Below are 244094 nucleotides of genomic sequence, written 5' to 3' on the forward strand. Positions count from 1 at the left end.
TTATTGTCGAACTTTGGCGAAGCTGCTGAATCGAATTTTTCAAAACTTCGCTCATCTCTAATTACGTACATACGCAGAGTTGGCTCCAAAAAGTAATGAAAATGAATAAGAAAAAGGCAAGAACTGATGAAATCATTTAGAAATACAATGACTGTTCAATAACCATAAAAACCTTCCAAGAGAGATTTCTATGCAGTTACATACAATGAGAATAGACCTGTCAGAGTCAAATTCCACAGGTGAAGTCATCATATGGTTTAAATATTCTCCCAGTGCTGACAACACCCAGTTCATTCAGCGCGAGGCAGAGGAGGGAAGCGGCTGTGTCCTCTACACTGCACGGTAACTTCTGCTCTTACACCCTTTGTAGTCCTTTAAGATCCTCTCTTTCACACAATTTTTTTTTTTAAAACCTTGAAACACTTTTTCTTATACGATTATTTCAAAAGTGTTTTTGATTAGTTTTTCATTTATATAATTTACCATATGCATTTTCCTGCTGTTTTTTTCCCAATCCTATAGAATAGACTATGAGAAGAATGCCATACTCTGTATAAAAAAAAAGCCTCTCACTCCCAAAATGCCATTTCTAAAAACACAGGTACTTTATTACAGCCACTGGCGTTCCGCCCATAGAGGCAGACTATGCAGTTGCTATGGGGTCCATGAGTTGAAGGGGCCCAGCCAGGCTGAATGACCCTGCCCCTGCAACGAGCCAGACCGCAGGGGCGATATGTGAGTGTAATGGTGTGCCGAATGGGTGTAGTAGTTGTACTCACTTTTGTCGTAGCTCCCTGGGCCGGCGTGCAGTGGAGGGGAAGACAGCACCAAATCCTCTGGGGCACTCTTTGTTGCAGCGAACACTAGCCAGATGGAAGTTGAGGTGCCCTTGATGGTAGTGGGTATGCTTACGGTACTTTGGTGGCTGGGCCCCTGTGTTGTTCGTGACGCCAGCAGCGTAAGTTGCAATTAGGAGATAGAGTAGAATGATGAGAGAGGCAGTATTTGAACCAAACAGGAACTTTACTTGTCTTGCAATAAGTATAGCAGCATTTTGCCATAAATACAGATGGTAAAGCTGTAAATCCCAATAACAGGCTCAGTGAGGTGGTGTATGTAGGATCAGCTCAACTGTATAGGAGTGATGATCTTACTTGTACTTGGTTCCTGATCTTACTCTGGTTACTTAGCCTTTCAATAATAGTTTGGTCCTCTGTAAGTTCTATTCTGCAATTCAGCTATATTCAGTAATTCAGCAACCCAAGGGCAGGCAAACTCTCTGCTCCATTCTTTGAAAAGGTTGCACAAGATACAACAATTATTCTCTTAATCCCTGGAAGGGTCCCTGGAAGGGGTATTACAGTAATGGATCAATAAGTCCTAGTCTTGGACTACAAAGGTTGCAGTAGTATGGACCCCTGGGCTAGGACCAGGAGAACAGAGCCAAGTGTGTCTCCTCTCCTCCTAACTCCTCACTCCTAATCTCCTCCTGAACTTCCTGTGGCTGACCTATATACATGGTGTTACAGAGACCTCTAGTGCTGGATGTATTTAATGCATTCACCAGCCTCAAATAGGAATTTAGCAGCTGTGACAAAGGAAATGCATAAAATGGCATGAAATGACACACAGCAATTTGTAGTGTTCCCATCCAACTGGAGTGGGACACTACACCCCCTTTCCGACCTGAGTACACTGCTCCCTTGCTCTTTTCCACAGCAGCTGTCTGCCAAATGCTTTAGTCTGATATACTTTCTCCTGATTCTCCTGCATGATGTGCCAATCATCATTACAGTTTTAGCAGCAGCAGCAGAGCCCTGTGAGAGAGAGAAGCCCCGGCAGGGTTAGCAGCGCTTTACTGCTCTGACCTCCTAACCACTGTGACCTGCAGAGCCCGCCCTGAAAGTATCTCCAGCATTCCACATTGCACAGACACAGCAGACAGTCTGCACATGTGCTGCAGGGTGTAAGGAAGGGGGACACAGTGAGTTTACAGTCGGTTATTAGTGTGTATGTTTATATACTAATGTGTGTGTGTGTGTGTGTATACCAGATTTGCTTATAAGTTTACATACCTTTGCAGAATTTATGATTTCTTAACCATTGTTCAGAGAATATTAATGATAACTAGTGTTGAGCGAACAGTTCGAGCATAGTTCGGGTCCGTACCGAATTTTGGGGTGTTCGTGACACGGACCCGAACCCGAACTTTTTCGTAAAAGTTCGGGTTCGGGTTCGTCGTTCGGCATGTATTTTGGCGCATTTTGAAAGGCTGCAAAGCAGCCAATCAACATGCATCATACTACTTGCCCTAAGATGCCATCGCAGCCATGCCTACTATTGGCAAGGCTGTGATTGGCCAAGTGCAGCATGTGACTCAGCCTCTTATAAGCTTGTGCGCACGTCGGGACGTGCTCACTCCCGATGTGAATAGAACAGGGATAGACGCAGCTGATGCTAGGGCGAGAATAGGCAGGGATAATTGAATAACTGGAAGCAAATTTCTCTCCTCCACCTGTGATTCATCTGAACAACTGCAGCTGAGCTGCTTTTTTGATAGGGATTGGCTATTTTTAGAGTGGCCAGAGTGATTTTTCCATCCACATGTACCTGGGCTGACCGCCGGCCGCCATTTTGCGACTTGTAGTGCTGCAGCAGAAGCTGCCACAGTGTGCATTCCAAAGCTCCAAACAAGTCAGACATCTACACCTGGGATTCAGACCAATAGCGATTTAGCAGCACAGTCCAAGGCTATTTTTTTTAAAGGTTGTGCAGACCATTTTGTGGAACATGTTACTGGGCTGATAGGCGGCGGCCATCTTGGGACTAGTGCTGCAGCACAATCTCTCCCAACGTCCATTAATCACTTGTAATAGTGGTCTGTGCCATAGAAATCCTACATCAGGGACTTGGGTGTGCTTGTGTCACCCCTACTAATACCAGTCCACCTGTAATCCATACAGTGAAAAGCCATAAAGTATTCCAGTGAGGGAATTTTTTTTTTATTTAAAAAAGGCCAAGTTAGTTTATCTGGCGTTCAATATACTAGATACAGTTAGGCCTGCGTTTCATACATCTGGAATTAGCAAACTAATGTGCTGGGGTTGGGAAAACATATATGTACCCATACTAGAATCTGTCAAAGAAAGCGGTACTCACATATAACAGTCATTCCATCTGTAATCCATACAGTCAAAAGACTGAAAGTATTCCAGTGAGGGGATTTTTTTTATTTAAAAAAGGCCAAGTTAGTTTATCTGGCGTTCAATATACTAGATACAGTTAGGCCTGCGTTTCATACATCTGGAATTAGCAAACTAATGTGCTGGGGTTGGGAAAACATATATGTACCCATACTAGAATCTGTCAAAGAAAGCGGTACTCACATATAACAGTCATTCCATCTGTAATCCATACAGTCAAAAGACTGAAAGTATTCCAGTGAGGGAATTTTTTTTTTATTTAAAAAAGGCCAAGTTAGTTTATCTGGCGTTCAATATACTAGATACAGTTAGGCCTGCGTTTCATACATCTGGAATTAGCAAACTAATGTGCTGGGGTTGGGAAAACATATATGTACCCATACTAGAATCTGTCAAAGAAAGCGGTACTCACATATAACAGTCATTCCATCTGTAATCCATACAGTCAAAAGACTGAAAGTATTCCAGTGAGGGGATTTTGCTTATAAAAAATAATATATTTCATTGTGGTGCGAGTTGAATCGCAACAATGAAGAAAAATACTATTAAGGGACGAGGACGCGGTCGTGGTGGTGTCCGTGGAGCCTCTGTTGCTGGTAGAGGACGTGGCCGTTCGGCCCCAGGCGCACACAGCTCCCTCAACTAGCCGGCAGAATGTACCGCAATATCTCGTGGGGCCCAATGCCGCTCTTAGGATGGTAAGGCCTGAGCAGGTACAGGCATTAATCGATTGGGTGGCCGACAGTGCTTCCAGCACGTTCACCACATGGTCTTCCACCCAGTCTTCTGCGGAAAGCGCACAGGTGGCACCTGAAAACCAAGCCCATCAGTCTGTCACATCACCCCCAAGCATATCAGGGAAACGGTCTGAGCCACAAGTTATGCAGCAGTCTCTTCTTCTGTTTGAAGACTCTGCTTCCAGGGTTTCCCAGGGGCGTCCACCTAGCCCTTCCCCAGTGGAGGAAGACATACCATGCACTGACGCACAACCACTTATGTCTCCAGATGAAGAGGACATGGGAATACCACCACAGCAGAGTCACCGACTCTCTGATGATGACGAAACACAGGTGCCCACTGCCGCGTCTTTTTGCAGTGTGCAGACTGAACAGGAGGAGGTCAGGGAGGGAGACTGGGTGGAAGACGATGCAGAGGACGATGAGGTCTTAGACCCCACATGGACTGAAGGTCGTGGCGATGACTTTCACAGTTCAGAGGAAGAGGTAGTGGTGAGACCGAGACAACAGCGAAGCCAAAGAGGGAGCAGGGGGCCAAAGCAGACGAGCCGCCGCCCCCAGAGTTCGCCTGCTACTGGACATCGCCAACAGGGACCCAGCCCCACAAAGGCAGCTTCAAAGAGTTCCCTGGCATGGCACTTCTTTAAACAATGTCCTACCGACAAGACCCGAGTGACTTGCACGCTCTGCCATCAGAGCCTGAGGCGAGGCATTAACGTTCTGAACCTCAGCACAACCTGCATGACCAGGCATCTACATGCAAAGCATGAACTGCAGTGGGGTACACACCTTAAAAACCAGGCACTCGCTGAGGCTCCCCCTGCTCCCTCTACCGCTGCTGCCTCGGCTTCCGCCTCGAGAGGAATGTTACCACCTGCCGAGCAGCAAACAGAGGATGTGCCACCGACACCACCACCACCGCCACCGTCAACTAGCGTCTCCACTATATCACACAGCAGCGTTCAGCTCTCAATATCTCAAACCTTAGAGAGGAAGCGCAAATTCCCCCCGAGTCACCCTCGAGCCCTTGGCCTGAACGCCAGCATTTCTAAACTGCTGGCCTTTGAAATGCTGTCATTCCGGCTGGTGGACACAGACAGCTTCAAACAGCTGATGGCCATGGCTGTCCCGCAGTATGTGGTTCCCAGCCGCCACTACTTCTCCAAGACAGCCGTGCCTTCCCTGCACATGCAAGTGTCCGATAAAATCAAGTGTGCACTGCGCAACGCCATTTGTGGCAAGGTCCACCTAACCACAGATACGTGGACCAGTAAGCACGGCCAGGGACGCTATATCTCACTAACTGCACACTGGATGAATGTAGTGGCGGCTGGGCCCCCGGCGGACAGTTCCTTGGCGCACGTCCTTCCGCCCCCTAGGATCGCAGGGCATCATTCTCTGCCTCTTGTAGCCTCCTCCTCCTACTCGGCTTCCTCCTCCACTGCTTCCACAAGCTCATCCGGTCAGCCACACACCTTCACCACCAACTTCAGCACAGCCCGGGGTAAACGTCAGCAGGCCATTCTGAAACTCATATGTTTGGGGGACAGGCCCCACAGCGCAAAGGAGTTGTGGCGGGGTATTGAACAACAGACCGACTAGTGGTTTCTGCCGGTGGGCCTCAAGCCAGGCCTGGTGGTATGCGATAATGGGCGAAATCTCGTGGCAACTCTGGGACTAGCCGGTTTGACGCACATCCCTTGCCTGGCGCATGTGCTGAACTTGGTGGTGCAGAGGTTCATTCACCACTACCCCAACATGTCAGAGCTGCTGCATAAAGTGCGGGCCGTCTGTGCGCGCTTCCGCCGTTCACATCCTGCCGCTGCTCGCCTGTCTGCGCTACAGCGGAACTTCGGCCTTCCCGCTCACCGCCTCATATGCGACGTGCCCACCCGGTGGAACTCCACCTTGCACATGCTGGAGAGACTGTGCGAGCAGCAGCAGGCCATAGTGGAGTTTCAGCTGCAGCACGCTCGCGTCAGTCGTACTGCCGAACAGCACCACTTCACCACCAATGATTGGGCCTCCATGCGAGACCTGTGTGCCCTGCTGCGCTGTTTCGAGTACTCCACCAACATGGCCAGTGGCGATGACACTGTTATCAGCGTTACAATACCACTTCTATGTCTACTTGAGAAAACACTTAGGGCAATGATGTTAGAGGAGGTGGCCCAGGTGGAGGAGGAGGAGGAGGATGAGGGCTCGTTTCTAACACTTTCGGGCCAGTCTGTTCGAAGTGGCTCAGAGGGAGGTTTGTTTAAGCAGCAGAGGACAGGTTCACAAGTCGCCAGCCAAGGCACTGTACTGGAGGACGAGGAGGATGAGGAGGAGGAGGTGGAGGGGGACGAGGATGACGCAAGTTCACAGCGGGGTGGCAGCCCAGGCCCATCACTGGTGCGTGGCTGGGGGGATACGGTGGACGATGACGATACGCCTCCCACAGAGGACAGCTTGTCCTTACCCATGGGTAGCCTGGCCCACATGAGCGAATATATGCTCCAATGCCTGCGCAACGACAGCAGAGTTGCCCACGTTTTAACGTGTGCAGACTACTGGGTGGCCACCCTGCTGGATCCCCGGTATAAAGACAATGTGCCCACTTTAATTCCTGAACTGGAGCGCGACCGTAAGATGCGCGAGTACAAGCGCACGCTGATAGAGGCGCTCTTGAGAGCATTCCCACATGTCACAGGGGAACAGGTGGAAGGTGAAGGCAGAGGAGTGGCAAGAGGTCGCCAACGCAGCTGTGTCACGGCCAGCTCATCTGAGGGCAGGGTTAGCATGGCAGAAATGTGGAAAAGTTTTGTCTCCACGCCACAGCTATCTGCACCGACACCTGATACGGAACGTGTTAGCAGGAGGCAGCATTTCACTAACATGGTTGAACAGTATGTCTGCACACCCCTCCACATCCTGACGGATGGTTCGGCCCCATTCAACTACTGGGTTTCGAAATTGTCCACGTGGCCAGAGTTAGCATGTTATGCCTTGGAGGTGCTTTCCTGCCCGGCGGCCAGCGTTTTATCTGAACGCGTATTCAGCACGGCAGGGGGCGTCATTACTGACAAGCGCAGCCGCCTGTCCACAGCCAACGTGGACAAGCTGACCTTCATAAAGATGAACCAGGCATGGATCCCACAGGACCTGTCCCTCCCTTGTGCAGAGTAGTCCTTATTAACTGCCTAAAACATGTCTTGTTGTGCTACGGGCCACTTCTTTATTTGATACAAATTTTATGAAACCCACAGTTGAATGAAACTCTTCTCTGTCTGGGCGCCGGGGCCTAACCAGATGAAAGTGGCCGGTTAAACTAACGGGTGACATGAAGCCATAACCTCTGCCATGCTACCTCTGTCTTCTGTCTGGGTGCTGAGGCCTAAGTCAAATAAAGCGGTCTTCTGCTGTGCTGGGGGATATGAAGCTAATCTCTGACCTCTCTCCTCTGTCTGGGTCCAAAGGCCTAAATCACTGAAAGAGGCCTTCTCCTGTGGTGTGTGATATGATGCCAGAATATGTGCTGTGGGGCCTCTCTCCTCTTCCTGGGTGCAGGGGTCAAATAAACTAAATTGTGGCCTACTCCTGTGGTGGTTGATATGATGCCTGATTCTCTGATGTGGAACCTCTCTCCTCTGTTTGGGTGAAGGGGTCAAAGTAACTAAATGGTGGCTTCTCCTGTGGTGGCTGATATGATGCCAGAATATGTGCTGTGGTGCCTCTCTCCTCTTCCTGGGTGCAGGGGTCAAAGTAACTAAATGGTGGCTTCTCCTGTGGTGGCTGATATGATGCCAGAATATGTGCTGTGGGGCCTCTCTCCTCTTCCTGGGTGCAGGGGTCAAAGTAACTCAATGGTGGCTTCTCCTGTGCTGATTGATATAAAGCTGATGGTTGTGCCATCTGACATGGTTGCCAGGGTCTGATTCAATGGGGGCCTACTCCTGTGGTGGGTGATCTAAATGCCTGATTCTCTGATGTGGAACCTCTCTCCTCTGTTTGGGTGAAGGGGTCAAAGTAACTAAATGGTGGCTTCTCCTGTGGTGGCTGATATGATGCCAGAATATGTGCTGTGGGGCCTCTCTCCTCTTCCTGGGTGCAGGGGTCAAAGTAACTCAATGGTGGCTTCTCCTGTGGTGGCTGATATGATGCCAGAATATGTGCTGTGGTGCCTCTCTCCTCTGTCTGGGTCCAAAGGCCTAAATCACTGAAAGAGGCCTTCTCCTGTGGTGTGTGATATGATGCCTGAATATGTGCTGTGGTGCCTCTCTCCTCTTCCTGGGTGCGGGGGTCAAAGTAACTCAATGGTGGCTTCTCCTGTGGTGGCTGATATGATGCCAGAATATGTGCTGTGGTGCCTCTCTCCTCTTCCTGGGTGCGGGGGTCAAAGTAACTCAATGGTGGCTTCTCCTGTGGTGGCTGATATGATGCCAGAATATGTGCTGTGGGGCCTCTCTCCTCTTCCTGGGTGCAGGGGTCAAAGTAACTCAATGGTGGCTTCTCCTGTGGTGGTTAGTATGATGCCAGAATATGTGCTGTGGGGCCTCTCTCCTCTGTTTGGGTGAAGGGGTCAAAGTAACTCAATGGTGGCTTCTCCTGTGGTGGCTGATATGATGCCAGAATATGTGCTGTGGTGCCTCTCTCCTCTTCCTGGGTGCGGGGGTCAAAGTAACTCAATGGTGGCTTCTCCTGTGGTGGCTGATATGATGCCAGAATATGTGCTGTGGGGCCTCTCTCCTCTTCCTGGGTGCAGGGGTCAAAGTAACTCAATGGTGGCTTCTCCTGTGGTGGTTAGTATGATGCCAGAATATGTGCTGTGGGGCCTCTCTCCTCTTCCTGGGTGCAGGGGTCAAAGTAACTCAATGGTGGCTTCTCCTGTGGTGGCTGATATGATGCCAGAATATGTGCTGTGGTGCCTCTCTCCTCTTCCTGGGTGCGGGGGTCAAAGTAACTCAATGGTGGCTTCTCCTGTGGTGGCTGATATGATGCCAGAATATGTGCTGTGGGGCCTCTCTCCTCTTCCTGGGTGCAGGGGTCAAAGTAACTCAATGGTGGCTTCTCCTGTGCTGATTGATATAAAGCTGATGGTTGTGCCATCTGACATGGTTGCCAGGGTCTGATTCAATGGGGGCCTACTCCTGTGGTGGGTGATCTAAATGCCTGATTCTCTGCTGTGAAACCTCTCTCCTCCGTCTGGGTGTAGGGGTCAAAGTCTTTCAAAGTCGCCTTCTCCTGTGCTGATTGATATGAAGCTGATGGTTGTGCCATCTGACATGGTTGCCGGGGTCCCATTAAATTGTGGCCTACTCCTGTGGTGGTTGATATGATGCCTGATTCTCTGATGTGGAACCTCTCTCCTCTGTTTGGGTGAAGGGGTCAAAGTAACTAAATGGTGGCTTCTCCTGTGGTGGCTGATATGATGCCAGAATATGTGCTGTGGGGCCTCTCTCCTCTTCCTGGGTGCAGGGGTCAAAGTAACTCAATGGTGGCTTCTCCTGTGGTGGCTGATATGATGCCAGAATATGTGCTGTGGTGCCTCTCTCCTCTTCCTGGGTGCAGGGGTCAAAGTAACTAAATGGTGGCTTCTCCTGTGGTGGTTGATATGATGCCTGATTCTCTGCTGTGAAACCTCTCTCCTCCATCTGGGTGTAGGGGTCAAAGTCTTTCAAAGTCGCCTTCTCCTGTGCTGATTGATATAAAGCTGATGGTTGTGCCATCTGACATGGTTGCCAGGGTCTGATTCAATGGGGGCCTACTCCTGTGGTGGGTGATCTAAATGCCTGATTCTCTGCTGTGAAACCTCTCTCCTCCGTCTGGGTGTAGGGGTCAAAGTCTTTCAAAGTCGCCTTCTCCTGTGCTGATTGATATGAAGCTGATGGTTGTGCCATCTGACATGGTTGCCGGGGTCCCATTAAATTGGGGCCTACTCCTGTGGTGGGTGATCTAAATGCCTGATTCTCTGCTTTGAAACCTCTCTCCTCCGTCCGGGTGTAGGGGTCAAAGTCTGTCAAAGTCGCCTTCTCCTGTGCTGATTGATATAAAGCTTATGCTTGTGCCATCTGACATGGTTGCCGGGGTCTGATTCAATGGTGGCCTACTCCTGTGGTGGGTGATCTAAATGCCTGATTCTCTGCTGTGTAACCTCTCTCCTCCGTCTGGGTGTAGGGGTCAAAGTAACTAAATGGTGGCCTACTCCTGTGGTGGGTGATATGATGCCTGGTTCTCTGCTGTGGGACCTCTCTCCTTTGTCTGGGTGCTGTGGTCAAAATAATAGTAAGTGACCTTCTCCATTGGTGGGTGACTTGAAGCCTGATTCTGTGCTATGGGACCTCACTCCAATTAATATTGTTTAATTTTTATTTATTTTATGTTAACTCATCATTTCCCTATCTACATTTGTTTGCAGGGGATTTAACTACATTTTGCTGCCTTTTGCAGCCCTCTAGCCCTTTCCGGGTGTGTTTTACAGCCTTTTTAGTGCCCAAAAGTTCGGGTCCCCATTGACTTCTATGGGGTTCGGGTTCGGGATGAAGTTCGGGTCGAGTTCGGATCCCGAACCCGAACATTTTTCGAAAGTTCGGCCGAACTCGTCGAACCCGAACATCCAGGTGTTCGCTCAACTCTAATGATAACACAAAAACTTTTCTTTTACTCATGGTTAGTGGTTGGCTGAAGCCATTTATTGTAAGACAACTTTACTCTTTTTAAATCATAATCACAACACAAACTACCCAAATGACCCTGATCAAAAGTTTACATACCCCAGTTCTTAATACCATGTATTGCCCCCTTTAACATTAATGACAGCTTGAACTCTTTTGTAATAGTTGTGGATGAAGCTCTTTATCTTCTCAGATGGTAAAGCTGCCCATTCTTCCTGGTAAAAAGCCTTCAGTTCCCTTAAATTCTTGGGCTGTCTTGCATGAAATGCACGTTTGAGGTCTTCCCAGAGTGGCTCAATGATATTGAGGTCTGGAGACTGAGATGGCCACTCCAGAACCTTCACTTTATTTTGCTATAGCCAATGACCGGTCGACTTGGCCTTGTGTCTTGGATTATTGTCATGTTGGAATGTCCAAGTACCTCCGATTCGCAGCTTCCAGGATGATGAGTGCAAATTTTCCTCCAGTATTTGTTGATACATTACTGCATTCACATTGCCATCAATTCTGACCAAATTTCCTGTGCCTTTGTAGCTCACACATCCACAAAACATCAGTGATCCACCACCTTGTTGACTCCTCTCCAAATGTAACGTTTATGATTGTGTCCAAACAGTTCAAATTTAGTCTCATCACTCCAAATGACTTTGTGCCAGAAAGTTTGAGGCTTGTCTCTGTGCTGTTTGGCATATTGTAAGCGGGATACCTTGTGGCTTTTGCGTAGTAATGGCTTTCTTCTAGCAACTCGACCATGCAGCCCATCTTTCTTCAAGTGCCTACTTATTGTGCATCTTGAAACAGCCACACCACATTCTTTCAGAGAGTCCTGTATTTCACCTGAAGTTATGTGTGCATTTTTCCTTGCATCCCAAACAATTTTTCTAGCAGTTGTGGCTGAAAGTTTAGTTGGTCTACCTGTCCGTGGTTTGGTTTCAACAGAACCCCTACTTTTCCACTTCTTAATTAGAGTTTGAACACTGCTGATTGGCACTGTCAAGTCCTTTGATATATTCTTATATCCCTTTCCTGTTTTATAGAGTTCAACTACCTTTTCCCACATATCCTTTGACAATTCTTTTGCTTTCCTCAAGACTTAGAATCCAAACAACATCAGGGCAGCAGTGGATGAAAGATGCAAGGGTCTGTCAGGAGTCAAAAAAGATGAGCAAAAGGGGAGTGGAAATTGGGTGTGTGGATACCCCCAATGTCCCGCAAAGGTGACACTGGGAAAGCGCCAATTGGCTGGATGGGTTGGTCGGTGGGACTAACAGAAGAAGAGTTGGATTGCGGTACAATGATGTGCGGAACGATATAAAGATCATATATAACCTATAAAACAATAGTGAAGATCAAATAAAAACAATGTTAAAGATCAATTAGAAACAATGTATGAAAAGGTTAAAATCAACGTGTAAAGTTGTAAAAAGTTAAAAATCACCACTGGTCGTGGGGAATATATACACTTTTGTATATGTATGAACAATGAGATACTACTCACTTCACAGGGGGGGGGGGTTTACTCGGATACGCATAATACACCGGTAAACCAATACCCCCCCAGCCAGGATCGCCTCAAGATGGTGAAAGATGAAGGCAGCCATAGACAGGAAGCTTCTGTTCAAATTTCTTTTATTCTAATGTATAAAATCCGTCTCAACGCGTTTCGGGACAATGTCCCTTCATCAGGAGCAGTTTGAAGGGATATTGTCCCGAAACGCGTTGAGCCGGATTTTATACATTAGAATAAAAGAAATTTGAACAGAAGCTTCCTGTCTGTGGCTGCCTTCATCTTTCACCTTTCATCTTTTACAAGCAAACAGATCACAGGTGAAGATGTTTACCTTTAATAGCCATTGTAACCCTTTTGTGTCAAGTTGTGTGCATGTTATCAGGCCAAATCACCAGGGTATGTAAACTTTTGACCACAGTCCTTTAGATAGTTTGTGTTGTGATTATGATTTAAAGAGTAACCACTAACCATGAGTGAAAGAAAAGTTTTTGCGCTATCATTCATATTCTCTGAACAATGGTTAAGAAATCATAAATTCTGCAAGGGTATGTAAACCTTTGAGGACAACTATATACACACACACACACACACACACACACACACACAGGACAATATTCACTGCTTACCACACAGCAGCCCCCCTAGACATATGCGTCAAATTTTGATTGGGGGGGTCAATCCCTGCCCTTCATTGCCTATTTAGTAATAGCCTATTTCTAAGAAGGCAAAGGGAGGTAGGAGGTACTGACCCCCCCTCAGAATTTAAAGCATATGTCTATGTAATATTTTGTGTGTGTGTGCAAATATATCTATATACAGTTGCAAGAAAAAGTATGTGAACCCTTTGGAATGATATTGATTTCTGCAGAAATTGGTCATAAAATGTGATCTGATCTTCATCTAAGTCACAACAATAGACAATCACAGTCTGCTTAACTAATAACACACAAAAAATTAAATGGTACCATGTTTTTATTGAACACACCATGTAAACATTCACAGTGCAGGTGGAAAAAGTATGTGAACAATTGGATTTAATAACTGGTTGAACCTCCTTTGGCAGCAATAACTTCAACCAAACGTTTCCTGTAGTTGCAGATCAGACGTGCACAACGGTCAGGAGTAAAGGAGTAATTCTTGACCATTCCTCTTTACAGAACTGTTTCAGTTCAGCAATATTCTTGAGATGTCTGGTGTGAATCACTTTCTTGAGGTCATGCCACAGCATCTCAATCGGGTGGAGGTCAGGACTCTGACTGGGCCACTCCAGAAGGCGTATTTTTTTATGTTTAAGCCATTCTGTTGTTGATTTACTTCTATGCTTTGGGTCGTTGTCCTGTTGCAACACCCATCTTCTTTTGAGCTTCAGCTGGTGGACAGATTGCCTTAAGTTCTCCTGCAAAATGTCTTGATAAACTTGGGAATTCATTTTTCCTTCGATGATAGCAATCCATCCAGGCCCTGACACAGCAAAGCAGCCCCAAACCATGATGCCCCCACCACAGTTGGGATGAGGTTTTGATGTTGGTGTGCTGTGCCTCTTTTTCTCCACACATAGTGTTGTGTGTTTCTTTCAAACAACTCAACTTTGGACTCATCTGTCCACAGAATATTTTGCCAGTACTGCTGTGGAACATCCAGGTGCAAACTGTAAACGTGCAGCAATGTTTTTTTTAGGACAGCAGTGGCTTCCTCTGTGGTATCCCATGAAATCCATTCTTGTTTAGTGTTTTACGTCTCGTAGATTCGCTAACAGGGATGTTATCATATGCCAGAGACTTTTGTAAGTCTTTAGAATACACTCTAGGATTCTTCTTCACCTCATTTAGCAGTCTGCGCTGTGCTCTTGCAGTCATCTTTACAGGACGGCCACTCCTAGGGAGAGTAGCAGCAGTGCTGAACTTTCTCCATTTATAGACAATTTGTCTTACCGTGGACTGATAACCAGCAAGGCTTTTGGAGATACTTTTATAACCCTTTCCAGCTTTATGCAAGTCAACAATTCTTAATCGTAGGTCTTCTGAGAGCTCTTTTGTGTGAGGCATCATTCACATCAGGCAATGCTTCTTCTGAAAAGCAAACCCAGAACTAGTGTGTGTTTTTTATAGGGCAGGGCAGCTGTAACCAACACCTCCAATCTCATCTCATTGATTAGACTCCAGTTGGCTGACACCTCACTCCAATTAGCTCCTGGAGATGTCATTAGTCTAGGGGTTCACATACTTTATCCACCTGCACTGTGAATGTTTACATGGTGTGTTCAATAAAACATGGTAACATTTAATTCTTTGTGTGTTATTAGTTTAAGCAGACTGTGATTGTCTATTGTTGTGACTTAGATGAAGATGACCAATTTGTGCAGAAATCCATATCATTCCAAAGGGTTCACCTTAGCCACAGGAGCGTCTACTCTGGGAATGGATTCCCAATCGGCGCAATCCTCATCATTAAAAGGATATCGCCTCTTGATACCCCTAGGAACGAAAGATCCTTTATCTGGCTTCTCCCATTCTGACCTGATAAATTTTTGAATATTATATGGAATTGGGAATACAGACTTCCTCTTTTCCCCCAGACCCCCGAATATCTCTTCCTGCACCGACTTAGGCTTTTTAGGCACCTCCATCTGTATTGTGGCTCTAATCGCCTTTATAAGCTCATCAGTGTCATCCGGGTTAAATAAGAAACTTTTATATTCATTATCTTCGTCAGAAGATGCATATGTTTTTCCATACGTTTCAGCATCCGAGCCTTCCAAAATGTATCCAATGCAAAGAGAAAGTGCGCTGTAGTATATAAATGGCTGGGTGCGGCCGGTATACTTGTCTACTCAGCACAAGGTACGGACAAGTCTTGTGGAATCCATGACTGGTTCATTTTAATGAACTTGAGCTTGTCCACTTTGGCTGTGGACAGGCGGCTGCACTTGTCTGTGATTTACACCCCAGCCGTGCTGAACACACGTTGGGACAATACACTGGCTGCAGGGCAGGCCAGCACCTCCAAGGTGTAAAGGGCAAGCTCAGGCCATGTGCCCAATTTGCAGACCCAGAAGTTGAATGAAGCAGACCCATCAGTCAGTACGTGAAGGCGTGTGCACACGTACTGTTCCACCATGTTGCTGAAATGCTGCCTCCTGCTAAGACGTTCAGTATCAGCTGGTGGTGCTGACAAAGCTTTTCCACATTTCGGCCATGCTAACCCCTACCTTTTGAGGTGCTGGCGGTGCCCCAGCTGCATTGGCGACTTCTTCCTCCTCCTCCTCTGCCATTGCCTTGTGCTTCACACCTGAACCCCCGCTGTCAGGTGTGAATGCCATCAGCAGAACGTCTACCAGTGTGTGCTTGTACTCGCACATCTTCCAATCAAGCTCCACTGACGGAATTAAGGACAGCACATTGTCCTTGTAGCGGGGATCCAGCAGTAATCAGCACTGGTTAGAATGTTGGCAACTTGGCGGTCATTTCGCAGGCACTGTAGTCGCTCATGTGTGTCAGGCTACCCAGAGCCAACGACAATCTGTCCTCTGTGGGAGGTGTATCGTCTGTGTCCTCGGTATCCCCCCCCAGCCACGCTCCATTGATGCCCATAAGCTGCTTTGGGTGCCACCCTGCTGTGAACAAGGTTCCTCATCATCATTATCCTCCTCATCCTGCAGAACTGTGCCCTGGCTGGACAGTTGTGTACCTGGCCTCTGTTGGTGCAGGAACCCACCCTCTGAGCCACTTGTGAATGACTGGCCTGATAACCTTGGAAATGATCCCTCTTCCTCCTCCTCTTCCTCTTGTGCCACATCCCCTTAAATCATCGCTCAAAGTGTTTTTTCAAGGAGACATAGAAGTGGGATAGTAACACTGAGGACTGCGTCATCGGCACTGGCCATGTTGTTGGAGTACTCGAAACAGTGCAACAGAGCACACACGTCCCGCATGGAGGCCCACTCGTTGTGGTAAGGTGGTGCTGTTCCGCAGAGTGACTCGCCCATGCGTGCTGCAGCTGAAACTCTACTATCGCCTGCTGCTGCTCAGTCTCTCCAGCATTTGCAAGGTGGAGTTCCACCTTGTGGGTACGTCGCATATGAGGCGGTGACCGGGTAGGTCGAAGTTACGCTGCAGCTCAGACAGGTGAGCAGCAGCAGGGTGAGAACGCCGAAAGTGCACACAGATGGCCTGCACTTTCTGCAGCAGCTCTGGCATATCGGGGTAATGTGTGTCAAACAAGCTAGCCCAGAGCTGCTATGAGATTTCGCCCGTTATCGCACACCACCAGGCTAGGCTTGAGGCTCAGCGGTACCAACCACTCATCGGTCTGTTGTTCCATGCCCGTCCACAGCTCCTGCGTGGTGTGGGTTTTTTCCATCAAACAGATGAGTTTCAAAACAGCCTGCTGTCGTTTCCCCCTGGCTGTGCTGAAGTTGGTGGTGATGGTGTTACGCTGATCGGATGAGGAGGCGGTAGAGGAGGAAGCAGAGTAGAAGGAGGAGTCAACAGGAGGCAACGAGAAATGTCCTGCAATTCTCGGTGGTGGTAGGACATGCGCCAAACTGCTATCCACCTCAGGCCGAGCCGCCAGTGCATTTACCCAGTGTGGAGTTAGGGAGATATAATGTCCCTGTCCGTGCTTACTGGTCCACATATCGATAGTTATGTGGACCTTGCCACAGATGGTGTTGCGCAGTGCACACCTGATTTTATCCACCACTTGGTTGTGCAGGGCATGGTTGGTTCGCCTGGAAAAGTAGTGGCGACTGGGAACCATGCACTGTGGGACGGCCTCCGCCATAAGGACTTTAAAAATCTCTGTCTCCACCAGACAGAATGACAGCATTTCAAAGGCCAGGAATTTTGAAATACTGGCATTCAGGTCCAGGGATCTGTGTGGGGGGGGGGGGGGGGGGTACTTCCTCTTTCTCTCCAGTTTTTGGGGGATGGACAACTGAACACTTCCATGGGACAGTGTGGACATGCTGGGTGAAGTGAAAGAAAGATGACCCTAGGGCTGCAGGCGCCAACTCTGCAGGCGCCACACCATTCGTACACCGGTATTCGGGCCTACAAAATGACGCTGAACGTCCTGTCGCCTACATGCACAGATCGACCACGTCCTCTCCCTGCAACAGGAGCTCCACCAGCAGCACCACGACCAGGGCTACGTCTCTTATTTGATGCTCTCCTTATTCTTTGAGGTCACCCACCGACCTAACAAACAGATTAACTATATAAATTTCCCTGTCACGTATGCAGTGCAGGTGTACCTAACACCAAAAATGGGTATATGTTACCGGCCGAACTAGCAGTCAGATTACCTATATTAATTTCCCTGTTACGTATAAAGTGCACGTGTATCTTACACCAAAAATGGGAATATGTCACCCACCGAACTAACAGACGGATTAACTTTTCTATGTTATTTTAAGTAATTTCCCTATCCACATTTGTTTGCAGTGCAATTGTCCTGCTCTTTCCCCCATGTTGCTTCCTTTTGCAGCCCTCTAGCCCTTATTATGACCTTACTATGATTTTACAGCCATTTTAGTGCACCAAAGTTCGGGTCCCCATTGACTTCAATGGGGTTCGGGTTCGCGTCAAGTTCGGGTCCCGAACCCGAACTTTCACCCAAAGTTCAGGCGAACCCGAACATCCACGGGACCGCTCATCCCTACTCATGAAAGATATTTGAGAATATATTTATAATAAAGTAATGGTTAACTATTTTAATTTTCTTAGTTCCTGGAGAACCCCTTCAACAATGGAATTGTTCAATGCCCACAGTCCTGACACTGCTCCTCACTTTTTCCTAGATGGCACCACCTGAGACAGTCTCCTCACCTCCCCTCATTGCTGGTGCGCCCCTGATAATGATAATAATTAGAGGCAAAAAGTCTTTCTTTTTTACAATGGTCTAGCCATTTTTGTTTAGAAAACAAGGTAGTACACCTAATAGCTGTGTGAGCCAGATATAAGCCAGTATATGTGTGTGTACAAATATAAAGTGCACTAGCGGGCAATCATTGTGGGGGAAACTGTTGGATGAAAGGATCAGGTTGTAAGGCATAATGTAGATTGTAGGATGAAAAGTGAGCAAAAACTAGGATTTCCATATATGTGTGGCAAAGTGTAGGACATGAACTGAAGCACAGGTTGGAGAGATAGTTACCATGACTGCATGCATTGCAAAACGTGACATGGTATGTGAGGAGATAATGTGCGTTCACTAGAAACACATATGGCATGTTCAAAAAGCTCTGTGCAGGTTAACACAGAAATACATGCTGTTAAAATAAATGCACAGATTTAACAAATTTAAGCTAGAACCAGCCCTGTACCTCACATGTATCCAAAGATCTCCCCATTTTTTGCCCTGCTAGATTTATATCAAGCTGACAGTTCAAAGGGAGTGTCTATTCTTCTACAGCTCAGGGGGCGTGTCCTTGCTTTCCCTATCACAACTCAGCAGACAGTTGAAAGATATAACCGAGCATGTGCGACCCTTTCAGTGAGCCAGACAAAGAAATAAGAAAAAACAAACAGCTCGTGGTGCTATACAGATACATTTCCTTGAATAACTACAAAATTACAAAAGATTTCAGATTTAACAAATGAACAATTATCGATCACAGAATTCAAAAATTATACCCCACATTCCAACAGAGCATAAGAAGATGTAATATCCAACTTGATCAAGTACAAATTTAATGAAGATTATAATTTCAAACATTGATATTTTTTTATTTTTTATTATTGCAAAGCAAACAACAAATAGGACAAAATAACAGAAAAAGTCAATGTGCATAACTATTCACCCCCTAAAGTCAATACTTTGTAGAGCCACCTTTTGTGACAATCACAGCTCCAAGTCGCTTTGGATAAGTCTCTATAAGCTTGCCACATCTTACCACTGGGATTTTTGCCCATTTCTCCTTGCAAAACTGCTCCAGCTCCTTCAAGTTGGATTGTTTGCACTTGTGAACAGCAATATTTAAGTCTGACCACAGATTTTCTATTGGATTGAGATCTGGGCTTTGACTAGGCCATTCCAACACATTTACATGTTTCCCCTTAAACCACTCAAGTGTTGCTTTAGCAGTGTGTTTGGGGTCATTGTCCTGCTGGAAGGTGAACCTCCGTCCTAGCCTCACATCACGCACAGAGTCGGACAGGTTTTGCTCAAGAATATCCCTGTATTTAGCACCTTCCATATTTCCCTCAACTCTGACCAGTTTCCCAGTCCGGCTGCTGAAAAACATCTCCACAGCATGATGCTGCCACCACCATGTTTCATTGTGGAGATGGTATTCTTTGGGTGATGTGATGTGTTGGGTTTGCACCAGACATAGCGTTTTCTTTGATGGCCGAAAAGTTCAATTTTAGTCTCATCAGACCAGAGCACCTTCCTCCATACATTTTGGGAGTCTCCCACATGCCTTTTCGCAAACCCACAACGTGCCTTTTTGTTTTTAGCTGGAAGTAATGGCTTTCTTCTGACCACTCTGCCATAAAGCCCAACTCTATGGAGCGTACGGCTTATTGTTGTCCTATGTACAGATACTCCAGTCTCTGCTGTGGAACTCTGCAGTTCCTTCAGGGTTACCTTAGGTCTCTGTGCTGCCTCTCTGATTAATTCCCTCTTTGCCCGATCCGTGAGTTTTGGTGGGTGGCCGTCTCTTGGCAGGTTTGCTGTTGTGCCATGTTCTTTCAATTTGGTTATGATAGATTTTAATGGTGCTCTTGAGTATTATCAAAGATTTGGATATTTTTTTATAACCTAAGCCTGACTTCTACTTCTCAACAACATTATCCCTTGCATGTTTGGAGAGTTCCTTGGTCTTCATGGCAGTGTTTGGTTAGTGATGCTTTTTGCTTAGGTGTTGCAGCCTCTGGGGCCTTTCAAAAAAGGTGTGTATATGTAATGACAGATCATGTGACACTTAGATTGCACACAGGTGACATCATTTCACTAATTATGTGACTTCTGAAGGTAATTGGTTGCACCAGAGCTTTCTATGGGCTTCCTAACAAAGGGGGTGAACACATGCGTACATGCTAATTTTCTGTTTTCTATTTCTAAACAATAGTTTTGTTTATATATTTTTCTCATTTCACTTCACCAACTCAGACTATTGTGTTCTGATCCATTACATAAAATTCAGATTAACAAAACATTGAACTTAAGGCTGTAAAATACGAAAAAAGTCAAGGGGGGTGAATACTTTTGCAAGGCACTTGTATATAGCATTAGTTTTAGTAAGCTCTTTTATAGAGTTAGGGAGGTAAATACATGGTCATCAGGAAAGCTTATAGAATTTGTTTTAGTAATGTGCAGAATAAACACATATAGAGAGGCACAGGCTGAGAGGCCTGCTGCTGCATGACATGGTTATCCAGTTATCCGCCTCTACTAAACGCTGAAGATGAATTCTCCTTAGATAAAAAGTTGCTAAGGGGAGACTTTACATAAAGTTCTCTATTTCTTTAATAAAAAATAAATAACTTCCAGCAGAGACCAGTCACCACAAAATGTGAAGCAATCTGTAGGCCTTTTATTATACAGGGAGTGCAGAATTATTAGGCAAGTTGTATTTTTGAGGATTAATTTTATTATTGAACAACAACCATGTTCTCAATGAACCCAAAAAACTCATTAATATCAAAGCTGAATATTTTTGGAAGTAGTTTTTAGTTTGTTTTTAGTTTTAGCTATTTTAGGGTGATATCTGTGTGTGCAGGTGACTATTACTGTGCATAATTATTAGGCAACTTAACAAAAAACAAATATATACCCATTTCAATTATTTATTTTTACCAGTGAAACCAATATAACATCTCAACATTCACAAATATACATTTCTGACATTCAAAAACAAAACAAATCAGTGACCAATATAGCCACCTTTCTTTGCAAGGACACTCAAAAGCCTGCCATCCATGGATTCTGTCAGTGTTTTGATCTGTTCACCATCAACATTGCGTGCAGCAGCAACCACAGCCTCCCAGACACTGTTCAGAGAGGTGTACTGTTTTTCCTCCTTGTAAATCTCACATTTGATGATGGACCACAGGTTCTCAATGGGGTTCAGATCAGGTGAACAAGGAGGCCATGTCATTAGATTTTCTTCTTTCATACCCTTTCTTGCCAGCCACGCTGTGGAGTACTTGGACGCCTGTGATAGAGCATTGTCCTGCATGAAAATCATGTTTTTCTTGAAGGATGCAGACTTCTTCCTGTACCACTGCTTGAAGAAGGTGTCTTCCAGAAACTGGCAGTAGGACTGGGAGTTGAGCTTGACTCCATCCTCAACCCGAAAAGGCCCCACAAGCTCATCTTTGATGATACCAGCCCAAACCAGTACTCCACCTCCACCTTGCTGGCGTCTGAGTCGGACTGGAGCTCTCTGCCCTTTACCAATCCAGCCACGGGCCCATCCATCTGGCCCATCAAGACTCACTCTCATTTCATCAGTCCATAAAACCTTAGAAAAATCAGTCTTGAGATATTTCTTGGCCCAGTCTTGACGTTTCAGCTTGTGTGTCTTGTTCAGTGGTGGTCGTCTTTCAGCCTTTCTTACCTTGGCCATGTCTCTGAGTATATTGCACACCTTGTGCTTTTGGGCACTCCAGTGATGTTGCAGCTCTGAAATATGGCCAAACTGGTGGCAAGTGGCATCTTGGCAGCTGCACGCTTGACTTTTCTCAGTTCATGGGCAGTTATTTTGCGCCTTGGTTTTTCCACACGCTTCTTGCGACCCTGTTGACTATTTTGAATGAAACGCTTGATTGTTCGATGATCACGCTTCAGAAGCTTTGCAATTTTAAGAGTGCTGCATCCCTCTGCAAGATATCTCACTATTTTTGACTTTTCTGAGCCTGTCAAGTCCTTCTTTTGACCCATTTTGCCAAAGGAAAGGAAGTTGCCTAATAATTATGCACACCTAATATAGGGTGTTGATGTCATTAGACCACACCCCTTCTCATTACAGAGATGCACATCACCTAATATGCTTAATTGGTAGTAGGCTTTCGAGCCTATACAGCTTGGAGTAAGACAACATGCATAAAGAGGATGATGTGGTCAAAATATTCATTTGCCTAATAATTCTGCACGCAGTGTAGAGCAGAAGGAGATGAGCAGATTGATAATGTATATAGTTTCAGTAGATTCAGTAATAAATGTAATTTATACATTCTCTGTGTCAGTGTGTATACAGAGAGCTGTCAGACACTGATAGTTGTACACAGGGGAGGTCTTATCAGTGATTGATAGCATTCCCTGTGTACGTGTGCATACAGAAATAGCTATCAGTCACTGATAGCTGTACACAGGCAGGTGTTATCAATGATGATAGTATTCTCTGTGTAAGTGTGTATACAGAGATAGATTTCAGTCACTGTTAGCTGTACACAGGGAGGTGTTATCAGTGATTGATAGCATTCCCTGTGTAAGTGTGTATACAGAGATAGATGTCAGTCACTGATAGCTGTACACAGGCAGGTGTTATCAATGATGATAGTATTCTCTGTGTAAGTGTGTATACAGAGATAGATTTAAGTCACTGATAGCTGTACACAGGGAGGTGTTATCAGTGATTGATAGTATTCTCTGTGTAAGTGTGTATTCAGAGATAGCTGTCAGTCTCTGACAGTTGTATATGGGGGAGGTGTTATCAGTAACTGATAGCACTTAGTATTGGGTGACGTTCTTGAAAATTCTATATGCCTGCTTCGTCAAAAATTCTATATGCCTGCTTTTGCGCTCAAACGGATGAGGTGAGTATGAATATATTTTTTTACCCCATTTCAGGGAAATTCAATTAGTTACCACGAAGCACGAGGAAATTCTACTTCGCAAAATATATCAAGGGAAAAAACTGTGCAAAATTTCACAATCCATTTACATTAAATAAGTGCAAGACGTATCAAGGTCTGGTTCTCAAGGAAATATTGTACCTCCATATTTTCAAGTCTTGACGCCTTCCCATATAGTTCTCACAAAATATTTAGAAATTGCCTTTAATAGGGTCAGTCTTCATGGCTGCTCTACTCTCCTGCTCTACCAATATAGAATAAACTACGGGGACATGTTTCACTTAAGTACCGTATTTTTCGCTTTATAAGACGCACTTTCCCCCCCCCAAAAGTGGGGGGAAAATGGCCGTGCGTCTTATAAAGCGAATACTTCGCTGGCCGCTATGCTGCACAGCGCGGCCAGCGAAGTATCAGTGACAGTGTGGAGGGAGGAGGCGGGGCCCGGTGCAGTGACTCTACTCTAATACACCGGGCCCCGCAACTGTTAAACATTCAATCTGATCTATATCTAATAGTATATGCTCTGTACGGCTCTTACTGTAGTACCGTAAGTATAGCGCAGACCGGCATCTCCCTCGGTCATGCGCTGCTTGCCGCACCTCCTTCCTCATGCGCCGTCTGCTCCAGCTCCCTCTGTCATGCGCCACCTGCCTGTTCATTCATAAAGTGAGATAAGCAGGCAGGCGGCGCATGAGGAGGGAGCTGGGGCAGGCGGCGCATGACAGAGGGAGCTGGAGCAGACGGCGCATGAGGAGGGAGGTGCTGCAAGCGGCGCATGACCGATGGAGATGCCGGTCTGCGCTATACTTACGTTACTACAGTAAGAGCCGTACAGAGCATATACTATTAGATATAGATCAGATTGAATGTTTAACAGTTGCGGGGCCCGGTGTATTAGAGTAGAGTCACTGCACCGGGCCCCGTCATGAGTGTCTCCACCTCCTCCCTCCACACTGATGCATCTGATGGGGGTTCTGTAGATGACACTTATGGGGATCTGTGGATGACATAAGTGTCATCCACAGAGCCCCATAAGTGTCATCCACAGATCCCTCATCAGTGTCATGCACAGATCCCCCCTCAGTGTCATGCACAGATCCCCCCTCAGTGTCATCCACAGATCCCCCATCAGTGTCATGCACAGATCCCCCCTCAGTGTCATGCACAGATCCCCCCTCAGTGTAATGCACAGATCCCCCCTCAGTGTCATTCACAGATCCCCCCTCAGTGTCATTCACAGATCCCCCTCAGTGTCATTCACAGATCCCCATCAGTGTCATCCACAGATCCCCCATTAGTGTCATCCACAGATCCCCCATCAGTGTAATCCACAGATCCCCCATAACAGTGCATCATCCACAGATCCCCCCATAACAGTGCGTCATCCACAGATCCCCCCATAACAGTGCGTCATCCACAGATCCCCCATAACAGTGCGTCATCCACAGATCCCCCCATGACAGTGCGTCATCCACAGATCCCCCATAACAGTGCGTCATCCACAGATCCCCCCATAACAGTGCGTCATCCACAGATCCCCCCATAACAGTGCGTCATCCACAGATCCCCCATAACAGTGTCATCCACAGATCCCCATAACAGTGCATCATCCCCAGATCCCCATAACAGTACATCATCCACAGACCACCATTAGTTCAAAAGCTACCAAAAGCACACCTTTTGGTTCAAAATATTTTTTTCTTATTTTCCTCCTCAAAAACCTAGGTGTGTCGTATCATCAGGTGCGTCTTATAAAGCGAAAAATACGGTATTTATTTTAATAAATGATAGCATTTTGTAACACCTCCAGTGGTATCACTAACAGAGTTAATTTGTACCATAAGGTCACAAACAGAGGACAATGTTACCGTGGATTTAGGGTGATATTTGTATTCTTCATATATGTATCTTTAGACTCAATGGTGAACTTGGATAGGTAGTATACACTTTTCTCATTGACAAAGATTTAGTAACTCTTTGATCAACACTCTTTCCAATTGCTGTGGGTATCAAATCTATCTGCCTTTAATATTTGTCTTGTAGCACTAGAAAAATTGCATAGTTAGGACAACTCCTTACTATGAAGGTGCCTGCAGTAATGTTGGTGTCAACCGTACTATCTCTTGCAATTTGAATTCTAATGTCATGAAAATCGAGTGTTGAGCAAATAGAATCCTAGATCCGAAGTCGATTACAGATGTAGTAGAGTTTAAAATTTAGTTTGAATGCTGTACAGAGATCAGTCTCCTTATAGCATTCAACTGTGTAGGCTCCAGTGAGGGAAACAGTGCTAACAGTTTGCTAATCATGCAGTAACTCGTGTAGGTGTGATATATACACCACCTGGTCAAGTTAAAGAACTAGATGATCTACTAGTTGAAGAAATAGCTAAAATGACAATGAAAGGAGAAGTTATCATTATGGGAGATTTCAATCTTCCAGATATAAACTGGAAAACCAAAATAGCAAGTTCTACCAGGAGTACAGATATTCTAAATTCCCTACTGGGGTTATCTCTACAACAAGTGGTTGAGGAGCCAACCCGGAGGGAGGCCATTTTGGATTTGGTATTCACAAATGGGGATTCGGTATATGATGTCATTGTAGGCGAAACCTTGGGATCTAGTGATCACCAGTCAGTGTGGTTTAATATAAGAACTGTGAAAGAGTTCCACCACACAAAAACTAAAGTTTTAGATTTTAGAAAAACAGACTTTTCAAAAATGAAATTAGTCATAAATGAGTCCTTATCAGACTGGAACGGATTACATGGAGTCCAGGAGAAATGGGACTACTTAAAAGGTGCATTATTGAAGGCAACAGAAAATTGCATTAGACTTGTCAGTAAAAGCAAAAAAAGGAAGAGACCACTGTGGTACTCAGCAGAAGTGGCCCAAATCATTAAAAATAAAAAGCTAGCATTTTGTAATTATAAAAAAAAACAGAGCAATGAAGATAAGGAAATCTACAAGATTAGGCAGAAAGAGGCCAAGCAAGTTATAAGAACTTCTAAATCGCAGGCAGAAGAAAAACTAGCTCAGTCTATGAAAAAAGGGGATAAGACATTCTTCAGATATATAAATGAAAAAAGGAAATTAAAACAAGGAATAACTAAATTAAAAACAAAAGACGGAAGGTATGTAGAAGAGAATAAAGGGCTAGCCGACTGCCTTAATGAATACTTCTGTTCAGTTTTTACAAAAGAAAAAGAAGGAGAAGGACCTCCACTAGAAAGGATGACTAATAAATCGTTTGATGCATGTGTCTTTACAGAGGAAGATGTTCTAAGTTTGCTGTCTAAAGTGAAGACAAATAAGTCACAGGGGCCTGATGAGATACACCCAAAATTATTAAAAGAGCTTAGTGGTGAGCTGGCAAAACCGTTAACAGATTTATTTAACCAATCATTAGTAACAGTAGTCGTCCCGGAAGATTGGAAATTGGCAAATGTCGTGCCCATTCACAAGAAAGGTAGTAGGGAGGAATCGAGCAACTATAGACCAGTGAGTCTGACATCAATAGTAGGCAAATTAATGGAAACCCTATTAAAGGATAGGATTGTGGAACATCTAAAATCCCATGGATTGCAAGATGAAAAACAACATGGGTTTACTTCAGGGAGATCATGTCAAACAAATCTTATAGATTTTTTTGACTGGGTGACTAAAATAATAGACGGTGGAGGTGCAGTAGATATCGCATATCTAGATTTTAGTAAGGCTTTTGACACTGTCCCACATAGAAGACTTATCAATAAACTGCAGTCATTGAGCATGGACTCCCATATTGTTGAGTGGATTAGGCAGTGGCTGAGTGACAGACAACAGAGGGTTGTAGTCAATGGAGAACATTCAAAACAAGGTCATGTTACCAGTGGGGTTCCACAGGGATCTGTACTGGGACCAATTTTGTTTAATATCTTCATAAGTGATATTGCAAAAGGCCTCGATGGTAAGGTTTGTCTTTTTGCTGATGACACAAAGATATGTAACAGGGTTGATGTTCCTGGAGGGAAACGCCAAATGGAAAAGGATTTAGGAAAACTAGAAGAATGGTCAGAACTCTGGCAACTGAAATTTAATGTGGATAAGTGCAAGATAATGCACCTGGGGCGTAAAAACCCAAGGGCAGAATATAGAATATTTGACACAGTCCTGACCTCAGTATCTGAGGAAAGGGATTTAGGAGTAATTATTTCAGAAGACTTAAAGGTGGGAAGACAATGTAATAGAGCAGCACGAAATGCCAGCAGAATGCTTGGATGTATAGGGAGAGGTATAAGCAGTAGAAAGAGTGAAGTGCTTATGCCGCTGTACAGAACACTGGTGAGACCTCACTTGGAGTATTGTGCGCAGTACTGGAGGCCATATCTCCAGAAGGATATAGATACTCTAGAGAGAGTTCAGAGAAGAGCTACTAAATTAGTACATGGATTGCAGGCTAAAACTTACCAGGAAAGGTTAAAGGACCTTAACATGTATAGCTTGGAAGAAAGAAGAGACAGAGGGGATATGATAGAAACTTTTAAATACATAAGGGGAATCAACTCGGTAAAGGAGGAGAGCATATTTAAAAGAAGAAAAACTACCACAAGAGGACACAGTTTTAAATTAGAGGGGCAAAGGTTTAAAAGTAATATAAGGAAGTATTACTTTACTGAGAGAGTAGTGGATGCATGGAATAGCCTTCCTGCAGAAGTGGTAGCTGCAAATACAGTGAAGGAGTTTAAGCATGCATGGGATAGGCATAAGGCTATCCTTCATATAAGATAGGGCCAGGGACTATTCATAGGATTCAGATATATTGGGCAGACTAGAGGGGCCAAATGGTTCTTATCTGCCGACACATTCTATGTTTCTATGTTTCTATGCTTGTCAGAGGAAGTGAGAGCTGCATTTACATGCAGCAATCATCTCCTATTCTCTGTTTACACAGCATGATCTGCTGCCCAGACACAATGATTTTGGCATTTGCATCAACAATGCTTTCACCCGATGATCTAGGGAAATTTTACACAGTACGATTATTGTGAATTAGCGTTTGTATAAATGTTCAAACGGGACTTAATACATCGAATGAAGTACAGTTTGGAGATAGTTGCCATGATTTCATGCCTTGCAATAAGCCCATATGTGACTACATGGTTTGCTGTTAAGAGATATTTGCTCACCAGCTACACACAAAGCATGTTCAGTCCGACTTGCAGCTTGATACATGTAAATACTGTTAAAATAATATAGGAGTAATAAAGAATAATGTTGTCCTTAAGTCATGTTTGTAATCTCTGGAGTTACCTGCTTTGTTATACAAGTTTATTTTACATTTTCTTAGGTTCTTGCTGAGTCATCTTCACCATGGACCTGGTCTCAATTCTTCTGGCGGTCACTGTCTTCTTAATTTTGTACAGTGTTTTCAACAAGGAAAACAAGAAGTACCAGAACTTTCCTCCAGGACCTAAACCCTTACCGATCATTGGGAATATGCACATGATTAACACGGTGAAACCCCATAAATCTTTATTAGAGGTAATAACAATATCACCAGGAGCATTTCTAGTGCAAATCATACAATCTCTAACAAACTGGCTGTGAGGTCTTCTTCTCCATCAAGTTTTTAAAAATTCTATTCAGCTGTTGTAATAATAAGAAGAAGCAGAAAAGGAGAAAAAATGGAGTGATTTTTTTTTGTGCATGAGCAGCCAATCATTCTGTGTACGAGCGGCCAGTCTTCTACTGTTCATACGTATACATACAGGTGAAACTCAAAAAGTTAGACTATCGTGCAAAAGTCCAATCATTTCAGTAATGCAAATTAAAAGGAATTTCATTAATGCAGCTTAAAATTTGAATTTTGTGAAAAGGTTCAATATTCTAGGCTCAAAGTGTCACACTCTAGTCAGCTAATTAATCCATACCCCCTGAGCAAAGGGTACCTCAAAATTAAGACTTTGGGGTTTCATAAGCTGAAAGCCATAATCATCCAAATGATAACAAATAAAGGCTTGAAATATCTCGCTTTGCATGTAATGAGTCTGTCTCATATATTAGGTTCACCTTTTAAGTTGCATTACTGAAATAAATTCGAGTTTCACCTGTATATTTCCAGCACCTCCAGAGGCATGTATTTCACTGTATACACTGCATAATTGTGCCTTTTTCTTTATAAAACCAGTTAAAATTTTGCTACATTGCACTCTTTAGCACAATTCAATACGTCAATACCAGTGTGTTCGTAGAAGGGGATAGTTAATTGCCCCTCTGTCTGAAAAAACAGTTGCAATTTAGTTTGTTAATAGGGATGAGCGAACCCGAACTGTAAAGTTCGGGTTCGTACCGAATTTTGGGGTGTCCGTGACACGGACCCGAACCCGAACATTTTCGTAAAAGTCTGGGTTCGGGTTCGGTGTTCGGCGCTTTCTTCGCGCTTTTTGAAAGGCTGCAAAGCAGCCAATCAACAAGCGTCATACTACTTGCCCCAAGAGGCCATCACAGCCATGCCTACTATTGAAATGGCTGTGATTGGCCAGTGCAGCATGTGACCCAGCCTCTATATAAGCTTGGGTCACGTAGCGCTGCACGTCACTCTGCTGATACAAGTGTAGGAAGAGGTTGCAGCTGCGACGTTAGGGCGAGATTAGGCAGTGATTAACTCCTCCAAAAGACTTCATTCAGTGATCGATCTACAGCTGTGGATCATTGAAGTGCTGATATTCAATTGCTCACTGTTTTTAGGCTGCCCAGAGCGTTTTTATATCACTTTTTTCTGGGGTGATCGGCGGCCATTTTGTGGCTTGTGGTGCAGAAGTTCATTCGCAACTACCCCGACATGTCAGAGCTGCTGCATAAAGTGCGGGCCGTCTGTTCGCGCTTCCGGCGTTCACATCCTGCCGCTGCTCGCCTGTCTGCGCTACAGCGTAACTTCGGCCTTCCCGCTCACCGCCTTATATGCGACGTGCCCACCAGGTGGAACTCCACCTTGCACATGCTGGACAAACTGTGCGAGCAGCAGCAGGCCATAGTGGAGTTTCAGCTGCAGCACGCACGGGTCAGTCGCACTGCAGAACAGCACCACTTCACCACCAATGACTGGGCCTCCATGCGAGACCTGTGTGCCCTGTTGCGCTGTTTCGAGTACTCCACCAACATGGCCAGTGGCGATGACGCCATTATCAGCGTTACAATACCACTTCTATGTCTCCTTGAGAAAACACTTAGGGCGATGATGGAAGAGGAGGTGGCCCAGGAGGAGGAGGAGGAAGAGGGGTAATTTTTAGCACTTTCAGGCCAGTCTCTTCGAAGTGACTCAGAGGGAGGGTTTTTGCAACAGAAGAGGCCAGGTACAAATGTGGCCAGACAGGGCCCACTACTGGAGGACGAGGAGGACGAGGATGAGGAGGAGGTGGAGGAGGATGAGGATGAAGCATGTTCACAGCAGGGTGGCACCCAACGCAGCTCGGGCCCATCACTGGTGCGTGGCTGGGGGGAAACGCAGGACGATGACGATACGCCTCCCACAGAGGACAGCTTGTCCTTACCTCTGGGCAGCCTGGCACACATGAGCGACTACATGCTGCAGTGCCTGCGCAACGACAGCAGAGTTGCCCACATTTTAACGTGTGCGGACTACTGGGTTGCCACCCTGCTGGATCCACGGTACAAAGACAATGTGCCCACCTCACTTACTGCACTGGAGCGTGATAGTAAGATGCGCGAGTACAAGCGCACGTTGGTAGACGCGCTACTGAGAGCATTCCCAAATGTCACAGGGGAACAAGTGGAAGCCCAAGGCGAAGGCAGAAGAGGAGCAAGAGGGCGCCAACGCAGCTGTGTCACGGCCAGCTCCTCTGAGGGCAGGGTTAGCATGGCAGAGATGTGGAAAAGTTTTGTCACCACGCCACAGCTAACTGCACCACCACCTGATACGGAACGTGTTAGCAGGAGGCAACATTTCACTAACATGGTGGAACAGTACCTGTGCACACCCCTCCACGTACTGACTGATGGTTCGGCCCCATTCAACTTCTGGGTCTCCAAATTGTCCACGTGGCCAGAGCTAGCCTTTTATGCCTTGGAGGTGCTGACCTGCCCGGCGGCCAGCGTTTTGTCTGAACGTGTATTCAGCACGGCAGGGGGCGTCATTACAGACAAACGCAGCCGCCTGTCTACAGCCAATGTGGACAAGCTGACGTTCATAAAAATGAACCAGGCATGGATCCCACAGGACCTGTCCATCCCTTGTGCAGATTAGACATTAACTACCTCCCCTTAACCATATATTATTGTACTCCAGGGCACTTCCTCATTCAGTCCTATTTTTATTTTCATTTTACCATTATATTGCGGGGCAACCTAAAGTTGAATGAACCTCTCCTCTGTCTGGGTGCCGGGGCCTAAAAATATCTGACAGTGGCCTGTTCCAGTGGTGGGTGACATGAAGCCTGATTCTCTGCTATGACATGAAGACTGATTCTCTGCTGAGTCGCTGACATGAAGCCTGAATCTCTGTTATGGGACTTCTGTCCTCTGTCTGGGTGCCGGGGCCTAAATTATATGACAATGGACTGTTCCAATGTTGGGTGACGTGAAGCCTGATTCTCTGCTATGACATGAAGACTGATTCTCTGCTGACATGAAGCCAGATTCTCTGCTATGGGACCTCTCTCCTCTGCCTGGGTGCCTGGGCCTAAATATGTGACCATGGACTGTTCCAGTGGTGGGTGACGTGAAGCCTGATTCTCTGCTATGACATGAAGACTGATTCTCTGCTGACATGAAGCCTGAATCTCTGCTATGGGACCTCTCTCCTCTGCCTGGGTGCCTGGGCCTAAATATCTGACAATGGACTGTTCCAGTGGTGGGTGACGTGAAGCCTGATTCTCTGCTATGACATGAAGCCTGATTCTCTGCTATGACATGAAGACTGATTCTCTGCTGACATGAAGCCAGATTCTATGTTATGGGACCTCTCTCCTCTGCCTGGGTGCCGGGGCCTAAATATCTGACAATGGACTGTTCCAGTTTTGGGTGACGTGAAGCCTGATTCTCTGCTATGACATGAAGACTGATTCTCTGCTGACATGAAGCCTGATTCTCTGCTATGGGACCTCTCTCCAATTGATATTGGTTAATTTTTATTTATTTTATTTTTATTTAAATTCATTTTCCTATCCACATTTGTTTGCAAGGGATTTAACTACATTTTGCTGCCTTTTGCAGCCCTCTAGCCCTTTTCTGGGCTGTTTTACAGCCTTTTTAGTGCCGAAAAGTTCGGGTTCTCATTGACTTCAATTGGGTTCGGGTTCGGGACGAAGTTCGGGTCGGGTTCGGATCCCGAACCCGAACATTTCCGGGAAGTTCGGCCGAACTTCTCGAACCCGAACATCGAGGTGTTCGCTCAACTCTATTTGTTAACACTTTCAACCATGCATGTACCAATAGCTTTACATGTCAGTTTCATTGTAACAATATTTGCTAGTACTGTTACTTCTATTACTGCTATTACTTTAAAGAGCTTAAAGGGGGGAGGGAGAGAAAAAAAAACCAGAAATACAAGAGTGTTAAAATATGAGTCCTAGGAAGCCATATAATTCATTTCAATTGCAGCACTTTGATCTGGGTAGAAAAGATTCAGATCCGAATCAAATTTTTTACCAAATTAGAATTGGACCCAAAAGGAATTTCAAGAACAGCCAAACACAAACAAGTCCTACCCCTTGAGTCCTTAAATCTATGACCAATTAAGACAAAGTCTGGCCATTCAATCCCTCGGACTATTAGGATTACACATAGCAGCATGCTATTACTGGTCTTATGTAAAAAAAAAAAGATGTTATACATTTTTAAGAAGATTTGAATTGAATCTGGTGGACATTCAAAGTCATTGTAAAATTTGGTGAGTCTCTCAATAATGGCTGCAATACTAGGCCGTGTAAGGGTAATATACAAAATTGCTGGATATTTAAATGTAGTAGGATATTTATGAGATACTAAGGGGGTCATTTACTATTCTGAAATACGCCTAAATTAGATGCAAATGACGGCTCAACGATTCGCCTTTGCCCCGCTCACGCCAGGTCTAAATTTGTGGGCATGGTGTGGGCAGGGAAAGGACAAGCTGGCAGGCCCGTCTCAGTCACCATTTTTTATGCCAGCTAGAAAGCTGTGTTACATTTAGAACTAGCACTTCTTCATAACCCCGCGCAGATCCACCTCAAGCACAGTGCCTTTATTAAGACCGGTGTCTAAAACACCAGTCTCAATAAAAGTGCCCCTAAATATTTAATCTTTTGGTCTACAGGTCCATATGAGATGACTATGCAGGGATCTGGCCCTGTCAATCAAGTGGCAGAGGAAGTGGCTGAGAGAAGAAGCAGATGAAGCAAGGGTTCACAGAGTGGCTTGGGCCTGCCCTCAGTGCACTTAACTGCTCATTTTTCTGAATCCTCCTGGGAGGGCCTGTGAGCAAGGGTCATTGTGCAGGGGTTTTATATTGATGTCCTATCCTCAACACCCCCACCGATCATCTGTTTGAACAGGAGGTGAGTGCTGCTTCCTCTGGCAGATTACACTGCATGTTGTCTTGCATACAGCAGCGGCATAGTGTAATTAGAAGTGAATAATAAGAGCACTTGTAATTACACTGTGCTCCAAGACATGTGAGTGTAATTCTAAACAGGAAGCAGCGCCGCCTACTCTTCAAACAGCTGATCGTTGAGGGTATCGAAACTCGGACCCATGCAAATTAGATATTGATGACCTATCCTGAGGATAGGTCATTAATATAAAACCCCTGCGCAACCCCTTTAATCCCCCTCTTCCTGCACAAGTGACATATGGCACACAAGCAACATTTCAAACAGCCTATGTTTATATAAAAACTGGTTGGATTACATAATATAAATGCATCAGATGGCTGAGAAGACTTCTAGGTACATAAGCACACTAGCCAGTATCCTCTTTGCCCAGGTATCAGCTTTCTCAAAGAGTAGCATTTTGAGCATATTGCTGCTGTCTGCTGCTGAGTGAACAGGTAATATTTTCATGTAGCTGTATAGTGCGCCCCCAGAATGAATTTTACTGGTGGGCCCTAGGCAAGAAAGAGAGGAGATACAGGGGATTTACACTGAATGGCATCAAGCAACAATGTACAGATGTGTCATCGCTACCGCTCCCTTATTTCGCAATTCGCTACTAACTAAACGCGATTTTATCTCCTCCAGTGTATTAATACACACCAATGCCAGTAGATGGCGGTGTTGAGTTAAAGTACTAGATTAATCAATAGTACCGTACTTTATGTGAATTTCTAGTAGTGTAACTGGATGTACAGAGCAGCATGTGCTGTGTATTAATATCGCTATCCGGCTCCTGATACAGCCCGTAGTCATCCCGACACTGTACAGGAGCCGGGCGCGATAGGGGATGGCACCTGAACAGTCAATCATTAAATAAAATAAAAAAAATGGGTGAGCGGAACCACACAGACCTACAGTACATCGGGGATGGCACTAGGGTTGAGCGAACCTGAACTTTACGGTGTTCGGTACCCGAACCCAAACATTTCAGTAAAAGTTTGGTTTCGGGTTTGGTGTTCGGGTAATATTAATATACCATCGGATTGGAGTTTTCTCCAATCTGATGTTATATCTTAACTTGAAGCTCCCCCATCACCATGGGAACGCCTCTATGTTAGAATATACCATCAGATTTGAGTTAGATTGTGAAAACTCGGATCCGACAGTATATTCTAACACAGAGGCGTTCCCATAGTGATGGGGACGCTTCAAGCTAGAATATACTGAGAACTGTGGACATAACGGCCCCCTGCTGCCTGGCAGCACCTGATCTCTTACAGGGGGCTGTGATCCGCACAATTAACCCCTCAGGTGCCGCACCTAAGGGGTTAATTGCACGGATCACAGCCCCCTGTAAGAGATCAGGTGCTGTCAGGCAGCAGGGGGCCAGACCTCCCTCCCTCCCCCTATTAAAATCATTAGTGGCTAGTGTGGCCCCCTAATTAAAAAAAAATAATACATACAGTACAAATATATATTACTGTATATGGTGTTACTTTACACCCTACCCCCCACTCTCAGTATGGCTACATTAGGATCTAAGGCCCCTTTCACACGGGTGAGGAGGGGCTGGAGGGGTAAAAAATAGGGCTGGAGGGGTTAAAAATAAATAAAAAATAATAAACTACTGTACAATGGACTAACTGTACATTCATATATTTATGTATCGATCACAATATACAGTATACAGATATATAATGTAGTGGATACAGAGTGTATTTATTAGCTATCTTCCTATAGTGGCTGAATGTTAATACAGTATCGAAAAACAACATGTACAGTATGGATACATTTGTATTTAGCAAAGCCTTTTGATCATTTCCTCCTTGACGGCACCCCCCCCCCCCCCCCCCCCCCCCCCCTCCTTCTGCCAGGACAATTCCAACACCTATTCTTGCTATTCTTAATGTTGGATCTCTTTCTCCACAATTGCGCAATGGAAACCTAATATGAATTATGATGCTAACACTGACACCATTAAAACAAATAATATTGTTACATGAAAAACAAAAATAAATAAATCGATACAGCTGCAGCGCTGGGTAAGTTTTAAAATACACCAAAAGTTTACAGGCAAAAATAGACCAATATATACAGCGTTGCTGCTATATTGATTTATTATATATAAATATATTTTATATGTTTATATTATATATAAATTAACATATAGTATAATTACTGTAATATTGTATAATTATTTTTTAATACAGAGGTTATCTATCTATCTATCTATCTATCTATCTATCTATATATGTCCATTATACTGTACAATACACTATATCTAAATCACCATACCTCATATGGATCATGGAATAAATAACTATACAATATTAAACTAATTATACTATATGTAAATTTATATATAATATAAATACTGTATTAACATTCAGCCACTATAGGAACATAGCTAATAAATACACTCTGTATCCACTACTTCAGAGAAAAACAAATAATAAATAAAAATAAATATGGAAAACTGCATCAAGATACAAAACAATATACACTTAAAGGATAAAAAAAACAGATGAATGCAATAATTTTGATTGTGTATCTGACATACTTGAAGCAAACTATCTTATTACTTGAAATTGGGACATTCTCTAATAACTTTCTTATCCCCTAAACACTATTACACTTATGTTTTAAGAATGTTTACTGTATATGGTGTTACTTTACACCCTACCCCCCACTCTCAGTATGGCTACAATAGGATCTAAGGCCCCTTTCACACAGGGGCGAGGAGGGGCTGGAGGGGTTAGAAATAGGGCTGGAGGGGTTAAAATAGGGCTGGAGGGGTTAAAAATTAATAAAAAATAATTTAACTCACCTTAATCCACTTGTTCGCGCAGCCCGGCTTCTCTTCTGTCTACTTCTTTGAGGAATAGGACCTTTGATGATGTCACTGTGCTCATCACATGGTCCATCACATGATCTGTTACCATGGTGATGGATCATGTGACGGGCCATGTGATGAGCGTAGTGACGTCACCACAGGTCTTTTTCCTGTGCACAGCACAGAAGAAGACAGAAGAGAAGACGGGCTGCGCGAACAAGTGGATTAATGTGAGTTAAATTTTTATAATTTTTTTTTAACCCCTCCAGCCCTATTGTACTATGCATTCTGTATTAAGAATGCTATTATTTTCCCTTATAACCATGTTATAAGGGAAAATAATAATGATCGGGTCTCCATCCTGATTGTCTCCTAGAAACCGTGCGTGAAAATCGCACCACAGCCGCACTTGCTTGCGGATGCTTGCGATTTTCACGCAACTCCATTTACTTCTATGGGGCCTGCGTTGCTTGGAAAACGCACAAAGAGGAGCATGCTGCGATTTTCACGCAACGCACAAGTGACTGTGCCATATATATTATGCATCGTTGCATCTTACGATTTGAAAGAAAATACAGTGGGCAGCTACTTACAATACCGATACTCCTGCCAATTAACACCCCACTAAAGTGAAGCTAAGGGGACAGCTGCGATTAATCTCTGCCTCTGCAGCGCGGACCTGACAAGCGTTCTTTTACTGTATACTGCGTTGATAAGCAAACGGGGAGAGGAGGAGGAGGAGGTGGGATTTATTTACTACTGCTTCATATAAAACTTATGCTACCAGCTTTACAGGGAGGACACTTGATATGACCGGCTTTATCAGTGATTTACTGCTCCTTCTCCGCTAACTGCCGCCAGTATATGACTTGTTACCATATGAACAGCATGTCTCCTGGAGGAACATGAATGAAGCACTGGATTTAGTGCTTTGTAGAGAATGTGAAGTTATGGCCGAATGGTTTACAACCTGTATGTCTGCTAGACGTCTTTACGAGACTTCAGTAATGGAATAAGCCTTGACACCTACAGTACTTCTATCTCCACAGCGATACTTTGATATTTACTGTATAGCGCACGGGAACTAACTAACTGACTGTAGTTCCATGCGCCATCTGGTGTTCACAAACCAACATTGCACCTTGATTTTTCTCAATGGCTATTTACGCGATTCGGGTTTGCTAATTGAATTGGAAATCGCTTTGCGCTCCCGCGATTCTGAAGGGAGCGCTAGCGATGCTATATCTGAACATTTTTAATAAACTTCAATTACAAAAATGATGTTTAGCCAAAAATACAGACTTTTCAGTAAAAAAAAAAAAAATGCCCCAAAAATGTTTTAGCCTTTAAAGTTTTAATGTGGTTTTCATACTTTGTTGATTTTTAGATATCCAAAAAATATGGCACAGTATTCAGCGTCCAGATTGGAATGGAGAAGATCGTTATCCTCTGCGGTTACAAGACGGTGAAAGATGCTCTTATAAACTATGCCGAGGAATTTTCAGGAAGGCCCGAATCACCGATAACCTCAGCAACATCAAATGGATATGGTAACTATGTCTACAGTTAGTTATTAGTAATTAAAAGGGTTACAGATTTTTAAAGGGGTGCTCTGGTTTGCAATTTTTAACATCAATTGACAGGAAACAAAACATGTTATCACTTACAAATAGTGATTGTTATGCCCCTCATTTTCCTGCAGTCCATCGTGGTCATATGACATTTCCCACTGTGTTTTTTTCCCTTTATCGATGACATCACTTTCTACATCTAAGGAGTGGGAAGGGTTATAAGGGTCTGCCCATATCAACACAACAATATCAATGACCTGCTCATTCTCATGGACCCTGCCCTGTATACATGATGTAAACAATGATAAGAGCAGCGTTGTTCCAGCAGGGCTTCAAGCAGGCTTGGCTCTGTGATATTTGAGCTGTGAGAGGAAGGAGAGGTTATATGTGAGTGTGCGTCCAGAAGTTATGCTGCACAGTGGTGTGCATCAGGGAGAATTACAGGTTTAGCCTCCTCTCACTTCACAGTGTTTGCAGAATGCTTTTACATAATTTCTGCCTGCAGCTGCCATAATATCTAAAACTAATACTGTGTAGATCCCCCTTGTGCCACCAAAACAGCTCTGACCCAGTGAGACATGAATTTCCCAAGACATCTGAAGGTTTTCTGTGGTATCTAGCACTAAGAGGTTAGACGCATATTGTTAATGGACCCAAAAACTATCAGTTTGAGAAATTTGGAGGTCAACACCTTCAATTCTTCATCATGTTCCTTAAAACATTCCTCAGTGTTTGCAGTGTGGCTCGGTCATTATCCTGCAGAAAGAGGGCACTGCCATAACACTGCTGTTATGAATGGGGGTCCTTCTCTATACAATATTTAGAGGGATGGTACATGTAACTAGAGATGAGCAAACTTTTGAAAAATTAGATTCGACAAATCAACTTAGCCCAAAAATTTGATTTTTTTCCGAATTAAGTTGTCGCAAATCACCATAAATCGGTTATACCCAGGCTATTCTGCCTTAGGATACGGCAACATGGAGCAGCTGTGCTGCGGGCAGGTTGCAACTATGCTGCGGTGAAGAACCGCACAGCCAATTAGCCTGCAGCTGCCTTTCATTGAATAATGAAGACCGCACTGTATAGTCAGTCTTCATTGTTAATGGCTGCATGGCACCTTTAATGCAACTTTAAACAGGGACTGTTGCTGGTATGGGGTTTGGTTGGTTAGGTGGGGCTAAAATATGCTGGAATACCCACTTCTCCAAACCAAGCGCTCTGCTGCCTTACAGGTGGAAGCCCTTCTTCTGACATCTGCTTTTCCTCCTTTTCCACATCATCTAATATCGATGAGACTTTGTCATCAGGAACACTGTCCCTAGTGCATGAGCACTTGCCATGTCTCTCCTTATGCTCAGCTCTCAGGACAATTGTGGAGACTGTGTGGGATGAGGGTTTTATAGGGCTGTGACATCAGAGGGGATGCCTATCTGTAGATTGGCTTGCTGCACTGCATAATGGGTGATCTTACGTTGCCAGGCTTTTCTCCACTACACTTAGTTTAGTTTTAAAACATGTGAAGCCTTCATTTTAGGAAAACCTGATTTGTTACCACGAAGCGCAAGAAAAATTGGATTTGGTGCAAATTAAAGTTTTCCTAAATTTCCTACCGAATTCCACTTTGGCCAACACTACATGTAACATCCACATGCCAAGACCCAATGTTTCCCACCAGAACATTGCCTAGAGCATCACTCTACCTTTACCATCTTGTTCTTTTCCCATAGTGCATACTGGTGCCATCTCTTATTTATCATATTATTTTACTCATATAGCACATGACATGAATAAATGAATAAATTGTATAGCGCAACAATTGTGAACTAAATCGCCTCAAGGCGCTTTTTTTGCAGCCATTAACCGCCTGTGCCTTCAGAAGAGGTAGGTCTTGAGCTTGTTCCTGACATATTATATAATAGACATTATCATTGCTTCACTTTCCCTGGTAAGTGAAGACAACATGATTCTTTTGACCAGGCCACCTTTTTCCATTGCTCCATTCTCCAGTTCTGATGCCTAGTACACAAATGTGTGTTTCTCAACCATATATATGCTTTTCCATTATGGAGATCCCCAAGTATGCAGAGTATGTGTGTTCAGTATTGTAGGCCAGGCGATGTCCCTGTGGGTTTCTGGGAAAGATAATCAAAAGATAAGTCAATGGATCTGAACTGTGATGCGGTGTGCGCACAGCCTGTATCCGTATTTTGGGGATACACGGTTTGTGGACTGCAAAACCTTTACAATTAAGTGACTGTCCTCTTATCTGGAAAAGCACTACAGTTTGGCCATTTTTAAAGTCCATTAGCACTTCTGTGATAACTAGCAAGTAGAGTTAAGCGAACACCTAGATGTTCGGGTTCGGGGAATTCGGCCGAACTTTAAAAAAAAGTTTGGGTTCGGGACCCGAACTTGGACCCGAACCCTATTGAAGTCAATGCGGACCCGAACTTCACTTTATCATTTTCCGTTATAACATGGTTATAACGGAAAATAATAGTATTAGCTTTTTCAGATCTGAGTTTTCACTATTGTGAAAACTCAGATCCGACAGTATATTCTAACACAGAGGCATTCCCATGGTGATGGGGATGCTTCAAGTTACAATATACTAAGAACTGTGTACATAACTGCCCCCTGCTGCCTGGCAGCACCCGATCTCTTACAGGGGGCTGTGATCCGCACAATTAACCCCTCAGGTGCCGCCCCCAGGGCCAGACCCCCGTCCCTCCCCAGTATTAAAATCATTGGTGGCCAGTGCGTCCCCCCCTTTCTCCCTCCCCAGTATTAAAATCATTAGTGGCCAGTGTGGCCCCCCCCCCTATTAAAATCATCGGTGGTTAGTGCGGCCGACCCATATTAAAATCATTGGTGTCCAGTGCGGCCTCCCCTCTCCTCCCCACCCCTAATTAAAATCATTGGTGGAAGTGGCCACAGGTTAACAACCCCCCTCCCCCCCCCATCATTGGTGGCAGCGGAGCGGCAGTTCCGATCGGAGTGATAGTGCATTGCATTTTAAAAGCAATCAAAAAATCTGTCTGTTATAGTCCCCTTGTGGGACTATTAAGTGGTAAAAAAAGTTTTAAAAAAAATTAATTTATTCAATAAAAAATCTCATTAAAAAATTAAGCTTTTTTTCCATAGAAAATACGCTTTTCAATAAAAAAAAATGGCAAAAAAAATCTTCCCCATATGTTTGATATTGCCGCGTCCGTAACAACCCGGACTACATAAATATCATGTAAATTATCCCCTAAGATGAACGCCGTAAAAAAAAAAAAAGACAGATTTGCACATTTATTCTTAGTTGCCACCGAAAAAACTTAATAACAAGCGATAAAAAAGTGCCATTAACTCCAAAATGATACCAGTGAAAAATACAAGTCGTCCCACAAAAATCAAGCTCTCACTCAACTCCATAGAAATAAAAATAAAAAAGTTATGGGTCTTGGGAAGCGGCAATGCAAAAACATTTTTTTCTTTTAAAAAAGGGGGTTTTATTGCAAAAAAGTTGTAAAATGTCAAAAGAACTATATGTATTTGGTATCACTGTAATCGTACTGACCCAGAGAATAAAGATATTATGTTATTTATACCGAAAAATGAATGCCGTAAAATTTATGACGTAAAAACGCAGTGGCAGTATTGCTGTTTTCCCATCTCCCTCCCAGAAAGTTAATAAAAGTTAATCAGAAAGTTATTTGTACTCCAAAATGGCGCCATTGAAAACTACAAATTGTCCTGCAAAAAACAAGCCCTCATAAAGCTATATAGACAGAAAAATTTAAAAGTTATAGCTCTTGGAGCACGACGATGAAAAAACAAAGAAAAACGCTTGGTCAGTAAGGCCCAAAACAGGCTGGTCACTAAGGGTTTAAAACCTATTGTAAATGTCCTAAAATTATTTTTTTCTAATATATTTTTATTTATTTTTTTCATGCGATACAGGCACCTAAAGTTCAGGTACCTATAATGCTTTGCAAAAATTGTTAGAATAAACTGCCATATATGGGAGTATGGATTACACCGTCAGTCGTACTGTGCGCTGCAAAGGCCGGACCTGCCTTGTTAAACCCTGTGCAAATATATGCTGCTAGCGATGCCAGATAATGCCTATTGTGCACTTACAAACTGTAGAAGCTTAGGAACAGTTTTTTGTAACGGAAAAGGATGCTTCTGCACTTAAAAAGTACTGTCTTCGAATGATGCTATATGCTATGATGCATATTATGTTGAATTAGATGATAATGCAGTACAACGCTTGGAATTAAACTGGTATATTGATGCATTCCAAGTTCTAAATTAATTATGCAATACAATGTATTGAATTTGAATGTTATGTTAACACATTGAAATGTTATTAAATAAATTGTAATACTAACGCAGTACAATGCAAAGAATTAAACTAGTATACTAACACAGTACAATGCGTTGAATTAGACGGGTAAACTGGTATGCTGATATACAGTCCTGATCAAAAGTTTAAGACCACTTGAAAAATGGCAAAAAATCATATTTAGCATGGCTGGATCTTAACAAGGTTCCAAGTAGAGCTTCAACATGCAACAAGAAGAAATTAGAGTGAGACAAAACATTTTTTGAGCATTTAATTTAATGAAAACAACGAATAAACTGAAACAGGCTGTTTTTCAGCTGTTTACAAAACAATGTAAAATATGATTTTCTGCCATTTTTCAAGTGGTCTTAAACTTTTGATCAGGACTGTAATACAATGCTTTGAATTAGGCAGGTACACTAACACAGTATGATGTGTTGAATTAAAGTGTTATACTAACACAGTGCAATGCATTGAATTAAACTAGTATACAAATGCAGTTCAATGTGTTGAATTAAACTGATCTATTGACATAGTTTGAGCTGTTAAATTAAACTGGTATAGTAACTCAGTACTATGTGATGAATTAAACTATAATACTAATGCAGTACAATACACTGAATTACATTGTTATACTAAACAGTACAATGAATTTAATTAAACTGGTATACTAACACAGTACATTGCATTGAATTAGCCCCTTAAGGACCTCCACTGTACATATTTAACATTACCAGCAAGGACTTCTAGACCGGCACTGCACATATACAACGCATAGGAAAGACAGTCACCATGTCTAATCGCACCCATGACCAGTCTGAGATGGCTGCTGTCCCTAGCATCAAGCAATCTTAGCTGAAGTTACAGGGAGGTTGTACTGTGCTACTAAAAATAAAAAAAATTACATATAGTTATGTATGAAGCATACTTATGGCATTTCACCAATTACATTGGAAATTGGTCAATGGAAATTGGTCTAAGCCTATAGAATTGTCAATGCAGTTCTGACGATAAAGTCTTGAAGACCCGTTGTGTATGAACATGATATTGAACATTCATGTCTGATTGACTAGTCTGCACTTACTATAAAAACTGAAGTCTATTTAGACTGGAGGAGTAATACATTGAGCTTCATGGGCTAACATCTGCTTATTTCACTCAGGTGTTCTCTTTTCTCATGGAGACAACTGGAAAATGATGAGAAAGTTCACTCTGTCAACATTAAGAGATTTTGGTATGGGGAAGAAGACCATAGAGGATAAGATCAGTGAAGAATGTGAAAACTTGATGCAGACATTTAGATCTTATGACGGTAAGGTCATAATTAGGTCAGAAATCATTCAATGTAAATAAAGTAGATAAGCTGGATGAGGAGAGCTTATTGTCTAAAGTAGATGATGGTAGTTGCTTCATACGTAGAGGTGTTGCTTGGGTCAGCTACTATACCATCAGTACAGTGAAGATCAAGGAGAATGCTCAAGTTACAGGACATGAGTTGACTGTTAATGGACATCTTCATTTATTGCAATGAGTCATGTGGGGAGAGACGAAAATGTGTATTTTTATTTTATGAACAATGGTACACATAAGTGGGTATCTCTACAAGATTCAAAATGTGATCACATCTTCAAATTACTTTTAGGAAAACCTTTTGATAACCAGTCCATCGTGAATGCTGCTGTAGCCAACATAATTGTATCCATACTGTTGGACTGTAGATTTGAATATGATGACCCTACAATACTGAAGCTTATGAACTTAGTTAATGAAAATATCAGTATCCTGGAAAGTCTTATGGTCAAGGTAAGGTTTTCTAAATAAGATATCAGATGTTAAGTCTAATGGCAAATCATTTCCAGATACAATAATAATGTTCACTTGAATAGTAGGGAGCCATCCCATTGAAGTGAATGGGGACAGTGGATTTGTAATTACACCTGCTTGCTGCTGCAATGTCTACAGTGAGCAGATAAACATAGAAGCGAACAGAGTGCTTGCATGAGCGCTGCGTTTTCTTCAAACAGCTGATCGCAGAGGTGCTGGCAGTCGGGTCCCTACTGATATAATATTTCTGACCTATCCTGAGCACAGGTCATCAATATAGCAAAGCAGAAAACCCCTTTAACATTCATGCAGAGTGTGTACTTTGTTGCAGGTGAAACCCCAGGTTGCAGTCACCCAGAATAGTCACTAGTTTTCAACCAGATACAGCAGTGATGACAGGAGCAGGATTGGAACGTTGCAGGGGCGGATTGGCCATAGACCTTACTGGGAAATTTCCCGGTGGGCTGATGCCCAGGGGGCTGCCTGCGCCTCCTCACAGCCGGCCAGTGGAAGTTATTGGGAATGTATTTTGTGCTGCTGGCAGCAGTGTTTTGTGATAGACTGTGGTATTTGGCTCTGTTGGGGTGATATAATGTGCCACAATATGGTATTGCTGGCCCATCCTTCCATCAGGAGCAAGACCTGAATGTGGACACAGATGCAGGACTGGAACATGGACTCAGGAGAAGAACTGGAACATGGACTCAGGAGAAGAACTGGAACATAGACTCAGGAGCAGGACTGGGAGGTAGACTCAGGAGCAGGACTGGGAGTTGGACTCAGGAGCAGGACTGGAACACAGACTCAGAAGTAGGACTGGAACATGAACTCAGGAGCAGGACTGGGAGGTGGACTCAGGAGCAGGACTTGGAGGTAGACTCAGGAGCAGGACTAGGAGGTAGACTCAGGAGCAGGACTGAGAGGTGGTCACAACACAGGAGCAAGGATGACATTGAGACAGAAGTCATTACCAGGAGATCAGTTCAATAACCATACATGATATTCCAAGGAACAGGACAGGCCCTTCCGGGTACACACTCTGAGGAGTACACAGACAGAAATGCCTAGGTTTATATAGCAGAAACAACTGAAGAGCCAGGGAAAATTAACCTTGCTTTGTTGGTGCAATAAGTTATGGATGAGGAGTGGAATAAAAGCCACACAAGAATAAACAAAAATTCTGGAATAGGCCACTAGGATCTAATTGCATCCTCCCACTGGGTTAGAGATAAGTACTAACAGCATATAGGGATGAGCGAAGCCGAACTGTATAGTTCGGGTTCGTACCGAATTTTGGGGTGTCCGTGACACGGACCCGAACCCGAACATTTTCGTAAAAGTCTGTGTTCGGGTTCGGTGTTCGGCGCTTTCTTGGCGCTTTTTGAAAGGCTGCAAAGCAGCCAATCAACAACCGTCATACTACTTGCCCCAAGAGGCCATCACAGCCTTGCCTACTATTGGCATGGCTGTGATTGGCCAGTGCAGCATGTGAAACAGCCTCTATATAAGCTTGGGTCACGTTGCGCTGCACGTCACTCTGCTGATTGAAGCATAGGGAGAGGTTGCAGCTGCGACGTTAGGGCGAGATTAGGCAGTGATTAACGCCTCCAAAAGACTTAATTCTGTGATCGATCTGCAGCTGTGGATCATTGAAGTGCTAATATTGACTTGCTCACTTTATTGAGGCTGCCCAGAGCGTTTTTAGATCACTTTTTTTCTGGGGTGATCGGCGGCCATTTTGTGACTTGTGGTGCGCCAGCACAAGCTATCACCAAGTGTATTTAACCATCAATAGTGTGGTTATTTTGTGCTATATCCTACATCAGCTGCAGGCTGAGCCTGTGTCACCGAAGTGCATTTAACCATCAACAGTCTGATTATTTTTTGGCCATATACTACATCTGGTGCAGGCTGAGCCTGTGTCACCCAAGTGCATTTAACCATCAACAGTGTGGTTATTTTTTGGCCATATACTACATCAGGGGCAAGTTGAGCCTGTCACCCAGCGCCTAAAAAATAGACCTGACATTTCTATTCAACCAAATCTGTACTGTTTTAGCTGGTCAAGTTATTTGTAGTGACCGTAAAAGCACACTTTTGGTTCTGGGTTGAAAAACTATTCCCAAATTTGCCATTCTCAAAATAACTAGGTTCTGGTATATGAGGCCTACTTGAAATCTATCCCAAAAAGGATATCTTACATTGAAGGTACTAATAGTGTCATTCAGAAAAACCTAAGACACACGCTACCGTGCAGATAGAAGTCTGATTCTGAGATTAAACCTTAACCTGTCACACAGTGCAAAAAAAACAGGTCTCACATTTCTATTCAAGCAAATCTGTACTGTTTTAGCTGGTCAAGTTATTTGTAGTGACCGTAAAAGCACATTTTTTTTTCTGGGTTGAAAAACTATTCCCAAATTTGCCATTCTCAAAATAACTAGTTTCTGGTATTTGAGGCCTACTTGAAATCTATCCCAAAAAGGATATCTTACATTGAAGGTACTGATAGTGTCATTCAGAAAAACCTAAGACACACGCTACCGTGCAGATAGAAGTCTGATTCTGTGATTAAACCTTAACCTGTCACACAGTGCAAAAAAAAAACAGGTCTCACATTTCTATTCAAGCAAATCTGTACTGTTTTAGCTGGTCAAGTTATTTGTAGCGACCGTAAAAGCACATTTTTTTTCTGGGTTGAAAAACTATTCCCAAATTTGCCATTCTCAAAATAACTAATTTCTGGTATTTGAGGCCTACTTGAAATCTATCCCAAAAAGGATATCTTACATTGAAGGTACTGATAGTGTCATTCAGAAAAACCTAAGACACACGCTACCGTGCAGATAGAAGTATGATTCTGAGATTAAACCTTAACCTGTCACACACTGCAAAAAAAAACAGGTCTCACATTTCTATTCAACCAAATCTGTACTGTTTTAGCTGGTCAAGTTATTTGTAGTGACCGTAAAAGCACACTTTTTGTTCTGGGTTGAAAAACTATTCCCAAATTTGCCATTCTCAAAATTGTGGTGAATGGGAACAATGAGGAAAACATCTAATAAGGGACGCGGACGTGGACATGGTCGTGGTGGTGTTAGTGGACCCTCTGGTGCTGGGAGAGGACGTGGCCGTTCTGCCACAGCCACACGTCCTAGTATACCAACTACCTCAGGTCCCAGTAGCCGCCAGAATTTACAGGGATATTTGGTGGGGCCCAATGCCGTTCTAAGGATGGTAAGGCCTGAGCAGGTACAGGCATTAGTCAATTGGGTGGCCGACAGTGCATCCAGCACGTTCACATTATCTCCCACCCAGTCTTCTGCAGAAAGCGCACAGATGGCGCATGAAAACCAAGCCCCTCAGTCTGTCACATCACCCCCATGCATATCAGGGAAACTGTCTGAGCCTCAAGTTATGCAGCAGTCTCTTATGCTGTTTGAAGACTCTGCTGCCAGGGTTTCCCAAGGGCATCCACCTAGCCCTTCCCCAGGGGTGGTAGAGATAGAATGCACTAACGCACAACCACTTATGTTTCCTGATGATGAGGACATGGGAAAACCACCTCAGCACGTCTCTGATGATGACGAAACACAGGTGCCAACTGCTGCGTCTTTCTGCAGTGTGCAGACTGAACAGGAGGTCAGGGGTCAAGACTGGGTGGAAGACGATGGAGGGGACGATAAGGTCCTAGACCCCACATGGAATGAAGATCGTGCCACTGATTTTCAAAGTTCGGAGGAAGAGGCAGTGGTGAGACCGAGCCAACAGCGTAGCAAAAGAGGAAGCAGTGGGCAAAATCAGAACACCCGCCGCCAAGAGACTCCGCCTGCTACTGACCGCCGCCATCTGGGACCGAGCATCCCAAAGGCAGCTTCAAGGAGTTCCCTGGCATGGCACTTCTTCAAACAATGTGCTGACGACAAGACCCGAGTGGTTTGCACGCTGAGCCATCAGAGCCTGAAGCGAGGCATTAACGTTCTGAACCTTAGCACAACCTGCATGACCAGGCACCTGCATGCAAAGCATGAACTGCAGTGGAGTAAACACCTTAAAAACAAGGAAGTCACTCAGGCTCCCCCTGCTGCCTCTTCTGCTGCTGCCGCCTCGGCCTCTTCTGCTGCTGCCACCGCCTCGGCCTCTTCTGCTGCTGCTGCCGCCGCCTCGGCCTCTTCCTCTGCCTCTGGAGGAACGTTGGCACCTGCCGCCCAGCAAACATGGGATGTACCACCAACACCACCACCTGCGTCACCAAGCTTCTCAACCATGTCACACGGCAGCGTTCAGCTCTCCATCTCACAAACATTTGAGAGAAAGCGTAAATTCCCACCTAGCCACCCTCGATCCCTGGCCCTGAATGCCAGCATTTCTAAACTACTGGCCTATGAAATGCTGTCATTTAGGCTGGTGGACACACACAGCTTCAAACAGCTCATGTCACTTGCTGTCCCACAGTATGTTGTTCCCAGCCGCCACTACTTCTCCAAGAGAGCCGTGCCTTCCCTGCACAAACAAGTGTCCGATAAAATCAAGTGTGCACTGCGCAACGCCATCTGTGGCAAGGTCCACCTAACCACAGATACGTGGACCAGTAAGCACGGCCAGTGACGCTATATCTCCCTAACTGCACACTGGGTAAATGTAGTGGCGGCTGGGCCCCAGGCGGAGAGCTGTTTGGCGCACGTCCTTCCGCCGCCAAGGATTGCAGGGCAACATTCTTTGCCTCCTGTCTCCTCCTCCTCCTACTCAGCTTCCTCCTCCTCTTCTTCCACCGGCTCATCCAGTCAGCCACACACCCTCACCACCAACTTCAGCACAGCACGGGGTAAACGTCAGCAGGCCATTCTGAAACTCATATGTTTGGGGGACAGGCCCCACACCGCACAGGAGTTGTGGCGGGGTATAGAACAACAGACCGACGAGTGGTTGCTGCCGGTGAGCCTCAAGCCCGGCCTGGTGGTGTGCGATAATGGGCGAAATCTCGTTGCAGCTCTGGGACTAGCCGGTTTGACGCACATCCCTTGCCTGGCGCATGTGCTGAATTTGGTGGTGCAGAAGTTTATTCGCAACTACCCCGACATGTCAGAGCTGCTGCATAAAGTGCGGGCCGTCTGTTCGCGCTTCCGGCGATCACACCCTGCCACTGCTCGCCTGTCTGCGCTACAGCATAACTTCGGCCTTCCCGCTCACAGCCTCATATGCAACGTACCCACCAGGTGGAACTCCACCTTGCATATGCTGGACAGACTGTGCGAGCAGCAGCAGGCCATAGTTGAGTTTCAGCTGCAGCACGCACGGGTCAGTCGCACTGTGGATCAGACACACTTCACCACCAATGACTGGGCCTCCATGCGAGACCTGTGTGCCCTGTTGCGCTGTTTCGAGTACTCCACCAACATGGCCAATGGCGATGACGCCGTTATCAGCGTTACAATACCACTTCTATGTCTCCTTGAGAAAACACTTAGGGCGATGATGGAAGAGGAGGTGGCCCAGGAGGAAGAGGAGGAAGAGGGGTCATTTTTAGCACTTTCAGGCCAGTCTCTTCGAAGTGACTCAGAGGGAGGTTTTTTGCAACACCAGAGGCCAGGTACAAATGTGGCCAGACAGGGCCCACTACTGGAGGACGAGGAGGACGAGGATGAGGAGGAGGTGGAGGAGGATGAGGATGAAGCATGTTCACAGCGGGGTGGCACCCAAAGCAGCTCGGGCCCATCACTGGTGCGTGGCTGGGGGGAAACACAGGACGATGACGATACGCCTCCCACAGAGGACAGCTTGTCCTTACCTCTGGGCAGCCTGGCACACATGAGCCACTACATGCTGCAGTGCCTGAGCAACGACAGCTGAGTTGCCCACATTTTAACGTGTGCGGACTACTGGGTTGCCACCCTGCTGGATCCCCGGTACAAAGACAATGTGCCCACCTTACTTCCTACATTGGAGCGTGATAGGAAGATGCGCGAGTACAAGCGCACGTTGGTAGACGCGCTACTGAGAGTATTCCCAAATGTCACAGGGGAACCAGTGGAAGCCCAAGGCGAAGGCAGAGGAGGAGCAAGAGGTCGCCAACGCAGCTGTGTCACGCCCAGCTCCTCTGAGGGCAGGGTTAGCATGGCAGAGATGTGGAAAAGTTTTGTCAACACGCCACAGCTAAGTGCACCACCACCTGATACGGAACGTGTTAGCAGGAGGCAACATTTCACTAACATGGTGGAACAGTACCTGTGCACACCCCTCCACGTACTGACTGATGGTTCGGCCCCATTCAACTTCTGGGTCTCCAAATTGTCCACGTGGCCAGAGCTAGCCTTTTATGCCTTGGAGGTGCTGGCCTGCCCGGCGGCCAGCGTTTTGTCTGAACGTGTATTCAGCACGGCAGGGGGCGTCATTACAGACAAACGCAGCCGCCTGTCTACAGCCAATGTGGACAAGCTGACGTTCATAAAAATGAACCAGGCATGGATCCCACAGGACCTGTCCATCCCTTGTGCAGATTAGATATTAACTACCTCCCCTTAACAATATATTATTCTACTCCAGGGCACTTCCTCATTCAATACTATTTTTAATTTCATTTTACCATTATATTGCGGGGCAACCCAAAGTTGAATGAACCTCTCCTCTGTCTGGGTGCCGGGGCCTAAATGTGTGACAGTGGCCTGTTCCAGTGGTGGGTGACGTGATGCCTGATTCTCTGTTATGACATGAAGACTTATTCTGTGCTGACATGAAGCCAGATTCTCTGTTACGCGACCTCTCTCCTCTGCCTAGGTGCCTGGGCCTAAATATGTGACAGTGGCCTGTTCCAGTGGTGGGTGACGTGAAGCCTGATTCTCTGCTATGACATGAAGACTGATTCTGCGCTGACATAAGGCCAGATTCTCTGTTACGGGACCTCTCTCCTCTGTCTGGGTGCCTGGGCCTAAATGTGTGACAGTGGCCTGTTCCAGTGGTGGGTGACGTGAAGCCTGATTCTCTGCTATGACATGAAGACTGATTCTGCGCTGACATAAGACCAGATTCTCTGTTACGGGACCTCTCTCCTCTGCCTGGGTGCCTGGGCCTAAATGTGTGACAGTGGCCTGTTCCAGTGGTGGGTGACGTAATGCCTGATTCTCTGCTATGACATGAAGACAGATTCTGTGCTGACATAAGGCCAGATTCTCTGTTACAGGACCTCTCTCCTCTGTCTGGGTGCCGGGGCCTAAATGTGTGACAGTGGCCTGTTCCAATGGTGAGTGACGTGAAGCCTGATTCTCTGCTATGACATGAAGACTGATTCTGCGCTGACATAAGGCCAGATTCTCTGTTACGGGACCTCTCTCCTCTGCCTGGGTGCCTGGGCCTAAATGTGTGACAGTGGCCTGTTCCAGTGGTGGGTGACGTGATGCCTGATTCTCTGCTATGACATGAAGACAGATTCTGTGCTGACATAAGGCCAGATTCTCTGTTACGGGACCTCTCTCCTCTGTCTGGGTGCCGGGGCCTAAATGTGTGACAGTGGCCTGTTCCAGTGGTGGGTGACGTGATGCCTGATTCTCTGCTATGACATGAAGACAGATTCTGTGCTGACATAAGGCCAGATTCTCTGTTACAGGACCTCTCTCCTCTGTCTGGGTGCCGGGGCTAAATGTGTGACAGTGGCCTGTTCCAGTGGTGGGTGACGTGAAGCCTGATTCTCTGCTATGACATGAAGACAGATTCTGCGCTGACATAAGGCCAGATTCTCTGTTACGGGACCGCTCTCCTCTGTCTGGGTGCCGGGGCCTAAATATGTGACAGTGGCCTGTTCCAGTGGTGGGTGACGTGAAGCCTGATTCTCTGGTATGACATGAAGACTGATTCTGTGCTGACATGAAGCCAGTTTCTCTGCTATGGCATGAAGAGACTGATTCTGTGCTGACATGAAGCCAGATTCTTTGCTATGGCATGAAGAGACTGATTCTCTGCTGACGTGAAGCCAGATTCTCTGCTATGGGACCTATGTCCAATTGATATTGGGTCATTTTTATTTTTTTTATTTTTATTTTAATTCATTTCCCTATCCACATTTGTTTGCAGGGGATTTACCTACATGTTGCTGCCTTTTGCAGCCCTCTAGCTTTTTCCTGGGCTGTTTTACAGCCTTTTTAGTGCCCAAAAGTTCGGGTCCCCATTGACTTCAATGGGGTTCGGGTTCGGGACGAAGTTCGGTTCGGGTTCGGATCCCGAACCCGAACATTTCCGTGAAGTTCGGCCGAACTTCTCGAACCCGAACATCCAGGTGTTCGCTCAACTCTAACAGCATAACTTACAGTATGTCATTATATTAGTAGCTTGAGAATGCGTTTTTGCAACTTTTTTGTGATTTTTTTTTTTTACCAGTATTTGCGACTTTTGTGTCTCCAATTCTTCATGAGTTGCATTTTCTAGACGAGAACATAAGATTAGACGTTGGAATATGGCTTATTTATGTGTTGCAACTTTTCAAAATGTCCCCTGAACCCCTGAACGTGGGATTATGGCTTATTTATGTGTTGCAACTTTTCAAAATGTCCCCTGTACCCCTGATCTAAAACACAGCTTTCTTGGCTGTGAGGCCACAATGCTAGTTTGTAAAGTGGCAATACATTTATTACAATAACCATGTCTAGGCTGCAAAAAACATACAAATCACAGATGTTAATACATTTATATCCAAGTGCTACATGTTAGGCTATGTTCACATCAGCGTTCAGCCTTTCCGTTCTCCTGCTCCGTTATAGGAGCAGGAAAACGGAAAGGACGGATTCGGCTCATAACTGAGCCGAACAGAGCCTACGAACCTCATAGACCCCCATAGACTATAATGGGGTCCGTTAGGTTTCCGCTCAGAAGATGATTTTGGAGCGGAGACAAAAGTCCTGCATGCAAAAGTCCTATAACGGAGCAGGAGAACGGAAAGGCTGAACGCTGATGTGAACAAGGCCTTAGCTGTATATTAACCACTTGAACACCAGAGGTTTGTTCATTTTGGTGTTTTCATTTTTCTTCCCTGTCTTCACAGAGCCATAACTTTTTTTATTTTTCCATTCATATAGCCATATGAGGGCTTGTTTTTGCAGGACAAGTTGTACTTTATAATGTCACCATTTAATATGGCATACAATGTAGTGGGAAGCAGGGAAAAAAAATTCAAATGGGCTGGAATTGAAAAACAACAACATAATTCAGCCACAGTTTTTCAGGTTTTGTCTCTACAGTGCTGCCCTTCATTCTCTGGCTCAGTACGATTAAAAATATACCACATTTCTATATTTTATTTGTATTTTTTTTTAATCTAAACTTTGAACAAAATTTTTTTTTTTTTACATCACCATATTCTTTCCCCCATAACTTTTTACTTATGTCTGCCAAGCTGTGTGGGATTAATTTTTTGTGGGACAATCTATAGTTTTTCTTGATACCATTTTGGAGTGTGTTTGACTCTTTGATCACATTTTATTAAATTAGTAAAATGATGAAAAAATGGCAAATGGTCCATTTAGATAATTTTTTTCTGTTACGCCATTCACTGTATGGGATAAATATTTTAATAGTACTGGTGTTTTCGGACTTGGCGATGGTCCCCACAGCAATTTATGTAACTGACCCTCCCTCCCCTTACTCAAGCAACTCCTTCCTCGCGTGCAACCCTGTTCAGTTCCCAAAAAGAGCTGGCTTGGCTGTAGCGTCCGAATTTGATGTTGTGGCACAGATTTCTTGGCTTCCCATTTTTACAGCAAGAAACCCAGCTTGGAGGTTGGCCATGTGCTGTGGATCAGTACCATAATTCACCATGTCTGTGTTGAAATGATGTCTAATTTGGACACTTTTTATAGGTATAGAAAGGAAAAGTCTCACTTCTATATTTGCAACAAATTTATTAATACCGTGCGACTTTTGATGACTCTTACTCAAAATAAGCCACCTGTTCCTAATTAGACCTGTATCAAATCTTGTCTTACATGATAAATGTACCCCTCCATCTTTAAATAGTCTATGTACTAGCCCACCATCAACCAGACGATCTTCCAGTGGGCTCAGATTCTGTAACCCAAATGAGAAGACAACTCCATTTGGAAGTGACTTGCTACTTGGGTTTATTTCTTATGGTGCGTACAATGATAATAACAAAGCTGACCAAGAAACTCCCACATGATCCATGTACTAAGAATATAAAGTTTCTTTATAAATGTGTAATTATCAAGAGTTCTCATTAGGGATGAGTGAATCTGAACTCCAAAGTTCGGGTTCATGCCGAACTTTGCGAGTTCGGGTACCCGGACCTGGACTTTTTCACTGAAGTCCGGGTTCGGGTCATTTTATTATTTTCCGTTATAACATGGTTATAGCGGAAAAAAATAGCATTCTTAAGACAGAATGCTAAAGAGTATGGCAATTTAGGGGTAAAAAACAACAACTCACAAACAACTGACCTCATCCACTTCTTTCAGCAGGACCTGCAAAAGGACCTGCGATAACGTCACAGAGCTCACCACGTGGTGAGCATGGTGATGTCATTACAGGTACTTTGGCAGGTCCTGCTGAATGAAGATAGAAGGACCTGCGATGACGTCACCTCGCTCACCACGTGGTGAGCGCCGTGATGTCATCGCAGGTCCTTTTGCAGGTCCTGCTGAAAGAAGAAAGAAGACAGCAGCGCGATCAAGTGGATGAGGTGAGTCTTTTTTTTAACCCCTAATTTTCCATATTCTTTTGCATTCTGTCTTAAGAATGCTATTAATTTCCACTATAACCATGTTATAGTCTAATTAAGTCAAATTCGGGTCCCCATTGACTTCAGTTTGGTTCGGGGTCCAGTTTGGGTCCCAAACTTTGACCTGAAGTTCGGCCGAACTTGGCTAACCTGAACTTACACGGGTTCGCTCATCCCTAGTACTCATATATAGCATTACTAAAAAAATGCAAAACCTACTAATGATCTTTATAAGCATGTCATCCTACCACCAAATGACCCATATAAACCTAGACCTAGTCCTCAGCGGTCTGTAGGATACCAAGGAGTAGAGGCCTGGTTTCTACTGCTACCCCTACATCCACTATAGTTATGCCACTGCGACAATTATACTAATGAAGCAGAGGCCACTAATATATATGGTTCGTACATTTTCCTTGCATTTATGTGTGGTTCTTTCTGGTCCTAACATTTCCACCCACACAGATTCACAGATGCTACACAGGCATTCTAGGTTTAACACAGTAGAATGCCTCTCAGGTAAAGATACAGCCTGCTGTATCTGTAGATCTAAGCTGTCTTTTTTCACCCAACCCTAACTGAACAACCCCAAGTTTAATAACCTGTCTTGTCACTGCAAACCCATTGGTTGTCCTCCACCTGCACCTGCTCTAGTTCAGCTATTTTCTTCTTATTTGCAGTATTCTATGTGTGGTTTGACCAGAGATTTGTATAGGAAAAACGACAGTATGTTCTTGTCATGAGAATCCATATCTCTTTTTATGCATCCCATTGTTTTATTTGCCTTGGCAGCAGCTTCCTGGCATTGGTACCTAAAAGTTAAATTTACTATCCACCAATATGCACGAGTCTTTTTCAGTGGTAGTGTCTCACAGTGTTTTACTATTTAATACATGATTGTACGTTTTGTTTTTTTTAGCCCAAGTGCATTGCCTTACATTTATCCACATTGAGCTTCATTTTCTGTTTTGACACCCAGGCCTCCAGCTTCACCAAATTCTCCAGCTTCACCAAATTCTTCTCTTCTGTGTTGATTAGTTTGCAAATGAATAAAATGAATGATAAAGAGGATTAGCCACATTATTGTTTTGTCTCCGCACGGCCTGGCTGTGACTGTAGGAACAGCTGGTTATGAGCAGCAACAACCTCTCCTTGTACACCCTTACATGAGAACACATTAACGCGAGTAACAAAAAATAAAGTCATGCAACCTCACTTCTCCAAACTGAACAAAAAGTTTAGCAAAGGAGACAACAGTATATAGAAACAAATTAACACAATGAACACTTGAGTCTAAGAGAGCTTCAGTGAAGTTCTCCACCTGACCATTCATCTGATGTGGAGAGCCTGCCAATTGCTAGGGGATGAAGGAGGAGCAGAAACTAGAGATTTCCCCATGGTTAGTTAGATTGTACGGTATGTTCCATTATGGTATATTAGACTGAACTGACACTTGTCCTGTTTACTTATTAAGCTGTACAACAGTTATCCCTCTCTGATCGGCTGGCTACCTGGGAGCCATAGAAGAGTGGCTAAAAATTACAGAGAAATGGAGGACTTTGTCATGGCCACATTTACCAAACAGAAAAAAGATTTTGATGTGAACAATCAGAGAAACCTCATCGAGGCTTTCCAAGCTAAGCAACAGGAGGTAAATATTACTTTTACCATATGTATCATAATAATTATCCACCTACTTTCATTATGAAAGCTGTCTATAGTTGGTAGTGGTGTTCTGCTTTTATGCAGGTTTATTACTTTGTTTCCAAAAAAAAACTAAAAATGTAAATGTAACAAATAAGTTTGTTTTTATATTATGTACATCTATTAACTTTCTATCTATCTATTATCTATCTATCTATTAACTATCTATCTATTATATATCTATCTAGATAGAAAAAAGGTGAAGGCAGCACTCAAAATAAGTGAAAAAAGTGGGTGATTTATTAACCCATGTGACAGCAACGTTTCAGCTCTCTCTATGGAGCCTTTGTCAAGCCATAGAGAGAGAGCTGAAACGTTGCTGTCACATGGGTTAATAAATCACCCACTTTTTTTCACTTATTTTGAGTGCTGTCTTCGCCTTTTTTCTATGTATTTAGTGAGACCTTTGTCACTGGTCTTTTGAAGGTATTGCACCGCCAATTTGTTTGTGTGCTGCTCTTTGACTTTTTCTTTTTTATCTATCTATCTATCTATCTATCTATCTATCTATCTATCTATCTATCTATCTATCTATCTATCTATCTATCTATCTATCTGTCTATCTACTGTATCTATCTATCTATCTATCTATCTATCTATCTATCTATCTATCTATCATCTATCTAGCTATCACATACAGTCAGGTCCATAAATATTGGGACATCAACACAATTCTAACATTTTTGGCTCTATACACCTCCACAATGGATTTGAAATGAAACAAACAAGATATGCTGTAACTGCAGACTGTCAGCTTTAATTTGAGGGTATTTACATCCAAATCAGGTGAACGGTGTAGGAATTACAACAGTTTGCATATGTGCCTCCCACTTGTTAAGGAACCAAAAGTAATGGGACAGAATAATAATCATAAATCAAACTTTCATTTTTTAATACTTGGTTGCAAATCCTTTGCGTTCAATTACAGCCTGAAGTCTGGAACGCATAGACAGCACCAGACGCTGGGTTTCATCCCTGGTGATGCTCTGCCAGGCTCTACTGCAACTGTCTTCAGTTCCTGCTTGTTCTTGGGGCATTTTCCCTTCAGATTTGTCTTCAGCAAGTGAAATGCATGCTCAATCAGATTCAGGTCAGGTGATTGACTTGGCCATTGCATAACATTCCACTTCTTTCCCTTAAAAAAAACCTCTTTGGTTGCTTTTTCAGTATGCTTTGGGTCATTGTCCATCTGCACTGTGAAGCACCTTCCAATGAGTTCTGAAGCATTTGGCTGAATATGAGCAGATAATATTGCCCGAAAGACTTCAGAATTCATCCTGCTGCTTTTGTCAGCAGTCACATCATTAATAAATACAAAAGAACCAGTTCCATTGGCAGCCATACATGCCCACGCCATGACTCTACCACCACCATGCTTCACTGATGAGGTGGTATGCTTAGGATCATGACGAGCAGTTCCTTTCCTTCTCCACACTCTTCTCTTCCCATCACTGTTGTACAAGTTGATCTTGGTCTCATCTGTCCATAGGATGTTGTTCCAGAACTGTGAAGGCTTTTTTAGATGTCATTTGGCAAACTCTAATCTGGCCTTCCTGTTTTTGAGGCACACCAATGGTTTACATCTTGTGGTGAACCCTCTGTATTCACTCTGGTGAAGTCTTCTCTTGATTGTTGACTTTGACACACATACACCTACCTCCTGGAGAGTGTTCTTGATCTGGCCAACTGTTGTGAAGGGTGTTTTCTTCACCAGGGAAAGAATTCTTCGGTCATCCACCACAGTTGGTTTCCGTGGTCTTTTGGTGTTGCTGAACTCACCGATGCGCTCCTTTTTTCAGAATGTTCCAAACAGTTGTTTTGGCCATGCTTAATGTTTTTGCTATCTCTCTGATGGGTTTGTTTAGTTTTTTCAGTCTAATGATGGCTTGCTTCACTGATAGTGACAGCTCTTTGGATCTCATCTTGAGAGTTGACAGCAACAGATTTCAAATACAAATAGCACACTTGAAATGAACTCTGGACCTTTTATCTGCTCATTGTAAGTGGGATAATGAGGGAATAACACAAACCTGGCCATGGAACAGCTGAGAAGCCAAGTGTCCCATTACCTTTGGTTCCTTAACAAGTGGGAGGCACATATACAAACTGTTGTAATTCCTACACCGTTCACCTGATTTGGATGTACCCTCAAATTAAAGCTGACAGTCTGCAGTTAAAGCACATCTTGTTCGTTTCATTTCAAATCCATTGTGGTGGTGTATAGAGCCAGAAATGTTACAATTGTGTCGATATCCCAATATTTATGGACCTGACTGTAGCAGTTGTGGATCTGCTGTGTCACAGATTTGACTTGGGGCTACTCCTAAGTAAGTTGTCTCGGTGGCCCCTTTGGTCTTCACCCTTTAACCCCTCTACAAAAATATGGTCTTTGCTACAGGGGAACCGCCAGACTGCTACCTCTTCAGGTAGTCTCTGTAAAAGTGACTGTTGACCCACAGGAGTCAAGTGACACCGGTGCAAAACACAGAGGCAGTAAGCAATCGATAGGAAACACCAAGGGATCTCTCTCACTCTGAGCCATTAAAAGTACCTTTGATTTGGGTCGAATCGATTCCTCCCTGATTCAAATATTTCTGCTGATTCTGACAAATTGACCATTTAACAATAGCCATGTGTGGATGAATGTTTAATTACATGTAAAAAGGCAAATTAGACAATGCAGCTGTTGGTAACTGATCTTCGAGAAAGAATTAAGGGTAAGCTACAGCTTTCAGCGTTCATAGACGTCTAATACATTTGTCTGTATAGTATGTAACTAACCATAACTATTATCCTTTTGTTTTATTAAGGGAAAACCAGAATCTACATTATATTATAATAATAAAAATCTGACCACACTGGTGATGGACCTGTTTGCTGCTGGAATGGAGACGACTTCAACCACTCTGCGATGGGGATTTCTATTAATGATGAAATATCCTGAAATACAAAGTAAGAAAACAAAAGGTCCTTAAAGGGGTTGTCCATATATCAGATAAGGGCCTGAGGCAGGGCTATACACTGTCCATCTGTGCTGGTGATGTCATCGGGCTCACTGCTAGGCGGAAATCTCTGCCTAGCATAGTGTTGTGAAGCCCGGTATGTCACCTGCTCACAGCAAACAGTGGCTCCCGTTGCGTGATGTAGCCAGGCAAAGGGGAGCATGGAGCAAGGAAATGTTTCAATGCTCCTTTCATGCATCAGAAAATCTGCCACCATAATTCTGGACTATCTTCTGTCTATTACTATAGATACTGCCCCCCATTCATCCTCTGTCAGCATTTAAAGCTGCCCTGGAATACAGTGTAGAGACTGCTATGCAATGGGATAGGAGTCCTCTCCATTATGGTAGCACGGTACGGCAATCCAGACTGTTTATTTCAGCACAGCTTTGAGGGTTGGCATCAGGAAAATAAAAATGGTGATCTAGACTCTTTATCTGCAGTGATACTCGTGTGTTACGGCTGGTAATAGTCCAGTGACATAATAGTCATAGTGGCAGAATCCCTTCAACCAGGCCGTATTTCCATTTTAACCCAATTCTATAACTGAATGCAAAGACAAGGCTATTCTATCTGGTTTATCTAGATGTGGATAGAGAAGAGTACATTTATTGAAATTCATTTCAGGTCCAGTTCTAATAGATTGGACAGCTGGTTAGATTTGAGTACAAATAAATTTGACTCAAATTGAAAGTTCTCAGACAAGTTGTGCATGGCACTCTACGATCTCCTAGGATCTCCTAGTATCCAACCCCTTTCAAGTTCTTGATCGCCAAGACATCATTAGTGATGCCAAAATGACACTGACCTATATAGCTATGAGTAAATGCTTGATAGCTGGTGGTAGCAAACAGCCTTTTTAAGTACACACTGCACTGTAAGATGTTTTATGTGTTTTTTTTTTAAAAGGTTCAAAATTACATATTCTGAGGACGATGGTTGCCAGTGTTTATACACACCTGATGGTCCAAAAATTATATATTTTTTTGGTTGAAGTGTTAGTTTAAAGAAAATATATTTCTTCATCGGAAGTGAAGAAGCAATGACTTGCCGGCAGCAGCGTACTGTTTAGACTGCATGATCTGCTGCCGGCCAACAATGATTTAGGGCAGGGGTGCACAACCCGCGGCCCGCTAGCTGCATTCGGCCCCCAGAGCCATGGTTTGCAGCCCCTCATCCTCCTAGGCAGAAACACAGCTGATTACGCGATCAGCTAGGTTTCTTCCAGCAGCGCCACACAACAGAGCAATACAGCTCCTGCCCCTGCATTGTAGGAGGTCTTCTCCCAGCTGTAAGTGATAGTGGGGGAGCCGAGGAGAAGAGTGTATCAGCGCTTCTAACTTCTCCTCAGATGGGTGAGCGGCAGGTATGCAGGGTGGACCCGGCTTGGGGGCAGAGGAGAGCAGAGCTCTCTTTCAGTGACCTCTTGGGGACAAATTATGTGGAAAAAATATTTTAAAAACCAAGTTAAAAAATTATTTAAAAAAATTGAAAACCAAAAAATATAATAAAACAAAATAAAAGAAAAAAAGAAATAAAATATGATGTGGCAAAAAATGTAAAGTTATAAAAAAAATAAAAAATACAAATAAAAGAGAAAATAAAAAAAATAAAAAATAAAAAGATAAATTGCAACATAATAGTGTTCACTGTCCCCTAACAGTCTTTTTATGATCCCTTGGGGGGACATTATGTGGCAAAAATATATTTAAAAAAAAATTATAGAAAATTAAAAATAAATAAATAAATAAAAAGTGCAAAATAGTAGAGTGTTCATTGTCCCCAAACAGTCTTTTTATGACCTCTTAGGGAGACATATTATGTGGCAAAAATATAGTTAAATACTAAGTAATAAACCAATTATAAAAAAAAATACAATAAAATATAAATAAATATACAGTGGATATAAACAGTCTACACACCCCTGTTAAAATGTCAGGTTTCTGTGCTATAAAAAAAAATAGACAAAGATAAATAATTGCAGAACTTTTCCCACCTTTAATGTGACCTATAAACTGTACAACTCAATTGAAAAACAAACTGAAATCTTTTAAAGTAGAGGGAAGAAAAAATATAAAAATAAAATAATATGGTTGCATAAGTGTGCACACCTTAAACTAATACTTTGTTGAAGCACCTTTTGATTTTATTATGGCACTCAGTCTTTTTGGGTATGAGTCTATTAGCATGGCACATTTTAACTTGGCAAGATGGCACATTTTGACCACTCTTCTTTGCAAAAACACTCCAAATCTGTCAGATTGTGAGGGCATCTCCTGTGCACAGCCCTCTTCAGATCACCACCACAGATTTTCAATCGGATTCAGGTCTGGGCTCTGGTGAAGTCATTCCTTTGTTGATTTGGATGTATGCTTTGGGTCGTTGTCATGCTGAAAGATGAAGTTCCTCTTCATGTTCAGCTTTCTAGCAGAAGCCTGAAGGTTTTGTACCAATATTGACTGGAATTTGGAACTGTTCATAATTGCCTCTAGCTTAACTAAGGCCCCATTTCCAGCTGAAGAAAAACAACCCCAAAACATGATGCTGCCACCAACATGCTTCACTGTGGGTATGGTGTTCTTTTGGCAATGTGCAGTGTTGTTTTTGCGCCAAACATATCTTTTGGAATTATGGCCAAAAAGTTCCACCTTGTTTTTATTAGACCATAACACCTTTTCCCACATGCTTTTGGGAGACTTCAGATGTGTTTTTGCAAAATGTAGCCTGGCTTGGATGTTGTTCTTCGTAAGAAAAGGCTTTCGTCTTGCCACTCTACCCCATAGCCCAGACATATAAAGAAAACGGGAGATTGTTGTCACATGTACCACACAGCCAGTACTTGCCAGATATTCCTGCAGCTCCTTTAATGTTGCTGTAGGCCTCTTGGTAGCCTCCCAGACCAGTTTTCTTCTCGTCTTTTCATAAATTTTGGAGGGATGTCCAGTTCTTGGTAATGTCACTGTTGTGCCAAATTTTCTCCACTTGATGATGACTGTCTTCACTGTGTTCCATGGTATATATAATGCCTTGGAATTTTTTTTGTACCCTTCTCCTGACTGATACCTTTTAACAATGATATCCCTCTGATGCTTTGGAAGCTCTCTGTGGACCATGGCTTTTGCTGTGGGATGCGACTAAAATAAATTCAGGATATACCAACTAGAGCGGCTGAACTTTATTTGGGGTTAATCAGAGGCACTTTAAATGATGGCAGGTGTATGCTGACTCCTATTTAACATGATTTTGAATGTGATTGCTTAATTCTGAACACAGCTACATCCCCAGTTATAAGAGGGTGTGCACACTTATGCAACCACATTATTTTAGTTTTTTTTTGTTTTCTTCCCTCTACCTAAAATATTTAAGTTTGTTTTTCAATTGAGTTGTACAGTTTATAGGTCACATTAAAGGTGGAAAAAGTTCTGAAATGATTTCTTTTTGTTTCATTTTTTTACATCACAGAAACCTGACATTTTAACAGGGGTGTGTAGACTTTTTATATCCACTGTATAACAAAACGACTGACACAAAATAGGGAACTAATTAGGGAAATAGGGAAATAATTTATTTTGGTGGCAGTTTGCATATTTAAAGAATAAGGAGCTACAGTTTGAAAAAAAAATACTTTTCAAAAATGTTTTGTACAGTTTCCCCCAAATAAAACAAAAAAATAAATTATAAGGCCCTATGTGTCAACTTTCCCACTAGTAAGGGAAAATGCTTACTGGTTATTGCATGGTGCCTGTAACTGGCAAGAGTTGGTAATACCCAGGGAGTGCCATCCTCTGCAGTGAAGGAAATTGCTGATTTATGAATAGGAGGCAGGAAGGATGACTTTTAACAAGTTCATGCAGCATGGCCCCTGAACCAGAAGATTCATACTTACCTGCTTCATGCCCCTTCTTCCTCCATCTTCCGGTTCCTGCACTTTTACACCTGTCAGTGCATGGCCATGGTCACATACACATCTCCAGTCAATGACAGACTTCAGCAGTGACACGCTGCTTGTGGCCACATCACCGCTGAAGCCAGTGATTGGCTGGAGAGGTGCATGTGACCATGGCCATGCACTACCAAGTAAAAACAGCACGGGAGCAGGTAAGTATAACTTCAGTTTCAGGGGCCATGCTGCAAGAACTTGTTAAAAATTAATTTTTACTGGGAAATTCCATTTTAAGCCCCTATAAAACTGCAAAATATTAAGGTCAATTACTGGGAACAAGCGCTCATTCATGATAATTGGCCGGTATAATCGTGCCGCACATCTCTGTGTAATCAGGGATGCGCTACCGACAATCAATATAACTAAATGAAGGAGGAGTGACTGTGGTAGTGATCATTCCTCCTCAGTCACATTACATTGGCCCGTGTAATAGGCTGATGCAACTGAGCGCCAATCAGCATTTTTCTTTTATTTGCGGCCCCTTGAAATAGAGTGATGTGACAATGCGGCCCTCAGACCGAAAAAGTTTGCGCACCCTTGATTTAGGGAAATGCATGAAAGATTCAAGTACCCGATGAACAAGCTTTTTGCTCGTTCATCGGATAATCGGCAGAACCTTTACACTGAGAGATCGTCGCTAACGAACACTAGTTAGCAATGATCTTCCCTAGAGCTCAGACAGTGTAAAGGGGCCTTGAGTTAAGTAACTTAATTATTTATTATTAAAGTGGCTATTCAGTGATATTTATTGATGACCTATCCTCAGTAGAGGTCATCGATATCAGATCGCCGGTGTCATCGATATTAGATCACCGGTGTCCGACATCCAGGACCCCCGCCCAACAGCTGTTAGAAGAGATTGGGGCATTCAATGAGCCAAGTGGTTTCTTCCTAGTCAATGTGACGTCACCATACATCAGTCACATGGCCTAGTTTCAGCTTAGCCCCAAAGAAGTAAATGGGGCTGGGCTGCAATACCAAGCACAGCCGCTGTATTATGTACAACGCTCTGCTTGGAAAGCTGCCGGAAGCCGGCTACTCTGCCCAGAGCACAGAGGAGCATGGCCGTTCAATGAAACAGCTGATCAGTGGGGGTGCTAGTTGTTGGACCCCCGATGATCTGATAATGACCTATCCTGAGGATAAGTCATCATTACACATCACTGGATAACCCCTTTTATTCTTCATTTGGGGTACCGTAATGGGTATTGCAGTTACCCTGGAATAATGTAAAACAATATCATATCACTAGATTCATTAATGAAAGAATTTTTCCAATCAAGTTGTTCAATCATCAAGCTTGAAATACACTGCCTGTCCAAAAAAAAAAGTCGCCACCTGGATTTAACTAAGCAAATAGTTATGAGCCTCCTATTGGATAATTACTGCGTGGGCGATTATCTTTCAGCTGGTAACAAGTTATTTAACCCCAACTGGTGCAATAAGTTGCTTCTCATTTCTTAAACAACCATGTCGAAAGACACATCTCGTGGTCATGGAAAAGATGTTAGTCTGTTTGAGAAGGGTCAAATCATTGGCATGCATCAAGCAGATAAAATATCTAAGGAGATTGCAGAAACTACTAAAATTGGGTTAAGAACTGTCCAACGCATTATTAAAAACTGGAAGGATAGTGGGGACCCATCATATTTGAGGAAGAAATGTGGCGGGGAAATAATCCTGAATGATCGTGATCGGCGATCACTTAAACGTTTAGTGAAATCAAATCAAAGAAAAACAACAGTAGAACTCAGGGCTATGTTTAATAGTGAAAGTAAGAGCATTTTCACACGCAAAATGCGAAGGGAACTCAAGGGATTGGGATTGAACAGCTGTTTAGCCGTAAGAAAACCACTAATCAGTGAGGCAAACCAGAAAAAAAGGTTTCAATTTGCTAGGGAGCATAAAGATTGGACTTTGGAGCAATGGTAGAAGGTGATGTGGTCTGATTAGTCCAGATTTACCCTGTTCCAGAGTGATAGGCGCATCAGGGTAAGAAGAGAAGAAGATGAAGTGATGCACCCATCATGCCTAGTGCCTACTGTACAAGCCTGTGGGGGCAGTGCTATGATATGGGGTTGCTGCAGTTGGTCAGGTCTAGGTTCAGCAACAGTATGTGCTCCAAGAATGAGGTCAGATGACTACCTGAACATACTGAATGACCAGGGGTTATTCCATCAATGGATTTTTCTTCCCTGATGGTACGGGCATATTCCAAGATGACAATTCCAGGATTCATCGGACTCAAATTGTGAAAGAGTGGTTCAGGGAGCATGAGATATCATTTTCACACATGGATTTGCCACCACAGAGTCCAGACCTTAACCCCATTGAGAATCTTTGGGAGGTGGTGGAGAAGGCTTTGCGCAGCAGTCAGACTCTACCATCATCAATGTAAGATCTTGGTGAAAAATTTATGCAACACTGGATGGAAATAAATCTTGTGACATTGCAGAAGCTTATTGAAACAATGCCACAGCGAATGCATGCTGTAAGTAAAGCTAAAGGCTTTTTTTTAGTGGCAACTTTTTTTTGGGACAGGCAGTGTATATTATTGAACATCTACTATAGATATGCCTTTATTTTGTAACTAAAATATCTCTTTTGTACTGAACAGAGAAAGTGCAAAATGAGATTCAAAGTGTTATTGGATCGGCTCAACCCCAAACAGAACATAGGAAACAAATGCCGTATACCGATGCTGTCATTCATGAAATTCAAAGATTTGGTGATATAGTTCCTGGAAGCCTCCCACATGCACCAACTAGAGATGTGACCTTCAGGGGTTATTTTATTCCAAAGGTGATACTTTATCATATTACATGACTGTATGTGCTTAGAATTGGCATAAACATTGTGAGGACTCCTGGAGTGGACTATTTGATGCCATGATCCAACTACTTATTAATTATCTGTAGCTTAAAGGGGTTCTCCGGGAATTAAGAAAATGAAGATACTTAAATATTACCTTATTTTAAAGATATATCCAAAGACCTTTCATTAGTTATAATGGCTTGTTTTGTCTAGGGAGCAATCATTAGGAGAAATAAAATGGCCACGATCCTATTAGTACACACAAACCTGCCCTAATCACACAGGAGGACAAGTTACTTCAGAAGCTGCCTCATCTTCCTCTCATATTTGTCAGGGATTATGATCCTGAATGTAGCTGATAAGAACTTCAGCTGAATCTCTGTAGGAATGGAGTTCATGAGGAGACGAAGTACAGAGAGGACGGACAGGACAGACTTTTGTAATGTGCGGCTGTGGTAATGGAGACCGCATACAAGTGCTGCTGCTCATCAGCCACATCCCCACCTCCTCTCTGTACTTCATGTTTCCTTAGAAACTCCATTCCTACAGAGGTTCCTCTAAAGATCTTCTTTCAGATCAAGATCAGCTTTATTCAGGAATATAATCCCTAACAAGTAGATCAGAGAGGAGGATGGGGCAGCTCTTTAGCTCCCTGTTCTGAAGTAACTTGTCCTGCTGTGTGATTAGGACAGGTTTTGTGTGCATTGATAGGACGGCTGCCATTTAATTTCTCCTAATGATTGCTCCTCAGACAAAACAAGCCATTATAACTAATGAAAGGTATTTGGGAACACACTTATAATAAAGTAATATTTAAGTATTTTAATTTTCTTAATTACTGGAGAACCCCGTTAAAGGTGTATAAACAAAAATATTTTGTATCAGTTCTTTATAATTTTATATAATATCACTTGATGGGCCCACACAGTTGGATGGATTTTTACAGTTACATTAGAGTTACCAGAACAGTTTTTTATAATGAGTTGTTCACTTGGGCATCCATCACAAGACCAAGACAGATTTTTACCAGGATAGATTTTAGGTTCCTATTGAATAAGTGCAAGTGCAGTGAGACCTTTACGAAAGGGTGCATAAGTGGTAGTGGCCCTGATGAGATGTTATGTCATGGTGTCCTCCGTCAGGCCATTGCTCCCTGGGGATTGATGCAGTGAAAATGTAGGGGTCATTTATCAATCTGAAATATGCCTAAATTAGGTGTATTTCAGGCGCAGATTGTGGCGCAACAACTAGTTGCGCCGCAATCTGTGACTTCTACACCCTTACCCCAGGTCTAAAATTGTGGGTGTGGTGTGGATGGGGAAGTGGACAGGCCAGCAGGCCCGTCTCATTTCCCATTTTCTAAGCTTTTTTTCGGCATAGAAAAAGGTCCAAATGTAAGACAGCTTCCTTATGCCTGCACCTCTTCATAATTTCGGGGGAACCACCGCCAGCTTGGGGCTTTATTAAGACCGGCATCTAAAATGCTGGTCTTAACCACCTCCTGACCGCCTAACGCAGGGATGCGTCCTGCGGGCGGTCGGTTTGTTCCTCGTAGACGCATCGGCGCGTCATCTCGCGAGACGCAAGATTTCCTGTGAACGTGCGCACACAGGAGCGCGCGTTCACAGGATCGGAAGGTAAACGAGTTGAAATACAGCCTGCCAGCGGCAATCATTCGCTGGCAGGCTGTAGATACGATTTTTTTAACCCCAGAAAGGTATATCAGACGCTGTTTTGTTAACAGCGTCTGATATACCTGCTACCTGGTCCTCTGGTGGTCCCTGTTGCTTGGATCAACCACCAGAGGACACAGGCAGCTCTGTAAGTAGCACCAAGCACCACACTACACTACACCCCCCCTGTCACTTATTAACCCCTTATTAACCCCCTGATCACCCCATATAGACTCCCTGATCACCCCCTGTCATTGATCACCCCCTGTAAGGCTCCATTCAGACGTCCGTATGTGTTTTTCGGATTCTCGGATCCACGGATTCGCGGATCCGCAAAACACGGACACCGGCAATGTGCTTTCCGCATTTTGCGGATCCGCACATTGCCAGAACTATATAGAAAATGCCTTTTCTTGTCCGCAATTGCGGACAAGAATCAGACATGTTCTATATTTTTGCGGAACAGAAGTGCGGACCCGGAAGTGCAGATCCGCAATTCCGGATCCGAGCGGGAAAAAGTCTGTCCCCATAGAAATGAATGGGTCCGCAAAATGAATGGGTCCGCAAAATGCGGAACAGAATTGCGGACGTGTGAATTGGGCCTAAGGGTCCCTTATCACCGCCAGTTAGTTAGCCACTTGTTAGGTAGTTAGCGCCCACCGCACCGCAGTCACTGATTAGTCGCTGATTAGCGTCATCGCTGTCGCTAATCAGCAGTAGTACTATATAGTATCTGTAAGTGATCAAGACTGATCGCAATCAGATCTATATCAGTATATTAGGGTCACCTTAGGCTCTACAAAAAACGCAGTGTTCGCCCGATCAGGCCTGATCTTGTGCGCACACTTGCGTTCAGTCCGCCCCACCGCAGTGACAGAAATGTTTTTTTTTTTCTGATCACTGCAAAAACACCGTAAAATCGCTGCGGCGCTATAAAAATCACTTTTGAGCTTTTTGGATTTTTATTAGCGATCGCAGCTTTTTTTTTTTTTTGCACGTTTTTTGGCAGAGATTTTTTCATCCACATCGATCGATGCGAATGAAGAAGGATAGGAGAAGCGATGCTTCTCCTATCCTGTCCGTCAATCTCGGAGGAATAGGGATAACGGTGGGGTGGAGGCAGGAAAATGTAAGATTTCCAAATCCCCCATACCTTATTCCATTTTTCCCCAACATTTCTTTGTTTATATAAAATTATTTCATAATTCTTAATCTTATTGACCAGATTCAACAACGTGTATAGCCTAGGAGTATTTGATGAGAACCAAACTTGCGTGATTAAGAGTCTTGCCAAAAAAGTATTTTAATCAAAAGTAGTAGTCTATACTTATTACAACTAATTTGAGAGAGATCTCCCAGAATCCAACATTCCACAGTATATGGAATCACTATTTTCAGTTTTTAAAGAATAATTTTACTATTGCATCCCAATATTCTGTTAGTTGTGTGCAACACCAAAACAAGTGTAAAAAATCAGACCAGGTGAATCACACCTTGGGCAATTAGCAGTACTTCTCAACCCACAATTATTAAGCCATAATGATGTGACATATAACCTGTGTAAAATAATACATTGAACCAAAACATGATTAAAATTATGTGACACTAACCTTAAATTAGTCATTATTTTCCCGCAATCATCTGGTTGGATCCTTAAAGCAGATTCCCAAACCTTTTGTCCGGGGGGCATATACTATTAAATAGTGCTCCAAGAAGCAGGTTTTTTGTGAGGGGCATGGCAAGTTCATGTAAAATTGTATTTTTTGTCACAAGTTAGTGGCATATGAGACTTTGTAAGAGAAAAAGAAAAAAAAAAAAAAACATTTTCCGCTAACTTTTGCAAAAAAAATAATAAATCTAGGAACTCGCCATTCCCCTCACGGAATACCTTGGGGTGTCTTCTTTCTAAAAAGGGGTCACTTGTGGGGTATTTATACTGCCCTGGCATTTTAGGGGCCCTAAAGCGTGAGAAGAAGTCTGGAATCCAAATGCCTAAAAATGCCCTCCTAAAAGGTACTCGTTGGACTTTCGGCCCCTTTGCGCATCTTGGCTGCAAAAAAGTGTCACACATGTGGTATCGCCGTACTCAGGAGAAGTAGGGCAATGTGTTTTGGGGTGTATTTTTACATATACCCATGCTGGGTGAGAGAAATATCTCAGTAAAATGACAACTTTGTATAACAAAATGGGAAAAGTTGTCTTTTGCAGAGATATTTATCTTACCCAGCATGGGTATATGTAAAAATGCACCCCAAAACACATTGCCCTACTTCTCCTGAGTACGGCGATACCACATGTGTGACACTTTTTTGCAGCCTAGGTGCGCAAAGGGGCCCAAATTCCAATGAGTACCTTTATGATTTCACAAGGCATTTTTTACGCATTTGGATTCCAAACTACTTCTCACGCTTTAGGTCCCCTAAAATGCCAGGGCAGTATAAATACCCCACAAGTGACCCCATTTTGGAAAGAAGATACTTCAAGGTATTTCGTGAGGGGCATGGCGAGTTAATGTAAAATTTTATTTTTTGTCACAAGTTAGTGGAATATGAGAGAAAAAGAACACTAACCTTAAATTGGTCGTTATTTCCCCCCAATCATCTGGTTGGATCCTTAAAGCAGATTCCCAAACCTTTTGTCCAGGGGGCATATACTATTAAATAGTGCTCCAAGAAGCAGTTTATAAAGGTGAGAAATTTAAAAATTTCTGCCCCGACTATCCCATTAAATCATTTAAAACTGTAACAGTGCCAGTATTTTTCTTCAGCTAAAGCATCGAACTCCTGTAGATAATAATTATGCCAAAGAGGCGTACATTGGAAGGATCCCTTTATTCCCAAACAACCTCTAACAGTGCTCCATGTCTTGCTAAATAATTTTCTAGATATCCTATAGTCCTGTTGGACTCTGGATAATGTCCCAGAGTCTAATAATGTAAACATATTATCATATGTAGATGTACTCAGCAAATTCCTGCTGAGTAGACTTTCCTCCCAATGATTATAAAGCCATAGCTGTGAAGCTATGAAATAACCCTTAAAATAGGGAAGGTTTAACCCTCCCTGTTCAATTGGCTTATAGAGGTATTCCAATTTAAGCCTCACACATTTTCTTCCCCACAGTAGATCATTAGTAGATCTCTCAATTAACTTAAAAAACGTATCCTCAATCCACACTGGGGAATTCCTTAGAATATAGAGGAGTTGGAGTAATATCACCATCTTAACCAGGGATATTCTGTTGGCTCTAGATAAAGGAAGTCAAAGCCTTATAGTCACTTTTGACCTCAACTTACTTATCAATGTCTGTAAAGAATAAATCAAGGCAACTGGACTTACTGTAGATTTCTTGAAAACGTTTCACTCGTTCTTCCAACGAGCTTTCTCAATTCTGAGTGACTCTACAAGAATTCTTGAGAAAGCTCGTTGGACCCAGGGGAAGAATTCTCCGAACATGCCTTCAATGCAGTCTCTAGCTCCTCCAGAGAGGGATCCAGATCCAGAAGCTCCCCCTGACTATTGGTAAGAACTGGAAGAGAGATAGAATCTAAATATGAGTCCATCTCTTCATCAAGTATAACCTTATCTGAATTATATAATTCAGAAAAAATGCTTCAAAAACGTTCCTTACATTCTTGTTCTTTAATAAATATGCCCTCAGATGACCAAATATTAACTATCTCTTTTTTTCTGTTCTTGATTAGAAATCACCCTTGCCAACAGTTTTCCTGGTGTCCCTTAAAGAAAAGTCTCTGCTGGGCCTTTTCCAAGAGAAATCAGCATATATTTTTATTAATCAAGGCCAGGTCTATCCTAGACATGTAATTTCCAGCTTTACTTATACAGGAGTAAGCTTTTCCCTTTTCCAGCCCCTTCCCATACATCCACATAGCCTGCTTCTAAACAATAGTGTGCCAAAGGGGACCCTTGGGCTGGTGTATAACAAAGTTGAAGTCCCCAATAACCAGCGAGGGACATTCAGGTCACGGATACACAAAAGTTAATAGGCAATTGAGTACATATAAAGAAAAGGGGGGCGGGATATAAACAAAGGCCAGAATACACAATTTTCCAGAAAGTTTCCCAAAAACAAACCTCCCTTGGTTATCGATAGAGGATGCCTGGCAGACAAAATTAATCCCTCTATGGATCAGAACTGTAACCCCTCTAGAATAACTAGTAAGTGTAGAATGCTTGAGTCTGCGCAGCCCATCCCCTACCGCATCTCAGGACCGACTCCTTGGTAGCATGCGTCTCAATCAAGCAAACAATCACTGGAATATGTCTCTTGACCTGGTCAAGAACCGCCTGTCTTTTAATCTTATCCCCAAGGCCTCGCACATTCCACGTGAAAATTCTAATTACTATCTAGACCAACCAGCAGATTCCCTTATGTATTCCAAATCCCAGCCTCCAACCCCACCATCTTAGGAGAATCATTGCAGCCCATCCCACACCCCTCCACCCACACTTCTTGATCTGCCACATAACTGCACAGATCTCCCACCTAAGACCACAGATGCTTTTTTGAATGTGTGCTCTTGAATTTTGCTGAACTCTCTGGAATGTTTGTCTCATAGGAGAAATAGATATGGTTCCTGGGAATAGGAGCCCTGCATGTGCTTCTTCACTCACCCCCTATATTAATAGGAGGAGCTCCCTTCTCTCTTCCAAGCTAGACTGAACTCCCCCCTCCTAGCAGGACGCAGGACCGGCTGTCACCGCCAGTTCTGTGAGAAGGTCTGGCAGACATCCTTCTCTACCTCTTGCATGACGTTCTTTGTTTTGGTTTCACTTTGTCATCTCCTTTCCTTCTCCCAGGTGTCACCTATTTAGACTAATCGTCTCCCTTTATATTCCCTCCCATACTGCCTCACTTTGCGGTTTATACTACTTCCTGGATGAAGTGTTCACTGCTGGAGGCTGCTGCTGCTGTCTGCTCAGATAAGTCTTTTAATGTATTGTGTTTCCTTGCTGGCTTGATTCTAGGTGACCCTGACTCCGTCCGTATTAAGTACAGGGAGCCGGTGGTCGTGTCCCCTCACTATTATAGGGTTTTCAGGTGTCACACAGTCTTAGGTACGTGGGCATGCAATCGTCTATCATTGAGACCCTTGCATGGGCATAGCAGTCAGGGAGAGCTCTTAGGGTTTTATATGCTCCTTAGTTTGGGATCAAGCCAATCGGACGTTTATTCATAAGTTCCAGCTATCTGCACCATCATCCGTGACATTATAAACCGCCGTAACCGTCTTAAGCATGGATCCAGTTTCAGCCTTGATTGACCGCATGCAAGGTCTTTCGCTGGAGGTAGCAGATCTCCGTAAAACTGTGTCTCAGTTCCAGGTGACCGGTTCTGCTGGCATTCATGGAGTTTGTTCCGAGCCTAAGATCTCGCTTCCGGATACATTCTCCGGGGGTAGTGAGAATTTTGTTCGCTTTAGAGAGGCTTGCAAACTCCATTTTCGCCTACTTCCCCATTCCTCTGGTGATGAGGAGCAGAGGGTGGGGATCATCTTCTCGCTGCTCAGGAATAACGCTCAGTCTTGGGCCTTTTCGCTGCCGGTGGGGGCACGGCCCCTCCGATCGGTGGATGAATTTTTTGTAGCCCTGGGGCAGATATATGATGACCCGGATCGTATTGCTCTGGCTGAATCTAAACTGTGTCTTTTATGCCAGGGTAAACAGACAGCAGAGATATATTGTTCTGAATTTTGGAGATGGGCAGCTGATACTGGTTGGAATGATGCTGCACTCTGAAGTAAATTTTCCCATGGTCTTTCGGAAAGATTGAAAGATGCATTTGCTTTTCATGAGAGACCAGTCTCGTTAGAATCTGCCATGTCTCTAGCTGTTCGTATTGACAGGCGTCTTAGAGAGAGAGAGGAGACTACTCCTTCCTGTCATATTCAGCCCAAGGACAGTAGGGGCTGTCTCATTCAGTGCACAGGGGTCTCAGTCTCTCTCAATCCCCTCTGAGGAGGAGGTCATGCAGCTGGGTTTGCTTGCCTCTGATAGTAGAGGATTCCGCATTCAGAGGAGGGTTTGTTTCTGTTGTGGGGGTATAAATAATTTGGCTAATGTTTGCCCCTCTAGGAGATTCATGGAGTTTTCTGAGGGTAATAAAAAAAATAAAACTTTTCATTTGCTACTATTGGCAAGGTTGATGCGGAAATTGAAGGTTTGCCGTTTGCTTGTAGTTCCCGTTTTCTCCTACCTGCCAGGGTGGCGCTAGACAGCAAGAAAATTGTTTGTGAGATTTTTGTAGATAGTGGAGCAGCTGTCAATCTCATTGATAATCAATTTGCAACAACGCGTGGTTTCCAGGTGTACACTTTGGAAAAAGATCGTTAAAGGGCATAGTTCACAATATCCGTTTGACTGTGGGTGACGCTCATGTTGAGGATATGTCATGTTTCGTCCTAAGCGGATTACCTACTCCTCTAGTGTTGGGGCTACCCTGGCTCACTAAACATAACCCCACCATTGATGCAAGGCAAATAAATGGTTGGAGTGAGTTTTGCAGAGAGAATTGCCTTACGGCGTCTCTTTCAGAGGTTTCTACCAAAGCTGTACCATCTTTTCTCTCAGAATTTTCAGATGTGTTTTCCGAGAGTGGTGTCCAGGAGTTGCCCCCTCACCGGGAGTATGACTGCCCTATTAATCTCATCCCAGGCGCCAAGCTGCCAAAATCACGTTTATACAATCTCTCCCAATCTGAAAGAGTCGCTATGTGTACTTATATATCTGAGAGCCTGAGAAAGGGACACAGCCGACCCTCGAAGTCCCCTGTTGCCGCTGGGGTTTTTTTGTTAAGAAAAAAGATGGTTCTTTAAGACCTTGTCTGGATTTCAGGGAACTGAACTGTATTACAATTCGTGACCCATATCCGCTTCCTCTGATCCCGGACCTGTTTTACCAGATTATTGGAGCTAAAGTTTTTTCTAAGTTGGATTTAATAGGGGCATGCAACCTAGTCAGGGTCAGGAAGGGGACGAATGGAAGACGGCCTTCAATACCCCTGAGGGTCATTTCGAGAATTTCGTTATGCCCTTTTCTTTGATGAATGCTCCGTCCGTCTTCCAACATTTCGTGAACAGCATTTTTTATCATTTAATGGGGAAATTTGTTCTGGTGTATCTCAAAGACATTTTGATTTTTTCTCCTGATTTCAAGACTCATCGGGACCACCTACGTCAGGTCTTACTGATTCTGTGGGAGAATAAATTGTACGCTAAACTGTAAAAATTTGTGTTTGCGGTTCCAGAGATTCAATTTCTTGGTTTTCTTCTCTCCGCTTCTGGTATTCGCATGGACCTTGAGAAGGTCCGCGCTGTGCTTGATTGGGAGGTTTCTGAGAATCAGAAGGCGCTGATGCGATTTTTGGTTTTTGTGTGGCTGTCATGGCCCATAAACAGGTAGGAACTAGTGTTAGGGACCACTCAATAGAGGCGACCTTGACGTGGTGAGCGGCTTATTACGCTTTGGCCAAAATGTACACCAATGCCTCATCCAGCATGGAGGCAGGGCAGAATGCTGGATGCAGAGTGCGATCACATTTGTATTTTCCGTTTGTATATGTATTTCGCCATAGTGATGTGCACCTACATACAGGTTGTGCTGACCCAATCCCCCACAGATTTTTGGTTTTTGCCAATTCTTACAGAAAGTTCATTTTGAATTATTCCTCTGTTGTTAAGCCACTCACTGATATGACTAAAAAGGGGGTAGATTTTTCCTCGTGGTCGGTAGATGCGCTTAAAGCCTTTTCTAGTATCAAAGAGAGTTTTGCTTCCGCTCCCATTTTGGTACAACCTGATGTCTCTCTACCTTTTATTGTTGAGGTGGACGCTTCTGAGGTGGGTGTGGGTGCGGTCTTATCTCAGGGTCCCTCTCCTGCCAAATGGCAACCGTGTGCTTTTTTTCTCAAGGAAACTCTCCTCTGCAGAGAGAAATTACGATGTGGGAGATAGGGAGTTGTTGGCCATCAAATTAGCTTTTGAGGAATGGCGCCATTGGTTAGAGGGAGCCAGACACCCTATTACCGTGTTTACCGACCATAAGAATCTGGCCTACTTGGAATCGGCCAAGCGTCTGAACCCGAGACAGGTCAGATGGTCTTTGTTCTTTTCTAGGTTTAATTTTGTTGTCATGTTCCGTCCTGGGGTTAAAAATGTGAAGGCGGATGCCCTGTCACGTTGTTTTCCAGGAGGGGGGAACTTTGAAGACCCGAGTCCTATTTTGACTGAAGGGGTGGTCGTCTCTGCTCTTTTTCCTGATTTGGAGGCAGCGGTTCAGGCAGCCCAGGCAGAGGCTCCTGATCTTTGTCCTCCTGGGAGGTTGTTTGTGCCTCTCGCTTTACGACACAAGGTTTTTAAGGAGCACCATGATACTGTCCTTGCTGGGCACCCAGGGAGTAGAGCCACAGTGGATCACATTGCTCTGAAATTTTGGTGGCCGGCTCTTCGTAAGACGGTTGAGGGTTTTGTGGCAGCCTGCGAGACCTGCGCTCGTGCCAAGGTCCCTCATTCACGGCCATCGGGTTCTCTCCTCCCGTTACCCATTCCTTCCCGTCCTTGGACGCATCTGTCCATGGACTTCATTACGGACCTGCCTCGTTCCTCGGGGAAAACTGTGATTCTGGTGGTAGTGGACCGTTTTAGCAAACGGCCCACTCCTACCAAGAGAGGAGGAACAGGCTGGTTAGCCCTGTTCCTGCCAACCATAACCTCTTCTGCTGGAACAACTAATACATGAACAAATACATATGATTACATATAAAACATAATAATTGAAAACAGATACTGAGGTATTTCACAAGCAGGATGCAATAACATTTACTTGCTGAAACTGTAATATCATTTAAAGGAACCTGTCATCTACTTTATGCTGACCTCACTGATGGCAGCATAAAGTAGTGACAGATATGTAGATTTCAGGAGAGTCATTGCTATTCACGATCTTCTGCTTTCCCCACCCACCTGCTGATGACTAGTAGTTTCCTCCTTAGGCCTCTTTCACACGGGCAAATTTTCCACATAGGTGCAATGCGTGAGGTGAATGCCTTGCACCCGCACAGAATCCTGACCCATTCATTTCAATGGGGCTGTGTACATAAGCAATGTTTTTCACGCATCACTTGTGCGTTGCGTGAAAATCGCAGCATGTTCCATTTTCAGCGTTTTTCACGCAACGCAGGCCCCATAGAAGTGAATGTGGCTGCGTGAAAATCGCATAGCAGCCGCAAGCAAGTGCGGATGCTATGAGATTTTTACGGATGGTTGCTAAGGAGATGATGTTATTAAATAGGGATAAGTCCATTAACTTTATTATTTTCCATTATAACATGGTTATAATGGAAAATAATAGCTATCTTTAATACAGAATGCTAAGTAAAATGTACATTAAAGTTAAAAAATAATTTAAAAAAATACACACCTCATCCACTTGATCGCGCAGCCGTTATCATCTTCTTTCTTCTTCTTGCAGGACCTGCAAAAAGACCTGCGCTGACGTCATCGTGCTCACCACATGGTGAGCGAGGTGATGTCAGCGCAGGTCCTGCTGAATGAAGATTCTACATGTAAGAATGCTATTATTCTCCATTATAACCATGTTATAATAGAAAATAATAAAATCTACAGAACACCAAACCCAAACCCAAACTTCAGTTAAGGAGTCTGGGTTCGGGTCTGGGTACCACATTCAGTTTTTTATCACGCGCGTGCAAAACGCATTAAAACGCTTTGCACTCGCACGTTAAAAACGGAACAACGCAACGCAATCGCAGACAAAACTGACTGAAATTCCGTGTGCACTCGCGCGGGTTTCCCGCAATGCACCTGCAACGCATCTGGACCAAATCCGTGACGCCTGTGTGCAAGGGGCCTTAGTTTTCTCTCAAGCAGTTAACTGGCTATTATCAGTAAGTGGGCGGGAAAAGCAGGAGATCAAGAATAACTGTGACTCCTCTTGGGCACTGGGCAGTGGTTCCCGCCTAGAGTTGTTGCGATACCAAATTTTTGATTCGGTTTCGATACCATGAAAAAGTATTGCGATACTCGATACCATTCGATACCACGCGAAAAAAATAAACAAAAAAAGCCACGTGCATTCCTCATTTTTAAAAATGGCGAATCGCGCAGTTTTTACTTTATTTTTTCTGTTCCGGCATTCACCACCTAGATTTTTTTTTTATATTTTAATAGTTTGGACTTTTCTGACGTGGCGATGTAATATGTTTATTTATATATTTTATATGTGAAATTGGGAAAAGGGGGGTGATTTATACTTCATATTTTAGTGTTTTTTCTTTTTTCACTTTTTATTTAATAACTATTTCCCCCCTTAGGGGCTAGAACCTGGGATCTTTCATCCCTTTTCCTATTCACCCTGATAGATCTCTATCAGGGTGAATAGGACTCCACACTGTCCCTGCTGCTCTGTGCTTTGTGCACACAGCATCAGGGATGTTACCATGGCAACCAGGGCTTCTGTAGCTTCCTGGCTGCCATGGTAACCGATCGGAGCCCCAGGCTTACACAGCTGGGGCTCCGATCAGAAGCTGCCACTGCACCACCAATGAGGGGGAGTGGAGAGGTCCCTGTGGCCACTGCCACCAATGATTTTAATACTGGAGGGTTGAGAGGGGCCGGCGCACTGTGCCACCAATGATTTTAATGGGATGGGGGGATTGAGGGGGGGGGGGGGGGGCACACTGCACCACCAATGATTTTACCCCTTTATACAGGAGGCGGGTACTAGCAGATCAGCGGCAGTTAACTGCCGCTGATCGCAGCTCCCTGTCAGGGGCAGGGTGCCGGCAATGCGATTCTGCTGCCGGCACCCGCCTCCTGTATGTGTTAAAGACTGACTACTGTATATGAGTCCAGACTTTCACTATTAGGCCACACAGAGCGGCGCCCAGCGATGTCTCAGCACTCACCATTTAGTCCTGGGCGCCGCTCCGTTCGCCCGCAGTGCCCCATTACTGTCTCCTCTCCTGCTCCACATGCTGCTGATTACTATCGGAGCGATGGGAGGAGACATCAGCTTCACTAGTGGGCGTTCCTTCTCCCTGGCTGTAGCGCTGTCCAATCGCAGCGCAGGGAAAAGGAACGCCCACTAGTTAAGCTGATGTCTCCTCCCATCGCTCCGATAGTAATCCTATCATTGGTGGCGCAGTGCGCCCGCCCCTCCTCCGCCCCCTCTCTTCTCATTGCCGCCCCTCCTCCGCCCCTCTCTTCTCATTGCCGCCCCTCCTCCACCCCCTCTCTTCTCATTGCCGCCCCTCTCTTCTCATTGCCGCCCCTCTCTTCTCATTGCCGCCCCTCCTCCACCCCCTCTCTTCTCATTGCCGCCCCTCTCTTCTCATTGCCGCCCCTCTCTTCTCATTGCCGCCCCTCTCTTCTCATTGCCGCCCCTCCTCCGCCCCTCTCTTCTCATTGGTGGCAGCGGCAGCAGCAGCAGCACAGGGGGAGGGAGGACAGCTTCCTTCTCCCCGTGCTGCTGAGAGAGAACATGAGCGCGCCGATAGCAGCGCGCTCATGTTCAGAGATACTAGACTGCGCAGAAGCGCAGCCCAGTATCGAAAAAACGGAAATCCCGGTATCGTATCGATACCGGGACAAAAGTATCGATTGGGTATCGAAATTTCGATACCCGCAACAACCCTATTCCCACCAACCACTTACTTTTAGCTCATGAGTAACACACCACTGAAATTAACATGTCTATTAGAGATAAGCGAATTGAAGCTGATGAAGTGGAATTCGATCCTAGTTTCAGCAAAAATTTGATTCGCAACGAATGTGAATTTCCACGTGCTTCATGGTAACTAATAACATTTTTTCCTAAAATGGCGGCTGCATGTGTGAGGACATGGAGAAAGGAAGTCTGGGAGGGCGGTATCACCCAGACTGACAGACATGCAGCCAATCAGCAGCCAGCCCTGTGATGTCACAGCCCTATAAATACGGTGGTCATCTTAGATTCAGACATTTTCCAGCATTCTAAATGCAGGGACAGGCATGAGAAGGCGCTAGGGACAGCAATTGGAAAAACCTAATTGAGAAAAAATAAATAAATGAAAAAACGATTTATAACTGCAGGGAAAGGATAGGGAGGAATCACTTCACAGCATCTTAGTGCAGGGAGAGACGTCAGAAGGCGCTAGGGACAGTGCTAGAAAAGCGATTTGCAAGTGCAGGGAAAGATTATTTGAGGATCCAAACAGCCATTATACAGCTCTGTCATTCCAGCAATTTGTTCTTGTTATTGTGGTGCAAGTGCTATGTTGAAAAGCCTTTAGTGGACTATTTTAGTACAAAAAGAAAAATATATACGCACTCCACTGTTGCAGTTGTTTGTGGTGAAAGCGTTTAGTGGCCTATTTCAGTACAGAAAGAAAAATATATTCTCAGCTCACTTCTGCAGTTATATGTGTTGAAAGCGTTTAGTGGCCTATTTAAGTACGAAAAGAAAAATATATACGCAATTCATTTCTGTAGCTATATGTGGTGAAAGCGCTTAGTGGCCTATTTCAGTACAGAAAGAAAAATATATACGCACTTCACTGTTGCAGTTATTTGTGGTGAATGCGTTTAGTGGCATATTTCAGTACAAAAAAATATATATATGCATTTCACTTCTGCAGTTATATGTGGTGAAAACGTTTAGTGGCCCATTTCAGTACAGAAAGAAATATATATACACATGTCATTGTGTCACTCGGTGGCCTCCTCATACTGCTGCCATCTCTAGACTCTGTCATAGTACCCTTCATACTGCTGCTTCCTCCAGACTTTGTCATTGTGCCACTCGGTGGCCTCCTCATACTGCTGCCAACTCCAGACTGTGTCATTGTGCTACTCCGTGGCCTTCTCCTGATGCTGCTGCTGCCGCCACCTCCAGACTCTGTCATTGTGCCACTCGGTGACCTCCTTATACTGCTGCCACCTCCAGACTCTGTCATTGTGCCACTCGGTGGCTTCCTCATACTGCTGCCAACTCCAGACTCTGTCATTGTGCCATTCGGTGGCCTTCTCTTGATGCTGCCAACTCCAGACTCTGTCACTGTGCCACTCAGTGGCCTTCTCCTGATGCTGCCGCCACCTCCAGGCTCTGTCAATGTGCCACTCAATGGCCTTCTTCTGATGCTGCCAACTCCAGACTGTGTCATTGTGCCACTCAGTGGCCTCATCATACTGCTGCCACCTCCAGACTCTGTCATTGTGCCACTCGGTGGCCTTCTCTTACTGCTTCCACCTCCAGACCCTGTAATTGGGCCACTCTATGGTCTCCTCATGCTGCTTTCACCTCACCACTATGTCATAGGTCCACTCTGTGGACTTCTTATGCTATTCCCACCCTCCCCACTTCATGACTGGTCCACTATTTTGCCTTTTGGCCTAGCTTACATCATCATTTATTTGACCTTTCTTCTGATCTGTAAGAAGGAAGGAAAAATTAGACACACAACGGATCCTGTCTGTGTAGCAGCTGTAAGGCCTGTATGGTCCCATCAGAATCGGCTTATGATTTGGAAGCCAAAAGCAGGAGTGGGTACAAAACACAGAAGACATGTAAATATTCCATTCACGTGTCATCTCTGTTTTAGATACACTCCTGTTTTTTTGGGCATTAGCAATACTGATGGATTACTGACCAAATGCTGATCGAGTGAAGGCGGATGCTCCTCAGACAGGATCCGTTTTTTGTGGGTTATTGTTCTGACGGATCAGAGGAAGGGCAAAATAATCAGTGACGTCAACACAAACTTACTGCTGACACCCTCTGCACTCTGTCAGGGGCTCTACTTGAAAAAGTGTTTAATAGAACAGGTTCTGTAGACATCTATGTGGAATCAGCTGACGACGGTGTAAAAGGAGTGCGCTTCTTCTTGGCGCTAACATCGACCTGTAAGGCTGAGTTTATACTTTAGTTATTTGGTCAGTTTTGGCCCCGTAACTGCCCAAATAAGTGAAATGTGCAGTGATTTTAAGAGCGATGCCTGTCATCTGCATCTCATACGGACTCACAGTATTATTTCACTACCACAGCAGACTCACTATGGGTGTTACTACAAGGCACACAAGACTACACCACTATAAAGGCTCTCTAAAGCCAGGAAATAGCTGTTTTTAACGTATATATTTGGATTAAACCGCATTTTTTTTTTTTTAAATCGGCGAACCCGCGAATCAAATTTTCAAAAAATTCGCTCATCTCTAATGTCTATCACTACTTTATCTTGAGTGAGGGCACCATAAATTTTTTGACAGGTTGCCTTTATTGGGTGTCCAAATAATGTTAATCATACACAGGAGATACTGTAGCTGTTGGCCGGATGTTTGTTCGCTCCACACCTATCTCTCCTGATCTTCCAATACATATGCATGCAGAGACACTGCAGAAACAACGCAATGCAAAAATATGCAGTGCCCCCTATGGTTTTAATTAAAAGTGTCTGTTTCATATTTGCAAATACCTTTTTGATGCAAAAGTCCCCAGAAACAAAAAGCTACTGTAATGTTAGTGATCAGCTTTAAAGAGAATTTTCCTGGTATTGATGACCTAACCTGAGGATAGGTTATTCATATCCAATTGGTGAGGGTCCAACACCCCGTAGCCCCACTGCTCAGTTGTTCCCTGCAGCCTCCATCACTGGCACAAGCACTTTGAATGGAACAGGAAGCAAAGTTTTGTTCAATGTGTAGTGGATGTGCCTGGTTACTGCAGCTCTGCTCTCATTCACTTCAATGGGAGATGAGCTGCAGTAACCAAGTGGTTGGATATTGATGACCTATCCTTCCTGATGTTAAGTCATCAATATTTGGAGCCTGGAAAAAAAATGTTTTAATTCAGCAGCAAGCATTGGATGGTGCCCATTATAATCAATGGGCCACCCATGTAATGCGCCTTCTTGAGAGACACTCTTTGTAGCCACTTTCAGTTATGAATTCTGTATACACTCACCCATTGTATTTTATACTAGGGCACAATTGTTATCCCATTGCTGCACTCTGTGCTTAAAGATGAAACTTGCTTTGAGAAGCCAGAAGAATTTTATCCTGAACACTTTCTTGATTCAGAGGGAAATTTCAAGAAGAATGAAGCCTTTATACCATTCTCACTAGGTAAGTTGGATAGAGAAAATTATATCTAAGCAAAGAAAGTGAAATTGTCTTTAACCACCTCAGCCCCCAGTGCTTAAACACCCTGAAAGACCAGGCCACTTTTTACACTTCTGACCTACACTACTTTCACCGTTTATTGCTCGGTCATGCAACTTACCACCCAAATGAATTTTACCTCCTTTTCTTCTCACTAATAGAGCTTTCATTTGGTGGTATTTCATTGCTGCTGACATTTTTACTTTTTTTGTTATTAATCGAAATTTAACGATTTTTTTGCAAAAAAATGACATTTTTCACTTTCAGTTGTAAAATTTTGCAAAAAAAACGAGATCCATATAGAAATTTTGCTCTAAATTTATAGTTCTACATGTCTTTGATAAAAAAAAAATGTTTGGGTAAAAAAAAAATGGTTTGGGTAAAAGTTATAGCGTTTACAAACTATGGTACAAAAATGTGAATTTCCGCTTTTTGAAGCCGCTCTGACTTTCTGAGCACCTGTCATGTTTCCTGAGGTTCTACAATGCCCAGACAGTACAAACACCCCACAAATGACCCCATTTCTGAAAGTACACACCCTAAGGTATTCGCTGATGGGCATAGTGAGTTCATAGAACTTTTTATTTTTTGTCACAAGTTAGCGGAAAATGATGATTTTTTTTTTTATTTTTTTTTTTCTTACAAAGTCTCATATTCCACTAACTTGTGACAAAAAATAAAAAGTTCTATGAACTCACTATGCCCATCAGCGAATACCTTGGGGTCTCTTCTTTCCAAAATGGGGTCACTTGTGGGGTAGTTATACTGCCCTGGCATTCTAGGGGCCCAAATGTGTGGTAAGGAGTTTGAAATCAAATTCAGTAAAAAATGACCTGTGAAATCCGAAAGGTGCTCTTTGGAATATGGGCCCCTTTGCCCACCTAGGCTGCAAAAAAGTGTCACACATCTGGTATCTCCGTACTCAGGAGAAGGTGGGGAATGTGTTTTGGGGTGTCATTTTATATATACCCATGCTGGGTGAGAGAAATATCTTGGCAAAAGACAACTTTTCCCATTTTTTTATACAAAGTTGTCATTTGACCAAGATATTTATCTCACCCAGCATGGGTATATGTAAAAAGACACCCCAAAACACATTCCTCAACTTCTCCTGAGTACGGGGATACCAGATGTGTGACGCTTTTTTGCAGCCTAGGTGGGCAAAGGGGCCCATATTCCAAAGAGCACCTTTCGGATTTCACTCCTCATTTTTTCCTGAATTTGATTTCAAACTCCTTACCACACATTTGGGCCCCTAGAATACCAGGGCAGTATAACTACCCCACAAGTGACCCCATTTTGGAAAGAAGACACCCCAAGGTATTCCGTGAGGGGCATGGCGAGTTCCTAGAATTTTTTATTTTTTGTCACAAGTTAGTGGAAAATGATGATTTTTTTTTTTTATTTTTTTTTTCATACAAAGTCTCATATTCCACAAACTTCTGACAAAAAATAAAAACTTCCATGAACTCACTATGCCCATCAGCGAATACCTTGGGGTCTCTTCTTTCCAAAATGGGGTCACTTGTGGGGTAGTTATACTGCCCTGGCATTCTAGGGGCCCAAATGTGTGGTAAGTAGGTAAATAACCTGTGAAATCCGAAAGGTGCTCTTTGGAATGTGGGCCCCTTTGCCCACCTAGGCTGCAAAAAAGTGTCACACATCTGGTATCTCCGTACTCAGGAGAAGTTGAGGAATGTGTTTTGGGGTGTCTTTTTACATATACCCATGCTGGGTGAGATAAATATCTTGGTCAAATGCCAACTTTGTATAAAAAAATGGGAAAAGTTGTCTTTTGCCAAGATATTTCTCTCACCCAGCATGGGTATATGTAAAAAGACACCCCAAAACACATTCCCCAACTTCTCCTGAGTACGGAGATACCAGATGTGTGACACTTTTTTGCAGCCTAGGTGGGCAAAGGGGCCCATATACAAAAGAGCACCTTTCGGATTTCACAGGTCATTTTTTACAGAATTTGATTTCAAACTCCTTACCACACATTTGGGCCCCTAGAATGCCAGGGCAGTATAACTACCCCACAAGTGACCCCATTTTGGAAAGAAGAGACCCCAAGGTATTCGCTGATGGGCATAGTGAGTTCATGGAACTTTTTATTTTTTGTCACAAGTTAGTGGAATATGAGACTTTGTATGAAAAAAAAAATCAAAAAAAAAATCATCATTTTCCACTAACTTGTGACAAAAAATAAAAAATTCTAGGAACTCGCCATGCCCCTCACGGAATACCTTGGGGTGTCTTCTTTCCAAAATGGGGTCACTTGTGGGGTAGTTATACTGCCCTGGCATTTTCCAGGGGCCCTAATGTGTGGTAAGTAGGTAAATGACCTGTGAAATCCTAAAGGTGCTCTTTGGAATATGGGCCCCTTTGCCCACCTAGGCTGCAAAAAAGTGTCACACATGTGGTATCGCCGTATTCAGGAGACGTTGGGGAATGTGTTTTGGGGTGTCATTTTACATATACCCATGCTGGGTGAGAGAAATATCTTGGCAAAAGACAACTTTTCCCATTTTTTTATACAAAGTTGGCATTTGACCAAGATATTTCTCTCACCCAGCATGGGTATATGTAAAATGACACCCCAAAACACATTCCCCAACTTCTCCTGAGTACGGCGATACCAGATGTGTGACACTTTTTTGCAGCCTAGATGCGCAAAGGTGCCCAAATTCCTTTTAGGAGGGCATTTTTAGACATTTGGATACCAGACTTCTTCTCACGCTTTGGGGCCCCTAGAATGCCAGGGCAGTATAAATACCCCACATGTGACCCCATTTTGGAAAGAAGACACCCCAAGGTATTCAATGAGGGGCATGGCGAGTTCATAGAAATTTTTTTTTTTTGGCACAAGTTAGCGGAAATTGATATTTTTTATTTTTTTCTCACAAAGTCTCCCGTTCCGCTAACTTGGGACAAAAATTTCAATCTTTCATGGACTCAATATGCCCCTCACGGAATACCTGGGGGTGTCTTCTTTCCGAAATGGGGTCACATGTGGGGTATTTATACTGCCCTGGCATTCTAGGGGCCCTAAAGCGTGAGAAGAAGTCTGGAATATAAATGTCTAAAAAATTTTACGCATTTGGATTCCGTGAGGGGTATGGGGAGTTCATGTGAGATTTTATTTTTTGACACAAGTTAGTGGAATATGAGACTTTGTAAGAAAAAAAAAAAAAAATTACGCTAACTTGGGCCAAAAAAATATCTGAATGGAGCCTTACAGAGGGGTGATCAATGACAGGGGGGGTGATCAATGACAGGGGGGTGATCAATGACAGGGGGGTGATCAATGACAGGGGGGTGATCAATGACAGGGGGGTTGATCAATGACAGGGGGGTTGATCAATGACAGGGGGGTTGATCATCGACAGGGGGGTGATCAATGACAGGGGGGTGATCAGGGAGTCTATATGGGGTGATCACCACAGTCATTGATCACGCCCGTGTAAGGCTTCATTCAGACGTCCGGATGCGTTTTGCGGATCCGATCCATCTATCAGTGCATCCGTAAAAATCATGCGGACATCTGAATGGAGCTTTACAGGGGGGTAATCAATGACAGGGGGGTAATCAATGACAGGGGGGTGATCAGGGAGTCTATATGGGGTGATCACCACAGTCATTGATCATGCCCCTGTAAGGCTTCATTCAGACGTCCGGATGCGTTTTGCGGATCCGATCCATCTATCAGTGCATCCGTAAAAATCATGCGGACGTCTGAATGGAGCTTTACAGGGGGGTAATCAATGACAGGGGGGTAATCAATGACAGGGGGGTGATCAGGGAGTCTATATGGGGTGATCACCACAGTCATTGATCACGCCCCTGTAAGGCTTCATTCAGACGTCCGGATGCGTTTTGCGGATCCGATCCATCTATCAGTGCATCCGTAAAAATCATGCGGACGTCTGAATGGAGCTTTACAGGGGGGTAATCAATGACAGGGGGGTGATCAGGGAGTCTATATGGGGTGATCACCACAGTCATTGATCACGCCCCTGTAAGGCTTCATTCAGACGTCCGGATGCGTTTTGCGGATCCGATCCATCTATCAGTGCATCCGTAAAAATCATGCGGACGTCTGAATGGAGCTTTACAGGGGGGTAATCAATGACAGGGGGGTAATCAATGACAGGGGGGTGATCAGGGAGTCTATATGGGGTGATCACCACAGTCATTGATCATGCCCCTGTAAGGCTTCATTCAGACGTCCGGATGCGTTTTGCGGATCCGATCCATCTATCAGTGCATCCGTAAAAATCATGCGGACATCTGAATGGAGCTTTACAGGGGGGTAATCAATGACAGGGGGGTGATCACCACAGTCATTGATCATGCCCCTGTAAGGCTTCATTCAGACGACCGGATGCGTTTTGCGGATCCGATCCATGTATCAGTGCATCCGTAAAAATCATGCGGACATCTGAATGGAGCTTTACAGGGGGGTGATCAGGGAGTCTATATTGGGTGATCACCACAGTCATTGATCATGCCCCTGTAAGGCTTCATTCAGACGTCCGGATGCGTTTTGCGGATCCGATCCATCTATCAGTGGATCCGTAAAAATCATGCGGACGTCTGAATGGAGCTTTACAGGGGGGTAATCAATGACAGGGGGGTAATCAATGACAGGGGGGTGATCAGGGAGTCTATATGGGGTGATCACCACAGTCATTGATCACGCCCCTGTAAGGCTTCAGTCAGACGTCCGGATGCTTTTTGCGGATCCGATCCATCTATCAGTGGATCCGTAAAAATCATGCGGACGTCTGAATGGAGCTTTACAGGGGGTTGATCAATGACAGGGGGGTAATCAATGACAGGGGGGTGATCAGGGAGTCTATATGGGGTGATCAGGGGTGATTAGGGGTGATCAGGGGCTAATAAGGGGTTAATAAGTGACGGGGGGGGGGTGTAGTGTAGTGTAGTGGTGCTTGGTGCTACTTTACTGAGCTACCTGTGTCCTCTGGTGGTCGATCCAAACAAAGGGGACCACCAGAGGACCAGGTAGCAGGTATATTAGACGCTGTTATCAAAACAGCGTCTAATATACCTGTTAGGGGTTAAAAAAAACACATCTCCAGCCTGCCAGCGAACGATCGCCGCTGGCAGGCTGGAGATCAACTCTCTTACCTTCCGTTCCTGTGAGCGCGCGCGCCTGTGTGCGCGCGTTCACAGGAAGTCTCGCGTCTCGCGAGATGACGCGTATATGCGTGACTGTGCGCAGGGCTGCCACCTCCGGAACGCGATCCTGCGTTAGGCGGTCCGGAGGTGGTTAAAGGGGTTTTCCGGGAGTTTTTCACTGAAGACCTATCCTGTAGCAGAAGCGCTGTGGCCTTGGTATCGCAGCTCAGCCCCATTCACTTCAATGGGGCCGAGCTGCATGTATGGCATGTGACAGAGGATTGTGACATCACATGGCCTACCGTAGGCAAAGCTCGCAAAAACTGTGGTGCTACTGTAAGTGCCGGTGCTTTCTCAAACAGCTGATTTGCGGGGGTCCCAGGTTAGGTCATCAGTATGAATTCCAAGAAAACCCCTTTAACATTAGCTTAATACATGAAATTCCACTATCTAATCATAATAATAGCGCCGCCCAGTTATTGTACCCCTCAGATGCCACGTTCATACATGATGGCGGCATCAGAGTTTAAAAACTGTGTAAAATTAACAATAAAAAAACTATTACATCAAACGTACCACCTCCATTTGCTCACGACGGGCCGGCCGCCGCCATATTGCTTGAAGATCTCGGCCGCAATCCCGTGCAACGCGAGATTATGTCATCCCGCCGGCTGGCGTGGTGTGATGATGTAATCTCGTGCCACACAGGATTTTGGCCGAGATCTCTAAACAAGATGGAGGCTGGCTGCCCGTCACGAGCAAATTAAGGAGTTAAATTTGAATTTTTTTGTTTTTTATACTATTTCAAGATAAATACTATTTCAAAACCGGAGGAAAACGCTTCAGTTTTGTCCCCATTCATTATCAATGGGGACAAAATGTAACTGAACGGAATGGAGTGCACCAGAATGTATTCTGTTCCATTTGGTTGTGTTCCCATGCCAGACAGAAAAACGCTGCAAGCACAGTTTTTGTGTGCGTCATGGGATACTGATCAAGACAGATCTGGCATGAAACACAATGTAAGTCAATGGTGCCGGATCCGTTTTCTCAGACAATAAAGAAAACAGATCCGGCGCCCATTGACTTACAATGGTTTTAGTGCCAGATCCATCTTGGTCATTTTAGAGATAATTCAATTGGATCCATTCTGAATGTATGCAGCCGGTTGTATTATCATAATGGAAGTGTTTTTGCTGATCCTTACCGGATCCAGCAAAAACACTGATGTGAAAGTAGCCTAAGTGCTGAACGATCTAACAATCACTTGTTAAAGTACCTTAAGAGGACATAAAACATGTAAAAAAATAATAATAATAATAATGAAAATAAATAAAAAATAAATTCCATTGGCATTACCTCATCAAATAAACATATTTATCCCATACGGTGAATGCTGTAAAGAAAAAAAATAATCTAAATGGCTGATTTTTCATTGCTTTACCTCCCAAAAAATGAATGAAAATGGTTTAAAAATTCATACACAGTCCAAAATTTTATAAATTAAAACTACAGATTGCCTCATCGAAGACTATAGGTATAAAAAAAAAAGGATATGAGGGTCAGATTATGCTGATGTAAAGAAAATCATTTGTTTTTTTTAAGTTTCTATTTTTTTTAGTATCAAAACTAATGCTGAATAGTATTCATTTCCAATTTCACCCCATTTGGATTTTTTCCAGCTTACATTGTATGCAATATTAAATTGTGAGATTAGAAAGTGCAACTTGCCCCACAAAAAGCAAGCACTTATACAGCTATGTGAACAGAAAAATATAAAGTTATGAGTCCGCGAAGGCAAAAAATAAAATGCAAAAATGGAAAATCTTAATGTCCTGAAAGGATTAGTGGTGGAGACAAGAGAGATCTATGATTCCTGGGAGTAAAAAGTTTCTCTCTTGGTATGCTACTTGTGACATCCCCATCTGTGAGACAGAATTGAGGGCTTCTCTGTTAATGTGGCTTTGGTTTTGCCAGGCCAACTCTTGGTCACCATGTAATACTGCATTGGCCCTGCAAAGAAAAATAGCAGGTTACTACCTACTGTACCATGTGCCATTTATAAATGTTAGTACTCTTTAAGTGAGAAAAGGGATTTTTGGCCAGAGGCCTGTCACCAGGGGCCCTGATGCAGCTGCTACCTTTGCACCTCCTATAGCTAACCCTGTTAGTTATTTGTCAAGGTTGTCTTTCATATTGTCTCTTTTTATTTTATCTAGGTAAAAGAAGTTGTGCTGGAGAAAACTTAGCAAAAATGGAGCTCTTCCTGTTCTTTACAACCCTACTACAGAACTTCACTTTCCAGGCCCCACCTGGTGCGGTGCTGGACTTAAGTCCTGCCCCAGGGTTCATTAATGCCCCATTACCACATGAAATATGTGCAATTCCTTGCTGATTACAAGTATATAATGCTATAACAAAGATGGGACCTTGTTTTCTGTAAAGCTTATTATTTTAAAATTATTTTACTACTCGCACAGTAAAATTTTGGGCAAGTGTAGAAAACATGCTGCAAAGTAAGAATGCTTTAAGAAATAGAAGTGTTAATAGATTATTTTTTTCAATTATTAAAATGCAAAGTGAATGAACAAAAATAATATTAAATCGAATCAATATCTAGCCTTTAAAACCACATCAATTCTTGTAGGTACACGTAAACATAGTTTTCGTAGGAACTCGGTAGGGAGGTTGTACCTTATAGCACTTTATCTATATTTAAACCAGTCCTAACCTCAGTATCTGAGGAAAGGGATTTAGGGGTCATTATTTCAGAAGACTTAAAGGTAGGCTGACCATGTCATAGAGCAGCAGGAAATGCTAGCAGAATGCTTGGGTGTATAGGGGGAGGCATTACCAGTAGACAGAGGGAGGTGCTCATGCCGCTCTACAGAGCACTAGTGAGACCTCATTTGGAGTATTGTGCGCAGTACAAATACAGTCAAGGCGTTTAAGCATGCATGGGATAGGCATAAGGCCATTTTTCATATAAGATAGGGCCAGGGGCTATTCATAGTATTCAGTATATTGGGCAGACTAGATGGGCCAAATGGTTCTTATCTGCTGACACATTCTATGTTTCTATGTTTCTAAAAAAAACAATATCTTACAGAGCAGTAAAAGTTAACATAAAACGATCCCCTTGTGAGCACATTCATACTATGTTGGATTTAGTGTTATATGAGTAATGTTGATGTTGCAGTTTGCGTGTTGTTGAACCAGGGGCACCACATTTTAGGAAATCCATTGGGTCTCCCTCTAACAGTATATTGGTTCATTGTGGGGTGAATCAGCATCAACAAAAGAAAAAAAAGATTAAAAAATCATGTTCTTCAGTGGTTGATACCTTTTATTGGCTAACTTAAAAGATGATGACACAATCTCAAGCTTTCAAGGTTACCTAGACCTCTTCCTCGGGTGTCTTTTAAGACAATATATAAAGATTTGCATATTTATACATAGGAACATAAGAATAATGAGGTAGATGAGACAAGTGATGTTAAGCAGATAAATATGAGTAGAGTGGTAAACAAACAGTTGTAGCAGTACATTTTTCTAGTATTATAGATAAGAATTATAGATAAGCAGTGTGAATGTTTTATTGGTAGAGGAGCAGGAAGATGATGACGACTATGACACCAGCCACAACATCCAATCTTCTAAGTGGGGGGGCAAAGCCGTAAAACACTGGCTCCTCAGGCACGTTGACCAGAATAGCGATCTGTATACTTGCTTTTGCACTGACAGGCATACCATTCACATGAAGCAGTCTGATGAATACTGTTTGGCCATGGTTTTAGACCTTCACTATCAACGCAAAATGAGGGAATGTTTTCCTCCCTCTGAAAGGGAGGACAAAATATATGACCAGGAATCACTGTGTACGCAGCTTGCCGCAGCTTTCAGCGAGTCGACACCTGCTGCCAGTGTGTCTGAAAGGGAGGCCTCTCTCCACCCCCCACAGAGTCACACATTTCCCACCGCTATCTCCAGCAGCCAGTTCAGTCTCCTCAACATCATGTGTCGTGCCAGGTTGAGGCTGAGATAAATATCAGTAGAGTGGTAAACAAACAGTTGTAGCAGTAAATTTTTGTAGTATTATAAATAAGAATTATAGCTAAGCAGTGTGAATGTTTTATTGTCCTCTAACAGATATCCAATCCATGAATGTGATGAACCCAAGAAATCTGAGGGGTACATTTATTAACAGATGTAGAAGGACACAAATCCGTGAGATACATTCATTCCTGATCTGAGAATGTCAAAGGTTGTCATGAGCTTGTATTCCCAGATTCTACTAAAATTTGAAATCCCCTTCTAATATGATTACTTTTTTGCCTGATAAACACATCCTGCAAAATATGATAAATAGATACTAGGATGTACATGGCCAAAATTAAAGAGAAAAACACTCTCAAGAACAGCACTCTCAAGAACTAAATGTAAAAATCTGTATATAAACTAATACCACATTTGGTATGATAAATATGAGGTTTTTAGCAAATATATTTTGATCAAAAAATATCTGTGCCTACCCACTACAGCAATGTGACCTCAATCCATGCGGGAACCTACTCTATTTTATACCTATCTCTATAAGAGTGACTATCTAAATTCAGGAGATCAGACCCCACACATATAATGTGTTGTTACAATTGTTATCTTTGTGTGTGATCAGGAGTTCAATAAAAGAGAGAAAGAGTAAATCCAGCTATGTCTATGAAACTAATTAAAAGCACCAGCACGATAGGGTCAGTGAAAAACAGCTACTGTCAATGGCAGATTTATTCATTGGCCTAAGCCACAGGTGTGTGAAAATCCTCAGTGACAACACCAAACACCACCAGCCCCGCTGAAAACCCTTTTCTGAGTTGACACTGGAGACTGAACAGTACAGTGAGAGCAAACTGAGCCAGTTCTGGCCACTGTTCCAATCTACTTTTCCAGAAGTCCATGGGGTCAGGGAACATAGTATGTGTCGGGAAGGGCCAGAGTCCAGATAGGACTGAAAGTGGCTGTTCAGGTGGTACATATCCATTTGTTGATTTGCATCAGCTAGGCGAAGTACAAGAAACACCTGCTCTATCATGTACCTCAGACTGAATTGGACTCTGCTGGTGCTACTTGTTGCAGCAGAGACAAATGGAGGTGGGTGGCTCGGCCTGGGACAGAGAGAGAGGCCTCCTGGACAGACACACTGGCAGCAGGTATCTGCTCTCCAAAAGCTCGAGCTGTGCACACAGTGTATCCTGGTAATATACAAATTCTGCCTCTTCTGTTCGCCAACAGGAAAACTCATACACTCTCATTCAGAGCCCAATACAGAATGATGTCCTGTTCGTTCTTCTAGAGCACCTCTCCACATTCATGCAGCATTCCCAATCAGGACAAGTCTGTCCTCCTTCTCCTGGTCTTCTTTGTGGCAGCGAGCCCACATCCCAAAGAAATACAGGGTCCTTGTCATCATCATTATCAGCTTCTTCTTCTCCTGCTCATACTCCTCCTCCTCCTTGTCCTCTGCTCCATCGTGAGGCATCTGCAATGGAGTGTGTGTCCATGGGAAAACTATTATCAACAAGCAATTCGTTTTTCTAAAAGCTGAACTCCCACTTGGCCAAATTGCTGGGGGTGCAGTTGCTGCCATACCACTTAGTTGTGGTAGTGGTGGCACACTTCTGCACCTCGACCAGAATGTCATTCTGCTGTATGATATTCATACAGTTCATTTTTTAAAACAATTGTTTAAAATTGCAATTTTCACTGTGTGTTAAGGTGGAGGACCAGCTGTTACAGGCAGGGACATAACCCTCTGGTCAATGTATTTCATGGCAGCAGTGAGGCAGCACCCCAGAAACAAGGCCATGTCCTATTGACACCTCATTTGTGGTGGTCCTTTCCACGACAGGTGCCTATACACCTCCTCCACTTCCTTCTCCATTGACATCCTCCTGTCCTCAACAGCAGCAGGGTAGAGCATTGCTCTCACTCCCCCTCTCTACTATCTCATGTAAACCCAAGTGTTGCCATGCGTAAAGTCATAAATGATTTTGTCATGCACCAGACCACCTCAGAAGCAAGCATGTGTTGTTACAAGGTCAGGCAGTGGCAGTGTCATTGCGGGGAGTGGGGGGAACCCCCCACCATGCCTCAGCGTTCGCTGCAATGCAGGAAAGCAGGGAACAGGGAGCAGGATACCTCCTAACGTGACCCTGAAGATCTCCCTAAACTCCTAATGCATGAGCCGCCTCAGAAGGTAAGGGGGCTCATGGTCTCCAACCTAGAACCTTAGGTATCCCTGCTATGCCCTAAGCCTGAAGACAGGGCAGAGACCACCCATTCATCCAGCACAACGGATGCATGATGTCTCCAGAAGCCCAGCAGCTGGCCACCAACTAGACAGGGTTCACAGCCGAACGACAGGTAAGTAACAAAAGGCAATAGACAACCTAGGTTGTGTGTGTTAGGCGTGGTGGGAGAGGGAAAACAGAAACACGCCGGAGGGGACACACAGACAGAGTAAGGGAAACAATATAATAAATAAGGGTGGCTCACACAGACTAAGACATTCAGCCAGGGAGCAGAGCTCCTACACAGACTGTGGCTCCACCACACCAACATATAAGGTGGTCTGAGGTCACACACACCACGCCTAACACACACAACTTAACCCCATGCACACCAAACGGAGAAAGTGCACACATACAAACACACGTTGCCAGAGGCAACCGCATGCATTGTGTCACCGCCAGATCTCTGAGAAGTTCTGACAAATGTTCTTCAGTACCTCTTGCATTACATTGTGCTCACTGCTAGATGCTACAACTGCTGGTTCCTCAGATAAGTCTATTCCTTTATTTGTGTTTTCCTGTTGGCTTGATTCTAGGTGACCCTGATTCCCTCCGTATTGAGTGCAGGGAGCCGGTGCTCGTGTCCCCTCACTATTATAGTGTTTTCAGGTGTCACTCAGTCTAGGTACGGGGGCATGGAACTTTCTATCATTAAGATCTTTGCATGGGATGAGCAGTCAGGGAGAGCTCTGGGGCTTTTGTAGGGCTCACCCATATGTTCCTTAGTTTGGGATCAAGTCAGTTGGATCTTTATTTGTGACTTCTAGTTTTCTGCAACACCATCCGTGACACATTGACAGCGAGCCGCCTAGCAACAAGCTCGGGCTGCTACACTGCCAACAACACCATGTTGCCAGTGGCAACCGCACGTGAGGCTACCAACTAACAGCCCTCACATGAAGTAAACAACCAAACCTGGCCACTGGCAAATGCATGCGGCTCTAAGAGTCACGACCATGACCATAGTCGTGACACTTCCACACCTCAAAGCCCCCCCCCCAACAATAAAAGGGGAAGTTGGTGGGGCACAACAAACAATGGGAGGAAGGGTGGGGAATGAAAGGTCAGTGTCAGCAAATCCCTCCAAGACTGCCGCCAGCAAGCCAGGACCATCACCTAGGTCCCTGGCCGCCAGCCAGCTAAGCAGTCTGAAGGGCATACTGGACACCGCGTCCGACTCAGTAAACGCTCCTACTCCAGGTCGCTGCCAGCAGCCACTCCCCAACCAGCACACCGCCGGAACACCAAAGGAATGCTGCCAGCAGACGACCAGAGATAGGAACATAGAGAGGGACGAGGGGGCACCAACACAGACAACGGTATAACCGAATGGCGGGGGAAAAAACACTCACCGCGCCGTTAACGGTGAACCCCCATAACGCTCTCCCTCCGGAGAACGCGCATGCACACCAAACAGATGGCAATACATGCTGCACCCTCTTTCGAAGGCACCGCGACTGTTATAATCTTAAGGTGGGGAGTGGGGGGAACCCCCCACCGTGCCTCGGCGTTCGCTGCAATGCAGGAAAGCAGGGAACAGGGAGCAGGACACCTCCTAACGCGACCCTGAAGATCTCCCTAAACTCCTAATGCATGAGCCGCCTCAGATTGTAAGGGGGCTCTTGCTCTCCAACCTAGAACCCTAGGCATCCCTGCTATGCCCTAAGCCTGAAGACAGGGCAGAGACCACCCATTCATCCAGCACAACGGATGCATGGTGTCTCCAGAAGCCCAGCAGCTGGCCACCAACTAGACAGGGTTCACAGCCGAACGACAGGTAAGCAACAAAAGGCAATAGACAACCTAGGTTACCAGAACTTACCTGCCGCCGACAAGATGGACCGGAAACGCACTGTCTAGATGTTTGCTTAAACCCCTCCGGGAAAGCAGCCCCCTTTCGGAGGAAACACACTACAACACAATAACCTCGAAACAAGGCCCACACCATAAGAACATACACCTGGTGGGAGAGGGAAAACAGAAACACGCCGGAGGCGACACACAGACAGAGTAAGGGAAACAATATAATAAATAAGGGTGGCTCACACAGACTAAGACATTCAGCCAGGGAGCAGAGCTCCTACACAGACTGACAAAATCAAACTGACCTTCAGGCTCCACCACACCAACATATAAGGAGGTCTGAGGTCACACCCACCACTCCTAACACACACAACTTAACCCCGTGCACACCAAACGGAAAAAGTGCACACATACAAACACACGCAGCCAGAGGCATGCATTGACAGCGAGCCACTTAGCAACAAGCTGGGGCTGCTACACTGCCAACAACATCATGTTGCCAGCGGCAACCGCACGTGAAGCTACCAACTAACAGCCCTCACCTGCGGTAAACAACCAAACCTGGCCACTGGCAACTGCATGCGGCTCTAAGAGTCACGACCATGACCATAGTCATGACAGGCAGGTCATCAGAGACGCCTGTGGCATGCTGAAGCTCTTTGAAAAGGTCACAAAATTTGTCTGTAGGAACAGCTGCAGCATGAAGGATCTCATCCTCCTCATATTTATCTACAAACAGATTCACACACTCATGCTGCAAAAGAATACGGAGGAAGAACATTTTACACATCTTTCTGGCTGTCCTGTAGATCTTGGGGACCCACAAGGAGAAACTCTGATGGAGGGGTATGATATGGATGAGGATCTGCCACTGGAGGAGGAGAGGAGTCAGAGGTAGAGGAGCAGGAAGATGATGACATCGACTATGACACCAGCCACAACATCCAATCGTCTCAGTGGCTGAACCGTAAAACACTGGCTCCTCAGGCACGCTGACCAGAATAGCGATCTGTATACTTTCTTTTGCACTGACAGGCATACCATTCACATGAAGCAGTCTGATGAATACTGGTTAGCCATGGTTTTAGACCTTCACTATCAAAGCAAAATGAGGGAATGTATCCAACCTCTGAAAGAGAGGACAAAATTTATGACTTTCAGCGAGTCGACACTTGCTGCCAGCGTTTCTAAAAGGTAGCCTCTCTCCACCCACCCACAGAGTCACACATTTCCTGATGCTATCTCTGCTGCCCCAGCAGCCAGTTCAGTCTCCTCAACATCATGTTCCGTGCCAGGCTGAGACAAATCAGCAACTAGGGACCTACCACCTCAATATCCATGTTCAGTCCTACCTGGACCTGTCCTGTCTCCAGAAAATACCCTGTTCCCTGATCACATGGAGTTGATAAACGAATTGATCAAGTTATCCTCTGCCAGTTTCCAAAGCAATATTTTTTTCCTATTGACACCTTCACATTTCTGTTGGTCCTTTCCATACCAGGTGCCTATCCATCTCCTCCACTTCTCTCTCCATTGATATCCTAGTGTCCCCAGCTGCATGGCAGAATGTTGATCCCACTCTTCCTCTATAATATCACATGTTAAGTCAAGCATTGCCATGCGTAAATTATGTTAATGATTTTGTCATGCACCAGATCACCTCATGTGGGAGTATGCGTTGTTTAGAGAATTTTTATAGACATATTCAGAACGAGCCACTTTTTCTTCTGAGAATTAACATTTGCGAGCGCATTCTGCCCACGTTGAAGCATCATTTTTGGAGGTTTGGTCCCAAGAAGCCACTCTTTTTTGCTCAAAATTAGCAGTTGGGTGTGTCATATGGGCACACATTCTGCCCCAGTGAAGGCAAACTTTTTGAATACTTGGGCCCTAACAAGCCACAGATTTTTTTTCCCATAACACTGTACAGTATGTGTTTAAATACTACTGCCCTACATAAGGGACAATCTTTGGAAGATTTGGAATATGAAAAAGCATAACACATGCAACAGTACACTTTGTTTTTAAACATCGTTAATCCCTTTCCTGACTGCCCACTGGATATATACATCCTACTGTATCTGCACATACCCCGTGCAGATCGCACGTATATAAACGTTTAGGCAGTGCTTTATTCCTAGCGCTGGGATTAATGCTCCTTCTCCTGCAATTTAGCAGGAGCAGGTCGGGTCCCGGCTGTGAGACAAAGCAGGGACCCTGAGGAGAAGACAGGAGTGGTTTATTACCGCTTCTGCCTTCTCCTGTGCTGAGAGGACAGTGCTGCATGAGAGCTGGGGGGAGAGCAGGAAGAGGCAGAGCTGCTTCCTCTGTTAGTCCTGGCAGTCTCGTGACAGCCCGGGGTGTCTGGGGAAGGGGCAGGAGCAGTGTGAGACTGGTGGAGCTCCGATATCTGTGCCAGCCAGGGAAAGAATGATGGCGGGAGTACAGACCACGGGGCGGAATAGAAAACTTCTATAGATTATACGAAATGAATATGTACTCATGAAATAGACTACAGACAGCCTGCAATATTTAATTTTTTAAGAATAATTTATGCCAAACTTATTGTGTTTGTGGTAGAAAAGATAAAGAAATCAAAAATTGTAAAACCATTTGTTCTTAAAAGTGTATAATAAAACCAAAATGGGGATCAATCTCCTTGTTCACTCCTATAAGCCTCCTGTTAGCCGCACACACAATATTTTTGTGCTGTTTGAGCTAATAATAGGCCAGATTTGTCCTTGAAAAGGACAGCATAGTGTAGATGACAGCTTTAAAGAGAACATCTACTGCTCCATCACTTGACTCATTCAAAGATCCTCGCTTGGCACTTGACTAATAGGGTGAGGACTGAGGACTTTAGTCATATGAGACGCCTTTCTCTTTTTCTCTAAGAGATACTTTTCTGGGTTTGCACAACTAAAGAAACAGCAAATACCTGTGGTTAAACAAATAATAGCATTCTTGCTTTTTTGTTAGTAGCTTAACACAAAGTTTAAAGGAAATAAATCATATTTTACATAAAAGGTAAATGTGATATTTAGCTGTTATTATTGTGTACCGCCAATTTATCATTAAAGTTTTTTTTTTCCATCTTATCAGTGGGGGGGAGGGGGGGTCTGACACTGTTTGAGAGTACACCAGAGCTAGCAGTAGCAATACAACCATCTCTCTGCTCACCGCCGTATATTTTGGTATCACAGCTCAGCCACCATTCACTTCTATGGGACTGAGCTGCGCAGAGGCCATGTGACCACATGCGGGAATGCCATGGTGCTACTGTGAGCACTGGTGCCTCCTCAAACAGCTAATCAGTGAAGATCTCAGGCAGGGCCCACTGCTCCTAGGGGGCCCACTCAGGTCTATGCTGAAGATCGCTGTACAGGGAATCCCCCAGGACTTTAGTTCCCAGCTTAGGAGTCCCTGTTCTATGCTATAAACATGAAGGGGGTATCCCCAAGCATTATTTGTATTTAAGTCTAACTTAGCCTCTATTTATGAAATGTTTCTGCTGGGATTTGAACTCACAACCATCAACATTAGAGTCAAGAACCTTAACCACTGAGCTATGAAGCTCAATGCAAAACTGCTAGAAAAACCTCATAGTAAGTTCTCATGTATTAGGTATTCCTCTACAGCAGAAGTATAATTTTATATATATTTTTTTTAGTAATTATAAAAAAAATGTATGGCACAAAATAAATGTATAATTACAAAAAAATAAAAATAAAAAATAAATAAAAATAATATATACAGGCTGGGCCATTTATATGGATACACCTTAATAAAATAGGAATGGTTGGTGATATTAACTTCCTGTTTGTGGCACATTAGTATATGTGAGGGGGGAAACTTTTCAAGATGGGTGGTGACCATGGCGGCCATTTTAAAGTCGGCCATTTTGAATCCAACTTTTGTTTTTTTCAATAGGAAGAGGATCATGTGACACATCAAACTTATTAAGAATTTCACAAGAAAAACAATGGTGTGCTTGGTTTTAACGTAACTTCTTTATTTCATGAGTTATTTACAAGTTTCTCTTTGTTTACAGCCATTGACATGTCGCCGAGGTTAACACGTGAGGAGCGGATAGAAATTGTGTTGATGTCTGGTGAACGCAGTAACCGGGTCATTGCAGCAGATTTCAATGCAAGACACCCTACGAAACCACCCATCTCCCATGCTACAGTTAGCAAACTGCTTGCTAAGTTTCGTGAAACTGGTTCAGTGTTGGATTTGCCAAAATGTGGACGCATGAAATCTGTCTCTAATGAAGAAACATCAGTGGCTGTCCTAGCTTCATTCAGCAAGAGCTCACAGCGTAGCACTCGCCGCATGTCACTGGAGAGTGGCATTAGTCCAACATCCCTTCGGCGGATATTAGCTACTCACAAATGGCACCCTTACAAACTCCAGCTACTGCAACATCTCAACGAGGATGACCCAGATCGGCGCACTGAATTTGCAGAATGGGCAAAACAAAAATTGGAACAGGACCCTCAGTTTACGCAGAAGATTTTGTTCAGTGATGAGGCAAACTTTTATGTGAATGGTGAAGTGAAGTTAACAAACAAAACCACCGCTATTGGTCTGACACTAACCCACATTGGATAGATCCCTCCAAGACTGTTGGAACAAAAAAAAATTATGGTATGGTGTGGTATATGGGGTACAAAGATTGCGGACAAGAATAGGCAGTTATATTAAAGGCTGTCCATGCCATTCTGCAAATTTCAGAACGCACACAGACGCCATCCGTGTTTTGCGGACCGCAAAACACACAACAGTCGTGTGCATGTAGCCTAATGGAAATTGCTCCATTATTCTCTATAGAAATCACTATATCACAGTTTGGTGCTGCCACCTAGTGGCCTGAACTGGGATATACTAACAATGAGCCTGGAAGCCTAGTACAGGCTGCAGCTCATTTTTAGAACAGGGTGCTTTCCATGATCTTCGCTGGGGGAAGGCGCGTCTGAGCAGGAAGCCCGCGCTTCCGTTTTTTTAAAACTCTCATATGCCGTGGTGACATTTCACAAATGCCACAAGGGGGCCCACTGAGATTTATCACCTAAGGGCCCACATGAACCTGGAGCCGGCCCTGGTCTCAGGTGTAGGATCTCCACTAATCAGATACTGGAGATATAGACTGAGGATATATCATCAGTTACAAAATCTTGAAAAACCCCTTTAGGACATTATTACTAAAATATTAATACAGAAAAGAAGTGTCCCAACCAGTGAATGACTTCAAATCAGCTTCAAATGGGTTGAACTTTGATTCAGAATCTGGGTCTAGTGAAGAGTCCTCTGGTTCTCCGATGCTACCTTGGACTTTGAGACCTAGTGAAAACTGGAAAGGATGGGAAAAAGAGTGATCATACATTTAGGGGGTCATTTATTTAGAGCAGCGTTTTAGGCTACTTTCACACCGGCGTTTTGGTTCTGTTTGTGACATCCGTTTCAGGGCTCTCACAATCGGTCCAAAATGGATCAGGCCACTAGGTGCCTGCAGCGTTTTGGTGTCCGTCTGATGAAACTGAGCCAAACGGATCCATCCTGACACACAATGTAAGTCAATGGGGACGGATCCGTTTTCACTGACACAATCTGGCACAATAGAAAACAGATCCGTCCTCCATTGACTTTCAATGGTGTTCAAGACGGATCCGTTTTGGCTATGTTACAGATAATACAAACTGATCTGTTCTGAACGGATGCATGCGGTTGTATTATCTGAACGGATGCGTTTGTGCAGATCCATGAAGGAGCCGCACCAAATGCGAAATGTAAAAGTAACCTTAGACATCAGTCTTAACAATTTCGCTACCAGCACCGTACATGTACAATGCTGGTAGCGCTGTGCAAGCATGAAGCACGCTAGCGCATGCAGCGGGGGTCATGGCCGGCAAGTCTCTGCTGTTTCAAACAGCAGAGACCTGCTGCTAATTAACGCAATCGGCAATAATGCCGATCACGGTAATTAAATGCTTGAGATGCCGTGATCAAGTGAGATCACGGCACCTGAATGCGCAAAACTGAAGCCGCGTGCGGCCAATCGGGACTTCAGTACATGCGCTGAATGCTCTGAATCTCTATGAAGAAATTCAAAGCATTAATGCTGCAATTCTTATTTTGGCCACCCGATGGCAGGCCAACATAAGAATGAGCAAAATGCAAAGAAATTGTAATTTTTTTAAATTGCTTATAGGTCAAAATGAAAAATTCAAAAACATAATTTAATCATCATTTATGAGCCTTAAAATGATGATTAAAAAAATATATATATATATCTAAAAAATAAAAAAATATAAAAGTTTAAATCACACCCCTTTCCGATAAAAAAATAAAATAAATAAATAACAATAAATATAAACATCCTGGATATCAACGCGATTGAAAACGCCCCTAATATATAAAAAAAAAGTAAAAATCCAATACGGCGAATAGCGTGACGGAAAAAAGGGTCAAAATGGCCGATATGCCATTTTTTCATTGCTTCTCTCATCCAAATGAAATAAAATGTGATCCAAAAGCCATGCACACTCCAAAATGGCATCAATGAAAATAATGAATTGTCCCGCAAAAAATGAGCCCCTAAACAGCTCAGTAGACATAAGTATAAAAAAGTTATGGAGGTCAGAATATGGTGATGTAAAAAAAAATAAATTATTCTCAAAGTTTACATTTATTTCTACACTATTTACACATAAAAAACCGATACATATGGGTATAGTTGTAACCATACTGACCCAGAGAATGAAGGGCATGGGTCAGTTTTGCCGTAAACTAAATGCCGTTTTTTTTCCAATTCCACCCTATTTGGAATTTTTTCCCAGCTTCCCACTGCATTTAAAAAAATAAGCTCTCATACAGTTATGTGACTAGAAATATAAAAAAGTTATGGCTCATGGAAAATAGGGAAGAAAAATGAAAACGCAAAAACGAAAAAAAAACTGCGGTATCCTAAGGGTTAATAAACCCCTCCGTTGGAGGTGGATCCACCAAAGTTAGGCCTCATGCACACGACCGTTCGGTTTTTTGTGGTCCGCAAACCGCGGATCCGCCAAAAAAGGAAGCCGCCCGTGTGCCTTCTGCAATTTGCGGAACGGGCGGCCCATTGTAGAAATGCCTATTCTTGTCCGCAAAAAACGGACAAGTATAGGACATGTTCTATTTTTTTTGAGCGGCCACGGAACTGAGCAACGGTTGCCTTCAAAATGTCATGAAACTAAATGAGAAAGGGGAAAGAACTGATGCAATCATTTAGAAAGACCATTGATTATTCAATCACCATTAAAAACTTTCCAAGAATAGTAAATCTTAGAGATTACCATTTCTATGCAGTTACATACAATGAGAATAGACCAAATTCCACAGGTGAAGTCATCATATGGTTTAAATATTCTCCCAGTGCTGACAACACCCAGTTCATTCAGCGCGAGGCAGAGGAGGGAAGCGGCTGTGTCCTCTACACTGCACGGTAACTTCTGCTCTTATACCCTTTGTAGTCCTTTAAGGCCGACTCTTTCACACAAACATTTTAAAACATTTTTAAGGCTACGTCTACACGACGACATTTGTCGCGCTAATGTCGCGCGACGTCTACACGACCACAATAGGTCGAGATGGATTTTTCTGTGACTGTTGCGTCGCAGTCGCAGCATGTTGCAGTGCGACACCATAGACCGACATTCTAAAAATTGTTGCGCGACATTGGTGCAACAAAATGTTGCGCTACAAATGTTGCAGTGTAGTTGTGCCCTATCTGTCGCGCGACCTATTGTCGTCGTGTAGACGTAGCCTAAATGCCCTGACAACCAAAAAAATCCCATACCCAGAGCATGCTGTATTTTAAAAAAAATAAGCTTATGAAATATGACCTGCCTCCTGGACTGTATTTCATAGGTTTCTCCAAAATTATGCAGGTTGGCAAGTGAGTAGAGAATAGGACAATTATACCAATCACTTGTATTTATATAGCGCCATCGTATGCTCAGCTGAGGTAAGGCTTAGGCTTGCGCCATTCACAAGCCAGAATCGGTACAAATATGATGCTAGCACTGAGGTATACTATTGGGGATTAGGTTCTGAGGAGTAATGTAAAGTAACTAAAGGCTAGAATTTACACATACGTGTGGCAAAGGGTAAGACATGAAATAAGGTACAGATTGGAGATATAGTTGCCATGACTGCATGCATTGCAATACGTGACAAGGTATGTGAGGAGATACTGTATGTTCACTATGTACAGTAATGCCTGTGCAGTTTAAAGGGAATGATTCATCCGAAAATTATTTAAATCACGTTTTTATGTTTCACATATTTTGAAAGAATTTTTGACGGTTATTTTTAATTTTCCATGTCAATATCTACAGGGCCATTTATATGAATACACCTTAATAAAATGGGAATGGTTGGTGATATTAACTTCCTGTTTGTGGCACATTAGTATATGTGAGGGGGGAAACTTTTCAAGATGGGTGGTGACCATGGCGGCCATTTTGAAGTCGGCCATTTTGAATTCAACTTTTTTTTTTAATAGGAAGAGGGTCATGTGACACATCAAACTTATTGGGAATTTCACACGAAAAACAATGGTGTGCTTGGTTTTAACGTAACTTTTTTCTTTCATGAGTTATTTACAAGTTTCTGACCACTTATAAAATGTGTTCAATGTGCTGCCCATTGTGTTGGATTGTCAATGCAACCCTCTTCTCCCACTCTTCACACACTGATAGCAACACCGCAGGAGAAATGCTAGCAAAGGCTTCCAATATCCGTAGTTTCAGGTGCTGCACATCTCGTATCTTCACAGCATAGACGATTGCCTTCAGATGATACGAGATGTGCAGCACCTGAAACTACGGATACTGGAAGCCTGTGCTAGCATTTCTCCTGCGGTGTTGCTATCAGTGTGTGAAGAGTGGTAGAAGAGGGTTGCATTGACAATCCAACACAATGGGCAGCACATTAAACACATTTTGTAAGTGATCAGAAACTTGTAAATAAATCATGAAAGAATAAAGTTACGTTAAAACCAAGCACACCATTGTTTTTCTTGTGAAATTCCCAATAAGTTTGATGTGTCACATGACCCTCTTCCTATTGAAAAAACAATAATTGGATTCAAAATGGCCAACTTCAAAATGGCCGCCATGGTCACCACCCATCTTGAAAAGTTTTCCCCCTCACATATACTAATGTGCCACAAACAGTAAGTCAATATCACCAACCATTCCCATTTTATTAAGGTGTATCCATTTAAATGGCCCACCCTGTATATTAAAACAAAAACCATAAAATCCTGCAGTTTTCCCACTGACTACTAAGAATAATAATGGGCGCCACTTCTTGGTTTGTACAGATTACTTGACTGCAGTTGCCTGCTTATCAACATACAGAGGTGATATCATTACAGGCAGGATTAGAATGACAGATAAGACAGGATCCACCATTCACAATAGAAGATTGTCAAATCTTATCTATTCTTTCCTTGTACAATTCCCTCTGCAAAGGTCACAAAGCATGTCTATATAATTGTACCCTAGAAGTCAATGAGGTCCCCTTCAGACCACTGTATCTATGGACCATGGAGCTGCCGTAAAGCAATGATCTTTATGCTTTCTAAATGCTGTTAAGAACAGCTCGGGCAAGATGGCTGCCCCCATAGTCCTGTTCAGGAAATAGAATAAATAAGTCTGTAATCAGAAAATAAAAACAGATTAGAAAAAAGGAGATGGTTTGAACTGCCTGATAAAATGTTTGGTGACAAATTTCCTTTAGCATCTGGGTCACAGCTTTGTAGGTGCCTGAGCCAGATTTTCCTTTCACAGCAGTCAAGTTCCATGCCATAAACAGTGTGTGCCTTACTGAGGTTATCCTGCATGGTCTTGCAGGTTCTAGACCTTCTCAGAATGTCTGTTCTCCTTCTCTCAGGAATACTTTGGTGTAGATGTTGTTCTTTGGCAGTTGAAGTCTCAGAGATACAGATGTAGCAGGGTTAACACTCAAACTCTTAACTCAAATTTCTTAACTCATCGTGTTATCTTGAAACAAAAGCCATTGAAAAGCAATTGGAGGTGTTTGCTTTAGATAACACGTCTCATAAATCATGAGTGTTAACTCTACTACATCTGTAGCAAACCTCTGGAATCTGAGGCCTGTCTACTACCTCTGCAAACACTGAAACTCAATAACTAGGGGGCAGACCTGGTCCATTGCAATAGCAACCTGATGAGTAAACATGGGTTTAACCTCTTAGTTGCCTATACTTTACACTTACCATTGGGCATACATTAACCCAGATAACCAGTATTAGAACCATAAATCAGAACATTTCACTAGGTAACAGTAGGTTAAGTGCTTTTAGACAGAATCAACCATTTGCAGTACCCTACTGGGGTACTGCAGTTGTGTTCTGTGACATATAATGCACAGGGAAAAAAAATTCCCACAAAAAAAAGTTTGTCATGAAATGTCTTTCAGTTTGTTAATTTTATTCTGATCAATCAATCTTTGTGGCTCCTCCAGGGGCAGATTGGGAACCTAAAGTGGCCCTGCAAAAAAAAGTGGCCCCATATTGTAGGAGGGTCTAAGTTGACAAGAGGCGGGGAAACAAAAGTAGGGGATCAGCAATACCATAGTGCAAAATACCACATACCACAGTGCTGGGCAACAAACTGCCCCAAAAGCTGTCCCTCTGAGTTGGCCATCAACAGCAACTATATTCTGTCCTCCTCCAGTTGTCTCTGATTAAGATATGGAGCAGGGAGCTTGGGATGAGAGTTGAGATGTTCGACATAGTTGAATTCAGGAGGGCATGTTGCTGGCCGAATACATGAATACCCGATTCTCACAGAGTTAATTACCCTAATAGCTTATTATGTACCCATCCAGCAGCAGAGATGGAGGCTTGGGCGGCCCCCTAGGAATCGGCCCGCCAGAAAATTTCCCTGTAAAGTCTATGGCCAATTCATCCCTGGGCTGCTCTAATGCTCATCATGTGTTCCTAAAATCTAGTTGTGTTCATAACAATATAGATGCAACCACAGAGACATGTAGTATAAAAAAAACAACCCTTAAAATACTACAATCAATAAATTAGAGAATTTTTGTAACACTTACCTCTAGTGCAGGCATGCTCAACCTGCGGCCCTCCAGCTGTTGCAAAACTACAACTCCCAGCATGCCCGAACAGCTTACAGCAGGGCATGGTGGGAGTTATAGTTTTTATAACAGCTGGAGGGCCGCAGGTTGAGCATCCCTGCTCTAGTGGAATCCCTAAAGGAGAGTTAGCCTGTACCATGAGGTCACAGACAGAAGAATGTTCATACACATATTAATCCAAAATTAAATTTTGATAATCGTGGAGCACAGTGACTTCTAACCAGTAAATCATCAATAGTGTTGATCACGAATATTCGAATTTCAAATTTTTATCGCGAATATAGGTACTTCGAAAATTTGCGAATATTTCGAATATAGTGATATATATTCGTAATTTCGAATATAATTTTTTTTTTTTAATTAAGTACACATGATCCCTCCCTGCTTCTACCTTGTGGGCCAATGAGAAGGCTGCAGTATATTTGACTAGGAATAGTGTTGTTTGCGAATTTTCGAATTTTTATTGCGATTTTTTTCAACTTACAACTATTAGACAAAGAAGATTATAGCACTATATTAGCTAAATTGCTCTATATTCCTTTTTTTTTTTTATATTTGCTATATTGCTATAACTTTGTTTTTCCGAATATTCGTAATATTCTAAAACAAGAATATATAGCAATATAGTGAATATTCGAAAAAAAAACAAATTTAGAGCAATTTTGCTAATATAGTGCTATAATCTTCTTTGTCTCATCTGAAGTTCAGATTGGGAAAAAATTACAACTATAAAAAAAAAAAGATTATAGCACTATATTAGCTAAATTGCTCTAAATTCGTTTTTTTTCGAATATTCACTATATTGCTATATATTCTTGTCTTAGAATATTACGAATATTCGAAAAAACGAAGTTATAGCAATATAGCAAATATTCGAAAAAAACCGAATATAGAGCAATTTAGCTAATATAGTGCTATAATCTTCTTTGTCTAATAGTCGTAAGTTGAAAAAAATCGCAATAAAAATTTGAAAATTCGCAAACAACACTACTCCTAGTCAAATATACTGCAGCCTTCTCATTGGCCCACAAGGTAGAAGCAGGGAGGGATCATGTGTACTGATTAAAAAAAAAATCGAATATTCGAAATTACGAATATATATCACTATATTCGAAATATTCGCGAATTTGCAAATATTCGACGAATATTCTACTAAATATTTGCGAAATATCGCGAATTCGAATATGACCCCTGCCGCTCATCACTAATCATCAATGGTTTTATACCTTTTGGCTACCAACTGAGGTCTATAGGGTATATAATTCTTCACATCTGATCTATTTTAAAATGGGCCAAAATTGTTGAAAACTAGGATTCATTTTCAATCACTGAAGGTGATATGTGGCAATTTTGATGTTATTGTCTAATGTTTTATGGATCTTTGGGGTCAACAGTGAAATTTGATCTGTACATTTTGATCACTGATAACCTTTTTAATAACTGTTTTCTTTTCTCAGTGTTCTTTAAATCAGAATTTTAATCTCAATACTTGCCTTTAAAAATTTGACTATAAGTAACAAATCCATTTTGCACCTAAAAATTCCCTGTGGGAATAGAAAGAATGGTATAAGGAGCCTCGATGAATTTGCATGCAGTAATGTTGGTGTATTTCTTTTATCTTTCATAACTTCAATCGAGGAAACCCAACTAATAGTGTGAGTCTAGCAGATACCTGTCTATTAAAGGGGTTCTGTCATCAGACACGTCACAATAAAACTACCACTACTGAGTGGTAGACATTTGAACATCATAGTCTAGCTCCCATCATCCTTGGTGCCTGTATTCCTGAGAACATTGATGTTGCATAATATGTAAATGAGTCCCTTGGAACAATTAGGTGACATTGTCCCTCGTTGTTCCCTTTTGGCTCTGCTCACTGTCCTTTATGTAGCTCCTTCATTACTGACTGAAAGGGCCAGGCAGTAAAGATGTACTCAGACCTGGCCTTGAAGTCTCATAGTAACTTGTTCAGCACACATGCTATACAGACATGGAGCACACAGCATGAAGAGCAATGAATAGATTAACTGGGAGAAACCAGGCGAAACCGCATCATCCTCGTTGCTTCTAGGTGCTCATTTGCATATTGTAAAACATCAATTTTCAGAACAATTCGGGCACCTCGGAAGATGGGACCAAGACCATGAGGTTTAACTGTCAAGAACATGTCTCAGGTGAGACGGTTTTATTGTAATGTATCTGATGAAAGAACCCCTTAAAGTATTGGTGAGGTTCATGAGACAGTATGACTGTACTTTTTTGTATTGAACAGTTCTACATTACTGACTCCTGAATTTTGTCAGACAGATCAAATTATCTGATCAGGCATGCGTGAAGAAGCCAGCTGATGTTTATTCCAAGCTGAAATCTTGTAGTTATGCACAAAACAGTAGGGGAAAAGATTAATTTTTTTGGCAGGGTTGAACAAAACATGTGGACTGCACAAGCAAACAAGAAAGATGGCAGCCTCCACAGGGTGGAGGGAGAAGCTGGTAACTTCAGAGCCTGACTATAGGGAGATTGCAGGGACAATATTAAAGGGGTTATCCCGTGATTAATGTAAAAAAATGAAAATCAGACCTCATATAGTACATGACAATCTCTTTCTAACAAAGCTAGAACCAGCCCTATACCTCACATCGATCTAGAGATCTCCCAATTCATTGCTCTGCCAGATTTATATCAAGCTGGCAACTCAAGGGACAGAGCGTCTTTTTTGCTGTAGCTCAGGGGGGTGTCCATACTCTACCTATCACATTTCAGGAGGCAGTTGAAGGATGGAAGTGAGCATGTGCGACCTTGTCAGTGAGCAGGTCAGAAAAGCAAGAAAAAAAAATGTGGTGCTAAACAGATACATTTTATTGAATAACTCAGGAGATATACTAAATGTTTAATTACATGCAATTAAAAAAGTATTCAGATCTAGGTGCTGGTTTGAAAACTGTAGAATATTTTTCATGGGACCACCCCTTTAAGCAATTACAGTGCAATGCATATATTGATGTATTCCAAACATAAATAAATAAATTTAACATCAAAGGATATCGGAATATATCCTCATCCATGACTACTTTATCCGTATACAATAATACATCAGAATAATTATGCACTCCACAAATGGCCTCCGATAACACTTCAAAAAACTGGCCAAGCCAGGATTCTATTAATGCCACTTCTAAAGACTTCAATCAAAATGCCCAATTGTCTTTTAAAACTTACTGCCGGATAAGTCTCTCCACCCCTTAGCTGTTGATTCACCTTGACCTTATGCATTTGTACAGGCCAAGTCAAGAAATTCCCAGCCATGTCTTCTGGCTTAAAAGACACTTGAAATAAAAGCATTTTGTATAATTGACGCTAAGCTAGCAGTGAACCTCTGGTAAGATTATCAAAAAAATGTCTTGTTGGTATTTTTCTGACTTCATCCACAACCAGTTGTACTGTACATCTAGTTCTACCGGTGAACTTAAAGAGGACCTTTCACTAGTTTAAAAACTAAAAACTAACTATATCAGTGGGCAGAGCGGCGCCCAGGGGTCCCCCTGCACTTACTAGTATGTCTGGGCGCCGCTCCGTGGGACTCCCAGGCTATGAGCTGTGCGCTACGATTGGCCAGCGCTGCAGCAAGAGACAACCCTAATACAAAAACTCCGCCCAGTACAACAGAGGGAGCTGCTGACACCGGAGCTTATACCGGGAGAACGGAGCGGCGCCCAGACATACTAGTTAGTGCAGGGGCCCCTGGGCGCCGCTCTGCCCACTGATATAGTTAGTTTTTAGTTTTTAAACTAGTGAAAGGTCCTCTTTAAAGAGTAACTAAACTTTTTCACAAGTTTCTCTTAAACTGTTCTAAATAGCCCCAACATCACTTATGTAAAATTCTTTAATTTATTAATTAATTAATTAATTAATTATGTTGTTTTCCATCTTAAAAAAGGATCCAAAGTCCTGGATTGTACTGCTTTTTAAAATCATAATTTCCGTGTAGCGCTTGCTTGTCAGCACTGTACGGTGTACAGATTTCTGCTGCATTGAAGAAGCCTGCACAGGAGGGAGCACAGATCACTGTTCCTGCCTGTGCTCCCCTCAAACTAATTCTGGCACAGCACATCGGTAACCTGTGCCCTGTACTGATGTGCTCCGCCAATGCTGTTATACATGCTTATCACACCACTAATACATCTTCCTTCTCTACTGCTAATCTTCTTCTGCTTGATGCCCATCAGGCTGTGGAAGTCCGCCATGTCAGACAGGAAGCCCAGTTCTTTCTTTAGGATCATGTCCGCCGCAGCCAGTAGAAGAGTCGGTGGCGGCGGTAGAGGTGTCAACAGTTCTGAGCCCAGCCAGTAGTGACCGGGGAAGGTGAAACACAGGCCACCGCCACCGACTCTTCTACCGGATGCTGCAGACATGATCCTAAAGAAAGAACTGGGCTTCCCCTCTCACCTATTCCCGTAGCAATGATGTTAACACTGCATATTGGCCACTTCTGAATATAAATCAATTACCCATTTTTAGAAACATGTTTATTCAATAATAACTCATCGGCAAATAAAAAGTGTCCTCTATGACTGGAGAAGTTTTTAATAGTGATGAGCGGCAGGTGCCATATTCGATTTCGACGAAATTCGCGAATATTCGATAGAATATTCGTTTTGTATTCGTCGAAATCGAATATTCATCATTATTCTTGCTATCGCGATTAATATGCGATTTAAATAATCGCGTATTGCGATTTTAACTTAAAGGCTACTCTACTCTATGCGATTAATTCAAGTTATAATAATCGAATTTCGATTTTAACTTAGCACTGCTATATTTAATTCTAGCCTAATATGGAATATAGCAGTGCTAAGTTAAAATCGAAATTCGATTATTATAACTTGAATTTATTTTTTATTTTTTTTATTGTTATATTTTTTTCTTTCCCACTTCCCTAAAGTTGTTCTTACCTGTCCTTTGGATTCCTGGCTTCCTGGCTGCTCCAGTCAGTGCCCGTTGCCGCTTCTGCCGACTTCCGTGCTCATGGAGCGTCCCCATCACCATGGGAACGTCTCCATATACTAGAATGTACTGTCGGATTTGAGAATTACGTGAAAAATCGAAATTCGATTATTTCAAGTTATAATAATCGAATTTCGATTTTAACTTAGCACTGCTATATTTAATTCTAGCCTAATATGGAGTATAGCAGTGCTAAGTTAAAATCGAAATTCGATTATTATAACTTGAATTAATCGAATTGCGATTTCAACTTGGACCTGGTTTACTATGGTTGGCTTGGTAGAGTTAGCGAATATGACGAATGTATTCGTCTTATTCCACAAAACGAATATAACGAATGTATTCGTCTTATTCCACAAAACGAAGATAACGAAGTATTCTGCATCTTCGTTTTAGCTACCTATTCATCAACTTCGCTAATTCTAGCAATCATATAGGAAAGTTTACTATAGAGACAGCTAAGTTTAATTCGCTATGCGATTATATTACTTTGCTTTTTTTTATAAATAGAATAATTATAATAATTATCAGGTATTATAATTATTCAATTTTTTTTTTTTTTTTAAAAAGCAGTCATATAATCGCATAGCGAATGAAACTTAGCTGTCTCTATAGTAAACTTTCCTATATGATTGCTAGAATTAGCGAAGTTGATGAATAGGTAGCTAAAACGAAGATGCAGAATACTTCGTTATCTTCGTTTTGTGGAATATGACGAATACATTCGTTATATTCGTTTTGTGGAATATGACGAATACATTCGTCATATTCGCTAATTCTACCAAGCCAACCATAGTAAACCAGGTCCAAGTTGAAATCGCAATTCGATTAATTCAAGTTATAATAATCGAATTTCGATTTTAACTTAGCACTGCTATATTCCATATTAGGCTAGAATTAAATATAGCAGTGCTAAGTTTTAATCGAAATTCGATTATTATAACTTGAAATAATCGAATTTCGATTTTTCACGTAATTCTCAAATCCGACAGTACATTCTAGTATATGGAGACGCTCCCATGGTGATAGGGACGCTCCATGAGCACGGAAGTCGGCAGAAGCGGCAACGGGCACTGACTGTAGCAGCCAGGAAGCCAGGAATCCAAAGGACAGGTAAAAACAACTTTAGGGAAGTGGGAAAGAAAAAAATCTAACAATAAAAAAAAAAAATGAATATTCGAAATATCGAATTTATACCACTATATTCGAAATATTCGCGAATTAGCGAAGTGCCGATATTCAACACTAGTTTTTAACCACGCACTTCTCCTTAGAGTTTATAGTCTATGAGGAGAAAGGGATGACACAAAAGATAAATGTGATTGTTTTCTACAGAGGTCAAGACTAGAGTTGAGCGAACCCGAACTGTAAAGTTCGGGTTCGTACCGAACTTTAGGTTTTTCGGCACCCGAACCAGAACATTTACGTAAAAGTTCGGGTTCGGTGTTCTGCAATTTTTATGCCGCTTTTTGAAAGGCTGCAAAGCAGCCAATCAACAAGCGTCATACTACTTGCCCCAAAAGGCCATCACAGCCATGCCTACTATTGGCATTGCTGTGATTGGCCAACTGCAGCATGTGACCCAGCCTCTATTTAAACTGGAGTCACTTAGCGCCGCCCGTCACTCTGCTCGGATTAGTGTAGGGAGAGGGTGCAGCTGCTGTGAGGGAGAGATCAGGGAGAAATCTTATCAAGAACTGGTTTATGTACTCAGTGATCTACAGAAAAAGTGTTTTGTGGGTGCAGTGCACAATTTTTTTAAGGCTGCCCTGAGCCAACTACTGCTGAAAACGAACTTTTATTTCTTCATTTCATCAATATTAATACCTGATCGGCAGCCATTTTTTGCAACGATAGTGCACCAGCATAGGCTATCTGCAAGTCCAGAAATACAGCTTTGGCATACTGGAGTGAAAAAACCCTCTAATATACTGCACATCTGGGATTAGACAAGCATAAGTGACTGTCACATTTAAGACAGAAATACAGCTTTTTGGTTAGGGTGAAAAAAGCCTCTAATATACTGCACATCTGTGATTACACGTGCATAAGTCACTGTCACATTTAGGACAGAAATACAGCTTTTTTCTTACTGGGGTGAAAAAACCCTCTGATATACTGCACATCTGTGATTACACGTGCATAAGTCACTGTCACATTTAGGACAGAAATACAGCTTTTTGGTTAGGGTGAAAAACCCCTCTGATATACTGCACATCTGTGATTACAAGTGCATAAGTGATTGTGACATTAAGGTCAGAAATACAGCTTTTAAACAGACTTAACCACTTTTGACTTTGCTTTGTAAACTCTAACTATGAGGCAAACATTTAATAAGGGATGCGGTCATGGTCGTGGTGGTGGTGTTGGTGGAGCCTCTGGTGCAGGGAGAGGACGTGGCCGTTCTGCCACAGCTACACGTCCTACTGAATCTACTACCTCAAGTCCCAGTAGCCGCCAGAATCTACAGCGATATTTGGTCGGGCCTAATGCCGTTCTAAGAATGGTAAGGCCTGAGCAAGTACAGGCGCTAGTCAATTGGGTGGGTCCAGCACGTTCACATTATCTCCTACCCAGTCTTCTGCAGAAAGCGCACAGGTGGTGCCTGAAACCCATGCTCATCAGTCTGTCACATCACCCCCGTGCATATCGGGGAACCAGTTTGAGCCTCAAGTCATGCAGCAGTCTCTTATGCTGTTTGAAGACTCTGCTGGCAGGGTTTCCCAAGGGCATCCACCTAGCCCTTCCCCAGGGGTGGAAAACATAGAATGCACTGACGCACAACCACTTATGTTTCCTGATGAGAACATGGGAATACCACCTCAGCAAGTCTCTGATGATGACGAAACACAGGTGCCAACTGCTGCGTCTTTCTGCAGTGCGCAGACCAAAAAGGAGGTCAGGGAGGAAGACTGGGTGTAAGACGATGCAGGAGACGATGAGGTCCTAGACCCCACATGGAATGAAGGTCGTGCCACTGACTTTCAGAGTTCAGAGGAAGAGGCAGTGGTGAGACCGAGCCAACAGCGTAGCAAAAGCGGGAGCAGGGTGCAAAAGCAGAGCAGCCGTCGCCAAATCAGTTCGCCTGCTACTGGCCACCGTCACCAGGGACCGAGCACACCAAAGGCAGCATCAAGGAGTTCCCTTGCATGGCAGTTCTTCACACAATGTGCTGACGACAAGACCCGAGTGGTTTGCACGCTGTCCCATCAGAGCCTGAAGCGAGGCATTAACGTTCTGAACCTTAGCACAACCTGCATGACCAGGCATCTACATGCGAGACACGGGCTGCAGTGGAGTAAGCACCTTCAAAACCAAGAAAGGGCTCAGGCCCCTCCTGCTCCCTCTTCTGCTGCTGCCTCGGCCTCTTCCTCTGCCTCTGGAGGAACGTTGGCACCTGCCGCCCAGCAAACAGAGGATGTGCCACCAAGAACACCACCTCCGTCACCAAGCATCTCCACCATGTCACACGGAAGCGTTCAGCTCTCTATCTCACAAACCTTTGAGAGAAAGCGTAAATTCCCACCTAGCCACCCTCGATCCCTGGCCCTGAATGCCAGCATTTCTAAACTGCTGGCCTTTGAAATGCTGTCATTCAGGCTGGTGGAGACAGACAGCTTCAAACAGCTCATGTCGCTTGCTGTCCCACAGTACGTCGTTCCCAGCCGCCACTACTTGTCCAGGAGAGCCGTGCCCTCCCTGCACAACCAAGTATCGGATAAAATCAAGTGTGCACTGCGCAACGCCATCTGTGGCAAGGTCCACCTAACCACAGATACGTGGACCAGTAAGCACGGCCAGGGACGCTATATCTCCCTAACTGCACACTGGGTAAATGTAGTGGCGGCTGGGCCCCAGGCGGAGAGCTGTTTGGCGCACGTCCTTCCGCCGCCAAGGATCGCAGGGCATCATTCTTTGCCTCCTGTTGCCTCCTATTCCTACTCGGCTTCCTCCTCCTCTTCTTCCACCTCCTCATCCGGTCAGCGACAGACCTTCACCACCAACTTAAGCACAGCCAGGGGTAAATGACTGCAGGCCATTCTGAAACTGATATGTTTGGGGGACAGGCCCCACACTGCGCAGGAGTTGTGGCGGGGTATAGAATAACAGACCGACGAGTGGTTGCTGCCAGTGAGCCTCAAGCCCGGCCTGGTGGTGTGCGATAATGGGTGAAATCTCGTTGCAGCTCCGGTTTGACGCACATCCCTTGCCTGGCGCATGTGCTGAATTTGGTGTTGCAGAAATTCATTTACAACAACCCCGACATGTCTGACCTGCTGCATAAAGTGTGGGCCTTCTGTGCGCGCTTTCGGTGTTCTCACCCTGCTGCTGCTCGCCTGTCAGCGCTGCAGCGTAACTTCGGCCTTCCCGCCCACCGCCTCATATGCGACGTGCCCACCAGGTGGAACTCCACCTTGCACATGCTGGAGAGACTGTGCGAGCAGCAGCAGGCCATAGTGGAGTTTCAGTTGCAGCAGGCACGGGTGAGTCGCACTGCGGAACAGCACCACTTCACCACCAATGACTGGGCCTCCATGCGAGACCTGTGTGTCCTGTTGCGCTGTTTCGAGTACTCCACCAACATGGCCAGTGGCGATGACGTCGTTATCAGCATTACAATACCACTTCTATGTCTCCTTGAGAAAACACTTAGGGCGATAATGGAAGAGGATGTGGCCCAGGACGAGGAGGAGGAAGAGGGGTCATCTCTAACACTTTCAGGCCCGTCTTTTAGAAGTGGCTCAGAAAGAGGATTTTTGCAACAGTAGAGGCCAGGTACAAATTTGGCCAGCCAGGGCCCACTACTGGAGGAGGAGGATGAGGAGGAGGATGGGGATGAAGCATGTTCACAGCGGGGTGGCATCCAACGCAGTTCGGGCCCATCACCGGTGCGTGGCTGGGGGAATACGGAGGACGCAGACGATACGCCTCCCACAGATGACAGCTTGTCCTTACCTCTGGGCAGCCTGGCACACATGAGCGACTACATGCTGCAGTGCCTGCGCAACGACTACAGAGTTGCCCACATTTTAACGTGTGCTGACTACTGGGTGGCCACCCTGCTTGATCCCCGTTACAAAGACAATGTGCTGTCCTTAATTCCCTCACTGGAGCTTGATCGGAAAATGCGCGACTACAGGCGCACGTTGGTAGATGCGCTCCTGGGAGCATTCCCGACTGACGCCGGGGGACAAGTGAAAGCACAAGGCGAAGGCAGGGGAGGAGGAAGAGGTCGCCAACACAGCTGTGTCAGCGCCAGCACCTCAGAAGGCAGGGTAAGCATGGCCGACATGTGGAAAAGCTTTGTCACCTCGCCGCAACAACCGGCCCCAACTGCTGATATGGAGCGTGTTAGCAGGAGGCAGCATTTGAACAACATGGTTGAACAGTACCTGTGCACACGACTACACGTACTGACTGATGGTTCTGCCCCATTCAACTTCTGGGTCTCCAAATGGTCCACATGGCCAGAGCTTGCCCTGTATGCCTTCGAGGTGCTGGCCTGCCCTGCAGCCAGTGTACTCTCTGAACGTGCATTTAGCACGGCAGGAGGCGTCATTACAGACAGACGCAGCTGCCTGTCCACAGCCAACGTGGACAAGCTCACGTTCATTAAAATGAACCAGGCTTGGATCCCTCAGGACTTGTCTGTACCTTGTGCAGAATAGGCATTTATACTACCATCAAACATACATTCTTGCACTCAAGTCAAGTGCAATGATTCTTTGTTTTATTTTTTATTTGTCCCAATATTTTGGGGGCTACCTACCCAATAATAATAAAAAAAAACATTGTTGGCCTTCATATTAGGGTCTAAAGAATAAGACTAGAGTCTACAGATGTGTGAAAAAGGCTAAGACTAAATACCACTTTACTCGGGCCGACTGAGCAGGTAATTATCGGAAACCAACCATTTATTCTTGATAGTTGTCTGCTGGTCACAGGAGGTGTGAGCTACATTTACATGCCACAATGATCTCGTCAGACCCCTGTCTACACAGGATGTTCTGCAGATCAGAAACAATGATTTTACTCAATGATTGGATGATCAGGGGAAGCTTTACATAGAGCAATTATTGTGAATGAGCATTTGTATGAATGTCGGTACAATAATCAGCCCCTGTAAAGGGGCCTTAAAAATCAACTGAAGTACAGTTTGCCATGACTTCATGCATTGCAATAAGTCCATATCTGACCATACGGTTCATACCTACCAACATTGCATTTGGTAAATTAGGGGCAAGTAGATCCCACCCTAGGAATGCCCACAAAGACAGTGGGAACACTGATTTACAGGCAGGGCTTTCATAAGCACCACCCATTTTGGTCCAGGACAGCCTGAATTGGCAAGGAAAATTAGGGACAGTCCCTGCTAATTCGGGACTGTTGGTAACTATGTATGACTTGCTGTGAAAAGAGGTTTGTTCACCAGCAACACACAAAACATGTTCGGTCAGACTTTTGCAGCTTGACAAATATAAATACTGTTAAAATATATTCAAATTTTTCTGCGTTTTTGGCTTTAAATAGAGGATATTTACTAATTTCGGGCAATATGCCGTACAAGGAAAGGCAGAGTCAGCAGTTGTCTTATTAGCATATCATGGCAGAGTCACAATAAAAACTAAAACCTCTGTTATAAAGCTGGAGGCAGATAATAAAGTACCAGATTAAGGATCAGAGAATCCATCCATAATCAACCAGGTTCATTAGGAATTTCACAAAAATTCATCCCCTAAATGATTCGGAAGCATTTACAATTTGTTTCAGATGAATCCCATAAAATGATTAGCAGTGCCATTTTATAGTGAGTGTTGGAGGGAAAAAGTGGAAGGATGTCTACCCTCATATTACGAACCATATGGCTTCTGCTGACTCTGCTACTGCAGCTGTTATTCCCTTCCTATAATCCCCTGCTGCCACTTCCATTACCCCTAATGTCACTAGCATTACCGCTATACAGTTGCCACTGCTACTAAACACATCTACTGCCTTGTCTGTTCCATTCTTTGCTGCTGCTGCTTCCAATTGAAAGGAAGCAAGCCACTTTTTCTTCTGACAATTAACACCCGTTTTTTCAAATTTGCATATATAAATAAGGCCTGGACTAGCTGCTCCAGTTAATGCATAGTTTTTGGATGCTTATGCATAACAAGCCACTTTTTTTTCTGATAATTAATACCTATGCATGCCATGTATAATTATGGTTAGGCATTCTGCCCCCCATTAAGGTCTAATTTTTGGACACTTGTGCAGAAAGAGCCATGTTTTCTTCTGACAGTTTACATTTGTGCATATCTAAATATGGGCAGTCGTTCTGCCCCTATTATGGCATAATTTTTGGATGCTTGGTCTCAGCAAGTCACTGTTTTTTCCACATAACATTGTGTGTTTTTACACGCCACCTGTCCTCGATAGGGGAAAATTTTTGGAAGCTTCCTAATATGAAAAAGCATAACACATGCAACAGCGTAGTGTGTTTTTAAACACACTGTTGAACACCATCACACATGCATTTAATAATAGCTATATATGTCAGTGTCACTCTGACATTATTTGCTATTGCTGTCATTGTGTTCAAGAGCTTAGAGAGGGGGATAGAAAGAGCAAACAGTTGTAAAAAAAATTAACAAAATGAGATAACATCATAGTCCCGGGAGACAGGGGAATGTTATATACAAATTTTTAGTGTGATTTTATAAACTTTGATTCGTAACTAATTATTTGGAAATTAATCCAATTTTTTATATCATCCAAAAAATCGGACACAAAAAAAATTCAAGAAATTCGCTCATCCTTAGACTAGATTATTGACAATAGAACATGTGGACAGTGCAGCTCCGCCTCCCCCTCGCTGTACAGTGACTATTGCAAGTGTCATAAAGCATGCTTACAAAATTCTAACATAGGAGTAATGATGAATAAAGTAGTCCTTAAGTCATATTTGTAATCTTGGGATTTATCTGATTTCTTATACAAGTTTATTTTACAATTTCTTAGGTTCTTGCTGAGTCATCTTCATCATGGACCTGGTCTCAATTCTTCTGGCGGTCACTGTCTTTTTAATTTTGTTAAATGTTCTCAACAAGAAAAACAAGTACCAGAACTTTCCTCCAGGACCTCAACCCTTACCGATCATTGGGAATATGCACATGATTGACACAGTGAAACCCCATAAATCTTTAATAGAGGTAATAACTATATCAGTAGGAGCATTTCTAGTGCAAATTATACAGTCTCTAACAATCTTTCTCTGAGTTCTTCTCCTCCATCAAGGTTTCAAATTTTAAATTAATTCTGCTCAGCTGTATGAATAGGTAGAAAAAAAGAATCAATGATGGCTTATATTCAGATCTGATTTTGATTCACTATTGAAAACACTCTTTGTGGGTTTTCTGCCTTTTTGGTGAATCTTGATATCTCTTAAAGGACTTCTCTGCTTAGAAAAGTTACAACATGAAGGGGTCATTCACAATAAGCTTATTGCAATGTACCAACCTGCTGCGACACTCAGGAATTATAAAGGGGGAGTGTTATATGCCTGCACTGCCGGAAAGACGTGTCTAATTTATGACGCAGGCCTCGTCTTATATTAGGTACATCGGCCTGCTGTCCATGTGCCTAATATAAAAATTTTGGCAACTTTGAGCTGCTGGAATTTTCAGTCTTCTTTTACGTCAAAAAAACTGGAGTAAAAGAAGATTAATTTTATGGGCCAGAGAGCCGTGCCCCTTCTCCTCTCTCTCTATGCCCATTTCTAGAAAGTGGCAAGGGCAGTGCAGAAACATCACTTGCAACAAACTTTTTTGCAAGTGGTGTTTAAAAAGTTGCAAATATGTGGTTCGTGACTTTTTAAAAAGTGGTGCAAGAAGACAATAAATCTTCCCCAAAGGGTTTTGACCCCCTCCTATGATAAAGTGATGGTATATGCTAGAGATAAGCCATCAGTTTACAAGATGAGATTGTGTATGCAGGAAAGGGCACTCTTGTATTTTCTCTCCCTTCTTGCCAAGACATTAGTATCTTGAATAGAGAAACCCCCCTTATTATCTTAGGGTTCCTTAATAAAGTATAGGATAGTTGGTGTTTTCTAATGACTGGAGAACCTCTAATAGGACATATAGAAAGGAAGTGCACTAGAGGGACAACTCCTTTCAGAAACTACATTTATCTGAGGTTTGTTGTTAATGTTACTTGCAGTACCAAATGTTTCCACATGGTATGCTTTTCAAACTCAATCCACATGATGTACTCTAAATAGAAAATCTGTACAGTGTGACCAGCAAGAAGTACAAAGCACTGCACAGTACACTTCATTCCAAATTTGCAAACATTTTCTGTATTTATTGTATTGTCTATAGTTGGGGGTTGCAGGGTCGGAATCTAGAATTATATGACTCTTTTTCTGTCTTGGCCATGTGTGGATTATCTTTGGGATCCCCATGATGGTAGTTTCCAGCCAGCCAGCCATCCACAGCCAAGTCATACCCATAGAGTTCTCAAATCTATTACCGAACAAGACAAAGTTTGGCTATTCAGCCTTCAGGATTACATTTAGTGGCATGTTATTACTGCTCTAATGTAAAAAGATGGAGACCAAGTTATTATCAATATTAAAAGGATTCTTATTGAATCTGGTGGACATTCATCGCCAAAGCCATGTCTGTTAGTTTTCCCAATAATTACTGCAATATTGGTAAGGGTAGTATATAATAGAATAGGATATGTATGAGATGCTAAATACTGTATTTTATCCTTCTTGATTGACAGCGCTAGGAAAAATTACTTTGCAAGAACCTGGCCATGTCAATCAATAAAGATAAAGGGCATCTGTCATCAGATTTGTACTCATGAAACTGGCTGACCTGTTGCATGTGCGCTTGGCAGGTGAAGCCACCAGTGTTGGTCTCATATTCATGTGCTGGCATTGCTGAGAAAAATAATGTTTTAACATACAGTACAGACCAACAGTTTGGACACACCTTCTCATTCAAAGAGTTTTCTTTATTTTTATGACTATGAAAATTGTAGATTCACACTGAAGGCATCAAAACTATGAATTAACACATGTGGAATTATATACATAACAAACAAGTGTGAAACAACTGAAAATATGTCATATTCTAGGTTCTTCAAAGTAGCCACCCTTTGCTTTGATTACTGCTTTGCACACTCTTGGCATTCTCTTGATGAGCTTCAAGAGGTAGTCCTCTGAAATGGTTTTCACTTCACAGGTGTGCCCTGTCAGGTTTAATAAGTGGGATTTCTCGCCTTATAAATGGGGTTGGGACCATCAGTTGCGTTGAGGAGAAGTCAGGTGGATACACAGCTGATAGTCCTACTGAATAGACTGTTAGAATTTGTATTATGGCAAGAAAAAAGCAGCTAAGTAAAGAAAAACTAGTGGCCATCATTACTTTAAGAAATGAAGGTCAGTCAGTCAGCCGAAAAATTGGGAAAACTTTGAAAGTAAGGGCTATTTGACCATGAAGGAGAGTGATGGGGTGCTGCGCCAGATGACCTGGCCTCCACAGTCACCGGACCTGAACCCAATCGAGATGGTTTGGGGTGAGCTGGACCGCAGAGTGAAGGCAAAAGGGCCAACAAGTGCTAAGCATCTCTGGGAACTCCTTCAAGACTGTTGGAGGACCATTTCATGGGACTACCTCTTGAAGCTCATCAAGAGAATGCCAAGAGTGTGCAAAGCAGTAATCAAAGCAAAAGGTGGCTACTTTGAAGAACCTAGAATATGACATATTTTTTGTTGTTTCACACTTGTTTGTTATGTATATAATTCCACATGTGTTAATTCATAGTTTTGATGCCTTCATAGTCATGAAAATAAAGAAAACTCTTTGAATGAGAAGGTGTGTCCAAACTTTTGGTCTGTACTGTATATGCAAATGAGCCTCTAGGAGCAACTGGGGAGTTGCCATTACATTTAGAAACTCAACTGTTTCTGCAACTGAGGTGCCTTCTCTACTTTGATTGACAGGTCCAGGCATGATGACATTGTCTGGCCCTGTCAATCAAAGTGGAGATGGTGTGGCAGTAGCAAACGAAGTAGAGCCTCTAGGTGCATTGACAACACCCCCGTTGCTCCTAGAGGCTCATTTGCTTATATTAAAACCTCATTTTTCTCAGCAATGTGGGCACATATGAGCATAGGACCAACATAGATGCCTTTAGCTGCCAAGCGCACATGGAACAGGTCAGCCAGTTGCAAATGTACAAATCTGCTGGCAGAGGCTTTTTAACTTTAAAGGGTTTTTTCGAGACATATATACTAATGGCCTGTTCTCTGGATAGGTCATAAGTATCTGATCGACACCTGGGATCCCCGCCTATCAGTTGTTTGAAAAAGCACAGGCGGTCACAGTAGCACCACAGCCTTCTCTCAGCTTTCCCTAGGTCAAATGATGTCACATTCATCAGTCACATGGCCTAGGCACAGCTCAGTACCATTGAATGGGGCTGAGCTGAGATACCAAGCACAGCCGCTATACAATGCACGGCTTTGTGGTTGGTGAGCAAGGAGAAGGTCAGTGCCTTTTCAAACAGCTGATTGGTGGGGATCCTGGGTATCGGACCCCCACCGACCAGATACTTATGGCCTATCCAGAGTATAGGGTGTCAGTGTATAAGTCTTGGAAAACCCTTTTAAGTTTATTTCATTTGGTTACAAAGATGTCAGTTTAGATTTGTGTTCAAAGAGCAGAGAGAGGGGCTACAGACCAAGTCTTCAGAGAATTCATCTGATGGATTTCACACTGAACAGGACTAGCAGTCTCCAATCTATGAGGAAACAAACAGGCTGCAAAAGACACATGGTTGAACATTTTTAATAATAAACGTCAATTACAAAAATGATGTGTTGCCAAAAACACACACATTTCAGTACTTCTATATTTTCTTTCCTTGTTTTATTTTAGATTTCAAAAAAATATGGCACAGTATTCAGCGTACAGATTGGAATGGAGAAGTGGGTTATCCTCTGTGGTTACGAAACTGTGAAAGATGCTCTCATAAATTATGCTGAGGAATTTTCTGGAAGGCCAGAGTCAGCAATATCCTCTGTAACTTCGAAAGGATATGGTAAGTATTGCTTCAGTTTACTTCTGTATGTTTTGGATGACTAGAGGTTTTAGTTGGTTTAATGTGGGGCGGGATGGGGTAGCGGTCGGGCGCGGGGGTGAGGGGGTTCTCTGCAAATTACTGTATGTGTGACTGCAAAGCCAAAAGCCATGCTACACGATGGTTAACACAAGGGATTATAGGTTTTGCCTCCTTTCATCATTTCTGCTGGTATTTCCGATAGTATAAAAAAAAATATTTATAGTTCGCTCTTGTGCCACCAAAAAGCTCAGACCCAGCGAGGCACAGAGTCCCCAAGACCTCTGAAGGTGTCCTTTGGTATCCAGCACCAAGACATTAAAATCATATCCTCCATGGATGTTAATAATGTTCGTATCACATCCCACAGAAGCTCCAATTGGTTTAGGATCTGGGGAATCTAAAGGTCAAGTCAACACCTTGAATTTTTCATCATGTTCCTCATAACATTCCTCAGTTTTTGCAGTGTGGCTGTTATGCAAGCGGGTGTGGATCCACTGCGCCACTGACTGGCTATACTCTGGAGGAGCGTGACTAAGCAACTACCTGGACTTCACTAGAGCCTCTGATGGTTAGGACAGGCTTGGGCCGTTAGGGTAGTTGCCAGGTGCCACCCCAGAGCAGTCCCCAAGTCAGTGGCAGCTGACTAGGGGGTCAGAGATACCGGTGCAAGCACCAAGGGGAAGTATGTGGTCGGGAAATTCTGAGGGCCAAGGTCCGTAAATGAAGTCCGAGGTCAGAGTCAGGTGGAAAACAAGCAAAATCTGATAATTCCAAAAGCAGGGTCCGGTGCACAGCATAGCAGAACTTGAAAAACACCTTCACACTTGGAACTAGACAAGCTAGTGACCATGAGTTGCTCAGGAATCTTCCTTGGGCAGGAAACGCCTTTAAATACTTTCTGCAATCCAACCATAGGCTGGTGAGACAGAGGGCGTGTATGTGCTGCCTCACAAGGGAGGAGAGACACACCCATGCAAGCCCTAACATACAGTACAGATCTCCAGCAGGAAATAAGCTCTGGCATGAAGCAACAGTTAAGCTACCTGCTGCCCACGCTTGTCAGCACGGCGCATGGCAGTAGGAGGGAAAGAGGGAGCCCGGCGGTTGTCCGTGGGTAGGGGCAGCAGCGCTGACACTGACTGCTGGGCTAACAGTGGCCATGGCATTATCCCTCTGAAAGATATCACTGCTGTTAGGGATTACTGCAGCTATGAAGAGGGTACTTGCCTGTATGATGTTTAGGTAGGTGGTACATGTAACATCCACATATTGCAAGGACCCAAAGTTCCAACAGAACATTGCCCAGACATCAAACTGCCTTCGATCAACCTGTCCTCTTCTAAAACTGCATCCTAGTGTCATCTCTTCTTCAATAAGTAAAGAAAATGTGATTGTTAGGCACCTTCTTCTATTGATCCGTGCTCCAGTTCTGATGCTCATGTGCCCATTGTGAGTGATTTTGATGATGGACAGGAGTTAACATGGGCACTCTAATGGTCTGCAGCTATGCAGCCCCATACAGAACAAGCTTTATTGTCCTGTTTCTAACACTCTTCTATCATAGCTGGCCAGACAGGTTAGCCTTTAATCCCCATGCCCGTTACTTAGTATTAGTCACCCTGTTGCCAGTCCACCATGCCTCTTTGCACTGCTTGCCAGTCCACCATGCCTCTTTGCACTGCTTTTTGTAGATAATAACCATTGCATACAATTAACACTCCACAAGATCTGCCATTTTGAAGATGTTCTGACCTAGTCTTCTAGTCATCACAATTTCTCCCTTATAAGAATCACTAAGATTCTTGCTGGTAATTGCCAGGCTGCACCTGTAATTGCTTTTGTCTCATATAGCAAGTAAAAAAAAGTCCAACAATTAGTAGTAATTTGTATGTGAACATTGTGTCTGGACCACACTATGCATGGGCACCCTTACACTTGAATATTTCTATACTATATTTCTGCTGGTAACAAATCATTCCAAGAACTGACTGCTCACTTGATGTCTTTATCCCTCCCCTTGACAGTTGATGTTGTAAAAAGATCATCAGTATCAGTAATAAGTCAGAACAACTAAACTTGTATATATTTTTTTATATCATACTGGCTTTATCAATAAAAAATTGAGAAAACCACTAGTGAAATATCTTTTAAAAAAATAAATAAATAAAAACATACGTGGAGCTCGATGGACTAACGTCTGCTTATTTCTCTCAGGTGTTATCTTTTCAAAGGGAGATAACTGGAAAGTGATGAGAAAATTCACTCTGTCAACATTAAGAGATTTTGGTATGGGAAAGAAGACCATAGAGGACAAGATCAGTGAAGAATGTGAAAACTTGATACAGGCATTTAGATCTTATGGCGGTAAGGTCATAGTAAGGTAAAAAAAAATTCTATGGAAAGAAAGGAGATGAGCTGGACCAAAAGAACTTATAATCTAAAGGAGAAAATGCTAGTTGCTCCATAGGTAGAGGTGTTGGATGTAAATATATGAAAGTTAATAGTTAAGCTCATCCACCCACTCAACTAAGCATTCACATCACCGTTTAGCTTTCCGTTCTTCTGATGCGTCAGAAGAAGAGAGGGAGAGAAAAAAACAGGATCCTGTAAAAAAAACTGATCCTGTTTAGGGATGAGCGAACCCGAACTGTATAGGTGTCCGTGACACGGACCCGAACCCGAACATTTTCGTAAAAGTCTGTGTTCGGGTTCGGTATTCGGCGCTTTCTTGGCGCTTTTTGAAAGGCTGCAAAGCAGCCAATCAACAAGCGTCATACTACTTGCCCCAAGAGGCCATCACAGCCTTGCCTACTATTGGCATGGCTGTGATTGGCCAGTGCAGCATGTGACCCAGCCTCTATATAAGCTTGGGTCACGTAGCGCTGCACGTCACTCTGCTGATTCAAGCATAGGGAGAGGTTGCAGCTGCGATGTTAGGGCGAGATTAGGTAGTGATTAACTCCTCCAAAAGACTTCATTCTGTGATCGATCTGCAGCTGTGGATCATTGAAGTGCTAGTATTGACTTGCTCACTTTTTTGAGGCTGCCCAGAGCGTTTTTAGATCACTTTTTTTCTGGGGTGATCGGTGGCCATTTTGTGACTTGTGGTGCGCCAGCACAAGCTATCACCAAGTGTATTTAACCATCAATAGTGTGGTTATTTTGTGCTATATCCTACATCAGCTGCAGGCTGAGCCTGTGTCACCCAAGTGCATTTAACCATCAACAGTCTGGTTATTTTTTGGCCATATACTACATCAGCTGCAGGCTGAGCCTGTGTCACCGAAGTGCATTTAACCATCAACAGTCTGATTATTTTTTGGCCATATACTACATCTGGTGCAGGCTGAGCCTGTGTCACCCAAGTGCATTTAACCATCAACAGTCTGGTTATTTTTTGGCCATATACTACATCAGCTGCAGGCTGAGCCTGTGTCACCGAAGTGCATTTAACCATCAACAGTCTGATTATTTTTTGGCCATATACTACATCTGGTGCAGGCTGAGCCTGTGTCACCCAAGTGCATTTAACCATCAACAGTGTGGTTATTTTTTGGCCATATACTACATCAGGGGCAAGTTGAGCCTGTCACCCAGCGCCTAAAAAATAGACCTGACATTTCTATTCAACCAAATCTGTACTGTTTTAGCTGGTCAAGTTATTTGTAGCGACCGTAAAAGCCCTTTTTTTTTTCTGGGTTGAAAAACTATTCCCAAATTTGCCATTCTCAAAATAACTAGTTTCTGGTATTTGAGGCCTACTTGAAATCTATCCCAAAAAGGATATCTTACATTGAAGGTACTGATAGTGTCATTCAGAAAAACCTAAGACACACGCTAGCGTGCTGATAGAAGTGTGATTCTGTGATTAAACCTTAACCTGTCACACAGTGCAAAAAAAAACAGGTCTCACATTTCTATTCAAGCAAATCTGTACTGTTTTAGCTGGTCAAGTTATTTGTAGTGACCGTAAAAGCACACTTTTTTTTCTGGGTTGAAAAACTATTCCCAAATTTGCCATTCTCAAAATAACTAGTTTCTGGTATTGGAGGCCTACTTGAAATCTATCCCAAAAAGGATATCTTACATTGAAGGTACTGATAGTGTCATTCAGAAAAACCTAAGACACACGCTACCGTGCAGATAGAAGTCTGATTCTGTGATTAAACCTTAACCTGTCACACAGTGCAAAAAAAAAACAGGTCTCACATTTCTATTCAATGGTCTGCCGGGTGTTCACTCCAAGGTCATGGAAGTCACGCCTGCGGCCACCCCGTTCTCCGAGGGATATGTCCTGAAATACAGCTGAAAGCTGCAGAACATCAGTCGGAGGTCTCTCCACTACTGGCGGGCCTCTCTGGCACCCTCTTCCCACAAGCAAAGGCTCGGCTGGTGGCTGCTGGGGTCTTTCAATGCGTCTAGGTTCTTGAGCCTCTTGCTCCTGTCCAGGCTGTCCTTGGCTGGGCTGCCCCCTGGCACGTGCTCTTCCGTAGGCTCTGGCTCGTCCACTCATCTTCTATTCCTGAGAGGATATAAACCGCTAATAAGGTCAATCTGCCGCCTAGCAGCTCCGCCGTGGCACAATCACCTCAGAACTCGCACACTGGTGACTTTAGGTATCTTCACTGGTCACTTTGAGCAGAATGATGACATCCGAGTCACGGCACCAAATGTAACCCTCTTTTCCTTGCACCATCTGCGACACCTCGGGCTTTCACACTCACTCGGTCACCAGCTCCTCCAGGCATAAACTCTAAGTGGACTCTAAGGGACGACACTCAGGTCTTCTGTGGTTTAAAGCTTTATTGAGGTGGAGTGCACTTGGCTGGAGCCTGTAATACAACAGGGAAACACTGCCACTATGTGGTATACAGCCAGGTCACCAGCCCACCTATATCATAACAGGCAGTCATTATATTACATTCCCACATACATGTTACAGGATATAACAAAGCATACAGAAAAATGAACAAGAGAAAATCATTTACAAAGATATTGCAGCAGGGTGACCTGGAATACAGCATGTCTTGCAGCCATTTTAGGAAGAACACATGGCTCTCTAACTGTACATCATCTACTCAGCCTAGCATGTGCTGCAGGGTTTAAAGGCTGCTAAAAAACATACAGTCACCTCTTTACATTCTACAGAACTATTATGGGTATATATTATAACTTTTCACAATAGATAAATGAACTTTAGCTTTAGAGAACTTAGACAGAGATCCTACCTCCTTCACAGTAAATGTCTGCACTGAGGAGACCAAACCAAGTAGCAGAATACACAGGGGGCTTTCTGGAAGAGTCCACTGTAAAGACTCTGTCTGTTAAAACTTTCCTCAGTTATCTAATAGCACATTTGAAGAGGTTTATTTAGCATGTCCTGACTCTCTGCTAACAGCTTATGAATATATGGAACTATATTTAACAAGTGATCATTGCTGCAGCTCCTGTATATTGGTATGACCCTATTGCAAACCTGCAGACTGGATATTTGGTGAAACTTCATGTGGTTCATATCGACTGTACTACACCACTGACTTGGTGCCTGGGCCTAAATATGTGACAGTGGCCTGTTCCAGTGGTGGGTGACGTGATGCCTGATTCTCTGCTATGACATGAAGACAGATTCTGTGCTGACATAAGGCCAGATTCTCTGTTACGGGACCTCTCTCCTCTGCCTGGGTGCCTGGGCCTAAATGTGTGACAGTGGCCTGTTCCAGTGGTGGGTGACGTGATGCCTGATTCTCTGCTATGACATGAAGACAGATTCTGTGCTGACATAAGGCCAGATTCTCTGTTACGGGACCTCTCTCCTCTGCCTGGGCCTAAATGTGTGACAGTGGCCTGTTCCAGTGGTGGGTGACGTGAAGCCTGATTCTCTGCTATGACATGAAGACTGATTCTGTGCTGACATGAAGCCAGATTCTCTGCTATGGCATGAAGAGACTGATTCTGTGCTGACATGAAGCCAGATTCTCTGCTATGGGACCTCTGTCCAATTGATATTGGGTCATTTTTATTTTTTTTATTTTTTTTTAAATTCATTTCCCTATCCACATTTGTTTGCAGGGGATTTACCTACATGTTGCTGCCTTTTGCAGCCCTCTAGCTCTTTCCTGGGCTGTTTTACAGCCTTTTTAGTGCCCAAAAGTTCGGGTCCCCATTGACTTCAATGGGGTTCGGGTTCGGGTTCGGGACGAAGTTCGGGTCGGGTTCGGATCCCGAACCCGAACATTTCCGGGAAGTTCGGCCGAACTTCTCGAACCCGAACATCCAGGTGTTCGCTCAACTCTAATCCTGTTGCATCAGTTATGCATAGGATTGCATAGGATCTATTTTTTTTTTTACAGGATCCAGTAAAAAAAAAACTCATTCTGTTGCATCAGTTGTCATCTGTTTGAGCCATTTCCGTCTGAGATCCGTTTTTTTAGACGGAAACAAAAGTACTGACAGATCAAAAGAATGGAAAGCTAAACAATGATGTGAACTCAGCGTAAGATGCACAACAGAGCTGTCTCCCAAGAGAAAAGGTTCAGCGCATGCTAAAATCTTAAACTTTGTACAATCTTTAGACACATACAAAAATATGTATTTCAAGTGTGGATGCACTCTATGTCGTAGCATAAAAAACATTAGACCACATGGCTTAAATACAAGATCATGCTGGGAAATGGTTTACGCTTGAAGTGAAAACCTGGAAACTGCTGCACTAGTGAACTGAGCAAGTGATATCCATACCCTAAAAACTACTAGGCAGAATGAATAACAATATGTTAAATCTGTATTTAGAGTCAAGTTTCAAATGTCATAAGCCAAAAAGCTTAGGGACGGAGAAGAGCGCTCTACCAATTTCCCTTTCTTTTAGGTGGATTAACCTTTTTAATGCATCTTACACAAAAAGCATCAGTTTTACCGTCTAAATCAAATATTCGTCATTATTCTATTTATCGCGAATAATATGCGATTTAATAATTTGCGTATTGCAATATTTTTTTTTAACTGTATAAGGCAACTTTCCTATTGGTTGGCTATGGTTATTGGCTAATATGTGTATTTTACGAATATTCGCTATATTTCTATATATTCTTGTTTTATAATATGACGAATATTCTAAAAAACAAAGTTATAGCAATATAGCGAATATTCGTAAAATACACATTTAGACTGCAATTTAGCTAATATAGGTCTATAATCATTTTTTTATAGTCTAATTTTTTTTGTCTCTTCTGAACTTCAGATTTGGAAAAAATTTACACTATAAAAAAAATATACTATATAACTATATTAGCTAAATTGCAGTCTATATGTGTATTTTACGAATATTCGCTATATTGCTATAACTTCGTTTTTTAGAATATGACGAATATGACAAATATTCAAAAAAACTAAGTTATAGCAATATAGCGAAAATCTTCATTATTTAGAATATTCGTCTTTATTTTTTTCAATCTGTACTGTTATTCCACTTTGGCATACTCCCCCCCGACAAGCATCCCCGTCACCATGGGAACGCCTGTGGGTTAGAATATACCATCGGATCTGAATTTTCACGATCTCAGGGAAACGTGGTCACGGGAACGCTTGTCAGGGAGGAGTATGCGAACAACTGTACAGATTGGAAAAAAAGGCGACTATTCTAAATAACGGAAATATTCGCTATATTACCATATATTCGTTTTTTAGAATATTCGTAATTTTTTTTCCATATGAAAACATGATTCCTTCCTGCTTAAGTTGCTTGTGGGCCAATGACTCATTGACCCACAAAAAAGAAGCAGGGAGGAATCATGTTTTCAAAAAAATTACGAATATTCGATATAGCGAATATATAGCACTATATTAGAAATATTCGTGAATTAGCGAAGTTGCGATATTCGGGATTAATATTCGCTATTCAAATATTCGCGCTCAACACTATTCAATATATATACTAGAAACAAATGTTCAGCTATCCTTGTCTTCAATTTACATCAAGTACATTATATTTTTGTTACGGATCCATTGATTATAGATCAATTTGGATCAGTCGTAATGTGAAACCATTGTGCCAAGTAACCAGTTCTACGTGGAGCCAAACCCTAAGCGTGCTATTGTGGTGCCTCCCCAGTGTTCACCCTTTAACTCCTAAATAGGGATGTAAAATTTGCTGCGGTTTAGTGACCAGACCACTAGCTCCTGGGATGATCCCGGTATACTTAGCAGCTGACACTAGGACTCAGGAACAGGGGCGTAGCTATAGGGGAAGCAGGGGAAGCGACTGCTTTGGGGCCCTGTCCCAGAAGGGGCCCATCCAGGAGCACGAGGACTAAAAGATTTTGTCAGGGCCCCCTCAACAGTATTACACAATGAAATGACATACAGTGGCAGTATAGACGGATGGAACAGCTGCCAGGCCTGGTCTGAGAGAGTGATCTTTACTAGCCACAGGAATGGGGGCGGCATGAAAGGAAGGGGTTGCAAAAAAATTCCTGGGGGAGGGGGTCCCCATTCAAAAATTTGTTGTGGGGCCCAGTCATTTCTAGCTACGCCACTGCTCAGGAACACAGGCAGGATAAAAAAACACACAAAACCACAGGCACAGTCTGAACAAGAACTAAGACTAAAACACAGGTCTCTAACACCACAATAGGCGGACTGGAACCAAAGCAGAAACAACAGACTGGATAATAAAACATGAACAGAACTAAACTGAGACCAAACAAGCAAGGTACACAGACAGACCATGGCAGGACCTCAGACAGGTTAAGGTCAGACATGACCAACGGACACAAAATAACTCCCAACTGTTTGGACATTCAAAGAGGGACACTTATGGTTCATTGTGTGATTCGGCTTTTTCACCGAACTTTAAAAAGAAATTTGATTTGTTACGAATTAGTTTGTCACAAAAGACTTTCTATTGTATGGAGTTGGTGCAATGATGGGGAACAGCGATTGTGCCACCCCCCATCATTTAACCCCTCAGATGCCGCATTCAATGCTGATCACGGGATCTGAGACTCACATTAAGCCTTTCAGGGATTAATTAGGGGTTAAAAAAATACTCATCCACTTGCTCGCGGAGAGGCCGTCCGCTTCTGTCTTAATTGAAGAAAAACGGCCAAAGGACCTGCGGAGAGCGTGATGCTGTCTACACGTGATCACGTGTCAGACTCATCACTGATCATGTGGTGATGTTATCATGCTCACTGCAGGTCTTTTGGCAGTTTTTTTCTATCAAGATGGGAGCGGACGACCTCTCAGATTAACCCCTGAGCATCTGAGTTAGAGTGATATCTGAAGGGTTTAATTGAGGAGGGGGGGGGGGGCGCAATCACCATTCCCTGTCATTGGCCCTGCTCCATACAATAGAAAATGATTTGTGATAAAGTAATTCATAATGCATAGAATTTATTGTCGAAATTCAGCGAAACTGCTGAATCAAATGTTGATACCGTTGTATTGCAAACAAAAACAAGTAGTAAATGTAATTGGCATGAAGGAACGGCCACAGTTTTCTGATCCAGTTTTGGAAGCCAAAATCAGTACTGGATCATAAAAGGAGAGAAAGTGTAAAAGACAGATACAACTTCTCTTTTTTGAATTCACTCCTGTTTTTTTAACTGACTGTGCAGTCGTACCCTGACGCTTTATTTATTGCCGCAGGCTTTTACTTGGTGTAAAAGTTCAGATCTATCTTTGAATTTTACAATTGAAGGGCTTATCCCATGATTAATGTAAAAAATGAATATCAGACATCATATACAGTAGTACATGATAATCTCTATCTATCGAAGCTAGAAAACCATCCAAAGATCGTCCCAGTCAATGTTCCATTTTGCCCTGCTAAATTTATATCAAGCTGGTAACTCAGCCAGTATGTTCTTTCTGCTGTAGATCTCGCCCTATCACAGCTCAGGAAGCAGTTGGTGGATGGGAACTGAGCATGTGTGTCCACCTCAGTGAGATAGAGAAATTAGAAAAAGAATAAACAGCAGGTGGCACTATACAGTGTTGTGCTTTTTCATAGGTATATAACATTTATTTCTAAATATCATAATTATAGTGGATTTGATTGCCTATAAGAGGCCATATTGTGATATATTCACCATTGTGTATGTATTTTAAAGTTGGCCGAAATAGGTTCATGGAGAGGACACAGTTCATATAGTTTCTTCTCTATAGATGTACCAATCTGAGAAGAGTCATTCTTGTCTCTTTATTTATTTATAACTGAGCTAAGGATATTCTCTAGACGTATCTGGTAATAATTACCCCTACAGTTGATGTCTATTGGTGAAGAAGAAAAGCTGTGGTGTCTGTATACACATATAATGAACCTTAGTTTTTTTAGTATAAGATAATCAATAGGACATATGTATTGTTATAGATTGTTGAATATTATGAAGGATGTCATTGCATCTATTATCTTATATATTTCTCACTAGGAACGCATACACTCCTAAAACATGATGAGAAGAATTTTAAGTATAGACTTTGTTAATGAGTCTCCGTTCAGGGAAAGCGGTGTTATTTTAACTAACAATCAGTCACCCGTTGAAGTGACAGGGGAGACACACATGTCTGTGAGAGTACAAGGTCTATTATATTCTTCTCAATACCATTAATTTGATAGTTTGGGAAATGTCTAAGATGGTGCCTTATTGTCTATGCTTTAATTGGTACATGTGTCAAAGTTAGTCCCTGTAGCTCTGATTTAGGATTTCATATGTTATGTGTATGGAATGTGAGATGAAGTCAGACCTGGACATTTAACCCTTACTGGTAATGATGCTAATAGATTATGCAATAGTGCCACCTAGGTATAAATAAGTAACATTACACCAACAGCAGAAATGCATTCTGGGTAATACAGTGACATCACAGTCATTATCATGTGTACACGCTTAACCGACAATAATTGGAAAACTCCAAGTTGGGAAGGTGTGTCTAACTGATAAGTTTTTGATAATAAACCACACACAAGAAAGAGAAAGAAAGGAGAAACCCAATGATCAGAACAGACTTTAGAGCTGACTTCCCTTAGACTCTGCATATTATCTGTATTCTCGGATAACGTCTAACTTTAATATGTGTAGTATTGATTGAATTATTGGCCTGATATTTAGTAACTCCCCGCTTTAGTGTGGATGTATAATGTTAAAAGTGCTACGTCAATATTATCACTATTCAGTAAAGATGCATATTACTGAATAAAATATCTAATATTCACATTCCATAGTCAATATCAGGCCTGATAATTTATAAGTTGTATAGCAATATTTCCCGATATCCGAGATTGGTCATAGTTTGAGCAGAGCAAGGGTTCGTATCTATCTTTATCACTATTAAGTTACTGAGTCAACTGATAGTATATCTCATAATTGTGGTCGAGACGGTTGTATTGCATTTTATGTTTGAGAGGTAATATGAAACGCAGGTATTTGTGTTAGAACGATGTAGTGGCGAATTTAGGGCACTGCATATCACTGTATATTACTGCATATTATTTATATATTGATTAAGCTTTGATTGTATTTTAAGTTATTGTACTGTATAATAAATCATTTATATTTTTGCATAGACACTTGTACTATGTTTTACTGATTGCACAATATATTTAAATTAACGACAAACTCATTTTTAGGTGTTTTATATGTTCACCTCTAGGATCAATTCCCTTTGAAATTTTTCCTTTGATCCTTTCTTTTATATAAAGCATTTGCTTTATAGTTCCGACAACAGATACATTTTATTGAATAACTTAGTGGCTATACTAAAGTTTTAATTACATGCAATAACATAGGTATTCAGATCCAGGTGCTGGTTTGAAAGTTATAAATCTATTTTCTGACATTGTGTATCAAGATCTTGCATGCATGTGAACACACTCAAAGGGCCCAAGTTTTTTTCACTTATTGGTATGTTGTACTGTCTAGGATGGCCACTATCAGCATACAAAATTGTATTACAAGAGGTAGGTTTATGGTATGACTTAGTAATAGCTTCCCATTTAAATATCTGTAAAGAATAAATCAAGGCAACTGGACTTACTGTAGATTTCTTGAAAACGTTTCACTCGTTCTTCAAACGAGCTTTCTCAATTCTGAGTGACTGTACAAGAATTCTCTGGGAATAAATATGTAACTGAATCAACATCTGGTAATTATACCCAGCATGGGGTCAAAGGTGTTGATCCCATTATCCTAATTGGAGTCAGTAGGTGATAATGACCTCCCAGAAAAGGTGTCAAGACAGCATTGTATGTGGCAGACAATAGATGTCTAACCCCCCTCGCCTCTATTCAAGCTTGGCTTCTCCATTTTTACGTAGATGGCCTCCTTCACACCTCGTTTGTACCAATTGGCCTCCTTATCCAAAACACGTACTTGACTGTCTTCAAAGGTGTGACCTGTTTCTTTTAGATGTAATGATGGATGTCCTGGGTCCCTGTGTGGTTTGTGGTGTGTGCTGTGTCCTTTAATGTTGATGTGGACACCAGAACTTGTGCACGGGTTCCAGTCAGTGTGTCTGTGGCAGGTAAGTGTGTTATGGGTGTCGCTTACCTGCCCTCTCCTTGCAGCCTGGAATCAGATGACTGGTATGAACAGGTCGTCTCCTCCATGCTCCTTGGTGAGGGATTACCAGGGCGACTTGGGGTCTATAGGAATCCTGAGTATGAGTCGTCCTACCATCGGGGTCCGCTCATACGGTGAGGAGTCAGGGAGAGGATTAGGGATGTTGTAGGATGTGACCTGCTCCCTTATTACTCCTTTTGGCCAGGCTGATCCCCTTTACCCTTTGACACTGCACGGTGGGGGGTTTCCCCCACTCCCCGCCGTGACAGCTCTATTCCCAGCTTTCTTCCCTCTTCCACTTTTATAAGACAGTCCAGAAACGCCAGTTTGTTGTTCTGCAACTGGACTTATCTACAGTAAGTCCAGTTGCCTTGATTTATTCTTTACAGATATACCATGACCTGGATAAATGAGAACCTTCACAGACACTTCCCATTTAAATGTATCACTAATCAATTTCAAATCTAAAAAAGCAATTTTAGACATACAATGTTAATATGTAAAACTTGAACTACACAAATTATTATTTAAATAAGATATAGAGGCCTTGGGTATAGGCTATCAAGTGCTCAATTAGCATATATAAAAAGTGTTCTCTAAGTGTTTTATACTGATGGGTAGGTCCTCAGTATAAGTTATCAATATCTGATCGGTGGAGGTCTAACTCCCGGCACCCCCACAATCAGCTGCTTGAAGAGGCTGCGGTACTCCAGTGAGCGCTGTGGCCTCTTCGCAGCTTACCTTAGGCCAGTGACGTCACCTCGTCACTTCATCGGTCACATGGTAAGCACAGTTCAGTCCTATTAAAGTGAATGGAGCTGAGCAGCATTACCAAGCATAGCCGCTATCCAATAAACAGTGTTGTGGTAAGTAAGCTGCAAAGAGGCTGTGGTACAGCTGATCAGTGGCCTGACTTGGGAAACTATTGTAGATAGTGAAATAGTTTCCAGGTTGTCATTGCAATGAAACCTTTTTCGCAGCTTGCTCTTGTATTTAAGAAATGTGCCAATTTGTAGTGTTTTTTTATCCCATGACTAAGAGCGCGGTCACACTTGAAACGTGTAAGTGATTTGGATTGTAACCTCTTTTTGTATGTGTCCAAAGAGTGAATGAAGTTCAATATTTTAGTGTGTGCTAAACCGTTTATATTTGGACAGAGGTGTTGGTTGGTTCTTCTGCCATCAGTATAATGAGGATCAAGGAGAATGGTAAAGTTATAGGACATTTAAGACATCTTCAACATCTTCAGTTATTGTGACAACATTTATGTGGAGACGGCTTAGAGGTATGTTACAACATTTAGTTACAACAAGTCAGTGGATTCCTACCAATCAACAGAATAGGGAGCTTTTTTCCACTGTACCCCCAGATCATGCTGCAGTGAAGATGTGCACCAAAATGATCATGTGGGTTCAATGGAGAGACCCTACCAATCTAACATTTTTCAATCGTTTAGTAAAAAAAATTTTTTTTTAAATGATGGAATGCCTGTATGATACGTCAAGCACTTGACAGAACACCATTAACATACAATCAAGTCCATTGGGTTCCTATGTGCTGTCAGTTTGATGGGAATTGTTCTGCTTTCCTGTTCAGTGGGCCACCTAAAAACATGTACCATTCTGTAGTATTGTACATTGTATTATTGTACTTTTAAGCATTGTGTTGTAACCAATGGGTTAAATATGTCACTGTGTGGCTATACAGTGGCATACTTAGAAGCCTTCTGTTGTACATTTATAGGTTAAATGATACTGAACTCCTGATGTATATTTATATCTAACGGAAAGATCATATGAGATTTGAGCAGAGTATTGGTTTCTTATGACTAAGGTCCAGCATTCTAGCATTCTAGAGTATTGGCACACCATGACAGAAGTCACGAAGAGTGAATATGTACTGTATATTACACTGGTACTTTACAAACAATGGTAAACAAAAATATCAGTTGCCCATTTAGAGTCCAGTTCCCTTTCAAAGAGTACTTCCTTTTCTTGCTTTAAAAAGTTGTCCATCTTTGGGGGGCCCCACGTGGCAGGACCTAAGGAGGGAAACATACTTCCCAGCTCTCCCCCTCTGGATACTAGCTTCTTCACTCTCCCATTGCAGTTACCAAGCATCCAGTTTGATGGCAGTTGCAGCCAGTGACTGGCTAAAACAGTGACCTACCCTCCTTGCATCACATGACCTATTGAAATGACACCAGGGGTTGGTGCAGTGGCCAGGGCACCGTCGAGGTGTCACGTGTTGCTGTACCTCTCTCTCAGAAGACTATTACCCTGGCCAAAGGCTGGTAATCCAGGGTCTGTGGCAGAGTATTCCTGTCTCAGCGTCTTCTTCTTGTCACTAAATAGTCTGGCAGACTCTCCTCTTCTAAGCACTGTTCCCTAACTGCAGCACACTAGTGGCTCTGACTGGTCTCCTTATATACAGTTTCTGACTAAACTAGACCTTCTAGTGTGAGGGGTGGAATGGAGAAACTCAGCACAAACAAATACAATGTTACAAATCCCGTCTCTCGTAGACAATAAGACAGCAGTTTTTACAGACAAAAACTGGTTTTCAGACATAATAACAGAGCTAAACCAGACATTCAAAAGGTCAGTCTGTCTAGTTTCGTTGGTAAACAAGTTGGGCTTTTTTCCTCCAAAACATGCTCTTTTTAAACTGTATGGTAGTTAAAATTACTACTGTAGCTTCGCGTTATTAGCTAGAAAGTCCCAAAAGTCTCTCAGTATTTATTAACCCTTTCCACAGTGCTATTCAAACATAGTGCAAATGAACTGGATATATACACTGCTCCAAAAAATAAAGGGAACACTTAAACAACACAATGTAACTCCAAGGCAATCACACTTCTGTGAAATCAAACTGTCCACTTAGGAAGCAACACTGAGTGACAATCAATTTTACATGCTGTTGTGCAAATGGGATAGACAACAGGTGAAAATTATAGGCAATTAGCAAGACACTCCCAATAAAGGAGTGGTTCTGCAGGTGGTGACCACAGACCACTTCCCAGTTCCTATACTTCCTGGCTGATGTTTTGGTCACTTTTGAATGCTGGCGGTGCTTTTACTCTAGTGGTAGCATGAGACGGAGTCTACAACCCACACAAGTGGCTCAGGTAGTGCAGCTTATCCAGGATGGCACATTAATGCGAGCTGTGGCAAGAAGGTTTGCTGTGTCTGTCAGCGTAGTGTTCAGAGCATGGAGGCGCTACCAGGAGACAGGCCAGTACATCAGGAGATGTGGAGGAGGCCGTAGGAGGGCAACAACCCAGCAGCAGGACCGCTACCTCTGCCTTTGTGCAAGGAGGAACAGGAGGAGCACTGCCAGAGCCCTGCAAAATGACCTCCAGCAGGCCACAAATGTGCATGTGTCTGCTCAAACGGTCAGAAACATACTCCATGAGGGTGATATGAGGGCCCGACGTCCACAGGTGGGGGTCGTTTGGCATTTGCCAGAGAACACCAAGATTGGCAAATTCGCCACTGGCACCCTGTGCTCTTCACAGATGAAAGCAGGTTCACACTGAGCACATGTGACGTGACAGAGTCTGGAGACGCCGTGGAGAACGTTCTGCTGCCTGCAACATCCTCCAGCATGACTGGTTTGGCATTGGGTCAGTAATGGTGTGGGGTGGCATTTCTTTGGAGGGCCGCACAGCCCTCCATGTGCTTGCCAGAGGTAGCCTGACTGCCATTAGGTACCGAGATGAGATCCTCAGACCCCTTGTGAGACCATATGCTGGTGCGGTTGGCCCTGGGTTCCTCCTAATGCAAGACAATGCTAGACCTCATGTGGCTGGAATGTGTCAGCAGTTCCTGCAAGACGAAGGCATTGATGCTATGGACTGGCCCGCCCGTTCCCCAGACCTGAATCCAATTGAGCACATCTGGGACATCATGTCTTGCTCTATCCACCACAGACTGTCCAGGAGTTGGCAGATGCTTTAGTACAGGTCTGGGAGGAGATCCCTCAGGAGACCGTCCGCCACCTCATCAGGAGCATGCCCAAGCGTTGTAGGAAGGTCATACAGGCACGTGGAGTCCACACACACTACTGAGCCTCTTTTTGACTTGTTTTAAGGACATTACATCAATGTTGGATCAGCCTGTAGTGTGTTTTTCCACTTTAATTTTAAGTGTGACTCCAAATCCAGACCTCCATGGGTTGAAAAATTTGATTTCCATTTTTTTATTTTTGTGTGATTTTGTTGTCAGCACATTCAACTATGTAAAGAACAAAGTATTTCAGAAGAATATTTAATTAACTCAGATCTAGGATGTGTTATTTTTGTGTTCACTTTATTTTTTTGAGCAGTGTATTGCAACATACATATAACACAGTATTAAGCAGTATAAGTCAATGCAAGTTAACCCTTTAAAGTGAAATAAAGTATGGAGTTGATGAGTTTGCATAGGGGAAACAGGGGCAAATGTCCACAAGTATCCAGACTTTAAAGTATCTCTGCTCCAGGGCACTGCAGCATGTCAACTCTGCAGCCAGTCATTGGCTTCAGCAGCTGTTAAACTAGACGTTGACACACAGGAACAGGAGCGTGGTAGTGGAGGAGTGAAGGAGCCAGCATTCAGCAGCGGGGAGCGGGTAAGTATGCTTCTCTCTGCAGGTCCATCTAAGAAGCACAACCCTTTTAATGAACTAAATATTCAGCAGTAATTATAGCCTATTAAATGTATAACATAAGTGCTTTAAATGTAATATAATACAAAGAAAACCCCCTACTGGGCTCCTGTGCAACTGTACAGGCTGCACATATAATACATCCACCTATGATGAATACTGATGGTGACACCATCCCTTCTGTTTTGTACTGTGCTGAATCTCTGTTTCTCTACAAAAGTCAAAATTTTAACACATATTCAAATTAATTTTTAGGAAAACCCTTTGATAACCAATCCATTGTGAATACTGCTGTAGCCAACATAATCGTGTCTATACTGCTGGACTGTAGATTTGAATATGATGACCCTACAATACTGAAGCTTATGAACTTAGTTAATGAAAATATCAGGATCCTGGAAAATCTTATGGTTAAGGTAAGGATTTCTAAACAAGATATCACATGTTAAGTTTAATGGTAATTTATTTCTAGATACAGTAATAAAGTAGATACAGGTGCAACAGTAATAATACTGAAAGAGGATGAGACCTGCACACCCTTCAATGGTGGGTGGTCATAGAGGACGAACGTCAATCAATTCCAGTGGAGAAATCTATGGCACACCGAAGAATCTTTTCAAGTGGTTCTTTAATACATAATGTGCAGTTTTACATAATTTTGTGTTCAATTTCATCCAGAATATATACCAATGTAACAGGCCACGAAAGTAGTCCCAACATGTTGGTAGGATAACGACCTTTATCAAGGGATCTGTGGCCTCCGTTAGGTGAGATGTGTTCTGCACATTATGTATTAAAGCATCACTTGAAAAGAATCTGTGCCATAGATTTCTCCACTGCAACAGTAATGATAGGCAGGAAGAAAACCAGATGTGGAGCATGGTAGAGGATCATAGTCACAAGAGTAGAAATGGAACATAGTTAAACAAGAAGGATCTGGAATGTGGAAGAAAAAAAAAAAAAAAAGGGAAATGGATTCCGGAGCAAGTCTAGATTGTTGTCACAACGCAGGAACAAGGTCTAAACTGGAGACAAGGATCATCACCAGGAGAGCAGTTCAAGAACCAAACATGACAGCCAAGAATCAAGAATGAAGCCTAGTCAGGAAGAGTCAGTAGTCAGGTAGTACAAGAATGGCTTGAGACAAAGAACTGGACAGGCCCTTCCAGGAACACACTGACAGAAATAACTGCATAAGGCTACTTTCACACTGCCGTTTCAGGGTCCGCCTTTGAGATCCGTTTCAAGGCTCTCACAAGCGGCCCCAAACGGATCAGTTTAGCCCCAATGCATTCTGAATGGATGCGGATCCGTTCAGAATGCATCAGTTTGGCTCCGTTCCGCCTCCATTCCGCTATGGAGGCTGCTTGCAGCGTTTTGGTGTCCGCCTAGCGGTGCGGAGCCAAACGGATCCGTCCTGACTTACAATGTAAGTCAATGGGGACGGATCCGTTTACATTGACACAATATTGGTGCAATTGTAAACGGATCCGTCCCCCATTGACTTTGAATGTAAAGTCAGGACAGATCCGTCTGACTTACACTTAGACATAGACTTTTTTTTGACTAAGTGTATGCAGACGGAGCCGTACTGAACGGATACCATCGTTTGCATTTATGGGTGCGGATCTGTCTGTGCAGATACCAGACGGATCCGCACCTAACGCAGGTGTGAAAGTAGCCTAACAAGTTAGCAACAGAGTTCAGAGCCAGGAACAGGTAACCATTGCTTTTCTGATGCAACAATGTTTTACTGAGGAATGAGGCAGAACCAGAAAGGAATAAGCAGAAACCAGGATCTAATGGCGTCCTTTCAGTGATTTTATAGCATATTTCATGACAATGATAATAACAGGGATCACCAAGGAACTCCACTCTGACAAGGTCCATATGAATAAAAGGGAGACTATAAAAAGCCAGCTGATTACAACTGTGACATTACAGGTGAAACTCGAACAATTAGAATATCGTGCAAAGTTCATTTATTTCAGTAATGCAACTTAAAAGATGTGACTCAGTCTTCAGCATTAGGGATACCAAGTTGTAGAGGCTTGGTTGCTACTTCTACTGCAGCGACTGGGCCACAGGGGCAACACGTGAGCTATGTTGGGCTGATGTGGGTAGTGGTTTACTCAAGGTTAGCAGAGCTCCCTGGGCCGGCGTGCAGTGAAGGGAAGGACAGCACCAGTTCCTTTGGGGCACACTCTGTTGTCCAGGGATTCCCACCAGATGGAGGTTGAGGTGCACCTTGGTGGAATGGGTATTTAGGTGCCTTGGAGGGTCCCTGGTGTTGGTGACGCCAGCGGCGTTAGGTGCAAAAGGAGATGGTAGAAAGGATGCAGAGTCAATGGTTGAAAACAATGGAACCTGGATCTGTCTACACTAGGTCCACACTCTAGCACTCAGGTATTGGATATAATAACTTCTAAGGCTACTTTCACACTAGCGTTTTTGCTGGTTCCGGCAGGGTTCAGCAAAAACACTTCCGTTACTGATAATACAACCGTCTGCATCCGTTTGAACGGATCCTGTTGTATTATCTTAAACATACTTTTAACATTGCCAAAACGGATCCGTCATTAACTTCATTGAAAGTCAATGGGGGACGGATCCGTTTTCTATTTTGCATCGCCAGGACGGAAAGCAAAGTACAACATGTTGCGGTTTGCTCCCCGGTCTGGGAAAGCAACTAAACAGAACGGAATGCATTTTGGAGCACTCCGTTCTGTCTTTTTTTGATGATGATGAATAGGGACAAAACTGAAGCATTTTTTTTCCGGTATTAAGCCCCTATGTCGGAACTCAATACCGGAAAACATTAACACTAGTGAAAGTACCCTTACTTGTAATTAGCAATCCACAGGGCGATCTCCCTAATGGCAGGCAAAAACCTCTGCTCCATTATTTGTACAGGATGCTTTCCTAAACTAGATTCCACAATGTCCATAGAGGAATGTGGTAATAGACATCCACGCGTATAGTCGTCCGGTTGTGTCCAGGCGCTTTTAGGCTTCTCCCGGTCACTAGTGCTTGTGGAGCCCATAAGCTAATGCTGCTTCTATCTCCACTAGACTTGCTCTATATCCCTACATTGACTCTCTGGTCTGTGCTAGGTAACTGTAAGGCTGAGTTCACACGGGCGTGACGGATTTGTTCAGGATGCGTCCCGGTGTACTGTGGCAAACCCGCACGAGTAGGTACCCAATTGCAGTCAGTTTTGACTGCGATTGCGTTCCGTTGTTCAGTTTTTATCACTCGGGTGCAATGCGTTTTGCACGCGCGTGATAAAAAACTGACTGTGGTACCCAGACCTGAACTTCTTCACTGAAGTTCAGGTTTGGGTTCGGTGTTGTGTAGATGTTATTATTTTCCCTTATAACATGGTTATAAGGGAAAATAATAGCATTCTTTAATACCGAATGCTTAGTAGGTGGTCAATTGAGGGTTAAAAAATAAAAAATTATTAACTCACCTTCTCCTCTTGATCGCGTAGCTGCCGGTCTCTTCTTACTTCTTTAATCATGAGCTGCCGGCTAAAGGACCTGTGGTGACGTCAGATCACATGGTCCAATCACATGGTCCATCACCGTACATATATATATAGTGCCAGCACCACCTAGGGGTGAATAGTTGTAATGACACTAAAACAGCCTGCTATGAGGAATTACAGCTTGATACAACAATACATTAATATATACTGTATGTGCCCAAAGTTATACAGGGGCCCGCGACAATCACTGAGTGGGACACTGCACTACCTCTACATTCCCTATAGTTATGCCACTGCAACAATTATACTAATTGAGCAGAGGCCACTAGTAAATATTGCTCGTTGTAGGCTCTCCTTGCATTTAGGTGGATTTTGTTCTGGTACTGCTGTTTCCTCCAATATTTCAAAAAACATAAGGTTAGGTTAATTTGAAATTCAGATTATGAGTTTGATGTGAGTAAGGGTACTTTAACACTAGCGTTTCTGTTTTCCGGTATTGAGTTCCATACCAGAAAAAAAACTGATCAGTTTTAGGGTCCATTCATACATTCGTATGTGTTTTGCAGATCCACGGATCCGCAAAACACAGACACCGGCAATGTGCGTTCAGCACTTTGTGGACCGCACATCGCCGGCACTATAAATATGGTCTTATTTTTTAGCGAATGGAATTTAGGACCCGGAAGTGCTGATCCGCATTTCCGGATCCGGGCAGCACATAGTGTGGCCCCATAGAAATTAATTAGTCCACAATCCCGTTCCGCATTTTGCGGACATGTGAATGGAGACTTATCCTAATAGATTCTGAATGGAGAGCATCTGTTCAGGATTAGTGTTGAGCGAACTTCTGTTTTAAGTTCGGCGTCTAAATTTCGGCTTCCGGTTAGCGGATATGGATTCCGAATTCCGTTGTGGTGTGGTCCGTGGTAGCAGAATCAATAATCGGCCATTATTGATTCCGCTACCACGGACCACAACGGAATTCGGAATCCATATCGGGATTCTCCGCTAACCGGAAGCCGAAATTTAGACGCCGAACTTAAAACAGAAGTTCGCTCAACACTATTCAGGATGCATCAGTTCAGTCCCTCATGTCTTTTGGGCGGAGAAAATACTGCAGCATGCTGCAGTTTTCTCTCCGGCCAAAAATACTGATCACTTGCCGGAATGCTGGATCCGGCATTAATTTACATTGAAGTGTATTAGTGCTGGATCCGGCATTAAGTGTTCCGGCAAAACGGATCTGGCTTTCCGGTCTGCGCATATGCAGACCTTTAAAAATTCAAAAAATATATATATACTGTATTGGTTTTTCCGGATGACACCGGAGAGAAGGATCCGGTATTTAAATGCATTTGTCAGACGGATCCGCATTCGGATTCATCTGACAAATGCCATCAGTTTGTGTCTGGATTGCCGGATCTGCCTGCCGGAATCCTCTGCCGCAAGTCTGAATGTACCCTAAAGCTAACCTGTGTACAGCCTCGTAGAATATATCAGTGCTGTATATACATATTTTCCCATACTTTAGTTACATAGTTGGTAGGGGCTGGAAAAAGACACAAGTCCAATTTATAATCCTACCGTGATGAAAGCAATAAATTCTAGAGATGAGTGAATCTTTTGAGATTCGATTTGTTTCAAGTTCGCCAAATATTTCAAAAAGTTTAATTTGGAAACAAATCAATTCTACCCGAACCAAAGTGGTTCCAATTGGCCTCAAAAATGGTATATAGTCTCCTAGGAAAACATGTTATGTTTTTGTTAATTTTTTCTATCCTCCCTCTCTGACCTCTTGAACATAATGACAGCAAAAGCAAATAATGTCAGATTTACACTGACATACATAGTTATGGATAAACGCATGTTTGATGGTGTTAATGAGCAGCGTTTTAAAAACACACCGCACCGCCACATGCTTTTTCTTATTCCAAAGCTTCCAAAAATTGTTCCTTATTGGGGGCAGATGGTATTTAAACACATATTGTGTTATGGGGAAAAACTGTGGCTTGTGGGGGACCAAGCATCCAAATAAATTCCAGCTCCCCACTACATCGTATGCAATATTAAATGGTGGAATTGGCAAGTGCTCATCTCTAATCAGGAACATATTTAAGTGAGTGAAATAAATAAATAAAATAAAAAAAATTTACTAGCTCCCATATTCCATGCATCCTCGATGCCACAAGTTAAACTACAGGTGTAGAAAAGAAGACAACAGAATATACTGTACGTAGAAACAAATGAACACGAAAAACTCTTCCCAGCATTTAAAAGCCATTCATTCAAGTACAGGGTGGGCCATTTATATGGATACACCTTAATAAAATGGGAATGGTTGGTGATATTAACTTCCTGTTTGTGGCACATTAGTATATGTGAGGGGGGAAACTTTTCAAGATGGGTGGTGACCATGGCGGCCATTTTGAAGTCGGCGATTTTGAATCCAACTTTGTGACACATCAAACTTATTGGGAATTTCACAAGAAAATCAATGGTGTGCTTGGTTTTAACGTAATTTTATTCTTTCATTTAATTTTTTTTGTTCCAACAGTCTTGGAGGGATCTATCCAATGTGGGTTAGTGTCAGACCAATAGCGGTGGTTTTGTTTGTTAACTTCACCATTCACATAAAAGTTTGCCTCATCACTGAACAAAATCTTCTGCGTAAACTGAGGGTCCTGTTCCAATTTTTGTTTTGCCCATTCTGCAAATTCAGTGCGCCGATCTGGGTCATCCTCGTTGAGATGCTGAAGTAGCTGGAGTTTGTAAGGGTGCCATTTGTGAGTAGCTAATATCCGCCGAAGGGATGTTCGACTAATGCCGCTCTCCAGTGACATGCAGTGAGTGCTACGCTGTGGGCTCTTGCTGAATGAAGCTAGGACAGCCACTGATGTTTCTTCATTAGAGACAGATTTCATGCGTCCACATTTTGGCAAAGCCAACACTGAACCAGTTTCACGAAACTTAGCAAGCAGTTTGCTAACTGTAGCATGGGAGATGGGTGGTCTCGTAGGGTGTCTTGCATTGAAATCTGCTGCAATGACCCGGTTACTGCGTTCACCAGACATCAACACAATTTCTATCCGCTCCTCACGTGTTAACCTCGGCGTTAACCTCGGCGACATGTCAATGGCTGTAAAAAAAGAGAAACTTGTAAATAACTCATGAAAGAATAAAGTTACATTAAAACCAAGCACACCATTGTTTTTCTTGTGAAATTCCCAATAAGTTTGATGTGTCACATGACCCTCTTCCTATTGAAAAAACAAAAGTTGGATTCAAAATGGCCGACTTCAAAATGGCCACCATGGTCACCACCCATCTTGAAAAGTTTCCCCCCCTCACATATACTAATGTGCCACAAACAGGAAGTTAATATCGCCAACCATTCCCATTTTATTAAGGTGTATCCATATAAATGGCCCACCCTGTACTTCACCTGACCATTCATCTTCTGTCTAAGGCCCCTTGAAGACGAGAGTGTCCGGATAAGGTCCAGATGCGTTGCGGCAAACCCGCGCGAGTAGGTACCCAATTGCAGCCAATTTCTCCAGGATGCAGCAGGGAGAGCAGAATGACCTGCCAGCCACGGTAGGTTAGATTGTATATTACATTAGACTGAACTGACACTTGTCATCTTTATATATTAAGCTGTACAACAGTTATCCCACTCTGATCGGCTGGCTACCTGGGAGCCATAGAAAGCTGACTGAAAATTACAGAGAATTGCAGGATTTTGTCATTGCCACATTTACCAAACTAGAAAAAGAGCTTGATGTCAACAATCAGAGAAACTTCATCGAGGCTTTCCTGGCTAAACAACGAGAGGTAAATATTACATTTATGCCTTGTACGATATCCACCTGATTTTGGATTATGGTGTGAGTATTTGGCTCTTCTATTTAAAAGAATAATGAATTATAGAGTGGGTAATAGGACGCATTGTGGAGAAATATAATATACGATGGTTGTTTACTCATGTACTATATCAATCTATTGTAAATTTTTTCATGTCTATCCACTCTAATTATTATTATTATTATTATTTAAAAAAAAATTTTTTTATTAGAAAGCACCATTATTTCCATGCCACTTTACATCTAAAAGGGGGTATACATACTTCATATAAAATAAAACAGGTACAAAAACAAGTACTATAAGGCCTTTTGCACGCGACCGTATGTATTTTGCGGTCCGCAAAAAATAAGGATGACGTCCGTGTGCATTCCGTTTTCTGAGGAACAGAACAGCTGGCCCCTAATAGAACAGTACTATCCTTGTCCGTTATGAGGACAATAATAGGACAAGTTCTATCTTTTAGCGGAACGGATATATACGGAAAATACTGAAACAGAATGCACATGGAGTACCTTCCGTTTTTTTTTTCGGACCCATTGAAATGAATGGTGCCGCATACGGTCTGCAAAAAAAAAACGAAACGGACACGGAAAGAAAATACGCTCATGCACACGATCGTTGTTGTGTTCCGTTCCGCAAAATGGGGTTCCGTTGTTCCGTGATCCGTTTCCGTGTGTCTTCCTTTATTTTTGGAGGATCACCAGACATGAAGGAAAGTAAAAGAAAATCTAAGACAGGTTTGCCATGCAAATGATAGGAAAAAAACGGACGCGGATGACAATCTTGCGTGCCTCCGTGTTTTTTAGCGGTCCCATTGACTTGAATGGGTCCGCGAACCGTTTTCCGCGAAAATAATAGGACAGGTTATATTTTTTTGACGGACTGGAACCACGGATCACGGACGCGGATGACAGGCGGTGCATTAGCCGAGTTTTCAGCGGACCTATTGAAAGTCAATGGGTCCGCAGAAAATCACGAAAAACGGAACAACGGACACGGAATAAAACAACGGTCGTGTGCATGAGGCCTAAAAGCTTCTCATCTGGATGTGTGGTGGCAGCCCGCTTATTGCAGGTGCTAAGCTTTCCTGAAGAGGTGGGTTTTCAGGTTGCTTTTGAAGGTTTGGATGTTGGAGGAGAGTCTGATTTGCTGGGGTAATGAGTCCCAGAGTATGGGGTGCACATGAGACATCCTGTAGATGACTGTGTGAGGAACAGGTGACAGCAAAGTGTGTGGATCAGAGATTACGTGTTGGAATGTATAGGGAAAGCACAGTAGGCAAGAAATTCAAGCAGAAGACAGATTGTGGATGGCCTTACATGAAGTTATTAGTATTTTGAAATTAATTTGCTGGGCGATGGGGAGCAAGTGAAGGGACTGACAGAGGCGAAAGGGGAGAGGTGGAATAAACGGGCAGATAGGAGGGCACAGAAGAGGATTTGGGGCATGTATAAGTCACGAGGGCATTCAGTAGTATTTTAGTTGACTCAGGGTTGAGGAAAGAGCGATTGAGTGAGATATTTTTTGAGTTGAAAGCTGAAGGAGATAGTCAGGGTTTGGATGTGTGAAGGAGTTCAAGCATGCATGGGATAAGGCCATCCTTCATATAAGATAGGGCCAGGGGCTAGTCATAGTATTCAGTATATTGGGCAGACTAGATGGGCCAAATGGCTCTTATCTGCCGACACATTGTATGTTTCTATGTGTGGCTTGAAGGACAGTGCAGAATCAAATGGTATCACAAGGCAGTATATGTATTAGACTGGGGAAAGCACGGTGCCCTTAAATGTAATGGATAGGTCTGGTATGGAGGCTGAGTTATATGGGGGAAAGATGATGAATTCTGCTTTCTGTATGATGAGTTTTAAAAAGCAGGAAGATAATCGATTGTCTGTTGCAAACTTGCAACCCTGGGAGTACATCACCGAGAATAAATCATTTCAGCTATAGAGTCTGGGAATGAAGTGACATTTAATCTATTGTCATAGAATCCCTATGGAGTCCTGACGCGTTTCCCAAACATTATACATTGCTCAAAAAAATAAAGGGAACACTTTAACAACACAATGTAACTCCAAGTCAATCACACTTCTGTGAAATCAAACTGTCCACTTAGGAAGCAACACTGAGTGACAATCAATTTCACATGCTGTTATGAAAATGGGATAGACAACAGGTGGAAATTATAGGCAATTAGCAAGACACCCCCAATAAAGAAGTGGTTCTGCAGGTGGTGATCACAGACCACTTCTCAGTTCCTATGCCTTCTGGCTGATTTTTGGTCACTTTTGAATGCTGGCGGTGCTTTCACTCTAGTGGTAGCATGAGATGGAGTCTACAACCCACACAAGTGGCTCAGGTAGTGCAGCTTATCCAGGATGGCACATCAATGCAAGCTGTGGCAAGAAGGTTTGCTGTGTCTGTCAGCGTAGTGTCCAGAGCATGGAGGCACTACCAGTAGACTGGCCAGTACATAAGGAGACGTGGAGGAGGCCGTAGGAAGGCAACAACCCAGCAGCAGGACCGCTACCTCCGCCTTTGTGCAAGGAGGAACAGGAGGAGCACTGCCAGAGCCCTGCAAAATGACCTCCAGCAGGCCACAAATGTGCATGTGTCTGCCCAAACGGTCAGAAAAAGACTCCATGAGGGTGATATGAGGGCCCAACGTCCACAGGTGGGGGTTGTGCTTACAGCCCAACACCGTGCAGGACGTTTGGCATTTGCCAGAGAACACCAAGATTGGCAAATTCGCCACTGGCGCCCTGTGCTCTTCACAGATGAAAGCAGGTTCACACTGAGCACATGTGACAGACGTGACAGAGTCTGGAGACGCCGTGGAGAACGTTCTGCTGCCTGCAACATCCTCCAGCATGACCGGTTTGGCATTGGGTCAGTAATGGTGTGGGGTGGCATTTCTTTGGAGGGCCGCACAGCCCTCCATGTGCTCGCCAGAGGTAGCCTGACTGCCATTAGGTACCGAGATGAGATCCTCAGACCCCTTGTGAGACCATATGCTGGTGCGGTTGTCCCTGGGTTCCTCCTAATGCAAGACAATGCTAGACCTCATGTGGCTGAAGTGTGTCAGCAGTTCCTGTAAGACGAAGGCATTGATGCTATGAACTGGCCCGCCCGTTCCCCAGACCTGAATCCAATTGAGCACATCTGGGACATCATGTCTCGCTCTATCCACCAACGTCACGTTGCACCACAGACTGTCCAGGAGTTGGCAGATGCTTTAGTCCAGGTCTGGGAGGAGATCCCTCAGGAGACCGTCCGCCACCTCATCAGGAGCATGCACAGGCGTTGTAGGGAGGTAATACAGGCAAGTGGAGGCCACACACACTACTGAGCCTCATTTTGACTTGTTTTAAGGACATTACATCAAAGTTGGATCAGCCTGTAGTGTGTTTTTCCACTTTAATTTTGAGTGTGACTCCAAATCCAGACCTCCATGGGTTGAAAAATTTGATTTCCATTTTTAATTTTTGTGTGATTTTGTTGTCAGCACATTCAACTATGTAAAGAACAAAGTATTTCAGAAGAATATTTAATTAATTCAGATCTAGGATGTGTTATTTTTGTGTTCCCTTTATTTTTTTGAGCAGTGTATATAGCTGCCAGCATTTATGTTTTTTCATAGATACCAATCCATGTTTGGTGAATGGATGGTCTACATTAGAATGACTATCGTGACACAGACTGATGAATCTCAAATTACATTCTTCATTTGGACACCACTGAGTTCTATTAATATTAGACTTGAAAAAACGTCACTTCAGTCTTAGGCTACTTTCACACTTGCGGCAGAGTGATCTGCCAAGTGGTTCCGTAGCCGGAACTGCCTGCCGGATCAGGCAATCTGCATGCAAATGGACAGCATTTGTAGACGGATCTGGATGCAGATCCGTCTCACAAATGCATTGCAAGAACGGATCCGTCTCTCCGTTTGTCATATGGACAAACGGATCCGTTTCAATTTTTTTTTCAGACCGGAAGGACGGATCCGGCACTAATACATTTCAATGTAAATTAATGCCGGCCACCGATCCAGGATTTTGGATGGAGATAATACCGTCCAAAAAGCCGTTCAGTGACTGAACTGAAGACATCCTGATGCATCCTGAACGGATTACTCTCCATTCAGAATGCATTAGGATAAAACTGATCAGTTCTTTTCCGGTATTGAGCCCCTAGGACGGAACTCCGTGCCGGAAAAGAAAAACGCTAGTGTGAAAGTACCCTTAGTATTCCAAGGAGAGAGCCCTTAGGGATTCCATTGCTGAAGATAATTATTTCTAGTTATGTACTCACAGGTTTGCAAGTGAGGTCATTAATGTCATGACCTTTTGAATCATATTACTCATTCTCATACAGTCCAGATCCTCTTTTTGATACTATTTATATCTACTAAAGAAATATTGTGTTGCACATACTCAGGGAGGTATCTTTGGACTACGGGGATTGTGCCTTTTTGAGTGAGAATCATTTTAAGCTCTTCCCCATACCTTGTGACTTGAGGGATAATTTCTATTCTCCTCCCGTGGTCACAATGGTGTATTGTGCCCCCCCCCCCCCCCATTTTCTTTCTTTGACTTTTTTGCTTACATAGTGGTTATTTTATTTGAGTCTACAAGGAACACCAAGGCCAATTTAAAGTAGTTTTTGTTTAGTGATAGTTTAATGAATTTTCCAGAAAGAAGTAAGCTACAGTTTTATGCATTTAAGGCGTATAATACATTGGTCTATATAGTATGTTACCAGCCACAATTTTTCTCTTTGTTAAGGGAAAACCAGAATCTACATTATATTATCATAATAAAAATCTGAGCACACTGGTGATAGACCTGTTTTCTGCCGGAATGGAGACGACTTCAACCACTCTGCGATGGGGATTACTATTAATGATGAAATATCCTGAAATACAAAGTAAGAAAATAAAAAATCCTTAGGGCAATTATTCCAATGTGTTCCAATTGTATAACTGAATGCAAAGACATAGTGTATTGTTATTTTATGTGGTGTATCTGGTTCGGCATTTAAAGTGTTGTCCGGGAATAAGTAAGTGACTTTTAACAGATGGCCGCAGCCTGCCTCTGCTATGGAAAGAATCATATTTACCTACTCTCCGCTGCTATGGTCCTGCAATCCGGCTCCCGTGTGTCCATAATTCTAGTCCATAGCGGAGGCAGGCTGCAGGCTACTGGCACCTATAGCGGAGGCAGGCTGCGGGCTACTGGCACCTATAGCGGAGGCAGGCTGCAGGCTACTGGCACCTATAGTGGAGGCAGGCTGCAGGCTACTGGCACCTATAGCGGAGGCAGGCTGCAGGCTACTGGCACCTATAGCGGAGGCAGGCTGCGGGCTACTGGCACCTATAGCGGAGGCAGGCTGTGGGCTACTGGCACCTATAGTGGAGGCAGGCTGCAGGCTACTGGCACCTATAGCGGAGGCAGGCTGCAGGCTACTGGCACCTATAGCGGAGGCAGGCTGCAGGTTACTGGCACCTATAGCGGAGGCAGGCTGCAGGCTACTGGCACCTATAGCGGAGGCAGGCTGCAGGCTACTGGCACCTATAGCAGAGGCAGGCTACTGGCACCTATAGCAGAGGCAGGCTGCAGGCTACTGGCACCTATAGCGGAGGCAGGCTGCAGGCTACTGGCGCCTATAGCAGAGGCAGGCTGCAGGCTACTGGCACCTATAGCGGAGGCAGGCTGCAGGCTACTGGCACCTATAGCGGAGGCAGGCTGCAGGCTACTAGCACCTATAGCAGAGGCAGGCTGCAGGCTACTGGCACCTATAGCGGAGGCAGGCTGCGGGCTACTGCCACCTATAGCGGAGGCAGGCTGCAGGCTACTGGCACCTATAGTGGAGGCAGGCTGCAGGCTACTAGCACCTATAGCAGAGGCAGGCTGCAGACTACTGGCACCTATAGCGGAGGCAGGCTACGGGCTACTGGCCCCTATAGCGGAGGCAGGCTGCGGGCTACTGGCCCCTATAGTGGAGGCAGGCTGCAGGCTACTGGCACCTATAGTGGAGGCAGGCTGCAGGCTACTGGCACCTATAGCGGAGGCAGGCTGCTGGCACCTATGAAAGGTTATTTACTCCCAGACAGCCATTTAATATAGCAGCTACACTTTTTACATGTTTCTTTTATTCCCATTTAGACTTGCACATGATTCTCTGAGTTTGCAGGACAGCTTGTCTACCTTTTTCTGAGAACAAATTCATAGTTTTCTTAAAATTATTAAGTGTATAACAGTGTTTTCCAGTGATCAAATGCAATGTATTGCATATTTACTCACAGGAATTTAGAAAATTTCAGGAATTTCGTTGTTGTATTCCAATAAATATGGTTAAAGTTAGTAGCCTGATCACTTACATGATAGTAAGAAAAATAATGTTACCATTTTACTACAGTAAATTTGTTATTACTAAATTATTGGGCATTTATGAAGGCGCCAGAGTGTGATAATATTCAGCAGTCTAAGTCGGGACTTCAACGCATTGATCACTACAATTATTATGAAAGCAATTTTTCGATAAAGTTTATTTGTATATTTACAGTAGTTGTGCCTGCACATTGTAACTGAAATATCTCTTTTAAATAAACAGAGAAAATACAAAATGAGATTGAAACTGTTATTGGATCTGCTCAACCACAAGCCGAAAATAGGAAACAAATGCCGTATACTGATGCTGTCATTCATGAAATTCAAAGGTTTGGTGACATTATACCTGGAAACCTCCCACATTCACCAACTAGAGATTTGACCTTCAGGGGTTATCTTATTCCAAAGGTGAAGTCAGATACCGTACAGTACTTTATCATATAACATGCCTAATACCTACAGTATGTATGCTTAGTTAAGGGCAAGTTAGACAAGTTATTAAAATTCACATATACTGTACATGGTGGGACCCCCTGAAAGGGACTAGAGATGTGCAAACCTTTCAAGATTTGGCTTGTTTCAGATTTGCCAAAATATTTGGAAAAATTTGGTTGAGAGAGAGAGAGAATTGCATACCTTTTGGCTTTCTGGTAAAATGTATTCAAATTAGCTTTCCTTCTAAAACAGAAAAGTATGCTAATCGTTTCTCATGGCAACTGAATTAAGATATGCAAAATTGTATATACTCTTCCTAGAAACCAAGAGTAGTGTCGCCTGGCATACAGTAATCATGCATATTTTTTGGTCTCCCTACTGAGACTAAAAAATAAAAGAGTACCCATAAGACCATTCAACCAAAAAAGGGAATTTTTTCTTGAGCAATTCTGGTTCTCTTGTCCTTCTAGAAAGAGAACTAGCATGCATGTTTCTTTGAAAGAAGTGTAGGCTTTGAGGGATGTTCTAGTTCTTTTGTTTCACTTTCAGTTGAATATTACTTTGGAGGCCTCACTGTGGTTCATTTGCAATTAATCCCAAAATGGTAAAATGGAATTGATTATTCTTGAAGGGATTCCCTCCGTGGGAATCAGAACTTTTTGAGAAATTTGGAACAAATCTCGAACCGGTAGAATCAATTTGCTTATCCTTTAAGTGGACTATTAGATACCATGATCCGAATGCTTGTTAATTATTCAAAGTAGAGATAAGCAAGCCTATTGACATTTGTTTTGTGTCTTATTTGGTGAATTTTTCAAAAGTTTGATTCATTCCCCAATCTACATGTTCACATGTTAATGTCAGTGGCTTGTTCTGCACAAGTGTCAAAAAATGATGCGTTAACAGCAGCAGAATGACTGCCCGTATTTATACATGCACAAAATCTAATTGTCAGAAGAAAGATTGGCTTGTTCTGAATAAGCCAGCAAAAATGTTCCCTTTTGATTGGGAGCAGCAGCAGTATAGTGTGGTTGTGGAAAAGGTATGGTAATACTGGCATGTGGCTGTAATAGTAATGACACCAGTAGCTGCACAGCATGAAAGAGACAAGGCAGTAGATGTGTATGTGCCTATTTAGGAGTAGTAGAAGGAGTGGCAGCTGTGTAGTGGTAATGCTAGTGGCAGTAGGGGTAATTGAAGTGGCTATAGGGGGATTAGAAGCATGAAGTAGCAGCTGTTGTAGTGTCAGCAGCAGAATCCATACAGTACGGAACATGATTTTAAGCAAACAGACAGCAGCAATAACATGATGGCAGCATCTGCAAGGGCAGATCTATACATTGGTCTGAGCCAGAGGATTGTGAAAATCTTCACGGATCCATGCCTGATTAATTTTGACAAAAGTGATGTTTTGTAGACTAGTGGAGGACAACTTTGTTCATTTAGGTATCACAGATGACACTGAAGGCTGGACAAGACAAAATACAGAAAGTGAACTGGGCCAGTTTGGGCCACTGTTCCAGTGTGCCTGCCCAGAAGTCCATGGGGTTAGGGAACACAATACGTGTCAGAGACAGGCTAAGTAGGACTAAGCTTGGGTGTTGAAGTGCTATTTCTCTGTTTGGCATGGCACATGAAAGAATTGTTCCATCGTGTTGATGATACTGAACTGACCGCTTCGGCTTCTGCTCTTTCTGATAGCAGAGATGGCAGGAGGCGGGTGATTCTGCAGAGGGCGGAGAGTGGCCTCCTGGCCAGACACACGGTAGCTGCCTGTTCTACGAAAGCTGCAGCAAGCTCTGTACACAGTGTTTCCTGGTAATAAAGCAATTTGACCTCCCTTTTGGCAAGAGGAAAACACGGCTATTCAATAATTATCAGATTGTTTGATGTTAAGCATACAGTTTACCATTCTGGCCAAAGTGCCTGAGGACCCATTTCTTTCCAGCTCCCCCCATCACTGTGATAATTGGTCATCATGGACGGTGTCAACGTCATCTTCATTATAAGCCTTCTGCTGTCCCTCCACCACTGACTTTTCCTCCTCCAGTGGCCCAAGGAGTGGCCCATTTTCTCCTGCCACCTGTCAGTACAAGGTTCGGATTCGGGACATGAACTTGACCCTGAACCCGGACCCCATTAAAGTCAATGGGGACGCAAACTTCACTTTATTATTTTCCGTTATGACATGGTTAAAACGGAAAATAATAGCATTCTTAAGACAGAATGCTAAATAAAATGGCCATTGAGGGGTTAAAAATAATTTAAAAAACTCACCTCATCCACTTGATCGTGCAGCCGGTATCCTCTTATTTCTGCACCTTCATTCAGCAGGACCTGCAATGACGTCACGGCGATCACCACGTGGTGAGCGCAATGACGTCATCGCAGGTCCTGCTGAATAAAGTTTGAAGGATCTGCCGTGACGTCATCGTGCTCACCACGAAGTCGCTCGTGACTTCGTTAAATAACTTCGATAGTTGATTTTTAAAGTGGAAAACCACTTTAAAACTTGAAACCAAACTCGGCTGGCACCTCGGAACCGAAGCTGAGTTCAGTTTCAAGTTTTAAAGTGGTTTTCCACTTTAAAAATCAACTACCAAAGTTATTCAACGAAGTCACGTGCGACTTCGCGAATAACTTACTTCGGCTCATCAGAGCCCATACATTCTAATACTGTACGAAGATGGAGAAGTACAGTATTTTTCCAAAGTTTTGAACGTATAACAGTGCCAGTGCCAGCGATAGTCTCTGACTTACTAGTTGTGTTCCTGTGAGTATTGGATTGCTCGTTCCTCTGACCCCGGCTTGTCTTCTGACCACTCCCCGTCTCTCATTTGGTACTGCACAGCTTGTCTGGTTCTGACCTATTTACATACGACCCTGTTTTTGTGTTGTTTTGCCTCTTGGTGATTGTCTGTCTCTGCATGTAAATAGCATAGGGACTGTCGACCAGTTGTGGTTTTGCTACCTAGGGCTTGCACTGCAAGCAGGAAGGGAAAGTAGACTGGATTCTAGGTTAAGGCTCACTGTCCATGTCTGTCCCTATCTACAGGCGTTACACAATGGATTTCATTTTTAAGCAATTTGTCTGTAGCAAATCACAAAAGCTTCAGATTCATTAAACAGACAAAGTTTTGTGAAGTTCATGAGGAATCTGATTAGTTTAGAATCAATTCGCTCATCATTAACTCAAAGCCTAAATGTTTATTAACAAAAAAAGTATACATTGTATAAGGTTATACCATTTTCTAATATACTTTCTGTATCTGTTCCTAAGGGTATTATGTATCTCTGTTTGCAGCAATGGTTAAATGTGATGGCCACTTGATGTGATACCAAAACTGTATTTTATAATAAGTTGTCCAGTTATATTTATCAAACTACCAGGACAGATTTTTAGCTTCTGGGAGTAAAGAATGAAGTATTCTGCTGAATGACAGTAAGCAGGATGCAATAAGATTTACTTGCTGAACCTGCAATATAATTTAAAGAATGCCCAATTAAAGCTGGCCATAAACATGAGATAGGCCAAATGTCTGCTCGACCTACAACTATCTCTTCTGACTAAAGATGAGCGAATCGAAGCTAATGAATTTCAGGAAATATTCAATTCACACCGAATACAAATTTCCTCACGCTTCGTGGTAACGAATCACATTTTTTCCTAAAATGGCTGCTGCACGTTAGGACATGGAGCAAGGAAGTCTGGGAACGAGGGATAACCCACAATGCCATGCATGCCGCCAATCAGCAGTCAGCCACCACTGTGATATCACAGCCCTATAAATAGCCTCAGCCATCTTGGGTTTAGCCATTTTCCAGTGTACTTAGTGCAGGGAGAGATGTCGGCAGGCGCTAGGGACAGTGCTAGGAAAGACTTGAAAACTTTTATTTTGCTCAATAGAAGTTCAGGGAAAGAGCATTAGAAGTGTAGGGAAAGGATAGGGAGGAATTATTACACAGTATTGAAGCAGAATAGGGTTCAGTAGGGGAGGTTGCATCCTGGGTAATAGGAACAATCCTATTACACCTTGCTGCACTGACTGCGGATTCAAATTGCCATTATACTGCTGTTAATTTCAGGTTTGCAATACCTCTGTAATTCCAGCAAACCGTTCTTGTTATTGGGGTCTTATTAACCCTTGTGCGGTTCAGTTACATATATGTTCTAAAGCTATTTTTTGGCATGTATTAGTGGGGAAAAAGAAAAAGGGCTTATTAGCCGTTGTGTGGTGAAGTGAGAAAATTAAAGCCCTTTTTGGGGTGCATAAGTGGCAAAAAAAAACTTTATTTGCCGTTCACGGCCGAAGGTATATGTTCTAAAGCCTTTTTTCTGGCGTGTATTAGTGTGGGGGGGGGAGGGGCTTATTAGCTGTTGTGTGGTGAAGTGAGAAAATTGTAGCCATTTTTGGCATATATTAATATCCTTACTTATGTCAGACAGAGAAGTGACAGGCCCTGCACAGGGGAGGGGCACAGGCCTAAATGATTCTGGGGCAGGTACAGGTCACAGCAGAGTAAGGGAGTGTGGCAGCAGGGTTCACTTCGAGAGGCCTGAGCCCCCAGTGTCAGCTAGCGGTCGTGTCTTGACAGCAACCTAGCAGTTCTTCAAGGGTTGACTCGATCTTCGACTTCGTCGCAAGTGACATGAGACACCCCAAGCCAAGAGTCAGTGGGTTCGTCAGACACATCCCTTAGTTGGCATTGTCCGGTAGCAGGCCCTGTGCCCTCACCTGTCCTCAACCTGCCTCTGTCCTTTTCTGTTCCCTCAGCCAGAAAAGTACTATATGCTGTGGGCTCAGCTCCACTATACAGCGAGGATGAGCTACTAGAGGACAGTCAGCAGCTACTCCCAGCCAAGATCTGGAGGAGACATCCGCCACTTCCTCCGGTAGGTTGGCAAGTAGTGATAAGGAGAGTGGTGTGGGAGCTGGTGTTGCGAGCGGTCAGGCTCCTGTCTCAGAGACCGTTGAGGAGGACATCAGTGACGTGCAGCCAGTACTCGATGATGATGTAGCCGATCGCAATTGGGAGCCGGGTGATGAAGGGGCTTCATCATCATTGGGAGAAGAGGGTGGCAGCTTGCGCATGAGGCAGCTGTGGAGCCAGCAAGTCGGTAGCATGACTAGGAGTCAGCAGGGTGGCAGCAGTGGGAGGTCGGGAGCCAAACGTGCCTGGGGAAGACCATCTGCTTCGCAGGAGTCTACCGGTCAGGAAAGTAGCGTTGCAGAGGTTCACGGAGGCAGTGGTGGTAGCAGTTTGTCAGTGCGGAGTGTTGGGGGTTAATTAACCTACTCGGCGGTGTGGAAGTTTTTTGTTACGCCATCAGGGCAGGTGTACATGGCCATTTGTCGTATCTGTGGGCAGAATGTGAAGCGCGGACAGGGTGCCAATGTTGGCACCATGGTCCTGCGTTAACATATGCAGTGTCACCATAAAGTGCCCTGGGAGAACCGTGGCTCCAATGTAGTGGTCCAGCCTGCCGCAGCAACCGATCCATCACCCAGTGGCACGCACCCGATTTCAGACAGTCAAGGCTCCACCACCTCAGCCGAAGGAAGCTGTCTGTCCTTCCCATCATCTGTTAGTCCTGATACTTCTTCTCCTCCTCCTCCTAGTCAGTCATTCCATCAGCAATCGATCATCGAAGCAATTGCCAAGAGACAACAGTATGTGTGCACCCATCCAATGGTTGCTGGTATTGCAGTCCCTCCCTTTCCAAGTGGTGGACTCTGCACCTTTCAGAGAACTGATGGCTTGTGCAAAGCTGAGGTAGAGAGTCCCAAGCCATCATTTCTTTGCCAAAAAGGCAGTACCAGTCCTGTCCACATATGTAGAACAAAGTGGGCCAGTCCTTAAGCCTGTCTGTGTCTTCCAAAGTTCACGGCAGCGCCGACGTGTGGAGCTGTAACTACAGTCAAGGACAATATATTTCCTTTACGGCCCACTTGGTAAATGTGGTTCCTGCCCAGCCAAACCAGCATCTTGGCCAGGTAACGCCGCTTCCGCCTCTACATTCTCACGCCATTGGTCCTGCGACAATGTCTGCCTCTGCCTCCTCATTCTCCACCTTGTCCTAACCCTCCACTGCAGGGACAATTCACAGTGCCCCACCAGCATACCACATGTGCATGGCACGGCGGTGTCACGCTGTTCTACACCTAGTCATACAGCGGAGGAATTACTCTGCGTGCTTGTTCAAGAAATCCAATCCTGTTTTTTTCCGCGACAACTTTAAATCGGAACCATGGTGACCGACAACAAGAAGAACATGGTGTCAGCACTGCGTCAAAAAGGGATGAGCCATGCGCCCTGCATGGCGCACATGTTCAATCTGGTTGTCAATCGTTTCCAGAAGTCTTCCACCCATCTGCAAAACATCCTAAAAATGGCCAGGAAACTTTGCATGCACTTCAGCCACTTGTACACCACCAAGCACACCCTCCTTGAGCTACAGAGGCAGAACGGCGCCCCCCAACATAGGCTGATATACAAAGTTTCCACCCATTGGAATACCACCCTCCATATGTTGGACCAACTTTACGAACATAGAAAGGCCATAAACGATTTCTTGATAATACAGGTGGGCATAGGTACTCCCCTGTGTAACTTCGATGTTAGCCAGTGGCAGCTCATGCGTGACACCTGCCGATTGCTTACGCCCTTTGAGGAGGCCACTTTATTTGTCAGTCGCCAGGACTACGGAATGAACAACGTCATTCCACTGATTCATATCCTGGAAAAGATGCTGTTGGAACTGGCTGGTCAGGGGACTGGAGAGGTGGTGCCTATATCTCACGGCCACATGAGCCCTGTGGGGGCTGAACTGGAGGAGGACATTGGAGCATAGGCAATGTGTAGCGAAATGGGTGTTTTTTCTACACACGTGACAGAAGAAGAGCAGGAGCAGCAGGAGGACCAAGAGGGAGATGAGAAAGAGGCAGAGGACCCAGACACACTATGGCAGTATGCAGTGGAGATGGAGGCAGGGAGTCTCTCCGAGTCACTTGCGCAAATGGCCCCAATGCAGGCTCACTTGCTTGCGTAGTGGCAAACAAATTGTCACCATTCGGCAGAGGAATGACTTCTGGCTCTCCACCTTGTTGGACCCTTGCCAAAATGGGTGCCTTTTTTACACCCGCTGAGAGGGAGGATAAACTGAACTACTATAGAGACATCCTATGTAGTCATTTGGCCGCTGCCTATTTGCATCATTGTCCATCCTCTCACAGGTCTAACTGGGTGGGGGGGCCCTCTGTGCTCAGTTTCCACTGCCATGGCTGCTGAGGTGGAGGGGGGTGGGGGGGTTGGCAGGAGCAATACCAGCTCCATCAACAGCAGCCTGAGTCTAGAGTCGCTGATGAGCAGCTTTCTTCACCAGCATAGTGCAGAACCTGAACCAGCAGGTGGTGGCATACTTGGAGTGCACCCTGCCAGTCATTGAAGATCCGCTGGACTACTGGGCAGTCAAACTAGATTTGTGGCTGCAACTGGCCAAATTTGCCCTGGAAAAGCTGTCCTGCCCGGCCAGTAGTGTGGCATCAGAGCGGGTGTTTAGTGCAGTGGGAGCCTTAGTTACCCCAAGGAGAACTCGCCTGTCCACCCAAAATGTGGAGAGACTGACCTTTGTCAAGATGAATCAGGAGTGGATCAGCCAGGATTTCCACCCACCAATGCCTGATGCATCAGATTAGATCATCCATGCTGGCTCACCCAAACCTTGACAAAAGAGACCAGTTTCTTCTGGCTACCTGCCTCAGCTACTATTCTGATGCCAAGTGCTCCTTCTTGTACCCACCTCCCCACTCTGTCACCTTGCCACTCTGTGGTCTTCTAATGCTACTGCCACCTCCACACTATGTCACCTTGCCACTCTGTGGTCTCCTGATGCTGCTGCCATCTGCACACTATGTCGCCGTGCCATTCTGTGGTCTCCTGATGGTGCTGCTACCTCAACACTGTGTGATTGGGCCACTCTGTGAACTTCTCATGTTGTTCCCACCCTCCCCACTTCATGACTGGGCCACTATTCTGCCTTTTGAGAGGAAAAATGAGACTCACAACGGATCCTGTCTGTGTAGCAGCTATAAGGTCTACACTGCGTGCAGAATTATTAGGCAAATGAGTGAGTATTTTGACCACATCATCCTCTTTATGCATGTTGTCTTACTCCAAGCTGTATAGGCTCGAAATCCTACTACCAATTAAGCATATTAGGTGATGTGCATCTCTGTAATGAGAAGGGGTGTGGTCTAATGACATCAACACCCTATATCAGGTGTGCATAATTATTAGGCAACTTCCTTTCCTTTGGCAAAATGGGTCAAAAGAAGGACTTGACAGGCTCAGAAAAGTCAAAAATAGTGAGATATCTTGCAGAGGGATGCAGCACTCTTAAAATTGCAAAGCTTCTGAAGCGTGATCATCGAACAATCAAGCATTTCATTCAAAATAGTCAACAGGGTCGCAAGAAGCGTGTGGAAAAACCAAGGCGCAAAATAACTGCCCATGAACTGAGAAAAGTCAAGCGTGCAGCTGCCAAGATGTCACTTGCCACCAGTTTGGCCATATTTCAGAGCTGCAACATCACTGGAGTGCCCAAAAGCACAAGGTGTGCAATACTCAGAGACATGGCCAAGGTAAGAAAGGCTGAAAGACGACCACCACTGAACAAGACACACAAACGTCAAGACTGGGCCAAGAAATATCTCAAGACTGATTTTTCTAAGGTTTTATGGACTGATGAAATGAGAGTGAGTCTTGATGGGCCAGATGGATGGGCCCGTGGCTGGATTGGTAAAGGGCAGAGAGCTCCAGTCCGACTCAGACGCCAGCAAGGTGGAGGTGGAGTACTGGTTTGGGCTGGCATCATCAAAGATGAGCTTGTGGGGCCTTTTCGGGTTGAGGATGGAGTCAAGCTCGACTCCCAGTCTTACTGCCAGTTTCTGGAAGACACCTTCTTCAAGCAGTGGTACAGGAAGAAGTCTGCATCCTTCAAGAAAAACATGATTTTCATGCAGGACAATGCTCCATCACACGCGTCCAAGTACTCCACAGCGTGGCTGGCAAGAAAGGGTATAAAAGAAGAAAATCTAATGACATGGCCTCCTTGTTCACCTGATCTGAACCCCATTGAGAACCTGTGGTCCATCATCAAATGTGAGATTTACAAGGAGGGAAAACAGTACACCTCTCTGAACAGTGTCTGGGAGGCTGTGGTTGCTGCTGCACGCAATGTTGATGGTGAACAGATCAAAACACTGACAGAATCCATGGATGGCAGGCTTTTGAGTGTCCTTGCAAAGAAAGGTGGCTATATTGGTCACTGATTTGTTTTTGTTTTGTTTTTGAATGTCAGAAATGTATATTTGTGAATGTTGAGATGTTATATTGGTTTCACTGGTAAAAATAAATAATTGAAATGGGATTATATTTGTTTTTTGTTAAGTTGCCTAATAATTATGCACAGTAATAGTCACCTGCACACACAGATATCCCTCTAAAATAGCTAAAACTAAAAACAAACTAAAAACTACTTCCAAAAATATTCAGCTTTGATATTAATGAGTTTTTTGGGTTCATTGAGAACATGGTTGTTGTTCAATAATAAAATTAATCCTCAAAAATATAACTTGCCTAGTAATTCTGCACTCCCTGTATCTGGTTTTATCAGAATTGGCTTATTATTTGGTAGCCAAAAGCAGGAGTGCGTACAAAACACAGAAGACATGCAAATATTTTATTCACGTGTCATCTCTGTTTTGGATCCACTCCTGTTTTTTTTTTTTTTGGCATTAGCAATACTGATGGATAACTGATCAAATGCTGACCGAGTGAAGGCGGATGCTCAACAGACAGGATCCGAATTTTTTTGGGTTATTGTTCTGACGGATCAGAGGAAGGGCAAAATAATCAGTGATGTCAACACAAACTGTTGACACCCTCTCCACTCTGTCGGGGGGCTCTACTTGTATAAGCGTTTAATAGAACAGGTTCTGTAGACATCTATGTGGAATCAGCTGACGATGGTGTAAAATAAGTGCGCTCTTTTACGCTATAGTAGGATCTTGACCTGGCGCTAACATCGACCTGTAAGGCTGAGTTCACACTTGAGGTGTCAGTTTTGGCCCCATAACAGCCCAAAGAAGTGAAGTTTGCAGTGATTCTAAGAGCGACGCCTGTCATTTGCATGTCATACTGACTCACATATTGTTTCACTACCACAGCAGACTCTCTATGCATGTTACTGCAAGGCACAGTGTTCTACACCACTATACAGATTCTCTGCAGCCAGGAAATAGCTGTTTTTAAAACACGATTCGCCACAAATTAATTTGGGTTGAATTGAATCTTTTCAGAAAATTTGGCGAACCGACCGAATCAAATTTTTTAGAAATTCGCTAATCTCTACTTCTGACCTTAACATACATATACAGTGAGGAACAGACGTATTTGAACACCTTGAGATTTTGCAAGTTTTCACACTTAGAAATCATGGAGGGGTCTAAAATTCACATTTTAGGTGCATTCCCACTCTAAAAGACAGAATAAAATAAAAAAATCAGGAAATCACATTGTATGATTTTTTAAATAATTTATTTATCTTGCACTGCTGAACATAAATATTTGAACACCTGATAAAATCAGTGTTAATATTTGGTACAGAAGCCTTTGTTTGCAATTACGTTTCCTGTAGTTCTTAACCAGGTTTGCACACACTGCAACAGGGATTTTGGCCCACTCCTCCACAGAGATCTCCTCTAGATCTGTCAGGTTTCGGGGCTGTCACTGAGCAACATGGCGTTTCAGCTCCCTCCAAAGATGTTCTATTGGATTTAGGTCTGGAGACTGGATTAACCACTCCAGAACCTTGATATGCTTCTTACAGAGCCACTCCTTGGTTATCCTGGCTGTGTGCTTTGGGTCGTTGTCATGTTGGAAAACCCAGCCACGACCCATCTTCAATGCTCTGACTGAGGGAAGGAGGTTGTTGCTCAAAATATCACAATAAATGGCCCCATTCATCCTCTCCTTGATACAGTGCAGTTGTCCTGTCCCCTTCGCAGAAAAGCACCCCCAAAGCATGATGTTACCACCCCCATGCTTCACAGTAGGGATGGTATTCTTGGGATGCAACTCATCCTTCTTTTTCCTCCAAACACGACGAGTAAAGTTTAGACCAAAAAGTTCTACTTTGGTCTCATCTGACCACATGACTTTTTCCCATGACTCCTCTGGATCATCCAGATGGTCATTGGCAAACTTTAGACCTGGACCAGGGCCTGGACATGTGATGACTTGAGCAGGGGAACCTTCCGTGCAATGCATGATTTAAAGCCATAACGGCGTAGTGTTCTACCGACAGTGACGTTTAAAACTGTGGTCCCAGCTCTCTTCATGTCATTGACCAGCTCCTCCCCTGAAGTTCTGGGCTGATTCCTTACCTTTCTTTATCATGCATGGAGCCCCAGTCCGAGGGAGACTGACAGTCGTCTTTAGCCTTTTTCCTTTTCTAACAATTCCTCCAACAGTTGATCTATTTTCACCAAGCTGCCTGGCAATTGCCCAGTAGTAGGGTTGAGCGAACCCGAACTGTAAAGTTCGGGTTTAATAACGAACGTTAGGATTTTTGGACCCCGGACCCAAACCCGAACATTTCCGTAAAAGTTCGGGTTCGGTGTTCGGCGCTTTCTTGGCGCTTTTTGAAAGGCTGCACAGCAGCCAATCAACAAGCGGTTAACTGTCTGACCTTAGAAGCCATCACAGCCATGCCTACTAATGGCATGGCTGTGATTGGCCAGAGCAGCATGTGACCCAGGCTCTAAATAAGCTTGAGTCACGTAGCGCTGCACGTCACTCTGCTGTTTCAAGTGTAGGGAGAGGATGCTGCTGGACTTGTGATTTCAGGGAGAGAATAGTGGAGAATCTAACTCAGCGATCTACAGAGAAATAGTTGTGTGGATGCAGGGCACAATTGTTTAACCCTGCCCTGAGGCCATTGACCAAAAAAAATAAAAAATATTATAATTCTGTTAGTTAGGTGGGTGGCGGCCGCGGCCATTTTATGCAAGCTCAGTGAGCTTTTGGGACATTGCAAATCACAATTTTTTTGGGCAAACTACAACATCTGGATTAGTCAGTGTGCAATTTAAGGTAGAAATACACCCATCATTTTCTGGGGTTTGAAAAACACACTTTTTTGACAAAAAAACACTATTTTCAGGCCTTGCAGCATCAGCACGTGTGAAATTACAGGCTTATATGCTGCTGTCAAATTCAGTTGTTAAATAAACACTTGTTTGGGCTTTGATGCAGATGTCATTGTGAGATACACCCTTAATACATTTGAATTACATTCAGAGATTTTAAATACCGCCATTTGGTGCACCAATATTTACTTCAGGCCTACACTGGTTCAGGCCCTGTGAGATACCCCCTCTACATACAGGGGTTTGATTCAGGGATTTGAAATACAGCCATTTGAAATACAGCCATTTTGGGCAAAGAAATATTGAATTCAAGCCTACACTAGTTCAGACCCTGTGAGATACTCCCTCTACATACAGAGGTTTGATTGAGGAATTTGAAATACAGCCATTTGAAATACAGCCATTTTGGGCAAAGAAATATTGAATTCAGGCCTACATTGGTTCAGACCCTGTGAGATACTCCCTCTACATACAGGGGTTTGATTCAGGGATTTGAAATACAGCCATTATGGGCAAAGAAATATTGAATTCAGGCCTACACTGGTTCAGACCCTGTGAGATACTCCCTCTACATACAGGGGTTTGATTCAGGGATTTGAAATACAGCCATTTTGGGCAAATAAATATTTACTTCAGGCCTACACTGGTTCAGACTGTGTGAGATACTCCCTCTACATACAGGGGTTTGATTCAGGGATTTGAAATACAGCCATTATGGGCAAAGAAATATTGAATTCAGGCCTACACTGGTTCAGACCCTGTGAGATACTCCCTCTACATACAGGGGTTTGATTCAGGAATTTGAAATATAGCCATTTGAAATACAGCCATTTTGGGCAAAGAAATATTTAACTCAGGCCTACACTGGTTCAGACCGTGTGAGATACACCCTTTACATACTGTCGTTCTATTCTACTATTAATTAAACACCCAATTAGGGCAAGAAAAAATAGAAAAGCATAGAAAAAATATGAGGAGAGCGTCAAATAAGGGAAGTGGTCCAGGTCGTGGTGCTGCTGGTGGAGCTCCTGTTGCAGGGAGAGGACGTGGTCGATCTGTGCCAGCTAACGCACAAGTCAAAACCCTTCCTCAGGTGCTAGTAGGCGACAAAACCTGCAGCGGTATTTGGTTGGGCCTAATGCTGCTCTACGAATGGTGAGGCCTGAACAAGTACAGGGGATAGTAGATTGGGTTGCTGACAGTGGATCCAGTTCCTTCACATTGTCTCCCACCCAGTCTCCTGCTAAAAGACCACAGTTGGCACCTTCAGCCGATGTCCATCGGTCTTTAACCTCACCCCCTTGCAAATCAGCCAAGCAGTCTGAGCCCCAAGTCATGCAGCAGTCTCTTCTGCTTTTTGATGACTCCGTTAGCAGGGTTTCCCAGGGCCATCCACCTAGCCCTGCCCCAGAAGTGGAAGAGATTGAGTGCACCGATGCCCAACCACTTATCTTTCAAGATGAGTACATGGGAGGACCATCGCCGCTCGGATGATGACGAAACACAGGTGCCAACTGCTGGGGCTTTCGAAAGTGTGCAGAACGACACGGAAGGCAGGGGTGAAGACTGGGTGGAAGATGATGTGGAGGACGATGAGGTCCTCGACCCCACATGGAATCAAGGTCATGCGAGTGAGGAGGCGGTGGTCGCACAGAGCCACCAGCACAGCAGAAGAGGGAGCAGGGTGCAAAAGCAGAGAGGCCGTCCTAGACAGTACGCCTCCTACTGCCCAGCGCAGCAAGGGACCGAGCACACCAAAGCCAGCTCCAAGGAGTTCCCTGGTGTGGCAGTTCTTCAGACAATGTGCTGACGACAAGACACGAGTGGTTTGCACACTGTGCAATCAGAGCCTGAAGCGAGGCATAAACGTTCTCAACCTGAGCACAACCTGCATGACCAGGCATTTAAGTGCAAAGCACGAGCTGCAGTGGAGTAGACACCTCAAAAACCAAGAAAGGTCTCGGGTTCCTCCTGCTTCCTCTTCTGCTGCAGTTGCGGCCTCTTCATCCACCTCTGGAGTGACAGTGCCACCTGGCACCCCGCAAACAGAGGATCTGCCAGCAACACCAACACCTGGGTCATCAAGCATCTCCACAATGTCCCTCGGAAGCGTTCAGCTCTCCATATCCCAAACACTGGAGAGGAAGAGGAAGTACCCCCTACCCACCCGCGATCCCTGGCCCTGAATGCCAGCATTTCTAAATTACTTGCCTTTGAAATGCTGTCAATCCGTCTGGTGAAGACAGATAGTTTTAAAGGCCTTATGGCGGTGGCTGTCCCACAGTACGTCGTGCCCAGCCGCCACTACTTTTCAAGGCGACTTCACAACCAAGTAGGGGACAAAATCAGGTATGCACTGCGCAACGCCATCTGTGGCAAGGTGCACCTGACTACGGATACGTGGACTACTAAGCACGGTCAGGGCCGTTATATCTCCATAACAGCACACTGGGTAAATGCAGTGGCGGCTGGGCCTGAGGCGGATAGCAGTTTGGCGCATGTCCTTCCACCACCGAGGATTGCAGAGCGCTTTAGATTGCCTCCTGTTGCTTCCTCCTCCTCCTCCTCCTACTCTGCTTCCTCATCCTCTACCAGCTCCTCATCCAGTCAGCGTAACACCTTCACCACCAACTTCAGCACAGCCAGGGGTAAACAACAGCAGGCAGTTTTAAAACTTATCTGTTTGGGGGACAAACCCCACACCGCGCAGAAGCTGTGGACGGGCCTTGAACAACAGACCGATGAGTGGTTTGTGCCAGTCAGCCTCAAGCCCGGCCTGGTGGTGTGCGATAATGGGCAAAATCTCGTAGCAGCTCTGGGACTAGCCGGTTTGACGCACATCCCTTGCCTGGCGCATGTGCTGTATTTGGTGGTGCAGAGATTCCTGAAAAATTACCCCGATATGTCAGAGCTGCTGCATAAAGTGCGGGCCGTCTGTGCGCGCTTTCGGCGTTCTCACCCTGCTGCTGCTCACCTGTCAGTGCTGCAGCGTAACTTCGGCCTTCCCGCTCACCGCCTCATATGCGACATGCTCTTAAGGTGGAACTCCACCTTGCACATGCTGGCCAGACTATGCGTGCAGCAGCAGGCAATAGTGGAGTTTCAGCTGCAGCACGCACGGGTGAGTCGCTCGGCGGAACAGCACCACTTCATCACCAATGACTGCGCCTCCATGCGAGACCTGTGTTCCTTGTTGCGCTGTTTCGAGTACTCCACCAACATGGCCAGTGCCGATAACGCTGTTCTCAGCGTTACTATTCCACTTCTATGCCTCCTTGAAAAAACGCTCTTGGCGATGATGGAAGAGGATGTGGCACAGAAGGAGGAGGAAGAGGGATCATTTCGTAGGGTTTCCGGCCAGTCATTCCCAAGTGGCTCCGAGGGTGGGTTCCTGCACCCACAAAACCAAGGTACACAATTGTCCAGCCAGCGCACAGTTCTGGAGGATGAGGAGGTGGAGGAGGAGGAGATCGAGGAGGAGGAACCATGTTCACAGCAGGGTGGCACCCAGACCAGCTCATGGCCATCACTGGTGCGTGGATGGGGGGATATGGAGGCCACAGACGATATACCTCCCACAGAGGACAGTTTTTTGTTGCTTCTGGGCAGTCTGGCACACTTGAGCGATTGCATGCTGCAGTGTTTCCGCAACGACCGCCGAGTTGACCACATTCTAACTTGTGCTGATTACTGGGTGGCCATGCTGCTGGATCCCCGTTACAAGGACAACGTACCGTCCTTAATTCCGTCACTGGAGCGTGATCATAAGATGCGCTAGTACAAGCGCATGCTGGTAGACGTGGCATTCCCACCTGACAGCGGGGGCACAGTGGAAGCACAAGGAGAAGGCAGAGGACAAGGAAGAGGTCGCCAACGCAGCTGGGGCACCGCCAGCACCTCAGAAGGCAGGGTTAGCATGGCCAAAATGTGGAAAAGCTTTGTCAGCACGCCACAACAGTCAGCACCACCAGCTGATATCGAACGTCTTAGCAGGAGGCAGCATTTCACCAACATGGTGGAGCAGTATGTGTGCACACGCCTACACGTACTGAATGACGGGTCTGCCCCCTTCAACTTCTGGGTTTTCAAATTGGCCACATGGCCTGAGCTTGCCCTTCACGCCTTGGAGGTGCTGGCCTGCCCTGCAGCTAGTGTACAGGTCCTTCTCAAAAAATTATCATATTGTGATAAAGTTCATTATTTTCTGTAATGTACTGATAAACATTAGACTTTCATATATTTTAGATTCATTACACACAACTGAAGTAGTTCAAGCCTTTTCTTGTTTTAATATTGATGATTTTGGCATACAGCTCATGAAAACCCCAAATTCCTATCTCCAAAAATAGCATATTTCATCCGTCCAATAAAAGAAAAGTGTTTTTAATACAAAAAAAGTCAACCTTCAAATAATTAAGTTCAGTTATGCACTCAATACTTGGTCGGGAATCCTTTTGCAGAAATGACTGCTTCAATACAGCGTGGCATGGAGGCAATCAGCCTGTGGTACTGCTGAGGTGTTATGGAGGCCCAGGATGCTTCGATAGCGGCCTTAAGCTAATCCAGAGTGTTGGGTCATGCGTCTCTCAACTTTCTCTTTCCAATATCCCACAGATTCTCTATGGGGTTCAAGTCAGGAGAGTTGACAGGCCAATTGAGCACAGTAATACCATGGTCAGTAAACCATTTACCAGTGGTTTTGGCACTGTGAGCAGGTGCCAGGTCGTGCTGAAAAATTTAATCTTCATCTCCATAAAGCTTTTCAGCAGATGTAAGCATGAAGTGCTCCAAAATCTCCTGATAGCTAGCTGCATTGTCCCTGCCCTTGATAAAACACAGTGGACCAACACCAGCAGCTGACATGGCACCCCAGACCATCACTGACTGTGGGTACTTGACACTGGACTTCAGGCATTTTGGCATTTCCCTCTCCCCAGTCTTCCTCCAGACTCAGTCCACTGCTTCCGCAGGTCCCCCAAGGTCTGGAATCGGTCCTTCTCCACAATCTTCCTCAGGGTCCGGTCACCTCTTCTCGTTGTGCAGCGTTTTCTGCCACACTTTTTCCTTCCCACAGACTTCCCACTGAGGTGCCTTGATACAGCACTCTGGGAACAGCCTATTCGTTCAGAAATTTCTTTCTGTGTCTTACCCTCTTGCTTGAGGGTGTCAATAATGGCCTTCTGGACAGCAGTCAGGTCGGCAGTCTTACCCATGATTGTGGTTTTGAGTAATGAACCAGGCTGGGAGTTTTTAAAAGCCTCAGGAATCTTTTGCAGGTGTTTAGAGTTAATTAGTTGATTCAGATGATTAGGTTGATAGCTCGTTTAGAGAACCTTTTCATGATATGCTAATTTTTGGAGATAGGAATTTTGGGTTTTCATGAGCTGTATTCCAAAATCATCAATATTAAAACAAGAAAAGGCTTGAACTACTTCAGTTGTGTGTAATGAATCTAAAATATATGAAAGTCTAATGTTTATCAGTACATTACAGAAAATAATGAACTTTATCACAATATGCTAATTTTTTGAGAAGGACCTGTATTATCTGAACGTGTGTTTAGTATCGCTGGGGGCGTCATCATAGACAAGCGCAGCCGCCTGTCCACAGCCAATGTGGACAAGCTCACGTTCATTAAAATGAACCAGGCATGGATCCCACAGGACTTGTCCGTACCTTGTGCAGAATAGACATGTATACCGGCACTAACCAGCCATTGTTATACTGCAGCGCAATTGCTCATGTTTGTATTTTGGATATTTCACACTTTTTTGGAGTGCACCTTAATTTTACTAAATTCAATTAAAACCAAAAACCTGTGTTAGCTATCTCGTCCTCCTCCACCGCCGCTTCCACCTACTCCGCTACGTCCACCGCCTCCTCAAACTCCTACTCCATATGGAACTCCACCTCATAAATAAAAAAAAATTTTGTACATGTTTTATTTTATATCATTTCACTACTTTGTCATTTACATTTTCTGGTGAAATTAACCAATTTTTGGGTGTATAGTAACACTGCTATACCTAGTAGGCCGGTTAAAAAAAATAAAAAATTATTGTCATTAACATTTTCAGGTGAAATTCACCAATTTTTGGGTGTATAGTACCACTGCTATACCTAGTAGACAGGTTAAACAAAAATAAAATTGTCATTTATATATTCTGGTGAAATTCCACAATTTTTTGGTCGTGAACATCACGGGGACGTGCGACATGGTGGGGCAGTAAGTGTGCAAACGCCTACACTGACTGACAAATTAGGCACATGGCCTGAGCTTGCCCTTTACCCCTTGGAGGTGCTGGCCTGCCCTGCAGCCGGTGTATTGTCTTAACGTGTGTTTAGCACGACTGGAGGATTATATTTCCCAATGTTTTGGATGTGTACCCTAATTTAAAAAAATATAAATACATTTTAAACCAAAAAGCAGTGTAGGCTACCTCCTCCTCCTCCACCGCCACATCCACCGCCTCCTCAACCTCCTACTCCATATGGACCTGGTCCTCCTAGATCAAGATTATTATTATTATTTTTTACGTATTTTATGTTATTTTAAGTCATTTCCCTATCCACATTTGTTTGCAGAGCACTTGCCATGTTCTTAACCACATTTTGATGCCATTTGCAGCCCTCTAGCCCTTTCCATGACATTTTTACAGTCATTTTAGTGCTCAAAAGTTCGGGTCCCCATTGACTTCAATGGGGTTCGGGTTCGGGGTCAAGTTCGGGTCCCGAACTCAAACTTTTTTCAGAAGTTCGGCCGAACCCTTCGAATCCGAAACATCCAGGTGTCCGCTCAACTCTACCCAGTAGCCATTTCCAGCCTTGTGGAGGTCCACAATTTTGCCTCTGGTTTCTTTTTACAGCTCTTTGGTCTTGCCCATGGTAGTAGTTGGCGTCTGACTGACTGCGGGGTGGACAGGTATCTTTAAAGAGCCCGAATTTTTGCTATTTCTCAGGTGTTCAAATTCTTAAAAAATCATACAATGTGATTTCCTGATTTTTTTAATTTTTTTATTCTGTCTCTCAGAGTGGGAATGCACCTACATAGTGAATTTCAGACCCCTCCATGATTTCTAAGTGGGAGAACTTGCAAAATCTCAGGGCGTTCAAATACATCTGTTCCTCACTGTACAAGCTTGGCTTGTCTGAGCCGCATGTGTACTGAAATGGAAGGGGAAGGAAGTTACTGCAAGAGGAGCAGCTTATTTCCCTGCTAACAAATAGTGTTGAGCGTGAATATTCGAATAGCAAATTTTTATCTCGAATATCGCAACTTATATATTCTATTCTAACCCCCAGGCGTTCCCATGGTGACGGGGACACTTGCCTGGGGGTTAGAATGTACCATCGGATCCGATTTTTCACGATCTCAGATCGTGAAAACTCAGATCCGATGGTATATTCTAACCCCCAGGCGTTCCCATGGTGACGGGCAAGCTTCTCGGGGAGGAGTATGCCGAAGTGGAAAAACTGTACAGATAGAAAAAAAAGAAAAAGACGAATATTCTAAAGAAAAGAATATATAGCAATATAGCGAATATTCGAAAAACAAATGTAGAGCAATTTAGCTAATATAGTGCTATAATCTTTGTCTAATAGTTGTAAAATTGCTCTACATAATTTTTTTTCAAATATTCACTATATTTCTATATATTCTTGTTTTAGAATATTACGAATATTCTGAAAAACGAATATAGCACTATATTAGCTATATTGCTGTATATATTCGTTTTTTAGAATATTCGCTATTTTTTTCAAATGACGAATATTCTAAAAAACAAATATATAGCACTATATTCTATAGTGCTATATATTAGTTTTTTGACCCACACCTGTATTGATCGCGTAATATTCGCATATTATGCGATCATTACCTTGCCGATTTTTCGAATGTAGAATATAACGAATATTCGAATTTGCGAATATTCAACAAATATTCTACAAAATATTCACGAAATATCGCAAATTCGAATATGACCCCTGCCGCTCATCACTACTAACAAAAGGATTGATCGTTGAACGCCAACATGCCAGATACTTATTTTCCTCAACATCAACCATCGAGGAAAGTGTGTTTACTTTTCCCTGCAGTGCCACCACTGGAGAAATATAGCATTACATAAAGCCCATTGATATCAATGGGCCATCCATGTAATGCACTTTCATCAGAGACACTCTTTGTAGCCACTCTCTGTTATGAATTCTGTATTAATTCATATATTGTATTCTATATTAGGGCACAATTGTTATCCCATTGCTGCACTCTGTGCTTAAAGATGAAACTTGCTTTGAGAAGCCGGACGAGTTTTATCCAGAACACTTTCTTGATTCAGAGGGACATTTCAAAAAGAATGAAGCCTTTATACCATTCTCACTTGGTAAGAGAGAAAAAGAAAAAATTATATCTAAGAAAAGGAAGTTCAACTGAAATTCCACTATCTGGTCGTAAATATTTATGTTCTATACATTTTTTTTAGTATGTCTTACATGACTACCTCCATCAAGACACATACAGTACCTACATGTGATTAAGAGTATGTGAAAAAATGTAATGTCTGCCCTAATTAGAAAAGGACGTTTAACCCCTTAACGCCCAGCGCCGTACATGTAGGGCGCTGGGCGGGTCTTTAAAGATGACGCCCGCTCCTGAGGGATGTGGGCACCATAGCCACCTGCTTCTTATAGCAGACACCCGCGGCTCATGTCTGCAGCCGGACATTTAACCCCTCAGATGCCGTGGTCAATCCGGACCACGGCATCTGAGCGCACTGTAAAGAGAAATCGTGCGCTTTCGGTTATGCTCTGGCTCCCTCGTGCGGCGATCGGAGGAGCCGGAGTGTGTATGCAGCAGCCCCTGTGTTTGTGAATGACAGGAGGCTGCTGCATAGTATTTCCTATGGAGCCCTTGCCTGTAATAGGGCTCCATAGGAAAGTAGTAAAAACATCATGGATTCCAATGCAAGTGCATTGGAGTCTATGATAATAGCAATCTAATGATTGCATGTTATAGTTCCCTATAAAAATGTGTAAAAAAAAAAAAAAAACGTTTTTAAAAATAAAAATAAAACATAAAAATTCAAATCACTCCCTTTTCCCAAAATAAAAAAAATAGAACTAAGAAAAATTTAAAAAATACATATCATGGGTGTCGCGATGTGCGAAAATGCCCATAGTATAAAAATATATTCCCCATACGGCAAACAGCAAAACAGAAAAAAGCGTCCAAATGGTCGATTCACCCTTTTTGGTCGCTTCATTTTCTACAATAAAATTTAATAAAAAGTGATTAAAAAGTCATACACACCCCAGAATGGCATCAATGAAAAGATTAGATCGCCCAGCAAAAAATTATCCCCCATACAGCTCCGTACACATAATTACAAAAAAGTTATAGGAGTCAAAATATGGCGACAAAAAAATAAAACCGTTTTTTTTTCCCACATTAAATTTTTTTATTACTATCAAAACGCAAGAAAAACTATACATATAAGGTATCGCCGGATTCGTACTGACCAGTAGAATAAAAGTAACCGGTCAGTTTTATCGTACATCGAACGTCGTAAATAAAAAACCCGTAAACTGTGGTGGAATTGCTTTTTTTGCTATTTCACCCCATTTGGAATTTTTTTTCCCGCTTCCCACTACATCATATGCAATATAAAATGGTGTCGTTGGAAAGTACAACTTGTCCCGCAAAAAACAAGCCCTCAAATGGCTATGTGAACAAACAAATAAAAAAGTTATGGCTCTGGGAAGGCAGGAAATGCAAAACAAAAACGCAATAAAATAAAAAAAACTCCGGGCCTGAAAGGGTTAAAGGAATTTTCCACTCTTTAAATAATGATAAGCATTGTTGTTTCTTCCATGCGGAGCTGATTTCCCAGGGTTCCAAATGTCGGATCCCCACTAATCTGATATTGATGACTTATCCTGAGGACATCCTAAGGATAGATCATCGAAACCTTAATGCTCATTGCACACGAACGTGTGCGTTCTGTGGCCGTAGTGCGGACCGCATTTGCGGATCCGCAATACACGGGCACCGTTCCGTGTGCATACCGCATCACGGATGCGGACCCATTTACTTAAATGGGTCTGCAAATCCGGAGATGCGGAATGGTGCGGAATGGAAGCACGGAGCGGAAGACTAGGGAAGCACTACGGAGTGCTTCCGTGGGGTTTCGTCCCGTACTTCCATTCCGCAAAAAGATAGAACTTGTCCTATCTTTTTGCGGAACGGCCGGATCGCGAACCCATTAAAGTGAATGGGTCCGCGATCCGCTGCGGCTGCCACACGGTGGGTGTTCGTGCATTGCGGCCTAGCCACGGGGTGCACATGTTAGTGTGCAAGAGGCCTAAGAGTGGAAAACATCTTTAATCCCATCCAGACCTCCGCCCTACATGTAAAAATGGTGCCAACTGTAGAGCACAGCAGGAGTCATAGCCACCGGGTTTCTGCAGTTTTACACAGCAGACACCCAAGGCTAATGTCTGCAATTGGACATAACACCATTCGAAAACCTTCAACCCTTCAATTGACAACGGCATCCGAGGCAGCTTTCTCTGGGAGTGCTTTGTTGACTGTTATAGCATTCATCTCTCTTATAAACCATGTCTATCATAGTAGTAGTTCCTATAGAGGCCTGCAGGTGGCACAGCTCTATAGGAACATAGCACAACTATCAAAAGCTACAATGTTAATTCATTGCAGTCTAAGGCACAAGCAATCTAACAATCGTATGTTAAAGTCGCCTAATGGGAAAAAATAATATATTTTTTTTAAATATCAAAAAATATAGAAAACTTAAATCACCCCCTTTCCTCATAATAAAAAAGAAAAATAAACAATAAAAAAATAACATAATTTGCACCACTGCATTCCAAAATGCCCAAACTATTAAAATATTAATGTATTTATCCTGGATGGTGAACCTTGTAAAGGAAAAAAAAAAAATCGAAGTAGCTGATTTGCCACTTTTTTGTCACTTCACCTCTCAAAAAATTAATAAAAAATGATCAAAAGTCATATACATTCCAAAATGGTATCAAACAAAACTACAGATTGCCCGCAAAAAGTTATGGGAATCAAAATATGGTTATGCAAAGAAAAAAATTGTTTTTTTTTTAAACCAAAGTTATTAACCATTTCAGCCCCGGAGGGTTTTTTGTGTTTTCGTTTTTTACTCCCTGCCTTTACAGGACCATAACATTTAGATTTTTCTGTTCACAAAGCCATATGAGGGTTTGTTTTTTTTGTGAGACAAGTTGTATTTTCTAATTCCATATTTTAATATTGCACACGATGTAGTGGGGAGCTGGAAAAAAGTTCCAAATGGGGTGAAAAAAAAAAATACGCGACAGTTTTTGGGGTTTTGTTTTTACGGAGTTCCCTATATGGTAAAACTGACTGATTATGGCAATACTATATATAACGATATATATAGTTTTTTTTGCATTTTAATACTAAATTATAATTTTTTCATCGCCATATTCAGCCCCCTGTGTGGGGGCTTATTTTTTGCAGGGTGATCTGGACCTTTCATTGGTACCACTGGGGTATATGACTTTTTGATGACTTTTTATTAAAAAAATTGGGAGGTAAAGCGACCAAAAAACTGAAGATCGGCCATTTTGACTTGGATCTGCAAAAACGGATCCGTTACAATAATACAACAGCATTCATCCGTCATGAACGGATCCGTTTATATTATCTGTGACATAGCCAAGACGGATCCGTCATGAACTCCATTGAAAGTCAATGGGATCAGTTTTCTATTGTGCAAGATTGTGTCAGAGAAAACGTTTGGCTCAGTTTCGTCAAGCGGACAGCAAAACGTTGCAGGCAGAGCGGAAATGGAGACGGAACGGAGGCAAACTGAGGCATTCTGAGCGGATCCTTTTCTATTCAGAACGCATTAGGGCAAAACTGATCCGTTTTGGACCGCTTGTGAGAGCCCTGAACGGATCTCACAAACGGAAAGCCAAAACGCGAGAAAGTAGCATAAGATAGGCGTAGAAAATAATGAATGAGACGAGCCTGACGGCCTGTCCCTTTCTCCGCCCATGCCACTTCCACAATTTTAGACTTGGCAAGAGCGGGGCAAAGTCACAGATAGCGGTGCAACTAATCGTGCCGCCATCTGTGCCTGAAATACAACTAATTTAGGCATATTTCAGAATAGTAAATGACCCCCTTTGTTCCTATGGAGCCCTGCCACAGCCGCAGCACATCATGCAAACGCTTCTGGGTTATTGCTCCCTCAGATACCGTAGTCATATTGGACCATGGCATCCAAAGGGTTAAAAGTCTGTGATCGCCATTAATGCCATTCACGGACATTAGGCCTGGATGTCTGCTGTTTAAAATAGCAGGCACACACTCATTCTGCTCGCGAGCGGATGCTATCTTTAAAGGCCTGGCTGGAACTGGAAGGGGTTAAAACACAAGAAAAACGATATTAATACGGTATTGCCGTAATCACACTGACACATACAATAGAATGGAGCTAAAAGAGCAGTTTTATCGCATAGGAAACTCTGTAAAAACAAAACCCATAAAACTATGGTGGAATTGCATTTCCAGTTCCACTCCATTTGAATTTTTTTTCCAGCTTTCCACTACATTGTACGCCATAATAAATGGTCACATTAGGCCACTTTCACACTAGCAGCACGGACCTCCAGCGGGCTGTTCCGTCGGGTGATCAGCCTGTCAGATCCGTCCTTCAGCTAGTGAATGTGTGCCCCTGGACTGCCGCTCTGTCCCCATTGACTATATTGGGGTCGGAGTTCCGGCGGAGGCACTACGACATGTCCGACATTTATTCCAGCAGCCTCTCGTTGTGCGCTGCCGTGCCTCCACCGGTACTCCGCCCCATTATAGTCAACCGACCCATTATAGTCAACCGACAAACCCTCATATGGCTTTGTAAACAGAAAAATCTAAATGTTATGGTCCTGTAAAGGCAGGGAGTGAAAAACGAAAACACAAAAACGGGAGGTCCATGCCACTAGTGTGAAAGTAGCCTTAGAAAGTGTAACTTGTCCTGCAAAAAACAAGCCCTATATGGCAATGTGAATTGAAAAATAAAAAAGTTATGGCTCCGGGAAGGCGAGGAAAAAAAACAGAAAACAGAAAAACAAAAAATCGTAAGGTCCTCAACGCTTAATGATGGAGAAGAGAGAAATCTATGATTCCTGATAATAAAAGTTCTACCTTGGAATGCTTCTTTTGACATCCCCATATGTGAGAGAACTGAGGTTTAGGCTACATGCACACGAACGTTGTTTGTTTCAATGGGTCGGCAAAAAATGCGGACAGCACACCGTGTGCTGTCCACATCAGTATGTCCGTTCCGTAGCCCAGCAAAAAAAATAGAGCATGTCTATTCTTGTCCGTTTTAGACATTGTTACAATGGATCCGCAAAAAAAAAAACGGATGGCATACGGATGTCGTCATCCTTTTTTTTTGCGGATCCGCAATTTGCGGACCGCAAAACACATACGGTTGTGTGCATGTAGCCTTACTCTGTAAAAGTGTTTTTGATTCTGCCAGACCCAAATCAGGCCAACTCTTGTCCACCATATAATACATTTCCCATGCAACAGACCAACTACCATGTGTCCTTTATAAATGTGGGTTCTTTTTAAGTCAGAAAGGGGGCATTTTGCCTGGACCCTGTCACTCTGAATCAGTTGCTACCTTTGCACCCCCCCCCCACCCCCCATAGCTCACCTGTTAGTTATTTGTCAAGATGAGTTTTCAGATTGTCTGTTTTGATTTCATCCAGGTAAAAGAAGTTGTGCTGGAGAAAACTTAGCAAAAATGGAGCTCTTCCTGTTCTTCACAAATCTGCTCCAGAACTTCACATTCCAGGCCCCACCTGGTGCGGTGCTGGACCTCAGACCTGCTGCTGGGTTCACTAATGCCCCATTACCCCATGAAATCTGTGCAGTTCCGATGAGACATCTCTAATATAATAAAGATGGGATCTTGTTTCCTGTAGAGCGTATTATTTTTAAATTATTTTCGTACACACATGGTGCTGTGCAAAAGTTTTAGGAAGATGAGGAAAATATGCTGCAAATTAAGAGTGCTTTCAAAAATAAAAGTGTTAATAGTTTACTTTTATTAATTAACAAAATGAAAAATAAATACTTAAAAAAAAAATCTGCAGAAAATTCAATCATTATTTGATGTGACCACCCTTTGCATTTAAAACAGCATCAATTCCTTTAGGTACGCTTGTCCACAGGTTTGAAAGGAACTCAGCAGGGAGGTTGTTCTTGGAGACCTATCCACAGATCTTCTATGACTATAGGCTCGCTGAAAACCTCTGTTTCTTCATGTAATCCCAGCAGACTTGATGAAGTTGAGATCACGGCTCTTTCTGGGCCATATCATCACTTCTAGGACTCCTTGTTCTTCTGTACGCTAAAGATAGTGTAGGAAACTGCTAATACTAGTAAGATGTAGTGTATTTATCCTCTTTGTCCCTGCCGATTTGCCTCAGAAAGCCCGGGATTTAGTACAAGGTTGTTTTGTAAACAAGGTCAGTCAGAACCATGAGGGACAGAGCTGCAGTGAGGAGACATCTTATGTCTCTAGGAGTCTAAGGCAAGTGGCATGTGTAACCTTTACAACTAGGAGGAATAGATAAGCAGATCTTTGAGAGTCTATATCCTTAAGATCAGCTTGTGAAGCTGGAGTGTATAGGAATAGATTGCCACCTGCTCCTCTTTATCTCCCTCACATAGAGCCGGTAGTACTGCTCTCTGTTACTTATATATTCACAGAATCTATCTAGTCATTGTAGTTAGGGATCAGTATATAGTTCAGGGTAGTGATAGGTTAGGCTTCCGACGGCCAACTAGATAGTTAGAGGCCCGGTTGCACTGGTAGATTAGTTGGCAGGTTAAAGGGCTTCTGTCACCCCACTAAAGTCATATTATTATTTTTTTTGGGTACTTAAATTCTTTATACTGCGATATATCAATATACAGTATAATGCTCTTACTGATTTTCGTTCTGTAGTTTAATAAAAAAACAGACTTTTATAATATGTAAATGACCTCTCTACCAGCAAGTAGGGCGGTTACTTGCTGGTAGCAGCCGCATCCTCCTTTCACAATGACGCCCCCTCCTCATGTTCATTGACAGGGCCAGTGAACGCGCTCGTCCCCTGTCTGCGTTTTAAATCTCGCGCCTGCGCCGTACCGGTCTTCAGTCGGTGCAGGCGCACTGATAGGAGGACGATTCCTCGGCCGCTCCATCCTCAATGCGCCTGCGCCGATGACCTCATATCTACACCCGGCGCAGGCGCACTGAGGAAGGAGCGGCCGAGGAATCGTCCTCCTATCAGTGCGCCTGCACCGACTGAAGACCGGTACGGCGCAGGCGCGAGATTTAAAACGCAGACAGGGGACGAGCGCGTTCACTGGCCCTGTCAATGAACATGAGGAGGGGGCGTCATTGTGAAAGGAGGATGCGGCTGCTACCAGCAAGTAACCGCCCTACTTGCTGGTAGAGAGGTAATTTACATATTATAAAAGTCCGTTTTTTGAAGAAACTACAGAACAAAAATCAGTAAGAGCATTATATATTTATATATCGCAGTATAAGGAATTTAATTAGCCAAAAAAAAAAAAAAAAAGACTTTAGTGGGGTGACAGAAGCCCTTTAACCACCTCAGCCCCTATAGCTTAAACACCCTTAATGACCAGGCCACTTTTTACACTTCTGACCTACACTACTTTCACCGTTTATTGCACGAATTTTAAGCTGTGGGGGCTGAGGTGGTTAATGTAATCTACTGTGACACCAGATATGAGTGGCACTGGTGGCACTGGGCACTGGCAGTAGTTGGCACAGTACACGCTGTAGGCCTGACACACACGCTTGCAGACAACTAACTGCAATTAGATCACAGTGAAAAAAGTTTTTTGTTTTTTTAAATGCAAGCTACTGTGACACCAGATATGAGTGGTGGCACTGTGCAAGTGGGCACAGTATACGCTGTGAGCCTGACAGACACGCTGGCAGTCAACTGCAATTAGATTACAGAGGGGAAAAAAAGCAGACTGATGTTCTAGCCATAAAAAGGGCTTTTTGGGGTGCTGTCCTTACAGCAGAGATCAGATGAGTCTTTCAGGACTGTAGTGAACACTGAATACACTAGCTAGCTATCGACTTCCCTATTAAATCAGCAGCAGCTATACTGTCCCTCCTCTCACTTAGGGCTCATTCAGACGGTCTCCAAGAACAACCTCCCTACTGAATGCTATCAGGGCCATGTCCTGATTTTCACGGACAAGTATAGGACATGTTTCATTTTTTTTGCGGATCCGCAAAAAAAACGGATAGCATTCAGTATTTTTGCGGACAGCATACGGCCGTCTGAATGAGCCCTAAGGCCGAGTTCACACGAACGTGTGTGACCCGTGCCTGTGCAGCGGCCCGCAAATAGCGGGCCGCAATGCACGATCGCCGGCCGTAGGTCAGCCGCATCGGATCGCGGACCCATTCACTTTAATGGGTCCGCGATACGGCCGTTCCGCTAAAAGATAGGACTTGTTCTATATTTTTGCGGAACGGAAGTACGGGACGTAACCACACGGAGGCACTCCGTAGTGCTTCCGAGAGGTCCCGTCCTGTGCGGCCGTTCCGCGATTCCGGATTTGCGGACCCATTGAAGTGAATGGTTCCGCATCCGTGATGTGGAATTCACGCGGAACTGTGGCCGTGTATTGCGGCCCGCGATTTGCGGGCCGCAATACGGCCACGGATCACACACGTGTGAACTTAGCCTAAAACTGCAGCTTCCGAATGAATCTAAGATGGATGCTGTATAGGAGGTGCGAGGGTCTGGGAGGGAGGGTCGGCTGCTGATTGGCTGGAATGTGTCTGCTGACTGTGAGGTACAGGGTCAAAGTTTGCTCAATGATGACAAATAGGGGGTGGACCGAACATCGCATAAGTTCGCCCGCCGCGGTGAACGCGAACAAGCGATGTTCGCCGGGAACTGTTCGCCGGCGAATAGTTCGGGTCATCTCTACATCTTAACGGACAAGTCCGGCGATGCACAGGTAAGTCCCTACCTTTGCCTGTGTGCGAGCCGGTCTAAAATGAAATGCGGTCTCCGGGTGCAGGCAGTTCCGAGAGCAGCCTGATGAAGGCCCCCGGCGGCTGTTCTCGGAACTGCCTGCTCCCGGTGACCGCATTTCATTTCATACCGGCTCGCGCACAGGCAAAGGTAAGGACTTACCTGTGCATCGCCGGACTTGTCCGTTAAGATGTAGAGATGACCCGAACTATTCGCCGGCGAACAGTTCCCGGCGAACATCGCTTGTTCGCGTTCACCGCGGTGGGCGAACTTATGCGATGTTCGGTCCGCCCCCTATTTGTCATCATTGAGCAAAGTTTGACCCTGTACCTCACAGTCGCATGTGTTCGCTGGCAAACATGGCGAACTGGCCATCACTGGTTCTTGTTTGCAGTGATCTCATCAAGACCACCTGCAGCGGGACACGGCAACACAGGCCACAGATCATAATGTGGCCTACATCGCAGATAGTGGCGGGGGAACGGGAGGGAGTTGTAGTTCCATCGTCTAGGGCACCGATATACATCGTCCTGGAGATGATATTACATAATAACAGCCTGGATATGCTGGGAGTTGTTGTTCCCTACTCTTATACATCCTTCTCCTGTAATGTCCTCTAATATCACATAAATACAACCCGAACATTCTGGGAGTTGTAGTTCCATGTTTAGGAGGGGTGGTCGCAGTTTGATCCGCAGTCAGTACAGTAAAATAATTTCTCTGCCCAGGAAAGCTGGGTGATCTGCAATATGGCTGCCATTATGGCTACTACAGATGCTATTTTTAGGTACAGTTTCATCTGACCTGCCAATGGGACCCCAATAGTGAGTGAAGGGGCCCCAACACTCTGACCATATGAATCCGTGTGCTCATGGGATCCTATCACCTTGTTCTATGGCATTGCTGGGATTCTTTAAACTGATATTCCGGTTACATTATGTTATTCCCTATCCACATCTCATGGCCGCTCCATCCATTTATGGCAATTACAGAGATAGTGGAGCGCAGTATGCGGCTATCTCTGGAAATCCCATACAAAAAATGAATGACTCTGATCATTTCAGGGGCTGCAGGGGGTACGGGCCCCCATTCTTGTGATCAGTGTGGGTCCCAACAGTAGGACCTAATAGTTATTCCCTATCCTTTGAGTAGGGGATAACAGAATGTCACCAGAATATCCCTTTAAGGCTGGGTTTACACGAGCGGATGCCGTGCGTGACATCCGCTCCGTGAATGACAGCCAAGACCCGATGCAGACTGCAGAAGCACGGAGCAGTAACATGACTGAGAATGCTCCGTGCCTCTCTGTGACCTCTTTACTACGAAATCACAGTGACAACTTTATCTCACTGTGATTTCGTAGTATAGAGATCACAGAGAGGCACGGAGCATTATCAATCATGTTACTGCTCCGTGCTTCTGCAGTCTGCATCGGGTCTTGGCTCTCATTCACGGAGCGGATGTCACGCACGGCATCCGCTCGTGTGAACCCAGCCTAAGGCAACCTACAGTCTCCCACATAATCTGATAAAAAAATCATGACCGGTGCATCTTCTGCTTGTAGCGGTGGTGCCATGTAATTACAGTACAGTCACATGACTGGCGCATTGTCTGCTTGTAGCGGTGGTGCAGTGTAATTACAGTACAGTCACATGACTGGCGCATTGTCTGCTTGTAGCGGTGGTGCCATGTAATTACAGTACAGTCACATGACTGGCGCATTGTCTGCTTGTAGCGGTGGTGCCATGTAATTACAGTACAGTCACATGACCGGTGCATTGTCTGCTTGTAGCGGTGGTGCAGTGTAATTACAGTACAGTCACATGACTGGCGCGTTGTCTGCTTGTAGCGGTGGTGCAGTGTAATTACAGTACAGTCACATGACTGGCGCATTGTCTGCTTGTAGCGGTGGTGCAGTGTAATTACAGTACAGTCACATCACCGGTGCATTGTCTGCTTGTAGCGGTGGTGCAGTGTAATTACAGTACAGTCACATGACTGGTGCATTGTCTGCTTGTAGCGGTGGTGCAGTGTAATTACAGTACAGTCACATGACTGGTGCATTGTCTGCTTGTAGCAGTGGTGCAGTGTAATTACAATACAGTCACATCACCGGTGCATTGTCTGCTTGTAGCGGTGGTGCAGTGTAATTACAGTACAGTCACATGACTGGTGCATTGTCTGCTTGTAGCGGTGGTGCAGTGTAATTACAGTACAGTCACATCACCGGTGCATTGTCTGCTTGTAGCGGTGGTGCAGTGTAATTACAGTACAGTCACATGACTGGTGCATTGTTTGCTTGTAGCGGTGGTGCAGTGTAATTACAGTACAGTCACATGACTGGTGCATTGTCTGCTTGTAGCGGTGGTGCAGTGTAATTACAGTACAGTCACATGACTGGTGCATTGTCTGCTTGTAGCGGTGGTGCAGTGTAATTACAATACAGTCACATCACCGGTGCATTGTCTGCTTGTAGCGGTGGTGCAGTGTAATTACAATACAGTCACATGACCGATGCATTGTCTGCTTGTAGCGGTGGTGCAGTGTAATTACAATACAGTCACATCACCGGTGCATTGTCTGCTTGTAGCGGTGGTGCAGTGTAATTACAATACAGTCACATGACTGGTGCATTGTCTGCTTGTAGCTGTGGTGCAGTGTAATTACAGTACAGTCACATGACTGGTGCATTGTTTGCTTGTAGCGGTGGTGCAGTGTAATTACAGTACAGTCACATCACCGGTGCATTCTCTGCTTGTAGCGGTGGTGCAGTGTAATTACAGTACAGTCACATGACTGGTGCATTGTTTGCTTGTAGCGGTGGTGCAGTGTAATTACAATACAGTCACATGACTGGGGCGTCATCTGCTTGTAGCGGTGGTGCAGTGTCATTACAGCTGCTCGCCCCATTCAAGTAAATGTATATTAATTACACTGCACAGCTGCTGTGAAGGAGACAAGGCGCAGGTACTGTAATTATAACGAGGAAGCAGCACTCACACACAGCTGCTACCCCTTAATACAGCTAAATAGCGGGGGTGCTCGGAGTCAGACCTACACTGATCTGATATTGATGGCATATTCTTAAGAGCTCATGCACATTGAGTTGCCCGTATTCCGGCCCGCAAACTGCAATATGTGCTCACCGCATCACAGGACCCATTCATTTGCATGGGTCCGCAATCCAGAAGGAGCGGTGCAGAACGGAGGCCCAGAACCCCACGGCAGCACTACACAGTACTTCCGTGGGGTTTCTCTCCGTGCTCCGCACTGCAAAAAACAGCCGTGTGCATGAGCCCTACAGTGGATTTACACGGCCCGGTTGTCAGGCAGATTACTGGGATCACATGTTACCGACAATCTGCCCATCTAAATGTGCCGCCAATCACCCGGTGAATGAGCAAAGCGCTCATTCATCGGGTGATCCAGTCGTTTGTGCAGGCACTTCAGTTATAGTTTCTGAGCAGCAGATCGTGCAGTCTAAACAGCGATCTGCTGCCCAGAAACAATGTAGATGTATGAGGACGAGCTTAGGGTACTTTCACACTAGCGTTTTTCTTTTTTCGGCGCTGAGTTCCGTCCTAGGGGCTCAAATCCGGAAAAGAACTGGTCAGTTTTATCCTAATGCATTCTAAGGGCTCATGCACACGACCGTATGGCTTTTTCAGTGTTTTGCGGTCCGTTTTTTACGGATCCGTTGTTCCGTTTTTTGTTTCCGTTGTGTTTCCGTTTCCTTTCCGTTTTTCCGTTCCATTTTTCCGTATGCCATATACAGTATACAGTAATTACATAGAAAAAATTGGGCTGGGGATCACATTTTCAATAGATGCTTCCACAAAAATGGAACAGATACGGAAGACATACGGATGCATTTCCATATGTGTTCCGTTTTTTTGCGGACCCATTGACTTGAATGGAGCCAAGCACCGTCATTTGCGGACAAGAATAGGACATGTTCTATCTTTTCACGGTACGGAAATACGGAAATACTGAAACGGAATGCACACGGAGACACTTTGTTTGCTGAACCATTGAAATGAATGGTTTAGTATATGTACCGCATACTGAACTCAAAAAACGGGCAGTATACTGAACGCAAAATACTGTCGTGTGCATGAGCCCTAAATGGATGCATCAGGATGTCTTCAGTTCAGTCTTTTGGACTTTTCAGGACGGACATAATACTGCACCATGCTACGGTTTTATCTCCAGCCGAAATTACGGAACCCTTGCCTGAATGCCGGATCCAGCATTTTTTCCCATTGAAATGCATTAATGCCGGATCCAGCCCTGAGTGTTTCGGCAAAACGGATTTGGCATTGCGGTCTGCGCATGCTCATACCGCAAAAAAAGTGAAAAAAATAACTGCCGGATCCGTTTTTTCCGGATGACACCGGAGAGATGGATCCGGCATTTCAATGCATTTGTCAGAGGGATCAGGATCCTGATCCGTCTGACAAATGCCATCAGTTTGCATAGGTTTTGACGGATCCGACGGAACTGCCTGCCGGAATCCTCTGCCGCAAGTGTGAAAGTACCCTAAACCTCCACTGAGCGAGCAGCTGACTGTCCGGAAGGAACGCTGTTGGATCGGAGTGTCTAAACCCCGCCTTTAGGACAGATAATATTAAACCACCACGCAATCCCTATAAAAACAAAAGTAAAAAAAAAAAAGTTTTATTAATAAAAAAAAAGTTGCAAAATTCTATGATCTAAGCATTGCCCCGTGTTAGGCCTCTTTCACACTACCGTTTTTTTTTTCCGTTTTGCGGGCCGTTTTTTGCGTTCCGTATACGGCCGGTAACCGGAACCATTCATTTCAATGGTTCCGCAAAAAAAAACGGAATGTGTTCCGTATGCATTCCGTTTCCGTATTTCCGTTGTTCCGTTGAAAGATAAAACATGTCCTATATTTGGCCGCAAATCACGTTCCGTGGCTCCATTTAAGTCAATGGGTCCGCCAAAAAAACGGAACACATACGGAAATGCATCCGTATGTCTTCCGTATCCGTTCAGTTTTTTTCTGAACCATCTATTGAAAATGTTATCCCCAGCCCAATTTTTTCTATGTAATTACTGTATACTGTATATGCCATACGGAAAAACGGAACGGAAAAATGGAACGGAAACGGAAACACAACGGAAACAAAAAAACGGAACAACGGATCAGTGAAAAACGGAACGCAAAACACTGAAATCGACATACTGCAGTGTGAAAGAGGCCTAAAGCTGTGCCCCCTTTTTACCTGGTATTTTTTGTTCGCAACACACGAAGGGCAAAAAACGGATTCATTGACCAAACATGGATCTTTCATGTACATCTTCTTGGATGAAGCACTGATCATCTTGTCACAGGTGACATCACAGACACAGACGTGTGAATAAGGACTAATGGGGCCATTTATCAAACTGGTGTAAAGTAGAACTGGCTTTGTTGCCCATAGCAACCAATCAGATTCCACCTTTTATTTTCCAAAGGAGCTGTGAAAAATGAAAGGTGGAATCTGATTGGTTGCTATGGACAACTAAGTCCATTCTACTGTAGACCAGTTTGATAAATGGCCCCATAAGTGTCAATAATAAACTCATACTTGATATTAGTCTGGTTTCACGTAGTGAGGTGGGCATTTGAGACCTGTTCACATTGTGCTGTGCGGCATTATGGCTGTTGCTGTTGGGGTTAGCCTTACAGCAGTGGTGTAGTTTTGCCTTCATGTGTAATGTTGCAGTAGTGGTCGCCGTGTGGTACCTGCGCCAAATTTGAGAAGGGACCCACAGAAGAGTGGCCAGCTTGATGTGGTAAGTGTTCTTATGCATTTTGACCAGAACGTAGACAAAGTTCCTTAATGGAGAAGAGGTTTCTGTTAGGGCTCATTCACACGACCATATGACCGAGTCCGGATCCATTCTGTAACTCTGCGGAACCCATTCATTTCAATGTGGCCACAAAAGATGTGGAGAGCACACCGTGTGCTGTCCGCATCTGTAGTTCCGATCCGCGACACCGCAAAAAAATATAGAGCGTGTCCTATGTCCATGCAATTGTGGACAAGAATAGGCATTTTCTATGATAGAGAAGGTCATGTGCGGTCTGCAAATTGCAGAACGCACAGGGCCCGGTATCCGCAAAACACTACGGTCGTGTGACTGCGCCGTTAGTTCTCATGCATACGAACATGTCCGTTCCTTTTTTTTTTGCGGACCATATGCGGAAGCATTCATTTCAATGGGTCCGTGTGCATTCCGTTTCCGTATGCCGTTCCGCCAAAAAATAGAACATGTCCTATTATTGTTCGCATTACGGACAAGGATGGGACTGTTCTATTAGGGGCTAGCTGTACCGTTCCGCAAAATACGGAATGCACACGGACGTCAGACGTATTTTTTGCAAACCGCAAAATACATACGGTCGTGTGCGTGAGCCCTTATGCTGAGAAGCAATGGATGAACGCATGGCATGTGGAGGTGTTTCTTCTCAGTCTAGTATTTTTGTAGTCCTTTCCCTCATTTTTTTTTTTTTGGGGATTTTTTTTAATGATATCTTTACTCCTCCCATTTGACCCAGGTGTTTGTAATTAGCAGGAGACTGCCTAAGGGTTAATAAACTCCTACTCTGGTTCAGTCTGGATCCTTAGAGCTCATGGAGAGGTGAGATCTGTTCACATTGTGTGGTGGTAGGTGACGCGGTGTGTTTGGTCTGGTGGGGTCCAATGTCATGGGAGCTTAGCCTGACCGCGGTGGGGTTGTTGGGGAAGCAGTGGTCACCATGTGGTGCTGCTGATTTACAGGAGGGACCCACTTACCAGAAGTTACCTTGAGGTGGTGAGTGCTCCTATGCATTTTAATCAGAAGGTATATGAAGCGTCATGATGGAGATGTTGGATTACACAGAGAAGAAGTGACAGGTCAATGCCTGGCATGAGGATGTGTGATCCTGTATAGCATCTTTGTCCTCTGCCCCCTCATTTATTTTTCTGTATGTTATCTGCTCCCCTCCTGTTCAACCGGCAGTTGAATTAGCAGGAGACTACCTAAGGGTTAATAAACTCCTACTTGGTCTTCATGTACATGACTGTATGTATTTTGCAGTCCGCAAAACACGGATCCGTTGTAACAATGCTTGTCCTTGTCTGCAAAATGAGAGAGAGAGAGAGATTTTTTTTTTTTTTGCGGACATAGGGATACTGAAGGCACACTGAGTCCTTCCCATTTTTTTGTTTTGCGGCCCCATTAAAATGAATAGTTCCATAAATAAAAGACACTGGGGGGGAAAAAAATACGTTTGTGTGCATGAGCCCTTAAGTCTGGTTTCTGAGACCACGTGGGGAGGTGAGCTTTTGAAATCTGTGCATTGTGATGCTGTGTCTACCCCTTTAACCCCTTCAGGTCCAGTCTTTAAACGTGGTGCCCACTGGCACATGCAGCCGGTGCCATAGCCGCCTGGTTTCTGCTGTTTAAAATGGCAGACACACCCATGGGACATGTATGCGATGAGCCATAAAGCTGATCGCATACATTTTCCCCTTCAGAGCAGTCTGGAAGCGGGAGCTGCACGCTTCCGCTCCAGTAACAATGCTCCCCTGCTGAGATTGGGTAACCTGCTAGGGCCCCCTTTCACACGACCATTTTTTTTCCGTTTACGGGCTGTTTTCTGCGTTCCGTATACAGAACCATTCATTTCAATGGTTCCGCAAAAAAAAAAAATGGAATGTACTCCGTATGCTTTCCGTTTTTGTTCCGTTGAAAGATAGAACATGTCCTATTATTGCCTGCAAATCATGTTCCGTGGCTCCATTCAAGTCAATGGGTCCTCAAAAAAAAAACGCATACGGAAATGCATCCGTATGTCTTCCGTATTCGTTCAGTTTTTGCGGAACCATCTATTGAAAATTTTATGCCCAGCCCAATTACTGTATATGCCATATAGAAAAACGGACCGGATGGCCTCTTTCATAATTATATAATTGCCAGTTATTTTCACCCAGGGTGACTTAAAAAAAAAAAAGTTTAAGTGTTTACAAATGTAAAAAAAAAACTTAAATTTGCAACAAATATAAAAAAAGTTCAAATCACCCCCCCTTCTTAAAATAAAAATGCTTAACCAATAAAAAAATAAACATCATGGGCATCGTCGCATGTAAAAATCGCCATACAATTAAAATGTAACCATATTAATTTTATTTGATTTTTTTTTTTTTTTTTTAATAGAAAGTAATCAAAAAGTTACACACTTCAAATTGGTATCACTGAAAAGTACAGATCGCCACACACAAAATTAGTCCTCATACAGCCCCATACACAACTACAAAAAAGTTATAGGGGTCAGTCTTTTTTTTTTATTTTTATTTTTTATAGGGGTCAGTATTTTTATTTTATTTTTTTCAGTATTAAAACGCAAGAAAAATGTATACAAGTGTGGTATTGGTGTAACCGTACTGACCTGGTGAATGAAGGTAACAGGTAAATTTTACCGAATGGTGAACAGTGTTAAAGTCATAATTGCTTTTTTATTTTCCCAATTCCACCCCACTTGTTTTTTTGGTTTTTTTCGCTTCCCACTACACGGTATGCAACTGTAAATAGTGGCGTTAGAAAATACAACTTGTCCTGCAAAAAAGCCCTCGTAAGTCTATGTCAACGGGAAAATAAAAATGTAAGGACTATGGGAAGGTGGGGAGTGAAAAACGAAAATGCAAAAAATGGAAAATCGCATGGTCCTCTACGGGTTAAGTGATGTTTGATCTCAGAATTTACCTGTTTTCTTATACAAGTTTGTTTTAAGTTTTCTTAGGTTCCTCTTCACCATGGACCTGGTTTCCATTATTCTGTCGGTCACCGTCATCTTAATTTTGTACAATGTTTTCGGCAAGAAAAACAACAAGTACAAGAACTTTCCTCCAGGACCTAAGCCCTTACCACTCATTGGGAATATGCACATGATTGACACGGTGAAACCCCATAAATCTTTAATGGAGGTAAGAACATTATCATCTGGAGCATTTCTATCACACATCAGAGTCCTACTCCACGGTTTTAGAGGGATTTTTTTTACTTTTTTTTTTTTTTAACTGATCACCTATCTTCGGGTTAGTGCATCAATATCTGATCGGTGGGGTCCAACACGGAGACCCCTACCGATCTGCTGTTTGAGGAACCTTCACTGAAGTACAGAGCAAAGTGTATACGTTGTATAGTGGTGGTGCTTGGTATTGCAGCTCAGTCCCCCGCTTCACTTCAGAGGAATTGAGCTCAGCCTATGCCACCTGACTGACCATGATCGAGATCGGACCCCCACTTATCAGATACTGATGACCGATGTATTTTTTTATTTTTTTATTTTTTTATTTTTTCCCCAACTTTGGGAGTTATTTAGGGGAGGATCATGAATTATATCTCTTAATGGGGTTCTCTGGTTAGGATTATTGCAAAGAGTAAGATTCATTCATAATAAGTTGTTCACAAAGTGCCCCCCTCCTGGGAATCCCACTGATCATAGTGATGGCATTTCCTAGAGATACCACCACTTTTAGGGCTCATGCACATGACCATATTTTCATTCCACATCAGAATTCAATTCATAAAAGATGGAACATGTCCTTTTCTTCTCCGTTTTGCAGACAGGGATAGGACATTTCTGCAGGCGTTAAAAAAGTGTCATGCACCGCGGCATAGATGGTGATTGCGGCCGGTGAGGGATCCCATAGGGGATCAGACCCCCAAAAGTTAAAGTCCCAGAGTGGGACAGAAATTAAGTTAAAAAAAAGTCAGTGTTTTGTATTAATGCAAAATAAAGTTTCAAGTAAAATAAAGCCCCTTTCCACTGACTTTAAAATAAAAAATTGAGGAAAAAAAGCACATATTAGGTATTGCTGCGTCCGCAACGCCCAGCTCTATAAATATATTGCATAATACACCCCATTGGATAAACAGTCAAAATAAATTGTGCTAAACAATTTTTTGTCATCTTACATCATAAAATGAAACCCCAAGCAATCAAAAAGGTGTATGCATGAATACCAGTCACCTCAGCCCGCAAAAGATGAGCCCCATATAAGGCAATTGCCCAAAAAAAAAAAAATATGGCTCTCAGAATATGGAGACACAAACATTTTTATTTTTTTTTTGTTTTCCAAAAAATGTTTGTGTGAAACTTGAATAAATAAAAAAAGTATACATATTAGGTATTGCCCCATCCGTAACAACCTGCTGTATAACAATATCACATGACCTACCCCCGCAGGTGAACACCGTAAAAAAATGAAAATAAAAACTGGGCTCAAATATGACCAGGTGAGACAGTCTGGCCATTCAGCCCCTCAGGTTATTAGGATTGCACATGGCAGCATGTTATTACTGTTTTTTTCTAAAAAGATAGAAAGCTATTAATTTTAGGAGGCTTGCATACCTCCTCAACTTTTGAAAATCTCAGAGGGACAATATGTGCAGCACTCATCACGGCAATTTATTTTCATATTGGGCCACGAGTCACGACTAATCAGTTAGAGCAGATTATCGATATTTTAAGGTCCAAATTGCACTAAATAATTTATGGTCTCATACACAGGTAGAAATCATACAGACACTTTAGTAAGGCGCAATTTAGCAAATTTATTAATGGACATTTATACATTAATTCTCCAGGTCAAACAGGGACTCTTAAGGATTCAAGGTACTGTCACACTAGTGTTTTTGTTTTCTGGTATAGAGTTCCATCCTAGGGGTTCAATACTGGAAAATAACTGATCATTTTTATCCTAATGCATTCTGAATGGAGATCAATCCGTTCAGGATGCATGAGTTCAGTCCCTCTTATGTTTTTTGGCCGGAGAAAATACCACAGCATGCTGCAGTTTTCTCTTTGGCCAAAAATCCTGAACACATGCCGGATCCGGCATTAATTTCCATTTAAAATGCATTAATGCCAGATCCGGCCCCAGGTGTTCTGGCAAAACTGATCCGGTTTTTGCGCATGCGCAGATCTTTAAAAATGAGAAAAAAATACCGGATCCGTTTTTCCGGATGACAACCGGAGAGACGGATCCGGTATTGCAATGAATTTGTAACATCCTGAAGTATGTCACTAAACTTCTGTCACCCTGCTTCATAATGTTAGGTGTATATGTGTATTTCCATCTGGTGTAATCCAACTGTGCATTGACATATGTGTTTCAGGCCTGTATTATATATTTGCTGTAATCCCAATGTACACCAGCAGGTGGCAGCAGTATGTAGCAGACCATATTTAGTATCTCTAGCCTGGAAAAGTCCATTCCGGTCTAGTCTCCCTTATGTGAGCAGAAGTGGGATGTTCCTATGTCCTGTCTCATGAGGAGAAGGAAGTTTAGTCAGTGTGAACCAGCCCCCCTGTCGGGGAAGGCTGTGTTGGTAGGAGCTCCCAACTTCAGGGATCCGCCTGAGGTTAAGGATCATTCTTCCCAGCCTGAGTCATCTACCTCAGCTGGTGGACAAAGCAAGCGGCCATCTACAGATCTCCAGGAAGAAAACATCATACCCTGTGAGCAGTCCTGTGAGTACAGATCCAAAGACAAGGAGAAACAAAATACCTCCTCAGGCCAAAACTGAACAGATACCTGCCAGATTCTACTAGGCATATGTATAAGAAGCAGAATAGATATAAATTCCTACCACATATTGTCAATACCTGCTGGGACACGAAACTAAGGCCTCATGCACACTTTTTTTTTTTTTTTTTTTTTAAGGTCTGCAAATACGGGGTCCGTAGGTCCGTGATCCGTGACCGTTTTTTCGTCCGTGGGTCTTCCTTGATTTTTGGAGGATCCACGGACATGAGAAAAAAGTCGTTTTGGTGTCCGTCTGGCCGTGTGGAGCCAAACGGATCCGTCCTGAATTACAATGCAAGTCAATGGGGACGGATCCGTTTGATGTTGGACACAATATGGTGCCATTTCAAACGGATCCGTCCCCCATTGACTTTCAATGTAAAGTCAGGAGTCCCTATTATACCATTGGATCAGAGTTTTCTCCAATCCGATGGTATATTTTAACTTGAAGCATCACCATGGGAACGCCTCTATATTAGAATATACCATCGGATTTGAGTTAGATCGTGAAACTCAGATCCGACAGTATATTCTAACAGGCGTTCCCATGGTGATGGGGACGCTTCAGGTTAGAATATACTAAAAGAACTGTGTACATGAATGCCCCCTGGCAGGTGCTGCCAGGCAGCAGGGGGCAGATCCCTCCCCCCCCCCCCCCCCCCTGTATTTAACTCATTGGTGGCCAGTGGGCCCCCCCCTCCTAATTAAAATCTCCCCCCTATCATTGGCAGCGGAGAGTACCGATCGGAGTCCCAGTTTAATCGCTGGGGCTCCGATCGGTAACCATGGCAACTGGTTGCCATGGTTACTTAGCAATTTTTAGAAGCATTATACTTACCTGCGATGTCTGTGACCGGCCGGGTGCTCCTACTGGTAAAGTGACAGGTCTGTGCTATAAGCAATGCGCCGCACAGACCTGTCACTTTACCAGTAGGAGGAGCGCCTGGCCGATCACAGACATCGCAGCTCGCAGGTAAGTATGATGCTTCTAAAAATTACTAAGTAACCATGGCAACCAGGACTGCAGTAGCGTCCTGGTTGCCATGGTTACTAATCGGAGCCCCAGCGATTAAACTGGGACTCCGATCGGTACTCTCCGCTGCCACCAATGATAGGGGGGGAGATTTTAATTAGGAGGGAGGGGGGGCCCACTGGCCACCAATGAATCTACAGTACTACAGGGGAGGGGGGGCCAGTCGCACTGGCCACCAATGTGTTAAATACAAGGGAGGGAGTGGGGGGCCTACTGGCCACCATTGAATTTAAAACTGGGGAGAGGGGGGGGTGCCCCCTCCTGCCTGGCAGCACATGATCTCTTACAGGGGGCTATGATACGCACAAATAACCCCTCAGGTGCAGCACCTGAGGGGTTAATTGTGCGGATCACAGCCCCCTGTAAGAGATCGGGTGCTGCCAGGCAGCAGGGGGCAGTAATGTACACAGTTTAAAGTATATTCTAACTAGAAGCGTCCCTATCACTATGGTAATGCCTCTGTTAGAATATACTGTCGGATCTGAGTTTTCATGAAGTGAAAACCCAGCTCTGAAAGCTTTTATGCAGACGGATCAGCGGATCAGTCTGTGTGAAAGTAGCCTACGGCCACGGACGGATGCCAATCTTGTGTGCGTCTGTTTTTTCACGGACCCATTGACTTGAATGGGTCCTTGAACCGTTGTCCGTCCAAAAAATAGGACAGGTCATATTTTTTTTGACTGACAGGAAACGCTGATCACGGATGCGGCTGCAAAACGGTGCATTTTCAGATTTTTCCACGGACCCATTGAAAGTCAATGGGTCCGCGAAAAAAAACTGGAAACAGCACAACGGCCACGGATGCACACAACGGTCGTGTGCATGAGGCCTAAAGCTGTAACTTGTATGGATCAAAGCTGCCAATCCTTAAGTAAAGACAAGTTGGACCCCATTACCTGTTTGGATCTCAATTATTCCTCAACTACTTCTGCTAACCACATTCAAATTTTATTGCAAGTGAGCCAGGATTCAGGAGTCCAGCCGTACAAAGGTAGGAGACACCGTTGACACTACCATATCTGCCACACAGACATTATCCCCCTCTGGCATTCCTCACCTGGTACGTGAGCTATAACATCTTAAAGGGCCCTGCTACAGTACCTGCGCAAGCTGCAATTGGCGTCACGAACTACTACACATATATCCTGACCCACTGCATAGCATCCCCACTGACCCAGTGTCCTGCTCATTGCACATTTGTGAGACGGATCCGCCTCACAAATGCATCCGTTTGTGTCCGGACTGCCGGATCCGGCAGGCAGTTCCGACGACTGAACTGCCTGCCGGAATCCTCTGCCGCAAATGTGAAAGTGCCATAAAGGGGACTGTCCCTCCTAAAGAGGGACACTTGGGAGGCATGCGATTGTTGCTCAGTCCTGTGGTACTCAAAGCCACTGCCACGTCTGGTGACTTGTCCATTAATACTGGACTACTGTATGTAAGGGTAGTATTCAACAGTGTAGGGTAAGTTTGAAATTCAGTACTAAATATTTAGTTCTTGTTTGACAAGAACAGGCAAAATGACTATGGATGAACCGGACTGTCAATGTATGTAGGAAAGAGGTGCTGGAGGAGTAGTGGCTTGGGCCCATTCTCTGTGCTTAACTGCTCACGTGAATAAAAGGGCCTTTTCCAGAATGAAGCAACAGATCGCTAAGTGAAAGGTATCATTAGATTCAACCGAGCTAGCCCTACATACATTGTCTGCTGTAAAAATGCACACATTTCGGGAAAACTATTTCCCCAGAGATTTTAGTCTTTTAGTTCTAATTCTTTTTTTTAGATGTCAAAAAAATATGGGCCAGTATTCAGCGTGCAGGTTGGAAGTGATAAGTCTGTTATCCTGTGCGGTTACGAGACTGTGAAAGATGCTCTTGTAAACTATGCCGAAGAATTTTCTGGAAGGCCCGATTCGCCAGTGTCCTCCATGACCTCAAAAGGATATGGTAACTATTTTTACAGCTAGCTTAATTTAAACTGTTAAAAGGGTTGTCGGGGTTCATAGCTAAACCTGGACATATCCCCATTTTCACCCAGCCAGCACCCCTGATATACACAAACTGCCCTTGTCCTGCTCATATTTTTTACTCTGCTAGGCAGAGGCTTCCACCTGCCAGTGTTGCCTGTGACATCACTGACACTGATGGGCAGGCTCTAGCGTTCCCCCTAGACATTTTACAGGCTAGGACAATGTTAAGGCCCGCCCACTAGTGCCGTTGATGTCACCAGGCTCACTGCTAGGCGGAAGCCTCCGCATAGCTTTACCTATGGAGAACCCAGTATGTCACCTGATCTCCAAAAAAAGCCTTTGCCCTGCGTAAAGGTGGAGGTGGGGTGGTTGGGTGCTGCCTGGGTGAAAATGGGGATATGTCCGGGTTCAGCTCTGACATTGGATACAACAACCCCTTTTAATCCAGACCTGTGTCCCTGAAGCATTAAAAAAACTGTTTTCTATGGTAAGAGAAAACAGATCCGTCCCCATTGACTTACATTGTGTGTCAGGATGGATCAGTCTTGCTCCACCACATCGCAGATGTTTTTCTGTCCGCAATGCGGACGCAACCAAGCGGAAGGGAATGCTTTTTGGCGCATTCGGTTTCGTTCAGTTTTTTTTCCCCATTGACAATGAATGGGGACAAAACTCTTCCCCCCCCCCCCCCCCCCCCCACCCCAGCTATTGAGATCCTATGAAGTATCTCAATAGCGGAATTGAAAACGCAGATGTGAAAGTAGCCTTAGAGGTCCAATGCTGCTTAAACCCCAGCTGCTTCTGTCCACTGAGGCCAATTGCAGTGACCAAACGCTTGACTGGTACATCACTACCGTGAGTCCCAATTAAAACCTCTGTGACCACTAAGGCCTGTGTTTGGTGGCAGCACTGACAGAACACAAACTTCCTGGGGATGGAGCAGCAGTGAGACTGCAGAGAGGCTTCAGGAGCACAGGTCTAGACTAAGGCCTCTTTCACATGAATGTATTTTCATTCTGTTTCCGTTCCCTTTTTATTTTTTTTTGTGGACCGTATACAGAACCATACATTGAGTCTGCAAAAAAAACAGAAGGTACTCCATGTGCATTCTATTTCTGTATTTCCATATTTCCGTTCCACACAATAGAACATGTCCTATTGTCCACATTACAGACAAGGATAGTACTGTTCTATTAGGGGCCAGCTGTTCTGTTCCCCAAAATATGGAATGCACACAGATGTCATCCGTTTTTTGCAGTCTGCAAAATGCATACGGTTGTGTGCAAGAGGCCTAAGGATGAGCGAATGTATTCTACTGCAGTAGCGTCTTGGCTGCCATGGTAACCGATCGGAGCCCCAGCGATTAAACTGGGACTCCGATCGGAACTCTCCGCTGCCACCAATGATGGGGAAAGGTTATTTTAATTAGGGGGGGGAGAGGGTAGGCCGCACTGGCCACCAATGAATTTAATAGGGGAGGGAGGGGGGGCCGCACTGGCCACCAATGAGTTAAATACAGGGGAGGGGGGTCTGCCCCCTCCTGCCTGACGGCACCTGATCTCTTACAGGGGGCTGTGATCCGCACAATTAACCCCTCAGGTGCTGCACCTGAGGGGTTAATTGTGCATATCATAGCCCCCTGTAAGAGATCATGTGCTGCCAGGCAGGAGGGGGCACCCCCCCCTCGCCAGTTTTAAATTCATTGGTGGCCAGTGGGCCCCCCTCCCTCCCTTGTATTTAACACATTGGTGGCCAGTGGCTGTAGACTAATTGTGCGGATCACACCCCCCTGTAAGATCGGGTGCTGCCAGTCAGCAGGGGGCAGTCATGTACAAAGTTCTTAGTATATTCTAACTTGAAGCGTCCCCATCACTATGGGAACACCTCTGTTAGAATATACTGTCGGATCAGAGTTTTCACAAAGTGAAAACTCGGCTCTGAAAAAGCTTATGCAGACGGATCTGCGATCCGTCTGTGTGAAAGTAGCCTATGGCCACGGATCGCGGATGCCAATCTTGTGTGCATCCGTGTTTTTTCACGGACCCATTGACTTGAATGGGTCCGTGAACCGTTGTCCGTCAAAAAATAGGATAGGTCCTATTTTTTTGACAGGAAACACGGATCACGGCCGCGGATGAACGGTGCATTTTCTGAGTTTTCAACGGACCCATTGAAAGTCAATGGGTCCGCAGAAAATCACGGAAAACGGAACAACAGCCACGGATGCACACAACGGTTGTGTGCATGAAGCCTTAAGCACATTAAACACTTGCAAAATACAAAGACTGAGGCAGATGTGATCTGTAATGATTCTCTTCCTCAGCTGGGTAGTAGAACACTGACTACATCTCATCAGGGCCACTAACCCTTCCATCCTCTACACTGCCTCCTCCAATGCTCGCTGCAAGTGCAGTTCTGATAGAAGACCCTTTGTATATGCACATAATGGTCAACGTTTACAGCAGACTGACTTGTCCAGCCTAAATAGACTTCAGTTTATGCAGTAAAAGCCATAGGTTGAACTCGATGGACTAACATTTGCTTATTTCATTCAGGTATTCTTTTTTCTCGTGGAGAAAACTGGAAAGTGATGAGAAAATTCACTTTGGCAACATTAAGAGATTTTGGTATGGGAAAGAAGACACTAGAGGAGAAGATCAATGAAGAATGTGAAAACCTGGTACAGACATTTAGGTCTTATGGAGGTAAGGTTATAATGTCCGAAAACATTCAATAGAAATAAAGGAGAGAACCTGGACCAGAAGGGCTTACGTTTTACAGGAGATCATAGTTGCCCCATAGGTACAGGTGCTTTGGTTCAGCAGCTATCAGTACAGTGAATATTAAAGTGGTGAAGGACATCTATTTCCAGTTATTTCAATAACATTCATGTGGGGATACCCCTCAAAAGTACCTGAGTGGGACTAATGGTGACAATAGTCTCACCGATATTTCAAGATTCAAAGCTGCCAGTGGCCCACAGTGTGAAGTGTGGGGAAATATCCTTTTAACATATCAGTGAGACTATTGTCACCATTAGTCCCACTCAGGTACTGTTATTTCCCCACTGATATGTTAAAAGGATATTTCCCCACACTTCACACTGTGGGCCACTGGCAGCTTTGAATACCCCTCAAATCAAAAGGCTGCATTAAACTGGTATCAAACAAAAAACCTAGTCACTGTAAATGTGTCAATTGTTAAAGGGAACCTGTCACCGGGGTTTTGTGTATAGAGCTGAGGACATGGGTTGCTAGATGGCCACTAGCACATCTGCAATATCCAGTCTCCATAGCTCTGTGTGCTTTTATTGTGTAAAAAACCCGATTTGATACATATGCATATTAACCTGAGATGAGTCTCCTGTATGTGAGAGGAGTCAGGGACAGGACTCATCTCGGCTTAATTTGCATATGTATCAAATCGTATTTTTTACACAATAAAAGTGCACAGAGCTATGGAGACTGGATATTGCAGATGTGCTAGTTGCCATCTAGCAGCCAATGTCCTCAGCTCTATACACAAAATCCTGGTGACTGGTTTCCTTTAAATTAGATTTGCATTTCCTTCAGGAAATGCATAGTGCTTGAAAAGAGCAGAAAGTTTGGGTGTGCGGTCTGAGACTGGGTGGTAGCCTGTGACTGTAACATCATCCATGATGGGTCCTTCAGCTCTTGCAGTGCATTATATTAAATTGTATTGCAGTCCTCAGGACAGCAATACAGTTTTATCTGTATGGCAGGCAGTACATTTGGGGCCTGGGACAGAACATCCGGGGTCCAGGCTCTGAATGTTCTAACCTAGCAACACCCCTGTGTGGGTGTCTGCTGTATGAAACAGGAACCCAGCGGCTATGGCACCTGCTCCACTCAGGAGTAGACACAATCTTTAAAGACCCGTTCAATGGGAAGGAGATAAAAAAAATCCCTCTTACCATACATGTATGGTGCTGGGACTTAACTTTTTTTTTTTAATTCTTTCCACCTGCCCCAAAAAATATTTCCCCCATATGAGGGCACATTTTCTGTGGGGCAAGTTGTTAAACTTATATATATATATATATATATATATATATATATATATATTTTTTTTTTCTGTAGAGCCCTTTGAGGGTTTTTTTTTTTTTTTTTTTTTAGAGGGCTAACTAATCTTTTTGTACCATGTTGGGGTCTGTAACCTTTTTATATTTAATAGAATATTGCAATCTGAGATTGACAGACTGCATGTGAAGCTGTACCTCAGACACAGCTTAGCAGGCAGTAGGCGATGACGGGCCCGAAAACCTTCACAAGGCCGTAGGTGGTCATAGCAACTAATGAGCCCCGTGGCTTTGTTGCGTGTGCTTCGGTCAGAGGTAGCCCCTCTCCCTCTGTTCAGCCCTATAGATGCCACAGTATATAAGGGGTTAAAATAACTGAGATCTGTGTAATCACTGATTCTGGTGAATGCCAGCAGATGTCTGCTGTATTATACAGCTGGCACCCAAATGTATGGCATGAGCTCAGTGTGTAAACCAGCTCTATCCATCCCCTGCATGCTAATGCCATACACATACAGCATTAAGGGGTCAATCACGGGGACCAGAGGGTGACATTGGCATACTTAGTAGAGATGAGCAAACCTTTCAAGATGTGGTTTGTTTCAAGTTTGCTGAATTTCTTTAAAAAATTGGTTTGGAGTAATGCAAATTTGCACAGTATTTATAGAAGCCAAATGCATATTTTTGGTCTCTCTGATGATAAAAAGCACCCTGCAAGGCCAGCCTACCAAGCAAGGCAAACTTATCTTGTGACATTCTGGTTTTCTTGTCCTTCTAGAAAGATAACTAGCTTGCATGTTTTTTTTTGAGAGAAGTGTAAGCTTAGGGTACTTTCACACTTGCGGTTTTCTTTTCCGGCACAGAGTTCCATCAAAAGGGCTCAATGCCGGAAAAGAACTGATCAGTTATATCCCCATGCATTCTGAATGGAGAGCATTCAGGGGTGGATTAAGTGCATGATAGGCCCAGGGCTGTCTAACCAACTTGGCCCTCCATTTTTTTTTTTTTTTTTTTTTTTTTTTTTTGTATGAAGAGGCTGCGGTGCTTCATGAGCGCCACAGTCTCTTCTTAGGCCATATGACATCTTCATACAAAAAAAAAATACCCCAAATTGGGTCCTAAACTGAAGAATTTAGTCGCCATATTTAAAATACATATAATTATGATAAAAAAGACATGGAGAATACAGCACCACATACCTCTTACATCCAGGGACATCTCCTGTCATGTAGACTTTCTCTTCTCCTCAGTTTGACCCAGACCGCCATGACAAATTCTTTCAGCCACATTTCGTCTCTACAGTTTGTAATACAGACACATTAGATTTCTCAATTTTTCCATCAAACCCCCCCATCCTGGTGTCCCCACAGTGTCATCCTGCCACCCCCAATACTGTGCCCATTGTGCTCCCCAATGCCCCAGGTACTATACTGCTTAAAAAATAGTGACCCTAATAGACATAATTGGAGTCCTTTATGAAACTGGTGTAAAGTAGAACTGGATTTCCAAAAGAGCTGTCAAATATGAAAGGTGGAATCTGATTGGCTGCTATGGGCAACTAAGCCAGTTCTAGTTTACACCAGTTTGATAAATTACCCCAAATGTTCCTATAGTGTCCACAGCAGCTATAATGTCCCCTAGAGTGCCCCGAGTAATAATACCACCCTCTATTGTGCTCCAGGCAATAATCCCTGTAGTGTCCCCAAAAATAATAGAATTGCCCCTACAGTGCATCCCCAATAGCAACACCCCCATATAGTAATTTCCACCACACTGCCCCCACACAGTAATTTGCCCCCACACAGTAGTCCGGCTCCCATAATAATTTAGCCCCACATTCCCCCTCCCATGTACTCGAGGTCTCTCCCTTATGTCCTCCTCTGTGTATCGTTCCCCACATGTCCCCCAAAGTAGGCACATGAAATAAAAAAAAAATAAAAAAATGGAAAAGCTAAATACTCACCGTCCAGGGCCAGGCACTTGATCGCAGACTAAGGCGGGATGAGGCAGGCGTGCACACGTCAATGTGCTGTGTCCCGACACAGGCGAGTGATGACGTCATCACGCACGCCTGCGCCGGGATTTCACTACCGCATAGGCCTCAGGCCTACTAGGCCTGAAGCCTATGGCGGTGATAGGACAGGGAGCTATGCGCTCCCGTGCCCTGCCGCAGTATGTGGGCGTTCGGGTCGGCGCTGGGCCCCCCCAGCGGTGCTGGGCCCGGGGCTGCCGTCCCAAACGTCCCTATTGTAATCCGCCACTGAGAGCATTCCATTCAGGATGTCTTCAGTTCAGTCTTTGACTGACCAGGCAAAAGATAAAACCGCAGCATACTACGGACTTGTCTCCAGCCCAAAAAACTGAAGACTTGCTTCAATGCCGGATCAGCGTTTTTTTTTTCCATAGGAATGTATTCGTGCTGGATCCGGCATTCAAAATACCAGAATGCCGGATCCATCCTTCCGGTCTACGCATGTGCAGACCGAAAAGGTGAAAAAATAAAAATAAATACCGGATCTGTTTTGCTGGATGACACTGGAAAGACTGATCCGGCATTTTTAAGACTGATCAGTCTTTCAAATGCCATCAGTTGGCATACGTTTTGCCGGATACGGCAGGCAGTTCCGGTGACAGAACTGCTTGCCGGATCACTCTGCCACAAGTGTGAAAGTAGCCTTAGTAGGATCTAGTTTGCTTGTCTTTCTTTCAGTTGACTATTACTTTGTCTTTCTCTGGTTCATCAGTAATTAATCCCAAAATGGGAAAATGGATTTCCTCATTCTTAAAGGGGCTGTCGCTTTTGCTAAATTGATGACCTATCCTCAAGTCAACAGGAAGGAGCCATCCCTTTGAACTGAATGGGGGCAATGGAGCTGTAATTGCACCTGCTCACTGCTACGGGGTGAGGAGGACACGGCACTCGTATGAGCAATGTGTTCTCTTCACACAGCTGATCAGCAGTTGGGCCCCCGCCAATCTGATATTTACAACCTATCCTGAGCATAGGTCACAAATAATGCAAAAGTAGACAAGCCCTTTAATTCTAACAAGTGCAAATATTTTGCAATTTTGTTTCAGAGACATGCCTAAAAAACCTTTGCATTTTGTAATCCAGCTTTCTTTACAAAAGGGCTTTTAAAAAATTAAGAGTTTCTCAACTACAGCATACCCCTCCAGCCTTTTTCCCCATGCTTATGTAGGAAAATGGCTTTTAGGACAAAAGCACTTTTATCTATATAGAAAGGCAGAGAGACTTATTATGGATAGTGTGTAGTATGCGGAGTAAAGAGTATTCATATTCTCATATCTTGCACGCTAGCTCTCACTTGTACACATTGCCAACTGGGTCTCCAACCGTCCATAAATTTCTGGACAGTCTGTAAAAGTAGGTGTCTCTTTTCCAGTGTCCGTGATTTTTGTCTTGTCTTTTTTGAAATTGACCTGCTCTTCAAATTACTTTTAGGAAAACCCTTTGAAAACCAGTCCATCATGAATACTGCTGTAGCCAACATAATTGTGTCCATACTGCTGGACTATAGATTTGAATATGATGACCCTACAGTACTGAAGCTTATGAACTTGGTTAATGAAAATATCAGGATCATGGGAGATGTTATGGTCCAGGTAAGGTCTTCTAAACAAGAAATCTGATGTTAAAGTTGTATTCCAGTAGGTAAAAGTGATTGCCTATCTAGGGGATAACTATCAGATCAGTGGGGATCCCACTGATCACGAGAACGGGGACCCCGTACCCCTTGCAGGTGACTGCTGCTCCACTGAAATGACTGGAGTGGGCAGTCTCACGTGTGTGTGTGTGTGTGACCACTCCATTAATTTTTATTGGTGTTCTGGAGATAGCCGAGTGCTGTACTCTGCAATCTCCTGAACTCCCGTAGAAATGAATGGAGCGGCCATGCCCATTTGTGACCAGCTGCTCTGGACCTTTCAGTGGAACAGGGGGCTCTGAGGGGGTTACTGGGACCCTGTTCATGTGATCAGTTCCTGCAGTAGGACCTCCACCAATCTCTATCCCATATCCTGTGGCTATATAGAACCCTCTAGTGCTATACCCTTAACAGCAGGTTTTACCCCTTAAGGACCGTGCCATTTGTCACCTAAAGGACCAGACTGATTTTTGCAAATCTGACAAGTCACTTTATGTGGTGATGACTTTAAAACGCTTTTACTTATCCAAGCCATTCTGAGATTTTCTTGTCACATATTGTACTTCCTAACAGTGGAAATATTTCACTTTTTATAAAAATCACAACTTTCCAAATTTCAATTTCTCTGCTTTTAAAACAGATAGTGATACCTCCAAAAATAGTTATTACTTTACTTTCCCCATATGTCTTCTTGTTTGGATCACTTTTGTGAATGCCATTTTATTTTTTGGGGATGTTAGAAGGCTTAAGTTTAGAAGCAAATCTTGAAATTTTTTTCATCACTTCCAAAACCCACTTTTTAAGGACCAGTTCAGGTCTGAAGTCACTTTGTGAGGCTTACATGATAGAAACCACACAAATGACCCCATTTTAGAAACCACACCCCTCACGGTATTAAAAATTGATTTTACAAACATCGTTAATCCTTTAGGTGTGCCACAAGAATTTCACTTTTTGGTAGATTTTCTATTTTAATTATTAAAAAAGAAAATTCCACTAACAAAGCCATGATTAACACCCAAACTAAACTCTATTTATTGCCCTGATTCTGTAGTTTACAGAAACACCCCGTATGTGGTCGTAAACTACTGTATGGCCACACAGCAGGGCGCAAAAAGAAAAGGAATGCCATATGGTTTTTGGAAGGCAGATTTTGATGGACTGGTTTTTTGACACCATGTCCCATTTGAAGCCCCCCTGATACACCCCTAGAGTAGAAACTCCAAAAAAAGTGACCCCATTTTAGAAACTACACCCCTCAAGGTATTCAAAACTGATTTTACAAACTTTGTTAACCAATAATCTAAAATGAATATGAAATTTCAGAATTTTACTTATATTTTTTTTTTTTTTCATCTAACAAAGCAAGGGTTAACAACCAAACTAAACTCTATTTATTGCCATGATTCTGTAGTCTACAGAAACAACCCATATGTGGTCGTAAACTGATGTACGGGCACATGGCAGTGTGCAGAAGGAAAGGAACGCCTTATGGTTTTGGAAGGGCAGATTTCACTGGAATAATTTTTAACTTGCCATGTCACATTTGAAGACCCCCCCCCCCCCCCTCCCCCGAGGCACCCGTAGAGTAAAAACTACAAAGTTACCCCATTTTGGAAACTACGGGATAAGGTGACAGTTTTATTGGTACTATTTTAGGGTGCAGATGATTTTTTTTGGTTGCTCTATATTTGGAGGTCAAGTACTGAGGGAAAAAGGTGGGAACTCGCCCAAGATCCACTTTTATTAATTTTTTTTATTATAAAATCAGGGGAAAGGGGCATTTTTCTCTTATGCAAATTAGTTTTTTTAAACTTTCTGTCCAACTCTGGGACTTCAACTTTTGGGGTTCTGATCCCCTCTGCAATGCATTAATTTACAATACATCTGTATTGTAATGCATTGCCTGTTAGTGTATGACTCTGTGTAATACACAAACGGGTTGCCTAGGAGACCCAGCCTGAGGCTGGATCTCCTCTGAACCCATAGAAGGCAGGTCCCGATGCTGTACAAAGCATTAGGCAGTCTCTGCACAGCATCGGGCTGCCTTGTTACACATCAGGTCCCCACCACAGCAGCGCAGAGACTCTATTCGCTTCCTCACCCACCAGAAACTACTTCTACGTCATGGTCAGCGCGGACTGCGGCATAGAAAAGGTTAATCTGCCAAACTCGCTGTAAACAGCGATGTCAGCGGATACAGCAGGGGCCTGGCTACCAGGTACTGCGAGACCCCTGCAGTGATCGGGAGCGCACCGCTCCGGTGCCCACCCGATCAGCCCACCGTGCATGTATGGCGGAATGCATTCTGGCAATGCATCCCCTGCTGTACATGCAGGGAGTTTTCCATTAAGGGGTTAAAGCAAACCTCAATGTGATATCCATTTTCATACTCCAAAGCTTCCAAAAATGGTCTCTATCTGGGGCAGATGATAACACACAAAGTGTTGTGGGAATAAGCAGTGACTTCTTGGGATAGTGTCTAAAAATTATGCCTTTAACAAGCAGGTCCCTGTTTATATGCACATGTTAATGTCAATCATCAATCAGGGACAGCCCCCACACACAACTTCCTGTCATGTGACCTTCCTCCCTGAAGGTTGTGCCCTGCAACATGGACAGTAAAATGGTGATGCATGAATCAAATCTTTTGGATTTGTTTTGCGGAAAAATAAATTGTAATAGTTTCAACAAATCTGATTTAATTTGAAGTTGATTCTCTAATCCTTAAACAGTACATTCTTCCCCCATCCCCTGGGGCCTAAGTGCATGACCTTAGATTTATCCACCTTGAACTTAATTTGCCTTTTTTTGCCCAAGGCTCCATCTTAGGGCTCCTGCACATGACCGTATGTATTTTGCAAAACCCAAAATACGGATCCGCAAAAAAACTGACGTGACATCGATATTGCATCATATTTTTTTAATTTTTTGATCCATTGTAACTGCCTGTCTTTGTCTGCAAAATGGACAAGAATAGGACATGTTCTATTTCTTTTACGAACGTACGGAAATGGAATGCAGTCATTTCAGGTTTTTTTTTTTGGTTCTTTTGCGGACCCGTTGAAATAAAGTTGCGCACATGGACCTGTAAAAATTTGTTCAGGAGTCCTTAACCAAATCTCCCTCATCAGCTAACTGAACAAAAAATTTGACAAAAATCTGATAAGCCCCTATTCATCATTTTGCCTTGGCACAGCTGGCCTGGGAGTGCAGGGAGAACTTTTTGAGCAGCAGCTTCTTTCAAGACAATGATTCTAAAAGGACGGGATGTCTCGTAGAGAAGAGAAACTTTTACACAGACCACAACTAGTTTAGTGTTGGGAGACAATTACTAGTTTAGATTTAACAAGGCATACTGTAACACCAAATCTATTGCTACGCTAGAAACGGGAACTGCACTTTTATTTTTGTTAAGCAGAAAGTGCACTGTTTTTCCACTTCCCAACAACAGCCATACATGTAGTCTTTAAAGATGGCACACATTTAGGAGTTGAGCTGTGGCTGCGTCGCCAAATGCCGGCCACTTTACGTAGAAAACACCCGGTGGAGTAGGTGACTGAAGACGACGCTGATCAGACTTTTAACCCCTCAGATGCCAGAGTAAACTGCAGGAGTCTCTCATTCCTGGTGACCAAATGGCCGCTGTGATGAAACATGTGAGGAGGAGCCATTTGGTTGACGGCCTGGGAGCCTTCTGAAGGCTCCAAGGTCTGACATAAGAATTTTACTATAAGCCCTGCCTGCAGTGATTTTTCCAGACTGCAATGTGAAATGATTGCAGTCGGATAGAAGGGATCAAAGAGTTGCATGTTGAAGTCTCCTAGGGATTGAAAAATGTGAAAGTTTTAAAGAAAAAACGATTAAACTTTAAATTTGCTCCCTAATTCATTTTAAAAATAAAAATATATACAATGAAAACGGAACATTTAAAATCAAAAAATGTATCCCATACAGTATGTTGAATGGCGTAAAAAATCAAAATGACCATCCTTTTTTGTTTTAAAATGCTAATAAAATGTGTGTGTATATAGCTCAAAATAATATTGGAAAACTACAGTTCACCCTACATAACTTGGCCCCTGCACAGCTCGGTAAATGTACATATATAAAAAAAAATATGGGGTTCAGAATATGATGAATCCTATTTATTTTTCAAAGTTTTCTATTTTGTATAAAAAACATACTACCGTATACAAATGTGGCATTGTTGTAATGGTACTGATCCACAGAATGAACAGTTGCTGCATATGCAATGCTATAAAACAGAACACAGACCATTCTGCCAATTTCATTTAAGCTTTTTCAGCTTCCCTGTACATTAAATGGAATGGTTAAGTGATGCCATTGGAAAGTAAAACTTGATCTGCAAAATTAAGCCCTGATTTGGCTATATGAGAAAAAGGCTCCTGGAAGAAGGGGAGTAAAGAAACTAAATGGCTGTTTCAGGAACAGGGTGTTTTAGTCCCCTCTGTTTATTCTTAGGCAGTTTACAATATGTTGCTGTCACTTTGACATTACTAATGCTGTTTTGTCTTTTAATCCTTTAACTACCAGCAACATACAAGTACGGTGCTGAAGTGATAATCTAACATGGCGCCTGCTCGCATGCGCAGCGGGCATCGTGGCCGGCAGGTCTCTGCTGTTTCAAACAGCAGAGACCCTCGGTTAATTACCGCGACTGGCAATAATGCTGATTGCGGTAATTAAAGTTTCTTTTTAGATGTCGTGATCAAGTGAGATCATGGCACCTAAAGAGTCAAAAATGTATGTAAAATAAATAGTTTAAATCGCCATCCTTTCCATATAATAAATAAATGCCTAAACAAATATAAACATCATGGATATCAATGTGACCGAAAACGCCCATACTATTTAAATATAAAAATATTTTTCCAATACGGCAAATGGCGTAACGGGGGGGGGGGGGGGAAGGGGAAAAAAGGTCAGTTTGACTTTTTTTCATTGCTTCTCTTACCCAAAAATATGTAAATGTACTAAAAAATCACACTCTACAACAAAATGGTATCAATAAAAACTACAGATTGTTCGGCAAAAATCGAGCCCCCACAAAGCTGGTAAAGCTTGAAAGGGGTCATAGGAGACCTCCAGTGTGTACAATTTTTCAGGGCAACTGAATTTATTTAGACCCAAATGGAATCTGATGACTGGTTCTTTCAAACTGAACGCAAAACACATTTTGGGAAATTCACTCATCTCTAATCGGAACACATTAATCACATTAATGCCAGTGAAAAATAAAGTGGAAACATGCTTTCCCCAGCTCCCATCGTTCCTCACTGCAGTGAAAACCTCCTTCCACAAGTAAAGCAACATGAAGTCCTGCATCCTCTATGCACCAAGCTGAACTACAGGTTTAGGAAAGGTGACATTAGTATATCTTAGCATCTAAGTCTTTTTATTGAAGCACTCTGACCATTCATCTGTAGATTGGTAGGAGATCAAGGAGGAGCTGAAACTCAAGATTTCCCCACGGTAGGTTAGATTGTATATTACATTAGATTGAACTAACAGTTGTCATCTTTATATATTAAGCTGTACAACAGTTATCCCACGCTGATCGGCTGGCTACCTGGGAGCCATAGAAAACTGGCTGAAAATTACAGAGTAATGCAAGATTTTGTTATGGCCACATTTGCCAAACCTGGAAAAGATTTTGATGTGAACAATCAGAGAAGCTTCATCGAGGCTTTCCTGGCTAAACAACTAGAGGTAAATATGATATTTATAAACCAGATAAAGGACGGCTCTGCCTCCTGATTTGGGATGGGCAGGTGCACCTATCTGATGTCGCACTCAAAGCACCGAATAATATTGAAGAAATAGAGATGGGCACTCTAATATCCGGAACCACCGGGTGATAAATTTAATATTTTAATAAAATTGATATCAATAACATAAATAATCACTATCATAAACACAATATCATAAAATACAGATAATAAAAATAGGACTAATAGCCAAATGTATTCAATCTATATATATATATATATATATATATATATATATATATATATATATATATATATATATATATATATATATATATATATAATAGTCACTAAAGACAGAATTTGAGGTAGATAGGGTTAATAAGCTGCCTGTGAGACAGACTCCGATTGCAATAGTTAAATACGTCGGGTGAGTATTCAGTGAGTGTTCAGTGAGCACCTGCAGATGCTCATCACCAAGTGAAGTGTTACATAAAAGGAAAATTTATAAACGTGACAGGTCTTTCAAATGAAGTGTAATCCAAACAGCAAAAAAATATATGAATAGAAAAATAAACGTTGGTGATCACTTGCAAATCGTGCAAAGAAAAATATCAATTTATACTGTGAAGTGTTCCTTTGTTTCAAAATAGAAAATAATCAGGGTGTATATACTACCCGCATTCAAGAGGAGTTTTATAGTGGCAGTTCCACGACTCTAGCAAATGTCTCCTAATACAAATATTTGCTCCAATAATAATCACTTTCCACGGATTTGGGCAAATACAAAGGTTTTAGCAGTCACTCCTGTTTAAAGTGGTACTCACGCTTAATACTGTGGTTCAGTCTGTAGCGTGGCTGCAAGAAAGGCTCATGTATAGAGTGAAGAGGTACCTTGCTGGTATACCTGACTGATATACCTGGACTCTATGGTCCGCTTCCACTGTTAATCGCAGTTGTCCAGAGCTGTCCGTAGTCCACAGGTCTCGCTCTGTTTAAATCATAGACAGAGTTCCGGTCAGTCTGCAATGGGCGTTTTACCCTGCTCCGGATCGCTGGTTTAATTGTTCCAGCTGATTTTTCTGCTGTCCTTAAGTTACCAGACTGGCCAGTAGATCTGGTATTTATTCGGTTGAAGCGCTTATCCTAGATGACAATATCGTTCTGCCGGGATTAATTTCTTATCCGTCCACGCCAGACGCGTTTCAAAGGTTACTACCTTCTTCCTCAGTGGCTTTGACAAGAACTACCTGGATATCCGGCTTTTATACCTCTGGCTATCCGTGGAATTCATCATTAACCCTACACTGGGTCATGTGGATCTCGTAATCTTTTAATCAATTGGCTTTATTTCCACTCCGGTTTATATGCGGTTTTGTTCTATGATTCTATAATACCACTAACACAAGAGCTCTGGATTAGCTCTAAAATGAATCTTATAAGTCTGAAAGTTTTTCCAGTCGTATATCCTTTCATCACATTTCCTATGCGTTATTTGTAGGTGCGTTTTTTTTTGCTAAAGTTTTTTTCAATAGTTTTTTCAATAAACTCCTACATTCTTTCATGACCACACTTGCTTTGGCTTGTTTGTAATCTATGCAATAGATTGCTTTTATGGGGGCTGGTTATATTCTCACCTTATCTGATTACCTCTTCCATAATGCAAAATCAATTAGCGGCGATGCATACCATAGACCCATAACATATTTTGGCGTATCACTATATAATACAGGATCACTTATTAGTTTCCATATCTGATGAAATGGATTACTCATAACATACAGTACTTGATATATATAGACAATATACAAATCCATAAATAACATACATAAAATTATTATTTAATAAATATCATAATGTCATAAAATACACAATTTTTATTTAAAATATATAAAATATTATATTCAAGAGAGAAATTCATACGGATATATTAAAGAGGCATATACAGGAAATTTATACAAGGAAATTCTGGTTGAAGGAATGGATCATGGTTTAACTCCATATAGTGCATTTATAGTAGATTCTAATCTGATGTATCGTTATAGTCAAGGGAATAATATGTGTTTTCATATACAGATGAGCTCTCATGATGTGTTTGGGTTGGAAAACACATATTATTCCCTTGACTATAACGATACATCAGATTAGAATCTACTATAAATGCACTATATGGAGTTAAACCATGATCCATTCCTTCAACCAGAATTTCCTTGTATAAATTTCCTGTATATGCCTCTTTAATATATCCGTATGAATTTCTCTCTCTTGAATATAATATTTTATATATTTTAAATAAAAATTGTGTATTTTATGACATTTTTATGATATTTATTAAATAATAATTTTATGTATGTTATTTATGGATTTGTATATTGTCTATATATATCAAGTACTGTATGTTATGAGTAATCCATTTCATCAGATATGGAAACTAATAAGTGATCCTGTATTATATAGTGATACGCCAAAATATGTTATGGGTCTATGGTATGCATCGCCGCTAATTGATTTTGCATTATGGAAGAGGTAATCAGATAAGGTGAGAATATAACCAGCCCCCATAAAAGCAATCTATTGCATAGATTACAAACAAGCCAAAGCAAGTGTGGTCATGAAAGAATGTAGGAGTTTATTGAAAAAACTATTGAAAAAACTTTAGCAAAAAAACCGCACCTACAAATAACGCATAGGAAATGTGATGAAAGGATATAAGACTGGAAAAACTTTCAGACTTATAAGATTCATTTTAGAGCTAATCCAGAGCTCTTGTGTTAGTGGTATTATAGAATCATAGAACAAAACCGCATATAAACCGGAGTGGAAATAAAGCCAATTGATTAAAAGATTACGAGATCCACATGACCCAGTGTAGGGTTAATGATGAATTCCACGGATAGCCAGAGGTATAAAAGCCGGATATCCAGGTAGTTCTTGTCAAAGCCACTGAGGAAGAAGGTAGTAACCTTTGAAACGCGTCTGGCGTGGACGGATAAGAAATTAATCCCGGCAGAACGATATTGTCATCTAGGATAAGCGCTTCAACCGAATAAATACCAGATCTACTGGCCAGTCTGGTAACTTAAGGACAGCAGAAAAATCAGCTGGAACAATTAAACCAGCGATCCGGAGCAGGGTAAAACGCCCATTGCAGACTGACCGGAACTCTGTCTATGATTTAAACAGAGCGAGACCTGTGGACTACGGACAGCTCTGGACAACTGCGATTAACAGTGGAAGCGGACCATAGAGTCCAGGTATATCAGTCAGGTATACCAGCAAGGTACCTCTTCACTCTATACATGAGCCTTTCTTGCAGCCACGCTACAGACTGAACCACAGTATTAAGCGTGAGTACCACTTTAAACAGGAGTGACTGCTAAAACCTTTGTATTTGCCCAAATCCGTGGAAAGTGATTATTATTGGAGCAAATATTTGTATTAGGAGACATTTGCTAGAGTCGTGGAACTGCCACTATAAAACTCCTCTTGAATGCGGGTAGTATATACACCCTGATTATTTTCTATTTTGAAACAAAGGAACACTTCACAGTATAAATTGATATTTTTCTTTGCACGATTTGCAAGTGATCACCAACGTTTATTTTTCTATTCATATATTTTTTTGCTGTTTGGATTACACTTCATTTGAAAGACCTGTCACGTTTATAAATTTTCCTTTTATGTAACACTTCACTTGGTGATGAGCATCTGCAGGTGCTCACTGAACACTCACTGAATACTCACCCGACGTATTTAACTATTGCAATCGGAGTCTGTCTCACAGGCAGCTTATTAACCCTATCTACCTCAAATTCTGTCTTTAGTGACTATTATATATATATATATATATTAGATTGAATACATTTGGCTATTAGTCCTATTTTTATTATCTGTATTGTATGATATTGTGTTTATGATATTGTGATTATTTATGTTATTGATATCAATTTTATTAAAATATTAAATTTATCACCCGGTGGTTCCGGATATTAGAGTGCCCATCTCTATTTCTTCAAATATGATATTTATACCTTCTATCATATCCACTGAATTTCATTTTGATAGTTTTTTTGTATTAGTTATTAAAAATCAGAATGTCAGGAAGCTCTCTGTATAATCCAAAACAAGGCTATAAAGGGGGGAAAAAAGGATTAGTCCAGTGAAACCAAATTCATGCCACTACCCGAACTGGGATATATGTAGCAATAAGGTCTCCTTCATAGTCATGCAATTAGCAATGTAGCTTTTTCTTCTCCGATCACTTTTGTGGTCTTCTCAAAAGGAGAACATGCCTCTAGGAATGCAGTTGGTGATCAGAATCTCTGGGACTGCAGATGTGTATACTTTGAAGGAAAGACAGTTCATAGCTAGTCAGTCGCACACAAGGTATTATATGAAAGGATAAGCGGGGATCCCCTAGCCAGTGGCTTACTCACAAGCTAATCCAGCGATATGGTCTACTTGTCAGAACATCGCTCACAAAGCGGATAATAGGAATGACACTTGATACACCTCCCACAACAATCTAGGAAGTCTGACACCATGAAATAAAAAAAATAGAAACTTAAGAAAAGAAACAAAGCAAACCATCTGTCAAAGTCCATATGGGACAGAAGAAAAACACGGCCAAGCAGGGGCTAGATATTCTTATATAGGCTCAAGCATTTATAATTCGATTTGATAAAAAATTCTATCTATCCTACTAGTACAGGGGGGTAGAAATACCTCATTGTTCTGCTGGTTAGGACTTGAGGGAAATTTTGATAAAAATTTGTGCCCACCCACCATGACAGGATAACCTCTTTTAGCTGGGACCCAAATCTATAATGACTCCTCTTCTTGTACCAACAGGATTTGAATTCAGGGGGAGTAGGATTCAGCTACAGTATACACTGTGCAATTAGATCACTGTCTGTCTAGGCTGTCCTTTGGACAAAAGATAAGATGTATCCACTGAGCCACAGTTCACATTTTCAACATTAAAATACAAAAAACAGTAACTTTAACACAACTTACAACATTTACTGATCAATAGTAAATTGAAGTGACTAGGACCCAGCTAGTCAATTGATTATTCCTTTACCTATACAGTAGGGACAAGCAAAATTCCTGTTTTGGTGCTTCCATTTGGGAAGATTGCAATATATATGGCACTCTGTTTGAAGAACACTGACCACAATACACTGGAAAATACATATTGCTCACTGAAGTGTTCATGTACATAAAGCCTTAGACGGACCACTGAGCAATGGCTGAACATTCATCCACACATCAATTACATGTAAAAAGGCAAATTAGACAAAGCAGTTGCTGGATAACTTCTAGAAAGAATTTAGGAAGCTACAGCTTTGAGCATTCTTAGACATCTAATACATTGGTCTGCATAGTATGTCACTCACCATAACTATTCACTTTCTGCATTAAGGGAAAACCTGAATCTAAATTATATTATAATAATGAAAATCTGAGCACACTGGTGATGGACCTGTTTGCTGCCGGAATGGAGACTACTTCAACCACTCTGCGATGGGGATTACTATTAATGATGAAATATCCTGAAATACAAAGTAAGAAAAATAAAATCCATAAGGCAATATTTTAATTTTGCCCCCATTCTTTAATGAAATGCAAAAACATATGGCTATTTTATCTGGTTGGGGATCTATATGCACATTAGTATAATGGTAGCACATGCTTTGGAATATTTAACTGCTAATGAATCTAACTTTTGGACATAAGGTTAAAAAAAAAATTGTGATACTGTAATGGGCACTTCAGTTACCCCAGAATAACGTAAAATATCAGTCTGAGATTCATTATGAAGTCATTTTTTTACCAATTGTTTTGTATAAAGATTTTATAGAATTGTACATTTAGTGTGCATGTAGATTGTAATTTTATATTATCTCTTTTTTTTTTTTTTTTTTTTTTTTTACTGAACAGAAAAGGTTCAAAATGAGATTGAAAGCGCTATTGGATCGACTCGAGCACAAACCGAACATAGGAAACTAATGCCCTATACTGATGCTGTCATTCATGAAATTCAAAGATTTGCTAATATAGTACCTGGAAACCTCCCACATGCAGTAGATAAAGATGTGACCTTTAGGGGTTATTTTATTCCAAAGGTGAGGAGATATTGCATCATATAACATGCCTATATGGACAAGTTTTATATATACATGGTGGACCATTTGATGCCACGATCCAACTACCTGTTAATTACCCAAAGTGTAATTTATCAACAAAAAAAGTTTACAATGTATAAGGTTATCTAACTTTCTGCATCAGTTCTTAAAGGGGTTTTCCAAGCTTTTAATATTGATGACCTATTCTCAGGATAGGTCATAAATATCAGATCAACAGTGGTCTGACACCAGGCACCTTGCTTATCAGCTGTTTAAAGAGAAGGCACACGCCATGCATGTGTACCATCTCCTGTCTCTTCCTGCTCGCTACTGCTATATCTCTGGCTGGAAGAGACAGGAGACAGCACGCGCCTTCTCTTCATACAACTGATGTGCCTTGTTTCTGACATCCCACCCCTGATCTGATATTGATGACCTATCCTGAGGATAGGTCATCAATAATAAAAAGCCTGGAAAACCTTTAAGTTTTTTTTTCCAAAAAATGTATACTTGCAGTAATGATATGGGATGAAGGACATTCAAATGTTGTTTTTTTCTAAATACATATACCAGAACTTGGCCAAACTTGCATGTAGTGAATAGAAGAGAAAGCCAGACTCTCCTAGCAACTTGCCTCCTCACTAACAAAAGAATCAGCCATTCCAAAATGTCCATCTTTATTTCTCCCAACATCAGCCATCAGGCAGAGTGACACCATGCACATTATATGGTCTTCCAGACCTGCCAAAATCCCATCAGTGTGTTTGGCAAATACAGATCTAATATGTTTAGTCAACTTCAGTCCTAGACTTTCAGAATGTTGATTGCTTTATAACCTAGTTATGTGTAGCCAAGTGATTGACTTAAATAACATTGATCCAAGGCATGATTGTAAAATCACTTTCCCTTCCATAGCCACTGGCTTCTGTTATAATTGTGGCGAGGATACAAAAATCAGTACCCCCTATAGCTTTAATTAAAGAGACTTTGTTTGTTTGTTTAACTTTATAACTGATACAAAAGTCCCCCCCCCCCCCCCCCCCCCTTCCCCAATAAAAAAAAGCTACTGGGATCTGTGACCAATTTTTAATTTGCAGAAGAACTCAGAAGCAAGTGTGTACTTTCCCTACAGTGCCCCCACTGGAGAAATTAAGCATTACATGGTAACCATAATATCAATGGGCCATCCATGTAATGCACTTTCATGACACTTTGTAGTCACTGTTTCGTATTCTATATACACTCTCACATTGTATTTTTATACTAGGGCACATTTGTTATTCCATCGCTGCACTCTGTGCTTAAAGATGAAACTTGCTTCGAGAAGCCGGATGAGTTTTATCCAGAACACTTCCTTGATTCAGAAGGAAACTTCAAGAAGAATGAAGCCTTTATACCATTCTCAATAGGTAAGGAAGTGAACATGGGTTTTAAAGGATTTGTCAAGTGTAATAGGCAAAAAAGGTGTGCCCTTTCAACAAAAAAAATAGTTGAATTAGTCTTACCGGTAATTCCTTTTTCGCGAATCCTCCATGACGGCACCTTACTTGGAGATTATCCTCCTCCAGGCAGGGACAGGAAGGTTCAAAAGGTCCCGCCTCCTCGCTTATCTTCAGTGTCTTCTGGACTTGACAGGCCCTTAACTTACACTCATTCGTAACCTTCACCAGTTACTTAACTATTCTGTTATACATATTAAATCGCATACATTTAACTTTAGACCAATTATTTAATTTCATAACTAGTCATATTTTTTGGGGGGGAGGAATATAAGCGGTGCCGTCATGGAGGATTCGCGAAAAAGGAATTACCGGTAAGACTAATTTAACTTTTCCCCTACATGACGGCACCTTACTTGGAGAACTAACAGATTAATATATTAAGGAGGGACAACTGCTTGTAAAACTTTCCTACCATAGGATAGGTCTCTTTTAGAATCAATATCTATCCTAGTGTTTTACAAAGGTATGAGGACTCGACCAGGTTGCTGCCCTACAGATTTGATCCAAGGAAGCAGATGCTTCTTCCGCCCATGAAGTCTATACTGCCCTTGAAGAATGAGCATTGATATTTACCGGGGGTCGTTCTCCTATTGCTATGTAAGCTTCTGAGATGGCCGATTTGAGCCAGCGTGCAATAGGTTTGGACGCTTTTAATCCTTTCCTACCCCCTAAGAATTGGATAAAGAGGTTATTAGATTTTCTCCAATCTTTAGTTTCCGATGTATACTTCAGAACACACCTTCTGACATCCAAAGTGTGAAAGACTTCTTCTTTTTTAGATCTGGGATTTTCACAGAATGAGGGAAGAACCACCTCCTCCATCCTATGGAACTCTGAGACCACCTTAGGTAGAAAGGAATCGTCGAATCTCAGAACTATTCTGTCATCCCTGATCATCATGAAGGGTTTTTTAAACGAGAAGGCCTGTATCTCATTAACCCTACGTGCAATAGTAATGGCCACTAGGAATACTAGTAAAAGTAATGGCCACTAGGAATACTGCTTTATGGGTCAGATATCTGATATTTGCTGATTCCAAGGGTTCAAAAGGGGGTTTAGTGAGACCGGAAAGAACAGTGTTTTAATACCACGAAGCAACCAGAGGTCTACTCCGGGGTCTGAGCCTGTCGGTTCCCTTCATAAAGCGAATGATCCACGGGTTAGATCCTATTTTTTTTTTTTCCATCTAAATAGGCGCTTAATGCTGAAATTTGTACTCTAAGAGTGCTAGGTTTTAAACCCTTATTAAAGCCTTCTTGGAGAAAGTCTAGAATAGACAAAATACTCCCCGCTGAGTTAGAAGGATTTTCTGAGCACCAGGAAACATATCTGTTCCAGATTTTACGGTAAATTCTATTTGTGATTTCTTTTTTGCTGGCTAGCATGGTATTGATTACTCTGTCAGACCCTAAGATTTTAAGACTGCCCTTTCAGGATCCAAGCCGAGAGGTGCAGACTTTGCGTCTTTGGGTGAAGAACCGGCCCTTGACTTAGGAGGTCTTCTGACGAGTGTAGAAGCCATGGTTCCTCCGTGGACATTTTTGCCAGGATAGGAAACAAAGATCTCCTTGGCCAGTTAAGAACAATTAGAATTACATTGGTCCTCTCCTTTTATTTTTCTGAGAATCCTTGGAATCAGAGGCAGAGGTGGGAAACAATATGCCAGTTGGAATTTCCAAGGAAGAGCCAGTGCATCTGTCCCTGCACTTCTCGGATCCCTTGGATCTAGGGAAAAGTAAGTTGGTAATTTCGCATTTATCTTGTTTGTGAGACCCCATTTTTGTGTTAAGGTTTGAAAAATTTCCTTTTAAACTCAACTCCCCCGGATCTAATTTCCTGTGGCTGAAGAAATCCGTTTGGATGTTTTGCATCCCCTTTAAAAAAAACGCTGATAGGGAGAGGAGATTCTCCTCTGCCCACAAGAAAATTTTGTTGGTTAGGGCTTCTAGTTGCTTGCTTTTCGTTCCTCCCTGGTTTATATATGCTACCACTGTCTTGTTGTCGGATCTTATTTGTACATTGGAACCCTTTAACTCCTCTGAGAAGTAACTTGGAGCCCCCCACACCGCCAGAAGTTCCCGGTGATTTGAGTATTTTTTTTCTGGAACTGGGACCACTCCCCTTGGGCCGACAATGCTTTGAGATGTGCTCCCCAGCCCCACAGACTGGCATCCATGGTGAGGATCATCTGATCTCACTATCCACGGTACTCCCTTTTGCAGGTTTGAACTTAATTCCCACCATTTTAGTGAGGACAGAATGTGATCTGGAATCGTTATTAGTCTGTCCAGGGAATCCTGTTTCCGGTTCCATATTTTTAACTTAAATGTCTGAAGAGGACAGGAATGTATTTGCACCCACTTCACTGCCGGGATACAAGCTGTAAAAAACCCCATCAGGGCCATAGTTTGTCTTATGGTGTGGGATTTTTGTTGTCTGAATTGTTTTACTTGGATTGGATTTTTGTTATCTTCTCTACTGGTAAAAAGCATTTTTGGCTCACGGAGTCTGAGAATTCCCCAAAAAACTATTTTTTTGTGTGGGAACTAAGTGAGACTTCTCCTGATTTAAAATCCAACCCAGTTCCTCCAGTCTGTCTATCGTTTTGGATAGATTGGTTTCTAGGTCCTTCTGGGAGTCCCCCACTATCAAAAGGTCATCCAGGTATGGAACTATCATTATTTTCTCCTTTCTCAGAGGGGTTATCACCTCTAGCATAATTTTCGTAAAAAGCCTGGGGGCAGTTGTTATCCCAAATGGTAGTGCTTGAAACTGGAAATGTTTTAGATGCCCTTGGATCCATACCGCTATTCTCAAGAATTGTTGTGACTCTGGATGAATGGGTACGTGAAAATACGCATCTTTAAATCTGTGGATGCTAGAAACGCCCCTTGTAAAATTTTGACCATGGTTTTTATAGATTCCATCTTGAATTTCTCGTACTTTATGGACTTGTTCAGGATTTTCATATTTATGATATGCATTTTCCCGTTTGGTTTTCTTACCAAAAAAAACCTGGAATAACAGCCCAGACCGAATTGATTCATCGGTACCGGAACTAAAACGTTCATCTGAACTAGCAGTTCGATTTCTTGCTCCATGCAAAGCTGAAGATGTTCCAAGCTCTGAACTGGAGTTTGAACAAATGGAGAGGGGGGACTCTTGACAAAGGGAATACTGTAACCTTTGTGGAGGGTATTTAATAACCAGCGGCTGCATGAGTATTTTTCCCAGCACTCCACGAATCTTCCCAGTCGTTCCCCCCCCCCCCCCCCCCCGGGCTCTGGCGTAATTTTTTGGAAAAATTCCTCAGCACGGGGAGAGAACATAAAACCCTTCCCTTTCTGTTTTCCCAATCTCCAGTTTTCTGTTTTACTCCTTTTTATTTTGAAAACTACCCTTTTTTTTTGGGGGACGAAAAAAAGTTTTCCTTTTTATCCTCTGGGAAGATTTTTGGAATCGGAGGCTTTCTCTAGAATTTTATTTAAGTCCTAACCAAAGAGAAGGTTACCATAAAACGGGATGTTGCATAATTTTGCCTTGGAGCCTGTGTCTCCAGACCAAGCTTTTAGCCAAAGTGCCCTTCTAGAGTTATTAGCTAGGGCCGTAGCTCTTGCGGTCAGCCTAACAGAATCCGCTGTTGTCTGACAAAAAATCTACGGCTTTTAATAAGAGAGGGAAGGAGTCTGCAAAGATTTTGTATGGGGTATTGGATTTTAATTTATCCAGTTGTACCAGCCAACTTTTTAGGGATCTAGCTACGGATGTGGCCGCGATATTGGGTTTAAATAAAGCCGCGACCGCATCCCAGGTTCTTAAGGTTAGCATCCACTTTTTTTTATCCATAGGATCACGTAATGATCCTGTATCTTCAAACTGTAAGGAAGAACCCTTAGCCAGTTTGGAGAGTGAGACATCAATTTTAGGACAATTTAAGAACTGGGATAATTCTTCGTCGAAGGGGAGCCTTTTCCTAATTGTTCGGGGTAGGAAAACTTTCATGTCTGGATTTTTCCACTCCCTCAAAAGACTGTAGATTTTTGTGTACAGGAAATACACTTTTTTTTTTTTTTTTTTTTCTTGGTTTCGAATACTGAAAACATTCTATCCTGGGCGGATCTATGTATTTATTTTTCTTTAATTTCCATGGTATCCCTGATCGCTTCCGCTTTCAATAGATCGTTTATATCGTCAGATGAAAATAAGTAATTTTTAAAATCGCCATCAGAGTCAGAACTACTACTACTACTCTCATTGCTATCTGTCTCAAGCCACCACTATTAGGCCCCCGGATGACGTCACCTGTCGGAGCTGAGAATCTCAGGCAGCGGACGGCCTAGGACCCGGAAGTGCTCATTTGAGTGTCCGGGTGCCGCTGCCTACCACTACGCGCTGGTGCGAGTTTTAAACGAAAAAGGACCGCGGCAGGCACTCCATGAAAATGGACTTACTTTCCCAAGGTAAGATTGTGGCTGGCGCAATGCACCCGCCATCCCGACATGGCTCCTGACCGGAGCGCAAAGGTAGTTCCTATCCTCTGCCTGGCAGGGACAGGAAGACACTGAAGATAAGTGAGGAGGCGGGCCCTTTTGAACCTTCCTGTCCCTGCCTGGCTGGAGGAGGATAATCTCCACGTAAGGTGCCGTCATGGAGGGGGGGGGGGGAAACTTCTGCTGTGCTGTAAACTCTTTTCTGGACTTGGCTGGATCAGGAGTGGCTTAGTCCTGTGACCTGCTGCAACCAATCATTGGCTTCAGTAGTCACATGTGCTTGAACAGCAAGTAACTAGCAATGACTTCATGAGCAGATGTAAACGATGAGATCAGTGACTGGCCACAGATCACAGGCTCAAACCACTTCTTTTTTGGGAAGAGGAATGGGCCAGCAGCACTGAAATGGCAGGACTTCAAACAGGTGAGTGTTGGGAGAGACATCAAGATTTGAGATCTCTTATTGGTATTTAAGCGGTTCCCCTTCCATGAGCCAGAATGGAGGTCTTTTCTGTAAAGTGGCTTCCATTCTGTTGGTCTCAAACCATCCATGTAACTCTTGGCTTCCATGTAATACTGCATTTCCCCTACAATGGGAAATAACAGTCCCAATCTTTGATGTGCCATTTATAAATTTGGGTTCTTAAGTGACAGACAGGTTTTGGACCTCTGTCACCAGGACCCTTGATGCAGCTCCTACCTCTGCTCCCCCTATAACTACACCTCTTAGTCGTTCGCTAAGGTTGGCCTTTATACTGTCTATTCGATTTTATCTAGGTAAAAGAAGTTGTGCCGGAGAGAACTTGGCAAAAATGGAACTGTTCCTGTTTTTCATAACCTTGCTGCAGAACTTCACATTCCAGGCCCCACCAGGCGCAGAGATGGACCTCAGTCCTGCTGTGGGACTCATTAGTTCCCCATTACCCCATGAAATCTGTGCAGTTCCTCGCTAATGAGACCTACCTAATGCTATAACAAAGCTGATATCTTGTTTTCCCGTAAAGCTTATTTTTGATTTTTTTTTTTGTTTTTTCCTATGCATATAGTAGTTATTGCACAATAGTGTATTCTATGTGTAATATAAAGTTGAGCATCTGAAATCTTTCAAATCTCCAAATAAAAATTTATTATAAGCAGAATTCTTGTATTTTGATTGACTGACAGTGCATTTGTTCCTGTATCAATGCAGTGTAACTTGCAGGGGGTGAGATCATCCCAAAAAATATAACTAAAAGTAGTGCAAGGTGATATTTTAGGTGCTTCCGTATCCTTTCCAGATTTGTTTGCAGATACAGCCATAAATAACAGCACACATGCCACAAAGCACTTGCTCTGGATGGAACCTGCAGATCATGTGACTACTGGTTCTGTGCTTATATTACAGTATAATGTTGTAGTCACCAAGCTAGCGGAAGCAGGTCATCCTTTGACCTAAAAATGATCTTGCATGTAACCTTTTCCATTTCCTTTACTCCTTTGTTACAGCTTTCAGAGAATTAAGCCACTCGTCCAAGGGGTGTGCTTGGTGCATTAACGGTCATATACAGACTGGACTAATGTTAAAGGGGGTTACCCGGCCTAGGAGCTGACAACTTCAATAGAACCTGTGACCAATTTAAAATGACTGTGGGTTATTTTTTCATAAATAAATTTCTACTGTAAAAAAACAAACCTTTGTACCAAACTCTGGTTTGGTTCCAAGGCTCATCGGAGCCAATACATTCTAATTCTGTACAGAGCACTCGCTCCATACAGTTTTATAACAAAGTTTAATGCGAATCGACTTTGGATGAAGCATCCGAAGTCTATTCGCTCATCCCTATTAACTTCAACTGTCACATGTGATAGAGTGGCTTATAACTGCTAGTGAGGTTCAATTCTCGCTCATATGAATGCTGAATACTGTGAAAAAAGCTGTTCCATCATGTTGAGACTGAATGGGCTGCTGGTGGTGGGTGATCCTGTAGAGGGCTCACCTCTTCAGACCTGCTAGAGGCAGGCCTCTTCACGCTGCCAGCTGTGTACCTGGTGTGCCCTGGAAAATGTGTCTTCCATTTTATATGTATAGTAATGATGGGCACTCGACATCTGGAATCCTTTCAAGCTGACGGTGTTTCTTTAAATGAACCCTAACATACATACACTGAAGGAGCAAGTCCAAGGCTCCGAAATCCGTCTGGCTGGAGATGTCACCCCCCCCCCCCCCCCCAATGTATGAGTTCCCTCATATGGAGCGCTCCAGAATGTATATGCCTGTGATCTGAAGACATAACAGCCAAGAGGACTCGGTCAAAGCCAGCAAGAAACTCAACTGAGGATTAGGGTTGAGCAAATCCGAACTGTAAAGTTCGGGTTCGTACCGAACTAGAGGATTTTGGGACCCCGAACATTTCAGTGACAGTTCGGGTTCGGTGTTCGCCGCTTTCTTGGTGCTTTTTGAAAGGCTGCCCTTACCCTGAGCTAATTGACAAAAAAATACAAACTTTTAGAATTCTGTTAGGTGGGTGGCGGCCATTTTATGCATGCTCAGTGCACCAGCACTGCATCTAAGCTTTTGGGACATTGCAAATCACCATTTTTGGGGGGCAATCTACAACATCTGTATTAGTCAGTGTGCAATTTAAGGTAGAAATACACCCATTTTCTGGGGTTTAAAAAACAAATGACAAACACTATTTTCAGGCCTTGCAGAATCGGCACGTGTGAAATTACAGGCTTATATACTGCTGTCATTCTGTTTTTAAACAAGCACTCATTTGGGCACAAAAAATTTTGTTGGCAGCCTTTGATGCAGATGTCATTGTGAGATACACCATTAATACATTTGGGTTACATTCATATTTTAACCACCTCAGCCCCCCTAGCTTAAACACCCTTAATGACCAGACCACTTTTTACACTTCTGCACTACACTACTTTCACCGTTTATTGCTCGGTCATGCAACTTACCACCCGACTGCATTTTACCTCCTTTTCTTCTCACTAATAGAGCTTTCATTTGGTGGCATTTCATTGCTGCTGACTTACTTTTTTTTGTTAATCAAAATTTAACGAAATTTTCTGCCAAAAAATGAAATTTTTCAGTTGTAAAATTTTTAAAAAAAACATCTATTAATTTTTCTCTAAATTTATTCATGTCTTTTATAAAAAAAAAATGTTTGGGTAAAAAAAAAATGGTTTGGGTGAAAGTTATAGCGTTTTACAAACTATGGTACAAAAAAAATGTGAATTTCTGCTTTTTGAAGCGGCTCTGACTTTCTGAGCACCTGTCATGTTTCCTGAGGTTCTACAATGGCCAGACAGTACAAACACCCCACAAATGACCCCATTTCGGAAAGTACACACCCTAAGGTATTCGCTGATGGGCATAGTGAGTTCATAGAACTTTTTATTTTTGGTCACAAGTTAGCAGAAAATGTTTCCTCCCACGCCGCCCCCCCCCCCCCCCCCCCCCCCAAGTCTCATATTCCACTAACTTGTGACAAACTAAACTTCCATGAACTCACTATGCCCATCACGAAATACCTTAGGGTGTCTTCTTTCCAAAATGTGGTCACTTGTGGGGTAGTTATACTGCCCTGGCATTTTAGGGGCCCTAATGCATGAGAAGTAGTTTGAAATCAAAATGTGTAAAAAAAAAAAAAAAAAAAAACCCTGTGAAATCCAAAAGGTGCTCTTTGGAATGTGGGCCCCTTTGCCCACCTAGGCTGCAAAAAAGTGTCACACATGTGGTATCGCTGTACTCAGGAGAAGTTGGTAAATGTGTTTTGGGGTATCTTTTTTACATATACCCATGCTGTGTGAGAAATATCTCGGCAAAAACTTCTTTTCTCTTTGTATTAAAAAAAAAAAAAAAAAAAATAAGTTGGCATTTGACCGAGATATATCTCACCCAGCATGGGTATATGTAAAATGACACCCCAAAACACTGCCCAACTTCTCCTGAGTACCGCGATACCAGATGTGACACTTTTTTGCAGCCTAGATGCGCAAAGGGGCCCAAATTCCTTTAGGAGGGCATTTTTAGACATTTGGATCCCAGACTTCTTCTCACGCTTTAGGGCCCCTAAAATGCCAGGGCAGTATAAATACCCCACATGTGACCCTATTTTGGAAAGAAGACACCCCGAGGTATTCCATGAGGGGCATGGAGAGTTCATAGATTTTTCTTTTTTTGCACAAGTTAGCGGAAATTTTTAAATTTTTTTTTTCTCACAAAGTCTCCCTTTCCGCTAACTTGGGACAAAAATTTCAATCTTTCATGGACTCAATATGGCCCTCAGCGAATACCTTGGGGTGTCCTCTTTCCAAAATGGGGTCATTTGTGGGGTGTTTGCACTGCCCTGGCATTTGAGGGTCTCCACAATCATTACATGTATGGCCAGCATTAGGAGTTTCTGCTATTCTCCTTATATTGAGCATACGGGTAATGAGTTTTTTTTTTTTTTTTTTTTTTTTGTTCAGCCTCTGGGCTGAATGATTAAATCTGTGCCATTAATTTTTTCTATGTGGATGAAAAAATCTCTGCCAAAAAAAAGAGGGGAAAGGCGTCTGCCAGGACATAGGAGCTCCGCCCAACATCCTAACCCACTTAGCCCGTATGCCCTGGCAAACCCGATTTTCTCCATTCAAATCAATCGATGTGGATGAATAAATCATTGCCGGGATTTTTTTTTATATATATTAATATATATTAGTGTTTGCCAAAGTTTATGAACACCACCTCCCCCTCAGCTCATAAGCCTCAGCAAACGTATCTTTTACTGCAGAGGAGAAATCTCGTCTTGCAGCACCGCATACACCGACTTTTGAGTAATCCTGACAGCAGCGCAATGCTTCTGTCAGAATGCACATCAGTGCTGCAGCTGGTTGATCGGTTGGTCCACCTAGAAGGTAAAAAAAAACACCGGCTGCAATACATTTATTAACTTTATAATAACATTTGAACGGAACATATAAACTTTATTTAACTTTTTAAACAGAACGTTTAACTTTTTTGCTTTTTTTTTTTAACCTTTTATAGGACAAACCTCTCCTTCCCCATGGGACAATGTGCAAAGCGCAAATCATCCAAAGATGTGGCGAAGTATATTATACACTTTGTCCCAGGTGAAAGGAGAGGTTTGCAGCAGCTGTGAGTGAAAGGGCCCTAATAGCCCTGTGTGCCTGTCCTGTGAAACGCAAGCCCTATGCTAAAGGTACCTGTGTGTGGTACTTCTGGAAACACTCCCCAAAGCATAGGGCAGGGTGGTCAGGACAGAAATAGCGGGTGTCACGCCTTATTCCACTCCTGCTACAGACACATCTTTTTCGGGGTGACGGTTGGGTTGAGGTACCAGCAATGACACTGGGGAAATGTCACTTGTGTAGACGGATCACTACACTGGTGGATGGAGCCACGGAACCTCCTGGATACAGGAGGTTCTCGATCTCTTCCTGAAATTTGAGGAAGGATCCTGTTCTCCCAGCCTTACTGTAGAGAACAAAACTATTATATGCAGCCAATTGAATCAAAAATACCGACACCTTATACCAGCGTCTGGTCCTGCGAGAAAGATAAGGAGCCAATATCTGGTCATTGAAGTCCACCCCTCCCATGAGTAAATTATAGTCGTGGACACAGAGAGGCTTTTCAATGACACTGGTTGCGCGTTCTATTTGTATTGTCGTGTCTGCGTGAATGGAGGAGAGCATGTAAACGTCACGCTTGTCTCTATTTCACCGCGAGAAGTTCTTCGTTACACAAGGCAGCCCCCCCCCCCCTTTTGCAAGACGGGTGGTAACGAGCCGTTGGGGGAAGCCCCGGCGACTAGGTTGCACGGTGCCACAGCAGCCAATCTGTTCTAGGAACAAATGCCTGAAGAGGGGCACACTTGTGTAGAAATTGTCCACATAAAGATGGTACCCCTTGCCAAATAAGGGTGACACCAAGTCCCAGACGGTCTTCCCACTGCTCCCCAGGTAGTCAGGGCAACAAACCGGCCCCCAGGGTCTGATCTTTACCTTCATAGATCCGAAATTTGTGGGTATAGCCTGTGGCTCTTTCACAGAGCTTATACAATTTGACCCCATACCGGGCGCGCTTGCTTGTGATCAATTGGTTGAAGCCAAGGCACCCAGTAAAATGTATAAGGGACTCGTCTACGCAGATGTTTTGCTCAGGGGTATAAGAATCTGCGAATTTGGTGTTCAAGTGGTCTAGGAGGGGCCGAATTTTGTGGAGCCGGTCAAAAGCTGGGTGGCCTCTGGGACGAGAGGTGCTGTTGTCGCTAAAGTGCAGGAAATGCAGGATGGTCTCAAATTGTGTCCTGGACATAGCAGCAGAGAACATGGGCATGTGATGAATTGGGTTCGTGGACCAATATGACCGCAATTCATCAGAGCTCCGCAGTCAAGAACAGCTCAAAAAACCCCAGTGCCAAACCGATCTGAGCTGTCTCAACCCGAACTCCAGACTGGGCGGTGAAAGGGGGAGCTATTGGTGCGGCTGAAGTTGGGGGCAGCCAATCGGGGTTTGCCAGCACCTCAGGGACTATAGGGGCTCTACGGGCCTGTCTGTGTGGAGGCTGTGATCGGGGAACTAATGCACGTGCCACCGTACCAGCTTCAACTGCCCTTCTGGTGCTCGCCACTTCACCATGTTGTACGGCAGTGCTGGTACTAGGTCCAGGATGGGCTGTGCTGCTGGTGTATGCCTCACCACGTAACAGGGACCTCAACCTCCTCGTCCGAACTTTGGGTCAGACTGCCAATGCTTTCTACAGGTTCATATTCTGACCCGCTGGATTCGTCAGATGAGGGTTCCCATTCCTCATCCAACTGGGTCAGAAGCCTGTAGGCCTCTTCAGAAGAATACCCCTTGTTTGCCATTTGGTCAACTAAATTTAGGAGGTATTCCCTGAGACTACCCAAGAAAAAAAGCAAGCCTGTCTTACAAATGGAAGGCTAGCGAAGTATCGGAGGCCGCTGCGATTGATAAAAAAAAATATCAAAACTGATTTTTTTTTATCGCCGCAGCGCTTGTAAAGTGATTGTGCAGTGATTAAAGAAAAAAATGTTTTTGTCACTGCGGCGGGGCGGGCGTGGGTGAACGCACGTGTGGGCGACCGATCAGGCCTGATCGGGCAAATACTGTGTTTTGGGTGGAGGGTGAACTAAGGTGACACTAATACTATTATAGATCTGACTGTGATCAGTTCTGATCACTTACAGATACTATAACAGTACAAATGCTGATTAGCAATACGCTAATCAGTGACTGTGGTGGGCTGGGCGCTAAACGATCGCTAACTACCTAACCAAGGGGCCTAAACTATCCTAAAACTATCAGTCAAGACCAGTGGAAAAAAAATGTTAGTTTACACTGATCACTTTTTTCCCTTTCACTAGGTGATTGACAGGGGCGATCAAGGAGTTAATTGGGGTGATCTGGGGGGCTAAGTAGTGTTGGGTGTACTCACTGTGTTTTCTGCTCCTCTGCTGGAACCAACCGACTAAAAGGACCAGCATAGGAGCAGAGAAGCCATTTAACACGATCATTGGCTGGCAGGCTGGTGACGAAATTGTCCTTTAACTTTTGCCAGCCCACGATGCGTGGGCCGGCTTTGCCTGAAATCTCGCGTCTCGCAAGAGGACACGTATATGCATCCCGGAGGAATAACAGGGCCGCCGCCAGGACGCAATCCTGCGTACGGTGGTCCTGAGGCGGTTAAATACCGCCATTTGGTGCACCAATATTGAATTCAGGCCTACACTGGTTCAGGTCCTGTGAGATACCCCCTCTACATACAAGGGTTTGAATTAGGCATTTGAAATGCAGCCTTTTTGTGCAAAGAAATCTTTAATTGAGGCCTAGTCTGGTTCAGGTCGTGTGAGATACACCCTTTACATACTGTCGTTCTATTCTACTATTAAACACCCATTTAGGGCAAGATCCTAAAGTCAAAAAATATGAGGAGAGCGTCAAATAAGGGACGTGGCCCAGGTCGTGGTGCTGCTGGTGGAGCTCCTGTTGCAGGGAAAGGACGTGGTCGATCTGTGCCAGCTACACGCACAAGTGAAACCCCTTCCTCTGGTGCGAGTAGGCGACAAAACCTGCAGCGGTATTTGGTCGGGCCTAATGCTGCTCTACGAATGGTGAGGCCTGAACAAGTACAGGCGATAGTAGATTGGGTTGCTGACAGTGGATCCAGTTCCTTCACATTGTCTCCCACCCAGTCTCCTGCTGAAAGACCACAGTTGGCACCTGCAGCCGATGTCCATCAGTCTTTCACCTCACCCGCTTGCAAATCAGCCAAGCAGTCTGAGCCCCAAGTCATGCAGCAGTCTCTTCTGCTTTTTGATGACTCTGTTAGCAGAGTTTTCCAGGGCCATCCACCTATCCCTGCCCCAGAAGTGGAAGAGATTGAGTGCACCGATGCCCAACCACTTATTTTTCAAGATGAGTACGTGGGAGGACCATCGCAGCACGTCTCGGATGATGACGAAACACAGGTGCCAACTGCTGGGGCTTTCAAAAGTGTGCAGACAGACAAGGAAGTCAGGGGTGAAGACTGGGTGGAAGATGTGGAGGGGGATGAGGTCCTCAACCCCACATGGAATCAAGGTCATGCAAGTGACCGATGTAGTTCGGAGGAAGAGGCGGTGGTCACATAGAGCCACCAGCACAGCAGAAGAGGGAGCAGGGTGCAAAAGCGGAGTGGCCATCCTCTAGACAGTACGCCTCATACTGCCCACCGCAGCAAGGGACCGAGCACACCAAAGCCAGCTCCAAGGAGTTCCCTGGCGTGGCAGTTCTTCAGACAATGTGCTGATGACAAGACACAAATGGTTTGCACGATGTGCAATCAGAGCCTAAATCGAGGCATAAACGTTCTCATCCTGAGCACAACCTGCATGACCAGGCATTTAAGTACAAAGCACGAGCTGCAGTGGAGTAGACACCTCAAAAACCAAGAAAGGTCTCTGGCTCCTCCTGCTTCCTCTTCTGCTGCAGTCGCGGCCTCTCCATCCACCTCTGGAGTGACCGTGCCACCTGGCACCCCACAAAAAAAGGATCTGCCAGCAACATCAACACCTCGGTCACTAAGCATGTCCACAATGTCCCACGGAAGCATTTAGCTCTCCATATCCCAAACGCTGGAGAGGAAGATGAAGTACCCCCCCCCCCCCCCTACCCACCCGCAATCCCTAGCCCTGAATGCCAGCATTTCTAAATGACTTGCCTTTGAAATGCTGTCATTCCGTCTGGTGGAGACGGATAATTTTAAAGGCCTTACGGCGGTGGCTGTCCCACAGTATGTCGTGCCCAGCCGCCACTACTTTACAAGGCGAGCCATCCCTTCCCTTCACAACCAAGTAGGGGGAAAAAAAATCAGGTGTGCACTGCGCAACGCCATCTGTGGCAAGGTGCACCTGACTACGGATACGTGGACCAGAAAGCACGGTCAGGGCCGTTAAATCTCCATAACAGCACACTGGGTAAATGCAGTGTCGGCTGGGCTTGAGGCGGATAGCAGTTTGGCGCATGACCTTCCACCACCGAGGATTGCAGGGCGCTTCTCTTTGCCTCCTGTTTCTTCCTCCTCCTACTCCGCTTCCTCGTCCGGTCAGCGTAACACCTTCACCACCAACTTCAGCACCCCACACAAACCCCACACCGCGCAGGAGCTGTGGACAGGCCTTGAACAACAGACCGATGAGTGGTTTGTGCCAGTCAACCTCAAGCCCGGCCTGGTGGTGTGCGATAATGGGTGAAATCTCGTAGCAGCTCTGGGACTAGCCGGTTTGACGATCATCCCTTGCCTGGTGCATGTGCTGAATTTGGTGGTGCAGAGATTCCTCAAAAATTACCCCGACATGTCAGAGCTGCTGCATAAAGTGCGGGCCGTCTGTGGGCGCTTTAGGCGTTCTCACCCTGCTGCTGCTCGCCTGTCAGCGCTGCAGCGTAACTTCGGCCTTCCCGCTCACCGCCTCATATGCGACATGCCCACAAGGTGGAACTCCACCTTGCACATGCTGGCCAGACTGTGCGAGCAGCAGCAGGCGATAGTGGAGTTTCAGCTGCAGCACGAACGGGTGAGTCGCTCGGCGGAACAGCACCACTTCACCACCAATGACTGGGCCTCCATGCGAGACCTGTGTTCCTTGTTGCGCTGTTTCGAGTACTCCACCAACATGACCAGTGCTGTTAACGCCTTCCTCAGCGTTACTATCCCACTTCAATGCCTCCTTGAAAAAACCGCTCATGGCGATGATGGAAGAGGATGTGGCACAGGAGGAGGAAGTGGGATCATTTCGCAGGGTTTCCGGCCAGTCATTCCCAAATGGCTCCGAGGGTGGGTTCCTGCACCCACAAACCCAAGGTACACAATTGTCCAGCCAGGGCACAGTTCTGGAGGATAAGGAGGTGGAGGATGAGGAGGAGGAGATGCAGGAGGAGGAACCATGTTCACAGCAGGGTGGCACCCAGACCAGCTCATGGCCATCACTGGTGTGTGGATGGGGGGGGATATAGAGGACACAGACGATACACCTCCCACAAAGGACAGCTTTTCGTTGCCTCTGGGCAGCCTGGCACACGAGCGATTACATGCTGCAGTGTCTCCGCAACGACCGCCGAGTTGCCAACATTCTAACTTGTGCTGATTACTGGGTGGCCAAGCTGCTGGATCCCCGTTACAAGGACAACGTACCATCCTTTTTTCCCATCACTGGAGTGTGATCATAGGATGCGCGAGTACAAGCGCACGCTGGTAGACGCGCTGCTGGTGGCATTCTCACCTGAGAGCGGGGGCACAGTGGAAGCACAAGGCGAAGGCAGAGGACGAGGAAGAGGTTGCCAATGCAGCTGGGGCACCACCAGCACCTCAGAAGGCAGGGTTAGCATGGCCGACATGTGGAAAAGCTTTGTCAGCACGCCACAACAACCAGCACCACCAGCTGATATGGAACATCTTAGCAGGAGGCAGCATTTCACCAACATGGTGGAGCAGTATGTGTGCACACGCCTACACGTACTGAATGACGGGTCTGCCCCCTTCAACTTCTGGGTCTCCAAATTGGGCACATGGCCTGAGCTTGCCCTTTACGCCTTGGAGGTGCTGGCCCTGCCGTGTGTTTAGCACGGCAGGGGCGTCATCACAGACAAGCGCAGCCACCTGTCCACAGCCAATGTGGACAAGCTCACGTTCATTAAAATGAACCAGGCATGGATCCCTCAGGACTTGTCCGTACCTTGTGCAGAATAGACATGTATACCGGCACTAAGCAGCCATTGTTATACTGCAGCGCAATTTCTCATGTTTGTATTTTGGATATTTCACACTCTTTTGGAGTGTACCTTAATTTTACAAAATTAAATTTAAAACCAAAAACCTGTGTTGGCTATCTCGTCCTCCTCCACCGCCGCCTCCACCTACTCTGCTACGTCCACCGCCTCCTCAAACTCCTACTCCATATGGAACTCCACCTCATAAATCCATTTTTTTTTTTGTACGTGTTTTATTTTATATCATTTCACTACTTTGTCATTTACATTTTCGGGTGAAATTCACAAATTTTTGGGTGTATAGTGCCAACTGCTATACCTAGTAGTAGACCGGTAAAAAATTCTCATTTACATTTTATGGTGAAATTCACCAATTTTGGTGTGTATAGTACCACTGCTATACCGAGTAGACAGGTTAAACAAAAAAAAAAAATTGTCATTTACTTTTTCGGGTGAAATTAACCAATTTTTGGGTGTATAGTACTACTGCTATACCTAGTAGGCCGGTTAAAAAATAAATAAATTGTAATTTACATTTTAGGGTGAAATTCACCAATATTGTTGTGTATAGTACCACTGCTATACTTAGTGGAACGGTAAAAAAAAAAAAAAAATTGTCAGTTACATTTTCTGGCGAAATAAACAAATTTTTGGGTGTATAGTACCACTGTTATACCTAGTAGACAGGTTAAAAAATAAATAAATTGTAATTTACATTTTAGGGTGAAATTTACCAATATTGGTGTGTATAGTACCACTGCTATACTTAGTGGAACGGTAAAAAAAAAATAAAAAAAATTGTCAGTTACATTTTCTGGCGAAATAAACAAATTTTTGGGTGTATAGTACCACTGTTATACCTAGTAGACAGGTTAAAAAAAAAATTGTCAGTTATATATTCTGGTTAAATTCACCAATTTTTGGGTGTGATGTACCACTCCTCTACCTAGTTGACAGCTTAATAAATTTCAATAATTTTTCTGTTACATTCTTGGGTTGACATTATACAATTTTAGACGTGAATAAACACCTGCTATGCATAGGTGACAGGGAATAAAATTTAATATATTATTCAGTAATTAATGCACACCACATCCTTTCATTCAATGCTTAAACTTTGAAAAGTTGTCACACTTTCATGCTTTAATAATTTCTCCCATATTTCAACTCTAATTTTAAATTTGAAAAAATGAATCCTCCCTTGGATGTGGTCTCTCTTTCTCACGCTCCCTCTCTGGCCGGGAACCCTGATTCCCCACCACCCGTGATCACCATGGTAGGCGCATAAAAGAACATCGAAAGTTGATAGAGCAGATATCAAATTGGATCGTGAACATCACGGGGACGTGCGACATGGTAGGGCAGTAAGTGTGCACACGCCTACACGAACTGACTGACAGGGGTCAGCCCCTGCAACTTCTGGGTCTCCAAATTGGGCACATGGCCTGAGTTTTCCCTTGGAAGTGCTGGCCTGCTCTGCAGCCAGTGTATTGTCTGAACGTGTGTTTAGAATGACTGGAGGGGGTTATCACAGGTTATATTTCCCAATGTTTTGGGGTGTACCCTAATTTTAAAAATAAAATTTAAAACCAAAAACCAGTGTAGGCTACCCCCTCCTCCACCGCCGCTTCCACCGACACCGCCACATCCACCGCCTCCTCAACCCCCTACTCCATTTGGACCTGGTCCTCCTAGATCAAGATCATTTTTTTTTTTTTTTACGTATTTTATATTATTTAAAGTCATTTCCCTATCCACATTTGTTTGCAGAGCACTTGCCATGCTCTTAACAATATTTTGATGCCATTTGCAGTCCTCTAGCCCCTTCCATGACATTTTTACAGCCATTTTAGTGCTCAAAAGTTCGGTTCCCTATTGACTTCAATGGGGTTCGAGTTCGGGGTCAAGTTCGGTTCGAGTTCGGGTCCCGAACTCGAACTTTTTTCCGAAGTTCTGCCGAACCCGTCGAACCCGAACTTCCAGGTGTCCGCTCAACTCTACTGAGGATCCATTAAGCATGTGGAACGCTAACCGGTCCCCCGATCCACACAAGGAATTAACGTGACTGCAGCACTCACTATTAGGAGGAAGACACGGGAGAGGGGTAAGATCCATCCATGTGGAACGCCACGGTCTGTACTAGTTTCCGTCCTTCAGCTTCAAACAGCTGTATCTCGCAATAGTGTGGGTGACCAGCGGGGAGTATTTATAATTGACTACTATTACTGTCATATATGGGGACATTTGAGCAACATTTGAGCAACATAATACTCCAGCGGGGAGTATTTATCATTGACTACTATTACTGTCATATACGGGGACATTTGAGCAACATATTTCAGCAATATTGGGACATACAGGAAGCAATATGGATGAACATGAATGACAATCACGCTAATTGAGTGGGACATTCATAACAACTGATTCATTACTTTCTGACATTGTGTGTTTCTCAAGAAGTAGAACGGCCGACACTCTATTGTGTAGTGAGCGGTGCGCGCGTCTAGGGTCGGCGTCCCATCAATCCAGGTACAAAGAAGACCCGCACTCACTACGATGAATGCAATATTGTCTTTTAAATTCCCACAGATCTGTTCCTCCATATGGAAATTAGAAAGATAATATTGCATTCATCGTTGCGAGTGTCTGTTTTCAGTGTGCGTTTCTCAGTGATGCAATTACAGTTTAGGCTACATTCACACGTCCGTGGTGTGTTGTGGACCCGCAAATTCCGGGTCCGCAACACACCAGTCCGTCACCCCCATAGAAATGCCTATTCTTGTCCGCAAGCTGCGGACAAGAATAGGACATGCTCTGTCTTTTTGCGGAGCTGCGGACCCAAAATCGGGGCCGCGCTCCGCAATTGCGGCTGCAGACAGCACACTGTTTGCTGTCCGCATCCATTCCGTCCCCATAGAGAATGAATGGGTCCACACCCATTCCGCAAAATTGCGGAAAGGATGCGGACCCATTTTGCGGACGTGTGAATGGAGCCTTATTTAGCAGTATCGAGATCCTATTATACAATATCTGCAATCCTTGGAGACAATATGCATTTGGCTATTTGAACATTCAAGACTGCATTATTTGCTACAGGCAATATACAAAATGAATTGATACACCAGCTGTATCGCGGCATATCTGGTTTTTAGTATGTACAACGCATATGGATTAACTGTTTAATATTTTATATGGTGGCAATTCACTGGTAGGGATCTGGTCACTAGTGATCTGTATGGTGTATGATACCTTTCATCCTTCTTAATCTTGGAAGAAGGTAGTCTACCAGTATTTTTTATTCTCGTATATTTTAGTATTATGTTTTTAAGGTGTACGTATGTTAGGGTTCATTTAAATAAATCCCGTCAGCTTGAAAGGATTCCAGATGTCGAGTGCCTATCATTACTATACACATAAATTTTAATTAATTGGTTACAGGGTGAGTTGTATTGATTGGTGCACCAGTTCCATACCTGTGGACAGGGGAGCCACCTTGCTCTCTATATTAGGAAAACATTTTACTTTGGCAAAAGTCTAAAAGCATAGCTGTCCAGTAATCCGCAGACTGCTTCATGTCAATGATACGCCTGTCAGTACATATGCAAGAAAGGGTACAGCTCGACATTCTGGCCAGGGTGCCCAAGGAGCCAGTTCCTCCTGGTCCACCCCCTTCCCTCCCACTGAGTCTTTGGGTGTCTTGGCCAGTGTCATTATCATCATACTCCTCCATCTGTTTGAGCTCCTCATCCTTATGTTCTTCCATGTGAGTTTCTCTTTATGGATCCCCAACGGCTATAGGGAGGACAGCAATATGTGTTAACTGTTCTTCTTCTACCATCATCCCTTGTTGCTTGAGTCTAAGATAAATTAGAGGGATGACATCGATCATTCCACAGTTATCCCTACTGACAAGTTTTGTGGCCTCTTCAAAGGGTTTCAGCACACGGAAGGCAGGTTTGATGAACTGCCACTGCCTGACCTTAAAATTAGAGATGAGCGAATTTTTCAAAAAAGATTCGATCCAAATCAATTTGTGGTGAATCGCTGCACAGAGCCTTTAGAATGGTGTAGAATACTGTGCCTTGCAGCAACACCCATAGTGAGTCTGCTGTGGTAGTGAAATAATACTGAGTCAGTATGACATGCAGAGGACAGGCATCGCTCTTAGAATCACTGCACACTTCACTTATTTGGGCAGTCACTGGGCCAAAAATGACCAAATACCTCAAGTGTGAACTCAGCCTTACAGGTCGATGTTAGCGTCAGGTATAAAGAACTGGGAAGAGGCCCAAGATTCTAGTGTAGCGTGAAAGAGCGCACTCCTTTTACACAGTCGTCAGCTGATTCCACGTAGATGTCTATAGAACCTGTTCTATTAAAACGCTTATACAAGTAGAACCCCCCTGACAAAGTGGAGAGGATTGCTAGTCAATTGCACAAAGATATAAGCAAACACTGAAAGAATAAATGCTTGGTGGTCATACTTACTGCAAATGCAGCTAGAAGCTCTTTGCGAATATAATTGATCAAAAATATTTCGGGCCCATCTACCAGTCGACAAGGTAGCTTCTAATCAGATGGGTCCTACTCTAACATGCCTCTCCTGGGCTTACAGCCTACAATCTGGGCAAAGTAGTACCAAGCTGTATCCTACGCATGCCTCTCCCAGGCTGTGAGCCTGCAGTATGGGCTGAGTAGAATACAGCTGTACAAGCTATCTGATTAAAAGCACATGGTAAATGCCTGGGAGAGGCATGCTTAGGATACAGCTTGGTACTACTTTGCCCAGATTGTAGGCTGTAAGCCCAGGAGAGGCATGTTAGAGTAGGACCCATCTGATTAGAAGCTACCTTGTCGACTGGTAGATGGGCCTGAAATATTTTTGATCAATTATATTCGCAAAGATTTTCAAGCATTTATTCTTTCAGTGTTTGCTTATATCTTTGTGCAATTGACTAGCAGAGTGCTGTTACCTGTAGTTCTACTAATCCAATTGTGTTTTAGCCAAGGTAGCGTGCACCTGCGTTCTCATATTCACTCATTGTGGAGGTGCTGGTTCGTTTATTTTTCTTCCCCAAAGTGGAGAGGATGTCAGCAGTAAGTTTGTGTTGACGTTGCTGATTATTTTGCCCTTCCTTTGATCCCTCAGAACTAGGGATCAGCGAATCGACTTTGGATGAAACTTTTGAAGTCGATTCGCATAAAACTTTGTTTTAATACTGTACGGAGTAGGAGCTCCGTTCAGTATTAGAATGTATTGGCTCCGATAAGCTGAAGTTATTGCCTCGTGAAGTCTCACGAGACTTTGCGCAATAACTTCATAAATTAATTTGTACTGTAAAAAAACATTTCCTGACCTTGGAATCGACCCAGAGTTCAGGAAATGTTTTTTTACAGTACAAATTAATTTATGAAGTTATTGCGCAAAGTCTCGCGAGACTTCACGAAGCAATAACTTCAGCTCATCAGAGCCAATATATTCCAATACTGTACAGAGCTCCTGCTCCATACAGTATTAGAACGAAGTTTTATGCAAATCGACTTCGAAAGTTTCATCCAAACTCAATTCACTGATTCCTAGTCAGAATAATAACCCCCCAAAAAATGGATCCTGTCTGTTGAGCATCCACCTTCACTCAGTCAGCATTTGGTCAGTAATCCATCAGTATTGCTAATGCCAAAAAAATAGGAGTGGATCCAAAACAGATGACATGTGAATGGAATATTTGCATGTCTTCTGTGTTTTGTACCCACTCCTGCTTTTGGGTACCAAATCATAAACCAATTCTGACGGGGCCATACAGCTGCTACACAGACAGGATCCGTTGTCTAATTTTTCTTTCCTTCCTTCTGACAGATCAGAAGAAGGTTCAAACAAATTATGTCAACCAGGCCAAAAAGGCAAAATAGTGGCCCAGTCATGAAGTGGGGAGGGTGGGAACAGCATGAGTGGCCCAATGACATAGTGTTGAGGTGGCAGCAGCATCAGGAGACTACATAGTGGCCCAATGACATAGTGTGGAGGTGGCAGCAGAAGCATGAGGCCACAGAGTGGCGAGGTGGCAGCAGCATCAGGAGACCAAAGGGTGACCCGGTGACAGAGTGGGGAGGTGGGTGGTACTAACAGTACATGCTGACAATGGTGTGTGTAAGAAGGAGCACTTGGCATCAGATGGGTGGCAGCATCAGAATTGTAGTTGAGGCAGGTAGCCAGAAGAAACTGGTCTCTTTTGTCAAAGTTTGGGTGAGGCAGCATGGATGATCTAAACCAGGCATGCTCAACCTGCGCCCCTCCAGCTGTTGAAAAACTACAACTCCCACAATGCCCTGCTGTAGGCTGATAGCTCTAGGCTGTCCAGGCATGCTGGGAGTTGTAGTTTTGCAACAGCTGGAGGGCCGCAGGTTGAGCATGCCTGATCTAAACTGATGCATCAGGCATTGGTGGGTCGAATTCCTGGCTAATCCACGCCTGATTCATCTTGACAAAGGTCAGCCTCTCCACATTTTGGGCGGACAGGTGAGTTCTCCTTGGGGTAACTATGGCACCTGCCGCACTAAACACCTGCTTTGATGCCACACTACTGGCCGGGCAGGACAGCTTTTCCAGGGCAAACTCGGCCAGTTGCGGCCACAAATCCAGTTTGACTGCCCAGTAGTCCAGCTGATCTTCAATGATGGCTGGAAGGGTGCACTCAAAGTATGCCACCATCTGCTGGTTCAGGTTCTGCTCTGTCTAGCTGCTGATGAGTAGTTTCTTAACTATGTGGATGAAGAAAGCTGCTCATCAGCCACTCTAGACTCAGGCTGCTGTTGATGGAGCTGGTACTTCCCCCCCCCCCCCCACCCCCTAGCAGCGATGGCAGTTGAGCGTGGGCGCAGACCAGCAAGAGGATGGACGATGGCGCAGATAGGCAGCGGCCAACTGACTATATAGGATGTCTCTCAGTTTCAGTTTGTCCTCACTCTCAGCGGGTGTAAAAAAAAGGCCCTCATTTTGGACCAGTACCGAGGGTCTGAAAAAGGTGGAGAGCCAGTAGTCATCCCTCTGCTGAATGGTGACAATTCGGCTGTCTCTACGCAAGCAAGTGAGCATGCATTGGGCCATTTGTGCAAATGACTCTGAGGGACACACTGCCTCCATCTCCACTGCATACGACTACCGTGTGTATGGGTCATCTGCCTCATCTTCCACATCTCCCTCTTGCTCCTCCGGCTGCTCATGCTCCTTATCTCCAGTCATCTGTGTAGAAAAACCACCCATTTCGCTACACACTGCTTGTGCTTCAATGTTCTCCTACTCCTCCAGTTCAGCTGCCACAGGGCTCATGTGGCT

General features: G+C 43.5%; 3 protein-coding genes across 3 annotated transcripts; all 3 read left to right on the forward strand.

The window, feature by feature from the left end:
- The first annotated feature begins 303 nt into the window (after window positions 1-303).
- Window positions 304-90736, forward strand: LOC120997255 (cytochrome P450 2K6-like). Its single transcript, XM_040427267.1, has 11 exons — window positions 304-342; window positions 28237-28430; window positions 37699-37861; window positions 43384-43533; window positions 43864-44024; window positions 56240-56416; window positions 57256-57264; window positions 59280-59421; window positions 66032-66216; window positions 82896-83037; window positions 90438-90736. Exons 2-11 carry the CDS (start codon window positions 28260-28262, stop codon window positions 90611-90613), a joined length of 1476 nt encoding a protein of 491 aa, XP_040283201.1. The 5' UTR covers window positions 304-342; window positions 28237-28259; the 3' UTR covers window positions 90614-90736.
- A 13070-nt stretch (window positions 90737-103806) lies between these two features.
- LOC120998977 (cytochrome P450 2K1-like) lies at window positions 103807-182225 on the forward strand. Its single transcript, XM_040429854.1, has 10 exons — window positions 103807-103848; window positions 120540-120730; window positions 124472-124634; window positions 126870-127019; window positions 142115-142275; window positions 149004-149180; window positions 153995-154136; window positions 155823-156007; window positions 176486-176627; window positions 182041-182225. The coding sequence occupies exons 2-10, from the start codon at window positions 120563-120565 to the stop codon at window positions 182223-182225; spliced, it is 1473 nt and encodes a 490-aa protein (XP_040285788.1). The 5' UTR covers window positions 103807-103848; window positions 120540-120562.
- An 11928-nt stretch (window positions 182226-194153) lies between these two features.
- On the forward strand, window positions 194154-226445 carry LOC120999914 (cytochrome P450 2C5-like). Its single transcript, XM_040430963.1, has 9 exons — window positions 194154-194327; window positions 199751-199913; window positions 202492-202641; window positions 207439-207599; window positions 213197-213373; window positions 218798-218939; window positions 219316-219500; window positions 220768-220909; window positions 226270-226445. The coding sequence occupies exons 1-9, from the start codon at window positions 194157-194159 to the stop codon at window positions 226443-226445; spliced, it is 1467 nt and encodes a 488-aa protein (XP_040286897.1). The 5' UTR covers window positions 194154-194156.
- Window positions 226446-244094: the final 17649 nt, after the last annotated feature.

Source organism: Bufo bufo, chromosome 4 (assembly GCF_905171765.1).
Source record: "Bufo bufo chromosome 4, aBufBuf1.1, whole genome shotgun sequence".
In the NCBI taxonomy this organism is placed as follows: domain Eukaryota; kingdom Metazoa; phylum Chordata; class Amphibia; order Anura; family Bufonidae; genus Bufo; species Bufo bufo.

What these genes read in the sequence shown, in the direction of transcription:
- LOC120997255 (XM_040427267.1), top strand. Translation starts at nt 28,260, where the DNA reads ATGGACCTGGTCTCAATTCTTCTGGCGGTCACTGTCTTCTTAATTTTG. An exon ending in TGGAAAGTCTTATGGTCAAG is followed by an intron (nt 44,025 to 56,239) that starts GTAAGGTTTTCT and finishes TTACTTATTAAG; the next exon opens with CTGTACAACAGTTATCCCTC. An exon ending in CTTTATACCATTCTCACTAG is followed by an intron (nt 83,038 to 90,437) that starts GTAAGTTGGATA and finishes TATTTTATCTAG; the next exon opens with GTAAAAGAAGTTGTGCTGGA.
- LOC120998977 (XM_040429854.1), top strand. Translation starts at nt 120,563, where the DNA reads ATGGACCTGGTCTCAATTCTTCTGGCGGTCACTGTCTTTTTAATTTTG. An exon ending in GAAATATCCTGAAATACAAA is followed by an intron (nt 154,137 to 155,822) that starts GTAAGAAAATAA and finishes TTAAATAAACAG; the next exon opens with AGAAAATACAAAATGAGATT. An exon ending in CTTTATACCATTCTCACTTG is followed by an intron (nt 176,628 to 182,040) that starts GTAAGAGAGAAA and finishes GATTTCATCCAG; the next exon opens with GTAAAAGAAGTTGTGCTGGA.
- LOC120999914 (XM_040430963.1), top strand. Translation starts at nt 194,157, where the DNA reads ATGGACCTGGTTTCCATTATTCTGTCGGTCACCGTCATCTTAATTTTG. An exon ending in CATGACCTCAAAAGGATATG is followed by an intron (nt 199,914 to 202,491) that starts GTAACTATTTTT and finishes TATTTCATTCAG; the next exon opens with GTATTCTTTTTTCTCGTGGA. An exon ending in TGGGAGATGTTATGGTCCAG is followed by an intron (nt 207,600 to 213,196) that starts GTAAGGTCTTCT and finishes TTATATATTAAG; the next exon opens with CTGTACAACAGTTATCCCAC.